We start from the raw sequence: 233,183 nt of genomic DNA on the forward strand, positions 1-233,183 counted from the left end.
AGAGTGTCATCATTGACTGTCTTCATCTGACCCCCATAGAGAGTCTGGTCCCCACTGAAGTTCATCTGCCCTACACTGAGGGTCTGGTGTTCATCCATGGTCTCCATCTGATTCCCACAGATGGTCTTATCTGCAGCGAAGGTCATCTGGGTTCCACTGAGATTCTGGCATAAAGTGGGGCTCTTCATCTGACCCCCATAGAGGGCCTGATCCCCACTGATGGTCATCTGGCCTCCACAGAGGCTCTGGTCATCACTGAGGGTCCCTACCTCGCTACCCTCATTGGAGATTGTCCTCTTGTTCACATTAACAACTGTTACTTGACAAAGAGTGATAAATGTCGTCGGGGTGTCAGTGACATCCATTAACTGGGATGTTCCTGTTGGGTTTCTCTCATCAAAGGAGGTCACCTTGGGGTCAAAAAAAAGTCACTTTAGGTTTTCAAGGGGCAAATCAAGGTTTTAACATGGGCTGTGATTAGTTCTGTCCAGATGTGAGAACAAGCATAAATCTTCATTGTGGGCCTCAAAGGATTCATTACCTGGCTATTCACGGACTCCATTTGGCTGACGTCATCATGGGCAGTCAGAGGTACACAGAGCTCTGACTCTGGTGCAGGTGGGGTTTTTGCCTCGTGTATTTCATTGATCTCATGAAGAAACTCCTCAATGTCCTCAAGTGTCACAAAGAAAGAAGTCGTGGAAGCCTCTTTGCTGGTGCCTGATAACTGAACTAGATCTTCAGTTGTGGGTTTCTGCAAAAAAGTTAAAGTTCAGATACCCTATCCTGTTCAAACTCTGATTCCGTACACCACTATCACTGCTTAGATAAAAGCCTACAGTTGCCTCTTAATTGGCCTCTGTGAATCTGGAGTTGACTCCACCCTGTGTGCCCCCCGCCACACACACATAGAGTAATATTTCTGAAATGAAAACACTTCCTTTGCACCTCCTATCTATTGGTGGAGGTGGGAATCTAGATGAATGCAAACATCCCACTATTCCCTGCCGAGACCTTGCTGTACAGACTTCTTAAAAATTGATGTACCCTTGATGTACCATATTATACATCACAGGTGTACACTCTAGTGATTCACAGAAGTTAAAGGTGAAGCTCAAATTGTAGCTTATATAAAATATCAGCTATATTCCTTGTTTCGTACAATACATTCTTGTAGCTTACTGTATACATAATAGTTTGTATCTCTTAATCCACTATCTCGATATTGTCCCTGTTTCCATGCAGAGACTTTTCCAAAGCTGCCCCATCTCCCAGATATCCTACTGGACTTTTGGTTAAATTGATGAACTCCCAACCACATTATCTCACTTTATTGACATTATTACCCCAGAAAGAAGAGCCATGATAAAACCCTATTAAAGAAGGACTCACAGAAGTTCGAAGAGGTGAAATGACTTAACTTGAATTGGACCTATCTTGCTCTGGGTGCTCACTGAAGCACTGTAGAAAGTACCTGCTGAATCTTCCTGGGATTCCCTCTGGCACTGCAGCTTCCTGAGAACTATCCTGGAAAGCATCAGCTTCCAGAAACCAGTCCAGGAAGAAGCTACTCTACAGGCAGAGGCTTAATGTGCACGTGCCCAGACTCTAGGCTTCTCTTCTCAGTAGCCATCCTTATGCTTCCAGATCCCTATGCATTTGGTAGAGAGTTTACAGTTGACTGCCAAGAGCCATGATGTCAGTAGCCTCACAGTTTTCACCCTGAGTGCCTCTTTGTAGCTCTTGTCATACTCTAGTCAGAGAAGTCTGCTCAGTTTTGCCATATCCCTGCCCTGTCTCGAGTTCAGCCTACCTCTGTCAGCGAACTGTCTTGGTACTATAACCTGTCTTATCAAATATGATCTCCATTCCCATCCTGCCACCAAAGCCTGGACACTGTGCCTTGTCCTGACTCTCAGAACAGAGACACAGATATCATAATTCTTCCCAGGTTATGTTCAAAACTTATGACTATACAGCCATTGAATACGGTAGACTGAGGACACTCTGAAGTCTTCTTCTACACAAAATCCATAGAAGAAATAGATGGCCTTGCATCTGTTATCTACAATCACACTCTGAAAGAAGTGGAATTTTCAAAGCCTCAGTGTAGCAGAGGTCACTGTCACTTGGAGGTGTGGAAATGGATACTTTCATGAGGCCAATGTCATTGTGGAGATGCTCCACCAGAAGGACCATCAAAACCTACAGACTCTCTGAGATGAAGGCCTCATTGAAAGTCAACTTATAATGTCTTACTCTGGCATTTCCTTTCCTCCCATTTTTACTCTTGAAATGGTGTCATGCCTGTCTGCTCCTCTTCCCCCATCACTGAACTTAAAGTTCCTCAAGGCTAGAGGACTCTACTTTTTCCTTAGAAGGGTCTGACAGACCCAGTTGGACATACATCAGAGTAAAGGGACCAAATGAATGACTTCTGATTCCCCTCCCAGCTCTCAGTCTGCATCCAGCCTCTAAAGTCTCAGGATGTATTTGGCATGTCAATGACATCTGTCATCTGGCACGTTACTTGGATGTACTCTCATCAAAGCAGTTCCCAGTGGGGTCAAAAATTGGTCTCACTTAGGTTTCCAGGGGGCAAATCAAGAGTTTTAACATGGGTTGATGTTAGTTCTGCTTGAGAACTGTCCCAGGGATGTTCAAGCATGCATAAATCATCAAAGGATTCATTACCTGTCTCTGCATGGACTCCTTTCGGTCATCTTCCTCACAGGCAGTCAGAGGCTGTGGGGCAGCTGGGGTCCTTGCCTTATGTGTCTCATTGGCTTCCTGTAGAAATGCCTTAATTTCCTCAACCGTCTGAAGATAGGAGTACCTCGACACCTCTTTGCTGTTGCCTGATACCTGAACTAGATCTTCAGTTGTAGGATCCTGCGAGAAAGAAGTTCATGGGTCGTACCCAGATCTAATCCCAGTTCCACACTCCCTTCTTCTCCGTCCCTGCTGATACAGTCCGAAGCCCACCAACATATGTTGCCCAAAGTCCGTAATTGCATCTTAATTGGCTTCTATGAATTTGGAGTTGACTCTAGCTCATATGCCCTCCACACACACTAATATTTCTAAAATGAGAACTGTTCCTATGCTACACTCCTCTATCGGTAGAGGGGGGCCTCTGGATGAATGCGTGGGTGCCCCACCATCCCCTGCAGAGGCTTTGCCCCACGGACTATTTTTGAAATTGATGTATACTTGGTGGGTGATATTATATGTTACAGGGGTACAATATAGTGATTCACAGTAGTTAAAAGTATACCCCCAAAAAAGTTATACCCAGTTTTAGTAATTATAAAATATTGGCTGTCTGTTTTGTACAATATATCCTCGTAGCTTATTAAACACATAAGAGTTTGTAACACTTAATCCCCTCTCTCTGTATTTCCTCCCCTCCAATCCCCAGAGAGACTTTTCCAAAGATGCCCCATCTCCCAGACATCCTACTGGAGATTTGCTTACATCAATGGAAGTCCAAACACAGTATCTCGTTTGATTCACACAACGACCCCAGAAACAGAAGCCATGCTTAAACCCTGTGAAAGAAGAATTCAGGACTTGTCTGGAGGCCCACTGGTTAAGACTCCACCTGCCAGTGCAAGGGATCACTTCCTCTTCTCTCCATTCCTTTCTTGAAATAGTGTTTAGCCTGTCTACTCCCCTTCCTGCACCACTGGACTGAAAGCTCCTCAAGACTAGAGAGCTCGATTTCCTCCTTAGAAGGGTCTGACAGAGATAGTTGGGTGGTCTTCAGAGAAAAGGGATCCAGTGAAGAACTTCTGATTTTGCCTCCCAATTCTAGGTCCCCATCCAGCCTCTAAAGTCTCATAAGGTGTTTGAGGTGTCAATGACATCTATCATCTAGGGTGTTACTTGGGTTTACTCTTATCAAAAGACTTCACTTTGGGGTTAAAAAAAAAAAGGCCTCACATATGTTTCCAGGGGGCAAATCAAGGGCTTTAACATGGGTTGATGTTAGTTCTGCAGAAAAAGTGTCCCAGGGATGTTCAAACATGCGTAAATCATCATTGTGGATCAAAAGATCCATCACCTCATTCTGCATGGATTCCTTTTGGCTGTCCTCTTCATGGGCAGTCGGAGGTACACAGGATTTTGGCTCAGGTGCAGCTGGACTTCTTGTCCCATATATCTCATCGAGTTTCTGTAAAAATTCCTCAAGCTCTTCTATTGTTTCAAGGTAAGAGTCTCTTGAAGACTCTTCGCTATTGCCTGACCAATAAACTTGGTCTTCAGTTGTGAAATCCTGCAAAAAAAAAGGTTCGAAGTTCATGTTCTCTACCTAGCTGAAATCCCAATTCCACATACCATGTGTCTCCATCTCTGATGACCTAATTCTAGTCTAGCCCACCATCATTGCTTGCCTCAGTTCAGTTCAGTCCAGTCGCTCAGTCATGTCCAGCTCTTTGCATCCCCACGAACAGCAGCACACCAGGCCTCCCTGTCCATCACCAACTCCCAAAGCCTACCAAAATCATGTCCATTGAGTCCGTGATGCCATCCAAACATCCCCTCGTGTGTCGTCCCCTTCTCCTCCCGCCCTTAACCTTTCCCAGTATCAGGGTCTTTCAAATGAGTCAGCTCTTTGCATCAGGTGGCCAGAGTAAAAGCCTGCAATTGCCTCTTAATTGTCCTCTGTGAGCCAGAGGTTGACTTCATCTTGTGTAGCCTCCAAAGACAGTCAGAGTAATATTTCTGAAACTAGAACTCTTTCTATGCTACCCTTATCTATCAGTGGAGGTGGGAAACCCGATAAATGCATGAATACCCTACAATCCCCTGCAAAGATATTGCCTTACAGAGTTTAATAAGTTGAACATAGTTTTGATGTTTAAAGTTTCAGGACCCATATAATCTGAAAATGAAGATGAAATACATTCCATGGAAATGGAAACCAAAAACCAGGGTAGCTAAACTACCTCAGAAAATTTCGCTAATCAAAGCTGTTGCATGAGACAAAGACGGTCAGTACGTAATGAAGGTGAACAATTAATCAAGAGATATAACAACTATAAATAAAGGGACTCAACATAAGAACACATAAACGTGGTAAACAATACTACAGTTCTGAAGCCAGAAAGAGACAATGACACAACATAGTCAGGGACTTCATTCTCCACTTGCAACAACAGATGGATCATCCAGACAGAAGATCAACACAGAAATGTTGGACTTGAACTGCCTGTTAGCTCCTATGGACCTAACAGTCATACTCACTACATTCAGTCCAGCAGCACCTGATACACATTCTCCTCAGCTACACGTAGAACAATCTCCAAGATAGATCATGATCAAATTTCACAGAACAAAAACAGACTTAAACATTTATTAAGACTAAGATCATACCCAGTATCTTTTCTTACCAAAATGGTGAAAAAGTAGAAATGAAACAGAAAGATTGGAAAATTCACAAATGCGTGGAAATTAAACAAGACTCCCGAGCAGCCAATGTATCAAAGAAAAGATCAAAAGAAAAGAATACATTTTGAGACAAATGAAAATGGAAATATATATATAACATACCAAAACCTAGGAGAGCAGCAGCAGCAGTTCTAGAAGAGAAGTATCTAATGATAAATGCCCTTATTAAAACTCGCAGGATACAAAGTCAGCATACAAGAATTGGTAGTGTTTCTGTACACAAGGAACTCTCAGAAAGAGAAATTAAAAAAAAAAAACCCTTACAATGGCGTCAAAATCATAAGATACTTAGGGATGAACTTAGCCTTAGAGGTGAAAAATCTGTACAGTGAAAATTATAAGATGGTGATGAAATTGAAGAAGACACAAAGAAGTGGAAAGATATCCCCTCTTCTTAGACTGAAAAAATTTAATATTGTTAAAATGTCCACATTACCCAAGTTGATCTACAATCAAAGGGATTCCTATCAAAATTCCAATGGCCTCTTTTCACAAAATAGAAAAAGAACAAATCTGAAGTTCAACTCAACCCATCAAAGATACTAATTACAAAAGCAATTTGAGAAAAAAAATTAAAAAGCTGGAGGTAGAGCACCTCCTGATTTCAAACTTATATTATATAGCTATAGTAATTTAAACAATATGGTGCTGGCTGAAAAACAGACACACAGATGAATGAAACAGAGTAGAGAGTCAGAAATAAAGCTATGCATGTAGGTTGACTCATCTTTGACCAGGGTACCAAGAAGACACAATGCAAAAAAGATAGTCACTGAAATAAAGGGTCTTGGCAAAACTAGATTCACGCAGGCTTAAGAATGAAACTGGATACTCATCTTATAGAACTTACAAAAATTTAACTTGAAATAGACCAAAGAATTAAATATAAAATTTGAAACCATGAAGTTTCTAGAAATAGACATGGGGGGAAAATCTTGACATTGATCGCGGCATTGATTACTTTGGATCTGACACCAGAAACACGGGAAACAAAAGCCAAAATAAACAATCAGGACGACATCAAACTGAAAGCTTCTGCACAGTAAACAATGAACAAAGTGAAAAAAACAGCCTGTGGCTGGGAGAAAACCTTTGCAAATCATTTACCTGAGAAGGGGTTCATATCTAAATACACATGGAAACCATATCACTCCATAGCAAAACAACAATCTGACTTGTTCTTATAAATGGACAAAGGACCTTCATAGACATTTTTGCAAAGAGATACAGTCAATAGGCACATAAAAAGATGCTGATCATAACTAATAATCAGAATAATGCAAACAGAAACCACAGTGAGATAGCACCTCATACTTGTTAGAATAGCTATATTAACAAAAAGAAAAGATATAAATTTGGGGCAGGATGTGGAGAAAAAGGGGTCCTTGTACACTGCTGATGGGAATGCAAATTTTTGCAGCTGTTGTGGAAAACAGTATGGAATTTTCTGAAAAATTTAATACTAGAACTACTATGAAAGTGAAGTCTCTCAGTCATGTCTGACTCTTTGTGACCCCATGGAGTAGCCTACCAGGCTTCTCCGTCCATGGGATTTTCCAGGCAAGAATACTGGAGTGGGTTGCCATTTCCTTCTCCAGGGGATCTTCCCGACCCAGGGACTGAACCCAGGTCTCCTGCATTGTAGGCAGACGCTTTACTGTCTGAGCCACCAGGGGAGTCCTGAACTACTATATGATCCAGTATTCCACTGCTGGATATTGAAAGGAAATGAAATTTATATCTGGAAAGAGATCTACTCTCAGAGGTTCGTTGCAGCCCTAGTCACCATAGCCAAGATATGGAAACAAGTGTCTGTCCACAGGATGAATGATAAAGAAACTGTGTTCTTTAGGTATCCAGAGTTTTTAGAAAGTTTTGTGGTCAATAATCAAAAAAAAAAAAAAGAAAAACCCGAGAAAGAATTTTTGCTTTTACAAAAAGGGGTGAAAATGAAAATAGTGCTCATCATTTGTTTCGTATATATACTACAGAACATTATTCAGCCATCAGAAAGAAGGGAATCCTGACATTTGTGACAGCATGAATGAACCTAGAAGGCATAATTCTATGAAATGTCCAAGAAAAACATGAACATGGTATTACTTATAGGTGGAATAAGGAAAGGGCGTCCCAAGTGGTGCTTGTGGTAAAGAACCAGCCTGCCAGTGTAGGAGACGTAAGAGATGCGGGTTCAGTCCCCGGGTAGAGAAGATTCCCTGGAGGGGAGCATAGCAACCCACTCCAGTATTCTTGCCTGGAGAATCCCATGGCCAGAGAAGTCTGGCAGGCTCCGTAGGGTCCCAGGAAGTCAGATGCAACTGAAACGGCTTTACACGCATAGGACTGGAGAGAAGAGTGGTGGTTGCTAGAGGCTGAGGGTTGGGGAAATGGGAGATGCTGGTTAAAGAGCACACAAGTCATAAGACAAATAAGTTCTGAGGATCTAAGGTACAGCCCAGGAATGACAGTTAATCACACTGTATTGGACACTAGAGATTTGCTAAGAGAGTGAATCTGGAGCATTATCACCCAAATTAGAAAGGTAACCACATCAGGTGATGATTGTGTTAACCACGTTGAGTGTGGTCATCATTTCACAACATACACATACATCAAGTCAGCATGTTGTACACTTTAAAACTATGGGGAGTTTGCCAGTTCAGTTCAGTTCAATCCAGTCGCTCAGTCGTGTCCAACTCTTTGCAACCCCATGCACTGCAGCACACCAGGCCTCCCTGTCCATCACAAACTCCCGGAGTTTACCCAAACTCACAGCCATTGAGTCAGTGATGCCATCCAGCCATCTCATCCTCTGTCGCCCCCTTCTCCTCCTGCCCTCAATCTCTCCCAGCATCAGGGTCTTTTCAAATGAGTCAGCTCTTCACATGAGGTGGCCAAAGTATTGGAGTTTCAGCTTCAACATCAGTCCTTCCTATGAACACCCAGGACTGAGCTCCATTAGGATGGACTGGTTGAATCTCCTTGCAGTCCAAGGGACTTGCAAGAGTCTTCTCCAACACCACAGTTCAAAACCATCAATTCTTTAGTGCTCAGCTTCTTTATAGTCCAACTCTCACATTCATACATGACTACTGGAAAAACCATAGCCTTGACTAGACGGACATTTGTTGGCAAAGTAATGTCTCTGCTTTTGAATATGCTATCTAGGTTGGTCATAACTTTCCTTCCAAAGAGTGTCTTTTAATTTCATGGCTTCAGTCACCATCTGCAGTGATTTTTGGAGCCCCCCCAAAAATAAAGTCAGCCACTCTTTCCACTGTTTCCCCATCTATTTGCCATGAAGTAATGGGACCGGATGTCATGATCTTAGTTTTCTGAATGAGCTTTAAGCCAACTTTTTCACTCTCCTCTTTCACTTTCATCAAGAGGCTCTTTAGTTCTTCTTCACTTTCTGCCATAAGGGTGGTAGTTATACCTCAATAAATCTGGGTTTAAAAATATTTTTTTTTCAAGGAAAGGGGAAATCAGTGCCCCTTCGTGGATTATAACTCCCTCTCTAGATTGTCCAGTTTCTACCAGAACTCACCCAGGCCCCTCCACACATGGCTATGCATTTTGCACCTCCTTCTACCCTTCCCACAGAGGTTGCAGCCACCCTGTACCACGCAGTGATCTGGGGACTCTGGGAACCATCCAGGCAGCAGCCTTGCCTTCAAGGGGCATTTGGGAACCGGAACCAACTGGACAAATCTCAACACTGTCCACTCTGCAGTAATGGGACTGTCTGGACCAGGGCACCCCCTGGTCAGTGCGTGCATGCAGGGTTGCCCAGTCAACAAGGCCCCAAAGAAATGAACCATTTCGAATATCCGGGTTCCTCTTCCCCAAGTCCTAGCCCCCTGCTAGGATTCATGACTGTCCACCTAGGAGTTGCTGACCTTCCACCCCAGCGCACAGACTTTGGCCCCTCTGTTTAGCAAGTTCTCACTCACCATTGACGTATCCATCATGTTCTCAGGGTCCTCAGTATGGTGTGTCAAGAGTTACCAGGACTGGGCTGCTGGCTGGAGCGGCTGCCCCTTTATAGAGCCTGGGAGGGATGTACCGGGGTCCCAGACCAACATTCTTTGGTTGGCCACGCCCTGCTGGGCGGATCCCAGCCGTCAGAAACCAATCACCTGGGAATTCTCGACCTCTCAGGGTACCTACCTGATTAGGTCACCCACAAGGCACTTCGGGACATTTTTAGTCTTTTGCCAGGTGTTCAAACAGTGTGGGGTAAATGAGTTACATAGTTCGCCTATTTAATCCTTACCATAGTCCTATAAGGTGGAATTTATAAGTGTCAGCGTACGATGCAGAAACTGAGGCTCAGAGAGGTTAAACAGGTTGCCCGAGGTCACACCCAGAGTCAGTCACGTGTTAATTCAAAAGGTTTAGTGTTTGTAATCCAGGTCCTTAAACACATCAGAGGTGTCAACCCGGGATCCAATCAGCCACTGAGTTCTGTATATTTCATCTCTTGGCTGTAAACAAAATCAGAAGTACCTCCAGGGTGAAATCCTGGATTTGATGAGAAATCATTTCCATCTCCCCTCTCCTATCCCCAAGTGTCACTGTAACTTGTTTCATCCCGGCGCAGTGATCCACGTCTGGGGTCACAAGAGTGACTTCCGATCCTCTTGCAACTCCGCTCCAGGTCCGTGTCTGGTCCCCACCGCCAATTACAAGCACCCAGGCTTTAACCATTCATAGACCTGCTCAAGGGGCCCCCCACCAGCCTCCGATCTGTAAAATTTTAAAAGCAAGCAGCACACATCCCTTCACCTGTGCCCCGAGAGGTGAGGCTAGAGAGGTAGAAGGGACCTTCCTGGGTTCTTGGGCCGACATCTAGGTCCTTGCTTCTGCTCAGGCTGCTGGAGGACCTGTCCTCCTGAGCATCTCCAGTCCTCTTGCCCTCCACTCACTCAGAGGCTACAGCTCTCTTGGGATCACAACTATATAATCCTAAGGTATTTGATTTAGGTCATACCTGAATGACCTAGTGGTTTTCCCTACTTTCTTCAATTTAAGTCTGAATCTTGCAATAAGGAGCTGATAATCTGAACCATAGTCAGCTCTGGGGTGTTTTTGCTGACTGTATGGAGCTTCTTTATTGTCAGCTGCAAAGAATGTAATCAATCTGATTTCATTATTAACCATCTGGTGATGTCCCTGTGTAGAGTCATCTCATGTGTTGTTGGAAGAGGGTGTTTGCTATGACCAATGCATTCTCTTGGCAGAACACATTCTCTTGTTAGCCTTTGCCCTGCTTCATTTTGTACTCCAAGGCCAAACTTGCCTATTACTCCAATTATCTCTTGACTTCCTACTTTTATATTCTGGTCCGCTATGATAAAAAGGACATTTTTTTTTTTTTTTGGTATTAGTTGTAGAAGATCTTGTAGGTCTTCACAGAACTGTTCAATTTTAGCTTCTTCAGCATTAGTTGTTGGGGCATAGACTTGGATTACTGTGATATTGAGTGGTTTGCCTTGGAAATGAACAGAGATCATTCTGTCCTTTTTGAGACTGCATCCAAGTACTGTATTTCAGACTCTTTTGTTTACTATGCTGGCTACTCCATTTCTTCTAAGGGATTCTTGCCTACAGCAGTAGATAAAATGGTCATCTGAATTAAATTGACCCATTCCAGTCCATTTTAGTTCACTGATTCCTAAAATGTTGATGTTCACTCTTGCTGTCTCCTGTTTGACCACTTCCAATTTGCCTTGATTCAGGGACCTAACATTCCAGGTTTCTACGCAATATTGTTCTTTACAGCATTGTACTTTGCTTTCATCACCAGACACATCCATAACTGGGCATTGTTTCCACTTTGGTTCAGCCTCTTCTTTCCTTCTGGAGCTATTTCTCTGCTCTTCTCCAGCAGCATATTGGACACCTACTGACCTAGGGAGTTCATCTTTCAGTGATATATCTTTTTGCTTTCTCATATTGTTAATGGGGTTCTCAAGACAAGAATGTTGAAGTGGTTTGCCATTCCCTTCTCCAGTGGACCGCGTTTTGTCAGAACTCTCCACCATGACTCATCTATCTTGGGTGAGATATAATATTCTAACTGATTAGTAACATAGGCAAGGATGTAGCCATTTCATTCTCAGTCACCTTTGCTCTTATGATTGTGAACTAACCAGTTTTTCTGGCACTTTTGACTTGATCTTAGCAGCTGGATCCTGCTCTCTTTTGCATCCAGATTATTTCTGCGGTAACTATTTAGACCTTATTTTTATTTTCGCTTGTGAGACTGCCCAGAGAGACACTGAATATCACCAGAGGTTTGCTGCTCACTGCTTGGGCATCCTGAGGCAATGCACCACAAAAGGAATTTTAGAAAAAAAAAAAAAACTACTAGGCTCCTAATTCTTCCAGAGTGGTTCAACAGTATGGTAAAAACTGCTTTTATTTGTTATTCCCACAATGTGAAAAAGACTGTTAAGACAAAGAGAAAAATGTCAGGGCTGCCTTGCGGTTGTCTCTACCCAGGAGTAACGTCACGTTCGTGTCATATACCCTAACAGCACACTGCACCTCTGTGATGAAAAAGGGCATACATCCAATCTAGTCATAGAAAACTTCCGAAAACCTTTACCTGAGGGACAGTCTGTAAAATGCCTGGCCAGTGCTCTTCAAAAATGTCCAGATGGGGAAAAACAAGGAAATAGAGAAACTACTATAGATTGGAGAGGATCAAAGAAGCATGTCAATGAATGCAATATGGGATCCTGGACTGGAATTTCAAACAAACAAAAAACAATAGTGGAAAGCCTGTCAAAATTCAAATAGAGTCTTCTTAAGCATTCTAGCTAAACGTGTGTCCATTTTGTGAAGCTTTTAGAAGAATCAGCTTTTGGTTTCACTGACTTCCTGTATTCTTTTTCTATTTCATTTATCTCTACACTAATCTTTATTTATTCCCAAGCTGTCTTTGGATTTAGCTTGCTCTTTTCTAATTCCTTGAGGTAAACATTTAGATTGTTGATTTGATATGTTTCTTCCTTTTTAAAGTGAGCATTCCCTCTTAGTACTGTTTTTACAACACCTCCCAAGTTTTTATTGTGTATTTTCATTATTATGCAAATGAAAACTTTTTTTTTTTTTTAAGATTTCCACTTATCTCTAAGTATTTCTTTCTTTCTTGACCTGTTGGTTGTTTGATTCAAACCGTTTTGGGAATTTTCCAGTTTCCCTTTCGTTATTGATTTTAACTTCATTCTATTATAGTCAGAGGAAATACTTGGTAACTTTACCCATCTTTAAAAAAATCTATTGAGAATTGATTCGTGGTTTACTAAATCGTGTGTATTAGCGAGCGTCCCACGTGGCAGTGGGAAGAATGTCTGTTCTGTTGTCGGTTCTTTGTTAATACTGATTGTTTTTTTGTGTGTTGTTCCAGTTCTCTTGCTTCTGCCTGGTTCTATCCATCATTTACAGTGTGGTATTGGCATCTCCAACTATATTACTGTGGGACTGTTTCATCCCTCATTGCCTTCAGTTTTTGCTCTATATACCTTGGTGATCTGTTATTATGTACTTGCTGCTGCTGCTGAGTCGCTTCAGTCCTGTCTGACTCTGTGGGACCCCGTGGACTGCAGCCTACCAGGCTCCTCCGTCCCTGGGATTTTCCAGGCAAGAGTACTGGAGTAGGGTGCCAGTGCCTTCTCCAATTATGTACTTAAATGTTTGTAATTATAATTGCCTTCTTGTTGTATTGAACCTTATGTAATAAAGCGCTCTGTCTCTTGTAAGCTTTTGATTTAAAGTCTCCTATCAGCATAGTTACTCCTCTTTTGGCTACTATTTGTGGGGACTCTCTTTTCTATTCTTTCAGTTTCAATCTGTTTGTGTACTTGGATCTAAGTGGATTCTCTTGTAGACAGCATTTAGTTGGATCATGCTTTTTACTGCACTCCACCAGCCTCTGTCTTTGGAGTGGTTAGTCAGTGAAAGTAATCACTGCCCAGAGGGCATCACTTCTACCACTTTGCTGCCTGTTTTCTTCTCTATGCTTCATAGCGGTTTTTGTTGCTCACTTCCTCTATTACTGTCTTCTTTTAGATTTAGTTGACCTTTGGTATGCTTAATTCCTTTCCTTTGTATCTATTGTACAGCCATTAACTTGTGCCTACCACGGGGACTATGTTTCACATTATAAAGCTTTATACTCTAATCTGAAATTATACTAGCTTAACTTCAAAAACATAAGAAAACTTCGCTCCTCTGCAGCTCAGTCTCCACCTCCTTTCAGGAAGAGCTAATGGGAACAATATTCCCTAAATTCTGGCCTGTTTAAAATTGCTTTCCAACAGCCTTGATATTATAGGTAAAGGATTCCACAATTTCTTTCCTTGTGTAGGCGCTATCCCACTGTTTGTTTGTTGTTGCTTTTACAGATTATTTGCACCAAGAACATAATTTCAAACTGATTTCTTCCACTTGAGTCTTTCTGCTTGAAGAAAAGGAGAAGAAAAAAAAATCTGCTTATGGAAGAATTACTTTTTACTTTTAAAGTTTAAGAATTCTATGTGGATACATCTCAGAGTTCACTGTACCAAGTTGATTTCTCTAGATAAAGATGGTGCCTTTTAAATATATGCAGATGAATCCTATTTAACGTCAAATGTTTTCTTGAATTAGAATTTTAAAAAATTAGTTCCCTGACTCCTTTGGTTGTCCAGTGGTTAAGAGTCTGCCTGCTAATGTGAGGGACACAAGTTTGATCTCTGGTCCGGCAAGATTCCACATGCCTTGGGGCAACAGCTACTTTTTTTTTTCTTAATTTATTTATTTAGTTGGAGGCTAATTACTTTACAATATTGTAGTGGTTTTTGCCATACACTGATATGAATCAGCCATGTGTTTACGTATGTTCCCCATCCTGAACCACCCTCCCAACTCCCTCCCCGTCCCATCCCTCTGGGTCACCCCAGTGCACCAGCCCTGAGCACCCTGTCTCATGCATCAAAGAACCTGGACTGGCGATCTGCTTCACATATGATAACATACATGTTTCAATGCTATTCTCTCAGATCATCCCACCCTCTCCCTCTCCTACAGAGTCCAACAGACTGTTCTATGCATCTGTGTCTCTTTTGCTGTCTTGCATACAGGGTTATCGTTACCATCTTTCTAAATTCCATATATATGCGTTAGTATACTGTATTGGTATTTCTCAACTGCTAAGCCAGCACTTGAGAGTCAGTGCTCTGCAACAAGAGAAGCAACTGCGATGACAGGCCTAGATAACACAACTAGAAAGTAGCCTGGCTCTGCACGGCTAGAGTTCCTTTCATTTTGTTCTCTATACCCTTTATTATATTTCCATCTTATTTATTCTCACTGACACCCTATAGTTTAATTTTCATTTCTGAGATCACTTTGTCTTTTTCAATCTGTTTCCTGCTTTAGTAAGTAAGCTACATTTTATATGATCCTTTGGTTTGGCCCATTTTTGTATTTGCATCTTTGTTTCTTGTGATCCCCTTCCCCCATATTGACAATAGCCTATTTAAATATTTGAGATTCAGGTTGGGTTCTTCTTTTGCAACTTTCCTCTGCCAGGGACTTTCGGGGGGCTTCCTTTGGTGGCTCAGATAGTAAAGAATCCACCTGCAATGCAGGAGACCTGGGTTTGATCCCTGGGTGGGGAAAATCCCCTGGAGGAGGGCACGGCAACCCACTCCAGTATTCTTACCTGGAAAATCCCATGGACAGGGGAGCCTGGCAGATTACAGTCCCTGGGGTCAAAAAGAGTCAAGCATGACTGAGAGACTAAGCACATGAGAGGGACTTTTTAATTGTCTTTTTGTCTGAGAAAAATAATTGCTTCTCATTTTTAACAATTATTGTATCTTTGTATCAAGGTTTGATTTTTCTTTTTTATGTTTAGAATGTGTTGGGTTTTTCTGGACCATTTATTTGAAAGGAATTTCTGGTGTATGAGGTGGGGAAATTTAGTACTTTTCTGTTCAAGACTGTCCTCTTTTGTTTGCACAACATAGAGCTATTTCTTTAGTACATGAGCACTTTTATTTCTGCTTGCTTTCTCTGATTCTTAGATCTTCTCTAAGTAGAATCTTTATTCTGGGCTATTTCTTTCCTTCTTTCATCATCTGCTTAAGCTTCCTGGAAACACTACTGTCTTCTAGGGTGCCCCCTCTCTCTTTTTTGCATTCTGCTACTGCTGCTAAGTCTTTTCAGTCGTGTCCGACTCTGTGTGACTCCATAGACAGCAGCCCACCAGGCTCCCCCGTCCCTGGGATCCTCCAGGCAAAACACTGGAGTGGGTTGCCATTTCCTTCTCCAATGCATGAAAGTGAAAAGTGAAAGTGAAAAGCTCCGTCGTGTCCAACTCCTAGTGACCCCATGGACTGCAACCCACCAGGCTCCTCCGTCCATGGGATTTTCCAGGCAAGAGTGCTGGAGTGGGGTGCCATTGCCTTCTCTAATCATACATTTATTCAACAGAACTCTTTTACTCTGCCCAACAAAGTACAAACACAATATTATCTAAAAAGCTGCAAAGTTACAAAACTCAAAAAAAAAAATTTCATAGTACTGAGTGTATAATAAAAGCCAAAAAAGCAATGTGCATGTTGCTAAGGTAACCTGCACCAATACCATGAATATCAACACAACAGGGAGTTCTGTGATGACCAGGCAGTTATTATTGTCAACTTACCAATTTCAGAGAGAGAGACGTGTGTGTGTGTTTGTGTGTGTGCGTGTGTGTATGCATGCACGTGAATACATGTGAAAAGAACCATTTGGGGCAGATAACAGAGTATTTAGATCCAGAGGTCAGAAGAGGACTCAGGCAGGGGAGCAGGGCCAGGCTACCAGGAAGGACAGCTGGGCATGCCCTTTCCTTTGGGACTCTGCCGCAGAGTCCCAGATAACCAGATAGGCCTCAGGTCATCTGTGGAATGGGGAAACATGCTCCCAGGTTGGGACGGTACCACCACCTAGAGCCCTCTGCTCATCCTTGCATCTTTACAAGCATTATCCCAAACCAGCAACACTTCTGCAGCTGGAACCCTGCCACCTGGGAAACATCTCAATTGCTGCCTTCACCTTGGAAGTCTGCCTCGGAGGGAGGGAGGGAGTTCAGCTGGGAAAGAAACAAAAGTGAGCTGGCTGAGATATAAGTCACAGGGGCAGAACTTTGGTGGCCCTGCTTATCCAGAGGAGTTGGAGCTCGAATGGCTCCTATGGAGAGAGTGGCAGGGGGCGGGGGGCATGCGACCTCTTTCACCCGAGGAGGTGATGGGTGACCTGCACCCCACGGGAGACAGTGCGAGCATTCTCCTGGGAGGGCTGGCTCACCTGGGGGATGGCTGAGGCCAGGGGGCGGGCACAGCAGTAGCAGTGATCTTCTGGCCATCGATCTTTCCTCTGGCCATGTGCTTTCAGAACCTTCCCAGCCTCACCTGGATTCTCAAACTTCACATAAGCCTAACCTTTATACGGATAGGGGTGCATCTTTTTGGCAGACATATCAGTCATTTTAATTTTTCCACAGGTGGACACTATCTCCACGATGGGACCCTTGGTCACATTCCTGGTCAGCCTCCCACTGTGGACTTTGCTGGATTTAGGGAAAGGGCTCTGCCTTTTCCTCCTCTTTTCATCTCTTTTGGGTGGTTTGGATTTGGAACAAGAATGCCGCTTGTCCTGTCTGCCCCAAAAAGGACTTGGAGAGCCTGAGGAGCCTCTGGAGCTGGAGCCACGGGAGGTGCTGGGGCTTCCGGAGTGGCTGGAGCCAGGCCTGGTGCTGCTACCACTGGAATCACTGAACCTCTTCCACCATCTTTCCTTCTCGCTTGATTCATTGAGGGGCCATTTATCTTTAGAGCGATCCTTTGACTTCTCATTAGAGCAGTCTTTGCGTTTGGTAGGAGAAGGAGCCCTTGTTGTTGTTTTTGAGTTGTTCAGTTGTGTCTGACTCTCTGTGACCCCATGGACTGCAGCACACCAAGCCTCCAAATCCTTTACCATCTCCCGGAGTTCGATCAAACTCATTTCCATCGAGTTGGTGATGCCATCCAAACAACTTGTCCTTGGTCGTCCCCTTCTCTTCCTGCCCTCAATCTTTCCCAGCATCAGGGTCTTTTCCAATGAGTCAGTTCTTCAAATCAGGTGGCTGAAGTATTGGAGCTTCAGCTTCAGCATCAGTCCCTCCAGTGAATATTAAGTGTTGATTTCCTTTATGATTGATTGGTTTGATCTCCTTGCAGTCCAAGGGACGCTCAAAAGTCTTCACCAACACCACAGTTCAAAAGCATCAATTCTTCAGTGCTCAGCTTTCTTTATAGTCCAACTCTCACATCCATCCATACAAGACCACTGGAAATACCATAGCTTTGACTATATGGACCTTTGTAGGCAAAGTAATGTCTCTGCTTTTTAATACATTGTCTGGGTTTGTCATAGCTTTTCTTCCAAACAGCAAGTGTCTTTTAATTTCATGGCTGCAGTCACCATCTGCAGTGATGTTGGAGCCCCCAAAATAAAGTCTGTCACTGTTTCCACTGTTTCCCCATCTATTTGCCATGAAGTGTTGGGACCAGATGTCATGATCTTCATTTTCTGAATGTTGAGTTTTAAGCCAAGTTTATCCACTCACCTCTTTCACTTTCATCAAGAGGCTCTTTAGTTCTTCTTTGCTTTCTGCCATAAGGATGGTGTCATCTGCATATCTGAGGTTATTGATATTTCTCCCGGCAATCTCGATTTCAGCTTGTGCTTCATCCAGCCCAGTGTTTCTCATGATGTACTCTGCATATAAGTTAAATAAACAGGGTGACAATGTACAGCCTTGATGTACTCCTTTCCCAATTTTGAAGGGGCCCTAGTGCTGGACTTTTTATTATTTTTTTTGGCTTATAGCATGCTCTTGTTTTTCACTCCTGATAAATTCATTCTCCCCTTTTGAGGTGTTCAAAACAGAACGGCAGCCTCACTTATGTGAACACTCACTTCTAGCTGGAGTCTGAGAAAGGATCCCTAATGAATTGCAGTTGACACCAAAGTGCAGCAACTTCCCGCTGCCGCTTCCTCCTCCAGCTCTCCTCAGCCTCTGAGGCCAGCGCCGCCAGAGGTGTTTTTATTTACTCTCAATTCTCTGTTTGATTTTTAGGAAGAAGTGTGTGAAGTATCAGATCTGTTACCCACTGCCTCAGGTAGATGCGATGTCCAAAAAATACCTAGAGTGATTTTTAATAAATGCCCCCAGAGAAAATGGTGTTTGCCCCAGGCAAACTTTGAGTCTGGTCAAATATTGTCAGTTTTGCAACTGGGGTCTTCCAGGGACCCACCAGACAGGTCAAATAATGAGAGTTCTCTGGGAAGGGGTGCTTTACAGGAATTCCAGCCTTGTTCTGTCCTCTATAGCGGCTGCCAGGCTGCTAGTTTTCACCATGACAGCACGCTGTTAGTTTTCAAGTCCAGAAGGAAGCCTTCACGGATGGAAACAGGACAAGCTGAAATACCACAGAGCTTGTTGCTCTTTTCATGTCAGCCATTTTCCTCATATAAATGCTCCCCAGTCGCAAGTCTGCGACTAATTTCTTGAGTTTAAAATTTTTTATTCTAATCCATTGGCATTACTTTTATGGAGGAGAGGATTTTAGAAGGTCCTTCACCATTTTCACTGCCTTCATTCTTTAATTGTAGTTTTCATTTTTACCCTTCAAATTATAAATGATAGATTTCTTTTCATATATGTACAGGCTATTCAAGTATATTTTCATGTAAATTGTCTATTCAGTGATTTTGTCCACATTTTCCTCTGGGTTTTGGTATATTTTCCCCTCAGTTTTTAGAGTTTGCCAGTTGTCTCTTGATTTTATCTGTCTGCCTGTTAATCTCTCTATTGTTTGCCCTGGGAAAGATTTTTATTTTCATACAGACAGTTTTACCAACTCTCTTCTTTTATTGCATCTGGACCTGAGTCTTAGAATTCTTTCTATAAATTCTGGTTATATGAGCCAACTCATTGGAAAATGAGCAACCTGCTGCTGAGAAAGATTGAAGGCAAAAGGGGAAGAAGGCAGCAGATGAGATGGTTGATAGCATCACCAACTCAGTGAACATGAACTTGAGCAAACTCCGGGAGATAGTGGAGGATAGAGAATCCTGGCGTGCTTGCAGAGAGTAGAACATGACTTATCAACTGAACAGCAACGTAGAGGAATTCACCAATTTTTTTCTGGTGCTTGTTGTTCAGTTGCCCATACGGCTGCATGTTTTACTTTTAAACACCTGATCCATTTGTGTTTACTTTTACATATGGAATGAATTATAGATTTAATTGCAGCTTTCGCTACTAAGTTAAACAGCTATACCCACATTTTCTTCCTTTCTTTTCTTTTTTTTTTTTTTTTTTGGCTGCATTTCAGCCAGTTCTCTGACCAGGTATTGAACCCAGACCACAGCAAAGAAAGCCCAGAATCCTAACCACTGGACCGCCACAGAACTCCCCCAGCACAATTTCTTAACGTTCATCTTTCTTCTATTGATTTGTCACTTTTGTACTTATTTCTGATATGTCCTTGTGTCTCTTTATAGGTTTTCTAGTTTATCCCATTGATCCGTCTCCTCATCCACTGGCTCCGCATTACTCTTTGTTGGCCTTGCAGCCAGAGCAGAGCCCGGAGACCGCCTGCCCGCAGCCCTGTCAATGCAGACACTGCACACTGCCGGCCTCCACCCACACCACCACCGTCAGGCCCTCTGCTAAACCCCAGGGTTGTCTCCTCTGACTCCCCCAACACCACAGCCCTCCCACCATGGACACTGTATTCTGTGCCTCAGCCCACACGAGCACCTCTATTCCCTCTCAGGCTCCCAGCCCCTTTCTGCAGCTCGCCTACATCCTGGAGGGTTCCTTCCTGCCTGACCAGTGACGGTGGACCAGCTCTGCTTCTGCAAAGACCACAAACCTGCAAACTTATCTGCCATCCACCTTCTGCAAATATACCTTCTTCAGTGAGATCTGAACCCCAACCTCAGAGAGAGGGCTCGTCTGCCAAGCTTGCCTTTACTCCTTAGCTTGTCCTCTTTCAGCCCTAGAGTCCCATATAGTGCTCCCTTATATCTTAGAGTTACTCTTTTATTACATTCTGTATTTTATTCTTCCACTGCTTTCAGTTCACTTAATATTGTCCAACTCTTTGTGACCCCATGGACTGCAGCATGCCAGGCTTCCCTGTCCATCACCAACTCCCAGAGTTTACCCAAACTCATGTCCATCAAGTCAGTGATGCCATCCAACCATCTCATCCTCTGTCGTCCCCTTCTCCTCCTGCCCTCAATCTTTCCCAGCATCAGGGTCTTTTCGGATGAGTCAGCTCTTCACATCATGTGGCCAAAGTATTGGAGTTTCAGCTTCGGCATCAGTCCTTCCAATGAATATTCAGGACTGATTTCCTTTAGGATAGACTGGTTGGATCTCCTTCCAGTCCAAGGGACTCTCAAGAGTCTTCACCAAACCACAGTTCAAAAGCATCAATTCTTCAGCACTCAGCTTTCTTTACAGTCCAACTCTCACATCCATACATGACTACTGGAAAAACCATAACCTTGACTAGATGGACCTTTGCTGGCAAAGTAATGTCTCTGTTTTTTAATATGCTGTCTGCTGCTGCTAAGTCGCTTCAGTCGTGTCCGACTCTGTGAGACCCCATAGACGACAGCCCACCAGGCTCTGCCATCCCTGGGATTCTCCAGGCAAGAACACTGGAGTGGGTTGCCATTTCCTTCTCCAATGCATGAAAATGAAAAGTGAAAGTGAGGTTAGTCAGTCGTGTCTGACTCTTTGCAACCCCATGGACGGTAGCCTACCAGGCTTTTCCGTCCATGGGATTTTCCAAGCAAGAGTACTGGTGTGGGATGCCATTGCCTTCTCCGAATATGCTGTCTAGGTTGGTCATAACTTTTCTTCCAAGGAGTAAGCAACTGTCTTTTAATTTCATGCCTACAGTCACCATCTGCAGTGATTTTGGAGCCCCCCAAAATAAAGTCTGTCACTGTTTCCACTGTTTCCCCATATATTTGCCATGAAATGATGGGACCAGATGCCGTGATCTTGGTTTTCTGAATGTTGAGCTTTAAGCCAACTTTTCCACTCTCCTCTTTCACTTTCATCAAGAGGCTTTTTAGTTCCTCTGCACTTCCTGCCATAAGGCTGGTGTCATCTGCATATCTGAGGTTATTGATATTTCTCCTGGAAATCTGGATTCCAGCTTGTGCTTCATCCAACCCAGCGTTTCTCATGATGTACTCTGCATATAAGTTAAATAAGCAGGGTGACAATATACAGCCTTGATGTACTCCTTTTCCTATTTGGAACCAGTCTGCTGTTCCATGTCCAGTTCTAACTGTTGCTTCCTGACCTGCATATAGGTTTCTCAAGAGGCAGGTCAGGTGGTCTGGTATTCCCATCTCTTTCAGAATTTTCCACAGTTTATTGTGATCCACACAGTCAAAGGCTTTGGCATAGTCAATAAAGCAGAAGTAGATGTTTTTTTGGAACTCTCTTGCTTTTTTGATGATCCAATGGATGCTGGCAATTTGATCTCTGGTTCCTCTGCCTTTTCTAAATCCAGCTTAAACATCTGGAAGTTCATGATTCATGTACTGCTGAAGCCTAGCTTGGAGAATTTTGAGCATTACTTTGCTAGCTTGTGAGATGAGTATAATTATGCAGTAGCTTGAGCATTCTCTGGCATTGCCTTTCTTTGGGACTTGAATGAAAACTGACCTTTTCCAGTCCTGTGGCCACTGCTGAGTTTTCCAAACTTGCTGGTATATTGAGTGCAGCACTTTCACAGCGTCATCTTTTAGGATTTGAAACAGCTCAAAGGGAATTCCATCACCTCCACTAGCGTTTTTCATAGTGATGCTTTCTAAGGCCCACTTGACTTCGCATTCCACTGCTTGACATAATGTAAAATCCTTAATGAATTTTAGTTTTAGTGAAATTTCAAGGAAATGGCTGGGATTTTTAATGGGGTGGGAATGTGTTACTATTTTTCATATTTAGGTTAATGTCTAAAAGTTCACTTTCCAGCAGATTAAACTTGAATAATGAAGAATTGTGTATTATCTTTTCTCTTTATGGTGGTTACACTTGATAAAAGACTCAAGTGCATGCTCATCTTTCTTTGGTCTCCTTCCCACCCCAGTGTGTTGATAATACATTGAATTTTTCTTTGGTGGTTGTTATTGAGGGTCTTTTGTTTATTTGTTTGTTTGGTCACACCTCACAGCACTCAGAATCTTAGTTCCCTGCTGCTGCTGCTGCTGCTGCTGCTAAATCGCTTCAGTCACGTCTGACTCTGTGTGATCCCATAGACGGCAGCTCACCAGGCTCCTGTATCCCTGGGATTCTCCAGGCAAGAACGCTGGAGTGGGTTGCCATTTCCTTCTCCAATGCATGCATGCATGCTAAGTCGCTTCATTCGTGTCTGACTCTGTTCAAACCTATGGACAGCAGCCCACCAGGCTCCTCTGTCCACAGGATTCTCTAAGCAAGAATACTGGAGTGGGTTGCCATTTCCTTCTCCATTAGTTCCCTGACCAGAGATCAAATCTGTGCCGCCTGGAGTCTTAACCACTGGATAGCCAATTCCCAAAGCTATACATTTTTAAAATACATACATTTGTAATAAATCCATAGAAGGTAAATCAAGGGGAGATATACATATATATATATGCAAAATTCAGAGTAGTAGTTATTCCTAGATGATAGACAGAGGGTTAGATGGAAGAAGCACATGAGTAGATACAAAAGCTGTCAGTAATATTCCAATTCTTAAATTAGGTGAGGATTCTGGCTCAAGTCCAAGCCTTATGCGTGGGTTTTTTTCAGGGCTGACCCTAAGGCTGTCCCTGGCTGGTTTCCTGGGGGAAGCTACCCTCCCCACATGGCATGTGGTGCATACCAGGGCATTGCACTTTCTGAAGGTGACCCATGGCCCCTTAGATCAGACAGGCTGATGAAAGATTTGTTTCTTGCCTGCTCACTTCCATCCATAAGCCTCTTTACTGGAGGCACTGGTGAGGCACATCTCTTCACTATGACTCATATCTCTCCACATCTAGCCCTTCTTCCTCTTCCTCTTCAGGTTTCCCAGGTCCATAAGAAAGTAGACGACTTTTGTCTGGGGCCCGAGGTGGCTCAGTAGTAAAGATTCAGGAGCTGTGGTTTCCATTTCTGGGTCAGGAAGATCCCCTGGAGGAAGAATAGCAACCCACGCCAGTATTCTTGCCAGGATCATCCCATGGACAGAGCCTGGTGGGCTGTAGTCCATGGGGGTCACAAAGAGTCATATATGTCTGATCACACAAACGCACAGCAGTAAAAACATCGCTCTCTACCTGCAAACATCTGACACTTGACTGGTACTATTCTGAGTGGCTGTCCACCCAGATAATCATTACATAGTCTGACATAAGGAATAGAAAAGAAAGTGAAAGTGAAAGAAAGAAAGTGAAGTCACACAGTTGTGTCTGACTCTTTGCGACCCCATGGACTGTAGCCTACCAGGCTTCTCTGTCCCTGGGATTTTCCAGGCAAGAATACTGGAGTGGGTTGTCATTTCCTTCTCCAGGGGATTGTCCCAACTCAGGGATCGAACCTGGGTCTCCCACATGGCAGGCAGATGCTTTACCATCTGAGCCACCAGGGAAGCTAAGGGATAGAAGAGAGTGTTATTTTAGCCATACTGAGGACTAGTCTGGGAGTTCAGTCTCTACCAAGGAAGAAAGTGCTCCAGAGATACGTAGCGTTCAGCACAGTTTTATACCTCTCAGAACAAAAGCATACATCAAACATGACAAATATTGCTTCAAATTTTCAAAAGAAAGAAATTAGCATGTATACGGTAAGTCAGTATGGCCTTGGCATCTGGGAAGGGAGTCTTTCAGGGAGCACTAGTATCGGTGTCATAGGAAGGGCGGCATTGATCCCTGCCCTCAAAGTAGATGTTCTTTTTACTTCAGGACAATGCATTCTCTTAATCTATGGTTAAAGCAGGTGTGCAATGGATGTTGGACAAGCCAAAGGCCAAGCTGTTCTAGTTGCAGGCGGTGACTGTTGTTGACTGGGAGCAGGTCCCTGGTGTCGGTAGACTTTCTGCAGCTCAGTGTGTTATTGAGGCTTATGCTTTCCAGAAAAGAAAGTAAAGTCCTTCAGGGTCACCATCTATAGTAATTCAAAGAGACCTAGAGAGAGACCTTGTTAGTTTGTCTTTTCCATGACAAAGATCATTTTCTTATACCTTGTGATGGAGCATCTCTTGATGGGGTGCATTGCCACAGGCCCCCTCTCTCAAAGTGCCCCAACACAGTACAGTTTGGTTGGGAAGGAAGAGAAAAAAGGGGAGGAGAGGGCCCAGTATTTGGTGGGAGGCTTTAGAACTGGTGCCCTCCCACTGACCCATTTGGGGATCTTGATGGTATTTGTCTACTGGGTTACCAGAAAGGCTGCTTCCTTAGAGTGGGGACTCTACCAATGAAATGCCAGGAAGCCATCCAATGGCCCACCCAGTCACCCTTTTCCTGGGCCCCATTTACCTACATTTACTCTTGTCTTACATGTCTCCACAGTCTCTCAGACTGGGCAAGAGAACAGTGTCATAGGCCAGTTGTGTTAGTTGGCTTTGGACTCATCAACTCTGATTTGCTTGAAAAGTGCATCTCTTTTGATAGGCAATTAGGGCCTTTCTAGTACCTCAAAGCACCAGCACCATCAATGTGACATTCTTTGTTGATGCAACTGGATTCTGCAGGAGCAAAACACCTCCCTAAATGTCAGTTCACTCCTGTCAGAGAAGGAGGCCACTGGACCATCTGGAAGAGCAGTGGAAGATCCATCGTCAGAGAATTTTGGCCACACTAGTGGTGGCCTTCCTACACTCCTACTCTGCCCAGACTGGTAGTTTCTCCCACTGCTGGAAGCCTCCAACTATTAAAAAGTTCTATGCAACCTGCCATAGGCCCTTGTTGAAGTTAGTAATGATACTTTTTGAGCATTTAAGGCACAATAGAACTGCCCCCACTCCTTGGCCTGAGTAGTGTTGGCTAACTGCTTAGTCCTTGGCTTCCAGCTGCCCAGTCAAGGAGGAGATCTGTGCCATTGCCAACACTTGGATCAAGAAAACTGGCAAATTAGAGCAGTCCATTAGAAGGCTGAGGCAGAAGTCCTTCTGGCCCTCTAGAATAGACCCTAATGGGTTATAGGCCATCTTTATCTTGCTTAACAAACATAGGGGCTCATGGGTACACTCACTCCTCCAGGCAGGCCTAATCATTCGACTGGGAGTGGCTTAGATAACGGCCCTCATGCCAGTCAGTGTGGCCACACCCCCTCAGTGTGACTCACAGAGGACCTGATGGTGTAACCTTTGCTTCTCATTCCGATCCTAAAGGACCCAGAAATCAAGGAGTCCAGTTCCAGGAGGTCAGTACCTATTTGTGATCTTCTGGGCCAGGCCATTACAAGACTATGGATGGCTTCATGCTGGAAGCTCCCTTCCCTACACCAGACCTGGGGCAGATCCCTGCAGTGCAAATCTCTGAAGCAAGTGGCTGCAAGGACACCCACACCTCCTTACTAGGGGTCTTGGCTGAAGCATTCTTCTCCCATCTGACTCAATATGTTTCCACTCCTAAAATTCCCCTTTCCCACCTCTCTCTCCCTTTCACAAAATGGTAGGGGTCTTTTGTTGGAGGCGATGAGAGAACTCCCCCATAACTGTATGTAATGTAACCCTTGCCTGGTGTTTCACAAGGAAAAAAGGAACGTTGGAGAGCTGCCACCTCTTCTTCTGGTTGCCTGCTCACTCTCCACAGTAAAGGCTTGATCCCTACTTTCAGGTAGGCTCATTGTCCTGATTGATCATCTCAATACCTGAGTGCAGGCCATTGGGTGATGGGCTCTCACAGATGTTTATTTTTGTACTTATATTAATTCATATCATACTTAATACCACATTAAGAGATAATTAATGTGAGACCCTCAAAGACCCAGGAATCTAGCTCCTGGGGCCTCTGGAGTGAGAATGGGTGGGTCAAGTAGATCTTTAAATGCTGCAGGGCAAACTGAAATCCTGGGATTTGCAGTCTGCTTCTTTGTGAAGTCTTGCAGTAGAAAGTGCCTTTCTGAGGGGGCCCAAACTTGGAAATAAATGGAGGGCTTAGCCAGACACTTTTTCAAAGGAATATTATTCAAGCTGGCACTTGGATGAGGGTTCAAGTCAGACCTAAGAGGGCAGGGCCTGCAAGAGCTGGGAGAAGGACCTAAACAGCAGATGAAGATGGCTAAGCTCCTTAGGAGCAGGTGTTCAGTCATGCCCAGGACAAGAGAGACAGACCCCAGGTCACTGCAGCTGCAGGCGTGTCAGCAGAAGCCGGAGGCCCCATGGAAAGGAAACATCTTTCCCCTGGCAGCCAGCACTTGACCAGTCCTCCTCCTCCAACACCCCCACCTGCTGTATCCTGAGAAAGCAGAAGGGGAAAAGAGACACTTTGCCTTAGAGAAAAACAGCCGAGACAGGAGGTTCAACTCTTTAATAAACTTTATCCAAATGAGTTTCATTCAACGAGACCGCTTGACACTGGAAGTGACCAAGCGTCCCTTTCCCCTTAACTCCGTAGAAATGGACCTCCAAAGAAATAAATGAGGCGCTCAGATATGAAATGCTACATTCTTTCTTCTTTCTTTCTTTTTAACTGAAGGCCGACTGCTTTACAATATTGGCTTGATATCTGCCATACATTGCCATACAAGCCATAGGTGGACATACGAGCCTCCCTCCCACCTCCCGCTGAAATGCTAATTTCTTAACACATTTGAACTATGCATGCATTACAATCATCTACATAAAACATCTCTACATGTACAAATAGAAATAGAGAATTTCTATTAAAGGAATAAAGGATTTCTACAAGGATTCATAGCACACTGATGAAAACATTCACTAGGTACAGAAAAGTAAACGCAGAGTGCTTCTGATTCTACTGAAGTGTACACACATATTCTTTACACATTACATTTATACAAAAATTAATGAAAACCTTAAAATTTACAACTAATATTAAGCATCTACTATATGCTGGCATGGTGCTATTTGCCAAGCAAAATCTTAGCAGGGAGACTCTTTCAGTTCAAGTCATTTTCTCAAAGGCTGCTGGGTTTGTCTTCATGGGAGAAATTCATCTGTGGACTCTCTGATGCTGCTTTAAGTGATCAGGTCGGGCAAAGTCTTTGTTGCATATAGTACACAGGTAGGGCCGCTCCCTGGTGTGCCTTTTCTTGTGTCTGTTGAGTTCAGATGAACGGGAGAATGCCCATGTGCATCCATTCACGTTACATTTATAGGGCTTCTCTCCTGGAACCAAGAAAGAAAGGGAGACTTGTCATGATTTAAGGTAGCATGGGACAGGGAAGTTGGAAAAGAATGGAGAAGAAAAACGCTGGGCATGTTGCAGTGGGACAGAGACAGACAGAAGACAGGACTGGACGATGTGTACGGGAAAAGAAGAGGAGGAGGGCAGGATAGGCTAGAGGGCTGAAGGAGGAAGAGGACGAGAAAAAGAAAAGTAGGAGGGAAAGCAGGAGGGTAGTGGTGGGTAGGGAAGGTTGCGTGGGGGTCATCTGTTGGGACTATGGGAGTCCATGAAGAGACAGTCCCAGAAGAGGTAGGGTCAGGACCATCCTAAGAGCTCACACAAAGCCCTCCACTTCTTCCATCATCCCAGGCAGTCAACACCACAAAGCGCTGCAGCCAGGTTGCCTCTGGAGCAGAACTAGGGTCTGTTCTTAGGATTGCTTTTTATACCCTTGCAGACTGGCCGACCTTTTCTAGAGTCCTCTGGGTCCCAGACTTAGAGGGAGATGGCAATGATCTCAAATGATCCCAACGTTTTGTAAAGGCAGAGGCCTGTAGTTATTTTCCTGACACCCCCGTGCTTGTCTTTACTCACCTGTATGCACACGCTCATGGATTCGCAGGTGGGAAGATTTGGCATACGCTTTCCCACAGTTAAAGGTGCAGATGTAGGGCCTCAAAATGTCAGGCCTCTTCTGCAATGGACACCTCTGAATCTTGGGATTCCACTTCTGCATTTCCACAGGTTGTCCTTGGATCAAATGAGAACTGGCAACATACAGAATTCTAGGATATGACAATGATGATGAGGATTGTGGCATCATATAGACTCGGTGGGGAGTGTCTTCATCACTGAGTTTCTTCATCTGACCCACATAGGTAGTTTGGACCCTACTGAAGGTCATCTGGCCTCCATAGAGGCTCTGGGCATCACTGAGGGTCTTCATCTGGCTACCCTTGCTAGGTATTGTCAACTTGTTTGCGTTAACAGCTGTGGCTTGACAATCAGTGATGAATGTCTTCAGAGTGGCAGTGACATCCATCAACTGGGATGCTGCTACAGGGTTTCTCTCATCAAAGGAGGTCACCTTGGGGTCAAAAAGAAAGTCACTTTAGGTTTCCAAGGGGCAAAGTAAGGCTTTAACATGGACAAAAACTGTCCCAGGGATGACAGAACATGCATAAATCATCATTGTGGGCCTCAAAAGATTCATCACCTGCTTCTGCAGGGACTCCTTTTGGCTGACGTCATCATGGGCAGTCAGAGGTACACAGAGCTCTGACTCTGGTGCAGCCGGGCTTCTTGTTTTGTACGTCTCATTGACCTCCTGGAGAAACTCCTCAATGTCCTCAAGTGTCGGAAAGTAAGATGTCATAGAAGCCTCTTTGCAGTTGCCTGATAACTGAACTAGATCCTCAGTTGTGGGTTTCTGCAAAAAAAAAGTTAGAAGTTCAGATGTTGTGGTGGTGGTAGTTTAGTCACTAAGTCAGGTCCAACACTTGCAAACCCATGGACTATAACCCGCCAGGCTCCTCTGTCCATGGGATTTTCCAGGCAAGAATCCTGGAGTGGGTAGCCATTTCCTTCTCCAGGGGATCTTCCTGACCCAGGGATCAAACCCAGGTTTCCTACATTGCAGGCGGATTCTTTACCAAATAAGCCACCAGTCAAATGTTGCACCCAGTTCAAATTCTAATTCTACACACCCACCATCACTGGGTGTATAGGTTTCCTAAACATCTGGTAGAAAGTTTACAATTGACTGCAAAAAGCCATGATGTCGTAGTCTCACCCTTTTTCACCCTGTGTGCCTCCCTGCAGCTCTTGTTTTACTCTGATCAGTCAGTCTTCTCAGTTTTGCCATGTCCCCATCTGGTCCCTTTCTCAGCCTGCCTTTCTCAGCAAACTGTCTCAGTGACTGTAGCCTGTATTACCAAATATGCTCTCCCATTCTCATCCCTGCCAAGAAAGCTCAGACTCTTCTACATTGTTCTGACTCTCAGAGCAGAGAGACAGCCGTGATAATTTGCCCAGGGACTATAAGCAAAACTTATTATGATACATCCATTGAATAAGAAAGCTGAGGACATTCTGAAGTCTTCTTCTAAACAAAATCCATAGAAATGAGAGATGGCCTTAAATTTAGCTGTTATATATAATCATGCCTGAACCTAAGTGAAAATTTCCCAGCCACAGTGGAGCAAAGGCCATTGTCACTTGGAGGTGTAAAAATAGGATATGCTCATGAGGCCAATGTCACGGTGGAGACACTCCATCAAGAAGGACCATGAAAACTTATGGATTCTCAGAGATGAAGGTCTCATAGAAAGTCAACTTCTAATGACACCTTAATCTGGCACTTCCTTTCCTCCCATTCTCACTCTTGAAATAGTGTCATGCCAGTCTGCTCCCCTTCCTCCATTACTGAACTGAAAGTGCCTCAAGACTAGAGAACTCCTTAGTGAGTTCTGACAGATATAACTGTGACGACCTCGGAGAAAATGGGCTCAATGAAGGACTTGATGTTCACTCCCCTAGCTCTAGGTCTGCATCCAGCCTCTAAAATCTCAGGATGTGTTTGGGGTGTCAGTGACATCTGTCATCTAGGATGTTATCTACTGTCCTCAAAAGAGGTCCCCTTGGGTCAAAAAGGATCTTGCCTAAGTTTCCATGGGGCAAATCAAGGGCTTTAACATGGGTTGATGTTAGTTCTGCACAAGAAGCGTCTGAGGGATGTTAGGACACGTATAAGTGGTCACTGTGAGTCCAGAGCCTCTTCACCTGGTCGTGCATGGGCTCCTTTTGGTTGTCCTCTTCACGCGCAGTCAGGGGTGCACAGAGTTCTGCTTCTGGTGCTGCTGAGGTTTCTGTCCCATATGCGCCATTGAGTTCCTGGAAAAATGCCTCGAGCTCTTCCATTGCTTCAAGGTAAGAGTCTCTTGAAGCCTCTTGGCTATTGCCTGATAGCTGAGCTTCAGTTGTGGAGTGCTGAAAGAAAAAACAAAGGAAGCTCATGTACCCTGCTACTGCTGCTGCTAAGTCACTTCAGTCGTGTCCGACTCTGTGTGACCCCATAGACAGCAGCCCACCGGGCTCCCCCATCCCTGGGATTCTCTAGGCAAGAACACTGGAGTGGGTTGCCATTTCCTTCTACCTAGCTCAAATCCCAGTTCCACGTTCATGCTTCTCCCTTCCTATTGATCCAGTTTTAGTCTAGCCCAAAAGCCTGCAACTGCCTCTTCACTGGCCTCTGTGAATCAGAGAACTCCATCTTATGTAACCTTCAAGACAGTCAGAGTAATATTTCTAAAATGAAAACTCTTCCTATGCCACCCTATCTATCACTGGATGTGGGAATCTAGATAAATGTAAAAATATCCCACCACCCCTACATAGATATTGTCCCACAGAGTTTTAAAAATCATAATATGATTCATGTTTAAGATTTCAGGACACAAGTAGGCTTGTGAAATGACGACCAAATATATTGCATGGAAAAGGAAACCAAAAACCAGGTTAGCTACACTATATCAGGAAAACTCACTGGCCAAAACTGTTACATGAGAGAAAGAAGGTCATTATATAATGAAAGGGAACAATTAGTCAAGAGATAGACCAACTGTCCCCTGGAAGAGGAAACAACAACCCACTCCAGTATTCTTGCCTGGAGAATCCCAGGGACAGAGGAGCCTGGCTACAGTCTATAGAGTTGCAAAAAATAGTAAGACTGAAGCAACTGAGCATGTGTGCACAGATGTCCAATAGGCACGTGAAAAGATACTGTTTATTCAGTTCAGTTCAGTCACTCAGTCACTCGCGTCCAACTCTTTGTGATCCCATGAGCCACAGCAAGCCAGGCCTCCCTGTCCATCACAAACTCCCGGAGTTTACCCAAACTCATGTCCATTGGGCCAGTGATGCCATCCAACCATCTCATCCTCTGTCGTCCCCTTCTCCTCCTGCCCTCAATTTTTCCCAGCATCAGGGTCTTTTCAAATGAGTCAGCTCTTCACATCAGGTGGCCAAAGTATTGGAGTTTCAGCTTCAGCATCAGTCCTTCCAATGAACATTCAGGACTGGTTTCCTTTTGGATGGACTGGTTGGATCTCCTTGCAGTCCAAGGGACTCTCTAGAGTCTTCTCCAACACCACAGTTCAAAAGCATCAGTTGTTCAGTGCTCAGCTTTCTTTACAGTCCAACTCTCACATCCATACATGACTACTGGAAAAACCATAACCTTGACTATATGGACCTTTGTTAGCAAAGTAATGTCTTTGCTTTTTAATATGCTATCTAGTTTTGTCATAACTTTTCTTCCAAGGAGCAAACAAGTGTCTTTTAATTTCATGGCTGCAGTCACCTTCTGCAGTGATTTTGGAGCTCCCCAAAATAAAGTCTGTCACTGTTTCCCAATCTATTTGCCATGAAGTGTTTGGACCAGATGCCATGATCTTCGTTTTCTGAATGTCAAATTTTAAGCCAACTTTTCCACTCTTCTCTTTCACTTTCATCAAGAGGCTCTTTAGTTCTTCACTTTCTGCCATAAGGGTGATATCATCTGCATATCTGAGGTTATTGATAATTCTCCCCTCAATCTTTATTCCAGCTTGTGCTTCATGCACAAGGGTTTCTCATGATGTACTCTGCATATAAGTTAAAAAAGCAGGGTGACAGTATACAGCCTTGATGTACTCCTGTTCCTATTTGGAACCAGTCTGTTGTCCCATACCCAGTTCTAACTGTTGCTTCCTGACCTGCATATAGCTTTCTCAAGAGGCAGGTCAGGTGGTCTGGGATTCCCATCTCTTTCAGAATTTTCCACAGTTTATTGTGATCCACACAGTCAAAGTCTTGGGCATAGTCAATAAAGTAGAAATAGATGTTTTTCTGGAATTCTCTTGCTTTTTCGATAATCCAGCGGATGTTGGCAATTTGATCTCTGGTTCCTCTGCCTTTTCTAAATCCATCTTGAACATCTGGAAGTTCACGGTTCATGTATTACTGAAGCCTGGCTTGGAGAATTTTGAGCATTACTTTGCTAGCATGTGAGATGAGTGCAATTGTGCGGTAGTTTGAACTGTTTATTAAGGAAACACAAGTAGAAACTCCAGTGAGGTAACACCTCTACCTGATAGAATAGCTATATCAAAAAGACAAGATATAAATCTGGGGCAGAATTTGGAGAAAAGGGAATTCTCAAGCACTACTGTTGGGAATGCAAATTTTTGCAGCTGTTGTGGAAAACAGTATGGAACCTCTTCAAAATTTAAATACCAGAACTACTGTATGATCCAGTATTCCACTCCTGGGTGTTCAAAGGAAATGAAATTCATATCTCGAAAAGAGATCTAAATTCCAAGGTTGATTGCAGCCCTAGCCACCATAGCCAAGATATGGAAACAACCCAAGTGTCTGTTCAGCAGATGAATGATTATGTGTTATTCAGGTATCCAGCACTTTTTGAAAGATTACCATTTTCCTTTTATGGAAAATCTACACTAGTACTTGTTTTCAGTAATCTACAAAAGAAAATTTTTTTTGCTTTTACAAAGAGTTGAAAGTGAAAATAGTGTTCATCATCTGTTTGCAGTGAACTTGAGTAGACTGGCAGACCCTCCCTGGGGAACTACACTCAGCCTCTCAGCATGAAGTGCCATAGCCTTGAACTCTCTCCGTGACCATCTGTGCTTTGTCCTCATTTGTTTTGCTAATCCTTTAGCAAGAAGTGTCCTGAGGCTTTATACCATTTCAAGAGGTTTCATAGGAATGTTGCACTTTCTGAGAACAGAGGAAACCTGTGTATATATTACAGAACATCATTCAACCATCAAAAAAGAAAATCCTGGCATTTGTAACAACATGGATGAACCTAGAAGGCATTATTTTATGTGAAATGTCAGGTAAGCCTAAACCTTATGGTACTATTTTATACATAAAATAAGAAAAAGCATTTGAACTCATAGAATCAGAGAGAAGAGTAGTGGTTGCTAGTGGCTGAGGGGTCAGTAAATGAGAGAGATTGGTCAAAGAGCAAAAAGTCTTAAGACAATTAAGTTCTGAGGATCTAATATATAGCTTGGTGATGACAGCTAATTGAATATCAGAAATTTACTAAGAGATTAATTCTTGAGCATCATCACCCAAAACAGAGAGGTATCCATAGCAAGTGATGACTGTGTTCACCACTTTGAGTATGGTCATCATTTCACAACATATACATACCTCATATTAGCATGTTGTATATTTTAAATCTATGGGAGTTTGTCAATTATACTTCGATAAAATGAAAGCAAAAGTCACTCATTCATGTCCGACTCTTTGCAACCCCATGGACTATACAGTTCTTGGAATTCTCTAGGCCAGAATACTGGAGTGGTTAGGCTTTCCATCGGAGAAGGCAATGGCACCCCAATCCAGTACTCTTGCCTGCAAATCCCATGGACAGAGGAGCCTGGTAGGCTGCAGTCCATGGAGTCGCGAACAGTCGGACACGACTGAGCGACTTCACTTTCACTTTTCACTTTCATGCATTGGAGAAGGACATGGCAACCCACTCAACCCACTCCAGTATTCTTGCCTGGAGAATCCCAGGGACGGGGGAGCCTGGTGGGCTGCCGTCTATGGGGTCGCACAGAGTTGGACACGACTGAAGTGACTTAGCAGCAGAGCCTTTCCATTCTCCAGGGGATCTTCCCAACCCAGGGATCAAACCCAGATCTCCCGCATTGAAGGCGGAGCCACAAGGGAAGCCCTACTTCAATAAAGCTGAGCATAAAAATACATTTTTTCAAGGTAGGAAGAAATCAGTGCCCGCTCCTCATAGATTATAACTCTCTCTCTTCATTGTCCGATATCTACTAATGCCATAATACACCCAGACTCCTCCATACATGGTCACGGTCACACATTTTTCACATCCTTCCATTCTAAGCAGAGGTTGCAGCCACCCTGTTCCACACAGTGATCTGGGGACTCAGGGGACCATCCAGGCAGCATCCTTGCCCTCAAGGGACCTTCAGGGACATGCAACTGAACAGGTCTCAGCGCTGTCTGCTTGCAGGAACCTGTCTGTGTGAGGGCATCCCCTGGACAGTGCATGCACACAGGAGTGCCCAGTCAACAACCCTCTGAAGAAATGAGCCATTTCGAATGTTTGGGTTCCTCTTCCCCAAGAGTATACTCCTGCTAGGCCTCATGGCTGTCCACCTGGAAGCTGCTGACCTTCCACCCCAGCTCACAGACTTTGGTGTCTGCTTTAAACGGTGCAGACTCACCATTGGTGCGTTCAGCGTGTGCTCAGGGACCTCAGCGTCGCGGGCCAAGAGTTTCCAGGACTGGGCTGCTGGCCGGAGCACCTGGCCTTTTATAGAGCCAGGGACGGATGTACTGCAGTCCCAGACCAGATTTCTTTGGTTGGCCACGCCCTGCTGAGTGGATCCCAGCCTCAGAAACAAATCACATGGGAATTTTCAACTCTCAGGGTACCTACCTGATTAGGTCACCCAGAGGCACTTCTGGATGTTTTTTTACAGTCATTTACCAGGTATTCAAACTGTGCAGGGAAAATGGTTTACACAAAATGGCAACCCACTCCAGTACTCTTGCCTGGAAAATCCCATGGATGGAGGAGCCTGGTAGGCTGCAGTCCATGAGGTCGCTAGGAGTCGGACACGACTGAGTGACTTCACTTTTACTTTTCACTTTCATGCATTGGAGAAGGACATGGCAACCCACTCCAGTGTTCTTGGCTGGAGAATCCCAGGGATGGGGGAGCCTGGTGGGCTACTGTCTCTGGGGTCTCACAGAGTTGGACACGACTGAAGTGACTTAGCAGCAGCTTAGCAGCACAGTCATATGTGGTAGAATTTATAACTGTCAGCATATGCAGAAAGTGAGACTCAGAGAGGTTAAGCAATTTGCTTGAGATTACACCCAATGTCAGTCACAGGTTCTAGATTTGAACTCAAAAGGTTTATAATCCAGGTCCTTAAACACATCAGAGGTGTCAACCTGGGATCCAATCAGCCTATATATCCAATCAGTTCTGTATATTTCATCTCTAGGCTGTAAACAGAATCAGAAGTGCTTCCAGGGTAAAATCCTGGATTTGATGAGATCACCTAGAAACCATTTCGATCTCCCCTCGCCCACCCCCAAGTGTCATGGAGACTGTTTTATTCCAGCAGCATAATCCACATCTGGGGTCACAAGAATGACTTCTGACCCTCTTGCAACTCCACTCCAGGTCTGAGTCTGGTCCCCACTGCTTATGGCTCATCCATCAAGAGTAAGCTTCAGGGCTTTAACCATTCATAGACCTGCTGGAGGGGTGCCCCACCAGCCTTGGGTCTCTAAAAATTTTCAAGCTGTTCATGCCTGTTTGCCTGGCCTGATGTGGGTTGAGAGGTGAGGTGAGTGGGACGGAAGGAGCCCGATTGGGTCCTTGGACCCACTTCCTGATTCTGGCTTCTGCTGTTGGCCGCTGGCAGGCTTGTCCTCATGGGCATCTCCAGGGCTCTTGAGCTCCGCTCATTCAGAGGCTGCTCCTCTGGAGAGATCAGTTGATAATCCAAACAGTTTTCTCACACAGACTCTTTTATCCCCAGGCAAGCACTGTTCTGTTTTTTCTCACTGTCCCACATATGTGAATGACAAAGTATAATGTTTCTTTGTGTTTTTAGACTCATACGGATGGCATTGTTGTTCAGTCGCTAAGTCATGTTTGATTCTTTCTGACCCCATGGACTTCAGAATGCCAGACTTCCTTGTACTTCACAGTCTCCAAGTTTACTCAAATTCATGTCTTTTGAATGGATGATGGAACCATCATACTGAACCACTCACTATGTTGGAACCATCTCATCCCTTGTTCCCACCTTCTCCTCCTGCCATCAATGTTTCCCAGGATCAGGGTCTTTTCCAATGAGTTGGCCTTTCCCATCAGGTGGCCAAAGCATTGGAGCTTCAGCTTCAGGATTAGTCCTTCCAATGAATATTCAGGGTTGATTTCCTTTAGAATTGACTGGTTTGATCTCCTTGCAGTCCAAGGGACTCTCCAGAGTCTTCTCCAACCAAAAACATCAGTTCTTCAGCACTCAGCCTTCTTTATGGTCCAACTCTCATATCTATACATGACTACTGGAAAAACCATAGCTTTAACTATACAGACCTTTGTTGGCAAAGTAATGTCTCTGCTTTTTAATATGCTGTCTAGGTTTGTCATTGCTTTTCTTCCAAGGAGCAAGTATCTTAATTTCATGGCTGCAGTCACCATCTGCAGTGATTTGGGAGCCCAAGAAAATAAAATCTGGCACTGTTTCCACTTTTCCCCATCTATTTGCCATGAATTGTTGGGACCAGATGCCATGATCTTAGTTTTTAGAATGTTGAATTTTAAGCCAGGTTTTTCACTCTCTTCTTTCACCCTCATCGAGAGGCTCTTTAGTTCCTCTTCACTTTCTGCCGTTAGGATGGTGTCATCTGCATATCTGAGGTTGTAAATATTTCTCTCTGCAGTCTTGATTCCAGCTTGTGACTCATCCAGCCCGGCATTTCCCATGATGTACTCTGTATATACATACATGATGGCATGGCATTACTCAACTCGTATTCTGAAACTGGCCTTTTCTCACTGGACCTTGTATCTTCTATCTGTTCTTGTGGATAGTCACTTAGCGCAATGCTTTTACTGTGGCTTTTTTTCACTTTGTATGAGTAGAGTAATGAGGAGATGCATCCAAGAAAATTTGGGTGCCTCAGGAGGGACTGGCTTTTCTTTTTAAAATTTCTTAATTTGGGGGACATGCCACGTGGCATGTGGGATCTTAGTGTCCTGATCAGGGATGAACCTGTGCCCCCTACAGTGGAAGCTCAGAGTCTTAGCCACTGGACCACCAGCATATTCAGGAGGCATCTGGTGTGAGCCCACCACCAGGACAAAGGAGAGCTGGTTCCTTTCTAGGTTATCTTCAGATAAATTTGGAAATTGCTTTTGGTTAAGGACTAAGGGTCTGTCCATGTTCATGGCAAAACAGCAGGCTCAGGCCTCTCAAATCCAGTGTCACTGACTGAATTTGCATTGATTTGTAAAAGAAATATAGTAAACAGTTTTAAGAAATTTTAGTCTGAATCTTATGATAGCTTTGATTTTGAAAAAATGTGTCTGCCTAGTGGAAAAAGTAAAACTTTGGTTAAAAGATAAAAGTTACACTCTGGCAAAAATTTAAAACGTCATGTGAATAACCATATAAGCAACTAAGTACTGGCAAAAATTTAAACATCATTTCTCTAATATTTTTTTGCTTAAAGACTTTTAATAAGAAAAGAGAAAAGCTACCTGTAACATAGAATGAATATATGGGAGTCAATATCAGCTCAATAATTCATAGTCATGAATGGAATTCTAAGAAACTCCTCTCTCTAAGATTTTTAGCTGATTTAGAAAATAAACTATTGGGTTACCCAAAAAGTTTGGATTTTTCTGTACCATCTCGTGGAAATATCTGAACAAACTTTCTGACCAACTCAATAAAGCCAGGAAATTAAAATTTCATCAGTTAATTTTTTATGCCTAGTCACAGCATACCTTTTGATAAATTAAATTTGGAGGCTAAATCTGGAGCTTAAAAGATGGTTATATGACTTCTTGATTTTACCACTGAGAGAAATAAATCTGCAAATATGTCATTTTAATTTATGTAGGATTTGGTTTAAATAAAAAGGTTAAATTAAAACAATCACCTAAATTCCTCATGGTTACCTCATGAGTCATATAGTTTATTATTACTTACAATAATGTTAAGGATTCTAAATGTAAAAATGGGTGTCTAATTAAGTTGGATCATAATTTGGATCACTAGCATCTTTTTTATGGGGAAGGTGATGGCACCCCACTCCAGTACTCTTGCCTGGAAAATCCCATGGATGGAGGAGCCTGGTGGGCTGCAGTCCATGGGGTCGCTAGGAGTCGGACACGACTCAGCAACTTCATTTTCACTTCTCACTTTCATGCATTGGAGAAGGAAATAGCAACCCACTCCAGTATTCTTGCCTGGAGAATCCCAGGGACGGGAGAGCTTGGTGGGCTGCCGTCTATGAGGTCGCACAGAGTCGGACACGACTGAAGCGACTTAGCAGCAGCAGTAGCATCTTTATAAATTTTGTCCTTCTAAATCTTGGAAAATACAAAAATTATGTGAGTCTATGGAGTTGTCCTAACTAAACTGAATAAAGCCATATTTCTTCATCAGATACTTATTATCAGCAGTTGTATTATTTTTTAGTGATAATTTAATTATGTCATGTAAAGTTGCTAACTGACTTTAGGATCTTGGACTAATCCAACACTGAGATAACAGTAGTCATTTTGTATCTGAAAGCCCTCATAGAGGTTAAAATTCAGAGAGGGGGAGAAAATAAATTCTTAATTGCCATACAATCTTCAAATGATTTTTTTACAGTATAAAACAAATTTATTTGCAGGAATGCATAATTTTAGATTGTTTGCCATGAGCATTTTGAATTTATGACAAGTCTCATTTTCTTGTTAAATGTGCATTTCCTGGAGAAACTGGTGTATAAAACCTTAATTAAGTATAAGTTCAAATGAGTTTTTAACCTATACGTATAATTTTTTACCATATATTTCTTCTTCACGAGACTCAAAATGAGATGGAAAGTTATTCCGAGTATTAAAAAGTGCTTGTTCTAAAATAGTGCATCTTTGCACTAGCTTTAGAGTTTCTAAGAATCACCTGGAAAAGACCACAAATTACAAATATTAGTGAGGATGCGGAGGAAGGGGAATGCTTGTACACTGCTGGTGGGAATGTAAATTGGTGCATCTGTTACCAAAAGCTGGGTCTGGCTGCTTGCTCCTCAAAAACCAGTACAGAGGAAAGGTTGGGACTTTCCTTGTGGTTCAATGGCTAAGACTCTCAGCGCAGGGAGCCTGGGTTGGATCCCTGGTTGAGAAACTTGATCCCACTAAGAGTCTGCATGCTGTAATTAAAGATCCCACATACCACCACTGAAAGATCCCACATAGCACAGGAAGGTTGCAGATCCCTGCATGCTGCAACCAAGGCCTGGTACAGCTAAATAAATTTTTTAAAGAGAGAGCGAGACAAGGTTGGTGAAAAGAAGTTTGCTTTATTCTGGATGCTGGCAACCCATGGGGAGGTAAGAGCTTTTAGCAGAAGGGAGGAGTCTACATGGAGAAACAGCAGTCAGCTCTGACAGTTCAGTTCAGTCGCTCAGTCGTGTCCGACTCTTTGCGACCCCATGAATCGCAGCACGCCAGGCCTCCCTGTCCATCACCATCTCCCGGAGTCCACTCAGACTGACGACCATCGAGTCAGTGATGCCATCCAGCCATCTCATCCTTGGTTGTCCCTTTCTCTTCCTGCCCGCAATCCCTTCCAACATCAGAGTCTTTTCCAATGAGTCAACTCTTTGCATGAGGTGGCCAAAGTACTGGAGCTTCAGCTTTAGCATCACTCCTTCCAAAGAAATCCCAGGGCTGATCTCCTTCAGAATGGACTGGTTGGACTCCTTGCAGTCCAAGGGACTCACAAGAGTCTTCTCCAACACCACAGTTCAAAAGCATCAATTCTTTGGCGCTCAGCCTTCTTCACAGTCCAACTCTCACATCCATACATGACCACAGGAAAAACCATAGCTTTGACTAGATGGACCTTAGTCAGCAAAGCAATGTCTCTGCTTTTGAATATGCTATCTAGGTCACTCATAACTTTTCTTCCAAGGAGTAAGCATCTTTTAATCTCATGGCTGCAGTGATTTTGGAGCCCAAAAACATAAAGTCTGACACTGTTTCCACTGTTTCCCCATCTATTTCCCGTGGAGTGATGGGACCAGATGCCATGATCTTCGTTTTCTGAATGTTGAGCTTTAAGCCAACTTTTCCACTCTCCTCTTTCACTTTCATCAAGAGGCTTTTTACCTCCTCTTCACTTTCTGGCATAAGGGTGGTGTCATCTGCCTATCTGAGGTTATTGATATTTCTCTCAGCAATCTTGATTCCAGCTTGTGTTTCTTCCAGTCCAGTGTTTCTCATGATATACTCTGCATATAAGTTAAATAAACAGGGTGATAATATACAGCCTTGACATACTCCTTTTCCTATTTGGAACCAGTCTGTTGTTCCATGTCCAGTTCTAACTGTTGCTTCCTGATCTGCATACAGATTTCTCAAGAGGCAGGTCAGGTGGTCTGGTATTCCCATCTCTCTCAGAATTTTCCATAGTTTATTGTGATCCACACAATCAAAGGATTTGGCATAGTCAATCAAGCAGAAATAGATGTTTTTCTGGAACTCTCTTGCTTTTTCCATGATCCAGCAGATGCTGGCAATTTGATCTCTGGTTCCTCTGCCTTTTCTAAAACCAGCTTGAACATCAGGGAGTTCACGGTTCACGTATTGCTGAAGCCTGGCTTGGAGAGTTTTGAGCATTACTTTACTAGCATGTGAGATGAGTGCAATTGTGCAGTAGTCTGAGCATTCTTTGGCATTGCCTTTCTTTGGGATTGGAATGAAAACTGACCTTTTCCAGTCCTGTGGCCACTGCTGAGTTTTCCAAATTTGCTGACATATTGAGTGCAGCACTTTCACAGCATCATCTTTGACGATTTGGAATAGTTTAACTGGAATTCCATCACCTCCACTAGCTTTGTTCATAGTGATGCTTTCTAAGGCCCACTTGAAGATTCACATTCCAAGATGTCTGGCTCCAGATTAGTGATCACATCATCATGATTATCTGGGTCATGAAGATCTTTTTTGTACAGTTCTTCCTTGTATTCTTGCCACCCCTGCTTAATATCTTCTGCTTCTGTTAGGTCCATACCATTTCTGTCCTTTATCGAGCCCATCCTTGCATGAAATATTCTCTTGGTATCTCTAATTTTCTTGAAGAGATCTAGTCTTTCCCATTCTATTGTTTTCCTCTATTTCTTTGCATTGATGGCTGAAGAAGGCTTTCTTATCTCTTCTTGCTATTCTTTGGAACTCTGCATTCAGATGCTTATATCATTCCTTTTCTCCTTTGCTTTTCACTTCTCTTCTTTTCACAGCTATTTGTAAGGCCTCCCCAGACAGCCATTTTGCTTTTTTGCATTTCTTTTCCATGGGGATGGTCTTGATCCCTGTCTCCTGTACAATGTCATGAACCTCATTCCATAGTTCATCAGGCACTCTATCTATCAGATCTAGGCCCTTAAATCTATTTCTCACTTCCACTGTATAATCATAAGGGATTTGATTTAGGTCATACCTGAATGGTCTAGCGGTTTTCCCTAGTTTCTTCAATTTAAGTCTGAATTTGGTAATAAGGAGTTCATGATCTGAGCCACAGTCAGTTCCTGGTGTTGTTTTTGTTGACTGTATAGAGCTTCTCCATCTTTGGCTGCAAAGAATATAATCAATCTGATTTCGGTGTTGACCATTTTGGTGATGTCCATGTGTAGAGTCTTCTCTTGTGTTGTTGGATGAGGGTGTTTGCTATGACTAGTGCATTTTCTTGGCAAAACTCTATAGTCTTTGCCCTGCTTCATTCCATATTCCAAGGCCAAATTTGCCTGTTACTCCAGGTGTTTCTTGACTTCCTACTTTTGCATTCCAGTCCCCTAGAATGAAAAGGACATCTTTTTTGGGTGTTAGTTCTAAAAGGTCTGTAGGTCTTCATAAAACCATTCACCTTCAGTTTCTTCAGCATTACTGGTTGGCACATAGACTTGGATAACTGTGATATTGAATGGTTTGCCTTGGAGACAAACAGATCATTCTGTCGTTTCTGAGATTGCATCCAAGTACTGCATTTCGGACTCTTTTGTTGACCATGATGGCTACTCCGTTTCTTCTGAGGGATTCCTGCCCGCAGTAGTAGATATAATGGTCATCTGAGTTAAATTCACCCATTCCAGTCCATTTTAGTTCGCTGATTCCTAGAATGTCAACGTTCACCCTTGCCATCTCTTGTTTGACCACTTCCAATTTGCCTTGATTCATGGACCTGACATTCCAGGTTCCTATGCAATACTGCTCTTTACAGCATTGGATCTTGCTTCTATCACCAGTCACATCCACAACCGGGTATTGTCTTTGCTTTGGCTCCATCCCTTCATTCTTTCTGGAGTTATTTCTCCAGTGATGTCCAGTAGCATATTGGGCACCTAATGACCTGGGGAGTTCCTCTTTAGGTATCCTATCATTTTGCCTTTTCGTACTGTTCATGGGGTTCTCAAGGCAAGAATGCTGAAGTGGCTTGCCATTCCCTTCTCCAGTGGACCACGTTCTGTCAGACCTCTCCACCATGACCCGCCCGTCTTGGGTTGCCCCCCAGGCATGGCTTGGTTTCATTGAGTTAGACAAGGCTGTGGTCCTAGTGTGATTAGATTGACCAGCTCTGACAGTCATCTTGAAATTGGTCCAGGGATAGTCTTCTTGGAACTGTGGCAGTTTACATCATGGCTAGAGTCTGGCCATCATGTGGTTAACTTCTTCCACCTGGTAGGGCTCAGTATCTATAAAACAGCTCACAGGACATGGCTCAGAATATTATCAATAGCCCATGAAGTCACTCAGTTGTGTCCGACCCTTTGTGACCCCGTGGACTGTAGCCTGCCAGGCTCCTCCATCCATGGGATTCTCCAGGCCAGATACTAGAGTGGGTTGCCATTGCCTTCTCCACAATATCCCATGAAGAGGAACTAAATGTCTTAGACTTTTCTTAATGACTAAACCCATTATTTACTCTTGTTGCACTGTTTTCCTCTTCTCTTCCCCATGGACTCTAGCCCTCCAGGCTCCACTGTCTATGGGATTCTCCAGGCAAGAATATTGGGGGAGGGTTGCCATTCCTTTCTCCACAGGATCATCCTAAGGCAATGCTCCCCACAATGTGTTTTAGAAAAAAACTACTAGGCTCTTAATTCTTCCAGAGTGGTCCAACAGTGCAGTTAAAACTGCTTTTGTTTGTTATACCCACAATATGAAAAACAATTGTCAAGACAAAGAGAAAAACTTCAGGGCTGCCATTAGAGTGTTTCTGTCCAGGAGTAATAAGTCATGCTCATATCTTGTACTCCAAGGGACATTTCACCCTTGTGGTATTCTTCCCCAAAGGGCATAATAAGTTCAACCTAGTCAAGAGAAAACTTCAGAAAATTCTTAATTGAGGAACATTCTATAAAATATCTGACCAGTACTCTTCAAAAGTTGGAAAAAATAAGGAAATAAAGAAAACTACCATAGATTGGAGAACATCAAGGAAACATGTCAATTAATACAATGTGGAATCCTGGCCTGGATTGAAAACAAACAAACAAAATCGTTCAGTAGTGGGAAAACTGTCAAAATGCAAATATAGTCTTCTTAGCCGATCTAGCTGAAGGTCTGTCCATTTTTAAGCTTTTAGGAGAACCAATTTCGGTTTCATTGATTCCCTCTATTCTATTTTCTGTTTCATTTGTCTCTTCTTTGTGCATTGTGTGTCTTCAGTCACTTCAGTCGCATCTGACTGTTTTCAGCCCCATGGACTGTAGCCCACCAGGCCCCTCTGTCCATGAGATTTTCCCAGCAAGAATACTGGAGGGGGTTGCCATGCCCTCCTCTGGGGATCTTTTAGACCCGTGGATCGAACTCACATCTCCTGTGTCTCCTACACTGCAGGCAGATTCTATACTGCTGAGCCCCGGGGGAGGCCCTTATCTCTGCTCTAACCTTTATTATTTCTTCTTCCTACTAGTTTTGGGTTTAGTTTGTTAATCTTTTCTAATTCCTTAAGGTGTACATTTAGGTTATTGATTTGATATGTTTCTTCCCTTTTAAGGTTAGTATTCACAGCATTAAATTTCCCCCTTAGCACTGTTTTCACTACATCTCACAAGTTTTCATCTTTTCATTGTATATTTTCATTGTTTTGCAAATACAGTGTTTTTCGCTTGCATTCATCTCTAAGTATTTTCTTATTTCTGTTTTGATTTCTAATTTGACCTGTTGCTTGGTTAAAATGGTTAAAAGTGTGCTGTTTAATTCCCATAATTTTTTGAATTTTCTAGTTTTCCTTTCATTATTGATTTTAACTTCATTCTGCTGCAATCACAGAAAATACTTGGTGTCCTTAACATCTTTAAAAAATCTATTTGAGAATTGACTTGTGGTCTAACATATGGTCTGTATTAGAGAATGTCCTATGTGCAGGTGAGAAGAATGCTTATTCTGTTGTTGGGTAGAACGTTCTCCTTGTTAAAACTAATCGGTGTTTTGTGTTGTTCAAATTCTCTTACTTATCTTCTCTCTGGTTCTATCCATTATGGACAGTGTGGTACTGAAATCTTCAACTATTGTTATAGGACTGTTATTTCCTTCTTTTCCTTCAGTTTTTGCTTCATATACTTTGGAGGTTTGTTATTATGTCTGTAAATATTTGTGTTATCTTCTTGCTGTATTGAAACTTTTATGTAAATATAATTTTTGTACAGGAAGGAAGTGAAGAAATGGAAGCACTGATCCAATCTATTACAAAAGCCAAGTAAGGAAGTGGACAAAAACTTATGTAATAGAAAAAAGGCATTTTTATCTGTGGAGGTTAGCTCCTGCGCTAAGCTTAAGCTAATCTCTCAACCCAGTTGGCCAGTGGAAGCAGCAGATGTATTAAAGTAAGAATAAATATTCTCCAATAATAAAATCCTCACATGGGGGTTTCTCGGCTTAAAACTCTGTGCCTTGACTGAGATACTCATCAGCACTTGACTTTGGGGGAAGAGAACCTGTTACATTAGAGGAAGATTTTCTTAAAGTCTCTAGATTGTGAATTAAGCAAGATCTTCAACTCTTTGAGTGCATGAGATCTTTTTTTTAATTTTTCCTTCTGGAAGAAAGTATGAATTGGTTGAGAGATGGAGAGTGATTGTAGGAAAATTCTGCAACCCCAAAATTACTTTTTGAAAAAAGAAGTTTTATTCTGAAATCATTTCAAACTTACAGAAAAGCTGCAGGAGTAGTACACAGGACTTCTATATGTCCAACCAGACTCCCCAAGTTTTAGTATTTTGCCACATCTACCTTATCGTCCTTATTGGAATTTTCTCTCTTGCTCTGTATATATGTAGACATATTTGTTTTTTCCTGAACCATTTAAAAGTTAGGTTGCCACACATTAGCCCCCAATTAAAGTGAAGTGAAGTCGCTCAGTCGTGTCCTGACTCTTTGCGACCCCATGGACTGTAGCCTACCAGGCTCCTCTGTCCGTGGGATTCTCCAGGCAAGAGTACTGGAGTGGGTTGCCATTTCCTTCTCCAGGAGATCTTCCCAACCCAGGGATTGAACCCGGGTCTCCCGCATTGCAGGCAGACGCTTTACCGTCTGAGCCACCAATTAAAATAAATAAATTTAAAATTTTTTTTAAAAAAGGTTGCACACAACGCTCCATTAATACATCAGTTCAGTTCAGTTCAGTTCAGTTCAGTCGCTCAGTCGTGTCCGACTCTGCGACTCCATGAATCGCAGCAGCCAGGCCTCCGTGTCCATCACCATCTCCTGGAGTTCATTCAGACTCACGTCCGTCGAGTCCATGATGCCGTCCAGCCATCTCATCCTCGGTCGTACTACCCTTTAATGCTTTAGTGTCGATTTGCTAAAAGAAAGGGCACTCTCCACAGTAAAACCAACCAGCAAATAAGAAAATTAACATTGGCGCAATTTGCCTATGTAATTTATATACCCCACTCACATCACTATTATTCTGATATCTTCTATAGGTCCAAGATCCAATCCAGAACCACACATTTAGTTGTTATGTCTCTTTATTCTCCTTCAATGGGCAACAGCTCTTTGGTCTTTCTTTGCTCTTTATCATTTCGACGTTTTTTAAAGAGTGCAGACGCACACTCTGGAGCCCGTGCTCTGCAACAAGAGAAGCCACTGCCGCGGCAATAAGAAGGCCGAGCACAGCAGTGGAGAGCGGACACTGCACACCACAACTAGAGAAAGCCCATGCGCAGCAATGAAGACCCAGCACAGCCAAAAGAAATAATTTAAAAAAGAAAGAAAATTGAAATAATGGAAGAAGACAAAAAAATTACAAAGGAAAGGCTAGGAAGGACTTTTACCAAAGATTTTGAGTGGAAAAGCTTACATTTCTGCGGGCAGAGAGTTCTGGAAAAAATAAGTACCTATATTGACGTCAGTCAGAAGTAATTCCTTGGGGCCACCTCTTTAGTGGGCTCAGAATCAAAACGCACCTCCAAATCTGTCCTCATCTTATGGGAGCCAAAGAATTAGAAGGTTATTTCCACATTGGGCTGAACTCCTAGGTCACTCGGGTCTTCCTGTTTTCCATACACTAGGTGGCACCCAAGTCAAGGGCTTGTCCCCATGGTCAGTTCGGGTAAGTTTTGGCTTATTTCTCTCTCTTCAAAAATATCTTATGTTGTGGGGATTACTAATCAAAGTGTGACTTCTTCCAACTCTCTCCCTGCAAATGTTACCTTAGGGCCATTCGGCATTTTTAATTAAATCCTCCTTTCCTGTCAACCTGATGTAGAGCGGATGGAAAGGGTTTCTGGATGACACCCCATTCCCCCAGGAAAGGAGGGGAGGGAAGCAGGTGGACTTATAAGACTCCCAGGCACTTCCAGCCCTCTGTATGGCAGGGCAAAGGTTTAGGACAATGCATACTTTGCCGCAAGTGTTACATTTTAGCACCAAAATATGCAGAAGCTTGAGGGAGGGCACACAGAGAAGATAAAGGGAAAACAAGAGGGTCTGGGTAGGGCCCTGCAGTGACCGCTTCTTGTACATGAATCTATTCTCCAAGTACCTGCTAGGAGCTAAATTGAGTTCCCTTTAAATTCTCATATTAATGTACTAACCCCCAGTAATTTCAGAATGTGACTGTATTGGAGATACGATCTTTAAAGAAGTAAGTTAAAATTGAGGTGATTAGGGAGTGTCCTAATCTTGGTATCAGTCACTAATACGACTAGTGTGTTTTTTATTTGTTTCTTTGGCTGTGTTGCAGCATGTGAGATCTTTCTCGTTGCTGCAATGTGGGATCTAGTTCCCGGAGCCAGGGATCAAACCCTGGCTTGGATCAAACTCCATGCATTGGGAGCATGGAGTCATAGCCACTGGACCACGAGGGAAGTCCCTGGTATCTTTATACGAAGAGGAAATTTGGCCACAGACATGCACAGAGGAGAGATGCAGGGAGAAGACAGCCATCTATAGGCCAAGGAGAGAGGTCTCAGAAGAAACTAACCCTGTCAACTCCTTGATCTTGGACTTCTAGCCCCCAAAACTGTGAGAAAATAAATTTCTATCTTGTAAGTCATTCAGTCCGTAACATTTTGTTACGGCAGCCCAAGCAAACTAGTACACAATCTATTGCATCTGGAAGCAGATTCTGTGATTATATCACTTTTAAAGCAAAGTATTTTCCAAACAAGAGACTTTCTGTACCTGGATACCTTTATGGAGGTCGCAAAGTTAGTCAATATATGTTTTTTAATTAAAGATGTCCACTCTGTTAATGAAGCAATACTGCCCTTCATTTCCAGTTGCTCCCAACCCAGTCATAATACTGCTAAATATTTCACAGTCACAACTTTGGGTTCTACCTTTTTCTCTCTTCCAGGGTACTAAGAAAACATTCCAAAGATTATCCATTTTTCCTAAATGCTTTGAAAGGGTTTAAATAATATTATGTTTCTTGGTTGTTTGGTCTCATCTGACACAGTGATGACCTATTGCTGTTCTGTCCTTCAGTAGATGCTTGCAAACAAAGCAACTATCTTTCTGTGTAGCCTAAGAGAACCACAATGCTTTTGCGAAAAATATTACAAAATTTTATGGGACTCTGGCTCCACTACCTAGAACATAATATCTCTTCAAGGGAACAGCATCTTTCCAACAACTGAGAAAAAAAAAACATTTTCAAGGACTCCAGACATATTGCAGTTTCACAGATGTACTCTTTATTGGACATGATTGGAAATTTTCTCTTTTCTTTTCATGCATAAGAATAAGATAGACCTATGGCTAATGGGATTCCATATTCAAAATGTGTTGGGTTTCTTTGTGCATTTAAATGAACATGATTCATATGTATGAGTTACCATAACAGCATAAGGCACTTAACAAGCTTGGGGCAATAGTGCTGCCAGAGACATGGTGAGCAGGGGAATCAAATCCAAATCAGAATAAGTATCTATTCCCATGGGGGTTAAATCACTACTATGTTTGATTTGTAGTGCCTGACTGTCCCCAAGTGCAGGAAGCTAAGGGTTTGTGACTTGCTCATAAATCGGGCCTCAGTAATGGCAATAAGGGCTTCCCTGGTGACTCAGACAGAAAAGAATCTGCCTGCAATGCGGAAGACCTGGATTCGATCCCTGGGTTGGGAAGAACCACTGGAGAAGGGAATGGCTACCCACTCCAGTATTCTTGCCTGGAGAATTCCAAGGACAGTGGGCTATACTCCATGGGGTCACAAACAGTCAGACAACTGAGTGACTAACGCTTCACTTCAATGGCAATAAACATGTCTACCTTGGGAAGGGGAAGTGCATGTGATTCAGCTGGGCTTAATTTAATTTTTGAATCCACTGGGCAAGCACTGGAGTGACTGGGGAGGGAGGCTGACTGACATCCACGGAACAGGTCATCTTGTTTACCAGGTTAAGGAGCGTCTCCTCCATTCTGAAGATTCTCAAGGTGAATAAATACTCTCATAGTCTAGACCCATTTTAAGAGGGTCTTAAATCCACCTACATATCTCTTCTCCAATCTTCCTTGTCATCGATTTTCTTATCTTGTCCCTTTCAAGTCCCCAACCATAACCTTAACAGTTTACCACTTTTTTGTATGTCCCTGGGGGCTTTACCTTGGAACATCTTCCCTAACAAGGAAAGTGTACCAGTTGTGCTACCTGAGTTCTGCCCACCAGAAGGATTTCCCTTTTCTGTAGTCTGTCAGGCGAATATAATCCAGTAGCACACTGCTGGCCACCACCAGCGTCCTGTGCTGAGTATTCTATAAAAAGTTGAAATGCTTTCTCCCTTGGCTCACTGATCATAGGAAACTGTGAGGTCATTGGCATTGGCTGAGAGATGGATGGCAGGGGATGAGCGTGGACATAGTAGGAATGCAAACAGTTAGCTCTTGCAACTTTCATGCATATTCAGACTCGAGCCTGGTCTTATAGGACCACTCCCACTTGATGGATGAAGTACCCTCTGTTTTATGGTTTGAGATCAGTTGGGGATGCATAATCACCAAGTGTTTTGTGGTTAAGTGTCGTTGTACGCTGCTGGAGTCCAGGAGCAAGCCAGGTGCTAGTCCCCAAAAGAGCCATTTGCTGAATTTGACATGCTTTCTAAATGATACTCTATTTATTAGGATAAAGTTAGCTGGCAACTTCAGATGACTGTACTTGCAGACTTATTGTATGTTTGTTTCTATCACACCAGAGTATCTCAAACCAAAGGCCACCAGCCCCATTCTTCCAGTTCAGTTCAATTCAGTCGCTCAGTTGTGTCTGACTCTTTGCGACCCCATGAGTCGCAGCACGCCAGGCCTCCTTGTCCATCACCAACTCCCAGAGTTCACTCAGACTCACATCCATCGAGTCAGTGATGCCATCCAGCCATCTCATCCTCTGTTGTCCCCTTCTCCTCCTGCCCCCTGGGATGCCTCCTCCCTCCCAGCATCAGAGTCTTTTCCAATGAGTCAACTCTTCACATGAGGTGGCCAAAGTACTGGAGCTTCAGCTTTAGCATCATTCCTTCCAAAGAACACCCAGGACTGATCTCCTTCAGAATGGACTGGTTGGATCTCCTTGCTGTCCAAGGGACTCTCAAGAGTCTTCTCCAACACCACAGTTCAAAAGCATCAGTTCCTCAGTGCTCAGCTTTCTTCACAGTCCAGCTCTCACATCCATACATGACTACTGGAAAAACCATAGCCTTGACTAGATGGACCTTTGTTGGCAAAGTAATGTTTCTGCTTTTGAATATGCTATCTAGGTTGGTCATAAGTTTTCTTCCAAGGAGTAAGCGTCTTTTAATTTCATGGCTGCAATCACCATCTGCAGTGATTTTGGAGCCCCCCAAAATAAAGTCTGACACTGTTTCCACTGTTTCCCCATCTATTCCCCATTCTTTACTTTGCTCTAAATAGTCAAATAGGAGATTTTTTTCATGCCTCCATTTTTTCCCCATCTGCCTCCCATCCTGATTTTAAAAATTTTTTAAAAAGAAGAAGAAAAGGAAAGATGGAGTGTTGGAGAGTCCTTTAGGAAAATTGTCTATATTGGGTCCTGAATCCTAGAAAACTGCCATATAACTATTTATCCTCCTCATGGGAAGCATATGGGATTAACAGACTGCGACAATGGTCTTTTATTTTTCCATAATATTTTAACTTCTATCTGTAAAAAGGCTTTCAAGACCAAAGAAAGCAACTTAAAGAAAGGAATTTATGTTATAAAACTTTTATTTGATCTAACATTTGATCTTGCTCTTTTGAGTTCAATGGTTTCATCTGGAGAGACATAGGAGTGACAGAATTCATACCTTTTTGTTACGGAAAATTTCAACCATACACGAAGTAGAGAGAATAGTATAATAAGCCTCTAAGCACCTATCTTCCAGCTTCAACAGTAATCAACATTCTATTCTTGTTATTTATACACTGTCCTTCCTACCACTATGTTTTTTCTTTTGCTGGAGTATTCTAAACAATCTAAGACAGCATATAGTTTCACTTTGTAAATTCTTCAGTAATATAGACTAATTTTATAAACATAACCACAATTTCATTATCATTCCCCCCAAAATCAACAATTAACTCCTTAATATCATCTAACAATTAGTCCATGTTCAGTTTTTCCCAATGGTCTCAAAATGCCTTTTTATATTTGGGTTATTTAAATCAGGATCTAAACAAGATGTACATATTGCATTTGGTTGGAAGGTCTCTTAAGTTTCTCTCTCTCTCATTTTCTAAGGTAAATACAGTCTTTTCTATTGGAGAAGTTTGTGTTTTTTTCTAGTTCCCAAAATAGGCATCAGGTTTCTAAATATAAGGAAAAAGCCTTGGCTAAAGAGTCACATATTATTCAGACTAGTCTAAGAAAACTAATAAATTGAGTAAATGAACTTGAATAGATTAAAAGCGCACATCAGAATAGAATCGTAGGCCCTGGTGACCCAGTGGCGAGGAGCCTGCCTGCCAATGCAGGAGACACGAGGAGGGTGCCACATGACCCAGAGCGACTGGGCCCCTGTGCTGCGACTATGGAGCCCAGGAACAGTAACTACTGAGCCCACGCGCTGCAACAGCCGAAGTCGGTGCCCTGGAGCCCCTGCTCTGCAAGGGGAGGGGCCCGCACAAGCCTGCGCAGAGCACTGAAGGGTGGCACCCCACCCCATCATCGAAACTAGAGAAAAGAGTGCGCAGCAGCAAAGACCCAGCACAGCCAGAGATAGAAAGAACAGGATTGTACCTTTTGGTCAGAAACATAGGAACCAAAGGCAAAAATCTGCCAAGCTTATGGCCAATTAATATATATATACACACAACACTGTATTTTCCCCATTTTGCATTTATTTTGATATTGCATCAAGTGCATTGCCAAGCTAAAATACAAGCTTCCTGGGACTTCCCTGGAGGCCCAGTGGTTAAGATTATGCACTTCCAATGCAGGGGACACAGGTTCAATCCATGGTCAGGGAACTAAGATCCCGCAGGCTGAGCAGCCAAATAAATAAATAATAAAATAAATACAAGCTTCCCAATTAAAAAAATAATGGCATATGAATTTCCCTTTGTTTTAAAGTCTTCCTTATACATATTAATGGTATTTTGGTTTTGCCTTCACTTCTTACAGGACATTGCTGCAACAATCATATGACTCTAAGGCAAAAGTCTGGGCACAGAGCCTGACAGCCTTCAGCATGATGGCCATAGTAAGGAATTATTGCTTTTTTCTTTGTGGTTAAGTTTGTGTATATATTTTAATTGTGTATATATTTTATTATGTCATAAGTATAAAACAAGGTGCATTCAGGGAGATACATCCATATGCTTTTCCTTATAGGTAATCATTTTTATTTATTAGTTGTTGGTTTATGCACTTTAAAATTTTTTATATATGTGTGTGTGTGTGTGTGTGTATATATATATATATATATACTTTTTCCATTCTTATACAAAAAGTATAATACTATACATACTCTTTTGCATGTTGGTTTTCTGCGCTTTTATCCTGGAGGTCACTCTTTAGCAAGACATAGAAATACTCTTGTTTTTACAATTGATGAATACCCCATTGCATGTATGTACCACTGTTTATTCACCTGTCCTCTGTAGATAGACCTGTGAGCTGTTGATACTCTTATATTATTACACAGCGTGCTGCAATAAATAGCCTTGAGCATTCATCCTTTCAAATTTTTGCCATTTTATCTTACTTAGAAGGGAGGTTTCTTGGACATAGAATAAATACACACATAATTTTGCTAGCTAATGTCAAATCTCTCTCCACAGTTGTACCATTTCTCGTCTCTATCAGCAATACATGAAAGTACCTGTTTCTGCACAGTCTCACCAGCTTAGTGTGTTATTAAGTTTGAGATTTTTGCAAATCTGATAGATAAGTAGTGCTATCTTATTTTAGTATTAATATACATTTATCTTGCTATACAAGTAGCAAATCAAAGTTAAGCATCTTTTCATATACTCAAGAGCTATTTGTATTTACTTTTCTTTAAGTTTCCCATTTATTACTGGATACTTAGACTAAGATTTGAATTGCTTTTCAATATTTAGAAATATTTTACATATTAGGGATATTGGCCTTTTGTGATATTAGTTACGGTTTTGTCTTGGTTTTTATTTAACTTTGACATTGCTCGTGGTATTTCAAGCATGCAATTTTTTAACTTTTGAAAATTTCAGGTAGATAAATTTACCCTTCTTTCTGTTACTGAATCCAGATATGGAATCAGAGGAAAGTCCTCCTCATTCCTAAGTTGTAAAAAATTGACCTATGTTTTCCTCTAGTATTTGTGTGACTTTCTATTTTCACATTTAGATATCTAACTCACTTGGAATTTACCCAAGTGCAAGCCATGAAGAATGGATCCGATTTTGTCTTTATCCACTTCGCCATCAGTTGTTCCAACACCATTTGTTTATCAAACATTAAATGTCTGTATACCTTTGGAATCTGTCTTTAGATTTTACATCCTGTTAAATTAACTATATATCTATTTATGCACCAATACCAATACCATGTTTTAATAAAAGAGTTTAAAAAAAAAAACTGAAGAAAGAAAAGAAAACGAAGTCGCTCAGTTGTGTCCAACTGTTTGTAGCCTACCAGGCTCCTCAATCCATGGAATTTTCCAGGCAAGAATACTAGAGTGGGTTGCCATTTCCTTCTCCAGGGGGTCTTCCCGACCCAGGGATCAAACCTGAGTCTCCCACATTGCAGGCAAAAGCGTTATGGTCTGAGCCACCAGGTTGGTATTATCTTTAGATTTTTATATCCTGTTCAATTAACCTATTTATTACCTACTTATGCACCAATACCAAGTTTTAATAAGAGTTTTTTAAAAAATAGAGTTGATTTACAGTGTTGTATTATACATCATGAGAAACGCTGGACTGGAAGAAACACAAGCTGGAATCAAGATTACCGGGAGAAATATCAATAACCTCAGATAGGCAGATGACACCACCCTTATGGCAGAAAGTGAAGAGGAACTAAAAAGCCTCTTGATGAAAGTGAAAGAGGAGAGTGAAAAAGTTGGCTTAAAGCTCGACATTCAGAAAATGAAGATCATAGTGTCTGGTCCCATCACTTCATGGGAAATAGATGGGGTAACAGTGGAAACAGTGTCAGACTTTATTTTTTGGCGCTCCAAAATCACTGCAGATGGTGACTGCAGCCATGAAATTAAACGACGCTTACTCCTTGGAAGAAAACTTATGAGCCACCTAGATAGCATATTCAAAAGCAGAGACATTCCTTTGCCAACTAAGTTCTGTCTAGTCAAGGCTATGGTTTTTCCTGTGGATATGGATGTGAGAGTTGGACTGTGAAGGCTGAGCGCCGAAGAATTGATGCTTTTGAACTGTGATGTTGGAGAAGACTCTTGAGAGTCCCTTGGACAGCAAGGAGATCCAACCAGTCCATTCTGAAGGAGATCAGTCCTGGGTGTTCTTTGGAAGGACTGATGCTAAAGCTGAAACTCCAGGACGTTGGCCACCTCATGTGAAGAGTTGACTCATTGGAAAAGACTTTGATGCTAGGAGGGATTGGGGGCAGGAGGAGAAGGGGACAACAGAGGATGAGATGGCTGGATGGCATCACTGACTCGATGGACATGAATCTGAGTGAACTCTGGGAGTTGATGATGGACAGGGAGGCCTGGCGTGCTGCAATTCATGGGGTCGCAAAGAGTCAGACACGACTGAGCAACTGAACTGAACTGATTAGTTCCTGATGTACAACAAAGTGATTCATATATATATACATAAATATATATAATATATGAATAAATATATTCTTTCCCATTATGGTTAATTATAGTATATTGAATATAGTTCCCTGTGCTATACAGTGGGACCTTTTTGTTTACCTATTTTATACATTGTATTTTGTATTTGCTTTTCCCAAATTCTTAATTTATCCTTCCCCCATCCCCTTTCCATTTTGGTTACCCTAAGTTTGTTTTCTATATCTGTGAGTCTGTATCTTCTTTTTTGGGCTGTTTTGGGTCTTTGTTGCTGCGTATGGCCTTTCTCTAGTTTTGGAGATTGAGTGCTACTCTCTAGTTGTGGAGCATGCGATTCTCGTTACAGTAGCTTCTCATTGCAGAGCATGACCAGCTCTAGGCACATTTAGGTCTATTCATGTTGCTGCAAATGGTATTGTTTCATTCAATAAGAGAGTTTTAATAAATGTTTCAATGTGAAGTAGGGCTAGTTTCCCATTTCTCTTCTTTTTTAGGAGATTCCTGGTTAGTCTTGTATTTATTTTCCAAAATAATATATAATCAACTTGTCTGGCTCCAGAAAAAAAAATAATAACCTGAAGATAATTCCCTGGTAGCTCAGCTGGTAAAGAATCTGCCTGTGCAGAGGCCCTGGTTTGATTCCTGGGTTGGGAAGTTCCCCTGGAGAAGGGATAGGCTACCCACTACAATATTCTTGGGCTTCCCTGGTGGCTCAGATGGGAAAGAGTCTGCCTGCAATGCAGGAGACCTGGATTCAATCCCTGGGTTGGGAAGATCCCCTGGAGGAGGGCATGGCAACCCACTCCAGTATTCTTGCCTGGAGAATCCCCATGGACAGAGAGCCTGGCTAGCTATAGTCCATGGGGTCTCAGAGAGTCAGACACCACTAAGCACAGCACAGAAGATAATTTTACTGGGATCACAAATTGTAATTTGTAGAGTATTGACCTCTTTCTGATATTGAGTCTTCTGATCAATAATATGGTATGTTTTCTCATTTTTTCAAATCTACTTTTTGTCCTGTAGGAGTATTTTATAGTTTTCCTCATGCAGGAGGGCCTGATTCGATTCCTGGGTTGGGAAGTTCTCCTGGAGAAGGGATAGGCTACCCACTTCAATATTCTTGGGCTTCCCTGGTGGGGAATTACACCTCATTACACAGTCCTCATTACACAATTCTCATTAAATTTGTGTCTGCATTTTATTTCATTTTACTTTTGCTGTTGTGAATGGAATCAGGACTCTCTTCCTCCTTTATTTCTTACAAGTGATTACTATTTCTTCCAAGTGGTTACAAAGCCTTTTATTTCTATATGCTAATTTTATAACATGCTGCTTGACAAAATACATTTATTCTTCATAGGAATAAAATTTCCATTTATTATAAGTTTCCTAGAACTATATCATTTGCACATGAACATAAATTTACCTCTTCTTTTTCCATTCTTATATTTCTAATTGTTTTCTCTTGTGTTAAAATAGTGGACATCCTTGTCTTCTCTATGATTTTTGCGATGAGTTCCAACACTATTTGTCTGATACCAGCTGTGTGCCCTACAATTCAATTCAGTTCTGGCACCAGCTACCCACAGTTAGTGAAGATTCCACAGGTTAAGGCTTTCAGTCCCACAAAGCTGCCCCCACATCAGGTCCTGGGTGACCCCAGCCCACCCACACTTCTGCCTGGCTGGATACAAATTTGGGACTTCCCACAACATCTTCAAGTGGAAAAGTCACTAGATCCACTCACAGAACTCAGGAAAGTGCTATATTTACAATTACCATTTTATTACAAAGGATATTGATGAACAGCCAAAGGAAGAGATACTACCCTCCTAGACTATTAAGATGTTCCCCAGCTGAGGAAGCTCCCTAAGCATGCTGGCTCTGAGTTTTTAAATCGTTAGTTTGGTGATTGAACTCAACCTCCAGTTCCTCTCCACTTCTTGAAGTTGAGCGTGGGGCTGAAAGTTACAATGCTCTAATCAGGTGGTTTGGTTTTTCTGGCCCCAGCCTTCATCCTGAAGCTACCAAATCCCTCTCTGCTGTGAATCATCACCATGAAACCCCTCATTAGCATAAACTTAAGTATTGAGTTTATAAAGTATTAAATATATAAATTCAAGTATTGAGTTCATAAATTCAAGTATCAAGGGGCTTGTTATGAGTAATAAGACACCCCTATCACTCAGGAAATTCCAAGGATTTTTGAAGTTTTGAAGCCAGGAATCTGGGAGAAAAAAAAATTTTTTTAAAATTATATCACCAGTAGGAAAGCCTCTAGGGTTTGCCCACTAATTAATTTGGGGCCAAGATATTGTAAAGAAAATAACCCTCAATTTCTTTTTATTGAGTCTTTAACATGAATGGGCTTTGGATTGTGTTGAAGGACTTTTCAATATCTATGGAGATTATCATTTCCTCCTTAGGTGTATAAATTTGATACATTATGTTAATAGATTTCCTAGTATTGAATGATCTTTATATTCCTGAAATAAACCCCACTTAGTTATATGTATTTATTTAATGTGTTATTAATATATTCTTACTAATATTTTACCTTTTTTATTCATTTACTATCAACGTTATACTCATTCCACAAAAAGAAATTGGAAGTGTTTCTTCCTCTTCTATGATCTAGAATTCTTCAAGTGGCATTCAGTTATCTTATTTATTTATCTTATTTATTTCATCAAGATTTTCCTATTTATTTGCATAAATTATACAAATTAATAGGCTCTGTTTTGATGGCCCTGTCTGGCTTGTCATTAGTTTGCATGTTTTATACTTTATTTTAAAAATTAAGTTATTCAATAGTTTGTGTACATTGTTAGTGTTTTCCAATAAGCCTTTTGATTTCTGTATTACTTTTACTCTGTTTTATCAGTTCACTGATTTTTCACTCTTATTAATTCTTTGCTTGTGCTTTACTTCGGTTTTCTTTGATCTTTTTCTATCTTTGGGACATCAATGTTTCATTTACTTACTTTCATATTCATTGACAGAGATATCCAACATAATGAATTTTCTTCTGATAATTCTTTTTTTGCCATAGACCATTTATTCAGATGTAATGTTTACACTATTAGCAGTAGTCTTTTCAAGAGTTCTAAATTTTTAACTTTTCCTTTATTGAAGGAATCATTTAAAAGTATGTGTATTAAAACTTTTTTCCAAGAAGCAGAGACTTTATTATTATCATCAATATATAGCATTGTAGTCATAGAACACAGCCTGTTATTTGCATTTAAATTTTTTATATTATTTTATTTTATTATTTTTAATTGAGGTATAGTTGATTTACAATATTATCTTAGTTTTAGGTATACAGCATAGTGATTCATAGTATTTTTACATATCATACTCCACTAAAAAAGCTGACTCATTGGAAAAGAACCTGATGCTGGGAAAGATTGAGGCAGGAGTAGGGGGGCAACAGAGGATGAGATGGTTGTATGACATCATCGACTCAGTGGGCACGAGTTTGAGCAAACTTCAGAAGATAGTGAAGGACAGGGAAGCCTGGCATGCTGCATTAGTCCACGGGGTCGAAAAGAGTCAGACACGACTGAGTGACTGAACAACAGCAACAAAAAGTTATTTCAAGATAATGGCTGTAGTTTCCTGATACCTTGTCACTTATCTATTTTATACAAAATAGTTTGTACCTTTTAATCTCATACCCTATCTTGCTGCTCGCTTTTTCCCTCTCCTCAATGGTAACCACTAGCTTGTTTTTTATATCTGTGAGTCTTTTTCTGTTGCTATATACATTCATTTTATTTTTTAGATTTCACTTATCATTCAGTATTTATCTTTCTCTGTCTGACATTTCATTAAGCACAATATTCTTTAGGGCCATCCACGATGCTGCAAATGGCAGAATTTCATTCTTTTTTGTGGCTGAGTAATATTCCATTGTACATATATATCACACCTTTATCCATGTGCTGTTGATGGGCACTTGGGTTGCTTCCATTTCCTGGCTATTGTAAATAGTGCTGCAGTGAACACTGGGGTGTGTGTATATTTTTTAATTAGCATTTTTGTTTTTTTTTTTCCAGATATGTATCCAACAGTGGAATTGCTGGATCCTATGGTAGCTCTATTTTTAATTTTTTGAGGAAGTGACATACTGTTCTATAGTGGCTGCACCAATTTACATTCCACCAATTGTGCACAAGTATTCTTTTTTTCTCCATATCCTCTCTGATATTTGTTATTTGTAGACTTTTTTTTTGTGTGTGTAGACTTTGATAACAGGTATGAGGTGATATTTCACTGTTGCTTTGATTTGCATTTTTCAAATAATTATCAATGTTTGTTGCCAGTTTTCTTTATGTCCTAAGATGTCCATTTTCAGGAACATTACATGTGTACTTCAAAAGGAGGCATATTCATTAATATAAGTATTCAAATTTGATATACATTTGTAAGAGTTACCATACTGATTATGCTGTTTAGGTCAGTGATACTCAAAGTAGCCAGTCTACTATGTCACTAAGCATACAATAGTTCAGCTGATTTTTTTTTTCTTTTTGCGGCAAGACTTTCCAAATGAAGGAAGTAGTGCATTGATTTATATTCTGAAGCAAGCTTCTTATCTCACTGCATCTGCTAACCACAGTTCTTGAATTGGCAGCAGTCTGCAACCACACTTTCAGTAGCACTGGATAAGGTTTCCTAGATCCTTATTCATATTTCATCCACTTGCTTTGTCTTGGAATGAGCTTAATGTATCAGTCTTTTCTCTTGTGAATGTGTTTCTGTTTCGTCTGCACCTGCTGTAGTTTTTATTTGGTGGAAGCTGACTCTATGTTATTGACTACATTTTTAAATTAGCCATTAACATTTCTTAAAGTCCTCCTTTTTCTTTTTAAAGTCTTTTGGTCAGAATTCTATCTTGACAGATACCAACATCATGACCCTTGCTGTTTTGTGTTTTACATCTTGCCTGGTATAAATTTATCCATTCTTTTATTTTTAAGCATTCTAATCTCTTTGTTTTAGGTGTGTTTTTAAATAACATAGGATTAGACTTTGCTTCGTTTGACAATTCAAAACTCCTTTAATGTAATATGTGAGTAAGCCTCATTTATAGTATTGGTAAAAATAAGTTTTTAATTATAAACTATTTTACCATATAGTCATCTCTCTCTCTGTCTTAAAAAATATTTCTCTTGACTTGGAGAGGAGACAAGATGGCAGAATAGAAGGACCTTGAGCTCACCTCCTCCCACAAGAACACCAAAATCAAAACTAACTTCAGAACAACCACTGATAAAAAAAACTTGAACCTACCAAAGAAAGACCTCCCACATCCACATCCAGAGACATGAAGAAGAAGCTCAACAAGATGGCAGGAAGGATGCACTCATCATATAATCAAATCCCATACCCCTTGGGTGGGCGAATCACAAACTGGAGAATAATTATATCACAGAAGTTCTCTCACCGAAGTGAGAGCTGTGAACCCCTTATCAAGCTCCCCAGACTGGGGGTCTGGTATGGGGAGGAGGACCCTTCCAGAGCATTTAACCTTGAAGGCCACTGGGGCTTGATTGCAGGAGCGCCACAGCACGGGGGGAAGCAGAGACTCCACTCTTGCAGGGTGCATGCAAGTTCTCATGCACACCAGAAGCCAGGGGAAAGGCTGTGACTTCACTGGAGGCTGAGCCAGACCTACATGCTGGTCTTAGGGAGTCTTGTGGGGAGGGAGAAGATGTCTGTTATTCTCTCTGGAGTCATAAAAGCTGGTGACAGAAATATCAGGAAGTCTTCATCTACTTGAACTCTTGTTGGAGGCAGATATCTTGCTTGGGTTGCTGTTATTCAATCTCTCAGCCATGTCTGACTCTTTGTGACCCCACAGATGGAAGCACACCAGGTTTCCCTGTCCTTCACCAACTCTCAGAGTTTACTCAAACTCATGTCCATTGAGTCAGTGATGGCATCCAACCATTTCAGCCTCTGTCGTCCCCTTCTCTTCCTGCCTTCAATCTTTCCCAGCATCAGGGTCTTTTCCAATGAGTCAGTTCTTTACATCTGGTAGCCAAAGTATTGGACCCTCAGCTTCAGCATCAGTCCTACCAATGAATATTCAGGACCGATTTCCTTTAGGATTGACTGGTTTGATCTCCTTGCAGTCCAAGGGACTCTCAAGAGTCTTATTCAGCACCACAGTTCAAAAGCATCAATTCTTCGGCACTCAGCCTTCTTTATGATCCAACTTTCACATCAGAGCATGACTCCTGGAAGAACCATAGCCTTGACTATGTGGAGCTTTGTTGGCAAAATGATGTCTCTGGTTTTTAATACACTGTCAGGTTTGTCGTGCCTTTTTTTCCAAGGAGCAAACGTTTTTTAATGTCATGGCTACAGTCACCACCTGCAGTGATTTTGGAGCACAAGAAAATAAAGTCTCTCACTGTTTCCATTTATCCCCCATCTATTTGCCGTGAAGTGTTGGGACCAGAGGCCATGATCTTCATTTATTGAATGCTGAGTTTTAATCCAGCCTTTTCACTCTCTTCTTTCATGTTCATCAATAAGCTCTTTAGTTCCTCTTAGCTTTCTGCGATTAGTGTGGTGTTATCTGCATATCTGAGGTTATTGATATTTCTCCTGGAAATTTTGATTCCAGCTTGTAATTCATCCAGCCTGGCATTTTGCATGAGGTACTCTGCATATAAATTAAATAAGCAGGATGATAATATACAGGCTCGACATACTTGTTTCTCAATTTTGAATCAGTTCATTGTTCCATGTCTGGTTCTAACTGTTGCTTCTTGACCTGCATACAGGTTTCTCAGGAGGCAGATCAGGTGGTTTGCTACTCCCACCTCTTTAAGAATTTTCCACAGTTTGCTATGATTCACACAGTCAAAAGCTTTAGCATAGTCAATGAAGCAGAAGTAGATTTTTTTTTTCTGGAATTCCCTTGTTTTTTCTATGATCCAGTGGATGTTGGCAATTTAATGTCTGATTCCTCTGCCTTTTCTACAACCAGTTTGTATATCTGGATGTTGTTCGTTCATATACTGTTGAAGCCTAGCTTGAAGGATTTTGAGCATTATATTACTAGCATGTGAATAAGCATGATTGTGTGGTAGCTTGAACATTCTTTGGCATTGCCCTCCTTTAGAATTGGAATGAATTAGCACCAAAACCTGGCCCCACCAATCAGCCCCAGTGCCTTTGGCCAAACAACCAACAGGGTGGGAACACAACCCCACCCATCAGCAGACAGGCTGCCTAAAAACTTCCTGAGCCCACAGCCAGCTCTACACATATCCGTTGACGTGACCCTGCCTACTAGAGGCCCAAGACCCAGCTCCATTCACCAGTGGGCAGGCACCAGCCCCTCCCACCAAGAAGCCTGCACAAGTCTCTGGACCAGCCTTACCAACCAGGAGGGAGACACCAGAAGCAAGAAAACTATGATCCCACAGCCTTCAGAACTGAGTCTACAAATGCAGTTCAGAACCTACCCTGGGACCAGCTGATCCCTGGCCCATGTATGATGAGAGGCGACAAATATGACGTTCCCCACAGAGGGCACTTCTCCAAGGTCAAGAAACAAAAATAACCTTCCATATACATAAAATACAAATAGAAATTTAGACAAAATGAGTTGGCAGAGGACTGTGTTCCAGATGAAGGAACAAAATAAAACAGAAGAACAACAAAGTGATGTGGAGCTAGGCAATCTACCCAAGAAAGGGTTCAGGGACAGTGATGGTAAAAAGAATCAAAGAACTCAGGAAAAGAATAGATGCACATGGAGAGAAGTTACAAGAAGTTTTTGACAAAGAGTTAGAAAATATTGAGAACAACCAGAGTTGAAAAATACAATAACTGAAATGAAAAATACACTAGAAAGAATCGAGAGCAGAATAAATGAGGCAGAATGGGTAAGTGATCTGGAAGACAGAATGGTGAAAATTACTGCCACAGAACAGAATAAAGAAAAAAGAATAAAAAGAAATGAAGACAGTCTAGGAGATCTCAGGGCAACAGTAAACACACCAACACTCAAATTATAGGGGTCGCAGGAGAAGAGAGAAATGGCCTGAGACAACATTTGAAGAGATGATAGCTGAAAACTTCCCTAAGATGGGACAGGAAACAGTCACCCAAGTCCAGGAAGTACAGAGAGTCCCATTAATGTTTAACCCAAGGAGGAACATGGTGAAACATATAGCAATAAAATTGACCAGAATTAAAGATAAAGAGAAAATATTAAAAACAACAAGGGAAAAAATAATAAATAACATATAAGGGATTCCCCCATAAAGTTATCAGCTGATTTTCCAGCAGAAACTCAGCAGGCCAAAGGAAGTGGCACAACATATTTAAAGTGATGAAGGCAAAAACTTACAACCAAGAATACTCTACCCAACAAGACTCTCATTCAGATTTTGGTGGGTCTCAGGACTGTTTGAATAATTTAAAACTCTTTCCTACAAGCAGAGGACAGGGACAGTATGAATAATATCTTGATAGTACTGGGCAAAGACTTTGATAGTCAGTTCAGTTCAGTTCAGTTCAGTCGCTCAGTCGTGTCCTGACTTTGCAACCCCATGAATCGCAGCACGCCAGGCCTCCCTGTCCATCACCAGCTCCCGGAGTTCACTCAAACTCACGTCCATCGAGTCGGTGATGCCATCCAGCCATCTCATCCTCGGTCGTCCCCTTCTTCTTCTGCCCCCAATCCCTCCAAGCATCAGTCTTTTCCAATGAGTCAACTCTTCGCATGAGGTGGCCAGAGTACTGGAGTTTCAGTTTTACCATCATTCCTTCCAAAGAAATCCCAGGGCTGATCTCCTTCAGAATGGACTGGTTGGACTCCTTGCAGTCCAAGGGACTCTCAAGAGTCTTCTCCAACACCACAGTTCAAAAGCATCAATTCTTTGGCGCTCAGCCTTCTTCACAGTCCAACTCTCACATCCATACATGACCACAGGAAAAACCATAGCCTTGACTAGATGGACCTTAGTCAGCAAAGTAATGTCTCTGCTTTTGAATATGCTATCTAGGTTGCTCATAACTTTTCTTCCAAGGAGTAAGTGTTTTTTTAATTTCATGGCTGCAATCACCATCTGCAGTGATTTTGGAGCCCAAAAACATAAAGTCTGACACTGTTTCCACTGTTTCCCCATTTATTTCCCATGAAGTGATGGGACCAGATGCCATGATCTTCGTTTTCTGAATGTTGAGCTTTAAGCCAACTTTTTCACTCTCCTCTTTCACTTTCATCAAGAGGCTTTTTAGTTCTTCACTTTCTGCCATAAGGGTGGTGTCATCTGCATATCTGAGGTTATTGATATTTCTCCCGGCAATTTTGATTCCAGCTTGTGTTTCTTCCAGCCCAGCGTTTCTCATGATGTACTCTGCATATAAGGTAAATAAGCAGGGTGACAATATACAGCCTTGATGTACTCCTTTTCCTATTTGGAACCAGTCTGTTGTTCCATGTCCAGTTCTAACTGTTGCTTCCTGACTTTGATAGGGAAAGAAGCAATAAACCCCTTTTGATCAATCTGTGCCTCCGAGTGAGGTTTCAATTTCCAATCTATTATGTAATATGAAATCAAAGCATGTGGTCTTGTTTATGGGGCAGGGTGTGGTACGCCCAGATTCTGAAATGAGATCTGCTGTATGAAGCTGTTACACTCACTTTTCAATCACCTCTTTCATTTTTACACACAACATTTTTTTTTGCCTATCATAATGCAGTATTTATTCTGTCCATTAGTAACTACTATTTGATAACATTATGATATTATTAGAACTTAATATAAAAGAAGTTCAACCTACTTTTTTTTTTTACATTTCAACACTGGATATTAACCAAAAAGACAGTATAAATCAGTATGGTTGAAACCTTTATGTCAAAAATTTATAATAAATGTTTGGTATTAGTCCACATACAATTAAGTTTTTGGGGTAAAGTTATTTGGCTTAAAGAAAGAACATTTGGTTTACTTCACTAATAGGAATATCTCTTAGTGCTGGGATGGCCTCTTCTTAGTCCTCGTCCTGTTGATTTTTGGCATAGTCATCTGTGATATTATGAATGGAGTCGAGTGGAGAGGTACTCATCATGTTTATTCCAAATAAGAGGACATAACCGATGCCTACGGTAATGAGGAGATACACAGGCAGAGCAACAACCCAATACTTTTAAGGCCAATAAGTTAAGCCTAAGGAGTTTAGCCAAGATTCAGGAATAAAAGCCCACACAAGAAGCCAAATTGGGAACTTAAGAAAAGAACAAAGCCATAAATTGCTCTTTCTGGCAATGACAACGATGAATTTTCCACCATTTTCCCTGTGGCTTTAGATATTCTTGGGTCCTCCAAGCGCCGACTCCTACACAAAGTTTTGGGTGAGAGCAATGGTCCCTGCCTTGTTTCTGTCTTTATGGGAGTATACTTAATGTTAAGCCATTTAACATGATGTTTGCTCTTCAGTTCAGTTCAGTTCAGTCGCTCAGTCGTGTCCGACTCCTTGCGGCCCTGTGAACTGGGGGTTCAAAAGCACGATACTTTTGAACTGTGGTGTTGGAGAAGACTATCGAGAGCCCCTTGGACTTCAGGAGATCCACCAGTCCATCCTAAAGGAGATCAGTCCTGGGTATTCATTGAAAGGACTGATGTTGAAGCTGAAACTCCAATGCTTTGGCCACCTGATATGAAGAGCTGACTCATTTGAAAAGATCCTGCTGCTGGGAAAGATTGAGGGCAGGAGGAGAAGGGGATGATGGTTGGATGAGGATGAGATGGTTGGATGGTATCACCGACACAATGGACATGGGTTTGGGTGGACTCCGGAAGTTGGTGATGGACAGGGAGGCCTGGAGTGCTGCAGTTCATGGGGTTGCAAAGAATCGGACACAACTAACCGACTGAACTGAACTGAACTTAGTTTCTCAGAAAAACAAAAGAAAAGACTCTTCATCATAGTTAGGAAATAGCCTTTGTCTCTTGTTTTACTTAGTGTTTTTTCCAGAAGCTCTTCTTGAATTCTCTTAGCCGTTATATAATTGTACAGTTTTCAACATGATTTTCATCCATGTGATTAATTAGGTTGAGGTTTCCTAATTTTGAACTATCTGTGAGGGGCCAAGGTAATTTTTATTTTTAGGTTTATTCTTAGATGGCTAATAGTTTTTGCTGCTATTGTGAATAGAATCTTATTTTCTATTACATTTTCTAATTGGTTATGGCTGGTATATAGGAAAGCTATTGATTTTTTTTTTTTAATGTTGATCTTGTATGTGGTCACCTTGCTGAATTTTCTTATTAATTCTAATAGTTTGTCAATTGATTTTCTTGGGTTTTTCTATGTAAACGATAGTGTCATTTGCAAATAATCACAATTTGCCTCTTCTTTTTTAATGCTTATACCTCTTATTGCTTTCCTTCTCTTTTTGAATTAGAGAAAATAAATGATATCATTTGAATAGTAGTGGTAATAAAGGTCATTCTTGTCTGTTTCTGACTTCAATTGGAATGTGTTCTATTACTTCACCATTAAGTATGGCATTTGCTGTAAGTTTTTATCGTTTTATTAAAAACAAACAATGCATCAAATTAAAGCTATTCTTTTCCTACATGCTAGGAAATTTTTTCTTTTATATCATTAGTGGATGTTGAATTTAAGACAGTCATTTAAATTTTTTTATTTATTAATATAATAAGTTAAATTGATATATAATCTAATGCTGAGCCATCTTAGCAATGCTGGGATAAATCCTCTTTGGGCTTGATGAATTACTCTTTCAATACACTGCTGGATTTAACTTGTTAAGATTTAATTTAAGACTTTTGCTTCATTGCTCATATGTGGGATCATGTACATATATTTTTTCTCTTGCCCTTACCTGGCTTTGGCTTCAGGATATGCCAGTCAGTAAAATGTGTTGGGTGGCTTTCCATCTTTTTTATTTTTTTCTTCTCCTTTCTATCTTCCTTTCTTTCTTTAATGAAAACTTGTTTTTTATACTTAAAGGCTGCTGAGAAACGATTTCTAGTCCTATTAAAGAAAATCTAACATCATAATCGAAAACTATGGTAACTATATGTACTCATTAACTACTATTGAAGTTTTCTAAAACAACTTGAAAACATCATGTGCATGTTTAATTTCAGTGTAATGGTTTCAAGAACAGGCATACATGTTACATGCATTAAGGCTAGATTATAAATGACTCATCACCATCATCATTATCAATATCACCTTCACATTTTCTTTTAACTTGTTTGATGACTCATTGCAAGTCTTTTATGATGGTGTCAGTTCAGTTCAGTTCAGTTCAGTTCAGTTCAGTTCAGTCGCTCAGTTGTGTCCGACTCTTTGCGACCCCATGAATCGCAGCACGCCAGGCCTCCCTGTCCATCACCAACTCCCGGAGTTCACTCAGACTCGCGTCCATCAAGTCAGTGATGCCATCCAGCCATCTCATCCTCGGTCATCTGTTAGTGGTAATAATAGTGGTTTTGGACTCCAGTACTCTTGCCTGGAAAATCCCATGGATGGAGGAGCCTGGAAGCCTGCAGTCCATGGGGTCTCAAAGAGTCGGACATGACTGAACGACTTCACTTTCACTTTTCACCTTCCTGCATTGGAGATGGAAATGGCAATCCACTCCAGTGTTCTTGCCAGGAGAATCCCAGGGACAGGGGAGCCTGGTGGGCTGCCATCTATGGGATCGCAGAGTCGGACACGACTGAAGCAACTTAGCAGCAGCAACAATGATGGATTAATCCGAATATGGTGAACGGCTGCTGTTGCAAGAACTGATGCTTTTACAGCTGGGGACTGTGAAGCAGGAATCTGTACTGTAAACCTTGGCTCTGTGAGGGACATTGGAGTCCCTATCCTAGTTGAGGGCTTCCCTGGTGGGCTCAGCTGGCAAATAATTAACCTTAGTTGAAACAAACATGGTTTGTGGGATTGGGTGACTGAAGTGGGAGTACTTGGAGAAGGCAATGGCACCCCACTCCAGTACTCTTGCCTGGAAGGCTACAGTCCATGGGGTCTCGAAGAGTCGGACATGACTGAGCGACTTCACTTTCACTTTTCACTTTCCTGCATTGGAGAAGGAAATGGCAACCCACTCCAGTGTTCTTGCCTGGAGAATCCCAGGGACGGGGGGGATTCGGTCGGACACGACTGAAGCGACTTAGCAGCAGCAGCAGCAGCAGTGGGAGTACTCGGTGTGCCAAAACCTGAGCCAACATTTGTCTGTGGAACTGTTACTCTACCTGCAGAGTATATGTCTTTATTTGGTAAAGATTAAAGTCTATAGGTTGGAACAGCCAAGCAATATCTATCGAGTGGCAATCTGCTGCTGTTGCTAAGTCATGTCAGTCGTGTCCGACTCTGTGTGACCCCATAGACGGCAGCCCACCAGGCTCCCCTGTCCATGGGATTTTCCAGGCAAAAATACTGGAGTGGGTTGCCATTGCCTTCTCCAAGTGGCAATCTAGGGCCTGAATATGGCTTGATTGATTCCAAAAGAGTTTGATTTCTTTCTTCAAAGTCTAATAAAAAAATCTCTTGGGGAAGGAGAGGTAAAAGATTGGCTAGCACAGCACTGGATTGACAATTGCAAATCATAAGCATCAACGGTAACTCTCTTAGAAATTTTTGCATCATCTAAAATTGTGGTCACAAATTGAAAGGCAGACTCCAACATCTGATTTACAACTCTGATCTCATATTCTATAATCTCCATGTCCTTCAGGATTTGTGCCATCATCTCTGCATCTTTCAGCATGCTCTTGGGAGAAGGCATCTTGCCAAACTCCATATAATATCCAGCGATCAGACTTCTCGAGTTAAATCACTCACATGAATGTATTTCAGTGGTTTTGACGCAAATCCTTTGCCTAGTGCCTGGTTTACCTTGCCTAACCTACCCTCCATCTCTGCCCTGTTGTGCACCCTGACCAGTGAGCAGGATGTTCAGCCTTTTCTTCTTTTCTTAAATAGATTTTATAATGTGAAAATTATGTATCCTTCAAATGTGTTTCTCTCTTTTTTAGGCTCTGATATCATGCTACTTTCCTGAGTTGAGGAAATTTCCTCTCATACTCTCTAAAGTCAACTTATTTATTTATAAACAAGGAATAATCTTTCCCCTGAAGGTCAACTAGAACTCACCTATTTAAAATTCTCAGTTTTTCTATGATTGTTGCCCCATTTGGTTTTCTAATTCTTTTTGGAACAATTTTAGCTACTTTTTTTAAAAACTGGAAAGCATAACTCAGAACTATGAGCTTTAACTGGTAAAGAAATTGGTATCATAATAGGCATGAATTTGTTATTTATTTGGGGGCAGTGAAAAATCCAGGTAATCTTAAAGGTAGCCCTTGGCCTGCTGCCAACCGATTATCACTTGCAATCAATTATTACCTGAATGAATGATGAAGGCAAAGTGTCGGTGAACTAAGTGGCCTCTGCCACAGAACAGTATGGAGGGAAGAAGGGATTTGTGAACACAGTAAAGAGGAATTTCTTTCTGAACAGAATGAAAAAAAAAAAAAGACAAGAATGTGAAACTCAATACCCTAAAATTTTGATTCAAGACAAGTCCCAAACCATTGACTTTCTATGTCTATCATAAAAATAATTTATCTCTTGCAGTCATGGGGCTGATAGTAACTGAAAATCACATCCAAAGTGTGATATTGAGGATTACTGTAGTATAATACCAATTAAATTCACAGCCTTGCCAGTCTGTTATGTGAATGTCAGAGTGTTGACAAGAAAAGAAAGCAGTCATAACTCTGAGCATCTAAAATCCTACCCGCCTTGAGTCTCTCCGGTCAGTGGAAGTGGCTTCTCTTCCCCTGCTGAGGCTGATGGGAGACTTCTGAGAATCCTTGTCAGCAGGAGGAAATAGTGACACAGTTCTGTGAAAGCCTTCTGTTGACCCCTTCTGGTAAATCAAAGTAAATTCCATGAAAATACACGTGAGTGATATTTCTGCAGAGCCACTGTTCTAGACGGTATCACAATGTCCTTTCCTAAGTACCAGTTGCTTCACCTGATACCCTCCTACCATATGAAAGTGACAGAATGCTATATGTTACTGATTCACATTTTAAAAAATAAAATGTTGAGGCAAAATTCACATAACTTAAAATTAATTATTTTAAAATGAACAATTCAGTGGCATTTAGTTCATTCACAATATTTTTTTTCCAATATTCTAATACCTCTGAAATGGAATTTATGTTACAATCAATTATATGCTATAGTTTAGTTAATAATGTTTCATAAAATTCTTCATCAGTTCAGTTCAGTTCAGTCGCTCAGTCATGTCCGACCCTTTGCGACCCCATGAATCGCAGCACGCCAGGCCTCCCTGTCCATCACCATCTCCTGGAGCTCACTCAGATTCACATCCATCGAGTCAGTGATGCCATCCAGCCATCTCATCCTCCGTCGCCCCCTTCTCCTCCTTCCCCCAATCCCTCCCAGCATCAGAGTCTTTTCCAATGAGTCAACTCTTCGCATGAGGTGGCCAAAGTACTGGAGTTTCTTCATAGTGGAATATAAATAAAGGTGCACCTTTCAATTGATGGTGTCTTAAAGTAGTTGAATTTGGGTACTTGGTGGTTTTCTTGGATTTTTGAGGAAGCACCCTTTATATTTGGATGTCTTGCCAGCCACTCATCTACTGAGTTGAACTGAAAGACCATTATTAGCTTTGAGAGGAATCCAGAGCAAAGGAAACTGTCCAGTTGGTCTAGCCTGCAATCTAAGTAGGTGGGCCAGTTGGTCTCCATGACCCACCAGATTCCAACCATGTTGCAATCACCTTGCTGGTGGAGACTATAGCAAGCCCAGGAGCAGCAATGCAGAAGCGAAGAAAACCATGCTCTGTTTGATGAGTAACTGATCTCCTTTGAGAAACAGCTTTATCTTACTACTAGGCCCCGATAGAGACTGCATGCTTGTCCCTGGAACAACCAGGTGACCTTCCTTCCATAACCTGGAAACTAGTGGATCCATTCTCAATTCTGTAGTGTCCAAAAGCGTTCATCATCAGATGGAAAGGATACAAATGAGACCAGGCCTAAGCATCTTCTCCTTTGCCACCCATCCCTCAATAAACATTTATGTCTTAACAGGCAGAGGTTGTTTGAATGGATAAAGAAAAGCAAAACCCAAATACCTGCTGTGTATAAGAGATGCACTCTAAAAGATGAAATAAAACGGAAGGAAAAAATATATACCATGCAAACAGTAAGCTTGTGAAGGCCGGAGAGACTATATGAGTTAAAGTATATTTCAAGACAAAGACTAGAGATAAAGATAGATACTTCAGGACTTCCCTGGTGGTATAGTGGTTAAGAATCCACCTTCCAAAGCAGGAGATGTAGGTTTGATCCCTGGTCAGAGAATTAAGATCCCACATGCCAGGGGGCAACTAGAGAAATCTCACATGCTGCAAGGGAAGATCCCACACATGCCACAACTAAGACCTGACCAAGATAAATAAATGAAATAAATATTTTAAAAGATAGATATTTCATAATGGCAAAGTGATCAATTCACCAGGAAGCTATAGGAATTACAAATTTGTGACCACAGAGATCATAACCTAATGACAGAGTTTCAAAATACATGGAACAAAAATTGACAGAACTAAAAGAAGAAATACACAATTCTACAATCATAGTTGGAGATGAAAAAAACCCTCAGCAATAGACTAATAGACATAAAAATATCAAGAAAGACATAGATTATGTGAACAATATCATCAAATATCTTGCCCTAATGGAAATTTATAAAACTGTATACCACAACTGTTCTTTTCAAACATTGTACACATTGTACACATCATGGACCATATGCTGAGCCATAAAACAAATCTCAATAAATTTGAAAGCTTTGATATCATACAGAATATGTTCTCTGATCACAATGGAATTAAATTAGATATCTATAATTATAAGCTACCTAGAAAACTCTCAAATATTTGGAATTTAAGCAACACAATTCTAAACAATCCATGGATCAAAGAAGTAATCACAAGGGAAGTTAGAATGATAATGAAAACATAAAATGATTAGCAGGATGCAGGATAAACTTTATAGCTCTAAGTACTTGTGATTGAAAATAAGAAAGGATATAAGCACCTGAATGCAGAGTTCCAAAGAATAGCAAGGAGAGATAAGAAAGCCTTCCTCAGCGATCAATGTAAAGAAATAGAGGAAAACAACAGAATGGGAAAAACTAGAGATCTCTTCAAGAAAATTAGAGATACCAAGGGAGCATTTCATGCAAAGATGGGCTTGATAAAGGACAGAAATGGTATGGACCTAACAGAAGCAGAAGATATTAAGAAGAGGTGGCAAGAATACATGGAAGAACTGTACAAAAAAGATCTTCACGACTCAGATAATCACCATGGTGCTATCACTCACCTAGAACCAGACATCCTGGAATGTGAAGTCAAGTAAGCCTTAGAAAGCATTGCTACGAAAAAAGCTAGTGGAGGTGATGGCATTCCAGTTGATCTATTTCAAATCCTGAAAGATGATGCTGTGAAAGTGCTGCACTCAATATGCCAGCAAATTTGGAAAACTCAGCAGTGGCCACAAGACTGGAAAAGGTCAGTTTTCATTCCAATCCCAAAGAAAGGCAATGCCAAAGAATGCTCAAACTACTGCACAATTGCACTCATCTCACATGCTAGTAGAGTAATGCTCAAAATTCTCTAAGCTAGGCTTCAGCAATACGTGAACTGTGAACTTCCAGATGTTCAAGCTGGTTTTAGAAAAGGCAGAGGAACCAGAGATCAAATTGCCAACATCTGCTGGATCATGGAAAAAGCAAGAGAGTTCCAGAAAAACATCTATTTCTGCTTGATTGACTATGCCAAAGCCTTTGACTGTGTGGATCACAATAAACTGTGGAAAATTCTGAAAGAGATGGGAATCCCAGACCACCTGACCTGCCTCTTGAGAAACCTTTATGCAGGTCAGGAAGCAACAGTTAGAACTGGACATGGAACAACAGACTGGTTCCAAATAGGAAAAGGAGTACGTCAAGGCTGTATATTGTCAGCCTGCTTATTTAACTTATATGCAGAGTACATCATGAGAAACGCTGGGCTGGATGAAGCACAAGCTGGAATCAAGATTGCCGGGATATGCAGATGACACTACCCTTATGGCAGAAAGTGAAGAGGAGCTAAAAAGCCTCTTGATGAGAGTGAAAGAGGAGAGTGAAAAAGTTGGCTTGAAGCTCAACATTCAGAAAACGAAGATCATGGCATCTGGTCCCATCACTTCATGGGAAATAGATGGGGAAACAGTGGAAACAGTGGCTGCCTTTTTTTTCGGGGCTCCAAAATCACTGCAGATGGTGATTGCAGCCATGAAATTAAAAGACGCTTACTCCTTAGAAGGAAAGTTATGACCAACCTAGACAGCATATTCAAAAGCAGAGACATTACTTTGCCGACTAAGGTCCGTCTAGTCAAGGCTATGGTTTTTCCAGTGGTCATATATGGATGTGAGAATTGGACTGTGACGAAAGCTGAGTGCCGAAGAATTGATGCTTTTGAACTGTGGTGTTGAAGTAGACTCTTGAGAGTCCCTTGGACTGCAAGGAGATCCAACCAGTCCATCCTAGAGGAAATCAGTCCTGGGTGTTCTTTGGAAGGACTGATGCTAAAGCTGATATTCCAATACTTTGGCCACCTCATGCAAAGAGTTGACTCACTGGAAAAGACTGATGCTGGGAGCGACTGGGGGCAGGAGGAGAAGGGGATGACAAAGGATGAGATGGCTGGATGGCATCACCGACTCGATTGACGTGAGTTTGAGTGAATTCTGGGAGTTTGTGATGGACAGGGAGGCCTGGCGTGCTGCAATTCATGGGGTCGCAAAGAGCTGGACACGACTGAGTGACTGAACTGAACTGAATATACCCCTTGGGCTTTCTTATATGGGCTTCCCTGGTGGCTTAGATGGTAAAGCATCTGCCCGCAGTGTGGGAGACCTGGGATTGATCCCAGTGTTGGAAAGATCCCCTGGAGAAGGAGATGACAACCCACTCCAGTACCCTTGCCTGGAAAATCCCATGGATCGAGGAGCCTGGTAGGCTACAGTCCATGGGGTCGCAGAGAGTCAGACACGACTGAGCAACTTCACTTCACTTCATATACCGCTTACATTTTATCATGGAATGCTGGCTGGCATCCCCAACGTTATGGTCCAATGGGTCAAATAATTCTCAGTTCTCATTGGGTGGTTTCATGGCCTCTCACAGATAAGTGTTTAGTTTGTACAACAGTCGTTGTAAGCCAAAAATCCCTTCTCAAGTAGTGGCCTGTGGTTTGTGGGTGGGATCAGAGCCTTGCTTCAGAATCCTGGGTGCCCATGCTGTGATTCCCCAGTTGGAACTGCCTGAAGGTATTAAGTAAGATTTCTGTCACAAAAATACATCCAAAACATTGGGTCTGTTGGATAATCAGGCCCAACTAGTAACATGGGTTGCACTGCAACCTAGGCCTATCTTTTGGAGCCAGGCTCCTCTCTAAACCTACAGGTTACTGATAAATGAGTCAGAGCAGCACGCTCAAATATAATACACATGGCCTTCAAACCCAAGAGGGCCACCAAGCTTTCTAACTCTTTGAGATGAGTGATACAAGGTGTGGCCTCTTGTTTCTTACTTTAATTTTTGTTTATTTATTTTTAGTGTAGACAAGCAAAAGAATTGTCTCACAAGGAAGTCTGTAAGAGACTCCAGATTTTGGAAAGACTGGCTCAACAAATAAAAAAAATACATGTGTTTAAAAGAAAAAAAGAAAAAAAAAGATTTCTTGGCTTGAGCTGCTATAACAGAAATAGCTATAGACGGAGTGACTTAAAAGAAATGTATTTCTTAGAGTTCTGGCAACTGAGGAGACTGTTCTGCCAAAAAATAAAAAATGCCAATAACATAAAATAGACCACAGGAGTCCGCTCAGGAAAGCTGATAATTGATGACATGCAACTGGTAGGGGAAGGAGAAGGGAGATGCCTGCAAGAGCTAGAATTTCAAAAAAGCTGAAATGGTACAGAGAGAGACCTCCCACAAATCCTGGAATCCATGGGAGTTGAGTGTGAAAACAGAAGTCTTTTCCTTTGTGGAGATTGTTGGAAGCTTCTTCAATCTACTGCAAATTCTGGAGACTTCTAGGGGTGGGGACAGGGGCAGGGCTCCCAAGAATATCCCAGGAGACTCCATCCTGGGAGGAGGGAGCCACCCCCAACTCTGCCTGCTCGACCCCCACTCCCCACCTCTCCACCCACCACCTCCACACACACACTATCCTGGGATTGCTCCGGGTTGGGGCCACACGTGCCCTCCAGCCATCCCAGAGAGGTTTTCATCTTCCTTTTGCCCCTAGAACTGGAGGGGGACCACACAGGCCTTGCCGAGACCCCTGTCCTGCAGCTCCTTGCCCTGGACTTTGTCAGTCCTGCTCCCCACTGGCTTTTGCCCCAGGGGCACAGAATGCTTTGGAGAGGTAGTCATCTTGATCAGGCCTCACAGGCACCTCCAGTTCTCATCTACTTGGTCCTTTATATTGAGGTACAATGTTCACGCGATGAAGTGCACAGTTCTTAATGTACCAGCTGAAGGCAGTAATCACATTTTCCTTCAGGATGGCTGGAGCCTTTAAGGCACAGGGCCTGGCATGTGATGGCCTAACTAAATGACTTCCCTGGTGGCTCAGAAGGTAAAGAATCTGCCTGCAATGTGGGAGACCCAGGTTCAATCCCTGGGCCAGGAAGATCCCCTGGAAAAGAGAATGGATACCCAGTCCAGTATTCTTGCCTGGAGACTTCCATGGACAGAGGAGCCTGGCAGGCTATACAGTCCATGAGGTCACAAAAAGTTGGACATTACTGAGTGACTAACACTTTCACTTTCACTTTACAGTTAAATACTGAACAATTATTTGTTGAATAAACTAATGAACAAAATCAAGTCAATGTACATTTCTACCAACAGTATATAGAAATATGGCGCCTATTTCAACCACACCCTTGTCAAAAATAGTTATCACAATTATGTTCAAGTTTTAGCTATTTGATAGTCATAAATGATTTCACATGATAGCTCTCAGTTCTTCAACTCTTTGAATCCCAGTAAGGTGGAATGCTTTTCTGTATGGTTGTTGGCTGTTGCACTTGTGTGAATTTCTAATCATGTTCTTTGCCCATCTCAAAACGTGGGAAATTGGTCCTGTTAGTTGGAAAAAGTCCTTCATAATTCGCCTGAGCAAGACCAGGGCAGATGGAGTGGCTCTGGATCTTGATCACAGCACGAACGCACCACCTTCCCTTCCCCACAGTTTCTAAGAAGCCCCTGAAAACAGGGCACATGACCACTTGCTGGGAGAGCCCAGAGGATGACAAAACCCACTGCCACACTTAAGGAGTGCATAGTCCTGGTGAAGAGAGGGGAGGAGGGGGAGGGGTGGAGGAGAAAGAGAGAAGGGAGAGGAGGAAAGGAAGGAGAGAGCCTGGCCAGACCCTCGGGGGCGCCAGTCTACTATTTTCTAGCTGAGCTGTCAACAGACAGGGTGAAGAGGGATGGGCTTCTAGGATTCCTTTTCATTCTTCCTCCTATATCCACATCCCATCAGTTCCTAGTTCCAGTTGACCCTACCATTGCCTCCCACCTTGTTCTCCTGTCTCTAGCTCCCTGCACCAGCAAGCCACCAGTGATCTTTCTTAAAGACGAATCTGACTGTTTTCAACCTTCTTCACAACTCTCCTCCCCATGCCGCCGCCCCCCATACCCTTCAGTGGCTTCATATTGCTCTCAGGGTTGAATGAAAACTCTGTTAAAGTTGACTCTGCAGCCCCATGGCACCCCAACCTGAAATCCCTCTCCCAGGGCCCTCAATAGGACACTGCAATGCAAGAGTCTCTTCAGAAGTGATGCTGGGTTTCTGTGGAGGGTCAGCTGGGTGGGCACTGCAGAGCAAGCTCCCCTCGGGCCTGGCGGAGAGACCCACTGTCACCTGCAGTGTGATACAGGAAGTGTGGCAGTGGCTCCCAGAAGGGTCAAGAGAGAGGCATCCCTCTCTCACTCCCTTTTCCCCAATCCTGGACTCCATTTCCCCAAGGAATGAGACGCTCTGGACCAATCATTCTGAGGGATTTCCTAATGACAGCAGCTAAGGTGGCACACGAAGAAAAGGAAAGAAACCATGCCATGTCCAAGACAGAAAGATAAATGATTACTCTTAGGATAAAACCCAGACTCATTACTGTGGCCCCTAGTGCCTACCTCTGATCTTAAGTCTTCCTGTTCTTCCCCTCCTTACCCAATGGCCACCACACCAGCCTCTTTTCTTTATGTCCTTTCAACATACAGTGTTCCTTCCATTTTAGGGACTTTGTACTTGCTATTCCTCATGTCTGAAACACTCCTTCCCCAGGTATTTTGTGGCTGTTTCCATCATTTAAACCTCAGCTTAAATTTCAGCTCCCCGAGAATCTTTTCCTGACACACTGTTTAGTCCCCTATCCTATTACCCTATTTTTTTCATAGCTCTTGTCCCTATGAAACTTACACTATCTATTTTATTGTTCATATATGCTAGATATGAGCCCCATTGGGAAATTTTTGTATCTCATTCACTCGCTGCATTCCCAAAACCTAGAATAATGCCTATCACAGACACACATTGGTGTACCACATCCTTGTCCTCACAGGAATTATTCTATCAGGAGAGAAATATGTTAAACAAATAATCATGCAACACTGATTACAAGCAGAATCAAGTGTTTGAGGCTGAGGTGCAGGACCCTTTCCCACTGCTTTGTCCACTTCTGGCGCCAAATACCCTGTGGGCATTTGCTGCTGCAAGACCCTGGCTTCCCCTGGAAACTGATTAGAGCTCAGAGCATTCACCCAGGAATTAGGCCTCAGAAGCAGGGCGAGGTTTGTATCTCTAGGCCCACTTCTCCAAACTTTTGGGATCTAGCTAGGTTTGTGGCTGCAGCAGCAATTTCCCCCTCCCCCTCCCCAGGTCAGAATAGGATACAACTTTGATAGCTCACTTGAGTGGGCTGTCTGTTCCTCCTAGATTTTTGACATGCCCCTGGCTTGGGATCTGGTCTCCTTAATACCTTACAACAGCAGTCCCAAGCATTTTTGCACCAGGAACCAGTTTCATGGAAGACACTTTTTGCACTGATTGAGGGGAAGGGGTGGTTTTGGGATGCTTCAAGCACTTTACATGTATTGTGCACTTTATTTCACACCATCAGCTCCAACTCAGACCATCAGGCATTAGATCCTGGTGCTTGGGGACCCCTGCCTTACAAGCTCCACTCCATCTCCCATGCCCAATGCCCAGGGTCTTCCATGTCTGCAGGCTATTTTGCAAAGGCTGAAGTTAGGAGCTGTTTCCCCAGTCCTTTTGTCCTTTCTCAGGACCTTCTGCCTCTTGAATTGTCTCTCTCTCTCCAGGAAGATCAGCAAGTTTCTTCCCTTGTGGGATACTTCTTCCAGTTGCTACCTGCTCGGGGCTGTGCTCTTGGACCTCTTTGGAACCCACACAAGCAACTAGCTCCCAGACAAGCGAAGTTTCAGAAAGCTGGGCTCCAGTAAAGTCTCACGGGACCCCGATCCACAGACAACCCAATCAGAGAAGTTGCAACCGAGGGTCCCCACCTCACACCATCTTGGCAGCCACCCTGGCAAGCTCTGCCTTGTCTGGTTGATCTCTTCAACTCTCAGCAGTGTCTGGTACGTACTTAGCTCTTAATGAACAGAGGCAATTAACACCACTAATTCATTTAATGGAAAAAGGCACCGTGTTAATGTATTACATGGATTATTGGCACTTCGTTTACGCAGGTACCATGACAGTTTCCACTTTGAAGAAACGAGTGCAGAGAAATTAAGCGACTCCCAAGGTCAGAAAGCTGTGCACTCTCTTTTCATTGCGCGATGGCGCAACGCAGAGGGAAAATGCCAGAACTCCAGGCAGTCCAAGAAACCGGCGAGCTCCTGCGAGGCAAGCTAGGTGACAGGCTCTGCGCGGTCAGTAGTTTTCACACTGGGTTGCCAGCCGGCTTGCTTTCCGCTAGCACAGACCGGAAGCGTTCCTGTCGGCCACGTTTCTAAAGCGCACGACCGGAAGTTTCTGTCCGCGGCTTTGAGGAGATAGTGGAGCCGCTGGGCCGCAGCCGGGAAGCCTAGGTGTGGAGGCGCTGAGACTTAGGAGACAGCTGGGGCCGTTGGGGAGACTCAGGTGGCGGGACACTGGCGAGGTCCCGACCTGACCCTGGGCCAGTCTCGTCCTCGCGGCCCGCCTCCTCACCCCGCCCCCACTTGGGGCTGAAGTGGCTCCGCCTCCTGATCTGAGCCTGGTCCCTCTTCAGGCACTGACCCTTGACCTCGGGGCGCTCCCCCATCCTTTGGGCGCGATGGCTACAGGCGCGGATGTCCGGGACATTCTAGAACTCGGGGGTCCAGAGGGAGATGCAGCCTCTGGGACCATCAGCAAGAAGGACATTATCAATCCGGACAAGGTAGCAGTGGTGCCTGGCAGCTGGGTAGCGGGAGTGAAGTGGTGAGGAGGAGTGACAACAGACGAGGGCTCGAGGAGAGATGAGGTGCCGCACTGGAGTGAGACGGGCGGTAAAAGATGTGGCATAACGGGACAGAGAGCGTGTGTCACCTTGGTGAGGTGGGACGGAGGGGGGGACACCCGCGGAAAGTGGTGGGGACCAAGAGAGTGTGACATGTGTAGGCGAGGACCTGGAGAGTGACACTTGTGTGGGATATTTGGGGGAGGGGCATCAAGTCGGGGTGACCATGCTGAGATACTGGAGAAGTAGCTTCTCCTCTGACAGGTCGCGCTCTGAGGTTAGAGGCGCCCCTGGAGTGGGTTTCTGTACCTTCATAGTGGGTCGTGATGTGTCACAGTGTGAATGTGTGTCGCTCTACCTGTGGGTGCTGGTTTGTTCAGTGATTGAGCTGGGCTAAAGAATTTTCAGGAAAGGGAGTTTAGGCTGTGGTTCCTCTCCTGTGGTTTCCCTCCCCAGAAAAAGTCCAAGAAGTCCTCGGAGACACTGACCTTCAAGAGGCCCGAGGGCATGCACCGGGAGGTCTATGCACTGCTCTACTCTGACAAGAAGCAAGTATTAGAACCCCAGGGCCCCAGGCTTAGGCCCCTGACCAACCTGTCTGTCCCTAACTCCTGATTATCCCAGCCAGTTTCCTCCTCACCCAGGGCTCTTGCTTGCCTACTAGGATGCAGGAGCTCGATGTCTCACTCCAGGACGTGACTTCCTTGCTCTAGGGTAGAGCAGCGGCCTGGGTCCAAAGGCTTTCTCCACACCTTCTGACTCTATAATCTCCCACCTCCTTAAACCCTTCTCCCAGGGATGCACCCCCACTGCTGCCCAGTGACACTGGCCAAGGCTACCGCACAGTGAAGGCCAAGTTGGGCTCCAAGAAGGTACGGCCCTGGAAGTGGATGCCATTCACCAACCCAGCCCGCAAGGATGGAGCCATGTTCTTCCACTGGCGAAGGGCAGCAGAGGAGGGCAAGGACTATCCCTTCGCCAGGTTCAATAAGGTGAGCCACCACCATGGGGACATAGGCCAAGGTTGTGCCTACCTATTCTGAGCTACATGCCTGAGCTCTCCAGTCTCCTGGTTGGCTCCAGAGGCACTCTCAGACCAGGTCTCGACCATGGTTGCCCACTCAGTCCTTGGGACACATGCCTACAGGGTCTTCTCTGCCCTTGGGGTCCTGTCCTCTCCTAGCCCTGCTCTGATTTTTGGGGTGCTGCCTTGGCCTTTCAATTGTCGCTGTTCTTCAGAGCTATGTCCTAGGTGCTCTACTCTGCTCTCTCTGCACTTTCTCCCTAGTGTGTCTCATTTACACCATGACCTCAGTTACCCTCTCTATGTCTCTAACCCCAACTTAATATCTCCAGTCCAGAGCAGCAGTTCCCATATATCCAGTCGTTTGCTTACCTCTCTCCCTAAAGGCCCCACAGGTACTTCAGATCAAGTGGATTCCTGTAAGCAGAACTTATCATCTTCCCTCTGTTCCCCACCCCTAAACCTGTTCCCCACATCAGTGAATGACACCACCATCCACCCAGTTACCCAAACCAGAAATTTGGGACTCATCCTTAACTAAGCCTCCTTTAGCACTCATATTATTTCAGTCAGCAACAGAACAAAGAAAGTAGGGAAGACATACAACAAACGTGGAAACAAATAAGTTGGATTCTTTCAGATAGGACTGATCAATGAAACCAGGATATGAAGCGAGATAAAGAGGGAACTTGTAGATGTAGGGGAGGCCTAATTTAGGTAGGGTGGTCAGGGAGGGCCTCTCTGAGAAGCTAGGATTTGAGCTAGACCTCAGTGATACATCTCGTCATGAGTCCTGCTGATGGTTTCTATATAAATGACATCTGCCTATGTTCTTCATTCTCTGTACCAGCACCCTAGCCCACGCTGATTTTTCTCTGGTCTAGATGACTGAGGCTCAGATGGAACAGGGTCCTACCCAGACTCACCCAACCAGTGAGAAAAAGCTGGGCTAGGCCAAGATTCCCTAGCCATTGTTTAAGCCACTACACAATATGGACCCCAGTCCCTGCAGCTTAGAGCAGCCTAATCTTTGAGCCTGAAAGCCCAAGGGTCTAGTAGCTGGACTCCCAAGTCCTGACTTCTTTCCCCTCAGCCAGTACATCCACTTGCACCTGGATATGTTCCCCTGAATGGCTCACAGGCTTTTCAGACTCAGCATGTCCAGGTGTGACCCATCATTCTCCCCTATACCGCCAAATTGCTTTTTCTCCACCTCACCACCATCTTTAGGCCCTTCAGGTCCAATGGAGGGAGAGGCTGGAGATGTAAGACTGAGTAGGGATATCTAAGAGGTAGGAGGTTTGAGGTGGGGGAGGAAAGGTTGGATGAGACAATTCAAGGTGAAAAAAAGAGTGTTCATTTTGTATTTTGTAAATACTGCTTCATGCCAGGACTTCCCTTGTAGCTCAGTGGTAAAGAATCCACCTGCCAGTGCAGGAGATGCAAGTTCGATCCCTGGCCTGGGAAGATCCCCTGGAGAAGGAAATGGCAACCCATTCCAGTATTCTTGCCTGAGAAATTCCATGCACAGAGGAGCCTGGTGGGCTACAGTCCATGGGGCTACAAGAATCGGATATGACTTAGCGACTAAACTATATATGTGACACACACATTAGTTCAGTTCAGTCGCTCAGTCATGTCCGACTCTTTGCAACCTCATGAATCTCAGCACGCCAGGCCTCCCTGTCCATCACCAACTCCCGGAGTTCACTCAGATTCACATCCATTGAGTCGGTGATGCCATCCAGCCATCTCATCCTCTGTCATCCCCTTCTCCTCCTGCCCCCAATCCCTCCCAGCATCAAAGTCTTTTCCAATGAGTCAACTCTTCGCATGAGGTGGCCAAAGTACTAGAGTTTCAGCTTTAGCATCATTCCTTCCAAAGAAATCCCAGGGCTGATCTCCTTCAGAATGGACTGGTTGGATCTCCTTGCCGTCCAAGGGACTCTCAAGAGTCTTCTCCAACACCACAGTTCAAAAGCATCAATTCTTTGCACTCAGCCTTCTTCACAGTCCAACTCTCACATCCATACATGACCACAGGAAAAACCATAGCCTTGACTAGATGGACCTTAGTCGGCACACACATACATATATATCAATTTTCGTATTCTTTTCCGTTTTAGTTTATTACAAGTTAATTGAATATAGTTCCCTGTGTTATACAGTAGGACCTTTTTTTATCTGTTTTATATATGGTAGTTTGTATCTGCTAATCCCCAATTTCCTAATTTATCTCTCCCCTATCCCCATCTAGGAACCATAAATGTGTTTCCTGTGTATGTGAGTCTATTTCTGTTTTGTGAATAAGTTCATTTGGATTCCACATATAAGTGATATCATGTGACATTTGTCTTTCTCTGTCTGACTTCTCTAGTTGCATCTATGTTGCTGCAAATGGCATTGTTTCATTCTTTTTTATGGCTGAGCAGTATTCCGTTGTGTATATACACCAGTTTTCTTTATCTGTTCACTGTCAGTAGGCATTCAGGTTGCTTCCACGTCTTAACTGTTGTCAATTGTGCTGCTGTGAGCATAGGGGTGCATGTGTCTTTGAAATTAGAGTTTTCTCCAGGTATCTGCCCAGGCACAGGATTCTGGGTCATAAGGTATTGAACTGACTCTTGAAGGATGTCACCAGGTAATAGTAGGAAAGAGTACAGTGACTTGTTCAGGCAGAGGAGTCATCGTGAGCAAAGACATAAATGAAAAATCAGTCATGTATATGGGATGCTGTGGGCATTTCCCTGTTGATGAAGCCTGAAGTCCAGGACAGAACATGGTGGGAGAAGAGGCCTGAGAGGCCAGCAGGGCTGAGTCAGGCAGGGCTTGGCAGGCAGGCTCAGAAATGGGCTTTGCGCTGATGTCTTTGGGGAGCCACTAGTAGGTTTTAAGTAGAATGGTGTCAGGGTCAGATTTGAGTTTTAGAAAGATTGTGGTGATTATGGGTGGAGAATGAAGCCAAAGTAAGGAAACTAACCATCTTCCCGCCAATGCTGCTCATTCCTGGGGTTGTGCTTTCAGTCAGTGGCTCCCCATACGATTTCTTGCTCAAGCCAGCAACCCAGGAGTTACCTGTGACGGCATCTTCCCTCACCCCTTATGGCCAGTTGTCACAACCTGTGATGTTTAAAGCCTCTCAAGTCTGTGCCCTTTTCTTTACCTTCTGCTGCTGCTGCTGCTTTATTTCAGGCCTCTTCACTTCCTACCTGGATTATTTCTTAAACCTGCCAGTTGGTCTCCCAAGCTCATATTTCACCCCCTCTGTCTTCACTGTTGCCAGGGTGGTCTTTGTAGAAGAGAATCATGACTATCTCACTCCTCTCTTTAAAACTAACCTTTCTGGCTCCCATCACCTACAGAATGAATTCCAGACTCCTTAGCTGGCGTATAGGCCTGCAGCAGCTCCCCTCTGCTGACTCTCCAGGCTCTCTCAGGCCTTTCCCTGTCTTGCCGTTTTCTTGTTCCCCTAATGTGTCCTGATGCTTCTGGCCATTTCTCTCTCATCACTGTTTACATGGTCCCCCTGCTTAGGAGTCTCTCCACTGCATTCTCTCACCAGTTCACTTCTATTATACTTAACCAGGCCTCATTTATCTCTTCCCTGTCAACCCTTGTCCCAGGCTGAATCAGGTGTCACTCATTACATCCTAGGCATACCTTTGTCATCAATTTTGCCTCACTGTACTAAATCAGTTTTCAGCTGGACTGTGAGCTCCGAGAAGGTAAGGCCCATCTTACTCAGCATTGTGTCCCTAGCATAGATCTAGCAGGCCCATGATATTAATAAATATTGGTTGATCTCTCTTGCTTGACTGTGAACTTCTTTTTATTTTTATGGCTGCGCCATGTGGCTTGCGGGATCTTAGTTCCCCAACCAGGATTCAAACCTGGGCCCCAGCAGTGAAAGTGCCAACTCCTGACCTTTGGACCATCAGGGAATTCCCTGATCATGAGCTTCTTGAGAACAGGACCAGCTACACTGTTCCTGAGCATATTTTTTTTAGTTAAATGGAATTAAAATGCATAGGAGGGATACTTAACCAACTGCAGAGAGATCAGAAGGATGAGAAGTTATCTAGGTAGAAGAAATGTGGAAGTGAGAAGGCATTTCAGGCAAGAACAACATAGGCTGAGGGGGAGAGCCTGGTATATTCCAGTAACTGCTAGTTGCTCAGCTGGAACTTAGGGTCCATGAAGGACAGTGGTTGCAGAGGGAGGCCAGGTCATTTACCATGTGTTCACTGATTGATTCAATAAATATTCATTAATACCTACAGCGTGCAGGTACTGTGCTGAACCCAGGAGGTAGGAAGTGATCCAGACAACCCTTGCTCTTGGCAAGTTTGAAAATTATCCAGAAGGCACTTTCAAAGTATGAGGGAGCCTTTGAGGGGTTTCATAAGGGATGGTTGGGTAACATCAGTTATATATTCTAGAACAGTGCTTTTCGAATTATCTGTGCTAAAGGACATTTTTTAAAATTTCCCAATTCATCAGAGACTACTGAAGAGAGTAAAATTGTAAGAAAAGACAGAGCATCAGTCCATGCTTCTTCTGAATTATTTAGCAGCATATGATGCTGTATAATTGTCGTGAAGCTTTCTAAATGCTTATTCTATTTCTGTGCTTACTGTAGACCAGGTTTGTAGCAGCACTGGTCTAAAGGCTGCCCTTTAGCAGTGTCAGAGAGGTCCCATCTTGGCTGCAGATGGAGAATTGCCCGGAAGAGGATTAAATGGAGGCAGAGAGACCAGTGGGGAGGCTGTATCTCTATCCAGGCAAGGGGGTAGTGATGGTCTGGACATGGGCATGGCAGTGGAGAATTGGGAGGTAAAAGCCACAGATTTGGGAAAGAGGAGGGGTTCAAGGGTAAAGGTAGGAATTAAAGATGCCTCCTAGGGTTCTTGCTTGGGTGATGCCAACATTGAGATCTGAACTGGAGGAGATAGAAGTTTGAGGGAGCACAGTGAGCTCAGTACTGAACATACTGAATTTTTTTTTTATTGAGGTATAACTGTTACATATATATTAGCTTCAGTTTAGAAGGTAATGATCCCGTATTTGTATATAGTGTGAAATGGTCACCCCAGTGAATCTAGTTAACACGTATCACCTGAACACATTCAGTTTGAGATGTATGTAGGACTTCCAGTAGGAAATGTCCCAGAGGCTGCTGGACACAAGGGTTTTGAGAGCCAGTGTCGTTTGATGGAGAAACTTCCCTGGTCCAGCCTAGCACTGTCTCCTTCCTGGGGTCTCTTGACTGACAGACCCAGCCCATAGTGGTGCTGTTTCCCCTGAGGGAGGTCTGGGGGACAGGGGATGGGGGTTGGGATGGGGGTTTATGCTGGGAGCAGGATTCAGGTGCCTTTTCTATCGAGATGAAACCTTGGCCAGCTTGGGGAGCTGCAAGTCTCCCTGTCACCACTGGGTGGCAGGAGTGCTTCAGACAAGCGTCCCCTGCTAGGGGCTGGACCTTTCTCTGGAACTTAGCCGTCTGCCCTACTCCAGAGTTGACCCTTGGACTCCACAGACATGCTTACCTGTGGGCCCCTTACCTTAACCATGGGGTCAGGAGCATGTGTTTTGTGCAGTTAGTCCTGGAGTGGATCCAGAGGCGGGCGACAGTCCTGGAGCCTATCAGGGCCTTTGGTCAAGCCATCAGTTTCTTTCCTTGCTCTGGAAACATCTCCAGGGGTCCTGTGCAGGGTCCCAGGCAGAGGATCTGCTTTTGTCCAGCACAGGGATGGGCAATCAACAGGAGGGACTGTGGTCACGGGGCTGCAGCCTGTGCGACGTGCCGTGACGCGGGCGTGCCCCTGTCCCCCTCCCCGCCTCTCCACCCCCGCCTGTAGACAGTGCAGGTGCCCGTGTACTCAGAGCAGGAGTACCAGCTCTACCTTCATGATGATGCTTGGACAAAGGCAGAGACCGACCACCTCTTTGACCTCAGCCGCCGCTTTGATCTGCGTTTTGTCGTCATCCATGACCGGTATGACCACCAGCAGTTCAAGGTGAGCTGGCGCCTTGTTATCTGCTTGTGTGCCCAACTCCCAGGCCCGGCAGGCCACTAGCTCCATGCCTTCTTTTTTACACACTTCTGAGCGTTTGTCTGTCTCTCCATGTCTGTCCTTAGAAGCGTTCTGTGGAGGACTTGAAGGAGCGGTACTACCACATCTGTGCCAAGCTTGCCAACGTGCGGGCTGTGCCAGGCACAGACCTCAAGATACCAGTATTTGATGCTGGGCACGAGCGACGGCGGAAGGAACAGCTGGAGCGTCTCTATAACCGGACCCCAGAGCAGGTCAGCACCAAGTCCCAGAGACTCTTCAAGCCCTGAGACCCCTGACCACTGCCTCCATCCTGCACGCCCTCGGCTCCCCTACTGCCCCCCGCCCTGACTCCATCCAGTCCCACCCCTCACCAGCCACCCTCCCTGCTCTCTGTACCTCCCTCCTGGCCCCTTGCTGCTCAGAGTCCCTCACAGACTGCCCAGCACCCCTCCATCTCCCTCTCTCCCCTCACTGCCCCTTGAATTTCACACTCCTCTCAGCGTCTCTCTTTCCCAGGTGGCAGAGGAGGAGTACTTGCTGCAGGAGCTGCGCAAGATCGAGGCCCGGAAGAAGGAACGGGAGAAGCGCAGCCAGGACCTGCAGAAGCTGATCACGGCGGCAGACACCACTGCCGAGCAGCGGCGCACGGAACGCAAGGCCCCCAAGAAGAAGCTCCCCCAGAAAAAGGAGGCTGAGAAGCCGGTGTGGAGACTAAGCCAGCCCAGCTCAGGGTGGGGGGCTGGGACTAACATTGGGCCCTCTCCCCGTGACACCCTGGTCTCCATAACTGCTCCTCCCCAGGCTGTTCCTGAGACGGCAGGCATCAAGTTCCCGGACTTCAAGTCTGCGGGCGTCACGCTGCGGAGCCAGCGGGTACGTGAGTCACCTTGTTCTCTGTGTCTGGGCCTCGGCTCTATGGCCTGAGCGCTGTGGGCCAGGGGCCTGGAGCAGGTGGAGGCGGACACACAGGATCTCAAGCGAACACCAGGCTGAGCTCAGCTTTCAGCCTCTTCTACTCACTGGTTGTAGACCCAGAGCTGCCTCTAGGAGTTAACTTCTCTTCTAGTCTTCCCCACCCCGCCCCAATTCCTTTTGTCCCCTTCATTCTAAACCGCTTGTCGGGAGAGGGTCCTGCTTGAGCTGAGCTGCCTGGGTCATTGCAGATGAAGCTGCCCAGCTCTGTGGGACAGAAAAAGATCAAGGCCCTGGAACAGATGCTGCTGGAGCTGGGTGTGGGTGAGTGTGGGGGCTGGGCCCCTCAGGATGGACCTTCCCACCAACCCCCTCCCTCCTCCCCAGGCGAGGTTGTGGATGAAGGCCGGGTGGTAGGAGGCAGTTCTTGCTGCTGGCCTCCCACCACTGTGCCTCCTGCCCGCCCACAGAGCTGAGCCCGACGCCCACGGAGGAGCTGGTGCACATGTTCAATGAGCTGCGGAGTGACCTGGTGCTGCTCTACGAGCTCAAGCAGGCCTGCGCCAACTGCGAGTACGAACTGCAGATGCTGCGGCACCGGCACGAGGCGCTGGCCCGGGCCGGCGTGCTGGGGGGCCCCACCACCCCGGCCTCGGGCCCGGCCCCGGCCCCGGCCGAGCCAGCGGTGTCTGAACCCGCTCTTGGCTCTGACCCCAGCAAGGACGCCATCATCGATGTGGTGGGCGCACCCCTCACGCCCAATTCGGTAAGAGGCTGGACCGACCAGGAGAGCTCCAGGTGGCCCTGCTAGTGAGCACATGCACGGGCATGCATAGGCCCCACCCCCTCTAGCGCCCAAAACAGGGATCATCGCTCTGAGGGGTTCTGAGAATGAGTGGGTGGCCAGTGGGCGTCACCTTCCTGACTCAGAGCGTGAAACACAGGCACCGAGCCCGAGTCCAGCCATTGACCTCGGCACCTTGTGTCTCCTCAGAGGAAGCGGCGGGAATCGGCCTCCAGCTCCTCTTCTGTGAAGAAAGCCAAGAAGCCATGAGAGGCCCCACAGGGTGTGGGATGCTGCTGTGTAAATAGAGCTGCTGAGCTGGACTGGGCTGCCTCCTTTTCCTCTCACCACTTCTGATGCCCCTGGCTGGGAGGGTGGCCGGGAGGGGTGGCCCTGGGGCTTGCCTGCGCTGAGGCCCTTGGCAGCCCTTTAACCAGTGACCAGCTCCCCCAGCTCCTGTATCCGGGAACACCCATCGTTCTACACTTGGGTTGGTTCGCACACAGCATCCCAGCTGCTTCTCACACAGCCTCGTGCTCAAGACAGTCCCCGCAGCCCTGTGCGTATTCAGAGGGTCTCAGGTGCTCCGCTGATGCCAGCTCTGCTTACTGGTGGCCTTGAGCACAGGGCAGCCTGGCGTGTGTGCTGTCCCCCACACGTCCAGATGCCGTCAGGCCCGGCACCACCTGGTCCACACACACACACCCAGGGCCTCATTTCCCCGACTTTATTCAGTGGCACGTTCACAGCGGGGACGGGGGCAGACACGAGGTGGGGCCTGATCTGTCCTGGAGCCCTGGGGGCACCACACACCATGCACTACAGATGGGAGGGGGCACAGGGGGGCTTGGTGGCCCCAGCAGAAGCCTGTGTGTTGGGAGGAGGCGGTGAGGAGGAGGTCCCCCAGCCCAGGCCCACAGTGGGAGGGGCTGATCCTGGGCTGAGGTTGAGAGGTGGGGGTAGGGGGCACAAAGTGTCTGTTCCAGAGGGGCCAAGTGGCCAGGCCTTACCCAGGGCAGAAGCCCACAGGGCGGGCTGGGGGACACTCTGGACGCAGAGCTGTGCCACTCTCCCTTTGCCCCTCTGCTGAGGGAGAGGAAGGTTCTGGGCTGGGCCAAGCAGCTACCCTGTCCTGCCCCATCCCATCCTCGGCCAGTCAGAACGGCTTTGACGTCTGCTTGAAGATGAAGCCTCGATACGCGAGTGTCTTCATGATGTTGGCAATGTTCTTGCAGTCATCTAAAAGGAGGGAGAGGAGACAGTTAGGTGGGCCCCAGATCCTTCCCCTGTGAGCCCACAGGTGCTCCTAAACGGGTGTTATGGGAAGCAGGGTTGGATTCAGGAGCCAAAGGCTCTAAACCAGGGGGGTCCTATCCCCAGGTGGCAGCATCTCCAGCTTCAGGTTGGGTCGGCAGGAAGCCTGGTCTCAGGGCCTCAGTCCCATAATTCATGCTGGAAATTGGCCAGCGTGTCCCGCCCGGCCCCAGCGGTGATGTATGGGCGCCGTCGCAGTAAGAAAAAGGCAGAGTAAATGTGTAATTTCTCCCTTGACGGCCCCCGGCCGCTGGGCGATCCTTCTTGTTGCCGCCGCGTGGGGACGGCCCGTCCGCCACACTCCGTCTTCCCGCCACCCTCCTTGATGTCTCCATTTCATTACTGTGCGGCCATTCATCACGCCCACGGCCAGGGTGACTTTGCCGGCACTTGCGTGTGTGTGGGAGATGTGGCCCAGGACATAATCACTGGTGACAAGGCACAAGCCTTGGCACTTCCAGTCAGGGCCCCAGGCTCACACGCTCCAGCAGCAGCTGCCTGGGTGCCTGGTTCTGTGCAGCCCTAGCCAGCAGAGAAGGGCCAGGTCTGTGGTCCTCTCACGCCCTGGCCAGCAGCCTTCTCCCAGACATGCCCGTGGAGCTCAGCCCAAGCTCGCTCTCCTTCCCAGGTAGGCTTCAGACCCTGACTCTGGCAGTATCTCAGATTAAAGACATCTGCGCCTGCCAGATCCTGGCAGCAGTGTCTTCAGTATTGATTCCCATGAGAAACTCCATGGTGAAAGCCATCCCAGACCCCAGACACGGGTAGCCACAGGCGCAGGCACTCCTGGAGCCTCAGTGTCGTGGTCATGGACCAGGACTCCCTGCACCACCCGCCTCCCACATCCCATAGGTGGCTCCTATACCACAACCGGGACCGCTGCCACAGCCCTTACAAGACCGATGCCAGGACTGCAGAAGCACTGTACATCGATGTCATAATCAGGTGTGGGGGGGTAAGGTCAAGGTGAGGTCAGGAGGCCCTGCATCTGTCAAGGACCAACCCCTTCCAGTAAGCTCCCAGCCTCTCCTTGCCAGGATCTTAGACTAGGAAAGGGGACCGACCAGAGCGAGGAAACGGGGAGTGGGGCAAGTCTGGTCAGGCCAAGCCTTGTGCCATCAGCTGGACCCCAGCTCTGCAGACCCTGCACAGGGCAGACAAGTCACACATGGTCCTGTTTCTCAGAGCTCGAGATGGATGTAGCCAGCTGGGGTGGATGTGGGCAGACAGGTGACCCAGGCATTTGGGAAGCCATGAAGGCTGGTCTGAGGCAGAACAGTGCGAAGACAGATGGGTGGGTAGTGGCGGCCACGGCAACTCCAGACGTGACCCATCCTTGTGGTTTATGGGCCGGACACGCGCCCCGCTCAGCTGCTGCCCCATCATTTGTCTCCCTTAGTGTGCACGCCTAGACTGTGGGGGTAGAGGGTGGAGGGAGGGGGCTGCGACAGGAGGAGCCAGGCAGCCGACAGGAACGGGAATGGGGCAGGGCTGTGCAGGAAGGGCGGGTGTGGGAGCGGGACAGAAGGGCCTTAACGACAGGGTCCAGGAGCTGTGATGGTACTGTTGATAGGGTGATTTTCTTCCCAAGTAAATCTGGCCTTGTCAGGGCACCTCCAGTCCTTCCTGTCTCTGACACTCTGGGGACCACGGCCACTGTGCATATTAAGAATAAGTCCCCTCGTTATCTGCAATTACCCAGCAGCCACACACCTCATTTCTTCCAGCAGAAAAGAAAATTAGTTTTCTATTGACTTCATCTGGCTCCTCCCTCGTTGCTGGACAAATCACTCAATCTGCCTCCCCTGGCCCAAGTGAATGTGCCCAGCCCCTCCCCCCAGGCCACCAGCCATCCAGTGGGCAAGCACTGATCTCCCACCTGTGCCTGGCCTGGGGCTGGGTGAAGGTCCATGCACCCCACTCTCAGCCCTGACCTCTCCTCACTCTACACCCTGGAGGGGTCCATCCACATCCCGAGCTCCAGCTACTTCTGAAAACTGCCTCCTGAGCTCCAGGCCACAGATCCAGATACCTCGGGAACATCTCCTCCTAGATTCACACACAAACTCAAAACGGCCAGCAGTGAGCTAGTTTTCTCCCCCCAGCTCCTTCACTCTCCCACGTTCTCCATCACAGTGAATGGCACCCCGAAATGTCCCAGAAGAAGCCCGACCCAAGCCTGGCATGCTGCCTGCTCCCCCAGTCTAATCAAGCATGAACTGAAGGCTTTGTCATCGTCCTCTCTCCTCTTCTTCCCTTCACTCTGGCACCTCCTCCCAGTCCAGAGCCCAGCATCTCCTGCTCTTCCAACAGCAGCGGCTTCTTTCTCCCCTTTAATCCATTCTCACAGCCAAAGTGATTTTTCTCACACAAATCTAATCACATTCTTTTCTCCTTAAATCTCTTCAGTGGCTTCCCTGCCCTCAAGTCCACACACTCATTATGACTTCAAGGTTAAAGCCCTGTAAAACCGGACCCCTGCTATCTCTGGTCTCACCCCGCCACTCTCTACCCTCAACCCCTGGATTCCAGCCTCAAGGGGCCACTTACTGTTTTCTGAAAACGACAAAGTAGGTTTTGGAGTCAGACAGACCTGTTTCTAGTCTTAACTTCGCCCGTTGGCAAGTTTCCCCAAACTTCAGGTTCACCGGGGCGGTAAGAGGTGCTACCTGAGTGTTCTGCGAGGAATGAGCGAGTGAAACTGCCATCTGTCTGCCCATGCTTTATGTCTGGAATAGCTCCTCTCCTTGATGGGTAGGGAAGGATGCTGGTTTTCAGGATGGTCCAGTGGTGAGAAGGTGTGTACTGTACAATCTGTGGTATAGGTGACATAGGGGCCAGCACACTTGGTAAAACCACTTATCACTGATGCCACAAACTCTGACTACTGACTTCGTCCACCAGGGATTCCGGAGTCTAACTTGTAACTCGTCTATCATAATGAAGAGAGACCCAGACTGGGCTCATCCAGCAGGTCAGTACTACTGCAGCTTTGGGCTTCCACCCCTGGAAGCTGACCTAAGAGTCAGCACTCCACTGATCAGCACAGACACAAATCTGGGCTTTTAATAGTAAGTTCAGATAGAGCTCTGGGTGAGCCTGATAACAACATGGCCTCCCGAAAGTCCTCGGCTCGAAGCCCTGGGTCAGCAGTCCCATCTTGTGGCCCATCACTGAGTGACTGGGAATAGCCTGAGGCTGTTCTGGGGGGTCAAGAGCAGGGAGCCTTGTGCCCACAGCAGAGGCCTCTAACAGTAGGTCTTCCACACCTCCAAATTCTAGAAGACTAACCTGTATTTGGAAAAGGCAATGCATCCCACTCCAGTACTCTTGCCTGGCAAATCCCATGGACGGAGGAGCCTGGTGGGCTGTAGTCCATGGGGTCGCTAAGAGTTGGACAAGACTGAGCAACTTCACTTTCACTTTTCACTTTCATGCATTGGAGAAGGAAATGGCAACCCACTCCAGTGTTCTTGCCTGGAGAATCCCAGGGACTGGGGAGCCTGGTGGGCTGCTGTCTATGAGGTCGCACAGAGTTGGACACAACTGAAGTGACTTAGCAGCACCAGTGGCAACCTGTTTTTATGTTCCTGCAGGATCATCAACTTGTGACAAGACTGCCCTCATCTTTTGGGGGGCATTAATATTTTCAATGTTGGAATTAATTCTTAATGTTTTTATATTGCCAAGGCTGTAATGGGGGGGAGGGGCTAGCTGCATACATTCCTCAAAGGTGAGCGGGATCAGCACTTAACAGGATGAGCTTGCTGGCTGGGCCCAAGGGTAGTCAAATACCTGCTTGGCAAGGTAGCTGCTAGTGGAGGGTGGCTCAGATCGCTCAGGACAGCCTGTGAGAATTCACACAGGGCAGCCCCCTGCGGCTGACACGCTCCAGCTGGTGCCCTTGTCTGGGACCTGAAAGAGGACAGGATGCGGAGCCTGGGCCAGGGCCACCCTCAGGAGGGAAGGGGCCCCAGGAAGCTCTTGGAGGGCTATCTATCCACACACTCACTCATTCAGCAAATACACTGACACCTCCTGGGTGCCAGGTGCACAGGCCCATGCTGGGCCACGGCCTGCAGACCCTGCAGCTCCCTGCCCTCGAGGAACTGCAGAGACCGCATCTGCAGGTGGCACAGTGTGAACAATGCTGTGCGAAGCGCAGGCACCGAAAAGGGCACTTCGTTCAGTCAAGGATCAGGAGAAGATTCCTGGGAGGAGTAAGTTAAAAATGCAGAAGCAGCTAGCCAGCAAGGTGGGGAGCTGTTCTCAGCATAGTGAACAGCACAGGCACACTTTCAATGGGAAATGTGGGGTGTCCCCCCAAATTTAAGATGAGCAGATGGTGGGTGGAGGTGAAGAAGAGAGAGGGGAGTGGCGAGGTCAGCACTGGCTGGCCAGAAGAATGCCTGCAGAGCCCCAAATGCCAAACTAAGGAGCTTTAATTTCTTTATTCTGGGAATGATGGTGAAGACACATGTTTGAGGAGCATGATGGGCTCTGATTTGAGTTTCAGAATTATCCTTTGAGGACTGGAGGGGTTAACCCAGAAGGCAGAGATACCAGCTAGCAGACTGTACTATGTATTTCTGGTCCAGGTCAGAAATGCAGGCCCAGAACAGGCCAGTGATGGTGGAGACGAAGGTGGAGAGAGAATGGTCATGTGGAGAAGCGGAGACAAGAGATTTTCAGGAGATAGAATGAGCAAGACTTCATGAGGGGTCTAGGAGGGCTGGAAGAGGCACAAGTCTAGGATGTGAGTACTATTCACTGTAATAAGGCAAACAGGAGAAAGTACAGGTTTAGGTCAGTGATGAAATCAGGTTCAGATGTATTAAGTCTTGAGACGTCTATGGGGCAACTAAACTTATCAGGCATTTCTTTTATGGCTTCTGGGCATTATAGCTTGCTTAAACAGGCCTTCCCTATCCCAGTATTATTAGAGAAAATTATTATAATTAAATATATTATCATATATTTTCATCTAATACTTTGTTTATAAAAACTCTGACTTTTTAGTCTGCCTAGAATTTACTTTTCTATGTGGTGAGAAGCAGATCTAACTTGCTTTTTCCCCTAGTGGATAGCCAGGTGTCTTGTCACCACTGACTCAACTGTCCACACCTGCCCCACACTTTTGAAATGATCCCTCTCATATATACGGAGAAGGCAACGGCACCCCACTCCACTACTCTCGCCTGGAAAATCCCATGGATGGAGAAGCCTGGAAGGCTGCAGTCCATGGGGTCCCTGAGGGTTGGGCATGACTGAGCAACTTCACTTTCACTTTCATGCACTGGAGAAGGAAATGGCAGCCCACTCCAGTGTTCTTGCCTGGAGAATCCCCGGGACGGGGGGGCCTGGAGGGCTGCTCACTATGGGGCTGCACAGAGTCGGACGCGACTGAAGTGAACTAGCAGCAGCAGCTCATATATACAATTTCCATCCGTGGATCTGTTAGAGCCAGGAAAGAGAATGAACATGAAATGACCAGAGAGGCAAATCATACTGAGAGGACACCCAGAGCAGAAGGGTATAACAAGCTGCTGACCTTATGAGGCTGTGAGGCAGTGAGGCAGTGAGGCCTAAAGGAAGACTCAGATACAACTGAGGTCCCCTGCCTAAAACGCTCAGCATGGCAACACACTGTATAGTGATCTCCAGGAGCCAGCGAGGAACAGGGCTGGAGCACACAAAGCAGGGACCCAAGAGATGGGTGGAGAGAACAGTGCAAGGAGCAGGAACCACTGGAAGGAAGACGGCAAGAACCTGGCGCGTGTCAGCATTCTAGAACCTCAGCCCATCTCCGCCTCCTTCTGCCGCAGCACGCCTGAGCACAAAGGATCAGAGGGACTGCCAGAGCAAATTCGCTCCCAGCCCCACGTGGGACATACTTACTCTAAGAAGTTATTCGCTGTTTATCTGAAACCCTAATTTAACTGGCATACTATGTTTTTATTGCTAATTCGGCTACTCGGTGCTGAGGGCAGCATCTCAAGCTATGGCTGGGCGCAGTTCAGGGCACAACAACAAATGGGAGCTCAGAAGACAGGAGACCAAGGCAGGGAATACAGGACTAAGCCAGCAGAGGGCCCCTGTGTATCCCTAGATTCTGGGTTCGAATCCAAACTCCATCACTGGACAACTGTGTGAACACAAGCAGATTACTGTACTTTATTTAACCTGTGTTTCAGATTCTTCTCTAAAATGGGAATAATAATTCATAACTATAGCAACTACTTCCCTCAAAGGGTTGTTAAAAAGATGAAATGAGTTTTTATTTGTGAAGTGCTTAAAACAGTGGCTGGGTTAGTTATTAGTAGTAGTATTGGTAGTGTTATTCCAATAGTATCCAATGATAATATTGCTATTCCAACAGAAATACTCTGCTATCCCCCAACTCCCATTCCTTGTCCCAGACACAGTCCACACAGTCCCCGGGGCCCACAGACAGGGTGACCTTGGCCTATCGGAAACACCCCACCCCAGACAGATTCCCTTCTCCCCACCAACAGGGCTCCTGCAGCTCCCTGCCCTCCCCCCAGACAGGGCCCTCTTAGCCTCAACTCCAAAGTGACCCCTTCTTCCAGCCGCCCCCCCACCCCGCACAACCCCCCTCCACCCCACTGAGGTGCCTGGAGGTGCCACAGGGCTGATGGTGAAGGATGACGGTGGTTCCACAATAAGGGGAAAAGGCAATTTCATCTTGATTAGCAGGCGATTTCTCTCTCCGTAATAAGCGCGCTCCAAATAATTAGCGTGTTTTACGTAATAATGAAATTACAGAAATGCAGTCCACTTATTCAAACAACTCACCATTACCATATTTTTAAATATTAGACTTAATTAGAGTTTATCACTTCAGAGAAGTATGCGGACCGAAGATGTTTTTAAAAAAATCCTCATAAAGTGTTTATTAAGCGCTGGTAAAGCTGGGATAATGATGTGTTTGGAAATTAAGGCAATCAAACACTTACCGCTGCTCCTGGAGGCCGGGCATGGAAATGAGGCCATTACACGCCCATTACCCGCCAGCTCGAAGCCACTTGGGGGGCGGGGAGAGGATGCGCCTGGCCGAGAGGGCACAGTGCCTGGAAACGCCTGTGCCAACAGCCCGAGACAGCCTGGCCAGTAAGCACAGAATCACTTATAGGCCACTGACATGTGGCCACCAGGAGCCTGACTCAGACTTGGCCAGGCAGATGACGGGACAGGTTCCAAATGCCAAAGGCACCCAAGACTAACCCGGGTCCAGACTCCCAGGCCTGGCAGGACAAGTCAACTACATTCAAACCCCAGGGGAGCCTGGGACAGGAGCCTGATCAGGTAGCCAGAGAGGTCAATGAAAAGAGGTGGAAGCTGCACACCCAAGTGTCCTCTCCCAATTCTAGGCCACACAGGAAGGGGAGCTGGCATGGTAGAGCAGGGTCTAGGAGGAAGCTGGGGGACTGAGTCAGGGGCCGGGCTCAGGAACACACCTAGGGACAGACTCGGACTGGGCAAAGTAGGCAAGAAGGGGGGCGGCAGAGAGGGGCGGGTGGCTCCAGGCCCCATTTATCCCAGAGAATAACTAATTCCAGAATTTATAGTGCTGGGTTTTTGTTCTGTGGCCATTTATATCTGCGAGGGGAGGAAATGAAGAGGCAGCGCGGACGCCACATCTTTCTGTGTTATTGCTTGTCTGCCATTTGCAAATCATTATTAATTGTGGGCCCTGGTGGCGGGCCGGGCGGGGGCCGGGCCGGGTACATCCACATAGCTCTTCATCAAGGACCCCAGCCGCTGCCCCAGAGAGCCAATTACCCCGCCCTGATTGGGATCAGATAAAGAGGGAATTTTTACAAATTAGGGAATAAATAGAATTTCCACACAGGGCGCGGGCAGGACCTGAGAGGCTGTAATGAAAAACCATCCGTCACCATCAGCGCGGGCTGGGCACGCAGCCCCGGCACTCCCTCCCTTTGTGGGCCCGCCCTAACGCTCAGGGGCCCAGGCGTACAGGTCTAAGGACACCCCAAAGCCCTCCAAGGCCTGGAAGCAGGAAGAGGAGTTCCCACTGGGGCGCATGCACACCCACCTGGCCCAGCTTTGACACGATCCCTGTTGCCTTACCCTTTCCCTGTCTGCCTGTCCCTCAGGGTCTTGACAGGAGACTGAGGCAGTCCTGAGTTGGGGACCATGGGGCAGAGACCACATCCATGCCCCTCCAGCTATGGCAGCCCCAGGGCAGAGCCCCAGCCCCGTGGACCAGTCACTCTAGGCTCCCATTAGCGCTCCTCCCCTTGGATCATTAAATATGTATATCTTATTACACGCCTTGTTAGAGTATCGAGCTCTATTGACTGATGATAAATCCTGAGCCTCGTCCTGGCCATAAATTTATCTGGAGATGATGAAGACTCAATAATCTAGTCAGGCAGATAATATCATCGGGCCTTAAAAAAGATCATTACATTATATGTCAGAATTAAAAGTGAAATACGCCGTAGTAACAGGGCGGCTGCTCTGGCCATTACAACGGGTGCCTGCCTCCCCCCACTCATCCTCAGCCAAGACCCCACCGGGCTAGAGGGGCCAAGAAGCCTCACCTTCCTCTTGGCTCTGGACACCATGGCTAAAAGTGCTTGATAACCTAAGGCCAAGTAAAGAGGATCTGGTGTGGGAGGGGAGCAGGGAAGAAGTGGCCACTAAGAACTGCGGAGCACACCCGCCATGCCTGGCAGCCTCTTCTGCCCCAACCAAGCTCCCACCTTAGCCTGTCCCTAGGGGCCAGGGAACTGTCTTCCCGGGGCCCTGGAGTGGCTCCACTGGGAAGGTGATGGGGCTTTCCCTCCTTCCAGAATAGCCTGACCAATGAGGGCAGATTCTTTCCAGAATGGACACCCAGGACACAGAGAGGTTAGGCTGCTTGTCTGCATGCCCCAGGCACCTGTGACCTGGCCCCAGACCCACGGGCCAGCAGCCTATCTGAGGTCTGTCCTGGGAGCATGCGCTATCAGCACAGACCACAGCCACCTCCCTCCCGGGAGCCCTGCCTGTCACAGCCTCTGCATCCTGCTGTTTGCGAACCTTGCTGCCAGCCTCTTAGTGTTGCCGTCGGCACTAACAACCATCTCCGTTATATCTTATTTTCACCCATTTCCACAATCACACCTTCCACCTTGCTAACCTCCTCCACTGTTCTTCCTTTGAAATACTAAATTCATATATCCCTACTGAAAGTGAAGTGAAAGCGCTTAGTCATGTCTTAGTCATGTCTGACTCTTAGCGACCCCGTGGACTGTATCCCACCAGGCTCCTCCGTCCATGGGATTTTCCAGGCAAGAGTACTGGAGTGGGTTGCCATTCCCTTCTCCAGGGGATCTTCCCAACCCAGGGATCGAACCCGGGTCTCTTGCATTGCAGACAGACGCTTTACCGTCTGAGCCATCAGGGAAGCCCAAAACAGGGGTTTTCCCAACTCAGAGATTGAACCTGGGTCTCCTGCACTGCAGATTCTTTCCCATCTGAGGCACCAGGGAAGCCTTTCTTTCCCCTCACTGGAACCTCAAAACCATTTCGATCCCTCATCTCTCCAGGTACATCCCCCTTCTGGTCTTTCTGCCCACTGTTGACTGCTTATCCAACAGCCACTCCCTCTCTGCAGAGCTAGTGGAGCCTGCTCCTCCTTCACTGACCCAGGGGGAACCCCCAGGGCCTTAGCCATTTGTGGGGATCCTAACCCCTTGCCAGTCATGGGTTTAGGAGCGGCCAAGCATTCTGGCTACTGGGATATGATGGTAAGTTTGCTGAAAGACCTTCCAGGAAAATTTCTTGACTCTTAAGAAGAGAAGCACGAGGGGGAAATAGTCCTTTATATTCTGGCTGGACGTTTTCATGTCTGTACATCATGTCTGGGACCAAAGAAGCCATCTCCCAGCCTTGAGGGCAGTTAGTCTGTGAAGAACATGCTGAAGATAAAAGGACAGAGAAACGAAAAACAAAAAAACCCTGAATGTCCTTGATGACACTGCTGAGATGCTAAATGAACCAACGCTAGGATAACCTTACCTCTCTTGTGATGTAATAAACCCTCTTATTGTTTAAGATTTAAATTGGGTTTTCTTTTTCTTGTAGGCAAAAGCATAGTAACTGATACAGAATGCAAAGGCAGGAAAGAGAGTGAGAAAATAAATCAGGGGAGGCAAAGGGCAGCAAGGGCACTATTTGAGGCTAGGGAATTGGTAACCCCTGTTATGTTCTCTTAAAATATTTGCTCAAAATGTTTTCCTGCTATATCTCAGGATACAGGCCATGTTACCATAAAGGCTAAAAGAAGTCAAGCTTAGATGGGAACCCAGGAGAAAACAGAGGGAAGAAAATACAACTTTACCGAGAAAGGATTTTTATGTATGTGACGTGCAATTTAAGTAGACTTTTTCAAAGTCCCACAGCAATACAAAGTCAACAGACTCACTCATGGTTTCTTCTTCCTCCTCTGCCCTTCTTAGCAATGTCACTTCCAATGTCTAGATTATCTCATGGTCCAAAATGGCTGCTGAAGCTCCAACCATCACATCCACATTTTAGGAAAGAGGAAGAAGGAAAAAAGCAAGACTAATGTACTTTCCAGCTGAGTCATTTCCCTTTCAGTATTGCTCCTGAAAGGGATAGGTGTGTTCAGTGTGTTCAGGCCCACACACTTTTCTTTTTATCTCACTAGCCAGAACTCAGAGATATTAGCATCTAGTTGTATGAGAAACTTAAAGAAAGTAGCATTTAACTGGGTACACCATGTTACCCCTAATTATCCAGGGGCTCTATCTAATGAGGAAGAAGGTCAATGGCTATTGGGTACATACCAAGTAGTTTTGGTCCAGGCAACGTAATGGATACACCTCACTTTGGAGCCTGGATTCCACAGTCCATCATCTCAGTCCTTTCTTGCCAGTAGTTTCAACTCTCTTGCTCCCTTTTCCTCCCATCACCCTTGCCTGGAAAAACCAAACTCTGCCTTCTTTAAGTTTACATCTGGGCTGAGTGTGACTAGAGAAAATAGTAACCTTACAGGCTCATGTGACTCATAAAATCAGAGTCATCGACCTCACCTGGGTGTATAAACACCACCCCATTTTCTGTGTGCATGTGCTCTTTTTCCTTAGTGACAATCTCACGTTTTCTCTACTTCCTACAACTCTCTAACCCCTACCCCCAGCATCACCCGACTGCCTCACCCACACAATCTTGTCTCCTACTTCACAGGAAGCACAGAAGCCAGCCCCCTGCACCTGGGCTGGTCCCCGCCTTTCATCCTGATACAGCAGAGGAATTGTCCTGAAGTTACTTCCGAAGCCACCCTGTCCCCAACTTTACCTGGCTTCTGGAGTCTACCCTGACTGCTTTTCAGGGGTCTTACATTGTGAGTAACCCCCGTTCTCTCTGATACAGCTTCAGTGGGCTGACTCCGGCCTTGAGATGCTTCTCTGGGTTTCAGTGGCACCACCCTTTCTCCCCTCCCCTCCTCCAGCCCCCCGGCCTTTCCTCCTGACCACGGTCATTAGCCTTCCTCCCTTTAGACTCTCTGCACGCTCCCTCAGCAAATGCAAGCTTTATTTACCACCTATCTTCTAATAGTTTCTCAACCTGTACACCTACTACCATCCTCTTGGTCCAGGAGTCAACCTCTCTCGACCAGGTGACATTACTGCCCCCTCTCCACCTCCTCCTCCATGGTGTCCTTCTAAGCCACAAATCTGGTCATTTCACTCCGTCTTAAACCCCTTCAATGCTCCTGGAACAGAAAAAGGACATCAGTAGAAATGTCATGAAACTGAAATAAGGCCTTTTGTTTAATAAGCAGTAAGGGACCAATGCTAACGGCCTGGTGCTGATGGCTGCACTGCAACTGGGCAAGAGGCTAACACTAGGGAAAGTGGGGTAAGAGAAGCTTCTGCAAACAGAAAACCAGTTCCAAGTAAAAAGTTTAAGAGTTCATAATTCAAACCACCACCACCACTTTCAACAAAGCCTCACTGCTCCAAGGATAGTGTCCAAACTCCTCCACTCAGTTCCAGGGATCTACCCAGGGTCCCTCTCGGGCCTCATCTTTCCCACACTCCTGTCAGACTGTGGAATTCAGCCTCTTCTCCCTCTTGGCTTTTCCACATGTTCTTCCTTCTGCCTGGGAAGCTCTTCCCCCACTGCTAGGCCATTCTGAGGGACAGAAGTTTGCTGCGGTTTCCTGAGGTCCTTGCCTGCACCCCCATGTTGATGTTAGGAACCCCTTCTGTGTGTTCCCACAGCACCCACTGTTCCTCCATGTGACTGCCTCTGTCAACCCCTGCTGGACCACAAATCCCTTGATGGCACTCCTGTTATCTCCACAGAAGCCCTCAGTAAATATGTAATAAGTGGAGGAAAGGAAGGACTGGAGGAAAAGAAAGAGGGAAGGATGGGGGGACAAGATCATGTGAGCCTACTCTGGCCCTGATACCTGCCGCCTGCAGCCCAGACAGGCCCCAGCCCCAATCCTGCCCCAGGTTCCCATGTGCTGGCAGCTTCGGCTCCTTTCCCACCTCCACTCGTTCCGAGTATCTTTATTTCCCCAAGATCTCCTGTGCCAGAGACAGGTTGGGACCTGAGCTCTCATGACCTGGCCAGCCCGTCCTGAATCAAGACCTCTAGGGGCAGAAGGGGCAGTGTTGGGCTCCACAGTCCCTGCCAGCGATGCCCTGGAGAAGGGCCTAAGCAAGCCTGGGGACTCTGGGAGCGGGGGCGGCCCTCCCTAAACCCAGTCCCACCTGGTAAATATTTCATCCTCAAGCTGCTCAGCTAATCCCTATTAATTTCAATACCGCCGCCTTGCCTGGCTCAGCTCCCAATGCATTATTTATCCCCTTTGTTTGTTTGTCGCTAACAGGTGGGCCCCAGCGGAGGCGCTGACTGGGGACAAGCCCACTCCATCACAGTGTGGCTGTGAATTAATCATGAGGACTAATGGGAACCACCTCAGCTCCAGGCACTTCCCTAGCCCCCTCCCCCTGCCCTGGCACCCAGGGGTGGGCCTGAGCTGTCTCAGCACAGCTTAACTCAATTCAAAACAACACATTTTATCCACTATCTACCCACAGGAGTCAGACACTATGTTATGCTTCGGGGACACAAGCTGAACGAAAGAGACAGAAATTCCTGCCCTCAGGGAACTTTCAATCTAGTGCAGCAGAGCGGGGAGGGGGCATTTAACAGCTTCTTAGTGAGGACTATGACAGCATGCTCCAAAGGTCGAGTGTGCAGGGGAGGGGACCTGACCAAGGCTAGGAGTCAAGGACTCTTCCTTGAACAGCAAACGGAGCTGTGCTCCGAAGGATGCGCAGGACTGAATTAGGCTAAGGGTGGGAATGGGGGCTCCCAAGGAAAATAAAGCCAGGTGGGAAAGCCCGGAGGTAAATGAAGGCATGGCAGGTTCCAGAGAATGAGGAAGGGTGCTGTGTGCTGCAGTACAGGGGCCATGAGGAGAGAGGCTTCAGAAGGGGCCCCTACATCAACGAGGCCCAGCCTGGGTATGCTCCTCTCCCTAAGTGACCAGCATTTGTCCCAAGAGATTAGCACAGAGTCCTCCCAAACACCTGGACACAAGCACACACTCACACCACCTCTGCTGACTTGAGCAGTGTCTGAATTGCTTGCCCTTTGTGCCTGTGGCACTGGACAAGTGGTCAAGACTGTAAGCCTTCAGCTGCACAGATCAGGAAATTCAGGTGAGCATTTGGCCTGGAGGACTCTGAAGAGGCCAGTGTGGGCCTCTGAATGCCCGGAAGCTTAGGTGTGGCAGGCCAAGGCTGGGGACACTGACTGGCCTCAGCCACCATGCTCAAATCACCTCCTAGGAAGGAAGTGGCCTCATCTCTGAAAACTCAGCACCAGACTGGGCACCCAACAGACCCCAGAAAACACCTTCTGAATGAATCACTGCACAAAAATGAATGCCCACCATCTCCCACAAAGATCTTTCCCCAGACACTCGCCTCAAGCTTCCCAGAGATTTATATAGATAAACGAGCTAACTCATAAGCAGGGTGGTACAATACTTTCAAGGTAAGCCTCACAGGTAGGCACCATCAACAATCCCACTTTAAAGAGGAGGAAACAGAGGCCCTGGAAGGTGCATGACTTACCCAGGACCACACAACCCGAAATGATGGATGTAATCAGAATGAGGTCAGCATGGCTCCAGGCTCCTGGCAGGTCCATAGATCTGCCCCTTCTGTGGAGGGATTTCCCCCAGGAATCTCCCTTGGTGACTCCAGGGATCCCCAATCTTGAGAGCAATCCTAAAAGGGACCTTGTTTATGAACCAAATGTAGCTCTGCCAGGGCAAAGACCTCACAGTGCACTTGCTTGGGGGTTTGTAATTCTATTCAAAGTGGTCACTTTGAAAATCCATAGGTCTCCAGGCTCTCCGTACATCACGGTGTCAAGTCATGGAGCAGTGGCATCCATCAGCAGCTCCCAACGCCAGGGCCTGGGTGCCCATATGCCTGATCCCACCCCATGCGCCTGTCCTTACTAGGGGCTGCTCTGGCAGCATTAGCCACGCTGTGAGAAGGCTCAGGCTAGCCTGCCTGCTTGACCCAGCCTCACCCTGACCCAAACGCCTGCTCTACCCCGCTCAGCCCCTGTCTTCTTGGAGCTAGGCAGCCAGCATGGAGGCAGCCTCGATAACTCGCTAACGTGCTGCCCATGCTGTCCTTAAAAATTTATGACTGTGCAACATGAAAAATCCGGCTGAGGAGCCGTCATTAGCAGCGCTGCCTCCCTCCCCCACCAGAGCCGCCCTCGTAAATTGAGATTTATGGCTGCAGCAGGCAGGGCGGGGGCGCGTGCAGACGATGAGGATGTTGTGGGGGAGACAGGAGAAACCGATGAGGCCGCGGTGGGGCCGGGGGCTCCCCCCTGCGGCAGCTCCGGTTCATCGCAGTCTGCGGAGATACCTACCGAGAGCCGCGTCTGGCCTGGGGTGTCAGCCTAGCGCCGAGGCTGATTCCCTTTAGCCGCCGCACCGGAGGGGCGGAGCCTATCTATGCCAATCACTGGCTCCTCGAAGTCTCGGGCCATATCCTCAGGTCCAGGGGCCAGCAAGCGAAGGTCTCTTAGTAGGATGACTTGGGGAGGGGGAAGGTTGGACCGACTGGGTCTTCCTCCCCCACACCCCCCCACTGTCCGTTTCTCCAACCAGAGGCATCTGGGTTGGGCTGTGACTGTGGTATGCCACCCAGAGAATAGCAGGGAAGGGAGGGAGGGAGAAGGATGTCAGGAACCCTTCCGAATTCCTTCTCTTGCTGGTAAGAAAGGCCTGAGGAGAGGTTACAGGCGGGAAGGCAGGATGCCATCAGTCTCAGAGCCTCCCCAACCAGAGACCAGGCTGGGGCTGAGAAGAGGAGGTGAGACCGCAAGCCCGCACCCCCACCCCCCCCCCCCCCCCCACGCCACAGGCCCTCCCTATTACCTCCCCTCCGCCTACCCCCCTGCTCACTTAGCCCTGTCAGCCAGGCCATTATGAAATTGGGGTTTCATTTACAGACTAATTAAACATTACAGCTTGTTCACAATTACAACGCGGGGATGAGGGAGTAACTAATTACGGAAGAAATGAGCTAACATTTATCTCTGCTCCCACCCTCCCTCTCCCCCTCCCCCCCAGTCCGGCTACCTCCCGCTCTCTGGTCAGTACCACCTCGAAAGGCTGATTACCTAGGATGGGGGACTGGAAGGGCCCGATACCCACCCACCCCAGACACAAGGTCAGACTGTTCCCAGCCACCCCAGGGGAGGGGCTTAGTTCCCAGGGCCCTGCCGCCACAGACAGGGCTTTTTCGCAAGACCCTGTGGGCGTATGGGACCCTGTGATGGTGCCTGTGGCCATGAGATGAGGGTGGGGTCCTGCTTTGGTGTGTGAGTGCGACAGCAGTGTGGAGCCACGTGACTCTGTGCATCTTCATCTTTGGGGCAAGGCATGGGGCTACAAATGATGATCTCTGTGATGGAGTATGGGGATGAATGACCCCCGCCCTGACCCCCAAGCCCCCAGGGCAGTACAGGAAAGAACCAGGAGGCTGCAGGAGGTGATGGTCTTAGCGGGACCCAGGACCAAATTCCCCACTGGGCAACCTTATTCAGTCAGCCAGAAGCAAGAGAGGCGGCAGGTGACCCTGCCCTAGGGCTCAGCTCGTCCCAGTCCTCCAGCTGGCCTTGGCTTCTGGCCAGATTTGCACACCCCCACCCCCACCCCCCGGGGCCCAAGGAGCCTCCTGGGGGTCCTGGGGTGCCCCCTGTGGGCAAGAGTCCTGGGGTCTGGCTGGCTTGCCGCAGAGTTTAATAATAGTAACAGTGAGAGTAAGCGTTTCCATCCTTCCTGCCTTTGGGCAGAAGAAGAAAGGAAAGAGGAGGGAGAGGAGGGAGTGGAGGGAGCGGGCTGAAGGGAGGCTTTGAGGCCTCAGAACTCACATCAAACGGCCGGATCTGGGCCTAATTGTCTGACCCCTGCCCCTGCCTTCAATCAGCTCTGCGGCTCCCCGCCCGCCCCTCGCCTAACTAGCAGCCATGTTCTCCTCATTAGGACAAGCTCCCCTTGCACACGTGTCCCCGGACATGTCCCCAGCACTCCCAGCTCCCAACCCTGCCTGGTGGGAGGGTACAGCGGGGACCCCGTTCTGGAGGGGCTCCTGGGACAGCTGGCTGGCCTGAGCGGCTCAGCACCTCTCCGAGCGGCGGGGCCCCGGGGGCCATGTGCTGTGACATGTCCCTGGGCCGGCTCAGCCGCTGTGTGCATTCTGTCCTCTGTGTGTCCTTCTTGTTACAGCCCGACTGTCTCAGCCACACAGCTCCCCAGGGTGAGCTGTGTTTGAATCCTGCCCCCTTGGGGCTGGTTCAGCCTGGCCGGGGGTCTGCTGTGGGCCACGGTCTGCATTCAGAGGCCAGGAGCTGAAGGACTTAGTCGGCCTACTGTGCATGGATGGTTCCCTTAAGCAGATCCAGGCATGGTGATGTGTGAGCATCTGGGGCTGGTGGCACGGCAGGGAGGCAGGGGAGCTGGGTGGTGAGCTCTGGTCCTAGAGAGACATGTGTTTGAACCCCACCTCTCCCACCTCCTTGCTCTGCTGCCCTGGGTGTGTGACAGCCTTCCTCAGCTTCCTTGAATACGATATAGGTGACGGCCCCAATCTCACAGGGCCTGAGGAGTCACTGAGGTAGCAGGTGTAGAGTCCTCTCTACTACACGTGGCACCAGCAAATCTTATGGAAGGGTACAGTGGAAGGATGGTGGATTCGGACCAGGACAAACAAATTCCCTTCTCCACAGGCCTCACTTTGCCCCGCTGGGTCAAAAATGTCAGGGACAGAAGCTGTGAAGAAGGGTTCAGAGCCCTGTAGGAAAAAAAAAGAGCAGCTCCCAGGGGACCCAGCTGATACCAGGGGCAGGAGCTCTGATGCTGGAGCCACAATTTGGGGACAGGGATGTCACATAGCAGTGTCAGGTGGGAGGGGCAGGGGCCCAGCTTAAGGACTGTCAGGTGGCACTGAGGTCAGATGAGGCAGGGTAGTAGGGATGGTCCATGAGATAGAGATTGTCCCTTGAGTACTGTGGGCTTGGGAGGAGGGGGTGCTAGGACCACCACCGGAATGCAGGCTCTCTGGGTCACTCTAGGTATTCATTCTCAAGGTACCAGACCTATACGGGACTGGGGGAAGGGCTGGACTGGTCTGGGCCTTGACATTGTCTCTCACCTTAAACCAGTGGTAATGACTTGCAAATATTGATGGAAACGCAAACTACAGAGATTGTGTTTTTCGGGGAGTGAAGGTGGGGAGAGGGATAAGGAGAAAAATAAACTGAAATGAAGTCCGGTTATCTCCCATCTGTGGCTGCTCCTAATCCCCCAGCCCAAAGGAATCCAATGCAGCCCCTTATCTGCCCTGTCAATCACTCCATCACCGCCCAGCGCTTGGTGGGCACCGCACGCCCTCGCACACACTCAAGCACATGCTCACACATGCACACACTCACTCCACGACTCTTGCTCCGACACTCCCGCCCACCCCAGCCCATTACTCCTCTGAGTAGGAGCAGCCAGCACGCAGGTCCTGCCAGATGGATGCAATTTGCATAATATCAGCAGCGGAGGCTGCAAGATCACCAGGGGTCAGGGCGCTGACATCCCCGCACAGTCTATCTGCAAGTGCTAATTTGGCCGGCATTGATCTGTCTTTCTGATTTCTTTGTCATTTACGTCTGCGATGGTTTGACAGGAGATACAGAGAGAGACAAGGGGAGGCCAAGCCGGGCCTGGGGCTAGGAAGGTAGGGAAACAAAGATTGTACTTCCCAGTGCATCATACACACACAGCACACACAGGCAGACACCAGAACCTCCTTCGCCTGTCCACCACTCCACTCATCCATCCATCCATTTCTCCATCTCTTGTATCTGGCAAGGGCCAGTTCCTCAGATGTTCCTGGGCTCCGAGTACGCCAGCCCAGGGAGGAAGGTGTGAACAGCCCCAAGCACTATGCAGGCAGCCCAGTGGAGGCCCTGTGGATACCTAGACTTGTCCCTTCTTGTGGTCAGCCACCACCCCCGGCTCATCATTTTCTCTGGGACACTCTAGAAAGAACTGGATGGGGTTAGGGGAGAGGGCGAAGTGGGGTGGTAGTGCTGGGGAAACACACACTCCAGCTGTCCCTCCCCACTCCTAAGGGAGCTGTGCTGACTTCTCCCCTCCCAGCCTGCCTGCGCTGAGGATGGCCAAAGCCAGCAGTGGGGGGCGAGACACCCCTCTGCCTCTCCAGGATGGCCAGGAACAAGTCTGTCAGGTCGCAGAGGCCTCACCTCAACACTTCACCACCCTCAGGTCATCCGAAGAAGTCCAGACTGGGCTCTGGCTGATTCTGAAGCCCTCTAGCTCAGCCAGCAAGTCCCAGGTCAGATCTACACTGCTGGGCCCTTGGCCAGAGGCCCCACGTTCTCCCCTGCCTTGGGAGGAGAGTTCAATGCAGGGATGGGTAGGAGATGTCATGGGGTGGGGAGGCGGGGAGAAGATGGGAACTCTGGGAAGGAAGAGCCCACTGCAGAGAAGTGGACATGGTCACCCTGTCAAGGGAGGCAAAGGAGCTGGAGCCTTCCAGGAGTGACCCCTCCGCCAATGGCTCTGTCCCAGCCCCACCTCTTTCCCTCGCCCAGGGTAGCAGGAGCAGGGTGATCAGAAGGAACTCCCTGCTGGGCAGTGGGGGGGGGGGGGGTTGCTGGCGTTTGGTGTGTGCTAATCCCGGGCCCGAGGTCTTCGGAGGGACCGGGGAACTTCAAGGAGGGGAAGGCAGAGCTGTACTGCAGACGAGCTCATTAGCCAGCACCCCCACCCCCCCACGAGGAGGAGGGCGGGCGGCCCAGGGAGCTCGGCGGCGGAGGCGGCAGAGAAAAGGCTGTCACTGTCCTTTCTTCCTTTTGGTACAAGCATCTCCCCGAACCGACGATTCTCCTGCAGTGACATCTCTCACGGGCGCTAATGAGATCCGTGTCACAGAGCTAATGCGCTCTGACTGGACTCTGATAGACACCCCACTCCTTCAGGGGAGCCTACAGGCTGGCACTGCCCCCCAGGGCCGGGCCCCACCCAGCCACCTGCCAGCCCAGCTCTCCTGCCAAACTGTGCTGGGCAGCAAGCTCCTGAGAGGGCTCACCCAGTGACTTGCCATCCCATCTCACCTGGAGCCTGTGGAATCCCTGGTCCCTGAGCAGAGGAGCTAAGCAGCCAGGGCAGGACCACCCAGCTGGGCACCAGGGAAGGTTTCGATTGTTTGCCCCACCTGTGATGCTGGCAGTCTGCAGGGCCTCCATGTCCCAACAACAGGGGAGATTTTACTGAGGTTTCCTGTGTGGATTTCCAACAAGAAAGAAGAGCCCGTACGTATGTATGGCCTGTATGTAGGGTATGTCAAGTATGTAGGGCCTGATCATTACCTCTGCCTGGGGCCTAGGGATGTATTCTGTGCACTCACACCGGGAGGGCTAGGCAAGACCCTCAGAGGGGTGGCCCCTAGATGATGCTCAGGATCTCCTGGATGGAAGGCAAATGGGAATCACTGTGTAGGGGCAGGGCCCTGGCTCCCAGGGCGACTGCGCCAGGGTGGCCACGCCCGCTTCCCCTTTCTTCCTCACCTGCTGCTACCAAAGCTTTGCGAAGACCTGTGGGTTTTATGTGACACTGAGAGAAATGCCAAACATAAGCTCGTTTTCTTCCTCACTGTCTCTGCTGGCAGCACAAAGCCCAACACCAAAAAAGGTGCTCCTAGTTCAGCACGGTGGTAAGAATGCAGACTTTGTGCTCGGATGGACCCGAGAATGAATCCTGGCTCCTTGGTCTGACTGCCTTTGTGACTGCAGGTAAGTTACTCATCTGAGCCTCAGCCTCCCAATCTGTAAAATGGGGATGGCAATGGCTGCCTTCATCAGACTGTATGAAACCTAAATGAGTTAATACAAAGCGCCCCCAAATAATGTGAATGTGCTGTGCTGACCACTTGCTGAAATGAAAGAAGGCCCACTCAGCAGTGCCCCGTGGAGGCTGCCCGAGTCAAGAACACTAACGGAGCCCGCTGACACAGCCGGTCAGCAGTTCTGCAAATGTGTAGTCCCCCTCACCTGCAACCTGCTCCATGCCACCCTGCTCCCCGGGGTCACGAGGCTGAATCCACTCCCCCAGGAAGAAGCGTCTCTCCCTGACCACGAGGCCACGCTGACAGCCCCTGAGCCCCCTCTCTGGTAGGTGTTCCACCCCTGATGCTCCCCTACTACAGTCCCCAGGGCCACGCCCTCTCCCCATCCTGGTTACGGAGCTCAGTGGGGCAGGACCAATGCAGGTTTAGCACCTACCACAGCTCCTGAAACACAGCAGGTGCAAGGTAGCCATTCACCACCTCCTTCCCCTTGCCCATGGACAGCTGGCCGGCCCTGAATAACCACCACCTCCCGCATAGCTTACTGCCTGCATCCCTCACCTACCCTCCCCACTGCCCCCTCCATTGATTGCCCTGTGGCCTTCCCTTCCGTGATTTCTCATTGCTAGTCCTTTCTACACAGACTCTCAGATGGCACTGACTGGAACCAGCTCTGACCAGGTCATTCTATGCAAACACTCTACGGCTCCCCCTCAAACAGCCCAGCCATGCACATCTATCCCAGCGGGCCCCTCCATTCCACGCCAAGGTCCCTGTCCTGCCTGGCCGGCCAAACCTCCAGCACACCTGCCCCCTTACTCTGTCAGCACCTCTACCACCCCAGTGCCCAGCAGGGGTCCCCACCAAGTAAGCCCCACAGCCCTCCCCTGCCACCCATACCTTAGAAGGAGACTCAGGAGATTCCTCCAGGGGCCAGGATCATTGGAGCTCAGCACACCCTGCCACTCCCCACCACCCAAGGCATTGTGGGAGAAGCCAGCAGCCCCTGGAGAGGGCTAAGCTATGGGACCTGCAGAGCCCTTACCCAGAGTCACCAAGGCTGCCTCACCCCCCGGCAAGATACATACCACTCCCCACTTGGGGCTGGCAGCTCCTCACACAGTTAATTAGCACCATGTCACTGAGGACCAGCCTGAGTGGCCAGTGACAGGAGCTGACCCCTGACCCCAGGGCTGGGAAACAGTCCACATCAAACTCTTACAGCGCGACCCTTTTAGCACGCACAGTAACTCAGGGCACCACCAGCTGAAGCTCATTAAAGCTGTCTCTTTGGCGCGAGGGCCATTAACCTCACCGCTCAAAATCTGCACCTCCCCTCCCCGCCTCTCCCAGCCCAATTAATGCCCTGCATCCTCCCTTCCTTCCAAGCACCCTCACCCACTCCTCAGAGCCAGCCAGCAGCTGGCAGGGCAGCCCCCTTCATTCACAAGTACAAGGATCGAGTGCCAGGAGCCCCCCGTGCCCTGGGCAGAGCAACAGAGGAGGCAGCTCCTGGAGCACCCACTGTGCGCCCAGACTGCGCCAGCTGTTCCTAACAGCCCAGGGAGGCAGGTGGCACTGCCTCTGATCTAAGGTCACAGGGCCTGAACTGCTGCTAGCGCCAAAGCCCTGACTTTGCTGCCAACAGCCAGAGCCTTGGGTGGCCCCTGGGGCCCACCCAGAGGGAAACACCTTCTTCTCTGAAGAAGGAGGGAATACTTCAAGGGTCCCCACCTCGAGCCAACATGGGTGAACAGACAAGAACGCCATCACTGAGTCCCAGGAGGCAGCAAAGAGTAGGAACAAGGCACCCCTTCCTCTCACAAACACCCCCAGGACAGATACACAGAAGCAGGGAGCTCCGCTCAGGCTGTGTGGGGTGAATCACCCTAGTCCTGCCAGCCCCTCCGCCTCTGGCAGCTCCTCTTTCCCTGGGCCAACACGCCTTCCCACGGGCCCAGGTTCTCTGCTCCCTCGCTTGCCCAATACCCTTGCCTGATTCATCGCTCACTCGCCGTCCGTTCATCCACCAGAGCATTTGTCGAGCACCTACTTAGAACTAGTGTGTGTAGCATTCAACTGCCTCATTGATTCTGGACCAGAGCTCTGATCCTGTCTTTTCCTGTCTCCTTAAAACCTCACAAAAAGCCACATCCTCTGACCTGGCATTCAAGGCTGGCTTATTTCCCCATTCATCTTCTAGCCATTTCATTCCCTAACCCAAATGTTCCACTCGAGTCACAGGAAACTACTTGCAGATGTCCAAAATTGTCCTCTCATCACAACAGGCTGCCTCCTGCCCTTGCGCTTTGGTATACAGATGGCCTCCCCAAAGTAGAAAACCCTTCCCCCAACTGTCTGCCTAGCAAACTCCTATTCATCCTTCAGGGATCCCTTGACTCAAGTCTCATCTTCTCTAGGAAACTTCCTGCTGACTTTGAAGGCCCATCAGCATGATAGGTTTGGGGTCTCCTCTAGGCTGTATTAAACAGCTCCTATGGGAGGGAACAGCAGTTGTGGGGGATTCCCAATTCCCCAGGCCTGATGGCCACTTCCTCTTTCCCCTGGGACCCCAAGAGAACCTTGAGGGCCAATAAAAATGATATGGGGGCATCCTCAAGTAGTGAAATGTAAATGAAGAAGCCCTTGGCAACTGACGGCAGGGAAACCATCCTTGGGGCAGCCCAGGTGTTTCTATCCCGACCCTGAGCACCCTGGGTGGAGACTGCCCAGTTCAGTCTCTGCGTCCTCCCAGGAGCTCCCTGAGGACAGAACCATCCGCTCAGCATGCCCAGCCCCAGCAGGCACCTGCAGTGTCTGCAGAAAGGATGAGGCCAGTCTGCAGCAGGTGACTGGACACCTTTCAGTGTATCTTGCCGGGCCCCTTCCCTGTCATACCGCCACAAAGGTACACAAAGGCTATGCTAACGTGTAACATCACCCAGGAACACCCCTGCTCCTCCCCGCTTGGAACAAAGTCTATACCTGTCAAGTACCCTGCTTGAAAATATTTGCATGCACACGTGTGCAGACACACACGCCAAATGAGATGCGCAGAAATGAACACGTTTTCTGATGGATATACACACAGGCTGATGGCTGCTTCCACAGAGACAGGTGCCCTCAGGAAGGTGTACACAGAACACTGTGACCCATACACACATACACGCATCCCTCAAAAAGACACATTATAGGGACACTTACAAACTCCCAGACACACACACACACACAGACATGCAGCTGAAGGTGCCATTCACCCCCTCACAGACACACGTCCACAATGGTGTATAAGAAGCCAGCAGAGCCTCCCGTGCCTAGAACCAGCCCCCTCCCACGGAGCAATCCCCCTGAGGAGGCACCCCCATCTGGTACCCCAAGTGGCCCCTCCCAGCCCAGGCACCACTCAATGGCGGCTGCTGCTCCTACGGGGAGTTCAATACCCTGTGGACGGAGCCATCGGTCAGAAGGACCCCGACTAATTAAAAGCTGGTGAGGTTTAAATAATTCATCTCCTTAACTCCCATTGATCGCCCAGTTTAGTGGCCACAGACTTGAAACAATATTAAACAGCCTTCTCCAGCTCCACGGGGGGTGGGTAAGCTGACGTGCCCACCCCTCTGAGGACATCACCCGCCAGAGATGCAACCCAGGGTGGGATCCCTTGTTCTGAATCCAAGGCCACCTGTGATCCACCCAAAGCCCAGACCCCAGCCTCCTCCTGAAAGTTGTTTTGAGAGACCCTTTCCTTTCCAGCAGGCAGGTTCCCCTCTCGCCTCACTCCTCCCCTCCTTCCCACGCCCCCCAGCTACAGAGAGCAGCCCGCTGGAGCGCTGAGCGAGCCCCAGAACCACTCTGTGTGCCACGGGACGGGGGTGTGGGCAGGGGACTGACCAAGCCGCCAGGGGGACGTGTAGAGGGACTGACCAATGCCGCTGTGGGGCCGGCCTATGTGTTGCAGGCTGAGGCCCTTGTTCATGTCTAGAAGTCCATTCTTGGGCCAGCAGCCCATGGCGAAGCTGTAAGCCTGGAAGACAGGAGGCAAGAGTGGTTACCAGAGGCCCTGACCCAACCCCATCACTCACCAACACCCCCAGCCCCCCATGTCTTCCCAGCAAGGGCTTACTCTCATCACGCCACTTCGTGAGAGTCCTCCCTACTTGCTGGGTTCCCTTTCCACCAGAATCCCTCCAGAAAACCCTTTCCACCTTCAGAGCTCCCTCTCTCCTGGGTGTCTCCCCATCAGAGGTCCCCAGCCCGCATGGGGTGCCCCTCACCAAGCTCCTCTCTAGAGCTCCCATTTATTAAGATCCTCCTTCTTAAGACTCTTCCTCCCACCAGGCCTCCCCTTCATCATGCAACCCCCCTTCCCCCCCATCCAGAGTCTCTGGGCCTCGTTGGGTATTACTGGTCACAAAGACTGGTGGTGGGAGGGACTTGGAGATCAGTATATCTAGACTTCTCTCCAAAGACAGGAAAATTGAAGCAAGAGACAAGGGGGCCAGCCAAATGCCTGTGGTCAAGGTGCTTTTGACCTGGAGGTAGGCCAGATTGTGGAGCTGAGTGCCATATGGGCCTCAACTGAAGAGGGGTAAGGTCACCTGGCCGACTCAAGCAGCTGTGAGGGGAGCACACGAAAAGTGTGTGTTTGTGTGTGTGTGTGTGTGTGTGGTGGGAAGCAGATCTCGCTGAAGGTCAAGTGCTCACTTATGCATATTCAAAGCGGCCACCCATCGATCTGTACTTAATTGTTTTCCTGGGGTTGGGGAAGCAAGCGCTGGGGGCATCGATCTGTTCAGCCCCCAGCACTCCATTGCCCCCCTCTGTCTCCAGGCCACCACCCACCTCCTCCATGGTCGGGGGTGGGGCACACATCAAGCAGGGACAGCACCTCCTCTCACATCCCTTACAGGCATGACAACCAGCTATCACAGATGAGGAAACTGAGGCCCAGAAAGAAGAGACTCACAAGGGTCAGAACGCTATTAAGTGGCCCAACAGGGTTTAATTCCTATTCAGCCTGCCGGCAAGTCCCACGCTTCTATCAGTGGGCTTGCATAGCTAGCTGACCCTTCAAACAGTACCCATCTCTTCTCCCAAGAAGTCCCCAGCACCAAGCTGTCCTTCTCCCAGTGGCAGGAAGGTGACAGGGTGGTTAAGACAGTGATCACTGCAAATGATGTCTGGGTAAGTTCCCAGAAGTTGGATGGTGAGTCCACTGGTGGAACTAAGGTGACTGTTAGCCATGGGCAGGCAGGCACCACAGAGCTCCCGTCCACCACTGGGCCAGAGAAGTCCCCGTCCCACCACCGACTGCCTCCCAGCGGAAGAGTGCCCAGCACGGGGTCAAAACAGCACAGGAGGCTGAACACGCAAGCTGTGCCAGGACCAAGGGGCTGAGCAGAGGGCTGGCACCCTTCCTTCTCAGCTGCAGGAATCAAGTGTCAGCCCTGTGGGCCCTGGGAGGCCAGGAGAGAGTGCACCTCAATCTCAGCTCCCTCCAGAGCCACTTTGCTTGACCACAGGGGTACCAGCCACGGCCCAACTTCCCAGCCCGCTCTCCCACGCTTCCCCAGGCCACAGCTGTACCCACAAATCGAGGGCTGAGCACGAGGCTCAAGGACAGGGGAGAGGACGCTGGCTTGGAGCCAGGGCAGCGCCGGGATGCAGGCAGCAGGGAAAAGCAGCCGGTGGGCGGTGCACAGCTGGAGAAACTGCTGAGCATGGTCAGGGCCGCGGCTGGAGCGCAGTGGGCCAGAGAGCAGTGGCAGGCCGCCTTTCAAGTACTTTAAAATCACTTACAAAGGCCGGATTAAACGATCAGAAATTCCATTTAATAGGACAAATAAAGAAATAACAATCTACTCTATCAGCCTGGAGAAGGCGAGCTGGATGGGTTTTCTTTCTTTTTTTCCACCCCCCCACCCCCTCTAAAAAGGAAAAAGGGAAGGAAGGGGGAAAAAAGAAGGATAATGTGTGTTTACTCAAGCAAAGAAAAAAATATTTAAGTGATGTCGGGGAGAAGATTGCGGTAACTAGTGAAGAATAACACCGTCTACTTTGCTGTCAAATCACACCCGAATTTCAGTAATAGATTCTCGGCTGACACTCAATTCAATTCGAAGGTGATCCTGCTTTATCCCAGCCCATCAAATATTAAACACTTGCATTAGCAGGTGCTGCCGCTTCCCGGCTTAAAGCGGCGGGCGGGCGGCAGGGCTGCGGAGGCCCCTCTGCTCTGCGTGCGGCTCGGGGACAGGGCAGCTTGGCGTTATCTGCGCGTCATCCTGAGCCTTATCGCCGCTAAGCGGGAAGACCACTTCAGATAACATTAGGCGCCTGCCCCAACGCGTCACCGTGATTAGATTATTATTACAATGATGACTCCCCAAGATCTTCTGCAGACTGGGAAGTGAGGGGGCAGCAGAGCCCAGGAGGGCCTGGCTGGTCCAGGACAAGCCGGGGCCCACAGTGGGGAAGCAGGGGTACCAGACAAGGCGGCAGCCCGGTCCCGCCTGACGAATGCCTTTCAGGAAGGGCAGTCTAGCTTGTCAGAGCCAGGGTGAGATGAATTGGCGTCTCTGCTGTGGCCGCCAGTGGCACGCCCCACGGTCTCCTATTCCCAGATAAGGCGTGCTAACCAATTGCTGCCATGGCATGGCCTCAGCCAGCACTTTCTCCGGGGGCGCGGGTGGGGGCAAGGAAGGCGCGTGCACATAGGTCTGCCAAGCTCCTAATAAGAGGGATTTAATTTTTACAAATGCTGCTTCCAGCGGGGCCTTCATGTACCAGCCAAAGTCCAAAATGATATTAAAAACGGTTAATTAAAACTGCTCTCCTTCAGCCTGGGCTCTCCCCGTGCTACAGAACCCTGGCAGGCCTCCTCTAGGTACTGCCCCGCGCCTCTAGAGAGCCGAACCTTCTGACGTGACGGCCTGCCTCATGCAACCCACCCCCCCCAGGCACAGTCCCAGGGCACAGCACCACAGCTCCCCCCAGCTCCTACTATCTCAGGCACCCCTCAGGCACAGCTAGCAGACAGCAGAGAACACAGGGTTCTTCCGCCACCTAAGCATCTATCGGCGTATTCTGGATCTTGTTCCTGCTGCCCCTCTGGGCCTGTACATTCAGGCCCACCACCCCCGGCACTCACTGCTAAAGTCCCTACCCCTCCCCAGATACACACACCATTGAGCACGGGTATACACATCCATACAGGCACCAAATTCTCCCTCAGGTGACTCAGCCCATCCTTCCATTCCCTACGCCCCTCCTGACGCCCTCCCTCAGAGATTACATCCATCTGTGAATCTGAGCAGAGCCTTCCCAGGAGCCCAGCTCAGGGCAAGGTGATGTGGGCTGTGTCTTACAGGTTCTGGCAGAGAGGTCAAGGCTGGCACCAGAGAGCCATCAGAGCAGGAGGATCGGGGACGCTGAACCCTGTGGGTTGCCCACAAGGACACTGGAGACAGACAGGCCCATGCTGGAGATGACTAGGAGAGCTTCCTGAAGGTAGCAGTACTGGAGGCACCAGAAAGAAGACACAGCAAGGACAAAGGAGGATGACAGGAGCAAGCTGGATGGCAACAGGCAAGGGCTGGGCTGGGGCGGAAAATGTGGAGACATCTTGAGGTGCTGTCTCCCAGCTCTGTGCAATGCTGGCATCAGTCAAGGGGCCCGAGTACCATCTACTGCCCCCCTTTACTCCTGCCTGCTTCCTATCCCCACTCCCTCTCTCTCTTCTGCCAATCTGTGGGGCATGGGCTAAGGGACCCAAAAGCTTTCTGACCTGATCAGTGCTGGGCAGAAATCTGAGAGCCAGAGCCTGTGCCCGAGCCCCTGTCCCATGCTGGTTCCCAATTCTCCAGAGGGCACTTCTCCAGCTGCACCTCTCCTAGCTAGTGGGCCCACCTGCCCAGCTAAGGGTTCCTGGCCAGACGGTGGGGCAGGGGCAAGGATGACTGAGGAGTCCTCTCCAGGGCAGGCAGAGCCAGGGTGAAAGATGCTGGGCCTCCCAAGCCACCCACCCCAGCCCTGTGCCAGGCAAGCATGCACACTTCCCTTCCCCTGAGCTGCTGTAATTTCCATGCGCAGGGAAGCAGGTGCCGAGCTGTTCCCGGCTGGCTCTCCCCTCTCGCGGCTCTGCCTGCCTTGGCTGCTGCCCCATTAGCTTAGTGGCCAGCCATCTGCGACGGGCCTGCCGCGCAGCCCTGCTGTAGGCGCGGCGGGTGGCCCCCTGTGTAACAGGGAGCTTTGCCATTAGCGCCTTTAATATTCTGACACCTCAGCACAGCCTGCTATTACATGCAAACGCTGATCGCCCTGTGAAATTACATTGCTGGGCCCGCGAAATGGAATCGTGTATAATCAGCCTCCTCCATGCACTGTCAGTCCCATCACAAACACGGCACCCGGCGGCTTACGGGGGCTTAGCAGCTGCGACAAGTGTATTGGGTTTAATAGATGAAGTAGCCCTCATCGGCAGCAGCATCAGATCCTTCAAAGAGGAAAGAAGAGGCATTGACAGCTGCTAGGGTGGCTCTGCCCACTGGTTCACCACCAGCCAGGGCCCTGAGAGTCGGGTGGACACAGGGTGGGCAGGGCAGTGGCTGGGGCTAGAACCCAGCTCAGACCACAAAGAGAAGCACAAACTGGCAGAAAACCCAGAACCTGAAAGTTGGCAGCGGCACGTCTGAGCCATCCAGCCTCCCCACGAGACCGCCCTGAGGGGTGGCCTATGGGCGGAAGGGCCATTTTCCAAGACGAGGAACCAAATCAAATCACCTGTGTTTCCCATAAATGCCCAACAGACAAAGACAGGGAGGTGATACTCTGGAGGATGCAGGAGAGGAAGTCTGACAGACAGAACTACTACCTAATCTTTTCTTTAACCGGACAACATGTCGATAGTTGGTAAACCAAACACCAAGGCTACAGAGATACATGAGGATGGTGTACCCAGCAGCCCAGGCCTCATGGAAAGCTTGTGCGTTCAGAAGTTGGTTCCCAATTCTGCCAGTTATTAGCAGTGTAACTTTGGTGATAACCTAGAGGGGTGAGATGGGGTGGGAGGTGGCAGGGTGGTTCAAGAGAGGGGACTTGTGTATACCTATGGCTGAGTCACGTCGGGGTATGGCAGAAACCAACACAACATTATAAAGCAATTATCCCCCAATTACAAATAAATACTTTTTTTTAAAAAAAAGCACACCATAACTTTGGATGAGTCATTAAACCTCTGAGCCTCAACTTCCTGTACTATAAGATGGGATGATAGTTCTTTCTCCCAGGTATACCTGAGGTCACTCAGGAACACCCAGTCCCACCGCCACCCCTAAATGTTCTTGGTGCCATCACGCAAAATGCAGACTGTCTTTGAGAATGCTATCACTCCTTTTTCTAGATTCAGCTTAACACTGATTATGGCAGACTGTGTTTGCCAGTGATGGTCATTAACGTTATCTTCAATCTCACATATGCTCTACTTCTGATATGACTCTGATAAACCTGCCATCAAGAAGGGAGTCTATACCCCTTTGGAAAGGGGTGGGCTTCTGTTATGACCTCAACCAAAAGAGTAATGCACAACTAATGCTGTGTGATCTCAAGGCTATTTCAGAAATGCCAAGGCAGCTTCCTCCTCATTTGCTAGAACACTTTCCCTGACCCTTGAGCTGCCTGTAAGAGGTCAAACTGCTCGAAGGCAGCCATGCTGTGAGGAAGCCCAAATCAGTCCAGGAGGAGAGACCACGTGGAGAAGCCCTGGGACAAGATGGAGAGAAGAGAGGTGCCCAACCAGCCTCCAGCTGCTCCACCCAAACTCTTCTGAGTGTCCCCTTCTCGAATGTCCTTCCTCGCAGTCTCCTGTAGAGGCTCACCTGGTCAGGTGCGGCTCCTGCCTGCTCCCTGCCTGTCTCTGTCTGCTCTACCACTCTCCCTGCGTGATTTGCTCAACTCCCTGGTCTTCAACCTGTCCAATTTTCAAATCGATTATTCTTTGCCACTATTTAAGTGTCAAACAGATATCTTCTATTGCCCACTTGGCATTTCCACCTGGAGTCTACTGAGGAAATTCATTTTCAATAGGGTTAAAACCCATTTCAACATCTCCTCTCCAAAGTGTTCCCTTTCCTGGGCTCCTCAATCCCAGTGAAAACTCTTACCATCTACCTGGTCTACCAGAGATACAGGGGGTCAGCCTTGCTCCCTTCTTCTTCCTTACCTCTCCTCAAGTCCTGGGATTGCTGCTTTATGCCCCACAAGACTCTGCTTGAGCAACTCCTTAGCCTACCTAGGGTGCCCTCTGCCTTCTCCCAGTTTTTATCCCTAATGAACACATACTCTTCTTTCAGCATTCAGTTCAAAAGTACCTTCCTTCAACTTTCCTGGTGGTCCAGTGGTTAAGAATCCACCTACCAATGCAGGGGACTCCACTTGCTGCAGGGCAACTAAGCCTGCGAACCACAAGAGAAGCCGCCGCAACAAGAAGCCTGCGCACCACAACTAGAAAGTAGCCTCTGCTCGCTGCAGCTAGAGAAAATACGTGCACAGCAATGAAGACTCAGCACAGCCAAAAGTTGAGAAAAAAAATTTTTTTAATGTATATAAACATAAAAAAGTACGTTTCTTTACCAAGCCTTCCTGACTCTTCCCTTCCTTAAACACACCCCGACTCTGAGTAGCACCTGGAATATTAGATTTGTTTACACATCTGATGCCCCATGATGCTGGGAGTCTCTTGGGGTGGGACTGTATCTGCTTTCTCTGAACGGTCTCCACTGAGGGAAGGGCATAACTCTGCCAGGCCTGGTTTTTGGAGAGGCTGCTCCTGCCAGTCCTATTCCATCTCCTTCAGGAACCATGGATGATCTTGCCTAGCAGAAGAGCAATTCCGCCTCATCCCCAGCCGTCCTTGGAACTGAGGGCTCAGCTACCTGGGTTAGGAAAGAAGGGAAGACTACTTCTGTCTCCTCCTTTTCTGAACTCTCTGGGCTTATGGATAGCCTTGACTCCATTCTTCAGGCCAGCAGAGACCTGGGCAACACAGCTATAGCAGCAGAAGGAAGGATGCTCCCATCAGGCGGCACAAGACCATCCTTCCCGACCCCCAGCCGGCAGTTCTGCATGTTCAGTGTTCCCCGGCTGCCGACACACTTCAGGGGCACCAGAGCTGCTGCTGCCTCTGTCCATCAACAGAACCTGAGTGGGATAATTATCTTCTCTGTGTACTTAACCTTCCCGCTCACTGCCGAACAACAGGACAGCTGCCTCGAGTACATGGGACCACCACCACGGCAAAGGCAGGAGCTGCGCTACAGGTCCAGGACCCACAATTATTTGGAAGACAGCTGCCGGCTCAGTTTGATCCCTTGGGTCCTGAGTCTATTTTTAGGTGGAGTGATCTCCATGTTCCCAGAGCCCTTGCTTCTCTGCTGAGTCAGAGAGGACTTGGGGACACTGAGGCTTCTGGGGAGAGAAGCAGGTAAGGAGCATAAGCCCTGCTGCCTGAGCCCCCAGAGAAGAGGTTGGCCTGTCTGGGGCCCCACGTGCCACCAAGTCAAGGCAGCAGGTCAGCCCGAGCCAGCTGCCCAGGGAGAAAGCCACATTGTGGGTTTTCTTTGTTTTCATTACAATTTTCTCTCCCATTGCTTCTTTGGAGCCGGCCCTTTCCTCCCCGGGGTGCTGAGGATTGAATGAAACACCACCCCCGGCTCCAATAAGTGTATTTCAATTACATCTGTCACTGCATAACGATATAATGATATATCATGTGATATTAAATCCATGGTAATCATATCAGGGATTTTTTTTAATCGTGCACTAATCGCATTATTACATCTCTATAATTAACAACAGGAGGTATGGAAATTCAGTTAAGGCAGAAGGCTCAATGTACTCCCCCACCACACCCCCGCCCTAGCTCCCCCAGATTAGGACCCGATTAGGAGATGGGAACTGCAAAGCACTAGCAAGACGGGCCAAAGCGTCCGCCTCTCAGGACCAGAGCCATGGGCAGAGCCTTCAGCATCCAGGGCTGGCAGACACAGGCCAGACTGAGACCCGGGTGCTATCTGTCCTGTGGCTGCTCAGGCAAGAGCCTGGGGCAGAGGCCACACAGAGAGGCCCAACTACAAGGCAGCTGGGCCTTCTAGACCTCCGAGCCATTGCGGCACCAGATCTTCTCCATGGGGAGGGGTGTGACCTTTCCTTCAGACCAGCAAGGCCCCCAAAGGTGCTGGTAGGGCACAAGGCAAGCTCCTGCCTCATGGCCTCCTGAGCCAGAATTCTTCCCTCTGCCCTAGTCCTTTGTGTTGGCAGCTCTTAACATCACCAAGTCTAACAGCTGTGATGTCTCTGCCTTTTGGTCCTGTCATCCCTGAGCTGAGCAGATCCAGTTCTTCCAGGGGCCATTCCTCCCCAGTTCTCTCTCTGAAGTTTGGCCCTGAGTACTGCATGATAAGTGGGTTTCTGATAACCATTGGAGTCATTCCCCTATCCCCCACAAATGGTCCAAGTTCTTATGTCCTCCCACCCAGGCCTATATGGAGAAGGGAGGGGCTTGGGATTGCGGCCTGAACTATGTCAAATGACCCTGTCTCTCCCACCCCCTTCCTGATACTGAGCTGTCAGGACTAATCCCCTCAGGGGTGTCAGAAACCAGTCTGCAAAGCAGAATTTTGTGTTTCAAGTCCAAAGCTTTGAACTTGGCATGTAACTAGTCCTCAGTGAGGGGCAGGCATTTTGCTAAGTTTGACGCTCAGAAGTCAGACAGGCCTGAAGATGAAAGAGAAAAATCATGTCCTTTTTCCTAATAAAAAGGAGACACTAATAGCAGTCAGCACTTAGGCAAAGCACTCTAAGTTTCTAAAGTGCTTTCCAAATTAAAATATAATCCTTCATCGGGCATGTGACACCACCACCACCACAGCCACCCAGCCCTCACACTCAAAGGCATGCGCATGCTGGCACCAGGACACACCTTCCCTTCTCCCCTGCACATGCAGAAAACGGAAAAAGGGCTTCCACCTTCCTCCCAGACCGCCCCCTCTCTCTGCTGGCGTGTTCATGTAACACACACACCTCATGAGCAAATCCATGTGCCAAGCTCTGTGCCCAGTGCCAGAGATCAACCACGCTAGGCCACTGACTTCAAGCAGCTTCCAAGCTGGAAGGAGACACATGTCAACTCACACAGGGTGGGGGACTGAGATCCGACAAGAGCCCCAAGGGAGAAACCAGCCTTGGAGGGAATAACCAAGAAGGACTAAGATGGCCTTCAATGCGACTTCCAAGGTGATGGGCCTGTGGAAGGTGGACATGCAGGCCAGGAGCTCAGTTCAAGAAAGTCCTCGGAAAGCACAGGGGTGGTGCAGGAAACTGCAGGACTGGGTAAGATCACCCAGATATAGAATAAGCCTTGAGGGCCAACGAGGCCCTTCTTCCTCTGCTGTCTGGATGGAAACTAGGAAGGCTGAGAGACGGGAAGGCTGAACACCAGTGTCTCCAGAGCTAAGGCTCTCTGGGCACACCCAACATGCTGGCCTCTGCTCTCCTGTTATCTCCACCTTCACTTAACCCAGATGTGACAGGATGAAGCAGCGCAGACTTCTTGGTCACACTGACTTAGTCACAATGAACACTACTGAGAGTCTGTTATATGCCAGACCACATGTGTGAGTGAGTGAGCGCTCAGTCATGTCCGACTCTTTGTGACCCCACAGGCTGTAAGCCAGCCAGGCTCCTCTGTCCACAGAACTTTCCAGGCAGGAACACTGGAGTCAGTTGCCACTTCCTACTCTAGGGGATCTTCCTGACTTAGGGATTGAACCTGCGTCTCTTGCATCTCCTGCATTGGTAGGTGGATTCTTTACCACTGTTCCACCTGGGAAGCTAGCAATATAGACACAGTACTGTCCCCAGAAAGCTTCCAGTCTATTGGAGAGAGCCCATGTTAAATAAACAGCAACATATATAAGCACTAAGTTATAGCTTTCAGAGGGACTCAAAGAAGAAAGGTAGGCTGTCTACAGGACAGAAGAGGGGAACCTGACCTAGACGGGGAACTCTGAGGACACTCAACAGAAACTGACTGACGGGGAGGTGACAGGGGAAAGACTAGTGCTAAGGCCTCTAGGCAAACAGCACTTAGAAAGAACCAAGCCAAGGCTAGTGTCCCCGGAGCACAGAGAACCAACATGAGATGAGGCTAATGAAGAAGGCAGGAGATGCCAGGGCCTCAGAGGACACGATGAGGGTTCCGTACCATTTCCTAAGGTGATGGGAAGCCATCAAAGTGTCTGCCACTGCCATGCTATGCCATCTTAGGTGCTCCAACAACATCAAAAGTTAGTTCCTTGGCACATCTAACCCTCCCTATTCCTAAGGGTGGACAAGCCTGGGAACCAGGGACCATTTTTTTTTTTCAATCTAGAAGGAGAGAAAGAACCTGCATGAGCAGATGACCTCATTCATTCATTCAAAGATTCACACATCCACTAAAGGCCTGCCAGACCCTGGCAACTCAACTGAATCCCTTATAAACCCTGTCTTCATGGAACCTCCAGTCCTTTGCAGGGAAACAGATGCCAGGAAATGCCTGATCACAGTGATATGGAGTGATTAGAGAGAACTGAGGTAGAGACAGAAAGAAGGACAGTGCTCAGGCCCGTCGGAGGCATCCAGAGCTCAGCACAGGGAGCGCTGTCCCCAGATCCTCTCCTCACCGCACCAGCCAGGGTGGGTGGGGAGACTGCACTCCCAACATAGACTGCAGCCCAGGTGGGGGGCAGGAGTGGCAGGAGGGCCCTGAGTGGCAGCAAACCTAAGCCAGGATCCTCCCGTTGCAAAGATGAAGGCTGAAAGGCTGTGACCAAAGCCACTGAGGAGAAGACGGAAAAGCTCACTGTATCATCCAAGGATGGGGGACGGAGCACCTTTAAAACAAGCAACAGGAGTTGAACAGAAAATCATTTCCCGAAATGGCAACTCCAGTCCCCAGGCTGTTTCCTCTTTGGAAAACAAGGGGCTGGAGGGTGATGGCGCGGAGGAATAAATTAGGAATTTGATATACACTACTATATATAAAACAGATAAACAACAAGGACCTGCTGTATAGCACAGGGGACTATATTCAATATCTTGTAATGACCCATAATGGGAAAGAATCTGGAAAAAAAAAAACACATATATATACATATAGCTGAATCACTCTGCTGAACACCTGAAACTAATACAACACTGTAAATCAATTACACTGTGAAAACTAAAGAAAATGGGGGAGAGGAGCTTAATTACCTGATTTCTTAGGTCCATTGCTGGTCTGAAATTCACCAGTTGGTTCTTCAGGCTCCCATAAGAGTCAGGCTTATTTCTGTTCCCACATCTTTGCTTATACTATTTTCCCACTTAAAACACTAGCCTTCTTCTACCCTCTCCAAGTCGTACTTCTACCCTCTCCAGGTCATACTTCTACCCTCTCCAGGCCTTCTTGTACCCTGCCAGGACACCACCTTCAGGGAGCCTTTCCTGATTTCTCTTCCTCCAGCCTCTATGACCCACCCTGACCTCCACAGTTCATACCACAGTTCTCCCAACAGCACTTTGCTTAATTACGTATGGTCTGGTACCCTTACTTGACTGGTCAAGAGACTGTCTCGTCACTTTCAACCCCTGACATCCATTTCAGGGGCAGCAGGGAAGCTTCACCGGCACAGGCCAAAGAAGCAGGAGGAAGTCTGGGTCCCCACTCCCTCTGCCCACAGCCCTTTGAGAACTCAACAGGCCTCCACTTGAAAAGGGTGCTGAAAGCAATGATGTCTCCAAGTGCGATGGGAGATATTTGTGTCTGCTTTACCCTTGGCTTTTTGCTCCGGTTCAGGTAGGAGCGGGGTGGGCCGGCTGGCAGATCTGAGAGCGCGGCACGCCCCAGCGGGCAGGGCGCACAGCGCGGAGGAAGGCGCGAGTCAGTCTGGAGTGCTCCCCATTTATCAAGCTCACGCAGGCCGCCAGCCGAGCGAGTCTTTCTATCATTACACCTCTCAAAATCCGATTCATACCACTAATCCTGCCTTCATTCTCCCAGATTAATAACATCTCTTTCAACCTTCACAGTGTGATAAATAGACAAAGAGAGAACAAAAGGAGAGACAGAAGAGAGAGAAAGAGCTGGAGCAAGTCCCCATAATAGAGAGAGCCGAGAAAGAGGAGAGGGGAAAAAAGGAGAGCGGGCCAGAGCAGGCAGCGGCCAGAGACTGCGACGGTCTCAGAGAGCCGAGAGGAGAGAGCGGCTGCGCCCCGCTATGCGCGGCGCTCTGTCCCCGAAGAGAAAGAAAGGCTCGTTAACAGCTCCTTCCTGCCTGCACTTTTGTTCAAATTCTTTTCTTCCCTTCCAATCCTGCTTTAGGTCAAATTCCAGTGAAAATGAGTCTCCTGGTTTCCTGGTCTCCTCCCAGCCTCCCTACCAGGCCCAGGGAACCAATCTGGCCTCTGGCGCAGGGCTGGGGCTGGGCAGGGGCTTAGCGAGGGGCGGAGCGAGCTGGCCTAAAGCCCAAACCCCTGCCCCTTTCCTGCTCCTTAGGTAGAAGAGGGGAGAGTACAGAGCAGAGCCAGGGGCCCAGGGCTCTGTCCTGCCTATTTCTCCAACTAAGGCTCTAGCTGGGCCAATCCAAGGCCCCAGCTGCTAGCAGCTCAGCTAGATGGTGAAAGTGGGCAACCCTTAAGCTTGCAAAACACCAAGGTATGGCCCGCACTAACTAACACATGGGGCCTGTGACACTTCTTGCTCTCCCTGCCCATGTGTGAGCCCAGACTGGTCTCCACAGCACAGCCCCCACCCTCCTCTCGGACAAGTGCAAGGGCCCTCTGGATGCCTGGCTGAGCTCTTCCAAGAGGATTCAGGCACTCCCTTGCTCTGGGCTCTGGAACACAACACTGTTCATATTACGCTATAATTCACATTAACCTTTGCCTTCACTCCACTAGGAGTCTGTCCTTTGAGTTCTCTAGGCCCAGGAACAAGGTGCTCATGGCGCTTCCATTCATCCTCAACTTTGCCCAAAGTAGCCCTGGCAGGAGACTAAGCCAAACAAGGCTCAAGCCGTCCTTAGGACTGAAAAAATATTCCCATGCAACTGGCAAGCTTTGCTCCGAGGCGAGGGGACAGAAGCCCTCCATGTGCACCCACTCAGTTCCCAGTCCATCAGACTGGATGGGGATCAGTCAAGCTCCCTGGACCACTGTCTCTTTCAGCACACCCTCATGACAGGAGGCGGGGCGGCATATATGTAGAAGGCAGGCCTGTCCTGCCCAATCCAGCGTAGTAGGAGGAGTCTTCCATGAAAGTCCAGTCTTTCCCAAGGATGGAGCCTGATGGTGGACGGGAAAGACCCAGACTAGCCCCACAGTAGAAAGCTGGTAGCCTGGTGATTTCTTTAGAAGTAGTTTCCTCCTAGGGAATAAGTATCTTGCAGACACCTGTCAGATACTTTCCTCCAAAAAGCCTCCCTCTACTCTCTGCCCCAATCACAGTCTTCCTTTTGGATCAAAATGGCTGCTACCTACTCCCACCACTCACTATGGGGACCACATCGCTTCCAGTCCCAACTCTCGAGCTTGACCATTATATCTCTGCTTGGGGAAAGTCTGGAGAAAAGGAGGCTTCATGGGGCAAGGTAGAGAGCAATGTAGGTAAGAGGGTACTCCTTGGGATCAAATCCCATTCACCAAAACCCCAGTTCTGCTGACCCTCCCTTAGCCCCATATGAGAAGGACTGTTCACATTGTCACCTGCTCCATCTGGCCTCCAGGATCAGACTCTTATAGTAGGGAAGCCTGGAAGAATGACCGTGACTAATGTTTGTCCAAGAGTCCAACTGACCAAAGGACTGAAGAGGGAGGACAAGAAGGAGAGAGAATGATTGTCTCGGTAACCCTATAACCCACCTAGCCCACCAGTAGTACCCTGGGCTCCAGGGCAAGCTAGGTCCAGCTGGCACACAGGCCCATGAGGCCTCCAAGGCCAAGGTCACAGCAGAGTTCCAGAAGCATTGAGCTCAGGCCCTTCCTTCCCTAAGAGCCCAGATTGCTGGCAGATCAGAGGGCCTCAGCCAGTCAAGCCTGCAGCTTTCAAGACACAAGCAGCCAGCAGGCCCAGACACCCCTAAACTTGCTCTAACCAGCTCCCCCAGGGGCTCAAGAGAGCTATCCCCCCAACAGTGGGACAGTTCTGGCCCTGGGAAGAGAAATCACAGTGGCCCCTCTATCCTTTGTCTTTACCCAACATACAAACCAGGGCCTCCCTGCAGCCATCCAACTCAGAGGTGAATCCCCTGCAGCAGAGAGTCAACCTTCACCCCAGTAAAGGACCTGCCAGTGGTCAGACAGAAGAAAAGTCAGCCAGACACAACAGGGTCTCCAGCAGGTCAAGAGGCCAGACCTGAGTGATACTCTCCCCGCAAACCAGACTTGAAAGCTCTTTCCCTGAGTACCTGGTACACTCTTTCCCTGAGTACACTCTCCGAGGCGGCCGGGGGCACAGAGCAGGGAAGAAGTTGGGTCCTAATGTGTAAAAAGCTCCAGCAAAGCAAAATCATTTACTCTTCAGTGCGACTGCTCAGCAGAGCTAATAAATCTTGCATGAGCAGGGCCGATTCTAATTTCCTAATATGAAAAGGCATTTGGATTGAGAGAGAGGGGGAGATAAAAGTGATTGAATCTCCAATAGTCCAGGTTACTGACAAGAAACATCCTGCTCAGCCCTGAGAGAAGGATGGCAGCGCCCGGCCGCCTGCACACACCCATCCGTTCTGCCCCCCTCTTGGCGCGATACATCTCAGTCTCTTCTATTGACAGGACGTGGCTTTAAACACAGTTACACAAGTTATCATTTCTGCCTTCTGATCAATCTGAATTTTCAGGACAATTACCCTCTTAATCAATGATTGCTATCAGCAGCCCTGCGCCTGGACGGATTTCTCAGCAAGGTAATCATGCCGCCAGGCTGGACGGCGCGTGCATAGGCAATGAAGCTCCGGGTGGGGTCTCCTCCCTCCCTCCCGAGCCCCCATATCCCAGCGCCACTGCCAGTATCGAGGACAAGCACGGCAAAGTGTGAAGGCCACTTCAAGGAGCGATGGGAGTAGAGGACAGGAGGGAGGGGGCCCAGCCGCCCCGCCAGCCTTCCAGGCCGCCCGATTACGGAACAAACCTATTAAAACCTGAGATTTACTGCCTACCACGCTGATACATCTCCACATGCCCTCCTGCCATCATTCCTACCTCCTAATTAGCCTAATAAAGCCCAATTCTAATTATGGGCTCAAACTATTAGGGTGAGTAAGTGCAAAGAAAAGAGAAATATTGGTTTTACTAATCTCTCAGAGGCTCTTGGTTCCAGAAACTCCTTTTCTTCTATACAATTGGTTCACATGGGCTCCTGACTGGAATGGCAGGAATCACCTCCTCCTGCTCAGAGGTCCGGGCGTCTGGAACAGTCGCAAAGCTGGCCTGGCCTGGAGCCAGGAGGCCACCCAGCCCCACACTCTCTCCGGGGTACTTCCACAGAGTCAGCCCTCCATATAAAGAAGCGCAGGGCCCCTCAGGAGAAGAGGGGAGGTGAGGGGAGGGTGGAGTTGGTCTCTGCCTCAGGGTCAAAGTTAGCCAGATGCTATATCTGCCATCATGGGGGCAACTCAATTTCTCAGATCACCTGTTGTTGCATAAAGGATCTACACCAGAAAGGCCAACGGTGGAGTGAAAATGGCATGGTCCAGGACACTGACACGTCAACTTATGCTTCAGCGTGGGTGGCAGATACAAGTTATACGCGGGTATAAACAGGCCCTCACAATTTGCTATTTCATTCTGAGGGGGAAAGAATTAGAAAGCATGGATGTACTCACTTTCTGACATTTACTGAGTGCTAACCATGGGTCGAATGTTGGGGATACATCAGGGAATAGTAGAGAAGTGACCCTTACTCTTAGGAGGTCACAATCTACTGGGAAAGACAGAAAGTGTCTTTCTGTCTGCAAAACAAAAGCAATAAAACAAAACTGCACACAACTGTTCACAGCAGCATTATTTAATAGCCATAAGGTGGAAGCAGCTTAACTGTCCATCAACTGATGAGCACATAAATAAAATGAGGTATATTCATACAATGGAATATATTATTCACAACAGAAAGAAATGAAGAGCTGATTCAAGGTGCAACACGGATGACCCTTGAAAATTATGCTAAGTGAAAGAAGCCAGAAACAAAAGGCTGCATTTAAGAACTTTCCAGAATTGCATGAATAGGCAAATTTATAGAGATGAAAGTAGATCAGTGGTTGCTTAGGGCTGGGGTGTTTGAGGGGAAATGGGAAGTGACTGCTAGTGTTTGAGGGGTGACAAAATGTTTTAAATTTAGATGATGATGATGGCTGCAAAACCCTGTGAAGATACCAGGAAACACAGAATTGAAACTATTTATTTATTTATTGGCCACACTACATGGAACCTTTGTTCCCTGACCAGGGATCGAACCCACATCCCCTGCAGTGGAAGTGTGGAATCTTAACCACTGAATCACCAGGGAAGTCCCTGAATTGAAACACTTTAAATGGGCAAATTGCATGGTATGTGAATTATATCTCAATAAAGCTTTTTTTTTTTTCTCTTTCCTAAAACATGTACAGCAGGATGGAAGTAGTACAGGCTCACCAGCAATGAACAGAGCCAGGGAAAGCTCCAGCACAGAGCCTGACTGTGTCTCAGGAACTCGAAACAGGTGTCTGAAGAGAGAGAGTTACCGATGGGACAGGGGGAAAGTCTGCACAGAGGATAGAGTTAGGTCGTGAAGGGTCAGCAGGAGTTCACAAGGCAGGAATGAAGGAAGGGACGTCCCGTGCAGATGCAGCCAATGTGAATAAGGCCTAGAAATGGACAGCCACACAGACATTCTTGGTATTACTGGAGAAGTACATTCAGGGGCCAGGGAGCTTGTACTTTATTCAGGAGACACCAAGCTTTCTCAAGCAGAGAAGTTAGGTGATGAGTACAGGATAGCTTGGGGTCTGATGGTTCAGGTAGGAGAAATAACACGTCCAAGTAGCAAGGACATGTTTTTGGAGTCAGATATCCAGGATTTAAAATTCTTCAATTCTTCTTCAAATACACTCAGATAACCAGCATGTGCTGGGAATTTGCTATTTTTCTCACTATTTTATCCCCAGTGCTTGGCAGAGTGCCTGACCTAGTAGGTGCTCAACAGCCATCTACTGAATGAAAAAGAATGAATGGATGGCTATGTTGAATTCAGTCCCATTTGCCAAGTGTTTATTGAATACCTACTGTGAAGCTGGGACTCTGGTTACACAGAGCGAGTTCTTCAAGGGTAGGGACTCTGTCTGATCTCTGATCTCTTCTGTCTTACTGCCTTACACAGGTTCTGTTTGGCATAGGGCAGGTGCTGAAGTCAATGTTAATTCCCTTTCCTCTCCTGGTCCAGGAGGTTTTCCTGAGACCCAGTGATTCTTGGAGAGGCATGGCCTGAATACTTCACTGTGGTTGGCAAGAAAAGAGAAGTTGAAGCTATAAGGGTGGAAGGAGCAGAGGGTGATGCCCATGGTATTCATCCCAAAGTCAGCCATGGTGCTCAGGAAGCCAGGAGGCAATCCGAGTTGTCCAAGTTAGTAAAGGATTGAGCAGGAATGAGACTGTTTCCACAGCGCATTCTCAGAATCCTCTGCAGACCGCCCTGCACCCGCAGCAGCAAGCCTCCTCGCAGGGAGCCAAGCACAGGTAGGGTGGGAACAGAAGCTCAGGACTTGCAGATAGAGGAGGGAGGAGGAGGGGAAGATCTGGTCCTTCTCTCCTGAGCACCGGTCCTGCCCCTGGACAGCTGCCATTTCCATACCTCCCCTCTGGTCGGGAGGGCCCTTCAGCTCATGGCTGACCACAGTAGGAAGGGGGCTCCTCCATCTCCCAGCCCTCAGGCCTCTCCCCGCCCCTCGCTTTCCCTCCCTCCTTCTCCTTCCTGCAGAGCTTCCCTCAAGCCATAAAAATAAAATAAAACACAAACACCCACAGTCCAGGAGGAGGGCGTCAGACAGATAATGGGCATTTTATATCTTTTTATGACACTCCCCATAGGCAGCTCGGCAATCACAGCGCAATAAAGGCAGGCATGCAGCTTGCATAGTTAAACAACTGCCGGGTAATTAGGCACAGCAAACACTCCACTGGGGAGGCCGCAGGGCTGCCCTGGGATCTGCCTGCAGCCCGCCCTCCTGCTTGCAGCCACGTAGGTGCCAAGCCCAGGCCTAGCACCAGCAGACCTGGTGGTGGTGCAGAGGACAGACCACTGGCTGCTGCCGTATGCATACTTGGCCTCACACCTGTGCATGCTCACAGACACACCTGCCCACACCCACACACAAGCACTTCCTGAGCAGCTAGCTTGGACCTCATCTCCCCAGGAAGGCCGCTCCTCTCTTCCAAGTCAGATAGCCAAGGGCTAGAGAGGGCCCTGCTCTAAGGCCCTTGAAGAGGTCTCAGGCCTGGCTGCAGCAGGGCTCTCTCCTGCAGGGAGCCCCGAGCTTCCTGAGCTGCATAGGCAAGGGGATATCTGAGCACAGAGGCGTGATTACGTGGGCTCTTTCTCCTGTAAATGCCAACTCAGTACAGAGCTGGATTCAAATGAGTCTACCATACACACATTCCTATTGCTTCATTTGCTACCTCTACTGTATTTCCCCCTATCTGCCTTGCCCCGTCCATCTTCCCTCCTAGATCCAGAGCTCTGTACAGGTGGAGAGCAGACCTGATTCATCTCTGAGTCTACATGCCCTGAGGCACAGGGCTGCGTCGAAGAATGGTGGTAAGTGAGGTGTTAACTGAGATGTGCTGGCCCAGGCAGAGAGCAGGTCACTTGCTACCTGAGGCTTAGGTCCAGGCTGATCGAAACACAACCAATAGAGTCAGAAGCCCTCACCAGGGCTGAGGCAGCTGCACTGTGAGTCCACCAATACCCATTCTTCCTCTAGCGATCCAGTCAATCAAATTCAAACTTTCAGGGAATGAATGGCTAATTGATGAAACAGAAGAGGCAAACCCCCGCTCCAATCCAACTTGAAGACTGAAACAGACTCTAGGAGCCACACAGATCAGCCCTGAGTAGGCTGGGGAAAACTTAAGCACCCAACCCTATACCACTCTTCCCTCAAAGGGAGCTGACAGCAGGCCAGGTGAGCTCACAGAAGGGCCCTGGGATAACCCAGCACAGTCCCATATGAACGTGAACCCAACTCAGCCACTTTTCCTGGTGTCTATCTGGCCATCAGTCCCTGTCTGCCAAGATCACAGGCCAGAGGAAGGGCCTGGACTGCACCCTGCCTTTAGAGTACTGAGAGGCCCCCTCCCGCCACCTCCTGTAGAAGCAGGGTGACAAGCTTCTCCTCACCCCATATTCTCATGGAGAAGCCACCCAAAACCTCAATAGCATTAAGTTCCAGTTCAGGTCACCTCAAACTCTGGGATGACCAGCCATCCAAACTCCTTCCCAACATCTGAGTCCCCAGCTCTCCCGACCTGATGCCAGGCGATGCCTTGCCTTTCCCGGACCCTCAGTTTTTCCCAACAGGATACAGCAGTAGCCCCAAGGCTAGAGCTCAAAGTAATAAGAGTCAAAGAGGGACTTCTCTTGCCTCCCTTGGATCTGTCACATTTTTTGCTGGGAGCAAACTGAAGAAACCTCAGGTCCCATAAATGATCTTAGGATGGCAACGGGAGAAGAGACCACAAGAGAGGTCACCTTGCTCAGCTTCCTTATTTGTTAGATGAGGACACTGAGGCCTCAGAAAGGGCACAAGACCCAACGCTAGAGCCCACGTCTTTATCCTCCAGCTTCGAATTCAGTCCAGAGTTCTTTGTCTTGCACCATGCTGTCCTCTAGAGACAAGGCCTGCATCTGCACAGCTCCAGGTGGAGTCAGACCACAGGGCCCATACCCACACCCTGCCCTGCATTCCCACGCGAGGGCACATACACATAGTGGAGTATACACACACACACCTCCCCACAAGGAGAAATACAAGATCCACACCTTTAATCACACATAATGTGCAAGTACACATGGGCTCACTCTCTGACACACAGATTCCCATTAGACAGGTGTCGTTCCCAAGAGAGCTGGAGCATGAGGCCAAACTCTGTCCTTCCCCAACCACCGCCTCATCGGCCATACAACTAGGAATGGCCCGTGTGTGTCTGCCCAGGCCTCCAGCCCAGGCCAGACCAGAGGAACTGCCTTCAGGTAATATCTGCTATGGGACTAGTCACAAGAAGAAAGTCATGGAAGGAGAGAACCTGGAGTAACACCCTGGTCATGTGACTTTGAGCAAACTTCTTAATGTCTCTGAGTCTCTACTTCAGCACCCACAAAACAGGGACAATGACCCTGTCTTGGGGAGGAGCTGTGAGGACTACATGTACGAAGCGCGTGGAGCACAGAGCCTGGCTCCAGCTGGGACTCTATTACTGATACTGACAGACGTGACCACACCTGCCTTTCCAGAGTGGACTGCAGGGTAAAACAGCAGCTGGGAGACAGGGCTGTGCCTCCTGCGTTCAGGAAGTCCTGTGCCCTTTTCTCTCCTTTTTTGTAAGTCCTCCCAGTTTCCAGGGTCCAAAGCAGCAACAACAACAACACAAGAAGGAAGGAAGCAAAGAAAAAAGAATGAACCTGTGAGAAGGCAGAGTAACTAAGGGTGCCCTTGGCTTCTCAGACTTCACACTGAACTCTGATGAGCCCACCTCTTCCACAGTATCTATGCCTCTACAAGCCTCCTGACATCCCCTCTGCTCACCTCACCAGGTGGTCAGAGAAGCAGCAGACCTGGTCCCTTCCCTCAAGTGGCTTACCGTCCTGCACAGGGACAGACCAAACCACACACAACAACCAAGAGGCATGGACTAGCCCCTGCCTGAGGGTGAGAGTACAGGCTCTGCAGTCTGGATGCCAAGGTTCAAATCCAGTCTCCAACACACCCAGGACAGCTCCCCACTCTCCCCTACTCCAGAGTGGGCTGGGAATTCACGTCCTCAAAGACACAAAAGAAAGACAAAGGAGGCTCAGGGTGGGACCAGGACCGAGACTCTGTGTCATTTGACAGGACACTGACTCTGAGCAGCAGCCAGCCAGAGGCACACAGAGCCGGGGCAGGCCTCAGGGTGAAGGCCTGCCACGGAGGGCACCGCAGGCCCCCCCCCGGTGGGAGGCCGCCTTGTAGCAGCTGCAGGGGAACCTCACGGAGGAAGGGAGGATCCTGGCTGCCCTGAGCTGACTCCTCTCCCTCCCCCCTCGTGGGCACACCGACCAGGGATGCAGAGCAAGGCCGGCCGGCTCCCTGGCGGAGGCTCTGCCGGGCTGCCCAGCCCCACGCCAAGCACCAGCACTCTTCTAGAACCTTGACAAACAGCACCTAATTGATTCTTCACTCTGTAATTTCCTGCGTGTTACCGTAAGGATTCTGGGGTCTTCTGGCCAAGCAGTCTCAGACTGTTCACAGCCAATAATGCGACAAAGCCTAGTGGCCTCTTTCCCTCCCTGCCATCCAGGCCCACAGGCTCTTTTCCCTCACCTGCATGTAAACACGGCAGCTTCCTGGAGCAACTGCCCCACTGTTAGAAGGGAGCTGAGGCTGCTCCACCCCAGACCACGGGAAACGGTTCCTTCCTGTGCTCACTTGCTTTCTCCTCCACTAAAAGGCATACACACAGCTGGCCCACATCGCAGCTTAAAACACTTGAAAACTACTATTTGTAGTTCCCAAGTGCAACAAGCTCCTTCCCTCCAGGCCTCTGCTCACATGGCTCCCATTTTGACTCCTGAAAATTCTTGTGTCTTCCAAGGCTCACCTCGAGTCTCCTCAGTGAAGCTTGGCTGACTGCCTCTCCCACACCCCAGGGGAAACATCGGTTTGCACTGGAGGCAACAAGGCAAATCAGTTTTGAGCGTGGTCCCCGGAGTAGACTGCCTAGATTCAGGTGCATAACTCCATCACTCATTGACTGCTTAATCTCGTGGAAGGTACTTAACTCCTGTACCTCAGTTTCCTCATCTGGAAATTGGCTAATAGCACTTATCTCAGAGCTTTTTGAGGACTAAGCATTTAGAGCGGCACCTATCTGTTATTATTAATTAACTCTACAAGTGAGGAAAGCAAGGACTGAGAAGGTAAATAGCTTGTCCAAGGTCACAGCACAGCGAGGTGGCAGAGCCGGGAACTGCCCAAAGGTGAATGTGACTCCGTACCCATGAACAGCCAGGCACGCTGGTGGCAGCTGGAATCCAGGACATGAGATGACAGACTCTGTTCCTTGGTGTCAGCTGAGGGTAAGTCAGTCCGAGGATGGCATTCGGCTCCTCCTCCCTGGGCTCACTTGAATTTTGCTGGAGGAACCCCTCTTTCCTAGCTCCTGCCCACAAAGGCTTATACGTCTACCTTGAACTCCTGTCTCTTCCCCTCGTGGCCTAGCTGCCTCATCTCTGGTGCTCTGTGTGAGGGCAAGGGAGGAACAGAGGCGCGTGCTATCACTTCATGCCCAGGACAACTCTCAGAGTGGGTACTGTTCTTATTGTTTTACAGAGGATGATACTGAGGCTGAAAGAAACGAAGTGACTTTCCTAAAATCTCACAGCTAGTAAGCGGGCAGAATCAAGATTCTAAACCACGCCCACTGGACTGCAGTCTGCGTGTCGGATACTGGTATCTCTTATAGTCAGAGAGGTTAAGGAACTTGCCCCAGATCACACAGCTGGTTGGCGGTAGTATCATCTGGTTTGAGCCAGACTCACCTGGCTCTGAAGCTCTTTCTCTTGCGCCAGTGGTCTCTGGTCTGAGCCACATCCACAGGGCCCAGTGTATGCATCAAGTATCACCTGAACACTAAGTGAAGGGTAAGTGTCAGCTACGGCCATACCATTTGTCTAGGATGATGCAGCTAGCATTGTAATTAAGAAAATACAAGCTCCTTTAAAAGCCAACCAAATTCACTGCAGCTTTTTTCATTATGCAATTTTATCACCATACACCCAATATTAGTTCCACCAGATGTTCAAGGCCAAAAGCAATGTCCTGTGAAGTTTTCTAACATTACTAAGAGCCCCATGTACTCTGTCTGCCTACCTCCCTAAGAGCTCTCCAAAACCACACTTAGTACTTTTCTCAGGTACTTTCCTGATTCTCAGTCACAAACTCACAATACAGAAGTAGCTTTTGCGTGGAAGAACTGTCTAAAGGTCATTAACATAAACAGGAGGCACAGTCCTTGCCAGGTCTTGAGTCCCATGAGTATTAAGAAGTAGTATAGTCTCCAGCAAAGAGGACCCAAGTCCTGAGGGAAGGAGGGAAGGAGGGAAGGAGGGAAGGAGGGAAGGAGGAAAGGAAGGAAGGAAGGAAGGAAGGAAGGAAGGAAGGAAGGAAGGAAGGAAGGAAGGAAGGAAGGAAGGACAGAGTCAGGGAAGTGAGCTTCTGCCTTTCCTATCCTGCCCTCCAACTCCTTCCCTTGCCCATCTCCCGAGGAGACATGGTGGGGAAAAGACCAACACCTATGTGGGTTCTAATCCTAGCTTTCCCTCTTCCTGGCTGTGTGCCCTTAGGCAAATTACTTATCTTCTCTGTCTGGGATATCTGGCAGAGGACTGGGCATCTGGACTCTGGAGCTCATTAGTCTGGTGTTAATATTCAGTGTGGGTTCAATGAGTGCTTGTTGATACCTAGTGTGTACCAGGCCCAATGCTGAGCACTGGACGTACAGAGACGGGTGGAAAGTAGGCCTCGAGGAGCTCACAGTCTAGTAGAAAAGACAAACATGTAAGCAGATGATTACAAGATCATGTGATATACTCATTACAAAGTACTGAAGCCCTACAGAGAAGGAGGTGATTAACTATGTCTACCAGAATCGGTAAAAGTGAAAGAGGAGACTGAAAAAGTCGGCTTAAAACTCAACATTCAGAAAACTAAAGATCATGGCATCTGGTCCCATCACCTCATGGCAAATAGATGGGGAAACAGTGGAAACAGTGGCTGACTTTATTTTCTTTGGCTCCAAAATCACTGCAGATGGTGACTGCAGCCATGAAATTAAAAGACACGTGCTCCTTGGAAGAAAAGCTATAACCAACCTAGACAGCATATTAAAAAGCAGAGACGTTACTCTGCCAACAAAGGTCCGTCTAGTCAAAACTATGGTTTTTCCAGTAGTCGTCTACAGATGTGAGAGTTGGATTATAAAGAAAGCTGAGTGCCGAAGAATTGATGCTTTAATCTGTGGTGTTGGAGAAGACTCTTGAGAGTCCCTTGGACTGCAAGAAGATCCAACCAATCCATCCTGAAGGAAATCGGTCCTGAATATTCATTGGATGGACTGACGCTGAAGCTGAAACTCCAATACTTTGGCCACCTGATGTGAAGAACTGACTCACTGGAAAAGACCCTGATCCTGGGAAAGACTGAAGGCAGGAGGAGACGGGGATAACAGAGGATGAGATGGTTAGATAGCATCACCAACTCGACAGACATGAGTTTGAGCAAGCTCCAGGAGTTGGTGATGGACAGGGAAGCCTGGCGTGCTGTAGTCCATGGGGTTGCAAAGAGCTGGACACGACTGAGCAACTGAACTGAACCAGAATTGGGGTAGCATCAGAGAAGATTTCACAGAGGAGGGTTTTGAAGGATAAACAGGAGTTTTTCCAAAACTCTAAAAAGGAAAAGGAATGTAAGCAAAGGGAACAGAATGAGCAAAGGGAAGTGAAAACGTCCTGCCTACTGGAAGAGCGGCAAGAAGTCTGATACGGCTGGAATGTTAGAGGACAGGAGCTATGAAGACAGGGATGCTGCCATGAGCTGCATCTGCCAGGCCTTGGGTACCATGCTCAGGAGGAGGGAGGGGCCTCCCATACCTACCCTCTTGGCTCTGGTGCTCTTCCTGTCAAAACACGCACACTGCAATCGCACCCTTTCCTGGGTCTTTGATTTAAGAGTTCCTCTCCTGGCCCTGACAGTAAGGCATTTCTGTCCCACAGATTATAACTCACTCTGGGCTATTATTCAGCTCCCCAGCCTTGGCCCTGCTGCAGTTAGTCCAAACATAATATCCTTCATGCATATATTATCTGTCTCCCTATTATCTGGAATCATTCCGGAATTAAATTTCAGTCCTGCAATATTGGCTTCAGGAGCGGCGCGCTTTATGGGCTAGTCAAAGGTTAGAATACCAATCAAAATAACAGTGCCGATGCAGCGAGACATTTTAATATTCCAAAACCCGGTAATTGTAAAAGGACATAATATTTTTTCCCTGATTACCCCAAAGGCAACACATGTTAACAAGGCGAAGGAAGGAGTGAAAGAAATTTCAGAGTTCAGACAGCTGTTAAGACATATTTAAAGGAAAAGCCCAGGCAGGGCACTACGCCATGGGGGCAGGGAGATGCGAAGAAAGAAGACAGCCTCTCCAGCTCCAGCTGCCCCGACTCCAAACACAGCACTGGTTCCTCTGCCACCTTTGGGCTTCATCTCAAGAGCCCATTCCCAAGGGGTGATGTCACAGGGGATGGGATGAAAGGAGTAAAGCTCAGGACATGGATTCTTGAGGCCCAGGTTCCAGTTTCAGCTCTTCAATCCAAAGCCTCCAGCCTCCAAGCTGACCCCACCCAGGGTTTCAGCTTCGAACACTGTGGCAAACACTCCAGGCTGCTCTCCCACTTGGCCTCTCCTTGTCCCTGCCTGTGCCCCTGCCTCTCCCATACTTCTACCTGGTGCTTTGTATCCTGTTCTCGCTGCTAGAGGCCTTCATCTACCCAGCCGCAGAGCTAGTTCCACTTAAGACAGCGGCCTATGTGACGCTGTCAACACCCCACAGACAGTGCTCTGTACTCCGGATGACGCTGAAGACCTGGGCCACAGCCCCTACCTTTCTGGTCCTGACCACTAAGTGGTCCAGAAGCATCCATCTCAGTGTGAGCCTTCCTTCCTCCAAAATAGAACAAAACAAACACCTGGCAGGGCCCCTACATCTTCACGCCTCTCTTGGTTTCTGTTTTGTTACTGTTTTTTCCAAATCACTCCAATAAGGGGTTCTGCAGCAGGCACCAGGTGGCCACCACTGTATAGAGAATCCCAGCCTCTGTCAGCCTGCCTATGACTGGGGCAGCTCTCTCCCCACAGCACCAGAAAAGTGACCTGACCGGCAGAGTTCCAGACCCTTTCAGTCCTGACGGCTTCCCGGCTAGCTCAGCCCACTCATTGGAGCCTCCAATCTGCACCATCCCGACTTGCTGACCTGCCTATGGCCCCCAGCGAAGAACTTCATTAAGGCCGAGAATTTATTCCTCCATAAGCCCTTAATTTATTACTGCACTGATTGGGACTCTGAATGCTCCAAGGTCAGGAAAAGTCGTACTCAATCGTAGACACCAACCCTCCCTTCAGCAGTTTCTCCTGCTGTCCACTCCCAGGGGAGGGGGGAGAAAGAAAGGCTTCGTGCAGGGACCCAAGAAGGTCTCCTCTCCCTCTTTCAGAGCTGGTCCCAACCCCATCCCCTTCAGGGCACCCAGCAATTGTGGCAGGGTGTATGGCACAGATGGCAGAGGCAAAGGGGAGCAGCAATCTTCACAACCTGCTTCATCTGAGTCTGTCAAATTCTAGGTGACCTCCAACCCTACAACTTCCCAGCAGGACTGTCTGAGCCCTGTCTGCCAGGACTGACTCACAATCCTCCTAAGGCTGCCTGCCAGCTTCCCCAAAAGCCCATCCAAACAGGCCCAGGCAACAGAGGGAATTCCAGACCATCTGTGAATGTATATGCATACACTTGCATGGCGTGGTCTGACCATACATGCAGTGCTTATTGTGCAGGCATGCACTTATATACATTTATACCTGTGTCCTGCAGTGCATAGACACATACTATGTATGCACATGTACATACACACATATTCACATCCTTTGGGACCTACCCATTTCTTGATCTCTTATTTACAATAACATTCTCCTCCACCTAATCTTGGCCACCCACCCCTTTGGGCGCAACTTGGAGCCTGCCAGCACCTAGAAGCGCCCCGTCTCTGAAATCACTGATTCAGATATGCCGCTTTCCAACCACAGTCTCTTATTCTTCCATCTGGCATGCTCCACTATGCTGGTTTTTACCTGTCCCTCATCTTCTTGGGACCCATCTACTTTTTCCATATCTGCCAGGTCCCCTGCTGTCTTCTCTTCCTTCAACATCCAGCTTAAACCCCACAGTCCATCCTGGCAACCACTGTCTTGACCATATCTTCAACTGTTGCTTTCATCACACCCCTTGGGAATCTCTCTCCTGTGGATGAATCTAAATGTCTGCTTTCTGCATGTGCACAGCCAGGCAGCTGAGCTCTGCTAAAGAAAAGCCACACAGCTGAGCAGAGAGGTTCCGTTGTGAATTAGTGTCACCAACATCAACTGGACCCTCAACACTGCCTATAAATCCTACTGAACTTCTCAAGTAAAGCTCACACTGCTATTCTTTACTGAAACTATAGCAATCCTTTTCAACTTTCTGCCAACCTTCCCAGCCCTCCCCTACTCATTATTAGCAAACGACTGATCTATTTCACAGAGAAAAGCAAAAGCCATTAGAGGGAAACTGCCTCTTGTCATCACCAAATCCACAAGCCTACTTGCACCTGTCTGCACTTCTCCTCCCCCTGTCCCAGTGGAAGAGCAGCCTTCCCCCTGAAGACAGTGTCAAGCGACTGGGTTTTCCATCCCTTCTCCTGTCACCTTCTTAGAGACCTCCCTCACCCCTATATTTCAACCTTTCCTCTCTAATACACAAACAAGAACATACATCTTCCACCTTAAAACACAAAACTTGCCTCAATTCCACAGCTGCCCCACAACAGCTCTTACCCTCCCTCCCTCCTTCAAAGCCACATTTCTGAAAAAGTTCAAATTTCTCTTATCTCATTTACTCCCCAATGTGCTCCAGCTTTGACCCATCCCTATCATGCCATCAAGAGGGTTCACCAGGGTCGCCAAGGTCCTTGAGCCCAGGTCTGGCACTTGTATTTCAGTCTTTACATCATGTGGCCCCTCTGAACTGACCAATCCTTTTTTCCCAGAAGATACTCTTTTTCTTTGGTTTCTGTGGCCTCACCCTCTCCTGACCTACCTCCTCTTCTGCCATCCTTCCACTGTCTTTTTTCGCTCTGTTTATTCTCTTCGGCACAGGTGCAGGCAAAGCTAACTTTGAGTTCTAACTTGGTCACGTACCAAACTGAGACGCTGAGCAGGTTTCGTCATCACTCTGTGCCTCAGTTTTCTCAACCTTAAAATGCAAGAAATGACAGTAACTACCGTACAGAGTTGTGAGAATTAGATAATGTAGGTACGTGAGCACAGCACTGTCCAACACAGACATAACGTGAGCTCTATAAGCACGCTAGGGATTCAATGCCCAGCCCAAGTGAAAAAACAAATGAAATTAATTGTAAGAATGTATTTTATTTAACTTGGTATATCCAAAGATTATCATTTCAATATGGACTCAGCATAAAAAATTATTAAAGAAGTATTTTGTATTTTCTCATACCAAGTGTGTAATTTACACTAACAACACATCTCAATTGAGATGCTAAATCTTCATCAGAAATACTTCAGCTGTATTTAATTTTAAACAATTAACAGTTGAAAATACAGATTTACCAATCCAGTTCTAAACATACTTAAAAGTTCTTCTTGAAAGTTTTCAACTTATGTTTAGTTAAAATTAAATAAAATTTAAAATTTGTTCACCAATCCTATTAGCTACACTTCAAGTATTTGATTGCTATAGGTGACTGCTGCTGCTGCTGCTGCTGCTAAGTCGCTCCAGTCGTGTGCGACTCTGTGCAACCCCAGAGACCGCAGCCCACCAGGCTCCCGTCCCTGGGATTCTCCAGGCAAGAACACTGGAGTGGGCTGCCATTTCCTTCTCCAGTGGCAACTATACTGGACACTGCCAGGTCTAGCACACAAAACACAACCATTAATTAAGAAATAGCATTACTACTAGTGACCACTCCCCCTCTGCCTCTAGTTCTGACTCTCCCTCCTATATGTATCAAACATTGATCTTTCCCAGTCTTCTGTACTAGGCGCTCTTTTCTTCTCATCTTAATCACTCCATCCCATGGCTTCAATAATCACTCACACACCAATAATGCCCCCAAATATGCATCTCTTATCCAGACCTTATCCCTGAGTCCCAGGACTATATATTCAAATACCTTCTCAAAAGCTTCACCAGAATGCCTCAATGGCATCTAACTCAATGTGTCCCACACTGAATTCGCCTTCTCTTCCAATGCCTACACTTCCTCTTCCATTATCTCGGTAAATTCGTTCCAATTCTCCCAGTTGCTCAAATCATAAACCTCGGAGTCATGATGGTTTCCTCCTTCATACTCAACCCTCACAGCCAATCGGTCACCATCTCCCATCTATTTTACAGTCGGTTCTGCTGGAACACTCATTTTGAAAGAGCAAGCTCGTTCCAGTGCAACTGGAGTATTAGGGGATGATCACCAGGACACACACTGTGCATTTATGTGAGGCTCTGTCCATAAACAATATAAGATCAACACAGGAAGCTACACCCAGCTGAACAGAGCTGTGCACGAACGTACAAAATGCACACATCCCAAACACATACCAGCTACCTGGACCACCACTTGTGCTACAAGCCACATCCATCTGGTTACAGTCTCTGGTTTCAGAGAACTCTCGTTCCACCACTTCATAGTAACTCACAACCTGCAACCATTCTCATGCTCATTTCCAAGTAAACTTCAAGTTTCTTCAAGGTAAAAATGCCATAGTTATTGTAGTATTTGTATATTTCTTAATCATTCAATGCATGTAAAGTCATACTACCCATAGTTTCTATTTTATTACATTTTTTAAAATTAGATTCCCATCTCTTTTCATGTGCCACTGATGACGTTTGTGAGGACTGTGCTCCTAACCCCACTTTTACTGCATAGCTTTCCACAGCATGGTGATCTACAGGGAGGCGCATGTTCCACCACAGGAGAACTGACTATACCATTTAATACTCCAGACACAGTCCATTTCTCTACATTTCCACTGCTGTCACTTCAATCCCAGTAACTATCATTTTTCACCTGAACTAAGCAATGGTCTAATTCCATGGTTCTCAAGTAGGTACGGTACCTCCCTACTCCAGCTTCATCCAGGCCACTGGAAATGTATGTTTGTTTGGGGTGGGGGGTGGCATTTTCATTTGTCACAGTGAATTGGAGAAGGGCACTCTCCTGGCATCCAACAAACAGGGGCTGGGGATGCTACGAGCTCAACCATGCTGCCCACACAATGATTTGCCCATCCCAACACGCCAGCTACAGCTCTATTACTGGTCCCCTGTCTCTAACAGCTCTCTCTACACTGCAGCCTGAGAGGTTTTTTTGTTTTTTTTTTTTTCAAAACACAAATCAGATGATGCCTCTCCTGTCTTCAATCATGTCCCCTCACCCTAAGGACAAACAAAAATCAAAACCTAAAGTCTGGTCTACAAGGTGCTGCCTCCCCTCCAGTTTCAGTTCAGGTCAGCCTTCTCTCTTCCCCACATTCATGTGCTTCAGACAGTCATTTGTCCAGCAAATAATGGCTACACATCTACAGTGTGCCAGGGACTATCCAGAGTGACAAGGAAGGAAGAGGGAACACAAGAGACAAACATTCTCTACCCTCATGGAGCTTACATTCTAACTCCATGAAGCTGCCAGGCTTCTCTTCACCCAAAGCCTTGCCATATATGGTCTCCTTTGCTCAGTCGATTTCTGCTCATCCCCCAGGTCTCAGCTTAGGCCCCCTTCCTCCCCCTTATCCCACTAAGTCAGGTGATATTATCCTATGATATCCTGTCATATCCCTTGTGATATGATCCTATGACTCTGAACTTTTTGGTATTATAACACAACTGAAATTGTTTATTTAACATACATATTTTCTGTTATATCCCCAGGGCCCAGCACAGTATCTGGAACACAAAAGGCACTCAAGAATATTCTGCTTATTTATGCAGATGTGTATGTTTATATATGCGCATGTGCCTTTACAGTTTATGAATATGCATATATAAACACATTTGTACATGTTTTCATGTTTCTGCGGGTGAATAGGTGTATGCACATGCATTCAAGCATGGATACATGCATGCAGTGTTGGGTACCTGAGTGTATCCATTCACATGAGTACACATGCCATGTGTCTATACACTCTTCTGGCCCCTCAGTGACAGCTCTGACCTCCTGGAGGCCGCTAGAAGCAGGGCCCTAAGTCCTCTCTAAGCTGACAGTTCAATAAGAGCATAGATCATTCAATGACATTCCAAATGTCAGCAAACACTAGTTCGCTCCTCTCTGCTACAGGGAAAGTAAGTGGAGGCGGGAGAAGTGGAGACTTGGCCCTGGAAGAGTTGCCCTTCCCTGAGACCACCCATGCCACCTATGGACAGGAGAGGGCAGCTGAAAGACCACATTCTGCCTCTGCTCAGACCGGAGGCCTTAGTCAAGTGCGGACGGAGACCTCAGTCCCAGTTGCTTGCTCACTCAGCAGGTCTAGGGGGCCAAGCAGGCCCGGAGCCTCCCCATTGGGCAGAGCCCTCCTGGGGCACTGAGGAGAGGAAAGGAAGGGAAGGGGGCAGGACAAAGTAAGGTCAAGGATGGGAGAGAAGCCCAGACAGCCAGGGCCTGGGTCCCATGCGGGGAAAGAGGAGTGAGGCTTTGACATAGTATTCCCACAACCCTGGCAATGGCCTCTCTGGCTTAGCTTTTCTCATTGCTCTTTTTAAGGGTGCAGAAATCCCTGCGCAACCTGCACAAGTCATGCAGCATAAAGGTCAGAAAGATCACCATGTGCCTGGACCTCCAGGGTCCTGCAGCTTCCCTGTCTTGAATGGCTGATGAGGACTACAGCTGGATCACCTCAAGCGCAGCTACAATACAGTGTGGCTGGAGAGCAGAAAGGAAGGGGTGAGACCCCTGGTTTTTCTTAGACCTACGTGGTCTACCTCCCAGGAGGCGATCACAGAGTCCTCCGTTTCCCCTAGTACCCATTTCCCCTTCTACGACTCAGCACAGTCTGGCAGAGAACCAAGCTGAATAGGCTCAGCACAGCTTCCTCCACCGCCAGCAGCACCAAGGTAGTCCCGAGTGGCAATGTTATCACACGGGTCGGCTGGTTTCCTGCCTCTCTGCCAAGGAACCTAGAGGCAGGGAGCTATCCATACACCACAAAGTCTAGTGAACTTCACAGAGCAATTGTTCATGGTCAGCGCCCGCCTCGCCTGGCCGGCCCTTCACATTGCATTTGCAGAGACCAGCAAGCAGCCTCAGATGCACTCTGACAGCTGGCACGCCGTCTCTTCCAGGCGCACGGGCCTTGCCACACCCGCACGCATAGCCCTGCCAAGGCCCGCGTGAGAGGCCCTCTCTGGAGCCAGCTCTCAAGGATCAGTCAGCCAGCTAGCAATTGCTCACTGGGCATACACTCTGCACCTAGCCTTGATCTGGCCAGCGGGGACACAGAGAGGAACTAGGCTCAGTCTCTGCGCTTTGGAGGGACACGCCTGCAAGGAAACACATGGACTCAAAGATCATGGATATCCAGAGTGTTAAAGCCTTAAGGCAAAAGATCGACTTCTGAGCTTCTCAGCTCAGGTGAGACCTGAGCTGAATCATCAAGGATGATGCCTGATAAAGATGACTGGGGGTGCTTCAGACGGAGAGAAGGCCTCACGCCGAGGCCCAAAGGCAGGACAGAGCCTGGCCTCCTCAGCCCCAGCTGGGAGGCAGTAGGAAGCTATTGTTCAGCTGCAACGAGATCAGCAGGAGAGGTGGGGAGGGGTCAAAACACAGACAAGCCAGAGGGCAAAGGACGAGCACACCAGAGGACAGCCAAGGAGTGCACACAAACCGCCACAGAGAGCAGCTGCCCCGGGACCTGCAGAACAAAGCCCAGGGTGGCTGTCTTCCACGGCTCCTCCAAATGCTCGCTTGCCTCCAGCACCCCCACACACCAAAGAATGCTGCTCCCCCTAAGCACAAGTCCCCTCTTCCCAGATCCCACCTTCCGAGAATGCCCAGTTCAAGACCCTAATCCTTACAATACCAGAGGGCCTGGCCCTCTAAGATCTCTCCTTCTCTGAGCACTCCTCTCCCCCCACCCCCAGGGAATCACTGTTCTGACTCCTGGTGTATTCTCCCTCCTCTGAGCTTCCTGGGAGTCACTGAGCTGGCTAATGGCACAGGTTCCTGAGGCTGCCCCTGGTCTGTTACCCTTCCATCAGAGGGATTCATGGGAGTAAGTCTCCTGAGTGGCCTGGGCCTCCCACAGCCAGGATCCTAAGACAGCAGGGATCTGGGAAGTCTATTCCTACACCTCCCTTCTTCTGCTTACCTAGGAAGTACAGCACACACTAGGAAAAGTACAGCTTTCTGAGTGATTCATTCTCTGCCAGGGCCCACTTTCCTAGCTGCACGGGGTCCCTCCTGGCCCACAGCCTCAGTGCCCACTCCCCATGTGCTTGGGGCTAGGTGAGTGCCAGCCTCCTCCCCCATGCCCAAAGGGAAGTGGGTACTAGTGTCCACAGGCTCGGCTAGGGGTAGATAGAACCAGAGCCAGCCTGGGCCAACCCCACCTCGCCACCAGAAGGAGAAGCCAGTGCCAGTCAGGAGGGTCAGAGGTCACACTCATGATCACTCCTGGCACTTCCCTCCTAGAGGAATGCAGCTCAGCTCAGAGCGGGAACTCTGAGCAAGAACAGAAACTCCCCTTCATTGGGACTTCTCTGCACATCTAGGGGACACCAAGGAGGGTGGTGTCAAACTCCACCCAGCAGCCTGGTCCCTTAAGCAGCTCCCCACTCTCAGAAATAACCACAACATTCCATATTAGATAGGGAGGAGGAAGGAGTATTGAAGAAAGAAAAGAACAAAAAGAAAAGAGAACAACAAGATGGAAAGAACAGAAATGAGAAAAGAAAGCAGAAGGGATGGCGTCTGAGGCACAGGAGAACCCAAGGACACGTGGAGAGGGGCTCAGATACAGTACCTTTTTCAGGTTAATCCACTGCTTGAAGTAATCTGCTACTGGCAAGCCCAAGTACTGGCACTGTCCTGGGAGCCTGAAGAAAGAGAAGGGGGAGAGAACAAGTTGAGCAACCCATGTCGCAGGTACGGAGTCTTAAGACAGGAAATTAAACAGAGTCTATAAGTCAGAGAGACCCCCAAAAGGCTAACAACCCACCAACCATGGGTCCTACCCCACCCAAGAAAGGCACCCCACCTTCAGCACCCTGGACACCGGGCTCCAGCTGCAGTCTTCAGATCCAAATGTGAGAACCTGGAGACTATTCAAAATAATATCAGACACACTGCTTTCTGATGGCCTACGATATTGCTAAGGTTCTTACTTACATTTTCACATTAATTCAGGGTGATGCTGGGAGGTGGTAGATCTGTACACTTTATAGATGAGAAAACAAGAGTCAGAGAGGCTACCCAAGTCCCCACAGCTAAAACACGATAGTGTCAAGAGCTGAACCCAGGTCTGTCTCATGCAAAAGCCTGTGTTCTTTTCAGTGCAACAGGATGTTGTCATTTTGTTACAGAGACAGGAGGAGAGAGGAAAAAGAGAACATGATTTAGAGACAGCTGGGCAGGGCCTTTGCCTCATATTTAAGTCTCTAACAATAAACTTTCTGTGATAGAGAGGAGAGAGATAAAAAGATGTCAGAATGTAAATCGAGAGTCTTCTTGATTTTTCTCTAAATTATAATTTATAAACTCTCCCCTTCTAGCTGATGATGCCATTTTGCCTACACAAATCCATTCAAACAAATACTTATTAAACACTGATGTTTAATAAGAGTCAGGCAATCAGGACTCAAAAAGTAAAACTTAACTCCTGCGCAGGAGGGACTCACAGTCTGTTCAGCAGAATGAACAGTAAAAGAAATAGATTACAAGCCTTAAGTTAAAGCATTGGGGTACATGGAAGGATGGAAGAAGATACAAGAAATATCAGCTGGGGACGATCATAGTTTTCTTGCTAAGAGGAGTTTGGCCACAGGCAATAGAGAGCCTCTGAAGAGTTGTGATTTACAAAGGTAGTTCCGGGGGCAACAAAAACAATACATTACAAAAGCCAAGTAGTAGCCAGGAGACTAGACAGTAGCCATAGAGACAGTGAGCAAGCAACAGAGAAAAAGAGATGGAAAGGAAATCTTGGTGAGCGAATGAGAGAAAGTGGTAGAACCCAATCCAGAGGCAAGTGGCTAGACCAGCTTTGTGCTTTTGTGCTTCTTACTGAGACAAAGTTAGGGGCACAGAGAGCATATGTGACAACGCAGACGAGACTAACCAGCATTTAGTAGTTTCATTACTGTTTTTAAGTCCTCTTCATACAGTATCTCCCTAGACGAGGCATCATCCCACGGCCTTCCCTCTACTAGCCCACCGGATGGAGGCATGAGTTTGGGAATGCGAATTGAGACGTATGCCTGACGCCTGCTAAGCACTCAATATCTGTTGAGTTTGAGAGCCCTAGGAGACATCTGGCAGTGGAATGATGTCTAAGAGGCAGATGGATATCCCGTTTTGAAGAGAGATCTGGCCTGGAGATACAAACTGCTGAATCACTCGTGTAACTTAAGTAAAATTAAAGCCACGAGAGAAGACAAGATTACCCAGGAAGACTATGGAATGAGAGGAGCAAGAGCGCCCAGGTTAATGTCTCACAAAGCTCAGTCAGTGAAGAGTCCACCTGCAATGCAGGAGATCCCGGTTCGATTCCTGGGTCAGGAAGATCCACTGGAGAAAGGATAAGCTACCCACTCCAGTATTCTTCCCTTGTGGCTCAGCTGGTAAAGAATCTGCCTGCAATGTGGGAGACCTGGGTTCAGTCCCTGGGTTGGGAAGATTCCCCAGAGAAGGGAAAGGCCACCCACTCTAGCATTCTGGCCTGGAGAATTCCACGGATTGTATAGTCCATGGGGTCGCTAAGAGTCAGACACAACTAAGTGACTTTCACCAATGACAATGACCACCAAGCTTTGCTGAGCTAAAATGAAATGAGGCCACCTGTACCAGATCACCACCAGAGACAAGGAACTCACTACCACACACAGCAGTCAGCTCTAATTGTGGACTCCTCCAGTTAACAGAACATCCTTCCTTAATGCTAAACTTTAATCTGTCTTTTGTAATTTCCACCCACAAGTCTGAGGCATGTCTTTAGAAACTACAGAAAATGAGACTTCCATCTCTTCCTTGCAGAACCTCTCAAGACGCGCCAGCCTAGGGAGCTTCCTTCCAAGTTCCCTTCTCCAGGTCACATAGCCTCAGCTCCTTCGAGATAACGTGCCATGAGGCAGGACTCACCCAATCCACCTCCATGCCCAGAGGGCAAGGCTCCTTGTATCAGAGAGCCAAGGTAACACATGCTCTTTGGACCCTATGTCACATCACCTGGGGCCTCCCCGGTGTCTCAGATGGTAAAGAATCCACCTGCAATGCAAGAGACCTGGGTTCAATCCCTGGGTCAGGAAGATCCCCTAGAGAAGGGAACAGCAACCCACTCCAGTATTCCTCGGTGGCTTCCCTGGTGGCTCAGACGGCAAAAGCATCTTCCTACAATGTGGGAGACCCAGGTTCAATTCCTGGGTTGGGAAGATGTCCTGGAGAAGGAAATGGCAACCCACTCCAGTGTTCTTGCCTGGAAATTCCCATGGACGGTGGAACCTGGTTACGGTCTACAGACTACAGACCATGGGGTCCCAAAGAGTTGGACACGACTGAGCGACTTCACTTTCACTTTCCAATATTCCTGCCTGGAGAATTCCATGGACAGAGAAGGCTAGCGGGCTACAGTCCGTAGGGTCACAAAGAGTCAGACATGACTGAGTGACTATACTTCAGACTTCAGATCACCTGTGGTCAACCTAAAGGATGATGAAAGCTTACCCTTTCTGGAATAATTGATTTTTGAGCCTAAAAAGCAAGTTATTAATGTCAAATGCCATAAAGCAATCAAGTAAGAGAGAGATGAGAATAACCCAATGAATTTGGCATCAGCGGGCTGGTAGGGACAGAAGGCAGCAGATGACGTGTTGAAGAGTGAGTAGAAATAAACTGGAGATCACAAGCAGAAACTCCCTCTTGAGGAGGTTTGGCAACAAGAATCCACTTGAAATGACTGTTTCTACCCTAGAAAGTGTTAGGGCAGTCAACCTTCCCTCCATTGCTCTTCAACCGTTTGACAGACACTAGCTTTTTCTGCTTTATTGACTACGCTGAAGCCTTTGACTGTGTGGATCACAATAAACTGTGGAAAATTCTGAACGAGATGGGAATACCAGACCACCTGACCTGCCTCTTGAGAAACCTTTATGCAGGTCAGGAAGCAACAGTTAGACCTGGACATGGAACAACAGACTGGTTCCAAATAGGAAAAGGAGTACGTCAAGCTGTATATTGTCACCCTGCTTATTTAACTTATATACAGAGTACATCATGAGAAACACTGGGCTGGAAGAAGCACAAGCTGGAATCAAGATTGCCAGGACAAATAGCAATAATCTCAGATATGCAGATGACACCATCCTTAAGGCAGAAAGTGATGAGGAACTAAAAAGCCTCTTGATGAAAGTAAAAGAGGAGAGTGAAAAAGTTGGCTTAAAGCTCAACATTCAGAAAACGAAGATCATGGCATCTGGTCCCATCACTTCATGGGAAATAGATGGGGAAACAGTGGAAACAGTGTCAGACTTTATTTTTGGGGGCTCCAAAATCACTATAGATGGTGATTGCAGCCATGAAATTAAAAGACGCTTACTCCTTGGAAGGAAAGTTATGACCGACCTAGACAGCATATTCAAAAGCAGAGATATTACTTCGCCAACAAAGGTCCGTCTAGTCAAGGCTATAGTATTTCCCCTGGTCATGTATGGATGTGAGAATTGGACTGTGAAGAAAGCTGACCACCAAAGAATTGGTGGTTTTGAACTGTGGTGTTGGAGAAGACTCTTGAGAGTCCCTTGGACTGCAAGGAGATCCGACCAGTCCATCCTAAAGGAGACCAGTCCTAGGTGTTCATTGGAAGGACTGATCCTGAGGCTGAAACTCCAGTACTTTGGCCACCTCATGCAAAGAGTTGACTCATTGGAAAAGATCCTGATGCTGGGAAGGATTGGGGGCAGGAGGAGAAGGGGATGACAGAGGATGAGATGGCTGGATGGCATCACCGACTCAATGGACGTGAGTCTGAGTGAACTCCAGGAGTTGGTGATGGACAGGGAGTCCTGGCGTGCTGCAGTTGATGGGGTCGCAAAGAGTCGGACACGACTGAACGACTGAACTGAACTGAAGTGGGAGTCAATGTCTGTGTTTTAGGCTGCTAGTAGAGTAAGCACTTACTTTTCTAAGACCTGAAATACCTTACCATGGGGAAGGTTCCTCTCCACACCCAGATGATACAGTGACACTAACTACAACCAGTCAGTTTCCTGGGAGGGAAAGTCTGGCTGAGACCAAGAGGATGAAGGGGTATCCAGGTAGGACGTCTCCATGTGGGAACCAATGACCAAGATTATAAGGAAATGAGGCAAGATTCTGAAAGACAAAAGGTAGCTTTAGGAACTAGAATGTGGTTGCCTAAGACACAGAACTGTAATGTTTGGGAAATTTTCTTATTCCCTTCCATTTTTCTTTCATGTTCCTTATCCTTGGTGTTTGTGAAAATGCTTGCTCAGGTCAGCTACTTTTAAAACATCACATTTAAGGCCTGTGAGTGAAGGGGGCCACCAGAAGCAGCAGAATCTGCAAAGAAGCACATCAGGGGACTGGCCGGGAAAAGACAAAGGTCCGGGGTCACCTATCACGCTCCCCAGGCACCCTCTGGTTCATTTAGTTGACCCAGGCCAGGAGTGCTCCTGGCTGTGGCGGGCCATGGGAGAGGAAGGGCTCCCCCTTCAGCAGGATTTCAAGGGCAGATGTCAGCTGTTGGCTGTCAGACAGAAAGTGTCCTCTACCCAGGCAGGAAGTGTCTCACAGGATCCTGCCTGGTTCTCTTGAAGGAGGACAGGCTAGACAGATTGTCAGGCTGAAGACGCAGCTTCAGATATGGTTCGGCAGCATCTGGAGTGCTGCCTGGGCTCCTTGGCTAACTGAAGCAGAGAGCGGCAGGACCATCACCCTCACTCAGGGCTTGTACAGTCACTTGTGGGTATACCTGCCATTTGTAGACTCACAGGCATTCCAGTTGTCGAGTCCTCCAGCTGATGGAAGGTCCTAGCTCTGTGACTTCAAGACGCAAGCAGTACGCCTGCTACAGGTGTGGCAGGACCCAGGCCTGTCTTCACAAGAAACATAGAGCTATATGCCAGAACTTGAACTCCCAGGTGCCTCATGGGAAGACAGCTAGCTACACATCTCTATGACAGAACCCTCGCCTAGCTCAGAGAGCACCAAGAGAAACCCCATGAGGAAGGGTAGGTTACAGTAGCTGTCATCCCTTCATAAAAGAGGAAACTGATGCCCAGAGAAGAAAAAGGATTTGCTTGATCAGACAAGAAGCCAAGGGCAGAACCAGAAATGGGATCTAAGCCTTCTGACTACACAAGGCATCAGTCATGTAGATGCAGTCTTTACAAGTCCCTAGGAAGGCAAGGTCTGGGTTCACAGGGGCAGGTAGCACAATGGTTGGTGCTCAAAGTCACTGCTGGGTCCACAGTTCTTAGGAGCATAAGGCTACTGTCAGAGGGTACTAGTGGGCACGTGGTGCCACTAATTTGGAAAAGAAAAAGGTGAAAGTGCCCCTGGCACAAAGGGCCTGAATGCTGTGAGTTTCTACCAGACACTGATCCCAGGAAAAGAGCCACTGGCAGTGGGCCCTGGACTAGCCTACGGGCATGAACGTGCAGGCAGGTTTATGGTGCCCAGGCCTCCATGCAGCTGGGATCACTGGGCACAGAGCTCCTCAACTGCCCAAACATCATCTGGCCATGCTTATTACTGCTGCCCAATGAAATTTTATGCACCAAGTCCACAGGTGTGATTTCCCCTTCTTTATGAGGGTCGGAATGACATCACTGATGGCCAATAGAAAAGAGCCAATTATGTCCAGGCCATAAAAAGGAATGGGAATTTTTTTTCAACCAAATCAAAACTTCCTTCAGCCTCATGAATGCAAGGGGCCCTCTTTAAGGAAGCCCCCCACCCCAGTCCTTCCTGTGGGCTCTAAAAGGGATATGATTGCTTTCCAAATACTATGGGGCCTAAGGGCCAGGGAGGGGCTCCGCCTTTGGAGTTTACCATGGGGTTCGTCTCTTATCACACTGGCCCCCTAGGGTCATCAGAACAGACCATGAAACCTTCCCCTCTGAGGCCTGACTGGCTCCCTGCTACTCCATCCAGGGGGAAGTCAGAAAAGATGGGGTACTCCTCAAGTTCCCTTACCACTTCGGCTAAGTAACAGAATGCAAAGAAAGCCCTCTTCTACTTAGAAAGAAGAGTATGGGAGGAACAAGGGTATAAGAAATAGCCCCCTCAATAAGCATATAGCACAGAGCAAAGGGAGCCCCACCACCTGCAGCCCTGCGCTAGGGCTAGGCCCAGACAGCCCTGATGGCAAACAGGTGTGACCAGCTCGGCGCCAGCCAAGGCAGGGGACTGGCTCATTAAGGGAACGCCACCCTCGCTAATGGGTAAACGCGGGATGAAGCCATTGTTAGCAAGAGCTCAGCTTTGAAGACTGGGTGACACAGAGCTGGGGGGCTCTGCTGGAACTGCCTGGCCTCAGCGGAGGGGGCCAGCGGCATCCATGGAGGTCTGACAAACAGACTGGCAGACACCACGAGCCAGGAGCAGCCAGAGAGCAGGCACCAGTGCTGGCAGAGATCACGGACACTCTTCCTTCTGGGTTTCTTTCTCTGCAAGTTTAGGGACATGCAGATCACTCTCAAGCCTTTAAGAGGAGGAAGTCAGCTGAATCTAAGGGCTATGTTTGACCCCTCTCTGCTTCTCTGGAAAGGCTGTGGGACCCAGATCTCAGAGTGATGTAGGCTGTCATTTTTTGCACCCAAGAGCACATTATCGCTCACCTGCAAGGGCAAACTATTTTGTTCTATCTGATATGCAGAAAAGGGGACGTGTGGAGGTGCAGAGGCGAAGAGCTGGGAGAAAGGCCCTGTCTTCTTTAAAGTCATCTCAGAGCACAGAGGCACGGAAGGCAAGCCTGGGGAAAGCGGAGGCTGCACACCCAGCTGACCGGTCAGAGAGGGAGCTCCTGTTGAGGGATCACCTATGAGGGGCTCTACTCTTGCTCATTCTGATGCAAATCTTCCCACAGATGCTGTCACTGGCCGTCCTGCACCTCGGAACGCATTTCCTAGGCTTGTCTCCAAGTCCCACCGAGGCTGAGCCTCAGGAAAGGTCCCCTTCCCCTGGGCCCCAGTCTGGGAGTTCTAGTCAGAGCCCCACAGTCAGCACAACATGCATCTGCATCCAGCTCAGGCAGGCTACCAGAGCCCAGGCAGCACTTTGCTGGGGACGCAGCTCTTTGTCTCTCCTGTTCCCATTTCCCCACCCAGAGGAGATAAACAGACCCCAGGTGATAAACGGCCCACCTTTCATGATCACTTTTCCTCAAGTTGAGGAGAGTAGCTGGTGATGGATGGGTTAGAATTTGGTTATCAGAAAGGGCTGTCAGCCAGAGGTGCCTATCTCCTCCCCCACTACACGGGGCATCATTATGCTGTGGCATCGAGGTAAAATATGAGCAGGGGGAGAGAAGGAAGCAAGGAAGGCTGGGCTTCCTTCCCTGTGTGGGGAAGCCAGCTTCCCACAGAGCCAGCCGAGCTACAGTGAGAGCAGGCACGGGGCTGGGACCTTAGTTATCTGCCCATGACACCTTTTATCTCTGCACAAATTGGTCCTTCCGCCCCCACTGCATCCTCTTAGACAAACAGAGGCAGGCACAATGTGGCACCACTGCAATCACGTAGCAATTTAACCCGAATTAGTGAGAGGGTCAAACCAGGAAATAAGGGTTTCTCATTTCAACAGGTTCCTTAGTCTCTGCTCAGAACCACCACGCTACAGGAAGGAGGAGGGAGAGAAAGGAGACTCATAATTGAATTCACTCACTTGGCCTCTGCTGATGTATAAAAAATTAATGCTAGAGCCTCGTACTTATCAAAGCCGGCCAGTCTCCATCTCACCTGCGAGACACACCATGGTAGAAGACACAGCCCAGTTACTCCCGGCCAGGCAAGGACAGGAAGGGAGAGGAAAGCAATGCCTTGCACCAGCAACGCCTACTAGAAACCTAGGCTAATGTGTGGGGTGTGGGGGAAGGAGAGGGGCAGCGAGGGTATAGGAGGTGAGCACATCAAAGACAATCCTGGACAGTTCAAGAACACACTTCAGGGCTTCCCTGGTGGCTCAATGGCAAAGAATCCACCTGCCAATGCAGGAGACATAGGTTCGATCCCTAGTCTGGGAAGATTCCACACGCCGTGGAACAACTAAGGCCGTGCGCCACAGCTACCGAGCCTGCATTCTAGCGTCAGGAACCACAACCACCAAAGCCCAAGAACCCTACAGCCTGCGCTTCGCAACAGGAGAAACCACTGCAGTGAGAAGCCTGCACGCCGCCCCTGCTCACCACAACGAAAGACAAGCCCGCACGGCAGTGAAGACCCAGCAAAAGCAAAGCTAACTAATTAGACAAAACAAAGTCCACTTCAGTCCACAGAGAGAAAAGACATTCTGGCTCCACCCTCCACCAGGAGATGGCCAGTAACCCCTCTCTGTCTGTCTGTCTCTCTCACTCACACACACAAACACACACACCCAGCTCTGTGCTGAAAGTTATCACTGCCTCTCCCCGTCCCCCACAACACACACCTATGCTGAAAGCGAGAAAGCCAATGGGTATACACACACACACACAGAGCTGTACTGAAAGTTAGTAACCGCCCCCCACCTCTCTCTCTGTCACACACACACACACACACACACACACACACACACACAGAGCTGTGCTGAAAGTTAGTAACCGCCCCCCACCTCTCTCTCTCTCTCTCTCTCTCACACATACACACACACACACACACACACACACACACACACACAGAGCTGTGCTGAAAGTTAGTAACCCCCCACCCCTCTCTCTCTCACACACACAGAGCTGTGCTGAAAGTGAGAAAGCCAAAAGGAACGCACGCACGCGCGCGCACACACACACACAGAGCTCTGTGCTGGAAGTGAGTAACCCCTCTCTGTCTCTCACAAACACACACACACACACACACACAGAGCTGTGTTGAAAGTGAGGAAGCCAACATGAATGTACACACACACACACTCATGCACGCACAGCTGTGCTGAAAGTGAGGAGGCCAACAGGAGTACTGACAGCATTGACAAGGCTGAAAAAGCAGGGAGTGGAGGAGTCACCTCTGCTCCCCAATCACTTCCCCCACTGCAGACCCTGGAGCTAGAAGGGCCCCTGATGGGGGAAAGGACCAGGTCTGTGGTTCTGCCGCACTAGGAGAAAACTTGGTCAAGTGACCATGTGTCCCCGGGCAAGTTATATCACCTCCATGACCTGCTCTGTGAAGGTTAAAGGAGCCGGCCAAGGGAAACACTTCATAAATAAGCACTTACAGGAGGGATCCCAGCTGTAAGGAGGTCAGCTGAGACCAAACCTGCAACTGCCTCTGGAGACGCTTCCAAGCCACCTGCATTGAGAAGACAGTGCCTTGGGCAGGGAAAGCCTCCTGGAGAAGTTTTCCAGGGATGACAGTCAGGGAAATCCAAAACCACCCAACAGCTGCCAGAATGAATTCCAAGAAGCTTGGGGATGAGGGGAGGACTTGTGGACAAGAAGGCACCTTGGTACTCACTCTCCAAATCTAAAAATTCAGCATGCACATAGGAGGCAGCAAATGCCAAGGCTCCAGTTTACACACAAAGTGGGAGAACTTTCTACTTCAATTGAAACCACATATTTACAAGTATCACTGAGATCCAGGGCCCTCAGGGGGCAGGGGCCAAGCCACCGTGATTCCTAGAGATGCAGAGCTTTCAGGACCACCTAGGAGATAACCACAGGATGAATCTAAGGATCACTCCAGGAGAGACTACTGCGAAAAGGCCATATCATTTCCGGGGATGGGAAGGCAATGCTGGGGAGCACTTACAAAGATTCAGCTTCAATCCCCTCTGCTCTCTCTCACACACAAACACACACACACACTCTCTCTCTCTCTCCCTCCCCACCCCGTCCCTCCACTCTTCTCTGCCTGCCCACAGCCCTGGGAGGATGCACTGCCGACTTCTCGGCCCCCTCGGCCCCCACACTTGCCCCCATCCTCTGGGACGGCTGCAGGTTACAATTCCAACCACAGGCTTCAGAAAGATGATACACTTGCCGGAGCCTGCAAAGGGTCAGGAGAGAGTACTGTTTGAAATACCAGCGTGACAGCTGGCTCCTTGTCTGTCTCTTCCTCCCCCACCCCCCTCCCCAAACTTGTCATGGTACAAGAAGTCTATAAGCAGCCCATCAGCTTTAAATATCAGTGTGCATGAAGCAGGAGCACGGGAGCGAGGGAGCGGGAAGCAGACAGCGTGCCTCTGTCGCCACTGCCTGTCAGGGAACACTAATGAATTTCACCACCAGCAGCCATGCCTTAGATGGGGGTGGGGGTGGGGTGGGGAGTTTTCTAGGGAGAACTCTCACAGTATTAAAACGTCTCTTCCCAAAGCCCTGTGAATAAACACCACTGCAGAACCGAGAACTATGCCTGCCACTAAGACTCAGGGCAAAGGAGGGAGAGGGCTTGGGTCGAGCCCTGAGGTCTTCCCAAAGAGGAAGGGGAGTGCAAGTGTGAGGCTGGAGCAAGCCAGCTGAGCCCCCAACAGGAGGTGACCGCCATCAACCGTATTCATCTCTTAACGGCCTTGGGATGCTTGGCTGAGAGGACTAGGAGGACAAGAAGAAAAGCCTCATGCAGGGAGAGAGTACCAGTCGGCCAGACTCACTCCCTCCCTGCTCCAACTTCCCAGCAACTTCAGCCAGCTCACTTCACTTGAGCCCAGAAGCAAGGGCTCCTAGATCGTTCCAGATCTAGGGGAGTTGGGGTGAGGAAACCAGAGTACCAGTTAGTCCCAAGAGGAAGCTACTTCCGCCACGGATGTTAGGAGCCAGAGCTTATTATGCTCTCCATTTTACAGATGAGGAATGGAGGCGGAGGGAGTAATGTGACTTTCCCAAGATCGTACAACTAGCAGGCAGCGGAGTCGACACTCAAACCCAGGTCTCTTTCACTTCTAAAGGCCCTGCTCTTTCCACAGTACCACCACCTCTCTGAGGAGGGGCTGACCACTCACTGGCTCCTGAGTGCCCTCAACTGCCAGGCCCGGCCCTGCCCTGCCCTGCCCCTCTGCTCCCTCCCCCAGAGACACATGTTCCTCTGGCTGGCATGGGCCACAGCTGCCATGCAGCACACGGCTGGGCCCCGGGCCAGGGTGAACCCAGCCTGACAGAGCGAGCCCTGGGCACGAGCCAGGCCATCACCTGGGAGTCTCCACGGCTCAGAGGGCATGGCTGCAGGCAGGAGCCTTCCCTCGGGTGCCCTCCGTACAGCTCTGATCAGCAGTGTCTGATCTGGCAATGACCTGCTGTGCAGGGGGCAAATGACATTTAATTTCCTCTCAGTTTCCCTATGGTACAGACTAAAGGCCGTCACCTGCGTCTGGGTCTGGCAGCACAGCTGGAAGTGTTCCCAGACATGCTGCTCTGGAGAGTTCCCAAACAGAAACCAGAACACAGGCGGGTGCAGAGGGACGCCCCATAGGCCAAGCTGCCCATCCTCCCAGAGAAAACCAACCTCAAATCCCCACAGGCAAGCAGATGTTCCAAAAGGTTCTGTATGTGTGTGGTGCGCCTCCCTGCGCCACGGCTTTCCAGCCCACTTGCCACCTATCTCTAGTCCCATTTCTCCCTCATGGAGCCCATATAAACAACCACACACAGCACACAAGAGCCACAAACACCCTGTGGAACATATAACATGCGCCTACCCAGTGCCACAAATACGCCACGAAATCAAATACTGTGTATCTCGCCAGCCCCTCTCCAGTGAAAGGATAAGACAGGCACGTCTCCAGAGCCTCTCCGGCTGCTGTTCTTCCAGGAAAAGGGCACCGTGCCCACCTGTGTGGCTGTGAGAAGTGCTGGAGTGGCTGCCAGGACTTGGGCAGGTGGAATGGCAGAGGCCCCAGTAGGCAGCAGGGAGTGGGGTTGGGGGAGGAGGGTGGGCAGGTGCTGGGAGGTTTCCAGCGCACTCTGGTCAGTGTCTCGGATGGTGAGCTCTTTGCTTTTTTGGCTCAGGCACTCTGTAGAGGTTTGAGCAGTCTCAAAGATACCTCACTCATCCCCCACTAGAGTCTCCATCTGGCCTATGGCCATCTTGACCCTTTGCCTGGGCCCTTGGCCCTTTGCCTGGCCTACAATGCCCTCTGGAGGCTCCACAGAAAGCATCCTGCAAGCATTCGGGATGCGGCAGGCAGCCTGACCTCTGCTTCAAGGACACAGCTGTTCCCCACACCCCGCTGATATCCTCTGCCCTGATCCCGGCTCCCCTGACTCCTTCAGAACGTGTAACCTAGCCTACAGAGTCACACTTCTGCTGGGCATTTTCAACTGTGCTCCACGGAGCTCTAGCATTCTAGGGGGGACATGGAGCTACTTTGTGGACTGGTGAGGGTGAGAAGAGGAAGAACGGGCAGGGTCTTGCCCCAGCTTCAAAAAGAACAGCTCAGCTTTCATAGATTTTGTAATATTGGGCTTTCTTTAACAACATTTTTTTTCTAAGTTTCCTGCTAAAAATACTACCCATTCGATCTCTACTGCGCTGTCTGGGTTCTCGCGGCATTCACCGTGTATCTTCTCTGCAGTGTTTGTTCTCAGGCTCCACCTTTCTTATTACTTAGCCTACACCTGGTTTTGCACATGCTGCTCCTTCTGTCCCGATCACCTGGTGGTCCCCAGAGTCCCCAGCACAGTCCTTACTGGGCCCAGAGCAACTCTCAACAGGGGCTCACTTTAGGCTCCTGCTGGAATACTCTTCCAGGACACACAGTGGCTAGTGTCTTCAATGGAAGTTTCTAACAGTATTCCTCGGAAGACAAGAGTTGCTGTGGGTGGTAACTGACATTTACAGGAAGGTCCCAGTGAAGACGTGTGGCACGTGCCACTCTTAAGTCACCAACTGCAGCACACCTGCTACCATCATCAATCATCTAAACCAACCAGGGACCAAGGAGGCTTTTGCATCTGGCCAATCTATGGGCAAAATGCAGTACATTCCAATAGGAAATACCACTCATTAGAAGTTTCCAAGCCACAGAAGCGGGACCACTGGCACACAGGACGATGCTCCTCAGCCAAGTACTCAAGAGCCTGCCCTTATAGAGGAGGCGCTCGCAGGTGCGTGCTCAGTACTGTCCGACTCTCTGCAACCCCATGGACTGTGCCCTCCAGGAGTCACGAGTCCCACAGTTCTGCTTTTCGGACTGGAAATGGGCAGAAGCCCTTGGCCCATCAACCAGGCCCGCCTCCTGGGTCTCCTCCAGCCAGCTCTGGGGAGGCGGCAGCAGGAAGGCAGGGGACTGTGCTCCTCTGTGCTGAAGCCACTTGTTAATAGGCCCCAGCTTCCCTCCTCCCCGGGGAAAAGGCGGCAGCAGTGAGCCCTCTCCCTCCCTCCACAGCCCCCCACCCCGCATCCGCCTCCCAGCAGGGCCAGGGAGGAGAGCCATTAGCGTGTGCCTCAGCAGACAATGGGGAGGAGAAGTCTCCAGAGCAAAGGACAACTGCAGCAATTAGAATGCAGGGAGGTTCAGAAGCTATTTAACTGGGTGACCCTGAGGTCGCTGCATCTGACTCCCATCCCTGGATAAATATTGTATGAGAGGGGAGGGGGGCCGGCGAGGGAGCCAGCGGAGTGCTGCTCCTCCCTCCACTCCTTTCCCCACCCGACACGGCTGCCTCCAGCCACACACACCAAGAACATTATTTACAGCCCTGACAGTCAGAGCAATCACTCTGCTAACCAAGAGGGAATGGACAAAGTCGACTTACCCAAAATTGACTATGGCAATTGAAGAAGAATCCAGGGCTGTGGGGGAAGGGAGCAGAGCCAATACTGAGATGTAAAGCTTCTCCCAGATTATGGGTCCAGCTAGCATGAATACTCTCCATCACACCAAAACCACCAGCAGGTGAAGCTGGTCCCAACTGGTAGACAGTCATCAAAAATGGAGCACTCTTCCACCATCTGGGGGCCCCATAACAGAAAAACTCCTGGATCTCACCACTACCCAGGCTGTCGCTGCTCAGTCGCTAAGTTGTGTCCAACTCTTTGCGACCCCGTGGACTGTAGCACACCAGGCTTCTCTGCCCTCCACTATCTCCCAGTTTGCTCAAATTCACGTCCGTTGAGTCGGTGACACTATCTAACCATCCCATCACACCCAGGTGTTCCCTAGCAAAGCTGGGAGTCCCAGCTACCTGCCCAGAGGAAGCCACACGCCACTTACTTATCCAGCAGGTCCCTTAGCTGACTTAGTGGGTTAAGGCCACGAGCAGGAAAGTCAGACAAAGCAGCAAGGGGTCAGGGTGGGGGAAGAAGAGGAGAGCGTCTGAGCACGGGCTGCGCCTCAGCCCCCACGTGCCGCTCCTCCAGTCCTGCTCTAATGCACCCTGACATGCCTCTGAAGACAGAGAGCTGTTTGCAGTCAGCACCGTGATTTGTTAGTAATTATTTCCATGGTGTCACATTGCTGTCACTCTGTTAACAAAGAGACAGGCTGCCTCGGGCTGCCTGCAAGAAAGAATCGCAGAGAAAAAGGCCTGTCAGGCTCCTGGGACTCTCTGGGCTGGCTGGCTTTCTTCCCCAAACCAACATCCTTACAGGCTTTGGAAGAAACAGTTTTACAGAACTATCAAGTCTGAGTCGTGTCACCCGTTAGCCAGGGACAGAGAATTTATCCCACCCGCTCACAGGCGCCCTTCCCAAAGCCCGACAGAGCTAAGCCCCCAGAGTCTACGGATCATTCAGGCATGGGCCAGTCTGCCAGCGGCAGCCTTGGGATCCCTGGCCCACACCTTCCCAGCCCTCTGCTTCCTGACTTCCTCCTCACTGGGGTGTTCACAGCTTCCTCTGTGCACTCAGGAGCCTGATCACAGTGACCAGTTTCAGAGGCAGCTGCCTAGCTGGCATGGATGGTGGTTAGGGAATACACAGTGGAAGGGCATCTTCTCTCCTTGAACCTGCCAAACACTGTTCAGGACCAAAGATGCTCAGGTGCCTGAGCACCTGTGAGGAGATCCTCTCTGAGCTGCCTAGATCGGGACAGAATCCACACTAGGAGAGCTGCTGGTGGTTTGCTTTAACACAAAGTAATGTCTACATTACCCTGGCTGGGAATTAGAGGAGAGATTGGCGAGTGCTGACAAAACAGAGGTCACTCACCTTACAGGCATGGAAAGTTGGAGATTAATTCTCTCCTCTCACAGAGGGAATCAGACTCCAGGATAGTAGAAGGAGGCGCCAATCTTGAGAAACCCTTTCACTGCCAAGCAGCAGTAGTAGCAGCAAAAAAGGATGACGAAAGCCCACAAAAGTCTGAGAGAGGCCCTGCCAAGGTGGCGAGGGCCACTGCCACTCAGCTCCTACAGAATCCCAGGGGACAAAGGAGCCTAGACAAGACTCCAAGTCTCCTGGCATCAGCGTCCAAAAGACAGGGCAGTGCTGGCTGCACGCACTGAAATGAAAGCCCCCCGAAGGCAGGACGTACGGAAGCTTTATCTCTTTGTTCACTGCTAAGTCCTCAGTACCTGGAACAGTATAAGACATATCATGGACATTCAATAAATCTGTTGAAAGAATAAATAAATGGGTGACTAGGGCTCAAAGGCCACTTCCACAGCCCTGGGGGCAGCCTCTATCATTGGGGGTTCAGAAAAGAGGGAGGCCAGTCCAGACTCCACAAGAGACAGGGAAGACCACATGTCTAAGGGGCTGGAATTAGGTTTAAAAGGACGAGGGAGATTAGGTCAAGCTGGCAGGACTAGGCAGATGCTCGTATTAGATTGAACATTCACATACTCACTTGATAAACATGAACGAAAAGACCAAAAGAAGGTATACAGTCCAACAAAAGAACACTGCAGTATAGTAATACAGTGGAATCCTACCCAGCAATAAATAGGGTGAACGGCCAACAACGACTCGGATGAATCTCTTGTATATTACATTGAGCACAAGAGTACATCTTGTATGATTCCATGTATATGAAAGCCAAAAAGAAGAAAATGAGCCAGAAGTAACGGAAGTCAGAGTAGTGGTTACCTGGAAGAGGGTAGGCATTACTGACAGCAGAGGGGCACAAGGAAACTTTCTGGGATGATGCAAAAAGTTCACCTTGATTTGGGTGGTACACAGGTGTAGACATGTATAACAATATACTGAGCTGACTATTTCACACTCGTATACTGGATGTACCCTACTGTACCTATTTCGTACTTCCATTTCTAAAAAGATAAATTTTTTTTGGTTTTCCTTTTTCTTTTTTTGGCTGTACCACACGGTATGTGGGATCTTAGTTCCCCGACTAGGGATCAAACCTGAGCCCTCTGTGTTGAAAGTGTGGAGTCTTAACCACTGGACTGCTGGGGAAATCACAATAAAAAAATTTTTTTTAAGTTGGGTCTCAAGAGTCACACGAAAAGTATCTCACCCATACAAAAATATTTTCTAGCATCAACAGTGGAAGTTCAGGAGTTCTCCCTGGAGTTCAGGACACAAGCCCCCCATTTTTCACTCTCTGTTTTCCAGAGGACATCACTTCAGTCGTGTCCAACTCCATGAGACTCTATGGACTGTGGCCTACCAGGCTCCTCTGTCCATGGGTTTCTCCAGGGAAGGATACTTGCGTGGGTTGCCATGCCCACCTCCAGAGGATCTTCCCAATCCAGGGATTGAACCTATGTCTCTTACATCTCCTGCATTGGCAGGCAAGTTCTTTACCACTAGCGCCACCTGGGAAGCCCTCGCCAGAGGACAGAAGGGCCCAAATGAATGGCCAAGGCCTGTGAAGGTCCGAAACTGTTCAAAACACAAAGCAATGCCACCTGAGTCTTACATGGAGCCTCTATTCCACACAGACTCCACAGAAGTAGAGCTGGCGCCCTGGTCAAGCCACGCCCTGCTGGTTCTGAGGTTCTCTGAAGGAGCCTCTCAGGTTCTTCCACGGAGCACAGAACCAGACTTCCAGACACGGCCCAGAAGAGCCACAGACACAGAAACAATCCGTCTTCCTGACAAGCCAGGCAGAGACCAGCTGACCCACTCCAGCTCTAGGTGACGGCCAAGGTCCGAGCGCCTACGGCCCCTCCTGCCAGCGAGGAGGAGGCAGGGAGACCCTCAGGGATGGTCGAGGGGCACTCCATCCATCAGATCGGGGGCCAGACACCTGGCAGCCACACTCACCTTAGGACCAATGAAGCAATAAAGAGTCGTCTAGTCAGCAGCGCCACAGCAGGCTCCCACCACCAGAAACATCTCAGCGCCTGACTGGCCACTACATAAACACCTCCGTCTTTTATCAGAGTTTTAACTGAGCAGAACTCCCACTCCAGGGATTCCCACAACCACTGAAGTGCTTAAGACCCTCCGACACCTTCCCAGGGAGCGAGGAGATGAGTCTGCCACTGGAGCCCTGCCACTGGAGCCCCACCCTGCAGCCTAGAAATGCCCAGAAACTGGAATACCAGAGGCTCCGTCTGCCTGGGAGGGGCTGTGCCCGCACACCTGATGGAAAAGCTTCTTTCTCCCCGAGTGTCCCTGCAGGCCGAAGGTCCCTCCAGTCCTTCCCTGGACTCAGGCTCTGAGGGAAGGCTGCAGGCTGCAGGGCCTGCCAACCCGCAGCTCCAGAACCACGTGGAGAAGGGTTGGGAGGAGCGCCAGCTGGGAGCCAGGAGCCTGCTCCTGCCCCGAGGCCCACACGCTGGAGATGGGTAATCCTTAGCCAAGCCCACCGTCAGCAGCCCCTTTCCTGCCAGGTCCCGGCCCCAGGACAGGTGCAGGAAGGGGCTCGCCCACATCTGTGAGAAGGCTGGCTCCAGAGGCCGGAGCTCTCAGGTGGAGGCGGGGCACCCCTCGCTCCCCAGCGCCCAGGAACCCTGGGCCCGAGGAGCTGTCAGGCTAACGAGGCTACCCCACCACCACTCCATCTGAGCGTGGCAGGCTGCGCCGCACGACTGGCTTCAGGTGGCTCTTCTTTAATTAATGGCATCCCAGGCTCTGCAGGGAGCTTCACCCCACAATGAATGGCCCTCTCTCATTAGAGGCAGGCCTGCCATGATGTATTCAGGGCGAGGGCCAGGATTCATTTCCCTGTCTGTGGGTTGGGGATGGGAGGGAGGGGAGGCAGCAGGGAGAGATTTATATCGAGTGACTTGGATTAGCTGCAGCTGAAACATGACCCCATCAACGCAAGCTGCCTTCTTGGGGCTAACCCGACGCACCTCTGCTGACGAGAGGGCTCTAGGGAAGCTAAAGGGAGGGCAGAAGGTCTGGTTCTTGTTCGCTCTGGGCTCAGGCTGCAGCTCAAAGGCCCAGAATTCCTATACAACCTCCAGAAGCCCCTCCCCAGCCCACCCACACACACGGTGTGCAGCGCAAGCCTGGCCTGACTCTGAGCTGATCTCGCCTTCCGAGAGCCTCTTCGTGGCCAGGAAGCTGACCCACGGGCTTCACAGCTCTATCAAAACGCTGACCATGGTAATCAGCTGTTTCTCTTGCTTTCTATGGGAAACACCCTCTCCCTACCTCAGAGGAGGAGTCCACAACATGGGAAGGCCCCACGTCTGCAGCTGTGTGGGCAGGACCCAAGTATGTGTGGCCATCTCAGACCTCGGGCTACCCAGTGCGCGGGAAAAGGCAGGCATCAGTCTGATGTGGAAACATGTTGGCAGTACCGCACTGCGCTGACCCCTTAGGCTGACCTCCCTCCAGGGTGGGGGAATCCTGAGCAACACTCCTTCTCTCCCCCAGGAGCCACCCCACAGCGATCATGAGACTGAGCAAGGTGGCCTGAGGTCTTCAAGGCAAAAAGGAAAACGTGGCCCATGCTTCCAATGTACTTCCCATAGCCCTGCAGAGGCTGCACTCTGCTAGCCATACAGGTGGTTTTAGGCCGTGGAGCTGGGTAGGTTTAGGCTGGCAGCAAATAGCACACAGGCCTAGAAACTTACCCTACAAATCCCATTAAACTTGCTGCTCAGTTTTGCTTGTGCTTGGGAGAAAAATCCTACTTCAGAGCCTGTCCTCCCATCCTCGGCCCTCTGAGAATGCCCAGTTCACTTAGAGAGATGGAGGGTGGGCCCTCAGCTGCTGCTGCCAGCCACTCAGAAGGCTGCTTTGCAGGCCTGCTGTGTCCCAGGGAGGCCAGGGCAGAATGCCTATCATCTGTACACACAGGCTCCATGTCGTCCACGCTTTCCCCGGCCCTCGTGGTGGAGCATTCATATATCCTTCCTTCCCTACTCAGAAAGAGATGTAGCTCAGTTCCGCTTTGCTAAGCCCTATTTGGCAATGTGTCTAAACACATGCAAACTTAATTAGTTCAGGAGGGGAGCCCAAGCGCTTGCAGTGACAGATAAAAGTATCAGGAAATGAGACAAGTCAGGACTGCCAGGGAGTTCTGACTCAAGCCCCTTCCCCCAACAGGCTGCTAATCAAAGGTGATACAGCTCCGTGCCGGAACCAACTGGCAAACCCATGGACAAGGTTCTCACGAGCTTAGAGACACGATGAGATGCCCCACGTGCTTTCAAGGATACTATAGGATAGAGGTGTCCAAAGTAATATTGGCAGTGGTTTCCTTAAAACAGATCTGAGGATTCATTCATCTGTAGATCAGCAAGGAGCCTCTCAGACAGCCCCAAGCCATCCCCCACCACACCTCCCTGCCAACCACATCCCCAGAGCAAAATGAACACAATGGTCCAGCCCTCCAACCAACACCAGCCCAGGTACCAGAAGCCCAGGGTGTCAGAGAACATCCCAAGGTTCTGTCACTCAGTGCAAACAAAAGAGAGGAGGAAGGGCACTCCCACCAAGCCCAAAGCCATGCTGGAAGACAGAAGCAGATGGGCAGATACCCAAGCGGTCAAACACGCAGCTTCCAGAGTTCAAAATCCCTGCTACAAAGTGGTTGCGTGCCCTTGACAACTTACTTACCTCTCAGTGCCCCAGTTTCCTCCCTCATGTGTTCAAAAATAATTTATTTCATAGGATTGCAGTAAGGATTAAATGAGATAATGCATAAATAGCACAGCAGGACTCCTGGTTTGTAGTAAGTAGTCAATAAATGCTGGCTATCTTTATTATCTGATGTCACTTTTCCAGAGCAGTTCTAGCCCTCAGTCCTGGGGACACAAATGTCTCAGAGAAAGCCCTTCACACTGCTCCTAGGACCAAGCCCCTTCTCCCTCACCCAGGCCCTTGCACCATCTCACCCAGTACCCACCCTGCAGGGCCCAAAATCCAGTGCTGGCAGGGGAACCCAGGAGCTTCTTGGCATGAGCAGTGCGGTCCTCTACCCCCTCACACTCAGTCTGGGGCAGGAGGAGCTGAGATTTTTTCTTCCATTCCATTCTCCCTGAATCCACTCACTACCACCTGCTGCCATTCTTCCTGGGCAGGGATTCTACAGGCCCACTCCATGCCTTTGTCGTCGTTTCTTGAACACACATTTACTGAACAATTACTACATGTCAGGCATTGTCCTGGGGTTATAATGGTGCACACAATCTAGGGAAAGAGACAGACAAGTCAAGGCAGCTACAACACAATTTCATGTATGAATAAGTACATGTACTCCAGGAACGTACAGGAAGGCACCTAAAAAATAGATGTTAGGAGGGATCCTTAGGAACTGGCCAGTTAGAGCACCTGGCTAGGGGTAGGGGGAGCCTGAGTACATAGAGAGCATCAAGAGATGAGGCTACAGAAATACACAAGAGCCTTGAAACCTTCCATAATCAGTGTGACTTTGCCTAGAGGACAAGGGGAAGCCTTGAAGGGTGTTAAGTGGGTATGATGTAATCTGCTACAATTAGGAGAAAGAAATGTAAGAAACAGGACAGCTGGAGAGACCAACGAGCAAGAAGACATTCGTAGGAATCCAAGAAGAACATGTGACCTGAACTAGGGCAGGAGTAGTGGGTTCGGAAAGAAGGCAACAACTTTGAGAAACCTCTGGGAGAAAGGATCAATAGGGTCTGGCAATTAACTGGTTATGGCTAGATGAGGGAACCAAGGAAGATTTTCAGTTTTCTGACAGAACTACTGAGTAGATGGTACCAGTGAGTCATTATTCAAGAAAATTCTGGAGGACAAGGTGTTGGGAGAAAAAATAACACCTGAGCTTTAAGTTTTAAGGCTTCCTTGACAGCTCAGCAGGTGAAGAATCCACCTGCAGTGGAGGAGACGTGGGTTCGATCCCTGGGTCAGGAAGATTCCTTGGAGGAGAGAATGGCAACCCACTCCAGTATTCTTGCCTGAAAAAGCCCATGGACAGAGGAGCCTGGCAGGCTACAGTTGATGGGGTCGCAAACAGTCAGACAGGACTGAGCAACTAAGCACAAGCTTTAAGGGTGTCTAGGTAAGACAGAGAAGAGGAGCTGGATATGAAGGCTCAGAGTTCAAATGGCAGAGGGAACAGATTCCTTTTCTCCAGTGGGATCACTGCTGCATGTCGGCTCCATTTCTCATATAGAGGAAAAGATGAGAAGACAGCGTACAGAGAATAGCTGAAGCTGAGAAATAGATGAGATCACTCCCATAAGTGTGAGTGTGTAGGATAAAAGGAAAAGACAGCTAGGAGAGAGATCAAAGAAATGCCAGTAGTTAAGAAACACCAAATTTAAGAGAAAAGGGAAAAAGAATCATAGAAAGGAAAGGGAAGGAAAAAGTCAGAGAAACAGGAGACATAAGTAGAGATGAAGAGTGCTTCAAGAAGGAGAAGTAGGCTGATGAAAGATGCCCAGAGGGCCCAGGATGACCCCCAGCAAGCCTTTCAAACTTCACCTACACATCCCACGAGATACTGTGTACCCCACAGAGTTCTCCCCGGCATGTGCTTCCTCTGCCATGGGACTTCTCTCCAGGGGACAGCACTCTCTGCTCTCCCACCGTCCTGGCTGTGAGACCCTCAGAAGTCCCTGTTGAGACTGTGTGCGTGTGTGCATGTGCGTGCGTGTGTGTGTGTGCGTGCACTAAGTCACTTCAACTGTATGCGTGTATGCGCACGTGCACGTGCATGCATTGTCACTTCAACTGTGTGTGTGTGCGCACGCGTGCGTGTGCTAAGTCACTTCAACTGTATCCACCTCTTTGTGACCCTATGAATGTGTGTGTGTGTGCGCTAAGTCACTTCAACTGTATCCACCTCTTTGTGACCCTATGAACTGTAGCCCACCAGGCTCCTCTGTCCATGGGGTTCTCCAGGCGAAAATACTGGAGAGGGTTGCCATGCTCTCCCTCCAGGGGATCTTCCTGACCCAGGGATCAAACCCACATCTCTTGTCTCCTGCATTGGCAGGTGAGTTCTTTACCACAAGTGCCACCTGGGAAGCCCAAGCCCCCGTTGAGTATGTATCCCCAAATCAAACAGTAAGTAGGATGATTTGAAAAGTGTCTTTTTTTTTCAGAGACAACGTTTGTCTGTACTTGAAACAAGAAGGGAGGGCTATGTAGTCTAGAATGGGTTCAATCATCTGAAAAAACAAAAGGAGTGTGAATTCAGGAGTGACTCTCACAGAGGTGCTTCCACCTGCCTCCTGACTGGGTCTTCGTCCTGATGGATTAAGAACAAAATAATACAAAAAATTTCATGTCCGAGTATTGAAGTAACTGAAATAGATCTCATTTTCTTTGGCTAGACAGCCTAATATTAAGAGCTCTCCCCCAGTTGCCATTCTTATAAATTATCATTATATTTTCAAAGAGTTTGCTACCCAGGTGGCTGAGTTTTTCGTTGCAAAATATTAGTTCAGATGGTCTCACACAAACTTCTGTTAAATGTTAAATATCTTTTGATCTCCAGACTTCCTGGTCCACATCTGCACAGCACCAACAGAGGGGTGCGGCATGCAAACTGCACAAGGAGAGCCGGGGAAACACCCAAGTCGAATGCCAGCCCTGCACTCACACACTTGGCCTCCAATGGCAGGAAAATGCCCTGCTCCCAAGCTGAGGGGAAGCTGCATGAGGGCCCTCCCGGCAGACCCGGAGTGGAACCCTGGACCCTGCTCCTCCACAGCGGGGTCTGAGAATCCTGACCCTCTCCTCCAAAGGGCCTCTTCCCCTGAGACACGGAGGCCCAGGTCCACCCTCATATCAGCTCTTCTTACCCCCCAGCCCACTCCACAACCCCCAGTCCTCCTGATCTGCTCCTCTTCTTAAACCCACATGCCACTGAGAAACCCTGTGGCCTAGCTTCTAAGCCACCTGTGCTGTTCAGCTGGCAGACCCAGCTCTCCAAACTACAGGCGAAAAGGCAAGCTCCGCAAAGGCAGCACCTGTGCAGGTGTCCATCCTCACTGCATCTTCCCTGTCCTCTCACCATGCCAAAGACGGAAGCCTTTTACAGAGACAACACAGAGCCCGGATAAGCAGAGGAGAGAGAATAAGGTGAAAGAACACTAAACTCTACAAGGAGCTTCAAGAAACAACAGGTAAGGCAAAGGAAAGGTATGTCAGGTAGGGAAGGCAAGCTGACCAAGAGCCAAGACTGCTACTGTCGTTTCTTAAAAAGGTTTAGAAGGAAAATGAAATCTGCACCCACTGTATTAAAACCCACCTGAGATGCTAAAGCTGAAACTCCAGTACTTTGGCCACCACATGCGAAGAGTTGACTCACTGGAAAAGACTCTGATGCTGGGAGGGATTGGGGGCAGGAGGAGAAGGGGACGACAGAGGATGAGATGGCTGGATGGCATCACTGACTCGATGGACGTGAGTCTGAGTGAACTCCGGGAGTTGGTGATGGACAGGGAGGCCTGGCGTGCTGTGATTCACGGGGTTGCAAAGAGTCGAACACAACTGAGGGACTGAACTGAACTGAGCGGAATCTGTGATGACAGCATCAAAACCCACGTAAACCTGAGTGTTACCCCATTCAGGTTGACAAAATATGGACACAAAATTAATTCGTCAGGATGGGGGGAGATTTCTTTTCTTCAGTGGGATTTCCACTGCCACTTCAGTCCCCATTTCTCAGTGCCACACTAATCAGGCCCTTTCCAACAAAAGTGATGTGAAGCTGGCTGCAGGGAGAGGGAGGCTGGTGCGGGCAGGGGGCAGGGGGAACAGCAATGAGGGGGAGCCGTGGCTCGGAGAGACTAGAGTGGGAAATGAAAATATTTGCTGAGTTCCTTAGACTTAGTTAAATTTGAAAATAGATGTCAAAACAAGAAGTGAGCCACATACTAACAAGTTGTTAGGTCAGTTTAACACCACCCTTGTCAGGCTCATCAGCAGGCTTTACTAGGCATGTGAGAAGGTGATGCTTCTGACGAGAGCCATCTGACAAGAGGCTCTGGGAACACGGAGAAGCTGTGCGCCGTCACGCAGCACTGCTTAGGTTTCCTCTCTGGCTGTTTTTATTTTGTTACACATTTAATTAAGAGCCTTCCCAGCAGTTACGAGGAACCCTGCTTCGAAAAGGCGGCCACAGAACTCTCCTCCCCCCACCCCTGCCACCAGACATCTGACTCCTCCCTGCACTCTCGCTTCCAGAGCTTGGCTGGCCTTCACGAGCCAGACCCACACCAGCTGCCAAAGTCAGCTCCAGTTATCTCTTTTGGAAGCTATGTGGCCTTAAGAATTTGATTATGCCTAGCTGGGTCTACCACTTTGAGCCTCAGGTTTTAATTTGGCTTTGTTTTCTCATCTATAAAAGAGAGATAACACCTCCTACCCAAGAAGACAGGTAGGAGGACTGAGAGACACACGGCATGTGCTCATTAACATTTTTTTAAATTGCACTTTATTACAGTCACTGCCACTTTCAAAAGGGTGTATTGTTTGTATTTGGTCCCTTAATTTCTTATTCCTGATTTGTTATCAATGTATCACTCTTTTTCCTTCCTTTTTATACCCTTGCCCCTTGCTTGTACCATGAGCTACCTCGAGAACAGAGATGGTGTCTATATTTGTTTGCCTTCTCAGAGGCCCTGGCACTTATGCTGGGGGAACACACTTCAACCTTCCATGCCTAGACAAGTTATGGATTTTAAGATTCTGCCAATCTAACTGGTTGCTTTGCCTTCATCTCCCAACTGATCTAATTTCTTCCATTTAATGAAATTCTTTTGGCATCATAGAGTAGTAATGTTATCATAGAAATATCAACTAAGAAATAAGATCAGAAACATAAAAATGTAGTTCTTGAAATTGATGTTAGCTGTCATTTTCACGTTTTTCCTTTTTTCCTTTATTCCCTCACTCCCTTAGTAGTTGAAATAAAAAAGTGAAACAGACTCTCCAGGAGGTAAAGGAAAAGAGTAACCCAGAAACTGCGCTCATTAACATCTGAGTTTCCTTTCACATGTGCTCTGATTCCCCAGCCCGATCCCTCTTCTTGATGACATCAGTTCCATCAAGATGCAAAGCAGCCTCCTGAGTCACCAAGATTTGTCCAGGGCTCACCATGCCAAGGCTTCCAATGCCAGCCTCTCCTCTCCTTGTCATGGAGAAACCGACCCCAAGCTTCAGAGGCCCAGCCAGATAGTCCCCAACATCACGTGCAGGAAAGCTCTCACATACGCATATAAGCACACCCATTCACGCCTATCACAGAAGATGCTGAAATTGGGTGTTTGGGACATGAACACAACAAAGAGAGGAAGCCACTGGGAGAGCGGGAGTCTCAGCTAACTAGAGAAACCAGGCCTCTGGCCTGGACCACACGAGCCCTAGAACCCTGGGTGTCAGCCTGTACTGTGCCCCACCCCGGATAGCTTCTCCTGGGTTGGAGCTCCCTCCCCAGGAGTCCCTTCTCACTTGAGTGCTCAGAGCTGCCCAGGATATGGAACGCCGTAAACCAGAGCAACAGCATTCTTCCTCCTCACCTTCTCCTCGGAACCCTTCCCTGACTCAGCTCTGCCTCCAGGCACAGCCCCTATTAAGTTCCCCAACAATGGGCGTCATCGGGCGCTCTGGAGCGTGTGGTATGCAGTCAGCGTGCGCACATGATCCAAGGCCCGGGGGAGACAGGTGTGCGGGCAAGTATGTGACCTGGGCCTGCTCTTCCTCCCACCTCACCTAGAGGGTTGGGTCCAATAGCAGGCTGGACAGCCACCCGGGTGCAGAACTTCACCTCAATGCCCAGCAAAAGGCAGAAAAAGGATCTTGGTGAGAAAATAATGCCTGAATTGGAAGGAAATGTCACTCCAGAGCCACAATTCCCCACCCCCACCAATACCCCATCTTACACTCAAAAACTCACACACATATACACACAGAATGCTCGTTGCTGCCTTCAGTCACAAAGAACACAGAGGTATCGATCCCATCAATCCTCAGCAAACAGCACCCCCCGCTCCCGACCTCCACCCTGCTTTCGTTCCCTGGGGACTTTCTGAAGCCAAGTATCCATGAGGGTAGACAAGAGGCAGAAGCGTCAACCCAGCAAAGGAACCAGCTCTGTCTTCCAGAACTGGGACAGGATCAGGAGACAAAGGAGAAAAAGCAGTGGGGACAAGGGAGGGAAAGAGGAGGCTGGTGACCCGGCAGCAGCATCCCTCTCCCATCTCCACCCTGGGCTCTCTGGGGATCATCAGGGCCTCACATCCCACATGAGAGCCTAACATAGCATCATGGTTAGGAAGATGGACCCTGGAGCCAGGTTGCCTGGGTCTTAATTCTGGCTCTGTGTGTCCCTGGGCAAGATACTTAACCTCTCTGCGCCTGAATGTCTTCATCTATAAAATAGGAATAATAAGAGTCCCAAGGGTTAGTAAATGAGTTACTATTTTTAAAGCATTTAGAAGAGTAAATACTATGTATTTGGTTTAGAAGAAAATTAAAAACCCTCTTTTAACTCCTTTCTTTCAGGGCAGTAACGTGTAGCCCACAATAGGAAGAGCTCTCCCAGCACAGGTAAGAAGGCCACAGCAGGGCTGGAAAGGTCCATCCAGAGGCAGAAGGCAGAGCTCCCAGCCCTCGTTCTGCCCAGGCAGCCCCCAGATCCAAGGACTGCCTGACCCAGCTGCCCTGTAGGCTTGGACATTTGAGACTGTGAAAGGCAAACCTGGTCCTGCAGGCTCCAAGCCCTGTCAGCAAAGGAGTCCTGCTCATACTCACATGACTTTTAAGTCCCAGTCTCCACAGGTGACAAAAATTGACTTGACGTTTGGATCTAAGAGGCCTTCCTTCGCCATCCACTCATCGACCCTCTGAAAAGTACACAACAAGAACAGATGAGATTTTCCTTTTTTTTTTTTTTTTACCCTGAGTCTCTGAAGAGCCACAACAGTGAAACGCAGATAAGCTGCTTGTAATCAGAGCAGGAGAAAACTGTAATCTTATGCTACCACAGCTCCACTCTGGGCTCTCAACCTTGGCTCAGAACTATGGAGGCCCTTGCAGGATGAACCCTGTAGGCAGATCCCATAAGCCCAAGTGCTGGAGGGGTGGGGGTGGAGGCAGGGAGCCCCTCCACTCTCCCAGAGCCTGGCAGCCCACCCTGGACAGGATAAGGACAGAAGCCAGTAGGTCAGTCCAAATACCTCTGGTCCTCAAACAAAGGTACTGCCTAGGACAGACACAGGCTGGCCTGGACCATGAGAACAGGCTGGAAGGAGGCCCCCAAGCAGGGAACGCCATAGGATCGTTCGCTTGTTTAGTCATTCCACCCTCCCACCAAATGTTTACTAACCAAATGCATTAATTTACTTATTCTCCAAATGAAGGTCAAGTTAACTTTCACCAAGAGGCTAGCAGAAGAGGCTCCTCTGCCGGGCTGTAGCCCCATTCTGACAACTGGGAGAGCACAGCCTGCTCCAGTCGCTAGAAATTCATCAACTGGCCCCAGAATCTGTATTTTTCTCCTCCTGGTTGGGGATTCAAATTCAGCAGAATCTTTTGAAGGCTGAGCTCAATTCCTAGACAGGGAAAAAAACTGCTCCTAAACACACTTTAAGTCTTTCTTCCCCTTCATCCCTTGGATCCGTTTTATTATTTGCACTCACACTGCAAGTACAAATACTAAAATCAGTATATAACGAGAGAATTATCATAAAGCATTCACGAAGCAGTGCCTACTTTTCAGAAGATCCCAGGCATGGGGCAAGAGTGCAGCAGATCACACCGCTGTGCCACTCACACAGGGGGATTATTTTTAAAGGCTATATCGCACAGTCGTTAGAAACTCGGGATTGAAAAATCAGACACATCTGGGTTCTAACCTTGGCTCTTCCATATCCTGGCTGTGTCACTGATGGGAAGTCATTTAAAAGTCATTTAACCCCTCTGAACTTCAGTTTCCTTCATCTATAAAACGAGGTAGGATGACTAACCTTACAGGGTTGTTTTGTGAATTATGTGTGATAATGGATTAAATGCCTACCTAAAAATAGACAGGAGGCTGGGAAGGCAAGGAAGACAGATCATCTTAATACAATATGACAGAGGCATCAATGGAGAAGCACCCAGGATGCCATCGGACCAAGAAGAGGTGGAGGCCAGCCCCACCTTTCACGGGGAAAGGCGTCAGAAAGGCTGCATAAAGATGCCTGAACTCATGGCTGGGTGGCTGAGTTTGCCTGACGGCTTGGAACATGGGACAGGAGGCAAAGGCACAGACATTCTGCGTCTGAGAAGCAACTGTCTATTTAAAGTCTGCCTTTCCCACCAGACTAACAGCACCATGAAGGCAGGGGCTCTTAGGTGTCTTATTCACTGTCCTAATCCCTGACCCAGCACGGTCCCTTCTCAATCTCTTGATAGAGATATGAGTAAGAAGTAATGTGACTGGAGTTCTGCAGTGACTGAAAGGAAGGGCAGGAACTGAGGCTGGGGGAGGCCAGACTGTGAAGGCCTTGTGTACCCAGCAGATAATGGACAGCCCATGATAACCCTGGGCTTCCTGGATCCTCAGAGGTTCTGGAGGTCTGGCCCAGCTGAAGCAGTCCTGGAGCAGGGGCGAGGGTCCCATGCAGTTTCATGGCCACGGCAGTCCTACCTCCTGGGACATCAGGGCCAGACTCTGCAGACCCTCTTCAGAGTCTGCACCCCAGAGCATCCTCTTCAGTGCAAGGGTCTCCCCGGCAGCTAAATTCTGGACCTTCCACTGCTGAATGTGTGTCTCCCAGGCCACTCTGGCCCCAGCCCTCGCACAGACACACACGCACACACACACATGCATGCACACACGCATCCTTTCCCTAGGGTGACCTAAAGAAAATCAGGAAGACATTACATAAGAAAAGAGGTAAGGCAAACCTGGAGCTCCCTAAGTCAGCTAATCTCGCTCCGGTTCACTGGCCTTAAATCCCCAAGGTAAGTGCCCCACCTGCTAGGGGGCTCCCCAACGCCCCAACTCCTGCACAGTGGTCCTGGAAAAGAGAGCAGGACAGGACAGGACTGTCAGGAGGCAACGCCCAGCAAGACCAGGCCTCTACCATGGGAAGCACTCGCTGCTCCTTGGAAGCTTAGGGCCAAGGCCATTCACTCATGCAGCAGGTATTCAGTGAGCAGCTTCTGCTACGAGGCTGTCCAGGGAAGTCATGTGTTTGGAATCAGGCCTGTCCTTTTCCTTCCCTTCTCTGTTTGAATGGAGAGATGGTTGGAGGGACCACCAAGACAACCCACAGTAGCCAGCCTTCCTGGCTACTGAAGGTGTGGAGAAGCCTAGTCTGAGATCGGCAAGAACAAATGTGTTGAACGAACACCCATCCGGCCAACTGCTCAAGGCCTTGGTTAGGATGAGGACTAGCTCCTCAGCTCTTTAACCAGCTCAGGGCTCATGGGAAAAAGCGGAGCCCAGACTGGTCTCCTCGAGCCCCCAGAGACTCCCTCAATGCGAGCAATCTGCCCTCTTCACCCACAAAGTACACTGAGACTGGGTGAGACGCAGACTCCTCTGAGCACCCTGTTTCAGGGTTGGCTTGGGGTCAGCAGGAGAAAGCCTCCTGAAGACCAACCTTCCCCTCAACCAGCACCACTTAGGAGAAAACTCCATAACCTCAACAGCCCTGGTTTGGTACTGGCCCAGAAAAAGCATCTTTCTCCCAAGATCCCAGCAAGAGACACTCCAGGGAAAAGCTGCCTGTCCCCTGGCCTCGCTCTGGGATGCTGGCTGGAAGACAGGGACGGAAGGGTCCCCTCTTTCTCCTTGAGTCTCGTCTTGAGAGCAGAGAGAGCAGTCCAGGCTGAGGAGACCCCTTAGTCATAAGGGTGAATCTCCCCACCCAAGAAGAGGGTCAGTGGGGCTGGAAGACACCTCAGAGCTCATCTTCTCCCAACCCTTCAAGAGCCTGACCAGCCACAGAGCCTGGGCCTCATGCTCCCTGAGATCAGAAACACACTCGGCTGCTGGGTGAGCCTAGACCTGTCTCTCTGGCCCTAGTTCCACCCTGAGGAGCCCCAGGAAACTCAGTCTGCGTTTCTCTCCTCCATGGGACAGGCCCTCTGGGCCCAAGAAAAAGATCTTCCTCCCTGCCACCACCCTGCTCCCTCCAGCGTAGGTGTGCTCTGCTGTCCCCCAGACACACGGCTTGCTCCTGTGATCAGGGCAGAGCTTGGGGCTTGCCGCTCTTGCTGCTGCTGCTGCTGCTGCTGCTAAGTCGCTTCAGTCATGTCCGACTCTGTGTGACCGCATAGACAGAAGCCCACCAGGCTCCCCCGTCCCTGGGATTCTCTGGGCAAGAATACTGGAGTGGGTTGCTCTTAAGGATAAATAAAGCACCTAATGTGATCCACAGGCTTTTTCTCCTCTCCCCTCCCCCCAGAGAAGGAAGTTGCGGGGCGGGGAGGGGGGGGAGGGGGGGCTCTCTCCCTCTCTGAAAACCCCAGGCCAGCGGGGGGTGGGAGATGAGCTGAGGCCAAGCACGGCTTCCCAACTCCCTCAGGCTCGAGCACAAGAAGCAGCGTCTTAACCTTTTCCAGCTCCCCAAGGAGAACATCCCAGAAGTGTGGTCTCTGCCAAGGGTTCTAAAGCCTTTAATTTGATTTTCCTCACATAGGCAATTGTTGTAATTATTCTGATTAGGAATCATTACCCAGTGCAGCCTCCGCACCCCTGACAGGCACAATGCATCCAGCGGCAAGCTGCAGTGGGGCAGGCGGGCCGGCCGCACCTCCTGGAGGAGCTGACAGCAAACAAAAGCCATCAATGGGGAGTTCTGGGTGAGTTAATGAAGTGCTCACATGCCACAAGAAGCCAACACTAAAGCTAAACAAAAACACCTCGAGTCCCCGGGGCCGCCCGCAGTGCCGCAGCTCGGCTCCCCTGCTCCCAGCCGCCCGGCGCAGGCTGCCTGATAGTCGCCAGAGCCACCGGCCAGCAACAGCCTCGGGCTGCGAGCAGGCGGGGCCTCCACCGACTCCCGGGGGCGCACGGACATCTTGTCAGTAACCCTGATGGGAACAGCTGGAGATGACAGATCAATGGTTCAATACTCTCAACAGCATGTCACTGATGTGACAGCAAATGTTATTCTAATCAAGCCATAATCATAGTCAAATTACACGGCTACATTCTCAGGAGGGGAGGGAGAGGAAGGCGGCAGGAAGGGGTCAGAGGTCAGGAATTAAAGGTCACTCAACCTACCTCCAGCACTTGCTGCAGGCTTGGCTGACCATCCACCATGGCTTGAATAATCCCGGTGAGCTGAAAGGAAAGAGAAATAGCCTATGGGTGCAAACCGGGGACGCAGGGACTCAAAGCTGCACTGGAGTCTTTTCTGTTTTCCTCCTTCTACAGTAAAGCCTCTGACCTGCATAGCTGTAGGCTCCAAACCTGGCAGAAGCCTTGGGGATCACGCACCCCCACAACTTCCTGCCCCGAGATGGGGGCACGGGCTGGGTCTCAGACCTCTTTTCAGCTTTCATGTTGCAGAAAATCTGATTTTACACATCTTTTGTATTCAGTAGGTGCAATAACTCCTCCCGAATTACTGTGCTAGTAGTCCGCCAGGCTCCTCTGTCCATGGGGATTCTCCAGGCAAGAATACTAGAGCGGGCTGCCATGCCCTCCTCCAGGGAATCTTCCCAACTCAGGGATCAAATCCAGGTCTCCCCCATTGCAGGCAGATTCTTTACCAGCTGAGCCATCAAGGAAGCTATCAAGGCTTTAGTTTTCACGTAGGCTGAGGGATCTTTCCAACCCAGGGATTGAACCCAGGTCTCCCGCATTGCAGGTGAGTTCTTGACCATCCGAGTCACCAGGGAAGCCCAAGAATACTAAAGTGGGCAGCCTATGCCTTCTCCAGGAGAACTTGCTGACCTGGAAATCGAACCAGGGTCTCCTGCACTGCAGGCAGATTCTTTAGCAGCTGAGCTACCTGGGAAGCCCAAGTAAATTCACCTCCAGGCTCCTTAGGAGTTCCTGCAGAACTCAGGGAATGCCCGCACACGGGACCAGCACCTCTAGTTCCAAGTCCCCCTTTCTCTGAGCCTCGGTATCCAGCACTTCCCCCTCTGCACCACTGAAGGGCCAGGGTGCCCCCCAGGCATCCACCCTTCACCCTGCATTCCTGGGCCCTTGATACCAGCTGGCCAAGCAGGAAACTGGCACCTTCAGCAGAGGAAAAAACCTACAAACCTAGTCTAGGGGATTTCTCACTCAAGGGCCTCTGTTCCACCCAGGTCAGGCGTAGGTTCAAACCAGCTTGGTGCTTTGGTCTGCTTTATTTTGAAGTGGAAAATATCCCTCAAGTACAGACTAGAGAGGCTGCCTTCAGGGCCTGCAGCAGGAGGCCCCTGCACAGACGTGGACCCAGCTGGAAATCACCATGGCCGGCATCCTGGCCACTTCCAGACAGAGTAGCATCTCAGGCCTGCTTGGAAACTTCTCTTTTTTTTTAAGTGTGGGGGGTGGGGATTAAACTCCAATTAAACTATAATTATGTGTAATGAATACCAAATACCCAACTCACACAAACCGCTGGCTCTAAGAGGGAAGGTTATTTTCTCATAGTGACTTACACGGAATGGTAATACACACCTTTTAGGGAAGAAATTTTCATTTTAAGAACGCTGAGTTCCTCTAGGTGGGTTTCTGTAGTTCATCAAGTCATTATTAGGTGGTATTTTAAGGAAGTGTAAGGACACAGCCACTCTATTTTATATTCCAGAAACTGTTTTTATATTAATCTGTATTTTAATTGGGTAACAGCTGCTGCCTACAGACTTCCCATGGTCTAAAAGGAAAATAAATTAGAAAGATTAACTACACTGTTGTTTCGCGAGGCTTTAACCCACAGCATGCCCACCCGGCTGGCACTTCTACACCCTTTCCTTGCTTGGAAGACCAAAGAACTGCCCAGCAGAGGGAGGGCCTGAGCCAAAGAGAAGAAAAGGTGGTCCCTTGAGGGCTCGGGTGGGGATGGGGAAGAGCCCCAGGTTTGTAGCTTTCATCGTGGAGTGCTGAGACTTCTCCTTCCATTCAGTCAGCATCTACTGCTGGAAAGGCGGGGCCCCACTCAAGCAAGCAGGAATCCAGCAGTGAAGAAAGGCATGACAACCCTGCCATTGTGGAATCTGAGTTCTTGGCAGCCCAGTCCTGGCCCAGTCCAGTCGGCACCCAGAGCCACACTGAGCAGGCAGGGCCCTGTGTTTTATCTCGGCAGGGTCTGGAGCAGGCCTGTTGCCAACTCCAGGTCCCACAGCCAGATGCCTGGATGCACCCACTACTGCCCTTTCTCGCCCAGCTTCTCTCCTGCTAGGTTCTCCTAGGGCTGAGTCACATCCCCATGCCTGGCGCTGGGGCTTTGGATCAGGACAATCCTGGAAAAGAGGGCACACAGCCACTTGTCAGGGAAAGCCCCAGGGCCTGCTCACAGTCTCGTGTCCAGTCTGAGTTTCCCGAGGCAAGGTTGGGTCTCCTCCTCTTGGCTCCCACCAAGTGTCACTCAGATGAACTCTGAAGGGCTTCCAGAAAATCCCTCTTACACAGGAGACCAACAGCATCCTTGCCAAGAACCCTCGCTCCTTGGAGATGGGACTGAGGTCAGCACCTGCCCTAGGTCCCAGGAAAAGCACAACATCGAAAACAACCACTGAGGTGCTGACCTGCGGGGTCTCTCACCAAAGACTAGGCCCGCCTCCTGTCACTGTGGGGTGCAGGGGTGCAGACGGCCTCCAGAATTCTGGGGCTTTCTCACACTCCCCTGCAGTGGTCAGCAATCCTAGAATCATCAGCCTGGGAGGAGCCTAGTAAGCTTGGCTTCCTGCCTCTCTCCATGCTTCCCAAACCGCCTGTGGGCCAAGGCATGGCTTACAGCTTACAGCTAAGGGACTTGTACTCAACCCCCAGAGACACAGGGGCTTGAGATCCTTTCAGGAACAGGCCTCGCTCCCCTGCATTAACGCCTCCAACAATGGATCACATCTGATCAGCTCTGTCAAGGCACTTGATGAAGATGGTGGAGGGTGAAATTTAAGAAGTCAATCCCCGTACCTGATATCGACAACCTATAAGACATACCAGAAACTGTGAGGAAGAGAGAAAATATAATAAAATACATACTGGGAAGTGATACCTTAGGCCTAACCTAAATCTTTCACGCTGCTATTTAAGCCCATTCCCACTTGAGTTAATATATGTTTGTAAAAAGCTTTCACATTCTCACAATGAAAGGTACTAGAGCAAAGCCAAGTATTTATTAAGCTGAGAACCAGGGCTCACAGGCTAAACAGAGCTCAGAGACCTTAACCACTTAAAGCAGGAGAGGTGAGAGCAAGGATTAATGTGTGCTCTGTGGCTCCTTTCACTGAGGGATTACAGATTAACTCCCGCTTCCCCAGACTCAGAAACCACAAGGCGAGGGGCTTCTGACCCTGACTGATAACGTAACTGGTGACTGAGATCCCCTACCCGCACCAGAGCTCTGTCTGGGGACGAGTGGGCTTCCTCGTTCGTAAATACGGGCAACTACAGGAAGCAGCCCTGGATGCTCGCTGCCAATAGCGTGTCAGCATCCAGTGCTTTCTCCCTTCACAGTTTATCTCCAGCACAATCGTATTCTGACACCAAGACAGTTTGTTGATTACATAAGCACTTGTCTCTGGTGTGCAATCTGATAATCAGACCCACTCTTTCTCCTCAGACAAAGAGACCAATAAATCTCACCCTTTACAAGTACAGGTGCAAGACAAAGCCCTTTACTGGCATTTAGCAAAATGGGTATTTTTCCCTAGTTTGTTTTTTTTTTCCACAGTGACAACAATAACAAAAAGGACTGCACGTGGTCAGGGACTGTGCAGCAGCCCAGCTGCTACAGGCAGAGATGTAATGAGCTGGAGTGGATTCTAGAGGTGGTAGGAAAGGGCTTGGGAAGGAAGACAACACACCCCCATCCTGTTTCTGTCAGAACATCTCCAGGCAGCCTATCAACTGGGACTAAGAAAGGACCTCAAGAAGGCTAATGACATGCTCATCACTCAGACAGCGAGAGTGTCTGCACGCAGGCTGCAGACTCACTCGAGGCAGAACCCCTCTTCTGGCTGCCCAGCACTGAGCCCGTCTCGCTCCTAACACACGCATGTGCTTGCGCATGCACGCACACGGCCAGGGTTCTTTAAAAAAAAACTTCTGGTCCAAGAGAGAAAATCCTCCCGGGGGACCTGCTTAGAAAAATCTGGAGGTTTGGGGTTGTTCCTTACCCTTACCAATGAAAGATTCCTTGTGGCTGGAATGATCTCACCCCTCCCCGTCCGCAAAGGCACATTCTGCCAGACTGGATGAGGTCTCAGAAGGACAGCCCCATCCTGTGTCTGTGCCTCCCTTGGCATTACAGTCCATCTAGTACGAAGACAGGGCGATATCTAGATGACCTGAGGTTTTTCAAAGAAGACGTTACTTACTCAAAAGAGCAGTGAGCAGTACAGCTACCCTGCAGGGAGGCAGGCTGTGGTAGAAAAACTCCTTGACACCAGCCACTTGAGGAACATGGATTTTTACTTGGTGCCAGGCCCTAAGGATAGGACCGACAGGGATCACACCTAGTTTCTGCCATCAAGGAGCTCACAGTCTAGTGGGGAGATGGACAAATGACTGCAGTATAACATATCTGACGGTGCTATGCTGGGTTGAGCACGGCCCAGCCTGGGCTCAGTGAAGGTTTCCCAGAGAAGGTGACCCTGAGCAGAGTGTTGGAGGACAAGCAGGAGGGCAGGCGGGGCACACAGGCAGAAGGACCATCGTGTGTAGAGACAGACTGAGGAAAGTGAGGCGGAGATGAAGCAGGGAGATCTGAGGCTAGATGAAAAAGCAGGGACCAGGCCAGGGGGAGTTCTGAGCTCTGGGAGCCTGAGAGAGGATGGCAGAATCCATGTCTACAGCACAGTCACAGCCTCACTTCAGAGCAGGCTTCATAAGGAGGATCCTATGCCACCAAGCCCGCTACCCTCCAAATTATGTATGCGTGTCCCTCGGTGAGACTTTCCAGAAAAAGGAAACATCTCTCAGCAGAGTCTTGCAATCCCTTCTCCCCTCCCTCAAAAGAGAAGCAGTAGCAACTTTGCTCTGAAAAACCCCCGTTTCCCAATATCCTCAAGCGTCCAGTCCTGCCCAGAGCTGAGCTCCAGCAATGCTCCACTCCACCCCTAAACAAGTACCAGCTTCCCCCAATTTAGGCCTGCCTGTCGACGTCAGGCAGTGAGCTGGAACTGGAGGCCCCAAGGGGGAGGCCGCACACAGAAAGGAGGAAGGGAAAGATAAGGGGACACTACACTTTCAGGCCAGTGGAGGGCTCAAGAACCTGGCTAGTTTCAGGAAAGTCTTCCCTTCCCTTCCCATAAGGAAGGGGATTTTCATCATCATTAAAGTGATGATTTTTTCCCAAAGGGGGAAACAGGACAGATTAGCGCCCCCTAGTGGTACAGGTAATTCCCAGGGGAATGAGGGGAGAAAAGTTGTCCCCAGTGGAAACAAGAGCCTCATCATCATTGGTTGGAACAACAAAAGGCTTGAGAGACTAGACACCTTGGCAGATGGATACCTACAACAAAAGGCCCACCTGGGGCACTGGCATCAAGGCCAGGAGCTCAAGACCTCATATCTGGGCTAAGTTAGTATCAGAGACCACTGACCTCCCCAGCCAGCACAGGCAGGCACTTCCCCAACCCCTCCACACCAAAAGGATTGTTTGGGGATTACTTGAGAACTTTTGTCCTCCTGATTCACTCATATGGAGAAAACAGGTCCCTGGATGATGGCACAAAGTCTCTAACGTACTCTCACCCAAACTGCTAGTTGTTCAGTCGCAAAATCATGTCCAACTCCTTGCAACCCCATGACCTACAGCACGCTGGGCTTCCCCATCCTTCATTATCTCCCAGAGTTTGCTCAAACTCAGGTCCATTAAGTTAGTGATGTTATCTCATCCTCTGTTGCCCCCTTCTCCTCCTGCCCTCAATCTTTTCCCAGCATCAGCTTCTTTTCAAATGAGTCAGTTTTTCGTATCAGGTGGCCAAAGGATTGGAGCTTCAGCTTCAGCATCAGTCCTTCCAATGAATATTCAGGGTTGATTTTCTTTAGGATTGACTGGTTTGATCTCTTCGCTTTCACGTTTTCCCAGGATCTCTGCTACCGCACACACTTGGCCCATGATTCCACCACCCCAGCACAGAGCATATAACACGATGCACCACAGGGAAAAGCAGCCACAGAAGGCTTCTTCATACAGTCCCGAGAGTCACACTCTTCTGGGGCGCCTCCTCTCTGCCAATGACTCTTCTGAGACCCTAGCAAGCGCCAAGATCTCAGTCCCAGTTTCAAAATCCATAAAATGGGGCCACACTAATCTGTTGGCAAGGTGGCCAAGTACAGAAGCAGCCTAGGATAAGGATAAAGACATCTCCGCATTGGCCACGCGGTCCTCATACCCCACTTGGACTGCCCATCTCTTTCCTTAGTGATAGCAGTGTGCTTCCCACAAATGCCATCAATGCTTCACAGAGGACCACTTCATTCAAGGACAGAAAAACATCACCAGACAGCTAAGAAAGCCTCAACATAACCAAGAAGCTGAAATCTTCACCTCCTGCCAAGGACCCTAAGGGGAAATGGAACTGAAAAGAAGCTGAACCCTAGAGGCACCACCCGACTCCTAGACTTCAAGTGCCTGGTTTACCAGGAAAGGTAGGGATGATGAGGAAGGGAAAGTGTCAGGGAAGCTGGGAATCACTACAGGGAAGAGTGAATCACTACTCTCCCTGGGTTCCCCGATGACCACAGTGATCCGAGGGGAGTGGCAGACTTTGTAAAAAGCCAACTGCTGGGCCCAATGTGTACCTGCCTTAACCACTGAGAAGACCTATGCTTTCCCTAAGCAGCCGGTATAGAGCACCAATGATCCCCAAGCTCCTGTCCCAGCAGCACCTGCCGCTAGCCAGGGCCCTTACCTCTGTACAGAAGGGAGTAAGCTGTGGATGGACTACAGGCTGGACATACATGTGAAAGGTAGACTCAATCTCCATGGTCCGGCCATTTAGCTTCAGGATGGGGAACTCGATGATTTCCTGGAATGGCAAAGGCACAGAAAAGGAAGAATCAGTTGTTTTTTTCTAAACTAACCATCTCAAAGAACTCCGAATCAAGAATGGGGGAGTGTTTTGGACTCATTAGCTCCTGCCAGGTCAAACTGAAGACTTTGAGTGAGAAGATGCCAGCTCAGTTATAATCCTGACCCTCCCACAGTTAACATCCTCACAGGTTCCAGGGACCCGAGGCACACTCCACCCCCACTGTCTCTGGGAAGGGGAAGGACACAGTGGGAGCATCTGGCCCTGTTTCCCCCCACCCCTGGCTCTCCAGCAGGGGTCTGCTCACTCCAGCCCCTAAAAGGAGAACCCCCTTCCTCCTGCCTGCGTCCCTTCCCTGGAAGGGGCCTAAGTCTCCAGCCACATAGATAACCAGCCATCAGACTAACGCACAGACCTCTGTGCATGAAGTTTAAACAGAGACAATGAGTTTCATTAGTTTTTACAAAAAGAAAAAAAGAGAGAGAGATAAGCAGTAAATAAAGTCAAAGGAGCCAAAGACGATACTGAAGAGGAGAAACCTGAGTAAGAGAAACCTAAGTAAGAGTATTAAGAGCTAGTGCCTCCCACCTTTCTCTCAGACAGCACATCCACCCCTCAGCGTCGGCCCCCCCATAACCCAATCGCTTAGCCAGCCCTTCCGAGTCCGCTGGAACGTAATGGAAGAGAACGAGGAGGAGTGACAATTTGTTTGGTGTCTCTAAGATTAATTTGTCTCCGTTATTTAATAGAGATGCACAGCACCAAGGTCCTGGTGTGCAAACAGGCTTGCAGCATGCCGACTGTGCAGCCCGCGTCATACATCGCTCCTGGAAAGGGAGGAACAGGCCAGAGCGGGGGGAGAGGGCTGGAGAGAGCACGCACGCGCCGGAGAGACGAGGGGAAGCCAGGAGAGAGAATAAAAAAAATTATTGCTTTTTAATATTCAAAAACAGTTTGCAAAATTTAATCAAAGCAGAGGAAAAGCTAACATTTTTACCACTTTGACATTTTTATTAGTGCTTTCATAAATTTTTAAAACATGAATGGAATTAGTTTACAACACACACACACACACACAAAAAATTGCCCTGAAAACATCTGGAAGAGACAAATAGGAAATAATAAAATAAATAAATAAAAGCAAAATCCTCCAAGTAAAATTAGCATGTGAAAGAGGCCTCCACTGCAGAGACAGGAGGGGGGCTTTGCCTGCTCAATGGCCCCCGCAGTCAGCTCCAGTGGCATCCTCTCCCCAGGTCACCCATTCTGCTGAGGACCTTTCCAGCATCACTAAAATCAAGGCAAATTGGTTCTCTCCAGGGACATCCCAGAGAAACAACACAGAAGCCGCTGACACCTGACTGCAATCAGGAAATGGATGAGTGGGGAGACGGAAGGAGAAATGGCCTGTCTCCCTGATATTCCACGGCAGCCTGGTGTCTCCCCACCAAACACACCTGCTCTATGGGATTCGTTTTTCAAGCATCTTTATCCAACAGATCACAGCAGGACTGAAGACCAAACCAAGGCAGCCAGATTTCATGACAGAGAAATTCAAAGCTTCTGGCTGCCTGGGTTCCCTGGGCTGCCCCAAGGATGGGGAAGCTGGCAGGAGCCCCTAGAGACAGGAAGGGCGGAAAAATTAAGACTGAGGCAGAGGAGGGGCGGAGAGGAGGCCCAGGCTGCTGCTTAAACTAAGTGGTGCCTCTCCTCCCAGAGTACCACAGGGTAGGCCAGAGAGGAGAGCTTGGCTCTGAAAAACAAAACACACACACACAAAGTACACACCAGCCCCCTTGAAAAATCAGATACCCAATATTTCCAGGCTGTAACTCTGAGGTGGGGCTCATCTGAGTTAGGCTCGTTTCTGATATATCCTTCCTCTGCCACTAAGTAGAAGAAACACTTCTCCAATGGAAAGAGCTCCATAGCCTGGTGGGTTTGGCAGCCCTGGTGTCTAAGGAAACAAATACAGCCAGCTCCTCACTAACAATGTTAGCTGGGCCCACAATGAAATTTAACCTGTGACACAACTGTACTTTTCATTTAAACTTTCATTTGGAGAGAAGCAGTGTTTGGAGACCTGCAGTTTGTCCTGCTAATAAAGACAAGTGTTGGGACCTTTAAGGATGCCATTCATCTCTGGCTTTCATTAAATTCAATTTTCTTAAGCCCATGATACATTATGAAATTAGGAGTTGACATTCCTCTGGAAACAAAAATATCTATCAAACATAAATAGAAAAAAACCCCTCTATTACCAAGAATTTATGGCTTAAAGTTGATCTCTTTCCACTTTTTTACAAGCACATGGTTTGTTTTAGAGATCTGAAATGTTATTATAGATCTAGAATTTTATTAGTATTTATTGTAAAATAGTAAGCGCTTCAGCTCCTGCTCTGACCAGCACCGAGTCAGCATTCCCAGTAGATACTCTTAAAACTTGGCCTTTGGGTTTCCCTACTGCAGCTCAATCCTTCCTGCCACTGGCTTCCTCGCCCCTGGGGAAATGGAGCCAACCTAAGCGCTCACACTCAAAATCACCCTCCCAGAGAGGGGGAACAAGTCAGCCTTGGCTCTGTATGAAGAGGGGTAACCCCTCTGAAATGTCTGCGGGCCAGCATGCAGCAGATTGGACCTATCCTAAACACCTCTCCAACGCTGTTTGGCCATCAGCCAAGACTTCTCTCCAAGACCAAGAACAAGGCCAATCTCAGAACATGAGTTTGGAGGGGTCCTACCTCAGCACCACCATCAGCTACTGTAACACCGACCTTACACACTGGCATATTCTTTTGAGCCAAGGAACATGTGAAAGAGGAACTTCTGATAGAAGACCCTTTGGGGAGTTAGAACAAAAAGGATCTCATTTAGCTACTTCTAACCTTTCCATATTGCCCAGACAAGCCCAGAACCTCAAAGCACTGTTCTCAACAGCCTATTCATGGCAGAGGACCCCCAGTCTGTACCAGCTGACAAAACTCTGCAGCCTGTACAGCTAGGGTAGGCCAAACACTTCATAAGTTTTCAGCTGATAATGATCAGAGAGGGAACCCCAAAGCTACAGGCTGATCACATTCATTCCACCCAAAGCTTATGAAGATGTCCCTAAGTGCCAACTCCTAGGGGCAGCTATTCGGATCATGAACCTGTTATTCTGCCCTTCCTCCTTTGCCCACCCTCAATTTCCTCATTCCCCTTGGACAAAGTTTTTTTAAAAGGAACAGCTGAGTGTCTGCTTGTGTAAAGGCAGCATCATGAAGGAAAGAAGAACTGGTTTGTATTTAACAGCCCTCTTTTCAAGCCCTAATAGTAATTTCACAATTCCTTACTTCTGTATGATGTTTGCATCCAATTAAACTACCTGAGCATCTACTCTGTATGGGACTCTGGTCAGGTTGTAGGAGTGTGATTTAGAGATAAGATGTCTGCTTTACTTTACATGAACCAGAGAGCAAAAGAGCAAATGACGAACAATGCACTACGAGAAGTATCTTAATGGAGCAACATACCCAGGGTTATGCTTTTTATTATACGTTTTCAAATACATCTTCTCATCTTACCCTTTTTAATCCTGGAAGGTAAGTCATATTGTCATCATCATCAGGTCATAAACCAATACTATTAAGCGCCTACTTTTACCAGGCGGGGGCTGGGTGTAGACACAAAGGCAAACACAATGTGAGGCGTCTCCTCTCTCCGAAGTGCTGGGAGCCTGGGCAGGGGTAGTGAGGAGCCGGCCCCAACACCTTCAGAGACAAACACAAGATGGAATCATTTCATTCTTTCCATTCCGTCTCGTCAAGGCTATGGTTTTTCCTGTGGTCACGTATGGATGTGAGAGTTGGACTGTGAAGAAGGCTGAGCACCGAAGAATTGATGCTTTTGAACTGTGGTGTTGGAGAAGACTCTTGAGAGTCCCTTGGACTGCAAGGAGATCCAACCAGTCCATTCTGAAGGAGATCAGCCCTGGGATTTCTTTGGAAGGAATGATGCTAAAGCTGAAACTCCAGTACTTTGGCCACCTCATGCGAAGAGTTGACTCATTGGAAAAGACTGTGGTGCTGGGTGGGATTGGGGGCAGGAGGAGAAGGGGACGGACAGAGGATAAGATGGCTGGATGGCATCAGCGACTGGATGGACGTGAGTCTGAGTGAACTCCGGGAGTTGGTGATGGACAGGGAGGCCTGGCGTGCTGCAATTCATGGGGTTGCAAAGAGTCGGACACGACTGAGTGACTGAACTGAACTGATGTGGCAGACAGTTAGAACTGGACATGGAACAACAGACTGGTTCCAAATTGGGAAGGAGCACGCCAAGGCTGTACATTGTCACCCTGCTTATCTAACTTCCATGCAGAGTACATCATGCAAAATGCTGGCTGGATGAAGCACAAGCTGGAATCAAGATTGCTGGGAGAAATATCAATAACCTCAGATATGCAGATGACAGCACCCTTACGGCAGAAAGTGAAGAACTGAAGAGCCTCTTGATGAAGGTGAAAGAGGAGAGTGAAAACACTGACTTAAAACTCAACATTCAAAAAACGAAGACCATGGCATCCAGTCCCATCACTGGACTATGTCCCATTCATGGCAAACAGATGGGGAAACAATGGAAACAGTGACAGACTTTATTTTCTTGGGCTTCAAAATCACTGCAGATGGTGACTGCAGCCATGAAATTAAAAGACGCTTGCTTCTTGGAAGAAAAGCTATGACAAATCTAGACAGCACATTAAAAAGCAGAGACATTACTTTGGCAACAAAGGTCCTTCTAGTCAAAGCTACAGTTTTTCCAGTAGTCATGTGTGGATATGAGAGTTGGACCATAAAGAAAGCTGAGCGCTGAAGAATTGATGCTTTTGAACTGTGGTGTTGGAGAAGATGCTTGAGAGTCCCTAGGACTGCAAGGAGATCCAACCAGTCCATCCTAAAGAAAATCAGTGCTGAATATTCACTGGAAGGACTGATGCTGAAGCTCCAATACTTTGGCCACCTGATGGGAAGAGCAGACTCACTGGAAAAGACCCTGATGCTTGGAAAGATTGAGGGCAGGAGGACACGGGGACGACAGAGGATGAGATGGTTGGATGGCATCACTGACCCAATGGACATGAGTTTGAACAAGCTCCAGGAGGTGGTGAAGGGCAGGGAAGCTGCAGCCCACGGGGTTGCAGAGTCGGACACGACTGAGTGACTGAACAACAACAACAGCGGTGGCAGACATTCTGCTAAATGGGCAACAGGAATGACACTGAATCCACCTAACAGCTCACGAAATGGGAATCCCTACTAGGCCTGTTTTACAGAACAACTAAGACCCCAAAAGCAGCTGTCACTTGCTCAAGGCTGCACTGCTAGGAAGGGACAGAGCTGGGACTCCAAATGGGGAAAATGAGACTTAAAGACAGTAGGACTAACAGCTCTCAAAATCTGAAGGGTCAAGAAAGATCTGATTCTTTTAGCCTGAAAGACTGTCTTTAAGGAGCTCAGTGCTCTATCTGCTAAGAAGAAAGACTGTTCTTGAGTTATAAGAGCAATGAATGTGAACCATCCAGGCAGAAAGTCCTGCAGGATTCCAACTGAAAAGCCTCCACTACAGCTGCAGGGACACACACAGTGCTGGGCTCTGTGCTCAGGGAGGGTGAAACTATGAGCCTTCAGTCTGCATCTCTAGCACTCAGGTCTGTTTCAGCACACTGACCCCACGCTCAGCTTTTGGTAAGTAAACACATAAAGGGGCTGATAAATGGCAAGAGAGAAGCCAAGAGCATGCCTCTAACAGAAAAATTCTGTTTTCACAGAGTTCTCCATAGGACCAGAGAGGCAAAGTGACCTACCTAAGGTAACAAGATGGGAGGTGGCAGAGCCAGGCTGCAAAGAACTTTTCTACCAGATCCCCTGCCTCTCATCTCCCAGCCTCCCTCAACTGCTACAAACCAACGTCCCAGTTTTCTGTGTGCCTGGGACCACAGATTCCTGGAGCAGAAATCTGCTAAAATTAGGACAGCTGGTCACCCTACACCATCCACGGCTACCTGCACTACTAGGTTGTCCAAGAGCAGAGCACCACAACCCCAAAAAGCTGGTCTGCTGATGATGGATGGGAACTAGCCACAACTTGACAACTAAGCACAAAAGCCTTAGAACTTGGATTTTTCAAAGTACCCATGGTTCCAAACCTATTGTATCTGCTGTCTCACTCAATAAAATGCCAGCTGTAAGTATTTTTTTTTTAAGGGGAAGGAAGACAGAGAGATAAAAAGGAAGCACCAAGCAAATATTCTTTTATCTTCCTGAGTAGAAGTTTCTCTTGGAGCAAAGATTTCAAATGCAGCTACTTTCTAATTGCTGAAGTAGGAACCCCAGTGATTCTCTTGATAAACTGAAGACAAAACCACAACAGCATTTCAAATGAAATTTCACGCCCACAATCAGTAGATTATAATAAATAAACATGTAGGTTGCTTTCAGGGTATTCAAACTCCCTTAAGCTAAAGTGTCTGCAGTGGTAAGATGATATTCAAAGATACAACAACAAAAGGATTTTAAGCAGAAGGACTTTGGGTTAGGCATTTTTTGACAATGGGGCAGAGGGTTTAATAGTGTGGCACTCTTACAGACCTTTTCTCCAAAGCACAGATTCTTCTTTGCCCTGAGCCAATCTTTCTACGGTCTTCTCTGAAACGAGCAGATCATTTTTCATGGCTCCCCCTTCTCAGTCTAGGAACTGGCATTCCCTCTGCTGCTGCTACGTCGCTTCAGTCACGTCCGACTCTGTGTGACCCTAGAGACAGCAGCCCACCAGGCTGCCCCGTCCCTGGGATTCTCCAGGCAAGAACACTGGAGTGGGTTGCCATTTCCTTCTCCAATGCATGAAAGTGAAAAGTGAAAGTGAAGTCGTTCAGTCGTGTCCGACTGCTAGCGACCCCATGGACTGCAGCCCACCAGGCTCCTCCATCCATGGGATTTGCCAGGCAAGAGTACTGAAGTCGGTTGCCATTGCCTTCTCCGGCATTCTCTCAGTTTACAACTAATCTATGCCTTCTCTCCATCCACTGATTCAAAGTCCAAAAAGTGTGCACTCCTGCAGAGAAAGGTTTGACAAAATCCAAAAGCAACATCATCACACAACAAGGCAGAAAAAGCAGTACCTAGTGAAAACGTGGATTTTATCCAGACAAAGACTTTTGGATAAAAGTTTCATGCAAAGGCAAGACCTTTCTCCAAGGGATCAAGGAGCCTCTTGACCACAGGGAAGAGGGGAAGTTGAGAGGGAGAAGGGAGAAGTGTAGGCTGCACTGGGGAATGAAGGGACCGTAGTTGACTTAACAGTTTCTCCTTTGGGGGGGAGGAAAAAAAGACATTTTATGCACAAGGAGCTTATTTCTTAAACAAACACTCGTGGTTTTGATTTACACCACAGCCTGCTCCTAAATAATTTATGGCGGGTTAAATTTATTGCCGAGCCCTGGCTGGCTGCAAATTCGAATTGCCAAATAATTAGATTTTAGGGCAAAGCTTATAAATTACCCGTCGATTTGTCCGGACTTGTTTGTCAGTTGCTTTGTGCTTCAGGTCATCTTTGGCATTTGGCTGTTTGGGTTTTAATTGCTGATTTACACTTTGACAGATGAGAGCTGATGCTCGAAGTTTCAGGACAAGGAAGGGTAAAAAATTGAAGCTGTACAAGGCTGATTTTTCACCTACACGTCTGTCTTCACCCATTCCCACAGACCCCAAAGCAATTAAAATACAGAAAAGAGGGTGAAAATAGAGACTGCTGTTCTTTACGGCGGCGGGGGTGGGAGGGGAGTGCAAACTGAATTACAATTCAGATTTTACTGAAATCTGAATTTTTAAAAACATATAATACCAATAAATGAAGGAGACCAAAAATCTTAGAAACTACATCCTCACCCAGGGGTGCACAAGCTGGTGTCTACACACACATGACTCTGAATCAGCCTCAGTTTAAACATCTTCAATACTCAATTGTAAATAACTTCTGATATTAGTGGCCTCTGTGAAGCTGACCCTTCCGGGCAGCAAACAACCAAATGATTTCTTTATAGCTACCTGTATACCTACATTTGTCCGGGAATTAATTTAAACAAATCTCAGGTTGTGTGCAGGAGAGGTCCCCCAGGGGCAGCAGTACAGGAGGGCATGGAAGTGGAAGGGCGCCAAATTCAACTTACCATTCTAACGGAGGGAAAAACTCTCTTTGGATAGTGCTGTGGCTCCGTCTACATGTTGATAGAGGACCTGCAGGCTCTTTATGCTCCCCAGGGAAGGAGGGCCTGCCTCCCAGCTACCTGCTGTACCCCAATAGCTTACTATGAGGCCATGAGTCAAAATAACATTAGTAGGAATTCTCCTAACAAGAGCTGACACATATAACTATTACATGCATGCCAGGCACAGTTCTGAGCTCTTATATTTTATCCTCCCAATAGTCCTATAAGATTGGTACTATTATTAATCCCATTTTGCCAATAATGCCAACTAAGGCATACAAAGCACAAGTAACTCACTCAAGGCAGGTCATACTGCACGGCATACTGGTGGCGGACACCGGACTCGGATCCAGAGGGTCCATTTCTGGAGTCCCTGCTCCTAAGCACTCTGCTATACTGCTTCTCATAGAACAGCCTCTGCCTTGGTTCACCTCACTTTGAGGGGAGGTTGAGAGTCTACATTCTGGCACGAGGGCACATGCTGCAGCCAAAGCCTGTTCAGTTAATCACCCAATAGGGTGGGGAAAGTTATGTAACACAAAAGATGAATTAAGGGCTTGGTTTGACAAAGTCCATTTTTTCCAATCAATGCAAATATTGCACTGAAGACCCACTAGCCAGGAGTGAAGATGTGGGGCTGAGTAACAGGTGATCAAGGCAGACCAGGCCCACTCAGGCAGAGAGCGGGCTCTGGCCAGGCAACTAGAAGAGAAGCCCAGAGAGGCTAGTTGGGCTTCAGGAAGCCTTGCACAGTAATCCCCATTCACAGTCCCAGGGGCCGCTCATCTCTTCACAGAAGACAGCATCCCTCAAGGGAGCTTCATAGATCCCCTGCTCTCTGTGTGTGCCCAATAGCCAGAAGCCAGGCCAGGGAAACACTTGTGCTGCCATGACGGCAGATTTTCAAAATCACTGACCAGTAAGCAAGTGACACAGACTGGCATCTTGTCCACATTGCCTGAACACTTCTCCCGCACACTGGCTCATCGGAATCCACATCTCCATAAGGCAGGCATCACTGCCCTATTTTACAGACAGGAAAGCTAAGGTGGTCAGTGACTTAAAAGCATGCTCCCTTACAGGCAGCATAAATTCCCATCTCCTGGGAATTTATGAGAAATGCAAGTTTCTGGCTTCCAATCCAGACTTTCTGAATCAGAAATCCTGAGGGTAGACCCAGCAATCTGTGTTTTAAAAAGCTTCCAGGTGATTCTAAGACTTGTTGAAGTTTGAGAACCACTGGTGGAGTAAAGCAGTGTTTCTCAGACTTCAAATTACCTGACATCTTGTCAAAATACATTCTGTCTAATGCTGGGCCTGATAACGGGCTTCCCAGGTGGCTCAGTGGTAAAGAATCTACCTACCAGCGCAGGTGGCCTGGGTTCAATCCCTGGTCCAGGAAGATTCCCTGGAGAATAAAATAGCAACCCACTCCAGTATTCTTGCCTGGAAAACCCCATGGACAGAGGAGCCTGGTTACAGTCCATGGGGGTCACAAAAGAGACACAACTTGAACAACTGAACGACAAGAGCCTGATATTCCGTATTTCTAACAAGATCCCAGGGGATGGGGATGCCACTGGTTCTCAGACCACATTTTAGCCAAGGTATAGTCTAGAATATCTGTGTGACTAAGTCCTTATCGCAGAGATACTGACAAAAGAACATCAGAGCCCAGGGTTCTTGACTCTCAGAATAAACCCTTGCTCGGCCCACTTTCAAGCTCCTCAGGTGAGCCCTTTATATCTGCCAACCACTCCTGGCTTCTGCCATCAGACATTTCATTCTCCTGGCTGCAGAGATCCACGGTGGAAAAGCTGGCATGTCACATCCCAGAACTGTGTAGAGCAAGTTGACACATTTCTGTTAGGAAGCTTGCAAGAGGTTCTCCTGCCAAGGCAATGCCTGCTCCTTTCAATAACGTGATCAAGACCCAGGGCATCAGCTACCCACAGAGCACTCATCATACTACTCTCTTCAGAAAAATGAATCAAAACATGGGGCTGGATACCTCTCCAAGGAAGACCGCTCATTACAGACATCACCCAGGAGCTTTCTTTATACCCCTGGTCCTGATTAAGCCTAACACTGGCCACAGATGTAGAGCAGGATCACAGCAATTCCTACAATAGCCTGAGGCCCCGAGCTGGAGACACCTCACCACCTCCACATGATACCATGAACTTCCTCTAAGGCCTGCCCCAGGCATTGTTTCTCTGGTCACCTTACCTCTCTAGTGAAAGGAGACCTTATCAAAATGGCATGCTTCCTCCCAGGCATCAGTCCCGCCTCCTCCATCTCCAGCTACCCATCCCTTTCAGCAGATCAGTTGGTTTTGCATTCAATGGCAACCCACTCCAGTACTCTTCCCTGGAAAATCCCATGGACGGAGGAGCCTGGTAGGCTGCAGTCCATGGGGTCGCTAAGAATCGGGCAAGACTGAGTGACTTCACTTTCACTTTTCACTTTCATGCATTGGAGAAGGAAATGGCAACCCATTCCAGTGTTCTTGCCTGGAGAATCCCAGGGACAGAGGAGCCTAGTGGGCTGCCGTCTATGGGGTCGCACAGAGTCGGACATGACTGAAGCGACTTAGCAGCAGTAGCAGCAGCAGTGCTGGGGAGAGGTGGGGAGCACAGACTGTGATCAATACAGAGCCCCTGAACTCCATTTCAGACACTGCAATTTCAAGCCATGGCCCTCAGTTTATCCCACTGGTAGAGCAAGATTCCAAGCTTTTCAGCCAATTATCGTCCTATCCACCATTACCATCTACTTCCCAAAGGACATGGTCAAACAGTTCATCAAACAGATACCACAGCAGTAAAGTAACTGCCTACATCACTAAGCTCACCTACGTCAGGCGTCCCTGACACAGGCCTTCATTGCAGAGCACTCCATTTATAACCACCGTGGTTTCTGCTCTCCACTCCTCATTAAATCTCTTAGCACTACTGACAACCAGACCCCACCAGTACCCCAAAAAGCTATGAGCTACTAAACAGTATGGTTCTCAAGCTTGTTTCTTTCCCAGCAGATCTAAGGGCTACAACACAAAACTCTTCTCCATTCCCACCATCACCACCTTAGTCCAACCCACTAACCCACTTTCAAGTAATAGCTTCTAACCAGATTCCCTCTGCCCATATTTAACCCCTTGGAACACCTTCCTTTCCATTCCCTTGAACACTGGCTAACAACATCTACTTCTGTTTCCTCTCTTCCACTCAACAACATTCACAATTCCTTTCCTGGCTTGCCGATTTTACTTTATAAACCTTACTGTGGACTCTGCACGTCCTTTCTTTCAGCAACATCAGCACCTCCCAGTGAGAGAGCCTCTGCTAGCAGTTAGCCTTCAGACAAGCCCTTGGCTGGAAGGGCCTCCCCTGGACTAGACACCGACCAGGGCACTGGAACAGTGGAACTCACACAACAGACATTTACTACCATGGACCAAGATCTCCTACTGGCCACTACAGACAGTTCAGTTCAGTTCAGTTCAGTTGCTCAGTCGTGTCCGACTCTGCAACCCCATGAACCACAGCACGCCAGGCCTCCCTGTCCATCACCAACTCCTGGAGGCCACCCAAACCCATGTCCATCGAGTCGATGACGCCATCCAACCATCTCATCCCCTGTCGTCCCCTTCTCCTCCTGCACTCAATCTTTCCCAGCATCAGGGTCTTTCCAAATGAGTCAGCTCTTCGCATCAGGTGGCCAAAGTGTTGGAGTTTCAGCTTCAACATCAGTTGTTCCAATGAACACCTATGACTGATCTCCTTTAGGATGGACTGGTCGGATCTCCCTGCAGTCCAAGGGACTCTTAACAGTCTTCTCCAACACCACAGTTCAAAAGCATCAGTTCTTTGGCACTCAGCTTTCTTTATAGTCCAACTCTCACATCCATACATGACCGCTGGAAAAACCATAGCCTTGACTAGACGGGAGGGTCAGGGTCTAAACAAGCCCATTCCAAGGCAGTTTTACTTCAAGTGAAGAGCTTCCATAATGCTTGACTTCCCCTCCAGAGTCCTCCTCCCTCCTTTCTGATTCTCCCAGTACCTAACCAGGCTTTGCCCATAGCAGCACTCAACACACACAAACCATCTGTGCCTGTCCTAGCCTGCTCACCCTTCTGCTGCAGACCTGCCAGCCTGGGGGCGGGGGTGGGGGTGGGGTTGGCTGATGTCAATCTGGGAACACTCTTGTTCCAGGCTTTTAGGCAATGACTCAAGTTCCACAGCTAGAGCTCAAAACTCATCACATAAATGTATGACTGTGGGAGCTTTTTAAGTATTGTGAACACCTAGGATAAAGGGATAAAAAATAATCATTTCAAAGCATCTTAATCAAAATGATGCAGGATCCTTTTTCCCAACAAGACACAGAGATGGAGGAAGCACCTCCTAATATCCGTTTTCCTCATGTCAGACAACCGATTCCAGTCTACAAAGTACGAAATGTAATCAACAGAGGGGAGAGGAAAAACAAGACAGGTCGGGGGCAGGGAGAAGTGAAGTGAAGCCCAAGACCAACCCTACATGCTCCTCAGGATTTCACTCCCCCTTCCCCTTCCCAAAGCACCAGCTTGCTTTCTGTGGCTGTTACCTGTTGCTGCTGCTTACACGGACAGCTCATTTTGTCCCCACCTTCCACCCTCTCCAGTCTGTAGCAAGTCATTTCTCTCCTCCTGCCTCTTCATTAATCCTTCCCTCCTTCCTTCTGTTCTCAGTGTTAAGTCAGCCAGCCATTTATCTGTTTGAAGGGTATAAACCTCCCCAGTCTATGGAAGGAGGTCTTCCCATGGGATGCCTAGCAGATTCAGATCCTAACTGCCAGTACTGGGAGCAGGGGGTTGGGGGTGATGTCGTCCCCTAGCCCTTGCCTCTCCCTAGAGACCTCACAGTCCAGCCCAGCGCTACCTTCTGGGGCAGCTCCCTGACAATGCCTCAGGGCCTCAGCTCACATATTTCTATTTGACCCTCACCCTTCTGCCTCTCACACTTTTATTGCATAAAATTCTCTTAAACCTTTTGTAGCTTTCACAGTCTCACTGATGTTCTTGAATGTGAAAAATACCATAATAATGATACAGACAATCCTACTAGCCAAATGGTGAAATCACTGGCTGGGTTCTGGGACTTCCTTGGTGGTCCAGTGGTTAGGACTCAATGCTCTCAGGGCCTGGGTTCAATCCCTGGTTGGGGCCTGAAAGATCCCATAAGCCACGTGGCACAGAAAAAAAAAAAAAGAAAAGAAAAAAAATTGCCAGTTCAAAGTCTTCATCCTCCCTCTCCCTCATTTTCAACATCCACACAAGCAAGCTTGCAATCCAGCTCAGTTTTTTCAGACTCCGGTCAGTTGGTCCTGGTGCATTCTGTGAGCACCTTCTTTTGTTCCTGCTACAGCAGTTCTGAGAGCCCTTGGGTCCACTTGGCACTCCTGACCTCCTGGCTTTCCTTAATGGGGAGCTATGCGACCCCTCCAGAAGCAGGGCTGACCGTTCCCCTGCTCTGCGCGCCCACTGTGCCAAGTACTCACCCAGGCGATGGTGGTTATCATGTTCCTTGACTATGAGCCCCTTGAGGGCAGGAACCATTTCTTGTTTTTATATCCTGGCATCTAACATAGAGGTTGAAGGTTTTATCCAGAAAGTAAAAAGAGGCTTTTTCATTGCCTCTAAGGTGGTTACCATGAGGTCCTATTCTTTTACAGACTTGGTTGGTTTTGTCATGTCCAACAAAAACCTTAAAAGGCAGCTCAGTGTCACTGTTCGACAATCCCTGATTTCATTCACCATTCATCAATGGCCCCATTCTTTAGAGCTCTTCCCCACCACCAACCTTAGCCCAGTGTCTAACAAAATCTGCATTCCAACAGCTGTCTCAGCCCTGGAGAGGCCACCAGATAATAACAGGCTGGGGGAAATGTCTCCTGATTCGCACTAAATTACGTGGTTGATTTTGTTACCAGTGACCCAGCGCTTCCCAAGGAAAGTTCCTGGTCCCACCCCCAGGCAACTCCAGAGCCTAGCTACACACTAGGGCGGGTTAAAGGTATAAACCCTGGGGAAGGCAGAGGGGCAGATAAACCCACTGCGACTGCACCTCTGCTATGCCAGACACACCAGGGAGCACCACCAGGCACCGGTGCCCCGCTCCCCGAGGTGTGTATTTTACTTTCCCATTGCTATGTCTGCTCCGAATAAAGAAGGCCCGTTTGGCTTTCACTTGAAGTTTCAACCCGGACACAGCAAATGCTTGTTCCCATTCAGGGAGCACTAGTGAGGAGCCACAGTGAGAGCCTTGGGAGGCCCATCCCGATGAGGGACCACCAGGAAACTGCAGCCTGTGGAGGCGGGGCCCGGGGAGGGGGCAGGGGAGGCACCACATTTATGGAAGCAGCAACAAAAAGGACAAAAGGGCCTAGTGGGCTGCCCCATTCCCACCCATCACTGGCCACCAATAGAGGAATTCATTTATAGTGACCCTGGAAGAAGAGATGTGCTAAAGCAGACATATAACTACGAAGAAAGGCAATAATTGGTCTGATGGGCAGGGGAAAAATTATTCCAGGAGTTGAGAGCCTATGCAAGAACACTTACGGCTCACACAGTCATCATAACTCAGCCCCCTCAAGCATTTTGTGCTCTGCTTATGGTGTTAACTTTAATGTCTTAACATATAACACCATCCGCACTAACACAAAATACTACACATGCCAGATGAGGCTGAGTTATAGTTGCTGTGGGAAGCATAACTTTGAATTTCCTGATTTTGGTGCATTTAATCTCAACCATAATGTTACATTAACGTTGGTTTTGCATTTCATTTCCCAGTTTAGAAGAATAGAATAGCGTCAGCGCCTTCGCCTGCCTGTACAGAAAAAGGAGGCGGGCTGACTGCGGCCATGGGCAGATGGACCGCAACCGAGCAACGGGGCCCTTCTGCTAAAGAGCCTGACCTGACCCCTCCCACTTGGAGGAACCTGGACCAGGACGAGTGAAAGGCAAGAAGGGGTGAGTTCTTTCTCTAGGAAATGACCTTTCCATCCACTTGCAAAGTGCAGGAACCAGGAGCAGAGAAGGGAAGCAGCTGAATACAGAGCAACAGCAATGTGTGTGTATCAGGTGGGTGGGGGGCTGGGGAGGGGGGTAGAGGGGGTAGGGGCCTCCTGCTGCCCAGCCTCGAATGGAGGAGAAGAAGACCAATATAGTGTGATCTGTAGTGATCATAATCAATTTCCTGTGAAGTTTTCCAAAGTGTCTCTTTCACAAGACTAATAATGAGGAGTCAGCTTCAAATCATACCAAAAATCCACCAAACGCCCCTCTTCTATATTATCCCTTCTCCTGTCACCATCAACCCTCCCCCAACCCTGCCCTCCCCAAATAACCCAGCATCTGGACAACTTTCTATAAAAAAGAAATGCCTTTACTCATAGTTCTAACTCAAAATGCAGATGGAGTCTCTTCAAGGTTTCCTTAAAAAAAAAAAAAAAAGTCCCTGTGGACAAAGAGCAAACACTAGAAAACCTCAACCCCAAAGGTCATTTTCCTCCAAAGTTATAGGCACTTGAATACAGATGGGAAGGAAAACAGTCAGTGGGGCTGCTGCGGAGCAGCAAGGAAAAGACTGCACCTTGGGGCCTGACCGAGCCTGATGGACAAACTCCCGGAGGGAGAGGAGGGGCAACCAGCACTGCGCTTCCAGAGAGGAGCCCTGGGCTACCCCTCCCTGGCCATCTGGACAGCCCAGGTTACTTCCTCCTCCCCACGTTTCGTGGTCTACCCCTCATTTCCATCACTTACATTTGCTTCGGGCTTTTCTGAACACTGAGGTGGTGAGAGAACTTGCCCCCAGGTTAAAGCAGCACAATTAAAGTTCCCACCAAAGCTTTCAGGCTGCTCCCTGGGCTTCAGGGTCACAGCTGCCATCATCTGATGCACATCCACACCAAGAAGAGCAACGTGAACTCTTGCTGATTGAGGACAAGGCAGTCACGATTCTCAACCAGATAAAAACCTACTTTCACATCAAGAAACAATTCCTGAGGCAAGAAAGGAATTGTATACCTCACGTTCTGAGTCTCTAAAACATGGTAATCCACCTAAATTACGTGAGAAAATATCTTCAAATGAAAAACAGTCTCATATTCAACCTATACCTATCATGTCAATCCGAATCAAAACACATAAAACAAAATGAGTGCAAATACCAGAAAGGCGAAAGCCTGCTACTGGCAAACCAGCCATTCCAGTTTCAGCAATCCGAACAAAGTGCAAAAGTAAACAGCAAAAATTATGCCAAATGGAAAATACCAGATGTTTTACCATATTTACAATCAGTATTGTTAAGTACAACTGAGTTTGCGCCTATCCGTTTGTATGGTGGCAATCCTTTTGGATAGTCCCTACAAGCTGACTCAGGGACTTCTGAATGGCAGACACAGATGAGGGAAATGAACCCCACGCCAAGACTCCAGAGAGGCCCTGGCCCAAAACTTGTTCCTGCCTCCTACACAAATGAGGGATATGATACACTCCCAGAAGAATCAGAAGTGCACTGTGCTCAAGCGTTCTCAAGAGTTCAACTCTTGGGAGTCAGGCAGGAGAGGAGCTGGGGTGGTTCTGATTCACAGTCCAAATGTATCCCCAGGAGGCATGCAGAGCTTGCCTGTGAAGTATCTCTGCAGGGGGACAGTCACCAAGCCACTAGGGAGAGCGGACCTAACCTGTACAACATATTCAGGTTCTTTCACTGTCATGTCTAGAAGCAGACACTCATCCCAAATCTCAGTCTTTCCTGCTCCCATTCAAATTCTTTTTTGGTCTTTATTAAAATGAGGAGCAAGTTATTATCATTCTCCTTGGAACAACTCCTTCCCAGTCTGGACAAAAAAATCAGTCACTAAAAGTATACTAAATTTTTTTTTCTAAGTCTTAATTTTTGTGCCTTTAATGATTCTTGTTCCTCTTATCCTAAGCTTCTCTCCAATTCCTTCACTAGCCATGTTGATCAAAAGACCTAAACAATGCAGAGGCTATAATGAGAACCTGACCTGTGAAGAGCTCAGTGGAAGGACACGGTGTTATCTGGGACTGACAACTGTTCCAATCCACTTTCCAACTTTCTTTGAATTCTGTCAGGACTCCACCACCTGCAAACTTTAGGTAAGATTTTTTTTGTTTGTTTGTTTTCAGAGAGAGAGAGAGAGAGGAGGGCTTTAAGTTGCCAATAACAGTAAGTCTCAAGTCACTCTGAGCCACCCATCCCCTTCCTGAGAGCGGTCTTGGTTCAACAACAGAACTGTCTGGCCCCAAACTCACCTTCCTACCTGTTGATCACAGCACTGTAGAGACCTAATGAAGTAGAGATGCGTTACATTTATCACTTGCCCTAGATCCACTCAGATCCATCACTATGTCACAGCAAGAAGTTAGATTGATCTGACAGGATTTGCTCTTCTTCACAAACCCATGCAAGTTATTACTCAGTACCCTATGCTCTTCTAGCTGTTTGCTGATTGATTATCTGACGATCAGGTCAAGTATCTTCTCTGGAATCACAGTAAACTAACGGGTCTATAATTTCCAAGATCATTCGTATTCGCCTTTTAAAGATAAGCAAGACAGCAAATGCTTCTTCCTGAGTTCTCTACAGCAACAGCTAATGCTTTGCTAATAATGAACCAGGACAGCCAATTCCTTAAGTGCCCTTGGAATCACATCATCAGGGTTCATTGACTCTGGAGATAATCTTTAATCAGGCTCAGATCCTGGTGAACAGCAGGAAGCCCAACTTCAAACCCGGTCCAGAAGGTTTCTTCCTTCCTCGGAAGGAAGTTGGTGATACAAGTGATTTAAGTCTGCACTGCATTACATTTTCAGCACTGTAATAAATTAATAAAAAGAAAAATTAAAAGAACAATGTCCTTGAAAGAGAAATGAAAGGTAATACTGACAGACCAAAATGAGACATGAATCAAGCTTCATCTTCAATAACATTGGCAGAACCCTCTGTAGGGCAAGAGCACAAAGCTACATCATTATCTCAGCATACAATCTAACTGAAAAGTTCAGAAACAAACATACACAGGCAGGTGTCAGGAAGCAGAAAGCAGGAAATGTCATTGAGAAGGTACCCAGCAACCGTGAGGCTTCAGAAGAGGGCTGAATCCTGTGCAATAGGGATGTGTTAGATTTTTAGACTCAGGTCCTGCTTGGGCTTACTCAGTGCCTGCAGTCATCAGCAAGGGAGATATGGCACAACGGGGTATGGCTCCCTGATTCTCAACTCCAGAGAATCTATGTAACCAAGACTCCCAACCACCACCCAAGCACACCTATCACAGAATCTCCAGGAGGTTGGGGAGGTGGAGAAGATGACTCTGCAGCGTGGGTAGGAGCAAGAGGCTGAGAAAATAAGTGGCTCAGGCAGCTCCCAGGCCATCCTCCCTCTCGTGCAAAGTTCCTTTCCCTAGGACGCTCTCCTCATATGGCTCCTGTCTTCTCAAGCCTTAGCAGGCCTGCTTTCAGTCCTTTCCCTAAGTAGACCACTAGCTTAAGGGAGAATAGGAAAGAGAGGAGTAAGGGAAGGTAAAAGCATTATGGTATCTGCTTTCTGAAAAATAATCTCCTATCTAAAGATAGAACCCTTTCCTGGGAAAAAACCAACCATGAGAAATGAACCCACTTCACCTCTGCAGGGCTCCTACCATCCTCTTCTCCTCCTCTAACTACTAAAAGCTACTCCCAGACCAACATGTCTACACACCCCCAAATTACACACCTGATAATCCAGCCCTACAGGGAAGTTACAGTTCTAGAGTCAGGCACACCCAAGACCCCCACACTATAATGAGCTGCCATATCAGCCCCCAGGCACACCCCCAAAGCAAATACCAAGCACTCTAGTATCACAGGTGCACGAGTCTCTCGCTGCTAATGCAAGCTTCCTAGCAGCACTACCTTCAAAGGTAAAAGATCCCTGAACACAGCTGGTAATTAACTAAGAAAAAAGAAAAGCAAGAAACTTCCCTTTCCAACAGTGCAACAATGGTTGTTTGAGTTATCAAATGCTGTGTAACAAATCATCCCAAAACTTAATGGCTTAAAACATCAATAATCATTCATTCTCTCACAGTTTTTATGAGCCAGGAATTCAGGAGTGGCTCGGCTGGTCAGTCAGACTCAGGGTCTCTCCTGAGGTTGAAGTCAGATGTCCACTGGGGTTGTAGTTATCTGAAGGCTTGACTGGGGCTGGCAGATTCACTTCAAGACAGGGCCAGGAAACACCACTAGCAAGTTGGTACTGGCTTTTAGCTAAGAGTCTCAGTTCCTGTACACAGGCACCTCTCCCCAGGGCTGCTTGAGTGTCCTCAAAGCATGGTGGCTGGCTTCTCCCAGAGCAAGTGATCCGAAAGAGCAAGGTGGGCTGCGATGCTTTTTATGACTGAGCCTCAGAAGTCACACAGTGTCTTCCGCGCTACTCTATTGACTATACAGGGCTAGCTCGGATTCAGTGTGGAAGGGGAACGACCACAGGTAGGAATATTGGGAGGCAAGGATCACTGGGGGCCAACTTGTAGGCTGACTAACACAGTATTCCTTCGAACAACATGCAGCAGCAGCAGGAGAAGGAAGGAGGGAAGGGAAAGGAGAGAGGAAGGATGGGACAGAAGGAAATCTCTGATTCTCAAAGGCTGAGACCAGAGAGAAACAGTGTGCCCAGTTGCCTCCAGAGGCCTCTCAGGTTTGCCTCGCCCTGGGATGCCTGAGGCAAGTCTTGCTTCTTAGGCAGGAACTCCAGATAAGTAGCTAAAAGCCAAGAAGACAAGAGAAAGTGCCTCTGCGTCCCAGAAAGCCAGTCTCTCCTCCCTCCCTCCTTGCCCACCCCACCTTTGCTGAAGCAATGACGCAACAGTTACCTGAGGATGAATCTGTGGCTTGTCACACGTGGCCTCAAAGTCCAGCACTAAAAAGTAGTGATACCTCTGGGGAGGGAAGGACATCATTGCCGCCATGGATGCGCCAAAGCTGTGGGCCGCCAGCTTTCTGGTGGATATGGAGCAGAACTCCGGAACACCACAAGGAGAAAACAAGTGAGAGCCCAGCACTTTTCTTGCTCTTGAAAGCAAATATGAAGAAAATCGAGCTGCTCCAGTCTGTAAAGGTGCTAGCATTGAACATCCAGAAGCATCTAAAACTTAGGGGGGGGGAGTTAAAAAAAAAAAAAAGGAAAAGAAAGAGAAAAAAAAAAAAGAACAGAGTCTGGGTTACTCCCTCCCACCGTGGCCCTGTTCCATCTAGTCTTCAGGAATATTCACACAACATGAACCACTCCCCAGTGTTCCTGTGCCCCTTTTCTAAACCCCAGTACTCATGACTGAAGCTCGAGACCCTAAACACTGGCCCCCACAGCATTATGACAGCTCTGAGTCTCCTAGACCATCTCAAAACAAGATGCAGCACTGGTCTTGATCTTTAAGGGGAGCTCTGAAGTTCAAAAGAGAGGAGGGACAAAAATGCTGTGGTCACGTCTCAGGTGGCAACAGTTACCATTAAGGCTAAGTTTCTCAAAGTTACCCGGGGGTGACCCCATTGCAGTCAGTAAAGGTGCTAGCATTGGGCGTTAGGTAGACTCAGACAAACAGCAGAAAATGCCCAGGATTCTCTCCTCAGCTACATTCCCAGCCACTTGCCCCTGGCATTCCTTTCTGTATCCTACTGTCTCCACATGCCCGCCTCCCTTCTTCCAATTGGAAAGCAGGCAGAGGCAACACAGGGAGCTTGCTGACCATAGTCTGGGGACTCTCCAGCCCCCAGACAGTAAGTGGCACCTGGGGGAATGAATGACGCCTGCAGAGCACAGCTGGCAACAGCCTCAGCCCTTTCCCTCCCCTGCCTTTAGACTCTCTACCAGAGGCCTTGAATGACTGCAGGACTTTTTTTAAATAGGGAAGAAAAAGAGAAAACCCAGATGTGGCAGTAATGGGAGCATTGCTAAAAATCTAGTAAAGTTTTCTGAGTGAACATGTGCAAAAAAAAAAAAAATCCAAATCACTTTTCAAGTTTTCCCTTTAAATTTGCAGGATCTCTGCTCCTTAGAGAGCTAACGAAATATAAAAATCAAAGCTTAAGTTTTACTCACAAATAACTCAAGCTTCCTTAAAAAAGAAAAAGAGGAATAAAGCAGAAATTTTGTGTTTTTCCCATTTCATACCCAATACTCAAATTCCCTCAAACTTTAATCCTCAAAGTTAAACCAGAAATCTTGCTGCTCAATATGGAAACAGCCACAGTTTAAGCTTTCTGAAGCCCCACTCTGACAGATCCAAAAGCTTGTCTCTGAAAGACTGCAGTGGGCACTCACTCCCTGGTGTAGCACGGAGGCCAGCAGCCAGGAAGTCCAGCGCACCCTCAAGGCAACGATGTTACTACCACCTGAGTGAACACAGACGATGCAAAGTATTACTTCTCATCCCGCTCTCCTGTGACACACAAACTGGCCTACAATATTTACATGCTGGTGTGGGTCCACAATGTCCCTACTCCTACAGTGAGAGCCCACGGAGAACTAGGACTGGAAAGTATTTTAAGTTCTTCATGATCCCAGCACAAGCACAGTGCTTGTTTTCACCGTGGCTTCACAGCCTCTCCAAAAACACAGCCCGACCCCGCAGCCCAGATCCGGAGCCTGAGATAGACAAAGGCTGGCTTGGGTTCCATTATGGAATCCCTTGGAAAGGCAAACGGGCCAACACTCCTTTGAAAGCTGGAATCCAAAATAACTCTTCACGTCACCCACTCCTGAACAGTATTGGAAGCCTTGCTGACATGGGAGACACCAGTCTGCTCAGATTATACATTCTAGTTTGGATTCAAAGTCCCTCAGTGCCTTATTCTCTAAGTCCTCAAAGCCAGGCCATGTATAAGTACTTTTGAAAGTTTTAATGTTTTCCAGTATGTATATATACTATGCAAAGTGTTTATGGTCAATCAGACCCAACTTGCCAAATACTGCAGGCAATTAAGCATCGTGATTAAGGAGCACTTCTGGCTTTGAATCCTGGTTTTACCACTTATTTGCTTGCCCATGGCACCTTGGACAAGTTCTGTTCAATTCCTCACCTGTAAAATGACAATAGCAGCTCCTACTCCTTAAATGAGAGTGAAATGAGAGCAGGGTTTGGCACACAGGGCTCAATAAGTATTAGCTTACCATTATTACTATCATCCTGTTGGGTTATGCCCACCTGGCCAACCCAGGACCCCCATACTTTGAGCCTATAAACCCAATGCATAAGGCAATCTCTGAGTATCATCAACATCTTCTGCCTCCCCAGACTGCTCTAGACCTCCCATACCATATACTATACATGCCCTATCCCCTGGCATGGACAACAAACACATTGATAGCCAAAGGTCCTCACAATGGCCAACGCTTCCTTTCTCAGCTGATTTCACCCACATCAAAGAGTTTCTCTCTTGTAAAAAGTCTTTGAAGGAAATTCAAAAAAGAGAGAATCTATGTATACATATAGCTGATTCACTTTTCTGCTATATAGCAAAAACTAACACAACAGTGTAAAACAACTATACCCCAAGAAAAAAATAATTTTAAAGAATTTTTTTTAAAAAAGCCTTGAGAGCAGACAGTAGACCAGGCCTCCACATGTACGCAGTCACTGGGTTCCATACTTCCCTTACTTCTAAAAATCGAGTTCAACTCATGTCAAGAAAAAGAAGGCAGCTCTTCTCTTCCTACAAAAGTCAGTCTAAAAGCTTTAGAGCCATGAATTGTGGGAGAGGAAAGTACAAGTCTCCATCAGCTGCAGTGGGAGGAACAGAAGAGTATGTGTGTTGGGGGGCGGGGGCTAGATATCAGCATTCATAAAGAGGCAGGAAGGTGTGATGCAGAGCACCACAGCCCTAGCTGGGTACGAAGGGCATCCACTGGGAGAGAGGGCAGAGCAGCCTGGTGGGGGAGCCAAGGGTAGGTAAAAGAAACACCCAAGAGGGGAAAGGGCAGTGGCAACACAGGGAGATTAGTTACATACAGAGGGACTGACCCAAAAGGGGACTGCATCAAGGGTAGTGGGACCAGGCTTCTCACTGTTAATATGGAAAGGGAAAAACATCTGTATATCAAAGTGGAACTGGAAATAGCTTCAACTGGAATTGGAGTTGTACTCAAGGTTTCTGACATGTATGCTATAAAAATAAAGCTAGATGTAGATGTGAGGATGAGTATATATCTACACACAAATATATAGACACATGTATATATATTTTCTAGCTCTGTTTACTGAAGGGCCAGGGAGAAACAATCCTCTTTGGAGAAATGGCCGATTCCAGGGCTACAGCAGAGAAAGCACAAGATGAGCTTAGAACATCTTATTGTCCCAGAAAGCAGGGAGACACTCAAAGGATGCAGAAGCCAGCTTGAAGGGGCTCCCACTGGCAAGTAAATAATATTAATGGATTATTATGCACTGAATAAAAAAAGGAAACCATGAGGCCTTAAGATAAAAATAAATGAATGAATAACTTTAAAAGTTAAAGTTTGGCAAGGGAATTCACATAGTTTCAAAGTATCTACCCACAAAATGCTTACTAACAGGGAGTAAGTTTACAGTGCAGAAGCCTAGCAGACATCACCCCAATCCAGTGAGCAAAATGAACATCATCAGTAATGGGATTAGTCAAAATCATGCATCACATGACAGGATGCAATGAGAAAATCAAGGCATCATTTCTGTGATATTTCTATCAAAAATGCATGAAATGAAGTGCAAGTCGCTCAATCATGCTTGACTCTCTGCGACCCCACAGACTGTACAGTCCATGGAATTCTCCAGGCCAGAATACTGGAGTGGGTAGCCTTTCCCTTCTCCAGGGGATCTTCGCAACCTGGGAGCATTGCAGGCGGAGTCTTTACCAGCTGAGCCACAAGGGAAGCCCAAGAATACTGGAGTGGGTAGCCTATTCTTTCTCCAGTGGATCTTCCTGACCCAGAAATCGAACCAGGGTCTCCTGCATTAGATGCATAACCTGAATCTAATCACGAGAAAATACCAGACAAACCCTAAGTCTGCCCACCCTAAGGGAGGCAGTCTACAAAATAACCAGCCTGTAATCTTCAAAAGTATCAAAGTCATGAATATCATGGAAATTTTACTGGGAAAAGTCTACCAGAGATTAAACAGACCTGGTAACTAAATGCAATGCATGATGTTGAACTGGATCATTTTGTTACAAAGATCATTATTGGGCCAACTGGCAAAACTTGAATGGGATTTGAGGATTAAATGGAAGCAACATATCAACATTAATTTTGATGGTTGTGCTATGGTTAGGTAGGAGAATGTCCTTGCACGTAGGCAATACATGCAAAGTATTTAGGGTGACAGAGTGTTAGGTAGGCAACTAAACAGTTCAGGAAAAAAAATTCTTTGTACTCTACTTCTAACTTTATATAAATCTGGCCTATTTCAAACTTAAAAAAAAAATTTAAGCCACATGCAATGTTATTTAAAAAAAGTGAAATAGGGAACAGTACATGAAGGAGCCATAATCCCGTACTGCCTACAGAAGGTAGGCTGCCCGGAGGCTGGCAAAAGCCAGCCCTCAATGCACAGTCTCCATCCTAAGTGCCCCCGCCCAGTGCCCCCTCACTGGGCACTCCTGCCACTGCTAGCATCTGCTCCAGAAACACCCCTGCACTCCCTGCAGAGGTGCCCCACCTGCCTGTCTACCCGCTGACATCTTAGGGATTTCCCCTTTCTGTTGATGTCTTTATACTTCAGTCACAAGTCTGCAGAATATAAGTCGATAACCTGTATCATCAGCCGGGACTATGAGAATCTAATTGACGGGCAGAACTCAAAAGGAACCGTTTATGTTCTCTGTATATCTATTTGCACACCAGCTTTCACCCGAGACCAAGATTTACACACATTTACGCTGACACCCATTTCCTTCTAGCAAATTAAAGGTAGTAAGTAGCCTATGGCAGAGCAGAAAATGAATGATTCTCTCTCTTCAAAATAAAGGGACCAGCCTCCCCGTGGGGCAGGGGAGGGGAAAACGGCCCGATTCGGAGGCGCAGGCCCGCGCCACAGCCCCTGGAGGACCGTCTCTGGGCAGAGTATTTACACAACAGACACAATGGCTCCTCTGCAGCCATTACTGTCGGTCAGGTAAATAACGCATGTGCCAAAACACACATTTAATGAGGGAAATAATATGCCTTTATAAAAAGCCTCGATCCGTATTTACCTGAGAGACCAGAGAAGCACCAAATCACCAGATTAGTGGAACCACAGAGGAGTCATTCTGGTGTCTTGGGTAAATAGACATTTTATAGCCTTCCATTACTGGAGGGGGAAGGAAGGGCGAAAGGAGGGGGCCATCCTTTAATATCCACATGCAGGCCAGGGGAGCCTGGGGGAGAGAAAAGAAGAGAAGCCCATCATGAAATATGGGGTCCACTCCCACCCCACCTCCCCATCCACTTGGGATATCTCTGGGGAGGGTACAGGTTTGTACCATCCCTGAACTCAATCCATTCCATAAAAAGCCTGACTGGGGAGTTCCCTGGTGGCCCAGTGGTTAGCACTTAGGGCTTTCACTGCTGTGGTCCTGGATTCAATCCCTGGTCAGGGAATTAAGATTCTACAAACCACATGTTGGTGAGTGGGGTGGGGGAGCCAGACTGGGAGGCAGCGGTGCATTCCAGAGAAACCCCATGGCACTGAGGCAGGTTCTGGGTCCAGGTGACTGGAAGCACGTGGGACAGCCGCAGCATCCCCAGCACCGAATCTCAGGGCAAGTCCCTGCCCCAATCTGACCTGCATCAGCACAGGTACTCGGGCACCTGAGCCACAGAGGCGTCCTCAAGAACACAGTAACACCTGTCTGCAACTCATCAGTCACAGGCCCTGCCTCAAGCGGGTAAAAATAACCCGGGAAAAATATAAATAAACTGACTGTCTTTGAGAATCATAATGTTCAGTCTAATGAATGCATTCTTACTGCTGCAGCACTTTCTGTGAAAATCACAGACTGTCAAAGGTGAAAGAAAACCTAAAAGGAGACACAGTCCCGTCAGTCAGGGAAAATGAGCCCCAGAAAGAGAAAAGAACAGTCCAAGGTTCACAGAGCAAGTAAGGGTAAGAAGAGAAACTGGGACTCCCAACTCCCAGTTCAGAGCCTCCGGCCACTCCCCCAGCACCAGCAGCAGGCACCAGCACTTGTCCCCTCAGCTTTCCTGCAGTCTCACAGGGGAGGCCAGCAGCCTGAGGGCTCGGCCTAACCTGCCGAAGGTGGCACAAAGCTTGACAGACCTACAAAAGCCTGGAACTTCTACATGACTTCCTGATGGCCCCAAAGCAGAATGGAAGCAGGAACTCTAAAGCTAGGTCCTCATCTCAAACAAAACACTCTCCTCCTCCGTGCAACCCACCGCCCTCCTGGCCTGGCACTTTAGCTACTTCAGCGCCACAAGGCTAGGGAGACTCTGTCCAACATCGGAAGCAGCTGCTAAACCCAAACTACCAGCAGAGCTAAAGTCGCTGAAGACCTTCGGACACACAAAACTCTGAGAGCAACATAGGAGCCATAGGAGGCTCCCTCTCCCCTTCAATTAGCCCACCTCGGCCACTCAAGACAGCACGGAAAAAAGAAGTGCCTGTTTGTGATTTGCCTGCTATTTGCTAACCCTCAGCCACATCCAGTGACTCGGGCCAACTCCTCTAAGGGGCCAAGGCTGAGAAACCTCTCTTTGCAAAGACCTGCATGTCAGCTGTGCCCATGGCACAGAAGAGGGGGCAAAGGCTCGTTTCCTAACACACCATAAGCAGAATAGAAATGGAGAAAGGGCAGGGTATGGTATGGTACTCTCATCCCTTTAAGCTCCTCCCACACTCTTAGAACAGTATCTGACCCCAGATGGGAGGTACCCAGAACTGGCTACTTCCCTGCTTCCAAGATGGAGAACTGGAATAGAAACAAGTAGTTGTTAAAAATGCTGGTATGAGACAAACACTGGTTCAAATCCCGACTCCACCACATGTTCTTTGTAATGATAGCTAGAACAATAATGCCTATCTCATAAAGATTAAATTAGATCACATAATATGTACAAACTGCTTTGCACAATAGTACGATCTCAGTTAAAGGGAATTATTGTTAATAAAGGAGAAAAAGGAAAGTACTATTTTCTGAAAATGTACTATAAGCCAGGCACTACAGTGGGTAATTTACATATTTCATCTCATTTAAGCCCCCCAACCATCAAGCAAAATAGGTAACAGCATTCCCATTTCACATGTGAGAACACTAAGGCTGAGATGCACTCAGCTCTTCAGGGCTCTGTTCTCCTCTCCTACATTTGAGGGCCCACGGTCTCCACTTGGCTGATCTTCCCATCAGCCATGGGGCTAACAATGCATATCAACTGTAGTTTTTCTTCTGAGCTAAGATATGACTTTAACTAAAAGAAACTCAACCATAAGCAATAATTAAGTCTGTCCAAATCACCCAAATTTGTTTCTAAGAAGAAAAACAAATTGCAGCCCTGGGTACAAAAGCGGAAACAGGAAGCAATGTCTTGGATTAGAACAACTGCAGCACAAGGAACTCAAAGCCTCTCCTCCAACCCAGTTCCATAGGAGCAAATCTTCCCATCTCATAGAGCAAAGAAACTGGCAGGAAGCAGGGTGACAACCAGCTCACGCTCAGGCCCCGTAACGCGACGTTTCCTTTTACAAATCTGTGCCTTGGCAATTGCTGCTCCCTCTGTTTTGAAACGTACTTCCATTTTCATCAGGCAAATGACTGCTCCTCCTTCAAAACCCAGCTCAAATCTCCCCCTTCTAGTAACTTTCTCTAACCCCTCATCAGAAAGCTGATTGCTTGAGTGACCCAGCAGCACAGTTTATTTCCACCTCCTAACTTTCATCTCACTATACTGTAAGATTTTAGTTACCTGATTCTCCTCTTACCAGTCGTTTTCAGGGAGATGAGAATTTTCAGGGAGTTTCATCAGGTGAGAATAATGGAAGATAGGTGTAGGGGTATATGTTACGTATGTGTGTGTAAAAAGTACTTCTTTAAGTTGGACCACTGAAACCATTTTAAAATTCCAAGTAGCATGAAAGTAAAGCATAGTTTTTCTCCATCTAAGGAGTATATGAGTTCTAAAAAGTGTGAGGAATACTGAACTAGGCCTAGATCCTTAAGGGCAAGGACCACGTTTTATTCACTTCTGTACTCTCAGCACAGGGCCAGGCACAAAGTAAGTGGGAGGCAACTTTTGAACAATTTATGACGTCAACTGCTCTGGAACTGGAACATGTCAGAACAGAGCAGGGCCTAAGAACCAGGAAATCTTCTTTTCTTTCTCTCTTCTTCCTACCCCCCCACCCCCCACCAATTCTGTCCTCCCCAGTTAGAGAGAGTGAGGCAGCATTGCCTTGGTGCGGGAATACTATTAAAAGGATTAATTTAGGGACCGGTGTTTGGACTGTCACATCCAATCACTACCCACAGATCTACAGCTTCCCAAATCAAGCTCATGCAAAGAGGAATCAATTGCAAGGACACAGAGGGTCTGAACAGGCATACTAATGGCCTCCTGAGGTGCCAGCAGCCAGCTCTGACACTCCCATAAATTATCTGCCTTTTGATTTTACCTGTAGCTGTGGGGCACGAGGCACAATTTTGAACATATCAAAGCAATCTCTCGTCACCCAAGGCTCTCCCAAGAATGTCCCCAAAGGGGGATGGTCTAAAAACAATGACCCAAAGGGAATCTGCTTCCCAGCAGGCCTGTTCCTAGCAGTCATCAATTAAAACCCAACAGGACCAAGTGAATAAACGGACGCAGATCAAGACGGGCAGATGTGGACAAGGCATGTGGCAGACCACGGTTCTGCAACAACTATACACCTCTCACTCAAAGGAAGAGAAATCACAGCAATAAACTCACACAGTTTCATCAGGAGGCAACTGCACCAGCTGACAGCACAACCACCCGGGGCCTCAGTTTCCTCACTTGTGTAGCAAGGACAATAACGCTGGCCACCTGACCCACTTCCCAGAGGGGCGGTGAAAAGTAACTTAAAAAAAAAACATTCACGAGGCACTTTACCAAGACGAAGGGCCACAAGGGTGGCAACACTAATAAATGGCCCTGACAGACTGGGAGAAATGACTGGTCACACTTTGATGAATTTCTTTCAGGCAGTTGCTCACCCAGTTCACTTCCCTGATGGTGTTGGGGCTAAGGTCCACCCCAAAGAAAAGTTCTGGAATTCTGAATGGAACTCCTGCTGTCTGAAAATTTTCCATTGTCCATTGTTTCCATTAAGGCAGTGTCGTGCCTTAATTATAATTTACTCTCGTCTGCTGGCTGCCTCCGCCAGGGCCTGCATTTCTACCCCATGGCCACAATGACAACTGTGAGGACCCCAAACGTACTAAGCCAAAGGCCAAGTCACCCGATTGCTAGCTGCTTTTTAAAAACATTGTGTAAAATACTATTAATAACAAAAGTTAAGGACATCGTGCTGGGAGGTTTACATCTCATCAAATCCTTAACCAACCTTCCATTTTACAGACATGAAAGCTAAACTCAGAGAAGTCAGTCACTTGCCCAAGGTCACATAAGCACTGCTATCAGAAACCTATAGGCTTCCCTCCAGCAGTGCACACCAGAGCTTGTAGGGGGAGGAAGACAATTCATCAGACACTCAACAAATACTTTAGTTGGTCCCTGAACCTGACACATACCGTCATACTCAACTAGGAGACATTCTCAAAACCAGAGAAAGGTCACCGGTTTCCTACAAGCAAACAAAGGAGAGACTAAGCAGGACATATAAAGAATAAGGCAACATCCTGGGAAGCTTAGGAACATGGGTCGCCCTCCGTGTATACAGTTCAGGAAGTTCAAAGTAATTGACAGTAAGCTATGAGACCAAAGACTAAAATCTCTCCCAGGCTACCTTTATTTCTTACTTTTTTTCAACAGAAAAGAGTTTCCCAAAACTTCTCATGCATTCCACACCAACTTGTCCTTCCCACCCATCTTTTCTAGTCTGTGAAATAGGAGCTGGTATTGCCAACAATTTCTCAGGTAGATATCCTTTAAGCTCAAGTAGATAAACCGAAAATTAGTGAAGAGGACAGCATATACACATCGATGCAAAGATTTGGGTGTACTCAATCTTTAGTTCTTAAAACATTGCTTCAATAGTGAAAATATAAAATGTCATCCATATGTAACTGCCACAGCCTCCTTACTGGTCTCTCTGCCTATCCCAATCTATTCTTAACGTTGAACATTGAAATCAAAGCAAACTTTCCAAAACACAAATGTAGTCAGGCTGCTGCTTAAAACTTTTCAACGCCTTCTCACTACTTTTATGATGGTCTGATCTAGTGGTTGGTTCACAGGCCAAACCCAGCTGCCACCTGTTTTTATGAAGTTTTACTGGAACACAGCCATGCTCATTCATTTTCATACTATGGCTGCTTTTGTGCCATAGCAACAGAGTAAACCGTTGTGACAAAGACCCATAAAGGCTAACTATTTACTACCTGGTCCTATACAGAAAGTTTGTTAACCAGATCTTTCTTTCCTACCCACTATTTAATCCTAAGAGTTGATAAGGCCCTGGCTTCTGCTTACCTCTCCTCCTTCATTTCTTACCATATTCTCCTGTCCCCTGCCCACTGAGTTCTGTATGTTTCAATCACACTGAACTTCAGCTTCTCAAACTCAACAAAGCTCTGACCTTTACGCTTAATTTTTCACATCTTCATTCAGTTCTAGCGGAGTAGGTTACTTCCTCCATAAAGCCTTCCCTGAACCCACCAGTCTGGGTTGGAGCTCCTTCTAAGTACTCTCAGAGCACATATACTTACCTTGTTAGAGCCCTCTCAGAGGTCTCGTAACTGCTTCTTTACTATCTGTCTCTCCCATGTAGGCTCCTTAGGGACAGAGATACCAGTTGTCTTGTTCACCACAAGCCCAACACCAAGCAAAATGCCTGGACCTCAGTTATTCAACAGCCTCTGAGATCCTGGATGTCAGTCAACAGAGTATAACTTTTTAGCCAGCCCCAAAAATCCTCATAAAATGGGAATAGGCTGGAATTAACCATCTACCCAGAGGTGATCCACAACCCAAATTAAACCATCCCAAAAGCCTTTGTAAAATGCATTTATTAAAAAAAAAACAAATAAATATGATCCTTCCTAATGTCTTAAGACGTGTATTTCTTAGGACAAAGAATTATTCCAGCTCTAGTCAACATTCCTGCACTTCAAGTAGTGTTTGTGCGATGTCCACAAAGAAATCACGGCAGAACTTGAAAGTCTAGATACCCCACCTCCAACTCTCACCAGTTCATAAACTTTGCATAAGTTTCAGTCATCTTTCAGCATGTGGTATTTTGTCAGAAAAAGCTACAGAAAAGTAAAATGTGCACCAGTCCCCACTCCCTTCCCTCCAAGCCCAAATACTCATCAGGAAGACGGCAAGCCAAAACTTGACCATGCAATAAGATTTCTCACCTCTCCTTACTTCGAAGATGCCAAGACTGGCCGCTGGGGATGCTGAAGGTTCAGTGAGAGCTGGAAAGCCCCAATGCTGTGGATAAATACACATCTCTGCAACAAGTCTATTTCAATATAAATGATCATATCCCCAGGGGGCTGCTCTTTGAAACAACTTAAGACCACACTATACCTCAAACTCCTAAACTCAAAGTACTTTGGGATAACAGTTATCTATGTGAAAGCACAGTACCAGTACAGTTTTCAGAAGCTACAGCTGACCTCTGAACAACAGAGGTTTGAACTGTGTGGGTCTACTTCCTATGCTAGGGTGTTTTTTAATAAATATACTGGACACTTTTTTGGAGATGCGTGGCAATTTTTAAAAACTTGCAGATAAGCCAAGCAGCCTAGACATGCCAAAGAATTTAAGAAAAAAATAAGATGTCATGAATGTGTTAAATGCAAGTACATACACATATAACAAAATATATGTGTTAATCAACTGCTTATGTTATCAGTAAGGCTTCCAGTCAAAGCTATTAGTAGTTAAATTTGGGGGAGTCAAAAGTTATAAGCAGATTTTTCAACTGTGTGGGGAGTTGGTCTCCTTAACTCTTGCATTTTTCAATGGTCAACATATATAATTTTGGAATGATGAATTTCATTTTCTCTAGTGGTTTATCTCCTAGAGACAATAAACATTTAAAATATCTGAGCCTGGACTGAGAAATATTGCCATGAAGTGGTGGCTCTCTGGATAATCCAGAATCCTAGTTTACTCAAGGAGGGGACACTGGTAACAGCTGACAATATTCATAACTCAGGAACTGAAGCAGGGATTGGGGCAAGCACTGACTGCCGCAAAACCACAGGCTATATTGCAAATGGGCCACATAGACCAGGTAACACTCGCAGAATACATGCAGGTCTGCCTCAAGTTCTAAAAAAGTCAAGGCAACCAAACCCCAAGTCAAATCATCAATGGATACCTATCATATTTATCACTTAATTCAGATCTTCCATACTTTCTCTTCATAGCACGTAAATCTTACACCTTTTACTAACCACATCTTCCAAAAGACTGGAAGTTGCAGAGGTGCCCTTGTAAGCCAGCAAGCAACGCACTTGCACAAAGAAACACCTAGGTTTGGAACCAATCTACTCCTGTCTACCACTCTACACATTTAACACTTTATTCTACTTAGATCCCCTAGGAAAATGCCACTTGCCAACTTACCCCACCACAAAGAAAACACTTTTCAAAATGAAAGGGAATAAAAGCACTTTTATTTGGAAATTTCAAGTTGCAAGGAGAGCTCTCAGCCAAGCTCTGTGACCTAGCTAGCCGATTATTTACAGGATCTTTGGGCAGGAATTGTTAATGAGCTTTTAATTTGGACTGCTTAAGTTGCCAAAGTGCTCTGAGCTCCAGTGAAGCACCACAGAATCCATAAAGGAAACCTTATCAATCACTTCCCGGCAGCTACCTTCCCCCAACCCCCACCTCTCTGAGGAGAGGCAGCCAAGTGGGTTTCTAACCAAGATCACAGACACACACATTAGTGGAGTCACACTCCAAGTCCCTGTTTATAAATTGGCTTTTAAATGGTAGGGAATTCAGGTATAATATACTTAAGCTCCAGGCATGAACCCACCAAAACAAGGCATGCTGTGTATGATAAAGTCCAAATAAAGCAGAATTTGATGAAGCCAATTTCTGGTAGAAACTCTACAATCAAAAATCATTCAGCCAATCACAACCTACTATAGTTCAAATAGTGTTCAGTCTTTAGCCAATGGGATTCCTGTTTTTTTGCCCTTCAGCTGGAAGGCTGATAAAATGTCTGACAAGAACTAATACCAGAAACCTACAGCAGAGGCAATGATGGGTAGTACCAGTTTGCAAAATCCAGCCCTAAGGACAGAATTCAAGCCCCCAAAGAGGAGCCATGTTCAGCATTTTTCAAGTCAACAAGACGCAGTTATATTTTGCAAGACTTTGCAGTCAAGCCCCAATCCAAGTTCATGACTTTTTAAGAAAACACCTGTTGCTGGAGCATTTGCAGGAAAAGCAAACAGGAAGCTAGCCAAGTTAGGCCCTTTATTCACTCTTTCCACCATAACTACTACCACGGATACAGATTTACAAAGACGTAAACTGCTAACCTAGCGTGTCTGCGCGTTATGTGTGTCGGAGAGGGGGTAAAGGGGATGTTCTATCTACCATCTCCTTGCTAGTTTTCTATCCTCTTTGATCAAACCTCTTTCTCCTAAGGAACCCCAGGTAAGAAGTCAGCATGCTTAATCACCTCACCTAGCCTGTCCTGCAAAGCCCTGCCCCTCTCCCTCTCCGCCAGAACGTTTTTCAGTAGACCATATGCATCCAGGGTGAGCACTTGGGCCAGTACCCCAAGCTGCCCAAACTGCGCGCCGCGACCCTCACCCCGCATGCATTACCAGGGCCCAATCTGGGGGGCCTCGCCGCATCACCCACCCCGGGATGTTGCCCCCAACTTGGGCCCATCCAAGTCCAAGGGATTGTAAGCGGAGGAGCAGGGGGCCAGGAGACCAGCCCTCCTTCCCAGGGCCGCCCCCGCCCCCCGTCAGCAGCGGGAGAGGCTGTCGCCATGGCAACGCCCCCTCCTCGGGGCCAGCGCGGCAGGCTCCCTCCAGGTGCAGGCCCCGACGTCTCCCTCGGCCTGAGCAGAAGCTCAGGACAGTTTACGGCGGCGGGCGCGGCCCGCGCCGACTGCGGCGCCGGCCAGGCAGAGGCAGGGCCAGCTCCGCCCGCTCCCCACCGCCCGTTCCCGGCCGCCTCAACAGCGGCAGCCAGCACCACGAGTCCACAACACACCGACTCACCTCCGCGCACTCTGACCCCGGCCGACGCAGCGGACGGGCGGGCGCGGTGGCCAACCGCTGAGCCCGCCGCCGGCTCCTCCGACCAATGGGCTGCAGGAGGGCGGGGCTTCTTCTCCCCGAAGGCTCGCTCTCCCGCCGACATGCGCGCTAAGGAGTGCCAAGATGGTGACTCCGTTCGGCAGGCCTTATGGGACTTGTAGTTTTGATATTGCACGTATTTAGAAGAAAGTGAAGGGGCCTCACTTCAGAGCTGTGAAAGAAATTTTTTAAAAAACGAAACTTTTTGAGGCCTAGAACGACCCAGGTAACCCACTTCCGTTTTCCCACCGTCCAGTATGCTCATGAGGTGAGTATAGGTTCGTAAGGTGACACGTTGTACTTAGATGTCACCTCATGAGTCGTTCATTCAACAAGTCATTATTATCATTACCTCTCTAAGGTGAGCGTGGGGAAGACCTGAGAGGAGGGGGATTTTAGGCGAAGAAGAAAATGGTTAAGATTTCTGAAGGCCTTCCCAAGGAAGAGGGAACTGAGTGGTCAGAGCAGCTCCACAGGGAACTTAAAGAGTTAAAAGGATTCTGGCCTCTGCTACAGAGAATTTCCACAATTACTTCAGTCAACTGGAAGAAACTCTGGCCAAAGCCAGAGATGTATTTCTTCATCTTGGTTATGCCTCTCTGGGAAGTCAAGAGTACCAGGTTCTGAGCTGTGGAATCCCAGCCTTGGCCAAGCCACTGATGGCTTTGACAGCCTCCCACTCAGCCAGAAACCGTCTTCTGGGCCCAACTTCAGTCACCAAGCCCTCTGTCTGCCATCTGAATATATTCACTTAAGAAAATGATGTCATTTCTGGACCTTACCACCTCCATGAGATCTGACTTTAACATAATATGGTTTCCACCTGAGCTGGGAAAACCTGATAATCCCCATATCAGGGAATGCTTACCTTAATCCCACATGGTGGATTAGGCGATTCTGCTCTGCACCTACAGAATTTATTGCATGGTTTTATAATTGTCTTGTTTCTTTCTTGTCTCTCCCCCAGGGCTGTAAACTCCTTTAACATAGGCATTATTTGCTTATTGTTTATGCTGTGAAGTAATACCCAGCACAGTTCCAGATATAAAGCAGGCATACACTAAATGTTTGTGAACAAATCAGGAAATAAGCATCAGCAGAGACCAGTGTCTCCTAACCCAAGGTCAGTAAAGTGAAAGTACACCTACCTGTCCCCTGATTTTTGGAGCTGGAACTGGGTCTTCCTCCTCCCATTAAAGGCTTCCCTGGTGGCTCAGCTGTTAAAGAATCCACCTGCAACATGGGAGACCTGGGTTCAATCCCTGGGTTTGGAAGATCCTGTAGAGAAGGAAAAGGCTACCCACTCCCAGTATACCCAGTATTCTGGCCTGGAGAATTCCATGGACTCTCTAGCTCATGGGGTTGCAAAGAGTAGGACACGACTGAGCAACTTTCACTTTCCTCTCATTAATGTTATCTAGATGTTAATCCCAGTTGATTAGATCAGTCAACATGTTTCATTATATAGTGCCTCTGATAAGTGTCAGGCACTGTTTCTTTTGCTGAGGATTCATTGGTGAGTGAGTCACACAAAATCTGTGTTCTCAAGGAGCTTTTATATTAGGGAAGAAGAGAGAGAGGAAGAGCAGACAATGAACAAATAGATAAAATTAGACCAGTAAGAGGCCCTAGTATGGCCTCTCTTGCCTCTGGCTTTGTTATATCCTAAATCTAGTGTGAGAATAGGTCATAGCCAGCCTTCTTGGCTGTAAGAATGAAGTAAACATACTGTATGAGGATTGGAGATTTTCCTTAGTGCCCAGCCCCAGGATTCTCCATGGAGACTTCCATGGTCCCCTCGACTGCCCCAAAATATGTTCTTTCCACCTTGGTGCTCTAGAGCTCATCTGGACAACTTCCAGGGCCTTGCCAAATTGTAAGCTTTTTTTGGACATGGACCAGGCAAAATGCACCCAAATAATAGGATAGTGTAAGTACACTTGGTGCCTTATACTGTTGCCTAAGCCAACATTTGGCTCCCTCAAGCCTTTGGCTGAGTTTTTTGTGTGTGTGTATGTGCGTGTGCACGTGTGCACACCCTCAGTAATGTCCAACTCATTACGACCCAACCCCATGGACTGTAGCCTGTCAAGCTCTTCTGCCCATGGAATTTTCCAGGCAAAAATACTGGAGTGGGTTGCCATTTCCTGCTCCAGGGGATCTTCCGGACCCAGAGCTCAAACCCACATCTCTTGTGTCTCCAGCATTGGCAGATGGATTCTTTACCACTATTCCACCTTGGCTGTGTTCTAGTTCCCTAGAAAACAGAGCCTGAGGCAAGGCTTATGTTGTAAGATTTCATTGGGAAGTAGAAATCCAGGATGGCAAGAGTCAGGGGAAAATGGAAGTGAGGCAAGCAAGGAGGTAAAGAAAATATAAATATGAACAAAGGTTGAAAGAAAGCACAGCTAGTCAGTCGTTTCGTCCTACAGACCATGTAAAACCATCACTACTCAGACAGGAAAGGAAGGTTGTATTACTTCACCACTCCAGCAGCCACAGTTCAGTTGAGTCACTCAGTCGTGTCTGACTCTTTGTGACCCCATGGACTGCAGCATGCCAGACTTCCCTGTCCATCACCATCTCCTGGAACCAACTCAAACTCATATCCATTACGTCGGTAATGCCATCCAACCAGCTCATCTTCTGTTGTCCCCTTCTCCTCCTGCACTCAATATTTCCCAGCATCAGGGTCTTTTCCAATGAGTCAGTTCTTTGCATCAGGTGGCCAAAGTATTGGAGTTTAAGCTTCAACATCAGTCCTTCCAATGAATAGTCAGGACTGATTTCCTTTAGGATGGACTGGTTGGATCTCCTTGCAGTTCAAGGGACTCCCAAGAGTCTTCTCCAACACCACAGTTCAAAAGCATCAATTCTTCGGTGCTCAGCTTTCTTTATAGTCCAGTTCTCACATCCGTACATGACTACTGGAAAAACCATAGCCTTGACTAGATGGACCTTTGTTGGCAAAGTAATGTCTCTGCTTTTTAATATGCTGTCTAGGTTGGTCATAACTTTCAGTTAGACTTTATTTTGGGGGGCTCCAGAATCACTGCAGATGGTGACTGCAGCCATGAAATTAAAAGATGCTTACTCCTTGCAAGGAAAGTTATGACCAACCTAGATAGCATATTAAAAAGCAGAGACATTACTTTGCCAACAAAGGTCCATCTAGTCAAGGCTATGGTTTTTCCAGTAGTCATGTACGGATGTGAGAGTTGGACTGTGAAGAAAGCTGAGCGCCAAAGAATTGATGCTCTTGAACTGTGGTGTTGGAGAAGACTCTTGAGAGTCCCTTGGACTGCAAGGAGATCCAACCAGTCCATTCTAAAGGAGATCAGTCCTGGGTGTTCTTTGGAAGGAATGATGCTGAAGCTGAAGCTCCAGTACTTTGGCCACCTCATGCGAAGAGTTGACTCATTGGAAAAGACTGTGGTGCTGGGTGGGATTGGGGGCAGGAGGAGAAGGGGACGGACAGAGGATAAGATGGCTGGATGGCATCAGCGACTGGATGGACGTGAGTTTGAGTGAACTCCGGGAGTTGGTGATGGACAGGGAGGCCTGGCGTGTGGCAATTCATGGGGTCGTAAAGAGTCAGACATGACAGAGTGACTGAACTAAACTGAAAATAAATGTCACTGTTTCCACTGTTTCCCCATCTATTTGCCATGAAGTGATGGGACTGGATGCCATGATGTTAGTTTTCTGAGTGTTGAGTTTTGAGCCAACTTTTTCACTCTCCTCTTTCACTTTAATCAAGAGGTTCTTTAGTTCTTCACTTTCTGCCATAAGCGTGGTGTCATCTGCATATCTGAGGTTATTGATATTTCTCCCAGTAATCTTGATTCCAGCTGTGCTTCATCCATCCTGGCATTTCGCATGATGTACTCTGCATATAAGTTAAATAAGCAGGATGACAATATACAGCCTTGATGTACTCCTTTTGTGATTTGCAACTAGTCTGTTGTTCCATGTCTGGTTCTAACTGTTGCTTCTTGACCTGCATACAGATTTCTCAGGAGGCAAATCAAGTGGCCTGGTATTCCCATCTCTTTAAGAATTTTCCACATTTGTTGTGATCCACACTGTCAAAGGGCTGCCACATCCACAGGGAGCACCAGATCCCACACCCCAAAGCACAGTGGTTCTAATCATAAGAAGCCTCTGGCTTAATCAAAATAGGCCATTGCAGTCTCACCACAAAGAAGGCAATGGCAACCCACTCCAGTACTCTTGCCTGGGAAATCCCATGGACGAAGGAGCCTGGTAGGCTACAGTCCATGGGGGTTGCGAAGAGTCGGACATGACCGAGCGACTTCACTTTCACTTTTCACTTTCATGCACTGGAGAAGGAAATGGCAACACACTCCAGTGTTCTCGCCCGGAGAATCCCAGGGACGGGAGCCTGGTGGGCTGCCGTCTATGGGGTCACACAGAGTCAGACACGACTGAAGTGACTTAGCAGCAGCAGCAGTCTCACCATAGTGGGCACATTGGAAGCTCTATTACAACCTAACCCTCCTCCTGAAGGAAGCTAAGACAATCAAACGTATTAGTAAATGATGTGATAGTAGTGGCAGCTGGGCTGTCCAAAAAACAGGACGCCAAGGCCCAGGGTGGGATGTGAAAGATGGGGCAAGTGAATTGTTGGAGACAGATGAACTGAGTCCAATACAGGCACAGATACACCCTGGGTAGACCACCTGGCTGCTGGATTAAGTGACTGAGCTAAAGTGAACACTGAGAGCAAGAACCAAAGAGAACCACATGGATTCTTCTGCAGCCCTGTCAAGCCACCAGGAAAAACAGCAAGATGACGGTCAAAGTTGGGATCTTAATTATCAGTTAAACGGCTCAAGGACCCAAGGACAGTGCCTGGCAGCCCTCAAACATGGCACAACTAAGAGAACCCAGACTGAGTCTGAAACCATCTTATTTCGTAACTAGAAAAACCGCTCTGCCATTCTCGGTCCCTGTAAGCCATGTGAGATAGCATAGTGCAGTTATAAGGAGGGAGAGAGTGGATAGAGCCTGCTCAGGTTTGCAACCTGGCTCTATCTGTGACCTTAGGCAAGTCACGTATTCTCTGAGGCTCAGTTCCTTCATCTCTCTAGTGTAGATAATACTAGTCTCTACTTGTTACTAGAATTAAACATGCTTAGAACAGTATCCTGTGTAGAGTTGAGTATGTATTGGCTATTACTATTATTCTTACCCCCCCATCCCTCTCGCAACTCCTCTTCTACTGTGATCACCACCGTACTACCTCCTCGCCCCTCACCCGCCACCCCCCCACCCCCAGCTTTTTCCACTCCAAGAGCAGTCAGGGCTAGACTTACCATGCCGCCTTCTCCCTGCTTTCCCCAGGGCTGTTCCCCAGGAGCCTGAGCCATTCATCTCCCTGGTGACCTGAATCTGAACTAAGAGATGGATGTGGGGTGGCTGAGGCCAGGGTGGTAATGTGCTCCCTTATCTCTCTGCCCCTCACCGGGGCCTAGTTAATTTTCCCTTTGATTTTAATATAGATTTATTGAAAGTTTCAGTTATCAAAACAAACTGCAGCAGCAAATTGGTGTTCTTTGCAGGCCTACAAGTGCCTATAAAGCTGCCATGCTCGGGAACGAATGGCGCTCTCCGGGAGGTCAGTCATGGCAACAGGAAGTCCCTGGGGACACACACACTGCAGTTTAATATTTTTCTTATTAGCCTTTTTCTTCTTGGCTATCTAAGCCTCCCCTTTAAATTGGAAATCAAATGGAGCCACCTGCCTAGGGAGGCTGTCTTCCCCAACTGCTCCACTGTTCCTTCTCTAGTCCTAGCCTTCCCACCCCTAATCCTCTGACTTCTCCCTGCCTTGCCCGTTGTTCCAGAGAGAATTGTGATTCACATGCCCCAGAGATAGGGCCCACCGTGCTGTCCCAACTGTGGAAGATTGGCTTAGGCTATCCAACTACCAGTCAGAGGCAAAGAACCCCTAAAATAGATTTAGGCCTCTTCCAGATCTGTGCTCAAAAGGGAGGGAAAAGCAAAAATTTTAAAGCAAAAGAGTTGTTTTCCAAAAGGCAGACCACCCTGTCAGGACCTACTGAGCTCTACAGAAATGAAAAGGAAATGATGAGTCTAGAAATTGGGCAGGTTTTCCTTCCATCCCAAGAATCGTCTGATTTCATTCTCACATCCTCACTGCCATTCCCAATATGGCCCCTCCTCTCGATCCCAAGCTGATTTATGAAACCCTTCATTTTCTGGTTTGCCCCATTGGTTCCTAGAAGGAGAACCACTCACTGCCACCTCTACACTCTGGAACCATCCTGTCCCAGGGGAGGGGCTTCATGACCTGGTAACCTCTCCCCTCCTCATCACCATCTCCTCTTCTGGGCCTAACATGTTGCTGGGTCACTTGTACCTTCCACATCCCAATTCCTCATGTCTTCCTCTTGCTCTTAAATGTTTCCTGCCAGCAGAAAGAGCTACTGTTCTTCAGAACTCAGACTATGACTAAGGGTCCTGACAGCTGTTGCTGTATAGAGTGGTGCTAAGTTTGGGATCCAGACAGTCCAAGAATTGAACCTTGTCTCTGATACTTACTCTGTGACTTGGGGGACCTCTCTGTGGTTTCAGTGTATCTTGTGCTTGCCTCTATTCTTGTCTAAGGACCGCTCTGTAATAAAATGATTTGTCTCTGTATCTCTTGCCTAAAATATGCTGAGATCCTCAAGGACGAAGACTGTGATTTAATCATCTTTATATTCCAAGTGTGTCTATTTGATATACAAGTAAAGATTGTTTACTATAAAATGGAGGGAATACCTACATAAACATAAGGCAAGGAAAGCACCTTCAACAGTGTCCAACCAACAAGAGGTAGGTTGCTCAATGAGTGAAATTCCCTCTATCAGTTTTCCCTTGAAGTTGGTCATCACTCACCAGCACTCCCATTTTTTGCTTGTCCGCATCTCATCTTCAAGTTCAGCTCTCGTTAGAACCCTTCCATCGCTGTTCAGATGCCAGCATTCACCCTGGTCCCTTCAAAGTGGTGCCAATTTCTCCTCTCCTCTAGACCAGGCTCCCTCTATTTTTCCCAAAAGTACTCACAAACTGCTGTCTCCTGGTGGCTCTGTTCCCTGGCCTGCCTTGTAACAATGCATATGCTCCCTACCATCTACACCAGCTTGTAGTAGTATCAGTAAGTTTACATTGTCACCAGTCGTGCTTATTCTAGGCCCTCACCCACCTCTGTGGAAACACCAATCCATAGCAATGTTCTTTAAAAAAAGCCGCAGTTGTGCCATCGGAGCAATCCAAGCTACTGTGCTCCACTGGCATCTGTCACTAAGAGCACCATGGATGCCGCCTTGAATGCTTCCGCTTGATGCATTCATTCTCATGGTACCATGACAGCGTGAGCGCATGGCACTCTCTCATGAAGTAAGAAGTTGACTCCATATTTAATGCAGCTAGGGGGACGTAACACCCCATAGCACTGTGGTTTGAGCTCCTAAGTGTTTCAGAGACAGTTCTTCCCACTTATTTAACCAGACCTATTTCTTCCCATTATGCACACCTACTACCACAAGAGGAAGGAAAACAGGGTGAGTTTAATAAAAGCCATCATACTGAACCAGAGCCACCTTCCTACTGTGGAAACACTCACTGGCAGAATCCCCCTCCCGTATCAGTTTTCTCTTTGGAGTTCTGCTGGCTTTTCCAGCAATAGAGGGTCTATCGGGTTATCTGTTTATACAGGTGTATACCTGATCCAGTTAAGTATTCGGTTCAAATTTGTTTTGCTCTAAGAGGATTTTCAGCCTAATGTAAAACAATGGATTCAAATAGATACTTGTGTACAGGGTTGTTGCCTAACTCCCCAACACTGGAAGTAGCCAAGTATCAGCTCCAAACCCATCAGAACCCCCATTCCACTACATTTCCCCCCAAGATTTAGTGAATAAAGTCCTTTTACTACCTGCCATCTTCCCTTACCTTCCCAGACTAATGAAGCCTTATCCTTACACTGCAGCCCTTATGGTTTCATAGCTCCTCCTTCCTGGTCTTAACTTGGCATCAGATCCTCTACACTTCAGCTTCAACCTATGCTTCCAGCCTTAACTCCTAGTAGTTCTTAACTCCATTATCTTCCAGACCAAAGGAGCTGATTATTACTTACAGAGGAGCTTCGCACTTTTCTGCCTCTTAGACTTTACTGGTGGTGTTCTCTAAACTGGGGAAACCTTCCCCATTCCCATCTCTATGACTGAACTCCCAGAGAAGTGTGCCCTGCCTCAGGAAGTATTTCCTGATCCCCTAAGTATTTCCAGATCCCCAAGTGGTCTGAAGATGAGGGACAAGTCACAGCTGGAAAGGTTTTTCCAAGCATGTGACATTTAAGTCAAGTCTGAAAAGTTGAACTGAAATTTCCCAGGCCCAGGAGGCGGGGAGGAAAAAAATGAAGAGGGCAACCCAGGCAAAGGGAATAACATGAGCAAAGACTCAAAGCAAAGAAATAGCCCACGTGTGGGTGGGAAGAAAGGACTACAGGTGGAGAAAATGTGGAAAATCAAGTGGTACAAGAGGAGCTTGAAGCAGGCAAGAGTTAAATTCATGCATAGTCTATCTTTTTAATTTTTTTAATTTATTCTAGCCTGCACTGGGTTTTTGTTGCTGCTTACAGGCTTTCTCTAGCTGCAGAGAGCGGGTGGGGTGGGGGAAGCAATACTCTGTTGCAGTGTGTGGGCTTCTCATTGCGGTGGCTCCTCTTGTTTCTTAGTAGTTCTGGCCCATGGGCGTGGTTGCTCCGCAGTATGTGGAATCTTAGTTCCTGGACCAGGGATCAAACCCATGTCCTCTGCATTGGCAGGCAGGTTCTTAACCACTGGACCACTAGGGAAGTTCTCATGTGTAGTCTTGTAAGTAAACCTTCTTAAAGTGTTTGGATTTGATTTTGAAGGCAGTAGAAATGCAAAAAAGCAAAATGGCTGTCTGAGGAGGCCTTACAAATAGCTGTGAAAAGAAGGGAAGCGAAAAGCAAATGAGAAAAGGAAAGATACATGCATCTGAATGCGGAGTTCCAAAGAATAGCAAGGAGAGATAAGAAAGCCTTCTTCAGCAATCAGTGCAAAGAAATAGAGGAAAACAATAGAATGGGAAACACTAGAGATCTCTTCAAGAAAATGAGAGATACCAAGGGAACATTTCATGCAAAGATGGGTTCAATAAAGGACAGGAATGGTATAAACCTAACAGAAGCAGAAGATATTAAGAAGAGGTGGCAAGAATACACAGAAGAACTATACAAAAAAGATCTTCACGACCAAGATAATCACGATGGCATGATCACTCACCTGGAGCCAGACATCCTGGAATGTGAAGTCAAGTGGGCCTTAGGAAGCATCACTACGAACAAAGCTAGTGGAGGTGATGGAATTCCAGTGGAGCTATTTCAAATCCTGAAAGATGATGCTGTGAAAGTGCTGCACTCAATATGCCAGCAAATTTGGAAAACTCAGCAGTGGCCACAGGACTGGAAAAGGTCAGTTTTCATTCCAATCCCAAAGAAAGGCAATGCCAAAGAATGCTCAAACTAGCACACAATTGCACTCATCTCACATGCTAGTAAAGTCATGCTCAAAATTCTCCAAGCTAGGCTTCAGCAATATGTGAACCGTGAACTCCTTGATGTTCAAGCTGGTTTTAGAAAAGGCAGAGGAACCAGAGATCAAATTGCCAACGTCCACTGGATCATGGAAAAAGCAAGAGAGTTCCAGAAAAACATCTATTTCTGCTTTATTGACTATGCCAAAGCCTTTGACTGTGTGGATCACCACAAACTATAGAAAATTCTGAAAGAGATGGGCATACCAGACCACCTGACCTGCCTCTTGAGAAATCTGTGTGAAGGTCAGGAAGCAACAGTTAGAACTGGACATGGAACAACAGACTGGTTCCAAATAGGAAAAGGAGTACAAGGAGTACGTCAAGGCTGTATATTGTCACCCTGCTTATTTAACTTATATACAGAGTACTTTATGAGAAACACTGGGCTAGAAGAAGCACAAACTGGAATCAAGATTGCTGGGAGAAATATCAATAACCTCAGATATGCAGATGACACCACCCTTATGGCAGAAAGTGAAGAAGAGCTAAAGAGCCCCTTGATGAAAGTGAAAGAGGAGAGTGAAAAAGTTGGCTTAAAGCTCATTCAGAAAACTAAGATCATGACATCCAGTTCCATCATTTCATGGCAAATAGATGGGGAAACAGTGGAAAGAGTGGCTGACTTTATTTTGGGGGACTCCAAAATCACTGCAGATGGTGATTGCAGCCATGAAATTAAAAGACGCTTACTCCTTGGAAGGAAAGTTATGACCAACCTAGATAGCATGTTCAAAAGCAGAGATATTACTTTGCCAACAAAGGTCCATATAGTCAAGGCTATGGTTTTTCCAGTAGTCATGTATGGATGTGAGAGTTGGACTATAAAGAAAGCTGAGCGCTGAAGAATTGATGCTTTGAACTGTAGTGTTGGAGAAGACTCTTGAGAGTCCCTTGGACTGCAAGGAGATCCAACCAGTCCATCCTAAAGGAGATCAGTCCTGGGTGTTCATTGGAAGGACTGATGTTGAAGCTGAAACTCCAGTACTCTGGCCACCTGATGCAAAGAGCTGACTCATTTGAAAGGACCCTGATGCTGGGAAAGATTGAAGGCAGAAGGAGAAGGGGATGACGGAGGATGAGATGGTTGGATGGCATCTCCAACTCGATGGATGTGAGTTTGGGTGGCCTCTGGAAGCTGATGATGGACAGGGAGGCCTGGTGTGCTGCGGTTCATGGGGTCACAAAGAGTCGGACTCGACTGAGCGACTGAACTGAACTGAAGGGAGCTTTTAAAGCAGGACAGTGACTGAGT

At 47.7% G+C, this 233,183-nt stretch overlaps 2 protein-coding genes and 3 pseudogenes across 41 annotated transcripts; 1 reads left to right on the top strand and 4 right to left on the bottom strand.

Moving 5' to 3' along the window:
- Nucleotides 1–16,652: 16,652 nt before the first annotated feature.
- Nucleotides 16,653–18,396, bottom strand: LOC138433152 (RNA-binding protein with serine-rich domain 1-like; annotated as a pseudogene).
- Nucleotides 18,397–65,367: 46,971 nt separating this feature from the next.
- Nucleotides 65,368–65,741, bottom strand: LOC138429011 (phosphatidylinositol N-acetylglucosaminyltransferase subunit P pseudogene; annotated as a pseudogene).
- Nucleotides 65,742–66,452: 711 nt separating this feature from the next.
- LOC138433183 (transcription initiation factor TFIID subunit 9-like) lies at nt 66,453–69,232 on the bottom strand (annotated as a pseudogene).
- Nucleotides 69,233–79,545: 10,313 nt separating this feature from the next.
- Nucleotides 79,546–89,147, top strand: DMAP1 (DNA methyltransferase 1 associated protein 1). 2 transcript variants are annotated; one of them, XM_069552398.1, is made up of 11 exons: nt 79,546–79,656; nt 79,839–79,988; nt 80,505–80,596; nt 80,845–81,040; nt 86,931–87,089; nt 87,212–87,379; nt 87,645–87,830; nt 87,930–88,001; nt 88,292–88,364; nt 88,511–88,806; nt 89,035–89,147. In XM_069552398.1, exons 2-11 carry the CDS (start codon nt 79,884–79,886, stop codon nt 89,092–89,094), a joined length of 1,407 nt encoding a protein of 468 aa, XP_069408499.1. In that variant the 5' UTR covers nt 79,546–79,656; nt 79,839–79,883; the 3' UTR covers nt 89,095–89,147. The 2 variants fall into 2 exon arrangements, with proteins under 2 accessions (XP_069408499.1, XP_069408542.1); XM_069552441.1 differs by lacking the exon at nt 80,505–80,596 and having other exon boundaries at nt 79,585–79,656.
- A 389-nt stretch (nt 89,148–89,536) lies between these two features.
- Nucleotides 89,537–222,317, bottom strand: ERI3 (ERI1 exoribonuclease family member 3). Of its 39 annotated transcripts, none has more exons than XM_069554281.1 (11): nt 221,832–222,197; nt 219,353–219,428; nt 213,050–213,214; nt 207,697–207,974; nt 187,404–187,520; nt 180,607–180,666; nt 176,139–176,230; nt 148,748–148,820; nt 137,443–137,526; nt 114,531–114,630; nt 89,537–90,063 (listed from the first exon to the last, which is right to left on the bottom strand). In XM_069554281.1, exons 4-11 carry the CDS (start codon nt 207,949–207,951, stop codon nt 89,981–89,983), a joined length of 864 nt encoding a protein of 287 aa, XP_069410382.1. In that variant the 5' UTR covers nt 207,952–207,974; nt 213,050–213,214; nt 219,353–219,428; nt 221,832–222,197; the 3' UTR covers nt 89,537–89,980. The 39 variants fall into 39 exon arrangements, 36 of the variants coding, with proteins under 36 accessions (XP_069410382.1, XP_069409093.1, XP_069409358.1 ...); XM_069552992.1 differs by having other exon boundaries at nt 114,498–114,630; XR_011249344.1 differs by lacking the exons at nt 137,443–137,526; nt 213,050–213,214; nt 221,832–222,197 and adding exons at nt 142,806–142,961; nt 222,200–222,263.
- Nucleotides 222,318–233,183: the final 10,866 nt, after the last annotated feature.

The sequence above is a fragment of the Ovis canadensis genome, chromosome 1 (assembly GCF_042477335.2).
Source record: "Ovis canadensis isolate MfBH-ARS-UI-01 breed Bighorn chromosome 1, ARS-UI_OviCan_v2, whole genome shotgun sequence".
Taxonomy (NCBI): Eukaryota; Metazoa; Chordata; class Mammalia; order Artiodactyla; family Bovidae; genus Ovis; species Ovis canadensis.

Bases quoted from the DNA above. Each gene is read 5' to 3' on its own strand.
- DMAP1 (XM_069552398.1), top strand. From the start codon at position 79,884: ATGGCTACAGGCGCGGATGTCCGGGACATTCTAGAACTCGGGGGTCCA. The intron at 80,597-80,844 runs GCAAGTATTAGA...CCCTTCTCCCAG, and splicing joins CTGCTCTACTCTGACAAGAA to GGATGCACCCCCACTGCTGC. The intron at 88,002-88,291 runs GTACGTGAGTCA...GGGTCATTGCAG, and splicing joins TCACGCTGCGGAGCCAGCGG to ATGAAGCTGCCCAGCTCTGT.
- ERI3 (XM_069552518.1), bottom strand. From the start codon at position 221,966: ATGGCGACAGCCTCTCCCGCTGCTGACGGGGGGCGGGGGCGGCCCTGG. The intron at 219,429-221,831 runs GTGGGTGATGCG...ATTTATCCACAG, and splicing joins GTTGGGGGCAACATCCCGGG to CATTGGGGCTTTCCAGCTCT. The intron at 148,821-176,138 runs GTGAGTATGAGC...CTCTTTCTTCAG, and splicing joins GACTGGGACTTAAAAGTCAT to GCTCCCAGGACAGTGCCAGT.